This window comes from Pan troglodytes, chromosome 7, assembly GCF_028858775.2.
Source record: "Pan troglodytes isolate AG18354 chromosome 7, NHGRI_mPanTro3-v2.0_pri, whole genome shotgun sequence".
NCBI classification, from domain to species: domain Eukaryota; kingdom Metazoa; phylum Chordata; class Mammalia; order Primates; family Hominidae; genus Pan; species Pan troglodytes.
Window position 1 is genome coordinate 137,522,334 of NC_072405.2, and position 288,358 is coordinate 137,810,691.

The 288,358-nt window shown below is 40.2% G+C and overlaps 1 protein-coding gene and 1 long non-coding RNA gene across 3 annotated transcripts; one reads left to right on the forward strand and one right to left on the reverse strand.

The window, feature by feature from the left end:
* Positions 1 to 61,338: 61,338 nt before the first annotated feature.
* On the reverse strand, positions 61,339 to 242,183 carry LOC100615671 (uncharacterized). The gene is made up of 6 exons (XR_002937795.3): positions 241,687 to 242,183; positions 240,766 to 241,109; positions 239,743 to 239,845; positions 239,123 to 239,209; positions 180,856 to 180,990; positions 61,339 to 61,721 (listed from the first exon to the last, which is right to left on the reverse strand). It is a non-coding gene; the product is annotated as an uncharacterized LOC100615671 (long non-coding RNA).
* On the forward strand, positions 168,803 to 177,237 carry POU5F1B (POU class 5 homeobox 1B). Of its 2 annotated transcripts, XM_528230.9 has the most exons (3): positions 168,803 to 169,073; positions 174,904 to 175,038; positions 175,446 to 177,216. In XM_528230.9, exon 3 carries the CDS (start codon positions 175,875 to 175,877, stop codon positions 176,952 to 176,954), a length of 1,080 nt encoding a protein of 359 aa, XP_528230.1. In that variant the 5' UTR covers positions 168,803 to 169,073; positions 174,904 to 175,038; positions 175,446 to 175,874; the 3' UTR covers positions 176,955 to 177,216. The 2 variants fall into 2 exon arrangements, with proteins under 2 accessions (XP_528230.1, XP_054512991.1); XM_054657016.2 differs by lacking the exon at positions 168,803 to 169,073 and having other exon boundaries at positions 171,147 to 175,038; positions 175,446 to 177,237.
* Positions 242,184 to 288,358: the final 46,175 nt, after the last annotated feature.

Here is a 288,358-nt window from a genome sequence, read left to right on the forward strand (position 1 = left end):
GTGCAGCTTCTTAAAGTCCAGCTCACACCTCTGTCAACTCCCTGTATAATATGACTTCAAAAAAAACACCTGTGGTTTGTTTATACATATATATGGACATATATACGTTATACATATATATTGGTTATACATATATATGGACATATATAGGTCCACTCTTCTCATATCCACAGGGGCTATCAATATAATAAATGGGCAGTATCTGTAGTATCACTTATTAATAAAATGAAGTTTTTCTGACATATACACAACCCAGACTATTAGGTCATTATCTCAATAATCCCTTAGTGTAGGGAAAAGGGCAGAAAACACTTACATTTTCTGTCTTGAGCATTAGCAAGCCACAGTCCATATAATTTAATTAAATTAACAAATGAATAATCTATAATTGACCTGTGTCTGTTTCTCCAAGCCAAAGGGTAAGTCAGATATACATGATTTTAAAATCTCTTGTTATTTTCAGTATAAATTGTTCGGCTAAGTATCCAACAAATTGGAAGAATTAAAATGTTAATATCCAGTGCAATAATCTAAAACCTACTGGTCATCTACAATATAAAATGTTAGATTTTAAGGAAACTTCAGAGCTTATTTTACACAATTCTTTCACCTTTATGGTTGAAATTTTAATTTTGCGACTTCCTTTTATGAAGATCTGGAAGTTACAAAGACAGAAAGGTAACCTTATATCTCAACAGTAGAGAATCAAAGGAAGTTGAATAATGTACCAAGATAAATCAGCTTCTGGCATCAAAAATCCTGTCACTTGGACTTGAAAACTGGTGGTCCTGGGACAGAGCCTAAAAATAGGTCTTTTATCCTAATACACACACACACATATATATATATATATATATATATATATATATATATATATATATATATATATATTATAGATGGAGAGAGAGAGAGAGAGAGAGAGAGATGGAGTCTCACTCTCTTGCCCAGGCTGGAGTGCAGTGGCGCGATCTTGGTTCACTGCAACCTCCACCTCCCGGTTCAAGCAATTCTCCTGGCTTAGCCTCCTGAGTAGCTGGGATTACAGGTGTGTGCCACAACATCCAGCTAATTTTTGTATTTTTAGTGGAGATGGGGTTTCACCATATTGGTCAGGCTGGTCTTGAATTCCTGACCTCGTGATCTGCCCGCCTTGGCCTCCCAAAGTGCTAGGATTACAGGCATGAGCCACCACACCTGGCCAATCCTAATTAATATTGATTACAAATTATTAAAAGTCACTCAAACTGTAATTATAACATTCTTATACCAGCCGTTCTCAACAACATAGTATCTGCCAAAAAGTAATTAACAAATACTCCCTGTGTTCTTGTTGCTGAAGGAAGTAGGATGAGAAAAGGAGACATTTAAAGGTACTCTACAGGAGGTATAGATTCATTTTTCTATGATATAGGGTGTTTATTTTTAATGTGGACTACACATTGGAAGTAATATTTCTTGATTGTAAAAAAGGCTGGGAATAATTGCTTACTGCCAGAAAGCAGAGGATATAGATCTAACAGAGAAACAAGTAGCCCTACAAGAAACAGCACAGACTCAACGTGCATGAGAGAGACAAGGGCTGCAATTAAGATGACCAACCATTCTGATTTCTCCAAGACTGTCCAGGCCTTCTCCCACATCTCCAGAAACCACCCCCATTGTAGGTAAACCAGGTTGGTTGGTCACCTAAGCTGCAGCATCTTGCTGCCATTCTGTAACAAGCAAAGACAAGAAGGTTTTAATTGGTAACCCAAGCATAGAGAGCTAGACGCACCTAGCCAGTATGGACAATGCAAGTCAAGAGAAGTGCTGGACCTACTGAAAATAACAGGACCAAAATGAGATGGACCCCTTACCCATGCTGGTAAAGAACATCAGCAAGTGTTTAGTAAGGGAGGGCCAGTGCCTAAATTGAGAATGCATTATGTGTTCTCTATAGTGTCCTCTGTGCCTGTATATGAAGCCAAATTGATAAATGCCTGATTCCCAAGGCACGAGTCCATCCTCTGCCCAGGCAGGCACAGAACATTTACCAGAGCACATTTTCCTGCTGACACCTGTTCCAGTGGGATCACAGAATCTGCTCAAGAAATGGCTCTAGACCAGCGGTTCTCAAACTTTAATGTGTATTGGAATCACCTTGTTGAAATGCAGATTTGATATTTTGATTAGGGGAATGCTGGCAGGGAAACTGAGGTTTTGCATTCCTAACAAGCTTCCAGGTGATGCCCACAGACCACACTGTGAGTGGCAAGGCTGTGAGCTCCAGTAATCAACCAGGTTGGGAGGGTGATTACTGGAGATGAAAGATGAAACCTATTTGACACACCCAACCTACAGCAAAACTACCTACTCATAGGGCTGCTCTGAGGGTTAACTGAAATAAGTCACACAACGCTCCTAGCACAGTGCCTAACATCTAAACCACATATACTTTCCATGCCAAATGATGGGTTCCATCACTCTTATTAGTAGTCTTGTAAATGCAATTTATATGAAAACTTCAGAAAGCCTGGTTTGTAGAAGTCATGAGAAGAGTGGGGTTATTAATATATATACACTCAGTTCTGACTCGCACAGAGAACAAGCCTTCTGCACAGCAGAATTCAGAGGAGGTCTACTCTAGTGCAGGGCTTCCCAGCCCCTGGCTGTACTGTGGAATCACATGGATATCTTGCAAAAGACATGAATGCCATTACCTCACCCCCAATCAACTGAATAGGAATCTCCGGTAGTCAGGTCCAGGCTTTCCAGAGTACAGAAAATTTGCAGGTTATTCTAAAGTGCAGTCAAGTTTGAGAGACAGACACATAAGGAAACTAGAGCTCCCTGAGTTCTGAGGTTGACTCTCATCTCTGCTTTGACAAACTTTCTGTGCCCCATTTTCCTAATTTGTAAAATTAGAGTAATGGAAATAACAGTAGTGTCTATCTCAAAAGGCTAAATAAATCAATTTATGTAAAGCCCTTATTACAGCTTAATTTATGACTATGCTACATTTGGCCCTACCAGAATGGATAGGTGGTGCATGACTATTACTATCAATATCTAAGACCTAGTACCTAAGTAAGAATTAATTCTATGGAATTCTGTATTTAGACCTGTTTGTATTCAGGATGTTATATCTTATACAAGCGTTATTTTAGGCATAGTAATATGACAATTTAACATATTGTGAGCACATACTATTTATCAGGCATAAATACATATTATATACTAAATACTGTACTATTAATATATGAAAGGCAAAAGAGTATAATAGGAAACAGATTCAAACATGAATTGTGGTTCTACCGTTTACTACGTATGTGACCCTGAGCAAGGTACTTTTCTCATCAGCAGCCTATTTCCCTATCTATCAACAAGTATGATGGTAATACCTACCATTTAAGGATTATTTCAAAGAATGAATGGAGAAAATCAATGTAAAGAACCTGGTATAGCACTTGCCACTGAATAGGGGCTTACTAAGTGCATTTCTCCACCCTATCCATGTATTTTGGGGGTATAGGAATGAATAAGGTACCCCCAGTTTCTATGGTCTACTGGAGAATACAGGAAACAGACATACAAATTTCATTGTTTCCTCTTTAAAATCCTTGTATTAGAGACATACAGTGATAAAGAGCTAGGGTCTATTTATAGGAAATAGGAAGTTCATTATGTATATGTGCTGGGTTCCTTCATATAGTACATCTGGGAATTTTATTTTTTTGTATGTGCATAGTTAGCCATCATTTTGATTTTTGGTGGATTTTATACTTGTTACAGTTTTTAAAGTAGACATGATTTGGCAGATGTTTAGAGTAGTAGGTGTGTGTTGCTTTTGATGTCTTTGAGAACACAGAGTCCTCGAGGGCTTGGATGTCTTTCTATAGTTGTATTCTCTAACTAATAACTATGCAGTTCATGAGCGTTAAACAATGTCACTCCAAGTTGCATAAGAGGCCATTCTACAGGAAGCAGAGGGAGTTAGTGTAAGAAAAAACTGAACATTCCACATGGATATTGTTCCATCCCACTCAACAAGGGGCAAAAGTGACTGAGGAGTTCATAGGGGATTCTGGAATGGATCTTATAATCTTCGTAGAACTTGAAAGATGTATTCAACCTACCAATTCCCTGATAAACTGATGATGGCTAATAATAATGATTCATTCGAAACACTAATGCCTACTCAAGACTCAGAAGATGGGTTGAATTCGCATTTACATTCCTAACTAGATGTTTAATTGCATTTAAATACTATTTAACATTTAAATGACACTGTAATGTACAAATAAATATTTCTACCACCATTTAAGTGGTGATTAAATCATGATTGTTTGATTCACACATCATTCTGTGTACTATTACTATCCCATTTTACAGATGAGCAAGTCAAGCCAAAGAATTCATAAGTAATCAAGACACAGTTATTCATCTAGTCAACAGCAGCAGTACCTATGAGCCCCAGCCATGTCTCGTGTCCACTGATTATGCTTTTCCCACTAAATGTTGGCCATGTTGGGCAATGTGTCTTGTTACTTGCCTGTGTGTCAATTTCTTTATCTCTTGACTCTACTTCACAGTGAAAATATGATAAAAATGAAGCTAATTAAGAAAAGAAATTCTGGAAGAAATAAAGTTTTGTATAAGCCTAGAAGATTATGATGTTTCAGGAAATGTGGAAGTGGACCAGAATTAGGTGTGTGTACAAGTAAACCTACCACCCTCATTGAGGCCTACAAACCAGGCACTCTGAAATTTTAATTATTTTTTGGTTAACACTGCATTTCTAAAAGCCTCCTGGAACATTTTACTTCCAATTGCCAATTCTTTAAAATCCTCTTGGGTTGAGTCCAAGCTTGAAAAATTTCATCTGAAAATGAATGTTTTGGTTTTGTTTTGTTTTTTTTTTAACATTCATAAAGTTCAGGGCATAAAGTACTCTTTCACAGAGAATAAAAACAAAGTTTACAGTGGAAATCATGTCACAGACAGGCCATGGGGCACTTTTCTCCCTAGCCAATCAGCCAGAGCTGGGTAAGTGAAGGATGGAATCTGGCCTCAGGGAAGAACTTTTTAGGGTAGACCCAACCCCCTCTGTGAGACTGCTCCTGCTAACTACGCTGTGAGCATACTGGGCTTGCAGTGAACTCAAAATTCTCATCTGAAGTTTGACTTTATTTCACCATGCATTGTGAAAGGGTGACTTCTCCAATCATCCAAAGGAAACATGGTCTCCTTAGCAAGACTGTACTAAACCAGCCTAAAGCCATTAAACCTGAAATCCAGTGCTGTTAACAAGATGGAACAAGTGAGCTCCATGCCAACTGGTTTTCAGCCCCAGGTAGACTCTATTTAAACAGGCTGTGAACTCTTTCCACCACCTGCATTCTTTAATGCTTCTTAGTGAATTTAAAACAAGTGATCCCAAGCCACAGTGATGGCTTAGGAGCTGCCAATACCAAGCGTATTGAAATGCAGTGTTCCCTTAGCTGCCTACTCTTTGCCCATATTATGCTGCAACTGTACTGAACCACCTACAGATGCCCACACATGCTATGCTTTCTGTTGTCTTTGTGCTTTGGAACCTGAGAGGCCCCTCCCTGAATTTTCTCCCTCATGGCTCCATCACCACACTCACCTCTCTTTCTGGTTCAGGACACAGGTCCGATCCTTCCTTCTCCCTTAGTCCTTGGACTATTCTGCAAGATCTCAGGTCTGCACTCACAACACACACTATGTTTGCTTCCATCTCAGCACTTCTCTTCCTATCACTTGCCTGTATTTTTCTGCATTCAACCAGTTATGAATTCTTTAAACATTTGGTACATTCTACTGTACAAAATTTGAATAAAGAATGACATACATACAAGCCATTCACTGTTGTTTAGGTGGCAGAAAACTACTAGTTATCAAGTGCCTTCAATATGCCAGGCACTGTGCTTGGTACTTCAAGTGAATTTTCTCATTATGTTTTTCCAAATATGCCGTGAAGGTGATATTATTACTAGCATCATCATTTTATAATTGAAAACCTTGTGCTCAGAGAAGCTAAGTAATTTAGAATTGTTCCAAGGCCATACCAAGAGAAATTGTATTCATTTTGGAATACAATTCCAATTCTGGATTATTCTGAATGGAATCCCATGTCTGTCTAACTTCTAATCTCAAATAATTTCCATGTCATCATATTCCTTTCCTTACTTCTAGGGAATAGCACTGGTTTCATGCTTTCAGATTTTTTTTTGCTTGAATTAGCCAAATGTCAAATGCATTTTTAAATTTCCTTGAACAGGGACCTGCAAATGCTCTGGTGTGTCATTCGGAACCCCCTTCAGAGCCAAGACATTAATTTACCCAGTTGATGGGAGTGTTGGATGCTAATTGCATTGCCCTCTTTTGGAGACCACAAGTTTGCCCACAGTTACACTCCCTTCCCAGGGTCAGTCTGATCCAACGTTAGTCAGTGTAGATGTGCTCTTTGTCCCAGTTCAGGAAAACTCTGCGTGGCCACCCTAGTGCTAGAGCTCCCTGTGGAATGGGCTGGTCATCAATTGCAGCTGCCTCACAGTTCAACTTCTCCTTCTGCCCATTCCTGTTTCCCTCACTCTCTCTCTTTTTTTTTTAAATTATTATTATACTTTAAGTTCTAGGGTACATGTGCACAATGTGCAGGTTTGTTACATATGCATACATGTGCCATGTTGGTGTGCTGCACCCATTAACTTGTCATTTACATTAGGTATATCTTCTAATGCTATCCCTCCCCCTCCCCCCACCCCACGACAGGCCCCAGTGTGTGATGTTCCCCTTCCTATGTCCAGGTGTTCTCATTGTTCAATTCCCACCTATAAGTGAGAACATGTGGTGTTTGGTTTTTTGTCCCTGCAATAGTTTGCTGAGAATGATGGTTTCCAGCTTCATCCATGTTCCTAGAAAGGACGTGAACTCATCCTTTTTTATGGCTGCATAGTATTCCATGGTATATATGTGCCACATTTTCTTAATCCAGTCTATCACTGATTGACATTTGGGTTGGTTCCAAGTCTTTGCTATTGTGAATAGTGCCGCGATAAACATACGTGTGTGTGTGTCTTTATAGCAGCATGATTTATAATCCTTTGGGTATATACCCAGTAATGGGATGGCTGGGTCAAATGGTATTTCTAGCTCTAGATCCTTGAGGAATCACCACACTGACTTCCACAATGGTTGAACTAGTTTACAGTCCCACCAACGTGTAAAAGTGTTCCTATTTCTCCACATCCTCTCCAGCACCTGTTGTTTCCTGACTTTTTAATGATCGCCATTCTAACCGGTGTGAGATGCTATGTCACTGTGGTTTTGATTTGCATTTCTCTGAGGCCCTCTCTCTCTTATAAGTGTTGTTCCCGAAGACACTATCCAGTGAACTTTCTGCATGCAAGTCTCCATCTGAGACTCTGTTTCTCAAAAAACTCAACCATAGATATGACAATGAGAAGTCCATGACTACAAATTACTAATCAGAGTAAAAAATTGCAAGCAACATTTTAGTGATGGTTTAAGGATAGAATGCATGTCTCTCCAAATGCACTCTCTGGCCCAGAAAGTACCATGGATTTTACAATTGGAAATTGGACCTGCTTTGCAATGAGAATGGTCAGCCCTTGAGCTTCATAACTCCACCTGTTCACTCTGTGACTTTGTCTAGGTCATGTAACTTTTGTAAGCCTCTGTTGTGCATGGAACTCCACCAAGGTATCAGGCACGTTTTTCAAGTATGCCCTATGGTTAGGGAGGTAGAGCTCTTGGGCGCTGGCCACTCCAAAAAGTCACTCATCTCTTAATGGGATTGTTTATCTAGTGGCAGCCTCCACTTTAAGAAAAAGGAAAACCACTTTTCTCAGTGGAATAAGCCACTACTATGCATGCCAGTCAAGATTTTAAACATATGTGTTTTTAATTATGACTATACTCAGATAAGAGTGGCCAATGATATAAGTAGGAATCACAATTTATGCCATATAACCATTCAGGCATCACACATTCCTTATTAGTCCTGATACCTGTAGTTTCCAATATCGTACCTCATTGTCACAGTTATGGTGAGGTTATACTGAAAAATATAAACAATGTATATCTAGAAATGGCAAAGGGGTTCACCCTAGAGAAGAGAAATCTCAGGGAAGACATACAATTGTAGCTCCCTTTATGGGGTTATTACTGTATGTTACCCTATGCCAGACCTGCATGGGGAGTTGTTGATCAATCGGTATAAAATATTAGCTAGGTAAGATGGGTCAGTTCTAGTGATCTACTGTACAACGTAGTGCCTATAGTTAGCAATAGGTATTGTGTACTTTAAAACACGTTTAGGAGGATAGATCTTACGTTAAGTGTTCTAACTACGAAAGAAACACAAAGGAACAAAAGGGACTTTTTTTTTTTTTTTTTTTTTTTTTTTGAGATGGAGTCTCGTTCTGTCCCCCAGGCTGGAGTGCAGTGGTGCGATCTCGGCTCACTGCAAGCTCCGCCTCCCGGGTTCACGCCATTCTCCTGCCTCAGCCTCCCGAGTAGCTGGGACTACAGGCGCCCGCCAACACGCCCGGCTAATTTTTTGTATTTTTAGTAGACACGGGGTTTCACCGTGTTAGCCAGGATGGTCTCGATCTCCTGACCTCGTGATCCACCCGTCTCGGCCTCCCAAAGTGCTGGGATGACAGGCGTGAGCCACTGCGCCCGGCCCAAAAGGGACTTTTTAGAGGTGATGGGTACGTTTAGTACCTTGGTCTTGGACTGTGACCATGGTCTCATGAGTGTATGCACATATCTGAACTTATCACATGTGTACATTAAATGTGTGCAAATCATACCTCAATAAAACATTCATTTTTTTCTTTAATTCTGCTATTTTTTTTCTTTAGATACCACCAAATTCACTGGCCATTTACCATTCAAAAATCCAGAACTATGCAGAACAGGCACTCCTCCTCTCCATTCTATGGATGAGAAAAATAAGGCTTACAGTGTTTTAATACCTTACTCTAGTCCACAGAGCTAGTAAATGCCTGAGCCACATTTCAAATCCAGGTTTTTCAGAATTTAAAACCTTTATTTTTATTTTGTTTGTATTATGTTACCGTCTATGTTTATTTTTCGCTATTTTATTGTCACTTTTTCAACTTTATTATAATAAGATCATTTAACATGAGATCAGCCTTCAGCAATTTTGAAGTGTATAGTCACTGTTGACTATAGGTACAATGTCATAGAGCTGATATCTAGAGTTCATTCATCTTGCTTAATTGTAACTTTATACCAATTGATGAGTAACTTCTCATTTCCTCCTTCCCTTTAGCTCCTGACCATCTATAATTCCAGTTTTTGACTTTATAAATTTAACTATTTTAGATATCTCATAAAAATGGAATCATGCAGTATTTGTCTTTCTGTGACTGGCTCATTTCACTTAGCATAGTGTCCTCAAGGTTCATCTATGTTATCTATATTGTAGAATTTCCTTACGTTTTAAGGCTGAATAGTATTCTATTGTGTGTAGAGACCATATTTTCCTTTTTTTCTTTCTTGCTTTCTTTCTCTTTCTTTATTTCTTTCTTGCTTGCTTGCTTGCTTTCCTGCTTTCTCACTTTCTTGTTTTCTTGCTTTTCTTGCTTTCTTACAGGGTCTCACTCTGTCACCCAGACTTTACTGAAGTGCCACAACCATGGTTCATAACCTCAGACTCAACCTGTCTTGGCTCAGGTGATCCTCCCACCTCAGCCTCCTGGGTAGCTGGAACTACAGGCACAGGCATGCGCCCCTCTTTATTCATTTATTTATTTGTAGAGACAAGGGGTTTCAGCATGCTTTGCTCAGGAGGCTGGTCTCAAACTCCTGGGCTCAAGCAATTCACCTCAGCCTCCCAAAGTGCTAGGAATATTGGCATGAGCCACCACACCCAGCTACTGTATTTTCTTAATCCATTCATCTGTCAATGAACATTTAGTGTGTTTCCACATCTTAGATTTTGTGAACAGTGCTGCAATAAACATGGAAGTGCTAATATCTTTCTTCAGTATTCTGATTTCAATTTTTTTGGATAAATACACAGAAGTGGGATTGCTTGATCACATGACAATGATGGCCACAAGAACATTTGGGCTCACAGCCTATCAGTTTAGCAGTCCCAACAGAGAGAATAGTTACCCTTTCCTAATTGCTCTAGAAAAATCTCAGGATTGCATCTGAGTAAGTTGGCTTTGATCACATACCCACTTCTGAACCAAGCACTGTGAATATTAGACACTTTACAATTATTGTCCAGAACCGAGGAATGTACTGACTTTCAAGCTAGAAGTTCAGCTAAAAGGAGCTAAAATCACCTCCTTCTAAATTATGTGAACAGAGACGAGGAAAAGGGAGATTCTCCAAAGGAGGGGTGAACCAAAGGAGAAGGAAAGAGGTTGGAATGGCTGAAATGGCAGATGCCTTCTATGGGAAAGAGATTTTCATACCTGCAGTGCACATTGTTGGAACTCTTATCTCCTCCACTCTTACAGTGTCTGCACCGAAGCCTGACTGCCAACTTCCAGCACTATGCTCCTTTGCCACAAGGCTGAAGTTAACTCTGCCTGTACAAGAGGCAGAACAGCAATTCTGGCCTGCCACTTGCATGGAAGTTAACTCCTCTCAATAGCAAATTCAATAAATAATTGTGAAATCTGGTACATAAATACCCCGGCTCCCTTACCCCTTAGGTTAGATAATTCTGAGATATATATGCTAGGAATATCGTCCTTAAAGTTCTCTAACAGAATTAAGCTTCATTTATCTGAAGCTGAAAATGTAATCAAAATATATCCCATATTGTGGCCGGGAGTGGTGGCTCATGCCTGCACCCCTAGCACTTTGCGAGGCTGAGGCAGAAGGATCACTTAAGCTCAGGAGTTCAAGAACAGACTGGGCAACACAGTGAGATCTTGTTTCTACAAAAAAAAAAAATAAATAGCCAGGCATGGTGGTGCATGTCTGCAGTCCCAGCTACTTGGGTGGCTAAGGTGAGAGGATCACTTGAGACTAGGAAGTAGAGGCTGTAGTGAGCTGTGATTGTGCCACTGTACTCCAGCCTGGGAAACAGAGCAAGACCCTGTCTCAAAACATATATGTGCATATCCTGTATTGATTTTCTTCCATTCTCTGTGTCACTTCTCCATATCCCTATCTTATATTATGGAATAACCTCCCAAAGAAACTAATTGTGCTTGAATCATTGTCTTACAGGTAAAAAGCAATGAAATAGGCTGTTCCATGAAGTAGCAAGTTTCTCAGCAGTAGAAGTTTTCAATAATGAGTAGAAAAATGAATTTGGGGAGATTCAAAAATAAAATAGGTAATTGGATTGCAGGACCTACATTTAGACCATGCAGTCCCTTCTAAGGCTAAGTTGAATTATTACTTGTTTGACTTGTAACAGAGTCATTCTTGCAGAAAAAGAGATGTATGTTCATGCCTTGGATTCTGAAATTTGTGAAAGGAGATAATATAAAAAGTTATCTGGGGAGGGAATATTTTTTAAAGGTTATTCGAAGGTACGAGGGTTAGCTTCCTCTTTTGTTGTAACCTGTTCTTATAAAAAGACCTTTTTGAGGTGCTTCCTTTGCTTGGAAAGACCTCAACATTACAGGAGGATGTCATTTCCTTGGCTCTGACTAGTTTTAAATTTTGACACCCACCATCATCCAGGCAGAGAAAGAGCCTTCCCAAGATAACCTAAAGTCAGGAACATACATGGCTGCCACATATGTTCAATAGGAGGTGAGAGTGTGTCATCATCTAAAGTTCTTTGTGTTGGTTTGGACATGTGCCCAGGAGACAGAAGTGTAAAGGAAGTGATTTCTCTCAAAATAAACACATCAATCAAAAAAAGATACAGAATATAACTATTTTACCTTTTTGATGTGTGAAAGAAAGCAATGTCGTATGAAATTTATTCCACCATGATGATTTTACTTCCCCAGTGGTAATTTTCTCCAGCTCACTCATAAAAATACTAATAATGGACAAAATTTGTTGAGTGTTAACTATGTATTGGGCACTATGAAAATGACTTAATATAAATCATGCATTGAATCCTCCCAAGAAATGGGTCCCATTGAGTTGTCCACATTTTACAGATAAAGTAACCAAAGCTGAGAGGCTAAAGAGGCTTGCTGAAGTTCACACAATAGTGAGGTGCAAGTCTCCCTGTCTCCAAAGATATATTAGTTAGTAATCGCTGTGTAACAAATCACTCCAAAATTTAATGCTGAAAATAATAAGCATTTATATTGCTCACAAGTCTACAGGTCACTGGGAAGTTTTTTCTGGTCTTAGCTGGGTTTATTCATGCATCTGCAATCAGCCCTCAGTTGGGTAGGCCGCTGCTGCTGTTTGGACTCACTCACATGTTCGGAGGTTAGCTGACAACTGGCAAATCTAGGATGTTCACGATTGAAATAAGTGGACTTTTCTCTAGCTGGTCTCTCACCCTCCAAGTGGCTAGCCTAGGCTTGTTTTCATGGCAGTGGCAGTGGTATGATGTCTAGGCCCCAAACGGACACAGAATCATTTGTATGACATTACATTGGCTGAAGTAAGTCATGTGGCCAGCCCAAATTTGAAAGGCAGGGAAAAAGATCCTGTCTCTTCATGGGAGGAGCTACAAAGTCATGCTGCAAACACACAGGGAGGCATGCAGGATTGCAGTTAATCTACCATGGATGCTTATGTTTCTACCACTGTGTCCTTCCTTGCATCCTGGCACCTCTCTGGCAAAGTATACCAGCAGGTGTTCTTCACCTTGGTTTTGCCTGAATGAACATCTAAGAGAGAGATAGCCCATTAATTGCCAATTTTGAAAGAGACTTTCAGGTCTTGTACTTATCTCCTACCCATGTTAAATCTCCTCTTTCAAACCTCCCACAAACAGGCCTTCGGCACCTGCCAAGACACTTCCAGTGATGGGGAGCTCAATATTATTACGTTAAATTGACTTTTGTTTCCTTTTACAGTAAGTGCTTTGGAATAGGGCTCTCACCTCTATATTTGTGCAATTTCTTTTTCAGGCATCCTGTTCCTATGCTCTTCCTTCTATACACTGAAATCTTCCTTCTAGCAATTCCCCATCTCTGCTCTTTTTCTTGCTCCCTGGAGCAGACTAAAACAAATCTGTGGCTTCTCCTATATGACAACTATTTTATATCCAAAGACATTTATCAATTTCTTCATCAATTCTCCAGGTCTTTCCAGATTTAATTATTCAACTGCTCCTCTAATGAGATCAATACACTTTACTGTGTGTACACAGGTTGTCAATGTTCTTTCTTTATGTGGTACCCAGAGTCATCTACATCCTCTGAGTAAAACAGAACCAAATTGCTTGTTTTTCCTCCTCTACCTCTTCTTCCTTTTGTAGTTGCAGGTCATTCTTACTGCATTAAATTGAATTTGGTTTCTCACTCACAGTAAGTAATTTGGAACAGGACTGAGAGCCCTATTTTTGTACAATTTGTTTTCGAACCAAAGGAGAGGCATCATCTGACTTTCTCCTTTTATTATTTCCTCTGTGAGTTCAGTCCTTTCCTTCTAGTCAGTTGCTGTAAACCTTGATGCTTTTATTTAGACTGTTTATTCATCACTCAATGGTCTTCTACTGAGATACTTTTCAGTACCTTTGTTTGTGATAGCTGCTTGGGACACAAAACTGGGTAAACCCCAGCACTGGTCCTTAAAGAGTTTTCAGGCTGCTGGGTGAGGCCGTGGTTTAAAGCAGTCTCTTTCGGGCAACCTCAGGCTATTTTAGAAGCATGCTTGTTTTTCAGGGTTTCTCCTATACCCTTCTTCGACATCTCAAGAGGACACCTGAGAAAGAAGACTGTGTGGACCTGCGGTGTCAGGGGAGCATTGTCTGGTTCCCATGCTGTCTTCTGCTGTGGACTTCCTCAGCATGTTGACAATTTTATTGGGTCTGGATGTCAAGGATGTCGATGCTCTTATTGTCTTCCTCTATAATGACCTCAGATGTTTCTGTGGCCTCCAGTCTTGAAGTCCACATTCTGAATGTGCCCTCATGTTGCCTCCCGGCTTCCTCCAAGCTCAGGATTTCCATGTCCCCTGAGGGCCAGTGGCAATAATGCACTGTGGCTCTCTCTCTAGTTGGTAGTGACATGTGAGAGATAGCCTGAGCCATGTCTTGGCTTCCCTATGACTTGCTCACTACAATGGATTGTAATTCCATGATGACTATGGAACTTCTTTGAGGGGCTTGCAGACTCCCTAGGCTTTTTCTGAGGATTCAAGGATTCCAGTTCTGTTTTACTTACTTTCTCCTAAATGAGATTAGGTTTCTATACCCTCCAGCTTGACATTTTACACCAAGGGGTGAGCTGGAACTTGGATGGTCATGTTGTACATCTTGAATAGTCATTCTATTCTTTTATCTTTAACACTCAAACTCCTCCCAAGCACTCTGGTGACTCTCTGAGCCATCGTTTTCCTGCTGTGAGAACTTCCCTGCATCAGTCAGTTCTCACAATTTCTATAATCTGCTCTGTAAGTGCCTTCAAGTTCTGCCTCAATGGAAGTCACAAGACATTTTTTGTTTGTTTTGTTTTTTTCTCTGTCAACAAAACCAGCCATCTGTACATCAAAAGCATTTGCCTTCATACCATTGTCTTACTGTATTCTTAGAACAGTATTCCAGAACTCAAAGCAACAGAGTCTCTGTTTTCAGACTGGTTCTTCTCGTAAACAAAGGAAAAAATGGTCATTAATTTTATAGGGGCAGAAAGAAAAGGGACAAGGACTTTGGGAACTAGAGGTTCTGTCTACATGGGGATTCATGATACTATTCTCTCAATGATAGATCTGGAAGTTTGATTTACCATGAAAAAAAAAAAAACCCACACTTTTAAATGCTTAATTCCTGTTAAACTTACAAAGAAATTTGACATGCCAAATAATAAACAAAGAATTCAGCAACCAGAATGGTGAGAATGATGTGATTTGAGTGAAGATTTTCTAAAGGCTTAATGGGATTTCTTCCCTTTCTCTTATTTTCTGTACCACCTAAATTCTAATAACAGAAGGACAGTTAACTTTCTGTTATTAGAGCTCTAATCCAGTCACAAAAAGAGAAAAAATTAAACAGAGAAAAGAGAGATAGAGAGAAGAAGAGAAAAAGGGAAGGGAAGAAAAAAGAAAGAGAAAGGAGGGGAAGGAAGGGAAGGGAGGGGAGGGGAGAGGAGGGAAGCGAGGGAGAGGAGAAGGAAGGGGAGGGGTGAGATGGTGAGGTGTGGAGGAAAAGTTAAATATTAAATTTGAACTCAATTGAACATGGACACAAACAATGGTCACCAAGTCCCAGAACAGGTTGTGTGTGCCCCTTGAGGCATTCATCCAGCACTGTTTCAGAGAAATCCCTATTTCAATCTATTCCTATACGTTAGTTATTGAAAAGCAATAGACAATCGCAAAAAACAAGTTGACCTTTTTGTGTTCCTTGAGCCAAAGGGCCCTCATGACTGGGCCTCACACCAAATAACTCGTTACAAAAAGAGCTAGGGTCCCAGACTGCGCCAAAGCTTCAGGAGACTGCTCCTCGTCTGTGCACAGATGAGTGGCCAACTCTGGAGCCCAGGTTGTTGCTTCCTAGTCTGGTGGTGAATCCTTCATAGTCTGGTGAGTGTGTATATATATATATATATATATATATATATATATATATATATATAATCTTTCCTTTCTTCCCTTTTCATTGCAATTTGCTTATTATATTATTTGCTTATTATATCAACTTGCTTATTATATTGATTTGCTTATTATATCATTTGCTTATTATATCTGCATCGCCATTTACATGGGATAAAGGTTGTTTATCCCTAAAGGCATTGTGTATGTGTCTTTTCTTCTCCCCTTGCACGTTTCCTGCACAGAACAGGAGGAACAGAAAAAAAAAAAAAAGGAGAGGGGAGGGGAGGAAAAGAGAGGGGAGAGGAGGGGAGGGGAAAAGAGAAAATCAAAATGGACCAATGACTAGTGTTTGGAACACTAAACCCCAAATTAAGTCTTAAAATGACTGAACATTCTGAGATAAAAGTGACACAGACTCATCCCCACCCCAAAAGCAAAAAGGACAATGTAAGTGACAGACAGAAAAGAACGTGGAGACAGTGACATGGAATCCCTTAATTTCTAAGATTGCTCATTGTTCTGTTGGAAACAGGGGGTTATGTAAGTGTCTAAGACAGAGCCAGTGCACAAGTGAGTGGTAGAGAGAGTGATAAAGCATCTCCTATTCTGAATGAGATCTTCTGTCCCTTCTCATACATATCCCAATCCACAACAGCGAAAAAGTAATACGTAGATTCATTCATTCAGTGACTCAGCAAATAGTATGTGCCATGCATTTTCCAAAACATTAATAATACAATTGGGAGCAAAGCAGACAAATGTCCCTTGCCCTGATGGGAGAACACAGGCATTAAATAAAATAAGTAGATCAAAATATAGTATATACTAGGTGATGAGAATTGTTATGGGAATAAGTAAAGCAGGTAAAAAGGAATGAAGGCCCTCTGTGAAGGAGGATGCTGTTTAAAATAAGGCGAAGGCAGGCATCTTGAGACAGTTGCACTTCAACAATGGCTGGAAGGAAGTGAAGGGCACCTGAGAGAAACATGTTCCAAGTAGAGGAATCAAGCACAAAGCTCCTGAGGCAAGGCTTGTGGACTTGTTTCAAGGATAGCAAAAAAGGCCAATATGGATGGACCGCAACAGGGAGGAGAGCCTGCAGGTAAAATTGGAGACATAGTGGGAGCTGGCCATTTTAAGAATTTAGACTTTTATCATGAGTGAAAGGAAAAGAACTGAAGGAGTTGGGTGTGGTGTTTATAGGATGTACACAACAAAGTCATCGCTTAGCTGCTGTGTTAGAAGTAAACTGTAAGTGAGCCAAAGGCAGGAGCAGAGAGACCAGGTATCAGGCTGTCAAAAAAAAAAAAAAAAAAAAAAAAAAAAAAAAACAGAGATGATGGTAACATGGACCAGGGTGGCATTCCAGGTGGTGAGTGGTGGATGGACCCTAGACAGATTTTGAATACAGAACCAGTAGGATTTGGGAATATATTAGATGTGAAATGTGAGCAAAAGGAGGAGTTAGGCACTTTTGTTCCAATGGAAGGATGGAGTTGCTATTTTTTGAGGTCAAGACAGCAGAAGGAGCAAGTTGGAGAGGAAGGAAACTGGGAGTTTGTTTTGGGCAAACTTTTAAAGACATTCAAGTGCAGACGTCAAATGAGTAGTTGTATATGCAGTTCTGTTGCATTCACAGATTTGGCAATGAATTTGGGAGTCATCAGTGTATAGATGGTATCAAGGCTGTAAGACTATATGGGAGTGAGTATAGACAAAGAAAGGTGATGTTTAAGAACTGAATCCTAGAGTATACCAAAGTGTATTGTTTGGGAAGTTGAGAAGCAAACAGTAGAAGTGACTGAGATGGAGCAGCCTGTAGGGAATATCAGAATGGTATCCTGGAAGAAATGAGAAAATATTTTCAAGGCAGAGGGAGCTGTCACTAGGTCCAATGTTGCCACTAGGTCACTTAAAAATAGGAATGAGATCTGCAACATGCAGGCTTTTGGAGACATTAGCAAGACACATTTTTATAAAGAGGGAAGAATATAAGCCTAAGCAGAGTGAGTTCCAGAGGGAAAGGGAAAAAGATTTAAGAGATAATGAGAAAAAGCATCTCTTTAGAGAAGTTTTGCTAAGAAGGGGAGCAGGGAAATGTGGTATCAAGGAAAGGAGTTTTGAAGATGGGAGGAATTACACACAGACTTCATTTGCAAATAAAAATATTGGTATGGGAGATAAAGAGTGCTTTCTGAGGCACCATCCTTGAGTTGGTAAGAAGGAATGGGTTCTGGTACAAAAATGCAGAGACCGGCCTTGCACACAAACATGGATTGTTAATTCACACTGAGAGAGAGGTAAGTATATAGGGCAGATACAGGCAAGGTAGACGTGGTGCAGGGATTGGGAGAAAATTGCCTTCTGCTCCCTTCTCTTCTCTCAGTGAAATAGGAAACAAGATCCAGACACTATAGGTCACTGTGCAGTCACATTTTTTTGGATTCAAGGTCCTGGAATGAGTGAGTTGGAAAGATGGAGTGTGGTGGTTAATAAAGTGAAATACTTGAAACTGAGATTACAGGGAGTGGCAGTGATTTTAATGCCAAGACCTAAAAAGAAGAGAGAAGAGGTAAGAGAGTTAAGGTCAAGTTACTGGAAAGATTATCTTGACTGCTAGTGAAGTCACCAGTTTATGATAGGAACAGTATGATTATGATTATGAGAACAGGTCAGGAGTTAAAAACTTCAAAGAATAAGGGGGAATTCTCTGAATCATGGGTTTGTAGATGCCTGCAATAAACAGGGGCAACTGAAGGTATAGATGGATGACATAAACTTCAAAGCGAGTTTTCAGAGAGCAGGCAGGGAGAAGCATCTGGAGGCTGGAATGAGGAAATAAGAGGACACCTAGTCAACCTCCAGGCTAGTGATAGAAAGAAGCAGAAGAAAAAAAAAAAAGTGAGAAATTAGAAGGACTTTATGAGGAGACAGGGATCCCAGGAGTATCTGAGTTTCCATTAGAGCAAAAAGGCAAAAAGGGATTTATAATGAAGCGGCACAGGTTATAAGGGATTTTGCTGATGACTGATCTGGAATTGTACAAGGGAGGGTGAGGGAATTAGAAAGAGGTGAAGATGGGGTCAGATTAGGTGGTATACAGAGCAGTATTGGGGAAGTATATGTGAGCTAAAGGATGAGCTGGGTGTCTGGGGCTTTTGTAGTATTTTATGGACGTGGAGATCAAGGGAGGATCTTCTGCAAGACACCAGTGGTGAGATTGTGAATGTCAGGGGAGATAGGGTGTGGGGTCTTTCTTGGAGCACCCAGGGCTCTGAGGCATTCTTTCTCCCTCCTGCCAATGGCAGTATGGAAAGCAAGGAAGAAATAGTGTTACTATAAACAATTAAGCATGAGCCCCCTCCTCATTCTAGCCAATGTTTTTGCTTTCTTCATTCATTATACAAATACCTTTTCAGGGCCTCCTAAACCTGAATACTAGAATATAATAGTGAGGAAAATGTCAGTTTCTTCTCTCATGTAGCCTTCAGAGTATTGGAAAAAACTCCGTTCCAAAGCCCAAGACTTATTCATTATTCTATACCACCTCTTCAGGGGCTGCTTAATTACCTAAATCTGAGTATCTATGACCTCAGAGAAGGGATCTGGGCTGAAAATACAAACCTGAGCCATAATCAAGTAAAATATGGCCTAAGGAAAGAGTCTACACTCAGAAGAGAAGGACTATGAAGAGTCTGAAAAATTGGGGGTAATTGGAGTGGTTCCAGAAAATTAAATATTGAGAAATGTTTCCTTTTTTATATTTATTTATTTATTTATTTATTTATTTATTTATTTATTTATTTATGTATGATGGAGTCTTGCTCTGTTGCCAGGCTGGAGTGCAGTGGCCCGATCTCGGCTCACTGCAACTTCCACCTCCTGGGTTGAAGTGATTCTCTTGCCTCAGCCTCCTGAATAGCTGGGATTACAGGTGCGTGCCACCATGCCCAGCTAATTTTTTTTGTGTGTGTGTATTTTTAGTAGAGACAGGGTTTCACTATGTTGGGAAATGTTTGCTTTTTAAAAAAGGAGTGTGTTAGTTTTGCAGGGGTGGCATAACAAAGGACCACAAAGTGATGACTTATCACATTCATCCTCTCACAGTTCAGGAGGCTCGAAGTCTGAAATCAAGGTGTCAGCAGAGTCAGTTCCTTTAGAGAGCTCTCAGGCAGAGCCTGTTCCCTGTTTCTCTCCTAGCTTCTGGAGGTGCCCGCAATCCTTTGATTTCCTTGGCTTATAGATGCATCACTCCAATCTCTGCCGCTATCTTCACATAACATTCTTCCCTATGTCTCTGAGTCTTCAAATTTTCCTCCCCTTTTAAGGACACTAGGCATTGGATTTAGGGCCCAACGTATCCCAATATAACTTCATCTTAAACTGATTATATCTGCAAAGACCATATTTCTTTTTTTGGACGATGTCTCACTCTGTCACCCAGGCTGGAGTGCAGTGCGCAATCTTGGCTCACTGCAACCTCTGTCTCCTGGGTTCAAGCGATTGTCATTCCTCAGCCTCCCAAGTAGCTGGGATGACAGGCATGTGCCAACACACCCAGCTAATTTTTGTATTTTTAGTAGAGACGGGGTTTTGTCATGTTGGCCAGGCTGGTCTTGAACTCCTGACCTCAGGTGATCCGCCCGCCTCAGCTTCCCAAAGTGCTGGGATTATAGGCATAAGCCATCGCGCCCGACCTGCAAAGACCATATTTCTGAATAAGGTCACATTCCCAGGCTCTGGGTGGATATGAATTTTGAGGTGGCACTATAGGGCCCACTACAGGGGAAAAAGATAAAATTATAACAAACCCATGTGTCATTCCATGTTGATCATGTGCCAGTAACTTCCAGGTTTTTTGTTTTTTTTTTTGATCATTTAATTTGAGTTCATCAGAAAGAGTCCATTTTCTTCCTGTTGGGAATGTTTTTGATCTACATGTAAAGTCACTTGGTCATGTCTCTTGCCAGGTGATCATTTTCCCTAGGTCAGTGGTCATCATAATGAAAACAGACATTGATTCCAACCCCTGGGGTTTCTGATTTAGTGGTTCAAGGATGCGGCCCCAAAATTTGCATTTTTAAAAAAGTTCCCAGATGACGTTGGTGTTGATGTTGCTCATCCCAGACAACACTTTGACTCCCAGAAATCAAATTTCTCTGACTCTGTACTTAGAGAAAAGCATTTCTAGTTATGTCCAGTCATTGATGTCTCTATTTCCTGTGTGTGGTTGATGACTAGGTATGTGGAAAGAACCCTATATACAGGACTGTTGTGCTAAGGTCATTATCGTAATATTGATAATTATTCTTTGTATCCCATTACAAGTTGCAAAGTATCTTCCCATACTCTATTTAATGTAACTTTTGAACCAGTGATAAGTTGGTTACTGTTGCTCCATTTTACCCAGGAAACTAGTTCAGAGGTGTAGTGTACCTTGAGACACATCATTGCGAGCTCATGGTAGAAGCTGGGTGGCAAATTCTCACCTTTTTATTCTAGAGCCTGTGTAATCTGCCACCCAGCAGCTATTTTATAGCTTTTGAACCTAAATTTTGATGAGAACTATCTCGGTGGTGCTCTGAAAATCACTGCAAATTAAGACAACACACAGGTTTGTTTCATAGTGTATTTGTGCTACCAGCTGCATCATCAAGGTGGTGACGATGGTGTTTCCCCTCGCTCTTCTTTTCTAATCTTAGTAAAGGGCTTGCCAGCCCAGTTCTTCCGAGTTCTTTGCTCCCTGTTCCCTGATTGTCCGAATGGCAAGTTTTGTATATGCTAAGGTTCACTTCCTAACACAAATTCTCTGAGGTTCATTGGTTAATGACCCTTTCTTCTCAGGAACCAGAGAAATAAACATGATGTGGGTTGTGTTCTGTGCAGGTTGCTTCAACTTTTCTCCTCCATACTTTCTCTCTGCAGCATCACACATCTGATGAGTGGGAAAGCTGAGATTTGAACCTGTGCCATCTGTTTCAAAGCCTGCCTCTAACCATTTCACATGGCCCTGCTCACTGCCCTCAACAGCACTTCCTGTTCTATCAGAATCTTGCTGAACTCCAATCTGACTTTGCGGGTGCTCAAGAAATTCACCCCACACATTTGCATCTTCACTGTGCTCCACCCAGGCTGGCTGTGAGTTTCCAGCTCACCTGGGGTTCCTACCCTCATGCAGGTGACAGGTGTCTGAGTATCTGAAAACACAAGCTTTAGACCCAGGCAACTCTAAATATGACGCACCACTTTTTCTTCTTACTGTATAACCTGGAGTAAGTCACTGATTTTCAGAACCACTGTTTCTTTATCTGTAAAATGGGTACAAGAATATCAAGTGTGCGTAGTCGCTGTGAGAATTAAACGGATAATTTATGCAGCAAGAAGCAGCTCAATCATTGGAGCTTTTATTATTTCTGTCATGGTATTGCCTCTGCCTAGAGCCCCTAATCTACTCCTTTCTGCCTAAGTGTTCTTCAGTGCTTCTCTCACTCTTTTCTCACACATGAAAATACCCTGATCAGTCCTGCCATGATCGCAATGACGTGTTTAATTCTCTGGGAGCCTTAGTGTATTGTACAGCAAGTAGCTTCCTAGTGTCATTTCCAGCCTAATATGCCTTTCACACAATAAATGACTATTTGAAGCCTCTAATTCTTCATTTAACAACAATAATAGCCACCATTTATGGCCCTTAAAATTTGCCAAAAAAAAAAATGCACATAAGGTTGCGGTAAACACTATCGCCCTATGTGGAAAGCACTACTATAATTTCCCTTTATAGGAGAGAAAACTGAAGTTCAGTGAGTTTTAGTAGAATCCTAGTAGATCAGAGTTGAAAGAAACCCTAAAATCTATTCTGTTTCATTAGGTCCACACTTGAAATTCCTCTACAACTCAGGTTCTCCTGCGACAAGCGCTCACTATCTCTGAGACTAATCTCACTTTCTCTTTCTCTCTCTCTCTCTCTCTCTCTCTCTCTCTCTCTCTCTCTCTCTCTCTCTCTCGACCAGGCTGGTCTTGAACTCTTGAACTCTTGCCCTCAAGCAATCCTCCCTTCTCAGCTTCACAAAGCATTGGGATAACAGGCATGAGCCACTGCAACCAGCCCAAGCTTGATATTTTTATACCCATTTTACAAATGAAAAAGTGGTGGCTCAGAGAAGTCAGTGACTTGCTCAAGATTACACAGGAAGGAAAGGAATAGGGAGTCATACCTAGAGTTGCCTGGATCCAAAGCTTGTGTTATTAGCTACACACACACACACACACACACTCATCATCATCATCATCATCATCATCATCTCATTTATCTCCTTATGGAGGCTGCAACTTTCTTAGCCACTTTTAGTCCTCATCAGTCCCAAGCCCTCCAACCAGAATAGAAAACTGAAAGGCCCTGACTCCTCCCTTCTTTTCTATCTGCCAGCAGCACCAAACAAACCCTGCATGTAGGGTCTCTCCTCTAGGTATGCATAGTCGTCCCTCGGTATCTGTGGGGGATTGGTGCCAGAACTCCCCCAAGAATACCAAAATTCACAGATGCTTAAGTCTCTTATATAACATGGTGCAGTGTTTGCATATAACCTATGCACATCCTCCTGTATACTTCAAATCATCTCTTGATTATTTATAATACCTAACACAATGTAAATGCTGTGTTAATAGTTGTTAACTGTATTGTTTAGAGAAAAATGACAAGAAAAGGATGTCTATGCGTATTCAGTACAAATGCAACCACCATTTTTCCCTCAGATATTTTGACTGTGGCTGGTTGAATTCGTGAATGTAGAACCCACAGATAAGGAGGGCCCACTGTATTTTGCTCAGCTAGCTTTCCTTCTCCTCCCTCCTTGCTGCTTAACCCTGAGGCAGTCTTTCTTCTCTCTTTATCCTCCAGGGCTAGGTGAGGGGCTCACAAGCTGAGTCACCATGCTCGAGTGCAACTCTCTTTGCATATCTCTCTCTCTCTCCCAAATTAGGAGCCTCTTGAGAACAGGACCTGGGGCTTTGCTCTTTAGCTTATCTGCATGGATCCAGTATAGTCCCTGCATACAGCTGGCTCTCAGGATTTATTGAATGACTGATTGCTTCCTGAATTAGTATAAGAATGCCAGCCAGGCATTTTTCAGCTGGGTGTGGTGGCTCGTGCCTGTAATCCCAGCACTTCGGGAGGCTGAGGTGGGTAGATCACGAGCTCAAGAGTTCAAGACTGGCCTGGCCAGCATGGTGAAACGCCCCCCGCCCCCGCTCCCCGTCTCTGCTAAGAATACAAAAATTAGCCAGGCGTGGTGGCGTGCGTCTATAGTCTCAGGTACTCGGGATTCTGAGGCAGGAGAATTGCTTGAACCCGGGAGGCAGAGGTTGCAGTGAGCCAAGATCACGCCACTGCACTCCAGCCAGGGCAACAAGCAAGACCCCGTCTCGAAAAAAAAAAAAAATTGCCAAGCACCATGGTGAGCACATGGGTGACCCTGCATCACTGCTTGCTGACTTGGTCTTAGTAAATATGACACTTCTGGGGCTTCTGGTGAATGTCCTGACAGAGGTGTCTTGGCTTGAATTGAAATCTGGGAGTGCTACATGAAGGCACTGTGAGACAACTTATGCCAACCCTGACTCTCTTCATGGCATCTCACTGATGCCACCTTTCTTGCTTTCATTCACAGTCCTTTTTTTTTTTTTTTTATGAAATGATCTTATTTTATTTTATTTTTTTATTTTTATTTTTTTAATTTTCTTTTTTTTATTTATTATTATACTTTAAGTTTTAGGGTACATGTGCATAATGTGCAGGTTAGTTACATATGTATACATGTGCCATGCTGGTGTGCTGCACCCATTAACTCGTCATTTAACATTAGGTATATCTCCTAATGCTATCCCTCCCCCCTCCCCCGACCCCACAACAGTCCCCAGAATGTGATGTTCCCCTTCCTGTGTCCATGTGTTCTCATTGTTCAATTCCCACCTATGAGTGAGAACATGCAGTGTTTGGTTTTTTGTTCTTGAGCTTCTCTCTGGCCAAGGGGAAAATTACCTTCAGGATTGAAATGAATAGGGTGCGGGCAAACCCCACCTCTGGATTGTTATGGTTGTGAAGTTCCTACAAGTCAAGCTATTTTGCCAGCAAGTTTCCATTAATTTACATGGCTTTCCAGTAAGGTGCAAACAAACATCTGAGGCTTATCGCTTCCAGACATCACCCTTCTCTTCCAATCATCCTTTGGAACATCCTATCTTGAGAGTCTTCTTCCTTTCCATCCCTGCTGCTCTCCTCCACCCCCGCTGGGAGTTGCCTCTGTGATGCCTTAGTAAGTTCACATCTTGCAACACATCAGACCAGATCTACCCTGCTTCCAGCCAGCCTCACTAGCTATAAAATCTTTGCTGGACTTCAAAACTCCTTCTTACCCACGTTCACGTTGGTAAGCCTGATGCAGTTCTCTCGTGCTTCAGGATGAGGAAAATAACACTTGCTTTATTTTCATTTCCATTCCACTCACTGAGGCAGCCATGCTTGGTGACAAGGCTCTGATTATGAGGCTGCAGGCTGGCAACAGTCAGCAATGACTAATCCTAACACAGTAGTCAATGTTAGTTAAGCTGCAGGGGAAAAAGCAAAAAGAAAACAGAAGCATCAGCAATTGCACGGTTGGAAATAAAATGCTATCCGGGACAATAGACTAAATCAAAAGATGTTAATTCACCACTATTCAATAAAGAGGACCTGAGGGAAATATAAACAGCGAAGAAGACATGAAGCCCCCCCTTGCTGTGCTTATGGGCTGGTTGGGCACTGGACTCACCCAGTGTGAGCCTTAAGAAGGAACTCCCTCACCAGACTTGCTGTTAAAATAGGGAGTCTGATGGGAGTACTGGTATCCAGCCTTTTTAGTACAAGGAATGTCTCTTTTGTTGCTTTTGTCCAAGGATCCGATGTTTGGAAAGAATCTGATCCAAAAATAAATGATCACCGTTTTCGTGAGTCCTTAATTCCTTGTATCAGTTTTCTATTGATCAAAGATATACAAGTCACAAATATAAACTGCTGATCAACAGGAATCAGAAAGTAAATCCAACTTGAAGCACAGTTTATTTAACATTTTAGATAGTTTATAAAGTATTAACAAATTAAGCTGGGTGTGGTGGCTCACCCCTGTAATCCCAGCACTTTGGGAGAATGAGGTGGGTGGATCACTTGGAGTCAGGAGTTCGAGACCAGCCTCGCCAACATGGTGAAACCCCGTCTCTATTAAAAATATAAAAATTAGCTGGGTGTGGTGGCACAAGCCTGTTATGCCAGCTTCTTGGGAGGGTGAGGCAGGAGAATCACTTGAACCTGGAAGGCAGAGGCTGCAGGGAGCGGGGATCATACCACTATACTCCAGCCTAGTTGACAAAGCGAGACTGTCTCAAAACGAAAACAAAAGCAAAAACAAACACAAACCAGTATTAACAAATTAATGAGTTATTTCCTTGGTGGACTTTTAAAAATATTGGGAATTGCTCATGACCTCACTGCTCTCAACTCCACAGTACCTTTGCTTTAGTTCTCAAAGTGTGATATGAAGGAGGAGTGATAGTCTGTGCATTTGTTCAGATATTCAAGCTGTCCCTTTGCTTCTTATGTGCAAGTGATTTTCAGTTCCATGGACTTGAGTTTTTGCACTTCTTTGTGTTAACCTATTATGAGAATTCTTCAAGGGTTACTAAAATTGGGTTATGTACAAAAATAAATCCTGTCTGTTACCAGCAATTACTGAGGTCTCTAATTCAGGACTGTCCTGAGTGTTGGATGTCACATATGTCAAAATATTGCAAAGCTCCTACTGCAAATGGTTCATGTAACCAACATTATTAGAGAATATTTCCTGTTTAGAAATTTATTTTAAAAATTAAAATTAAAATTTTAATTTAAAAGTTAAAATTATTTTACCACTTTAAAAATCTTTCTAGCATAGATTATACCCTTAAACAGAGGATATGAACCTATTTACCTTTACTAATGGCCATTATTAAATTCACTTTTACTCTGTTTCTTGCACAGAGAGAGAGAGAGACAGAGAGGGGCAGGGGTGGGGGGAGGGTTCTGAAAGCCTGATGCGCCGGAATCCAGCATATCTTTAATTGGCAATTATATTTCCCCTTTTTCCCAAAACCTGTTTGAAATAGGCTTCTGTCATTTACTACTTGAAAAAGTTACTGATACTCTTCTTGCAGAGTATCAGTGCAGTACAAATTACACCTGAAGGTATTAGGTTAAATAAAACAGCATCAGAAATCTCTTAAACAAAATTGATCCTCAATAAATTAGTTGGTAGACACATTCTTCCGGAAAGACAGTGAACTCGATTTTCTACACATGCTTTTATTTGGCCTGAAGAAAATAAAATCATGCCTTACTTTTTTTATTCTTTTCTCTTTTTTTGTGAGATAGGGTCTTGCTTGCTCTGCTGCCCAGACTGGAGTGCAGTGGTACAATCGCAGCTCACTGTAGCCTCAAACTCTTGGGCTTTAAGTGTTTCTCCCTCCGCATTCCTCCTGAGTTCTGGGACTACTGGCACACACCACCATCTCTGGCTAACTTTAAAAAATTTTTATTTTTTTTGTAGAGATGGGAGTCTCACTATATTGCCAAGGCTGGCCTTGAACTCCTGGGCTCAAGCAGTCCTCTCATCTTGGCCTCCCAAAGTGCTGGGATTACAGATGTGAGCCACCATGCCCCACCTACTTTATATTTTGAAAGAGCACTTCAGAGTCTTCTAAATACTTACACAGCTAATATTTTACCTCATCTACAGACACCTCTCTAACTCTGTCAGCTATTTCATAGACTGTTGACCACGTAACCAAGCAGAGAGGATGGAGTTTGGGAAGAAGATGTATTTGTAAGGAGAGGGATTTCATTCCAAAGGCAAAAAGATCTACTAAAAAATATTTCTTGAACACCTTCTATGATAGGCCCTCGGACTATAGTAGTGAATAAGACAGGCAAAACCATTGGCTTCACAGACAGGAAAATGCACAGAGCAAGCAAGACTGCTTTATTTCACTCAGAGCTAGAGAGACTGGCAGGCAATTGCCTGTCATCTCCTTTGTCTATCTCAGATGAAAACATCAAAATCTGATGAAAGTAAAAAGAGATAAATTTGGGACACAAAATTTAAAGTCACGATCTAGCCTGCATTAGACTTGGGTCATATAGCTTACTCAACCTTTCTAGGCCTCTAATGGGACTTACCTTCCAGGGTTGCTGGGAAGATCCAGGAAGATGATGCATATTATGCAATGTACCTGGTACTCCCAAGTTCTCAGTGAGGGAATGGATTCTAAATAAAGGAGGACTGAAGGAGTCCACTGGCTTTTCTCAGAAAAGTCTATTTCATATTACACAAGCAGTGCCAAGGCGCTATATACAAATATATACATGTATAACTCATTCATAATTTCAACACCTCCTAAAAATACTGCTTCCATCTGCCTATGTCCTTTCTCCCTGTGACCACAAACACACATGACATTTGAGCTTTAATCAGTGTAGAGTTACCATTTCTAAATTTATTGTTTTCTTCTCTGAATATAGTATGAAAACAGTCCATGTTTACACACTACATTTGTTATAGCTATAACACGTTGTTTAGACATTATTTTTAAGTGCATACTTATATTCATCCAGTTTTCAGCAGTATGAATAGCGTGGCAAAGTATATCCTTATGCAGAAAAGGTGACACTTCTTTCACTGTAAATCCTTAGAACAGGCCCTTGGGATGGTAGACTTAAATTTTATTAACATCTCTCCACGATGTTATTATAAAATATTTGTTCAATTATCAAAATCCTTTGGAGAATTTAGGAAAATTGAAGGAATGGGGCTTCTTGTGGCATGTGAAGTGGTTATGTGGAGAGAGAACAAGGATTTCGTGTGGAATGAGATGTGTATAGGGAGGGAGCATTGGAATCCCTGTGTGAAGTGGTTGTAGGAGATATTACTAGGGATTACGAAGGAGTAAGAAGTGGCTGTTGGTCGGAGGATTGGAGTTTATCACGGTGTGTGAAGGATGTGTCGTATTTGAGGATCGGTGTTACTCTGGCATGTGATTGGGCTGTGGGCACGAGAGGATTAGGATTTGCTGTGGAGTGTAGTCATTTAGGGAGCATGGATAGGGGTTTATTGTGGAGTGGCTTTAGGGATGGAAGAACTGCAAATAACTAAGGGGTTAAAAATGGATGTTAGCTTACAGAATGAGAATTTACTCTGGGGTTTACCTGGGAATGTGAACAGTTTGTAAAGAGGAAGGTTTGGGGATTCACATGAACTGCAAAAGGGCTGGGAGAGGGGAGAGTGTTCACTGTGGAGTCAAGCATTTTGGGGAGGAAGGATTGAAAATGACTGGGGAGTGTGAAGTGGGCTTGAGGATGGGGGTCCTGTGGAGTAAGAAGCGGGTGTGAGGATAGGGGGACTGCAGTTTATTGTGGGGCATGAAGCCGTGTGGGAGAGGAGGTTTGAGGATTCCTGTGGCGTCTGCAGCATGTGTAGAGTAGAAAGATTGGTGATTAACGCGAAGGTAAAAGAGCCGCAGCTGTCCTGTGGAGTCTAAGGCATCTGAGGCTTGGTGAATTGGGGTGTATTGTGGCGTGTGAAGTGGTTGATGAGAGGGATGAGTAGTACTTGATTTCAAATATAACCTGGTTTTGTGGAGAGATGACTGAAGCTTTCCATGGGCGTGAAGCAGGTGGTTGTGGGGGAAGAATTGATACCTTCCATGGAGTGTGAAGTGCAGTGGAGGTGGGAGGCCTTTCCTGTGGAGCTTGACATGGTTATCGGGTGGGGGATTGGAGATTGCTGTAGAGCAGTAAGGGGCTTTGTGGTGGGAGGGTAGGGTTTACTTTAGAAGGTCAGGGTTTCTGGTGAGGGAGGATTCAGGTTTAGTGTGATGTGTGAAGCAGTTGTTGGAGGGAGGACCGGGTTCTTCTTGGAACATGAGGTGGTGTGGGCAGGGATCATGGAGGATTGCTAGCAAGTGTGAAGTGGCTGTAGGCGTGAGAATTTTACTATGGGGTGTGAAGCGGTTATAGGGGAGGGAAGCGTTGGGCCTCGTGTGGAAAGGTGAATTACTGCGGAGGAGGAGGTTAGGGCTTCCCACGGGAGGTGAGGAGGTCTGAGAAGGGTAAGATTGTAGTTTGCTGTGGACTGTAAAATGCCTGTTGGGTCAGACGATTGGATTTACTGCAGAATATGTAGTGATTGTAAGGAGGGACAATTTTTGCTTGATATGGAATGTGAATTGGTTGTATGGAGGAGGATTTGTGTTTATGATGAAGTGTGAAATGGTGGGGAGAGGGTCTGAGGCTGACTGTGGAGTGTTAAGTAGATATGGCAGTGGGAGGCTTATGGCTGGTTTTGGAGTGAGACATGGTATCCTGAGTTATATTTTGCTCCCTATCTTTCCGTAAACTATCTCCTAAATCTGACTAAACATGTCTCTCCCAGGGAAGCCACTTAGAATCATGGGAACCCTTCCACCACCCATACATCCCTCTTCTCCTCCACTTAGAAGAAATTTATTTGAGCACTTTAATGTACCTGGCCCAGTCCTAGGAGCTGGAAATATAGAAAATACAAGTTTTTCCTTCAAGAAGCTCTCAGTTTAAAAGAAAATGAGAAGCTCAAGAGCAGAGAAAACAAGTTACTGAGTTTTCGGGTCAGCTCTATGCTTCAGAGAGAGTGGGCAAGAGCATCTTCAGGTTTCCACCTTAAGAATCCATTTCAGTTCTTCAGGAAGAAATAGTGCCCGGCATTTGGGTGTGACATGCCCTTCTAGATAGTGAGCATGGGTCTAGAAGCAGCTATCCCTTTTGGAATCCTGAATACCGTATGTGAGGTACCATCTATCTGGAGATCCTAACCCTGGTGAGCCCTGGGTCCTCTGGGACAAAGGACTTAGAAGGCAGCATTGGATAGAGCAGGGACCCTGGAGTTGGCTAGATCTGGGCTCAAATTTCAGTTCTGCAACTGTGATGGGCATCTGCCATTTAGCCTATGTGAACACCCTCTCCACATTGTGGTAGTTCCCTACAGTGTAAGTCTCTCCATTCCAACATAGAATCCATTTTCCCTTTTTACACCAGGGCCGACAGGTGACACAGGCCCTGCTCATCAGACAATTTCTAGGAGATACATTTTGAGGGGTCAATGATATTCATGGAAAGGGAGGCAGGATGCAAAGAATTTATTCAGCTGTTGCAGACTAATGCAGCTGTAGCCTGGTTCTATAGTCTCCAGTTGGGGTGGCAGCTCCTGGCTCACAGCATCCTGATTATGGTAGGGGCAGCTGCCCTCTGGGTGTGTTAGTTCCAAGGTGTGGCTCTGGGAATCTTTCCTGAAATTTTAGTCTGTATATCATAAAAGCCATTTTATCGTTGTGGTAGCTATCTACCACCTTTAATAGAACTCTTTCTGCTGAAAATAGCTGCATTGAGTTATGCTGTCTACGTTAAAGAAACATGACCATAACAAACACTAATAAGCTTTGAAACCACGAATAAATCAACCTGCACAGGTCCCTTGGCCCACAGGGGCAAGCCAGCTTAATAGTTACCGGTATAGACTTGCGAGCAAGACCATTTAGGTTTTAATCCTCGCTCTGACACAAGTTGTGTAAGCTTGAATAAGTTATTTTATCTCCTGGGGTGCCTGTTTTCTCCTCCATGAAGTCAGAATGATGTTGTTTACTTCATGGGGTTGTTGTGAGAATTAAATGGACTAATTCATATCAGGTGCTTAGAAAAGTACCTATGATACACAAAACACTGAGTAAAGATTAGTCATAATGATCACTCTTTCTGAGCCTCAGTTTCCATTTGTAGACTCGAAGTGAAAACATTTACCTCATAAGTTTGCACTGACAATCAGATTTTAATAATGCATTTGATTATTTCCTTCCTTCCTTCCTTCCTTACTTCCTTCCCTCCTTCCCTTCTCCCAAAATGAGGAAAGAATGAAATGGTATTGACAGGAATCTGAGGACCACCTAAGGCAAACTTGACCTACTTACCAATTTTGAAGTGTTTCATCTCCTTTGGGACAGCTAGAATTAGAACTACACCCCAAGAAAAATGCATTGTCCAGGGAGTGACAGAAAACAGCTATGCATGTTAACTAAACTAAGTTTACTTAAAGAGTCAAGCAGTTAACATTTATATAAGTTTCTACTGAGTAAAGAACTTTCAACTAGATTTTTTATTGCTGTTTTTTAATTGTAAATTGACAATTTATATAAATGTAAGAAGTAAAAAGTGATGTTGGCCAGGCATGGTGGCTTATGCCTGTAATCTCAGTACTTTAGGAGGCCAAGGTGGGCGGATCACTTGAGCTCAGGAATTCAAGACCAGCCTGGGCAACAGGGCAAAACCTTGCCTCTACTGAAAATACTGGGCCTGGTGGTGCACACCTGTGATCCCAGCTACCCAGGAGGCTGAGGTGGGAGGATCACTTGACCACAGGAGGTGGCGGTTGCAGTGAGCTGAGATTTTGCCACTGCACTCCAGCCTGGATGACAGAGAGAAAGAGACCCTGTCTCAAGAAAGAAAGAAAGAAAGAAAGAAAGAAAGAAAGAAAGAAAGAAAGAAAGAAAGAAAGAAAGAAAGAAAGAAAGAGAGAAAGAAATTATAAAGTAATGTTATAGTTTATGAATACAATCAAGCTAGTTAACATATTCATCACCTCAAATACTTTGCTATGGTGAGAACATTTGAAATTTACTCTCTTAGCCATCTTGAAATGTACAATGCTTTATTATTAATTATGTTTACCACAACATGCAATAGAATTCTAAAACAGGAAAGAATATATTCCTCCTGTCATTTTATACCATTTGATCATCTCCCCATTCCCCTCACCCTAGCCTCTGTAATCACCATTCTATTTTCTATTTCTACGAGTTTGATTGTTGTAAATTCCACATTATAAGTGAGAACGTGCAGTATTTCTTCCCATGCCTGACTTATTTACTTAGCATAATGTTCTCCAAGTCCATCTATGTTATTGCAAGTAACAGAATTTCCTTCTTTTTAAAGACTGAATAGTATGTCATTGTGGGTTTATATCACATCTGCTTTATCCATTTATATGTTGATGAATGCTTAGGTGGATTCCATACCTTGCCTATCATGAATAATGCTGCAGTGAACATCAGAGTGCAGACATCTCTATAATAAACATTTCAAATCTTTTGGGTAAAGACCCAGAAGAGGGATTGCTGGATCATGTGGTAATTCTGTTTTTTTGTTTTTTTGGGAAACCTCCATACTGGTTTTTATAATGGCTGTACTAATTGGCATTCCCATCAAAAGCGTGCAAAGGTTTCCTTTTATCCACATCTCTGTCAACACTTGTTATCTTCTGCCTTTTTGATAAAAGCCTTTCTGACAGATGATATCTCATTGTGGTTTTAATTTGCATTTCCCTAATAATTAGTCATGCTGAGCATTTTTTCATGTCTGTTCACCATTTGTATATCTTTTGTTAAGAAATATCTATTCATGTCCCTTATCCATTTAAAATTTTTTTCTTGCTATTGAGTCTTTTGAACTCCTTATATATTTTGGATACATTAATCTCTTATCAGAGATATGGCTTGCAAATATTTTCTCCCGGTCCATAGGTTGTCTCTATACACTGGTAATTGCTTTGTTTTTTTTTTTATTTTGTTTTCTTTTCGTGCAGATTTTTAATTTTATGTAATCCCATTTGTCCATTTTTGTTGTTGTTGCCTGAACTTTTGAAGTCTAGTCCCAAAAAATCATTGCCCAGATTAATGTCATATAGTTTTTCTTCTAGAGGTTTCAGAGTTTCTGATATTACATTAAAATCTGTGATGCTTATGAGTTGATTTTTGTACATGTTGTGAGATAAGGATCCAATTTTATTCTTCTGCATGTGGAAATCCAGTTTTCCCAATACCATTTCCCAAGAACATTTATTGAAGAGATTTTTCTCTTTCCATTGCATATTTTTGGTACCTTTGTTTAAAATTGGTTAACCATATCTGCATGGGTCCATTTATGGGATCTCTGTTCTGTTGGTTGACATGTCCATTTTTTCTGCCAATACCATGCTGTTTTAATTACTACAGTTTTGTAGTGTAATTTGAAGTCAGGTAGTGTGATATCTCCAGCTTTTTACTTTTTGCTCAATATTGCCTTGGCTATTCAGAGTATTTTGAGGTTCCATATGAATTTTAGAATTGTTTTTTATATTTCTATGAAAAAAGATGTTGGGATTTTGATAAAGATTGCATTGATGCTATAGACTAATTTGGGTAATATGGGCATTTTAATATTATGAATTTTTCCAATCCATAAACATGAGCTATATTTTCATTTATTTTTTCTTCTTTAATTTTTTTTTCAATATATAGCTTTGGGGGTACAGGCCTTTCACCTCATTGGTTAAATTTATTTCTAAGTATTTCTATATTTTTGTAGCTATTGTAAATAAGATTGTTCATTTCTTTTTCAGATAGTTCATTGTTAGTGTATAGAAATGCTGTCAATTTTTGGTGGGGCACGGTGGCTCATGCCTGTAATCCAACACTTTGGGAGGCCGAGGCAGGCAGATCATGAGGTCAGGAGCTTGAGACCAGCCTGGCCAGCATAGCGAATCCCCATCTCTACTAAAAATACAAAAATTAGTTGGGCATGGGGGTGTGTGCCTGTAGTCCCACCTTCTTGGGAGGCTGAGGCAGGAGAATCTCTTGAACCCAGGAGGCGGAGGTTGTGGTGAGCCGAGATCGCACCACTGCACTCCAGCCTGGGCAACAGAGCGAGACTCCATCTCAAAAAAAAGAAAAAAAGAAAAGAAAAGAAATGCTATTGCCAGCAATTTTTGTGTGAGATTTTTGTATCCTGCAACTTTACTGTATTCATTTATTAGTTCTAATAGTCATTTTGGTAATGTCTATAGGGTTTTATATGTATAAGATTATGTCATCAGCAAACATCGACAATTTCACTTTTACTATTTGGATGGCTTTTATTTTTAGTTATTTGTTTATGTATTTATTTTTGCCTAATTGCTCTGGTAACGCCTTCCCATATTACACTAATTAGAAGTGGCAAGAGTGGGCATCCTTGTCTGGTTCCAGATCTTAGGGAAAAGGGTTTCAACTTTTCACCATTGAGTATAATGTTACCTGTTGGCTTCTAATATATGACCTTTATTGTGTTATGGTACATTTCTTCTATACCTAATTTGGTGAGAATTTTTATCATGAAAGAATGAAGAATTTTGTCGAATGCTTTTTCTGCATCTAATGAGATGATCAAATGCTTTTTATTCTTCATTCTGTTAATTTAATTATGAGTTTTTATACTGCCTGGTTTTAAATGACTTTTATGTTCCTTTTTTGCAATGTTACAGTTTTTCCCATTTTGTATCTTGAGTAAAACATTTTGATTAAATAGAAGCAGTTTTCCTTTATTCTCAATAAATGTTTTCCTCTAAGGAAGGTAAAATGATTTAAACATGAGCTTTTTCCTCAGGCAATTATTAGAACCACTGTAAACAACCCAGATTTTTGGAGAAAACAGTGAAGAAGCTTTAGATCAGCAAAATAGTCGACACATGGTCCATTGGTATCTTTCTTTTTTTTAATGTGAATTTTAGCCTCTATATCAATTAACTTTCATTATAAGCCATGAAAAACCCAACTTAAATTGTTTGTGGGCCAAGAGAAAGTTGGTGAGAGTGGCAATGTCAGCTGCATTGCAAGGATGAAAACTCATAGCTACAGCCCTAAGATCTGGAACCAGACAAGGATACTCTTGTTGAAGAGAAAAGAGCTGCTTCGAGCCACAGATGGATTTGCCACTTAAAGTCCATTTCAGGTCGGACATCCTCCCTTTTCTTATAGTCATGCCATCTAGAACATACGACCTCCAGGGTCACCAAGGCAGAGACTAAGAGGGACAGAGGAGGGTTGTAATTAATCAGCTCGCATGCATTACTTCCACTCAAGTCCACTGGCCTGCTTTATTCACATGGCTTCACTCTAACAATAGGGAGGCTGAGAAGTATAGGTAAGCAATGGCTGTTGGGAGAGTCTCTACTGGCTATATCACAACAGTTATCCCTATCTTTTCTGGTTTTCATAAGGAGGTATATTAGTCCATTCTTGAATTGTTATAAAGAACTACCTGAGATCAGGAATTTTATAAAGAAAAGAGGTTTAATTGGTTCACAGCTCTGCAGGCTATACAGGAAGCATGGCTGGAGAGGCCTCAGGAAACTTACAATCATGGCAGTAAGCAAAGGGGAAGCAAAACATGTCCTACATGGCGGGAACAGGAGGAAGAGGGCAAACGGGGAGGTTCTACACATTTTTAAATAACCAGATCTCCTGAGAACTCACTCACTATCATGATAACAGCAAGAGGAAAATCCACCCTGATGATCCAATCACCTCCTACCAGGCCCCTCCTCCAGCACTGGGGATTACAATATGACATGAGATTTGGGTAGGGACACAAATCCAAACCATATCAGGAAGAATTTACTCTAAACCCTAAGGCCTCTCTCCACTTACCTTCTATTGAGAGAAAGAGTGACTTAGCTACTGGGTGCCTTTGGAAGAAGGATTTAAGCTTGTTGGTACAGCCTCTCCCTTTCTTTCATTCTTTGAAAGTGTACCTGAGAGTAGAGAGCATAGATTGCACTCTTCTCCTTCTTGCTTCAAGCTTTGCTGGAGAAGAATTCCCCCATCAATACAAGGGTGGGGAAACCCTCTAATGACCCAACAATGCTTGAGATTGGATGAATAAATTTGTTTTATTCTGAGATTTGATGTTAAGAAAGCCATTACTGCTGTTTCCTTTAGCCGTAAACCCACAATAGTGTTTATCTATAGTGGTGGTGTTATTCTGATCCCCATCTGTCTCACTTCAGTGTCTTTCTCTCAATTGGTTCTGAATTCAGGCAGGGAACAAGAGCCATGTTGATGGACCCTAGAGCCCAACATCAGCATCAGTTTGTTCAGTTGTAAGATGTGTTCAATAAGCACTCGGTGAACGAATGCACCTGTAAGAAACCTGAAAGATTATCTGGTAAAACATGCCCTTAGAGCAAGATAAGTAGAATCCAAAGCAATGATCTGACTGCTCAAAATCACCTATATTGACAACTGACTCCCAAATCCCTGCTCCATCTAACATATATTGCTAATACCATGCCCAGATAGAACACAAAGCAATATTTATTATATGACAAATTCTCTCCATAATTTTAGAGAGTTTTCCCTAAGGAAAGAAAGGACTTTTTAAAAAAGAGAGATTAAACTTTTCCAAGTATATTACATACTATTCTTTTCCCGGAGGTAGGGGGGTAAGTTCTTTGCCACACCCCACACCTACCACCCGAACTATTGAATACTTTTGGGTGAATCATTCCCAATCTGAACTGATAATCCTTGCCGAAACCTTTTCTTTCCAGACCATAAAAACACAGCAGCTTGTTAATCATACAACTATTTAACCCAGTCCCTCCCTAGTCCTACAAATGAGCTCCAAGCCCATAACGTATAATCTACCCACCCACACATATTGAAATGAGATTATTGTTCCCACAGAAAAGAGCCCTGCAGTTGCACAAGTCCCAACTTTGCTCCCAAGGGCGATAAAAGGGACAAGGAAAAGGCATGGAGTTGTTTGATAGGCTTCTAAGGAAGGCTCAGAAAGGATGAAAGATTACCCCCCCAGGTACACAGTGTGGAGCAGCGTTCCAGCAAACATTGAGAGGGTTCCCACACTCCACCCAGGCACGCTCCCCAACTCTTTGATCTAGAAACCACCACGAATTACTGATCGTTACAGAGGTGGCCGGAGTGGATGAACCTATCTTTTCTTATGAAGTGAGAGCTTCCAGGGAGGAAAAATACCCTCAAAAAGAACACTGTGGCAGGTGAGAATCCAGGCTGAGGAGCAGCTTGCCACAGCAGAAAAAGAAGAGTTTTGGGGATTGTGTACACCTAGATTCCAGTCTCAAACCTGCCACTTAGAATCGGTGAGAATCAAAAATACAACTACTGAGTCCCCTCTATGCGCCAAGAATGAAATTAGGCACTCTAGTGATACATGTCCATAAGACCTCAGCTGGCACGACCATCACCTGTGCTGAGTTAGACCTTTTCCACCTTCAAACTGTAGATAATAAAACCAACATCACATAATTATTATAAAGAGAGGAGAAAAATGCAGGGACAATGCCTGGTGCACAGTCAGCATGCAGTCAGCTGCAGTGCTGACTCTTTCTCACTCATTGGCAGGCACTAGTTGCAGGGTGTCTTGCATGAGAGGGTCAGACACCCAGCAGCAACTCTGGAGAGCATCCCAGCTACACAAAGTTTCAGGTCAGCAGCCAGGATTTGAGCTTCAGCTCTCTCACCATCCCAGAGACTAGAGGAGCCCCTGGATTCAAATGACACATCTCAGTGGACACTGAGAAAGGTTTAAAACAGATTGGACCTCTCAGCTGTCATCATGGAAGTAGGAGTCCAAAGAGACTTGCTGCAAGGTCACTGGAGGTTTAGAAAAAGACAGATGTTCTTTGACATTCCCTGGTTCCTTCTTAGAGAGACAAACATAAACAGAGAAAATCAGTTTGTCCTTTGAAGAAGAAGTTCCAGATGGAAACAGCAAGGCTGTCTTACTCTGTGAATGTTTCCTTGATCCATCCCCACCGCTCCCAGCAAAACCTGAATCCCTTGGTCACCACTGTCCTGTAAACAGCCCTCTAATGTTGCCTGAAGCTCAATTATAAAAATATCTAGCTTCTCCCTAAACTAGACACTCCTCCAGGGCAGAGAGTGTGTTGTATATGTGTTGATATTAATCTGACAAGGAAAAAAGCCAATAATTATTAAGTGCCTACTGTACAACAAACACTTTTTTTTTTTTTGAGGTGAAGTCTCACTCTGTTGCCCAGGCTGGAGTGCAGTGGCACGATCTCAACTCACAGTAACTTCTGACTCCCTGGTTCAAGTGATTCTCCTGCCTCAGCCTCCTGAGTAGCTGGGATTACAGGCACGCGCCACCATGCCCAGCTAATTTTTATATTTTTAGTAGAGACGGGGTTTCACCATGTTGGCCAGGATGGTCTTTATTTCCTGACCTCATGATCTGCCCACCTCGGCCTCCCAAAATGCTGGAATTATAGGTGTGAGCCACTGCGCCTGGCCAACAAACACTTTTAAAATACAGAGATATTTATATATTATACATACTTTAAAAAAATTCAACTAATCCATACAAACCATATTTTATACTTTCTTTTTCACTGAAGTTTGGAGTGATAGCCTTATTTCTTTTAATTGTTATGAATATTTCCTCATATAGATGTATCACAATTAATTTGAGCATTCTACTACTGATTGATTTTTACAATTTTTCCTCTTCCCTTTGCTTTATCAAATTTACTATCTGTAGTCTTTGTCTGCATCAATGATTACTTCCTAACAATAGACTCCTAGAAGTCAGTATCACACTGTCTTGTGTATAGTGAGACAGTAAGACATAGAGGTAATAAGCAATAACTCGGGAACTAAACCACATTAACTAGCTGTCTAACCTTAAGTAGGACATTTAACCTTTCTGGTTAGAGTTTCTTTACTCTAAACCATAAGTGATCATAGTAACTAACTCATAGGGCTGTGGCAAACAGTAAATGAATTAATATATGTAAAGCACATAGCATAGTCCCTGCCACATACTAAGTGCTCTATTTTTACTATTATTATTTATATTTATACAGCTGTGCCCCATAAGACTGGGAGACCCTTGAGGACAGTGGCCACGTCTCACTCATGTATTCCACCCCCCTCAGCCTGGCACTGAGAAGGAGCTCTGTGCACATTTGCTGAATAAATAAGATATGCGAATGGGGAAATCAAACATTGACCTGGTTGCGGTCAATATTCCATAGTAAATAGTTCATTAATTTGAATTACATTTTTATCCATATGTATATACACATATATATGAAACCTTACCAGTCTTTCACACCTTAGTTTGGAATGAGTTTCTTGCATGTTTTCTGGAGACAAAGATGTTAAGTGGAAGAAAAAGGATACAAAAGGTCTAGGTGCCCCAGGGAAAGAGCAGAAGAGACACCACCAGGAGCACATAGAAAAGAGGAATGATGTGGTCAGTTCAAAAACAACGTCAATGCCTCCTCAATTTCATCTAGCATTGGCTCTGCACTTATAAAATTATATTAGAGTCAGGCTCCTATTCACTTAACTGTGATTGATCATTTCCTTTCCCATCAAGAGAATAAACCTAGAATAGGGAAGCAAACAAGGACAGAAGCCAATGATTATTGAGTGCCTACTGTAAACACACACTTTTAAATAATAATATTGTTGGAATTTCACACAGACACCCGGCAGTTCTATATGATTATCCCCTTCCCACAAATGAGAAAACTGAGATACAGCCATGCTTGGTCATGCAGCTAGAAAAAAAAAAAAAAAAAAAAAAAAAAAACCCAAAGGAATGATTTAAACCCTGCCCTCTTTACATCTTGGTTCTAACCTTTTCTTCCTTGTTTAAGCAGAAGGGACCCAAATAGGGCTCCCAAAATGCTGGAATTATAGGTGTGAGCCACTGCGCCTGGCCAACAAACACTTTTAAAATACAGAGATATTTATATATTATACATACTTTAAAAAAATTCAACTAATCCATACAAACCATATTTTATACTTTCTTTTTCACTGAAGTTTGGAGTGATAGCCTTATTTCTTTTAATTGTTATGAATATTTCCTCATATAGATGTATCACAATTAATTTGAGCATTCCTAAGAAGCAAGGCTTTGCGAGCTTAGCATCCTGGCATTCTCAACCAAGCAGGAAAAGAGAGAGTTCATCAACTTTAAATCTCATTCGTAAAACTGTCTATAAGCACAGTCATTTTCCTTTGTTTCTACTTGGGTACCATGTTGGGAGATAGGAAGAAGCAATCTGTTCTGAAACAGGTCCAAATAAGGCCTCTCAGTCAACAAGTCGGAACTTGTATCGTCAGGGAACCAAAACTGCTGAATGTTCTGTAGTTGGAGGGGATCCACCACAGGAGACTATGAGAGGCAGCATTCAAAATTTTACATAAACATTCTTTAAATCAGCAGCTTCTGCCTTGAATGGAAAAAGCGGAAAAAAGCAAAGAAAAAGATGTCTTGTTCTTATTTTTCGTTGCTTACTTTTTTCTCATTTTACATTTTTCATTTTTTACTGTGTCAAATTGTGATCCTAGTCAAAGAAGCCTGAAATGATTTAATGTGATCCCTATGAGGGTTGGGTGTTTTATAGAGAAAGGTTCAACTATATTTGGAATATATGTGCTGCTTAGGCATATGAATTATGTATATGCTAAGGTAAAATCATAGATTTATTTTCAATTTTGCTTCCAAGTATTTCAAAACACAGATCTTCTATTACCTCATGTGTTATAATCTCTTAATGGGGAAATAAAATGGAGACCAGAATTTATTTTCCCTATACAGGTGAGAAAACTGAAGAACTAGGATTAAGTAACTCCCTAAAGTCTGGAAAAATAAGAGATTTTTTTAAAAGATAATAAAAGGAAAAGAAAAACCTACTCATTTAGGGTCCTGGAATAACAGTAACATCTAACGTTGCCATAACATTGTCACCAATGCAAGGATCCTTCTAGTATATCCTTAGGGGGCAGCCATCCAAATCCTGCTTCTGCACATCCAACAAAGGGAAGATGTTTTTCCTCTCAGTGGGAACCCATATTTCAAAGAAAATACTCCACATGAGAAATGCAGATGCGTGGCAGGCACTGAACAGGCCTGGGGAATGCTGGAATCTATCTGCAAGGCAGTGTTAATCCCAGGTGGTTAGTGATCAGTGCCATGGCTCAACTGTGGCATATTGAAGTATTCAGGAATTTGTTTCTTCAGGAACAGTTATGTATGTGTCTGGATCAAATGCTGAGTCAAGACCTCACCCTTGCTCATGTTACAAACTTATTTCATTTTAACCTTCTTAGAGGGATAGAATTTGCATGTGTGAGATAGTTAGAATGCCAAATATTTATGAAGCATTTCCAGTGCTTTTACTCATGTATTCTTACAGTTACTCTAAAGAAGCATTATTATCCCCATTTTATAATGTAGAAATTGAGGGTTAAAAATTTGTCCCAGTGGGAAAGCAGAAGACCAAAGACACTATCAGTGTTAAGGGCTGATCTTGGTATTATACTAGGAACTTTAAAAAGAAGTTGTAATTCTAGTTGATGGATGGTGGTCTATCACAGGGGATGACTTCTGAACTTGGCTTTGAGGATGAAGGAGAAGAAAGCTTTTCAGATTAAAGGAACAACATCAAGAGAAGACATGGGGCCTTGAAAGAAGATACTGAATTTGCAATACTTCTTAAAGGTAGCTCACCTGACTCTCCAACCAGACTCTCTTCATTATGCCCTTATACAGAGAAGGTACCTGTACGCATTTATTGATAGCCTGCTGGGAGATTAGCTGATGCCATTCCTATCACCATGACAATCCAGTGGGTTTTAGCAGCTAATCCTATATTTGGGACTTGCAGACCTATTTTCAGATGCAAGCACTGAATCAGAAAAGTAGAGTTGGAAAAGCTTAGGGATGGTCTTCTCTAGAGCTTCCAAACTTGTCTTTAGTAATGAAAATCTTTTTTCAGACAATATTTTCAATGTACCATAGGTAGGCATGTATTCCTTGGTATTTTGTCTCTTTGATAAAATATACCTAAATTTTATTTGAGAAACTACCCTTTTCACATATAGTATGTAGGATTGACCCCAATCCAGCTCTAATTTGGGTCAGTAATTGGTTTAAGCCATGCATCAGGTTGTGTTGTATTTCTCTGGGACCATGATTGCTTTAGGGTAGGCAAGTGATCTCTGCTGATTCAACCAGATTGATCCTCAAAGAGTTGCCTGGAACTACTGGACTGGAACAGCTTCACTGGTTGAGATGATGAAGATGTGAAGGCTGGAACTGCCAGGAGCCATGGCTGCTACCATTAGCAGTTCTAGCCTGAGGCCAAAGCCAGCACAGAAGGCAGATCCATGAGAAATATAAAGAAATGAGCCTGTAATGTAAATATAGTTAACCTGCTGGATCAAGCTGTTTCCTAAGCTAGTTGCCTCTGGCCTTCTTAGATAAGTAAATACATAGATTATCTTTTATGCTTCACCCAGTTTGAGTGGGATTTTCTGTTAGTTGCAAATGAAAGCATTTTTAAATAATCCAAAACCCCACAATAAGACATAGATAAAAGCAGGTTCTCCCAGTTAAAGTGATGGTAAGAAACTTGGAGTCTCACCCACAATGTACTTTCAATTTCTAAAATGTGGCGCAGATGAACTTTACTATCTAGTTTAATTCTTTTATTTTACAAATGGCCAAACCATGATTCCAAGTGAATATTAAAATATTGACAATACACGTGAAGGAATATAAACATGGGTACAAGTTTATTTTTTAAAAAGCAGATTTCAGAAAACTGGACAGGATGAAGGGTTGCTGTTTAAAAATTAGGAAGCTTTTATCTAGAGAAATCCCAATTATGCAGGATTCAAAATAACATGAAATAAGCCATCAGTAATTACAATATAGTCACTTATGTAGTGTAAGCATGTTCCACAATGTCTGTAAAAAGTATTAACAGTTATTGCCCTATAGATAGTTGATCATGCTTAAAAACTGCATTAAAGTACTGTTTGCTACTTTGACCGTGCTTATAAACTTCTAAACTTGCCACAGAAATTTCTGGTATGTTCTATTAAAAATACACTTTTCCTAGGGAGGGGCTGGTTTTATATTATGCCATTCATTTTACCTGTTATTTCAACTGTACACAGCTTTACACTATGATGCATTACCCTGTAACCTCAACTTTCTCTCTGACAGACATCAGTGTCGCAGGGTATATCCTTATGGCAAAATAAAAGAAATTCAACAGACAGATCAAAATTTGGGACACAGTATAAAAGGCACATGGTAGACTATTTTGCGATGGTCAACTTGTAAAACATCATGATCCACAGAGGTCAGAAGACTAACCAAATTTACATAACTGGTCAAAGAGAAGGGAAAGTAGAAAATGTGTATGATATATAATCAATAAATGAGTCATTTATTCTCAGTTTAAATAAAGTTATCTTCAGAGAGGAGCTAAATCCACAAACCACATTGCCTTCATTCTTTTTTTCCAGTGAATAAAAAAGAAAAACATTTCAGTAGTTAGATGAACAGATTTTAAACTAAAATTTCAAAGAGCATTATTTTATAGTGTCTCTTATCTAAAGATCAGTCATTACATGACCCCTTTCCAAAGTTTAAGAAGTGTTTTATAGAAATGTGTCTGATTAAAAGCTTGGTACTCAATACAAAAATGTTTTTATCCTTCTGGTTGATGGAATGGAAGTAGTACTTGTAATAATGAGGCAGAATAAGGTCTGAAGGCAGGCAACCTCAGGCTGATTCAAACTTACTTCCTAGAACTAAAGCAAAAGGAAAACCAACTTCCCATGCCCAAGTAACAAAAGGACCAGAGGCTACTCCCTTTGCAACCCCCAGTTTTCTTTGTGACAGATGAAAAACTAAAAGTACCTCTGATTGGTCCCTTTCCACAACCAATCAGGCTGGCTGTGGGCCAAGTCTTCCTTTGTATAGGAGTATAACTTTGTAACTTCAGGTTAGCCTCTGATTGGTCGCTTTTCACAACCAATCAGACGTTTGCATATGGTGTAACTTTGTAACTTTGCTTCGGGCTCTGATTGGTTCCCTAAGTCAACCAATCAGACTGATTATGGGCCACTACTTCATTTACATAGGGGGTACGCAAAGTAACCAATAGGACATCAATGGGACACCTCTAGAGAGTATTTAAACCTCAGAAAACTCTGTAATTGGGCCCTTGAGCCTCTTGCTTGGGCCACTCCTACCCTGTGGAGTGTGTTTCCGTTTTCAATCAATCTCTGCTTTTATTGCTTCATTCTTTCCTTGCTTTGTTTATGCATTTTGTCCAATTCTTTGTTCAAGGTGCTAGGAACCTGGACACCCTCCACCTGGACACCATCTACCAAACAATAACTCATAAATTCTGGTTAAAAGGAGAAAAAATTATGAAATTTTGGTTAAAGATAAATAATTAAAAAATAATTATTTTGTAATATTCTTGGTGACCCATAGGAGCCCTTTTTATATTATTTTTTCTTTCATCTGAAAATTTTGAGTAAAGGAGAGTTTTAAAAACTTCATTTATGGTTTGTGGCATAGTCACTGAAGTATTTGAGAAACACTTAAGAGACTGGGAATTGGTACACAAAAGTATAATGATTCATTCATAAGAATCTGAGGAAGTTATCTTTCCCCCATATAGAGAGTGAGCAATTTAGTTACTCAAACCTTTTCATTTTGTTTGGACTATCTTAGGTCAGTGAAAGCATTATTAACTAGTTACCAGAGTCATGGTTTATTAGAAATGCCAGCTTGGGTGGGTTTTAGTAAAATTTGAGGTCATGCAGCTTTTCTTAGACCCAGAGAGGGAAGCTGAGGGATCTACTATCACATGACAGCATGCTGAGAGGAAACTGTTTGAATTCCAACCTGCTCCTGCATATGTGTGACTTCCGACAAATTACTCATCTTTTTTTCGGATGACTTCCTTAGTTTTCTCAACTGTAAAATGAAAATATGTATAGTGTTTTAAAGGACTGTTGTAAAGATTAGATTGGTTTAAAACTCTTAAGATGTTTTCTGGCATATGGTAAACACTCAACATTAGTCTTTATTAACATATAAGTCTAGTGAAACTGACATAATTAGGCAGTTTGTGCCATGAATGGCTTCACCTCGAGGAAAGCTAATACAGAGAAACCTGATCTCACCAGCCAGATAAATGTGAGGCTGGTCTCCCAGGTCAGCCTGGATATTCACTGGTTGTGGTGGGCAGAATTCTAAGATGTCCCCAAAATCCCTGTCCCTCTTGTTCAGAGCCTTTATAACCTCTTCCCCATGAACACAGGTAGAATCTTTCATGTGATGGGTTATTACTCTCATAGTTAGGTTACTAATCAATTGACTTTGTGTTAACCAAAAGAGTGATTATCAAGGTGGGCTTGACATAATCAGTGAGCTTTATAAGGGACTGGGCCCTTCCTGGAGTTAGATAGATTTGAAATGTGAGAAGCTGCACTTAGAGGAAGCTGCATGGCAAGGAACTGAAGTAGTCTCCAGAAACTGAGAATAGTCCCTGGCTTGCAGGGAGCCACAAAATGGGAACCTCATTCCTACAGCCTCAAGGAACTGAATTCTTCCAACAGCTATGAGAGCTACAAGGGACTCTTAGCTCGAGAGGAGACCACATTCCAGGTGATACCTTGATTTCATCCTTGTGGCACAGTAAGCAGAGAAACTGGGTAGATCTGCCTGGACTCCTGACCTACAGAATGAGATAATAAATGGCTGTTGCTTTAAACCACTACGCTTGTGGTTATTTATTATTATGCAGCAGTAGAAAATGAGTACACTGTTAATGATCCAAAGTTGTACATCATTTCCCTGGCTCATCAGAGGCTAGGAGAGTAGATCGTAACAGCATGTGATGATTATTTTGCTTTTTATCTGTCCCAGAAAGGGAAGCACAACTCAGGGAATTTTGTGGTCCCAGAGGATGGCTGGGTTCATTCTTATGACCCTCTGCAGGAAGATTACTGTCATCCCCAAATATCCTCTTCAGCAAAGTCCCTAGAAAAGACTTCTTAAATTTTGTCATCCTTTAGCTTCTGCTTAATTGAAATAAAGAGAAACTTCCCCTAATCACTCAGTCTATTGTTGTCCACCTCTCAGAGGCGCTTCATAGTGCTGGTCCGTGATTATCTTTCTTATTTGCTTTCTGGTTTGCTACTATGCTCTGATTTGAAAGTAAGAAACATGAAGGCAAGGACCTTGTTTATTTTGCTCACTATTTTATCTCCAGAGCCAGTACAAGTGGCTGGCAATGAATGAACAATTGCTACATGAAAGTGTAATAGAGAAAGGCAGCCAGTGCCAAAATTGCAAACACACAGCACTGTTATACGCTCATATACCCGGCATTCACACACAGCTCTATTAAAAGGTGTTTTTTTGTTTTGTTTTGTATTTTTGAGACAGAGCTTCGCTCTTGTTGCCCTGGCTGGAGTGCAATGGTGCGATCTCAGCTCACCACAACCTCTGCCTCCCAGATTCAAGCGATTATCCTGCCTCAGCCTCCCGAGTAGCTGGGATTACAAGCATGTGCCACCATGCCTGGCTAATTTTGTATTTTTAGTAGAGACGAGTTTTCTCCATGTTGGTCAGGCTGGTCTTGAACTCCCAACCTCAGGTGACCTGCCTGCCTCGGCCTCTCAAAGTGCTGGGATTACAGGTATGAGCCACTTCACCTGGCCATAGCACTTTGTTCATATTCTTGTAATAAAATTTTTGATGCTAGTTTATAAGATTCTTGAGGACAGAGGTAATGTCTTCTTATCTTCGTACCTTTGTGCTAAACACAGTGATCGATGTGTAGTCAATGTTCAATAAATGTTTGTGGAATATGATGGCAATTGATAATTAAACGAAAAAATAATATTATTCTCAACATGTGTATATATATATGTGTGTGTATATATGTGTGTGTGTGTGTGTGTATATATATATATATATTAGACTAAGTGTAATTCTTTTTTATTTTAAGAAACATACCAATTTTTAAACAACATCTTAACCCAGTAAAATCCATCTTGGGAGTCTGGCCTTCTGAACTGTGAGATAATAAACTTTTATTATTTTAAGCCACTAAGTTTGTGGTTATTGGCTACAGCAATAAGAGACTAAGGCATAGAGGGAGGGACAGAGCTGTCTTAGGCAGATGTCTCTTCCTTACAGAGATCAGCTTGCATTGCAGGACATATTATCAACAATTTTGGGTCCTGCCATTAATGGGAACCGTAGATTTTACCTTCAGTAAAGCTTTTCTCATCATCTCTCAGGCTTCCTCCGCAACCTTGTGCCTGCATGTGATATGGCAGAATAGAAAGAACATGGGCTTCAGAATCAGAGAAACATAAATTTAAATCCCAGTTCCACCACTTATCAGTAACATGACCTGGGACAGCTAGCTCCACCTCTCTGGTCCTGTTTCTTCACCTTACGTTCAGTATTGTTATAAGGGTTAGAAAGCAAAGAAATCATAACAATGAAGATAATGTTATAATTGATGACCAAAGCAGCCTTCCAAGGAGGTACTCACACTAGAGTTTTTCTGCTCTGAACATCCACAGGATTGCAAGGTGGCAGGGCCTGTGGAAAGCTGGGTTGTTTCTGTATATTCTAGGGAAAGAAGTTTGGTGCCACCAGGCTCAGTCCTGGGGTGAGGTAAAGGGCAGCAGAGACTGGCTAAGAACAGAAAAGAGGAGATGAATGGCAAAGTGCAACAAATTCTGTAATATGAACTTCCCTGGGACTTTCTAATCTTCGATAATTAGTTCTAAATTTATATGATCTCAACATGAGTGTGTTTTTTATGGAAACTTTCATTGAAGCTTATTTTTAGAAGCACTTTGATTTAGGATAATACAGAGAGAAGATTCAGGCAGAAGGTAATCATGAGAAGGTATAGCCCCCAGAAATAAATAAAAAGCAAGGAAGAACTTTGGATTTCCATCAATCGTGAGATTGAGCCGAGATTACCAAACTCCCTAAAAGATAAGGCCAGGGTCCTGCTAACAACTCATTGCAGGAAAGCCTGGAAAATTATAGACAATCAAATGGTGAGGACTTCAATTTGGGTGGCGTTTTGTATGCTTTCTTCTCTCATTTGAACCATATTGACTTGCCAGTTTGCCTAGATAGAGATATGGAAAGAAGTTGATCTAACAGGAAAACAGTGGGGATGGCAGGTGGTAATAACAATCAAGAGGTCCATTGCCCCTTCAGGACCCAGAATTTATCCCTTTTGTTCCCAGTCACCCCTCTGCCCTCTAGTCCAATGCTGTCTTCTGGGGAAGGCTTAACACAAGACAGCAGGTGGCTTCACGGGCCTTTCATTTGGGTAATGAGTTGGAACACTTACCCAAAGCCAAGCCCAAGGAACTCCCAGCTGCTCCACACTGGAAGTTGACACACAGTAACATATATGCATATGTGTGTGTGTTGAGATGGTGGGGGGATCATTTTTTTGTAACAATTAACAATCTTGTAACTGTTTCCTGCCTATGTTATAAGCCAGGATAAGAGCTTCCTGGATCACTTGATCTCTTTTTGTGTTGGTAAAAATAATCAAGCCTGTCTTTAGGCAATTAGCCACCTCTTCAAGCCATCAACCTTATGCACAATATTCAAGGAACTCCTCCTTGCCTTTTCTGAACTACTGTGGGAAGTGATTGGAAGGAGACAGCCAAAGGCCAACAATATAGGGCGAGGCCCCTGGGCATCCTTCTCAGCTCTGGGGAAGGTTAATGAATTGTACTTGGGGAACAAAGAGAACTTTGACAACAGAGATTCTGACAGTTTCATAAGGCAGGAAATGTGGCCACTATCAACCCAGAGCTGGGTGTGCAAACACAATCTATGTGTTTATATACCTTCTCCTAGTTTGTGGACATTGTTCAAATGGAAGAGGAAGAAAACACAAGAAGGAAATCCTCTTCCTTTTGGCAAGACACAGACAGAAATTCACATGCTTGACCTGCATCTGCTGTCTCAAGGAACAAGTCACCTTCACTGTGTTGGGTGTCACAAAGAGAGTTTAAAAGACAGCATCATCACCATCAAATCATTCATTCGAAAGCCGTATATTGAGCACTGATTATAGAACAGGTGCCAAGGTTACAATGGCAAGCAAAAAGTCATTGTCCTTCCTTTGTCTCATGGAGCTCCTCTTCCGGTCATTGTTCTGGTTCACCTTGTCATCATCCTCATTGCAAACACCACTACCATCTCCCTTTTTATCTCTTAGTACAATTTAAAAAATTATGTGGCTGGGTGTGGTGGCTCATGCCTGTAATCCTAGCACTTTGGGAGGCCGAGGCAGGTGGATCACCTGAGGTCAGGAGTTCAACATCAGCCTGGACAACATGGCAAAATCCTGTCTCTACTAAAAATACAAAAAAAGTTAGCCAGGTGTGGTGGTGGGTGCCTCTAAGCTCAGCTACTTGGGAGGCTGAGGTAGGAGAATCGCTAGAACCCTGGGGGCAGAGGTTGCAGTGAGCTGTGATTGCGCCATTGCACACTAGCCTGGGTGACAGAGCAAGACTCTGTCTCAAAAAAAAAAAAAAAAAAAAAAAAAAAAAAAGTTTATGAAGCACCCAGGGACCAAAAAAAGGAACATAAAAATATTTAAAAAATTTAAAAAGTGAAAAAGAATTATCTGGAGATTTTATTAAAAGGCAAATTTTCAGGTATCTTTGCCATGCTATGAATTAGAAAATCTTAAGGAGAGTCCCAGGACTCAATATTTTCAAAGTAATTCAGATAGTTCTGATGTACATATTTCATGGTTTATATTTTGCAAATATTGTCTTATGTTATAGCACTTTATACATTTTTGTCACATTCATTGTGTTCTGAATATCACAACAGTCCAATAAGGTAGATAGAATGGGAAGTATTATCTCCAATTTACTTATGAGGAAAATGAATGCATAAAACTATGCATTTATCCTAATTTAATATAACTGATATCTAATTTGTTCAAGCCTCTGTTTTAGAAGTTGCAGAGAAGAATGAGATACTTAATGAGTTTGTATTAGGAGGGAAAAGCAATGTATACAATGTGTCAGATGCTTTACATGCTATATTACTTGTAACTTACTCTAATATATATTAGTAATACATGCATATAAATGCATGATATTAGCCTTAATTTAAACCCTGAGGGTGATACATTTCTTCATTTCCTAATTTGTTCATCCACTTGTCTAATATTTATTGAGCACCAATTATGTGACTGGCATTGCTTTTTGTATTTTGAATGCAGTGGTATATAAAACACATTTTAAAAGCCTTCCTGGAGCTCATATTTTGGGGCAGAAACAGAGATCAGGAAATCACAGCATAGTGTGATTAATTCATATTTGTAGGGGTATATCTAGGAGTCCACACTCTAGATATAACAGTGCAAGTGCTTAGTAGCACTATCCATGTCTACATCAGAGGGTTTGCTGATTAGCATAAGGATGCCAGAAATAATTTCTGGGTGAAATAAATGATATTCAAGATGTGTAGTTGACAAGAAACATTATAAGACAAGTCTACTCTTTCATGAATAAAGCAGATGACATTGACAAGCCCAATAGCCTAACATCTTTGGCATAACTAGGTCTAGAATTCTATTTGATCATCTTTCTCCTCTAGTTAATGGAGGTCTCTGTCATCTTATCTTTTTTTTTGAGATGGAGTCTCGCTCTGTCCCCTAGGCTGGAGTGCAGTGACGTGATCTCAACTCACTGCAAAGTCCACCTCCCGGGTTCATGCCATTCTCTCGCCTCAGCCTCCCGAGTAGCTGGGACTACAGACGCCCGCCACCATGCCCGGCTAATTTTTTTGTATTTTTAGTAGAGACGGGGTTTCACCATATTGGCCAGGCTGGTCTCGAACTCCTGACCTCATGATCCTCCCACCTCAGCCTCCCAAAGTGCTGGGATTACAGGCATGAGCTACCGTGCCCGGCCCATCTTATTTTACTGGATAATTTCCTGAACCTGTGTGCACCTCAGAGTAAGGATTGCATGCAAGGTGCTTATTGAAACAACTAAAAGGATAGAGAGGGAGAAATCACCAAGTTTCTGGGAATAGGCTGCATGACTATTTGGGATGTATTTGATAATAAATGTTTGTACAAGTGGCAGAATTCTTTCTGAGACTTGTTCTCATCAAAAAATCCCTTCCTCAAGTAAGATTGTTGGGGAGCAAATTCACAACCCCACCTGCCTGTTATTGTCACAGCCATTGTTTGCCAAAATAATCTGACAATTATGAGCAGACAAATTGACATACCAATTTGTAACAGATTGTGTCATTTAATCTCTTCCAATAACAAGGTGGGGTAGACAATCTTATTATCTCCATTTTACAAATGAGGCACTTCAGGTTTAAAGAGGTTAAATAATTTACCTGATGCTGTTATTAGATATTGAGTAGCAGAGCAACGGTTTAAACTGGTTTGTTTCTAAAGCCTGTACTATTTCCACTAACCCATTCTGGTCTGAGAAGATCCTGGTGTCATAAAATCTATGTAAAACCATCTCTCAACAGTTCTCAGTGGCCTTGTGTTTCAGCTGGTCATTCTCTTTTACACCAGCCACATTAAACTTACCTTTGAGTTTCCTCTCCAACCTTCTGTCTATGAAGAGCCAATTTAGATTTCCCTTCTGGAAGAAGTTCCCAGTAGTTGACGATCACTTTTTAATCTATGTTAAATCTCTTCTCCCTCAAGTAACTAACTGAAAAGTTTTTTCAGATGAAATAATATTTTTCTATAGTTTTCTAATACTCCATAGCACCTAGTATGATGCAATACATATAGAAAGCATACGATCTTTGTTGCCTCCATAGGTAAAATGGAACTGCACAGCTTAGAACATACTACCTGGCATATAGTAGATACTTATAGGTATTCACTCTTGAAATCAGACTTTTCACAGGATTCTGGATGATATCGTGGATGTCACTTTCAGTTTAGATGATCAGAACTAGAAAACCAGTGAGAATTCCTTTTGTAATTTAAAAGACTCATTCTAAATGGCTGTTATTTACTTATTCTTTTAAATATAGGGCTTAAAGGTCTTGGAACAAGAGGTTCATTCTTAATATATAATGTACGTATCCAAAAATCTGAGTCAGCAATGAGGTTATCTGAGGCAAACCTGAGAAAATATTTGTGGAGGGAGGTCCTGGATAGTGTGAGCAGAACTGAGATGGAATACGGAATATGGGGAAGGAAAAGTGTGCACGGAGCCAAAGCTTTACGTGTTAGATTTTCTCCATTGATTATAAACAAATTAGAAGAGAAGGTAGTGCATGCGCCATATATTAAGTTCAAAACAGCCCTTTACTTACTTGGGAAACACAAAGCACATTTCACATCTTGTCACTTCTTAATGATTAGTGTGCTGAATACAATTTGACATCATTTAAAACAGATGGACTTTGCAATTATTGCTTAGTTACATGCAGACATGTGATAGAATCACAGCATTTAATATATGCATGCTCATGTATATAGCTGTGTGCAACTTGTTTCCAAATCCAATACCAATCGGAACAATTCAACAGGGGATTTTGTTAATTTATGAATTTCTTTAAATTAATGTTCTATGGTGCAATACAAATTGATCAGTTTTAGGTATACATATTTGAAAAGAATGAAATTATCAGAAATTGAGACTGTTGCCAAAATAAGAAATACAGTCATTATGTGAACAAGCATGTGTAATATAATTAGGAAAAATAACTCTATGAGCTTTATGCAAACTCAAAGGGTAGAAAAATCATTTCAATTAAAACTTAAGAGAGAAGTGCTTTTGTGATACACACATATATGGTAAATACCCTTAACATATTGAACTACGAGAAACAGCAATTTTATGATGAAAGCATTGGTTTTTAAAGTGATGTAGTCTTAGATATGGGTCCCTGTTCTACCAGTTCTAGCTGAATTTACTTCTATTTCTGAGCTTTAGTTTTCTCCCCTTTAAACATGAGAGTAAGCATAATTGTTCCTATCTCAAAGAGTTGTTTGAATAAAGAGATAGTATACATGAAAATTCCCATCACACAAGTGGCATGAAGTAAAGGTTACTTACCTCCCCTTCTTTTCTTGCCTCTGTTGGTGTTTATTATGAATCTAGCCACATGTCATTCTGTTTGGAAGGGCCATAAGATACATACAAGAGGATATAGGCAGGCATTCTCTTGTGTCTTTCATGCATTGTATGCAGAAAGTAGAGAGTGGAAATTTTGAAAAGTGCTGGTTGAGATATTCCCAATTTTTTCCTACTAGGCTATGGCCAGCAATTTAATTAGAGACAAGATCTCCAATTAGCCAAAAGAAAGTCAGATGACAAAGTATTGCTATACTGAAAAGATACCTTGAATATAGGAAGTCCCCAAGGAGCCCTGATGGGCAGCAAGGAGGCAGGAGGAAGAACCAGGCACATGCTGATGGCCAAGGCAGTGCAGGGAGCCAGGCTGTAACAGCCGAGTGAAAGGAACTAGCAAAGCACACCAGCAGGAGAGGAAGATTCCACTTGAACCCAAGCCATGTGACCCATCCAAGTCCTAAAGCTCATCGATGTTATGCACCTTCTCAGCATACCCAGGTGCCAAGCACAGGGCAGGTAAGGAGCGTCTTCAATGACATATTCTGATTTAATGAAGCAAGCACTGAACCAGGAGCCAAGAGACTCAGATTCAATCCCTCTTCCACTTAGAAGCTCTGTAATATGGAGCAAGTAAATTCCTTCAGTGCCCTCACTTGTAAAGCACTGATAATGTTTGCTGTCTTTCACAGGTAGTATGAGATCCAAAAAAAGAGGGAACATGAAACAACACAGGTTAGTGGTCAATGACAGAGACTGCCTGGATTCAAATCCAGATCCTGTACTTACAGCAACACCCAATCTTGCCAAGTATAGCTGTACCTCAGTGTGATCATCTGAAAAAATGGGATAATAAGATGCCTTTCTCATACAGTTGTAGGCAATAAGTGATACCAGTAGTACATGTGAAGTGTTTACAACAGAGCCAGACAGAAGACATTCAGTAAATTTAATGTGAACTATGATTATTAATGAGAACATTAATAATCAAACATCACCTGTTTGTGAACAGGTGCTGTAGGAAGAAAATAGAACTTGGCTCCAGAATCAGACAGACTTAAGCTCTGATTCAAATTCCATAAATATGAGCTGGATGATTTGAAGGACATTCAACTTTTCTTAATATATATATATATATATATATATATATATATATATATATTTAAATTTGCAAACTAGGCATGTTAATTCACTTTACACTTTGTTCTTACAAAGATTTGAAATGGTCTATGTCAAGCAAATAAAATATGGTATATTTTCGATGAATGGTAATTATGTACAGTTGTAGGGTGATAGATACGTTTAGAAGGCATTGGTATTAGAACTGATATTATTGCAAGTTTTTTCCTGAGCAATGGATGATTTCTCAGATGCTAAGACTGTGACATTATTGAGTCAATGTGAACAAGGTGAGCCAGTGCAGCTGGGAAAGGCGAGAACCTTGTTAAAAACAAGCATAAATGCTTCTTCCTTTATAGACAACCCAATCAGAATAGACATTCAAACAATTCATCTGTCCCCTGTGGTTTACATTCATAGTGCATTTGGCCCAGCCCTCTCTCCTCTCTGGTCCCATGTGTTGGTGAGACCAATGAGGAGAACAGTACAATGTCCTGGGACAGAAATGCCACAGGTAGCCTGAGGACATGAGCTCTTTGTCCTGTGGGTCTCAGACATCAACAATGCTGCCACTGTTCTCAGAAAGACTGGAATGTGGATGGAGGCCAGCTGGACTCAACTACCACAAAAGCAGACCAAAGAGTTGCAAATGGGCCAGGAGGAAGGCTAGAAGATGGGTATTTTAGAATGCAGGTTGTGGTGCACTCTCACACTGCTCTTCAAAGCACTGGGCTCTTCCCAGTTCAACATGTGCCAAATACCCAAAGGAGCAAGCAACATGCTTCTGATTCCCAGTAGAAAGCCATGGCTGAGAAGACCCGTGAAGGGGAAAATTGCCTCAGCAATGACTAAGTTTCTCATTCATGGCAGGTGCTTTATACGTTGATCCTGTTTGGTCCCCACAGCACCTGTGTCAAGTTTCAATCATCCCAATGATGCAGGTGCATTGTAACCCTTCAACCAATTTTCGTTATGATTATTGTTATTGTCATCATTATTATTGGAAACGGAGAGAAAGAGACTCATGGCAGTTAACTCATTTGCCCAAATTTATACGGCTGGTTAGTGACAAAGCTAGGACTCAAACTAGTGGCCTATCCTTTGCATCAAAGCCTACAGCCTAACTGACTCATTAAACACCTTCCCTGAACCAATGGCCATATTAGGTGCATAAACAGAGATAAAATGGTTTGCTCTAAAAAACTTAGTCTAGTGAAATGTTTTGCAAACTGTGGGACATAGCCTTTGTAGTTCATTAAGCTACTTTGAAGTCATCACAAATGCATTTTTAATAATTTGTTAAAAAATTTAAGTATAGAATGCATATTACATAATACTAGTATTTGATGACACTTTTGTTTTAATCATATGTAAATATACATATGTGTATGTATGTACCATATCATAATGTACAAAATATATCTTTTTTTGGCGGGGGGGACAGGGTCTGCTCTGTCACCCAGGCTCTGTTGCCCAGGGAGAGTGCAGTGATGGCTGCACTGTAGCCTCAATCTAAAAAATAGCTCATAAAAATCGTGGTGAGAAACTTTTGGAAGCTATTAGTTTAGTAATTTTGCAAGCGAAAGACACAGAGATTTATGTGGGGCATTCCCTACTTGCTAACTCTTGTTCTCAGTCTCTTTACGGTATCTCAAGTGGAAGAGAAGGATTATAATGCCCACGTCAATGGTTAGGACTTCATAAAGCAGACTTCTGTAATCCACAGTGAACATCTCAGTATACAACAAAATTCAATAGCATGATATGAATTAAGGTTTAAATTAAGCTGGAGTTAAGGTAATTTTTTCATTCAACAAACATTCAACTAACATTTGTTTATCCTCCTCTGGGTATTAGGAGTATATTTTCTGCTGTACTAGTACTAGATACTGAAGAGAGGAGATTCAAAAGACAGACAGGCATATTATTGCCCTGTCCTCATAGAGCTCACAAGTCCTTTCACAAATATGAACTGAACACCCTGTATGCACTAGAATCTGTACAAGGATCCAGGAATATCAGAGTAATGCCAAACAATGTTGGAATATGAGAACATGTGCCCCTATGTACAATTTTTTTTTTTTTTTTTTGAGATGGAGTTTGCCTCTTGTCGCTCAGGCTGGAGTGCAGTGGCATGATCTAGGTTCACTGCCACCTCCGCCTCCTGGGTTCAAGCAATTCTCCTGCCTCAGCCTCCTGAGTAGCTGGGATTACATGCACCAACCACCACGACTGTCTAATTTTTTTGTATTTTTAGTGGAGACGGGGTTTCACTATGTTGAGCAGGCTGGTCTCAAACTGCTGACCTTGTGATCCGCCCAACTTGGCCTCCCAAAGGGCTGGGATTACAGGCACTAGCCACCGTGCCTGGCCTATATATGTTTTAATATAAAGATTTAATTTTATTTTATTTTTAATTTATAAATCATGTATATTTATGGGATACAATGTGATGCTTTGATCTATGTATACATTATCAAAAGATTTAACTAAATCAACATATCCATCACCTCAATAATTTATCATTTTTGGTTGTGAGAATGTTAAAAATCTTTTTTAGTGATTTTGAAACATACAATATATTGTTAACTATGGTCATCATGAGTGCAATAGATTATTAAAATCTTTTCTCCAAGAAATAATATTTATTTCTCCAATAAATAAAACTTTGTACCCTTCAATTAACAACATCTTCCTTTTCCCCATCCTTTCCCCTTTGACCCAGCCTTTGGTAACCACCTGTCTATTCTCTCTTTCTAGGAGACTGACTTTTTCAGATTCCACATATAAGTGAGAGCATATAATATTTGTGTTCCTGTGCCTGGCTTATTTCTCTTAGCATAATGTCCTCCAGTTCCATCCATGCTGTCACAAATATTAGAACTTCCTTATTTTTAAAGACTGTATAGTATGCCATTGTATATGTATACTATATTTTTAAAAATCCATTAATTTGTTGATAGATTAGATTGCTTCCATAACTTGGCTGGTGTGAAAAATGTTGAAATTAACATGGGAGTGCAGATATGTCTTTGACGTACTGATTTCAATTCTTTTGAATATTGATTTCAATTCTTTTGAATATACACCCATAAATGGGATTGTGGATTATGTGGTCATTTTATTTTTAGTATTTTTTTTTTGGAAGCTCCCATTTTCCAAAATTTCTATGCTAATTTACATTCTCCCCAGCAATGCACAAACGTTTCTTTCTCCACCTCCTCACCAACACTTTTCATGATTTGTCTTTTTAATAGCAGCTGTTCTAACAGGTTTGAAATAATATCTGATAGTGGTTTTATTGCTTTTCCCTCATGATGAGAGAAATTGAGTATTTTTCATATATTTATTGGCCATTCATGTGGCGTATTAATATGTTTGTAACTTTTTTAAGAACATTAAAATCATTGAAGAATATTGAAGTCTAAAAGTAGGTGTACTAAAATTCAATACATTATTTTAAGATTAAATATTTTACTTATACCCAAAATAAACTTATTTTAATTTTAATTTCCTGTTTTGTTGATAAGAAAACTCACCAACATATTCAAAATCAGCTTCTTGCTTATCTCATTTTCATCTGGGGAAATTGCTATGTTTAACAATTTCTCTTGACCAAATGAAATGGTCTTACATAATGACTAATACAAATCCAGTTTATTTAAAATATTATGTTCACAATGGAATGTTTCCACTAATTTCGATTTTTTTTTTTCTTTTTTTGAGACGGAGTCTTGCTCTGTCACCCAGGCTGGAGTGCAGTGGTGCCATCTGGGCTCACTGCAAGCTTCACCTCCCGGGTTCAGGCCCATTCTCCTGCCTCAGTCTCCTGAGTAGCTGGGACTGCAGGCGCCCGCCACCATGCCCAGCTAATTTTTGTATTTTTAGTAGAGACAGGGTTTCACCGTGTTAGCCAGGATGGTCTCGATCTCCTGACCTTGTGATCTGCCCACCTGGGCTTCCCAAAGTGCTGGGATTACAGGCATAAGCCACCGCGCCCGGCCACTAATTTCGATTTTTAAAAGCACTGCACTAAAATATTATTTATCTTGGTTGTTTATGTTTTTTGCAGCCAGTCAGGTGCTTCGCTCACCTCACCCTAGTCCCAGCACTGAAGAAAACATCAGCAAAATAAGACAGAGCCCTTGTTCTCCAGCTTTTACAATCCAATGGGAGGTCAAAGTAAGTAGACACATACTAGCTAACATAAATGCTCTTCTAAGTACACTACATAAATTAATTCATTTAATTCTTCCAGCAATTTTATGAGGCATATACTACTTATAATTCCTGTTTTACCAAAAAAAAAATAATAATACTAAAGAAAAAAAGAAAGAAAGAAAATTTAGGGACAGAGCAGTTAAGAAACAAATTCAAAGTCTAAGAGACTATGCCTGTAATTGAACCCAGACAGCCTGGCTCCAATCCTGAAAAATCAACCACTGAGTAGTCTCTAGATTAAGACAGGTGGTTGTAGTTTTTTATTTAAAGGATCATCAGCTCAGCTGGAGAAACAAAAAGAGAACATGATATTACATCATATAGGACTTTAAAACCAACTTAACAATAGTAATTATAATAATTAACACTTTGGGTAATCTGCCCCCAGATAGTTCTCCTAAAAATGTGATCTTCCTTCCCTGAGCTATATGCTTTTCATTCCCAAGGAGGATAATAGTAAATCTCTCTACCAATGCTTAAATTAAATCAGAGAATTTCCTTAAGATGAATTTGCACCCACAAATTGACATCTTTTGCACAGTAAGTAGCCAAGTAGCCACACTGATACCTACTATACTGAATCTATGTCTCTGAATATTGCATCTTAGGCATTCTTTGAACAAATATTTATTAAGCACCTACTGTGAGTCAATTTTATTTTTAAAGAAAATATAAAATGTCTTTAAAGCATCAATCCACAAGTCTGTTTTACTCTGAATTCTTTTGGAGACATCCCTGAGGAGGAAGCAGTACTAATGCATAAAGCTATATCCTCAAATATAAAACTGTATATAACACACATCTGTATGATGGTTTATGGGTTACAATGTGTTTTCATGTACATTATTTCATTTGCTATTTATCCTCTATAATGTCTCAGGAGATAAGTAAAATTAAAATAACACTAATTTAAAACACTCTAATTAAAGGAGCCTAAAATGGTAAGCACTAGCAATAGATAAACTGTAAGTGTTGCCCCACTGAGGAAGAGAGTTTGAAAAAATAGTTCATACATAATGGTTGTCCCTGTAGGGAAGGAAAATAAAATTCTGAAGCCCTGCCACTAACCACTAACTACTTGGGTGGTATCAGGTTAAATCATTAAGCTCTGTATTTTAGTCTCGTTACCAATATAGTGAGTTTTCAGTCACATGCCAGTTCATCTCACAGAGTGAGATGAGTCCCTCAAGTACAGAGATTGTTCATCTTTTCATCTCTGCAGTTCCCATGCCCAGTACAGGTCCTGGTATGTAAAGGGCACCCAACGTGTATGTTGAATAGATGGATGGATGGATGGATGGATGGATAAATGGATCAGTAGATGGATCAATGGGTGGACGAATAAGTGACAAATTGAACTGGTTTTGTCTGCCCTTTTGGCCCTTTCCTTGAGTCTGTATCACTCACCCATCACTTGAAGCCAGTGGTGGGTGCTAGCTCAACTATGGCATTTGCCCAGGGTCTTTGCACTTGCTATGGAAGAAATATGCTCTTGTATGAATTATTTACCTTCTTCATTCTACTTGCCATTTGGATTCCAGATCAAATGTGTTTTCTTCAGAGGTTTTTTCCCTGATCACCTCTTACTGTTACCTGCTTAGTCCTGTTTTATCAGTCACCCTGCTTTACTATTTTCAGAGCTCTTAGCACTCTTTGAATGATATTATTAACTTTTGCTAATTTACATATATGTTTCTTGTTTTCCCCATTGAATGAAATCTTCAGTAGGCCAGGGAATTAGTTTCTCTTATCCACTACTGAACCCTCAGTTTATAATATAGTGATGGTACTTAGTAGCACATAATAAATTGTTGTTACATGAATGAACAAATTAGCCTCGATCACTCTTTCAGGTACGGATATGACCTAATATTCCTGCTTTAAAAATTATTTTCTGGTAATCAGACCTGGTAATTGGCCTTATAATCTTGGTTGCAACATTTTCTCCAGGTCTACTTTCCCATTTTAGAAACCTTGAACTTTCTCACCCATCTTCTCCAGTGCAAGTCCATAACCACTAACTCCCAAAACTCTAAAAATAAAATAATTTCTTCCTCCTTCCTCTTTCCCATGAAACTTTCACTGATCAGGCTTATTCCTAGATTTCCTCTTATGAGAGGATCTAGAAATGGATGGAGGGATGGATGAATGGATCAATGAATGATGAATTCATTTATAAATTGATAAATGCATGATGAATTTAAAAATACCTTCAAGGTTTATGAGTTTTCACCAGTTGAGTACTTGTAAAAATTCTTTTGTTTTCTCTACAAAACTTTCTCCAGTGAAAGAGAATTGCCATTATTCCAGGAGCCTACTACTACTCTTACAAAAACCCATTTTGAGTTTGGAAAAAATTGACTAATTAAGACAAAATATGTAAAGCTGTAGCTGAAAATCAAAACAAACATCAACTTTATTACTTAAAAAAATGGATTGGAGGATGTGATATAGATATATTATGTCAATAAGCTTTGTTCCAATTATCTACTGCTACATAACAGCCACCCAAAAATTAATTACTTAGTAACAGTCATTTATTTCACTCATGAATATCCAACTTGAGCAGAGCTTAGTAGGGACAGCTTGTGTCTGCTTCACGTGGCATCAGCTGGGATGGCTCCACCAGGCAGGAGGATCGACGTTCAAGGTGGCTTATGCACATGATCAGCAGGTTCATTGGTAGGCTAGTTCTGGCTGCTACTGAGCCTGGCTGAGGGCATCAGTTGGAAGCCTTGCATCCTCTCCATAGGCTACTTGAGCTTTCTTGCAACCTGGAGCGAGATTACAAGAGCAAATGTTCCAAGAGAATAAGGAGGAAGTGCATACCATTTTTATGCCCTAGTCTTGGAAGTAACAATATTATCACTTTTGCCATACTCTGTAGATCAAAATAGTCACATACTGTACTGCCTAGATTCAAGGTTAGGGAAAACAGACTACATTTATTTATTTATTATTCTTTTTCTTTTTCTTTTTTGCCCTCAGCCAGTGGAAGTTGAGAAAGAGACTCCATTACTTGATGGAAGAATGATAAGGTTCTAAAGAGTCTGTGAGATGGGTGGTATTGTTTGAACCATCTTCAGAAAATAAAATATGCCACAGGCCTCCTTATACTGAGTCCCAGAATTAGAGGGACATACTCTTCTTGTCATAGGCAGCTCTGATAAACCCACATTGATGCCTGCCCCTGTAAAACTTAGGGCATAGAGCAACTGATGGGAGAGAAAGGTTACACTGAACTGAATTCTAAAACCCAATCTTAGCCAATTAAACACAAAGAATCATCTGCTAGAGTTTCTAAGAGAGAGAAGAATACTCTTTTACACAGGATTTGATGGTGTGAAGATGTGAGGTTTATACTTATTTCAGATATTTTGTCAACATTAGAAGAAATAGCTAAGGAATAATGTCACCACACAGAGGAGTCAGAGACGAGAGATAATCCTAGTGGCATTATTCAACTGAATCAAATGTTTAAAGTTGGATGCAACATTGGACTTTTAATTTACATGAGCCAATACATTCCCTGTTATTAATATTTGCAAGCCATTGTAAGTCACAGTTTCATTCATTTACCACCTATCCTCCTACACTCTGCATGCCACTAGGAGAGTGTCTCATAATGAACAACACTATAGATGATAATGATATATACATCTTGGAAATTCTCTATCTGTTCCTTTCTTACCTCAGCAACATATGGTTTGGACCTGGGCAAATTCTCCCCAAGACTTTTCCAGTTGCCTCTCCTTCAGTGGGCTTTTCTACTTACTTACAGTGTCTCCTACCTCCAACCCATTCCCCATCCCCACCATTCAGCAACCCCCTCACCAATATCCACATCTTCTCTGATCTGATCACTCATATCCTTTTATCGGTTCTCCTATTTCCCACTTCTTTAAGTACAGAGTTCTCAATCTTGTCTCCTACGCCTCTTCTTTTACCTTTCTAGATTTAACGCCCATGAACTTGATAATCCATCCCAACTTTATGACTCAGTTCTCTGACAAGAATGCATCTTTTTTTCCTCATTTCTCAACTTTTTCTTGCTATTCCTTCTATAATATATTAAAGATGGCCACAGATCCCTTGCTATTTCTTTCATCAAGAGGGGCAGTCTGTATATCTAGCACAAAGAAAGGACAAATATTTAAGGTGATGGACATCCTAAGTATACTGATTTGATCTTTACAAATTATATAAATGTATTAAATTACCACATGTAACCTCCCAAAAAAGAGTCTGAACCTTTTTTTTTAAACCTGGGTTGGTCTTGGGGACATAATTGATCAACAGAATGCAGCCAAAGTGACATTCTGGGATTTCCAAGACTAGGTTACCAGAAGCCTTAAAGCTTCTTCCTGGGTTTCTTAGAATATATGTTCTCTTTGTTGTGGGTTTCTTGGAATGAATGAGTTTTCTTGGAACACTTTCGAATCCCAGCCACTGGAATTCATGCTGTCAAAAAGTCCACGCCAGCCATACAGAGTAGATACAAGATGAAATAAATGCTTGACCAGCCTTCAGCTGTGCTATCCATTATGAAAAAGGCACCAGATGTGTGAGTGAAGCCACCTGGGAACCCTCAGATCAGCCCACCTGCCAGCTGAGTACCACTGAATGCAAGCTGAGTACCACTGAGTTACCTTGCTTGATGTTCCTTGGAACACAAGAAGAAAGCAGCCAAGCTCTACCTAAATTCTAGAGGCACACAGTAGAGCATCTGTGGCCACTGTAGTTAAGGTGAAAAGGAAAAAGGAATGAATTCTAGATCCATCTTAAAATGTTTTTGCACACAATAGAGATATCTTGAAATGGTTACTTTTTAAGTCACTGAGTTTTAAAAATAATTTGAATATAGCAATAGATAACTAGAACACTCTTCATCAAAGTAGGGCTAGGTTCACCAGAAAAATCATAAGAAAATCTTACCTCTCTCTTCTACCTGAATTTAAAAGACTTTTGGACAAGAATCTATCATTGCAGTTTGATGGTGCTAGACAGGTTTAAGGAATATTTCAAGCGTATGATCCTTTTAGGTATCTTGTTATAGTTGAATGTGTACAGTTGGCAAGGTGTGGGCAAAAGAACATTATTGCAATGGTGGTAGTATGAGGAAATGATGATATCACGTTAGAAGTCCAGGAGCAAGTATGAATGTTCCCCGAACAGAGAAACTGTCTGCCTTCAAATGACCCTGCTTCTAAAAGCCCATTTCTTAAAATGTAAAAGAAAATTAGCATTGCTTATTCTTCATGATAAACCTTTTAAAATTATATTTTGCAATGAAGATTATTTCAATCTCCCCCCCACCCCGTTTTTTTCTCACATTCCCCCTGATCCCTGAAAAAAAAAAAAATAGGGGATTATTAAGTGTACTCAGTTTTTCTGTTTAGCCAAATTCTGTCTGGTGTTTGTAATTTGCAACTGATTATAAAGTTTTACATATTAAAATAAAGAACAACTTTGTCATATTTGAAAGAAGGCCAAGGTTACCTTATCCATTTATTTTAACATTAGACACAGTCAGCCCAATGAAGGAGGAGGAGGAAAAGGAGGAGAAGAAGAAAAGAAAAAGAAGGAAAGAGAGAGGAAGGGGAAGATGATCAGAGTGGAAATGTGGCCAGGCGCGGTGGCTCATGCCTGTAATCCCAGCACTTTGGGAGGCTGAGGTGGGTGGATCACTTATTTATATACCTCCTATGGCATATACCTCTCCACATTTTTATAATTGCCATTTATATACGTTTCTAAGTTCCTATAGTATTGTCCTTCAAGGCAAAAATCCTGGTATTATCTTCTTGATATTCTTAGGGCCTAATGTTACCAAAATGCCAGGGGTTTGGTCTTGGTCCTGTTGCTTGCTGCTTGGAGAGCTAGGCCCTGAGACAATGAGAGGTGCCAGGTAAGAAGGCTTTATCTGGGTGCTGCAGCAAAGGAGACAGGAGATGAGTCTCAAGCCTGCCTGACTAAAATTGGGGGTTTATATAGCAGAGAAGGAACGTAGCTACAAGCAGGAAGGAGTTCGGGAGTGATAAGGAAGCAGTCATGATGAATGAGGGGTGTGAGCTCTCATTATCTGGATGTGGTGATCTGGTGAGTTTCAGTCCCTTGCCTGAGGGTCAGTTTCCTGAGAAGAGAATTCAGATGGGGCAAATAGAAGTTTCAAATTTTAAGATCAGGAGAGTCAATTTCTATATTTATTCAAAAAACCCATACACATTATTTCTACGGAGCAATTGGGCTGGTTTCACTAGCACAGTGCTTGGTTATCTTCAGTGCATAAGTGAGTAAATAACTGCTCAGTAAATAACTGCTGAATTAAAGAAAGGTAGCGATGATGGCAGTGGCTGTGGAAGTGGTGCTGGTTAGGAGCCACGATGGTAGTTTTTGTTGGGAATGTTACTGAGGGTGGTGGTGATGATACTGATGATAGAGGTAGTCCTACTGATGTTGGTGAGGTTGGTATTGTTGAGTCCTAAATCAGAGAAAAGAGCACTAAGTTATCTAGGAGAAATATCATTTTGATAATAAAGGAAAACTTGGTGGTAAGCCTGATTGCCAGTCTATGCAACAGTTAGCAGGAGAAAATACCAGATTTTCTCTGACAGCTTTGGGATCTGATGAATAGATAGCAGAGGCTACTCAGAGGCTACTGGGAGAAATTTTATCAGCCTCTGGAGAGTCCTTCTAGCTGACTCCCTAAATGCCTCTTTGCTCCAGGACTTAGGTTTTTGAAGGAATTGAGCAATGAATATGAAAGAAGAGGGATAAATAGTCACACCCAGAGTGACTTCCCATTCCTCATTGTCTCATGCAAAGACAAGACATTCTTTAGAAGGGATCCTTCCAAAGAAAACATCCTGAGCACCTGAGTATCCTGCTTGTGGATCCCCAATAGCCAGTACGCTGACTCACTGATATTTGTGCAGTTCTCATGTGCCAGTGAATTATAATGAGAATATTCTGGGCAATCAAATTACTGGAGCTGAAGGGGGTGGTGAAGCAGGGGTTGCCCACATAGGTCACTTTCTAGAAAGCAGGTTCCAAAAATGTCTTTCTGTGCACTGAGAATTGGATCTCACCATTCCAACAGAGAAGCTATTTTCTGCCCATAACATACATAGACTGAAGGAATTAAAATGCAGTGAGTTTAGTGGAAAGCTTATTGTACTTAAATCCACAAAAATTAGGTACTTTTCAACTTATTTACCGTGCGCTGTATTTAAACGGCTTCCCTCCTGCCTTTGTTCTGTAAATAACCATTCCAAAATCTAGACTGCCTATCGAACAACAAAGCAATGATTCAGTTAATAATTATAAATCTTAACAATTCAGCATGCACCCACTTATAGAAGAACTAGATATCACTTGCCTGAAATATTTGACAGTCATACAGGAAAGCAATGGGCTACTTAAACAGCGCAGTCATGTTGGGAGCTGTTGGGGAAGGGGTAAGGGCGGGGAGGATTGTTTTTGAATGAAACTTCATCTACGTGGTTCCAATGGATTCTTTCCCACACAAGCTCAAGCCTACATCTCACAGAGCTATTAGGTCTGTATACTTCCTTGTGCTCTGCTCCAAGAATTAGTGAGTCATGTTTTAAGCACAAATTCTTAACATAGGTGCTACCAGGGAACAAAGGAAAACAAAATGCCTCATTCTTTTATTCATCTTTTGAAAGGAAACTCATGGCGGAAACATTTGTATAACATTCCATTTATATAACCTGAGAAATATCAGCTGAAGGAAAGAACAGTACAGCTGAGGAAGGGGACTGTGGTGTTTTCTTTCCACAAGCCCATACCCCTCCTAGACTATTAGTTCCTAATGTGTTTCACAGCTCTTGGGCCAGCAAGGAAATGTGAGGGCACATCGTGGGAGGCAGAGAGGTGGAGGGGAGCCCATCAGGAGGGCCCAAATGCTCCAGCAGGTATTAGGAAATGCTTCAGTAGAGTGTTTGCAAGCATGGGCTGCAGAGTCAGGCAGATCACTGGCTCTGTGAACCTGGGCAGGTGGCTGAACGTCTCTGAGCCTTAGCATCATTGTTGGGAAGAACGAGGATAACAACAAGAACAAAAATACCCCATGGACTATAGAAGGTTTTCTATATGTCTGATACATAAACCAAGTTCAATAAAGCCCCTTGGGTCCAATTCTGGTTTCTTCTCTTGGACCGGTCATTTTGCTCCTCTTAGTTTCAGTCTCCTCATCTTTCTCTGAATCTTTTATACTTGGGATTGATGGAAAACTTACAGAAATGTTCTGAAATGCAAAAATGTCATAATGACCTAGCCATAGCTCACACATGAATCCTCAGTGTGAACCAAGAATCAACCACTTGTGACCACAAAAGGGAAAGGAGGAAGAATACAAGTCTTTCCAGCTCTTTATTGCCCATGCATCTTGGATATGTTGAGAAACCTTTATTGACTATCTTCAAGTCAGTTTATTAATTCTCTAATATTTTTTATTTCTGTCATAGTATGCATATGATGTATTAGACAGGGCTCTGGGTACAGATGGGCAGGGTTTAAATGACAGATTTAAAGCAGTGGCTCACACCTGTAATCCCAGCACTTTGGGAGGCCAAGGCAGACAGATCACTTGAGGTCAGGAGTTCGAGACCAGCCTGGCCAACATGGCAAAACACTGTCTCTACTAATAATACAAAAATTAGCTGGTCTTGGTGGCACCCACCTGTAATCCCAGCTACTCGGGAGGCTGAGGCACAAGAATAAACCTGGGAGGCGGAGGTTGCAGTGAGCTGAGATCACACCAGTGCACTCCAGCCTGGGTGACAGAATAAAACTGTCATCAATCGATCAATCAATAACAGATGTTCTCCTATGTGCCCTGGAGCAAGTGAATTGAACCCTGGTTTTTCCTGCAGCAGGCTTGCCAAAGTTAATTTTGTTCATTGGTCTTTTCAAAGAACCAGCTTTTTCTCCCCTTTATCCATTTTACTGTGTTGTTTTCTATATCATAAATTTCATCCTTTGCATTATCAATTCCCATGTATTCCCTCATGATTTACTTCGTATTTTTCCCTAGATTCTCAACAAAAATTATTTATTTTCAATGATAAAATAACAAAGGCATTTAGGCTACACATTTTTCTATAATAATAGATTATTTCTAATAGGTTTTGACAACAAGTAATCGTCTTTTCACTGATTCCTAGATAGGATTTCATTTCTATTTTTATTTTTTTCTTGGCTCTCAGGCTTATATTAAAGAACATTCCATATTCATACTTTCCCAGTAGTTAAACTTTTAAAAATTCTATTTACTTTGCTATTTGTTGGGCATATGAACTATAGCCCTAGAGTCCTAAATTTACTGAATTATAGTCAGAAAAGGGCAACTTAAAAAATCTGTATTTGGGAAAAATCATTATTATTTTTAGAGACAGAGTCTTGCTCTGTCACCCGGGCTGGAGTGCAGTGGTGCAATCCTAGCTCACTGTAGTCTCAAACTCCCAGGCTCATGTGATCGTCCCACCTCAACCTCCCAAGTAACTAGGACTACAGATGCATGCCACCACACCTGGCTAACTTTTAAAGTTTTTGGAGAGATGGGGGTCTCACTGTGTTTCCCAGGCTGGTTTCAAACTCCTGGCCTCAAGTAATTCTCCCAATTTGGCCTCCCTAAAAGTGCTGAGATTACAGGCATGCTCCCAGAGTGCTGAGATTATAGGTGTGAGCCACTGCTCTTGGCCCAGGGTAGTTTTTAAAGTTATTTTTTTATTGTGATCAAATACTGCATTTTAAAAATTGTTACTTAGATGTAAGAGAAGAGTTAATATCCTCTCTGTGTGGTTCCTTACATATACAAAAGCAAGCTTATTTAAATTACTCAAATTAAGTATATCTTTTAGAAATATCTGTCAAGTTTTTCAATCATATTCTGAGACAGGTGAAACTGTTTTATCTTGCATTTCTGAATTGTTCATCTTGCTGTTACATAATAAGACACTGATTAGATGCTTTAGGTTTTGAATTTTTTCCCTTCCTGATTGACCAACTCTCTAAGTCTCAGTTTCTCCATCCATAAAATAGAAGTAATAATGCCTGCATGTAGAATTGTAAAAACATACAATGAGAAAAATATTGTGAGGTACCCAGCATAGTAGCCACCACACAGTAGACAATAACCTATTTTACTTATCTACCTTCCAGTCCTTAAGCTAACTATCTCTTAGTCCCAAGAATAAAATCTCAGGATTGGGAAAAGGCTTCTTCATTTCTGTTTAGGGGCCCCAGATCATTGAGATTCTTCTTTCCTATTAACTAACTACCAGGTTATGGATTGGAAAGAATCTCAGTTAGAAATATAATAGCATCATTCTAGACAGAAGAATGGAAAACTAGTGTTCTAAACTGGATCAAAGGGTGTCTTGTGAAATAATGCAGTCATTGTTCTCTATAGTTTTGCTCCAATAGGTCAAGGATATACTAGTATATCAGGGGTAGCTATGGATCCTGGGATTTCCCCTTTACCACAAAGGAGATGATGTAGGTGTGAAATTCCAGGCACCTTGCCCATCTTTTGTAATCCATTCTTCTTTTTTTCTCTCTACCGGTTGCTTCAGATTGTAACTCTACAGCCCACCTGGCTTAGAGTGCTGACGCCTTCTCAAGTCTTCCTCACTAAACTTCCTAGAAGCTATTTTCCAAGGAGGGTAGAATCATTGTTCTGGAAAACTAACTAAACTACATTCAATGCTTATCAATATCAGAGAATTCATTTTGGGTGACTCACTCAAGATATTAACTTTCACATTTTAAATTATATGCTTTTACTCATTAAATATACACAAAGCTTTCTCTCTCTCTCCTCTTTGTCCCAGAAGTGTTTGCGAAATGCTTTCTTTTTCCTGTAAGTTTAAATACTTCTACAGTTATGTCTTTTACCAAAGAGAGATGTTAGTAGCAAAAGGTGCAACATTTGCTAAACAGTTCAGGTGGCATCTACGAACACCATCACCCTGAGTTTTCACAAACAGCCTGAGAGAAGATGTCACGTTCACTTTTCTGAAGACAAAACAGAGGCTCAGAGAATCAGCTTACCGAAGGTCTCTCACAGCTGGCAGATCTAAGAGTCTAAACCGTTTCTATTGGGCTCAAGGCCCATGTTCCATTTGGTTATGCTCTCCTCCCACAAAACTCCCTTAGGCTTTGGAAACTGAAAAAAATGTATGCGGAGTGATTTATTGCCTGAGGTTCCTCTAGTTAGAACTGATCAATTGAGCCACATCTACAGCAATATTAGAGAGGGAGGAAATCCATGAGTCCTCAAATCTTTTTTAAGAGAATCATTGATGGTCTTGAATGCTTAGATGGTCCATATGGACATTTGGTGCTTTTATTGTTTGGCGTAAGTGAAGCAGCATCATTGTCTGGGGGTAAATACCCAGGGTTCATCATCTTGTGCCAAGAAGATTAAGGGCACAGACCACAGAGGAGTGAGTTTAGGAGCAGAGGTTTAATAGGCAAAAGAAAGAGAAAGGAGACCAGCTGTCTCCCTTGTGAGACAGAGGAGCTCCCAAAAGGGAAAAAAAACACCCCTTGGTGGACTGCACCAGAATTTATAGGCAGGCTTAAGGAGGTAGTGTCTGATTTACGTAAGGCTCACAGATTGGTTCGACCAGGCGTGATGTTTACATAGTGCAGAGGGAAAGGCTGGTAGCCCCACCCTAATCTTATTATTATGTCTTTGCCTAGCAGGGGCCATATGGTCTGCTCCTTACTGTACACATGGTTTGGCAAAGAGAAGGGAAGATGGAGCCACTATTTTGAACATGCCTAGTTCCAGGTAGCCTTTTCCTATCGGCACAACTGGTGGCATTCACCCGTGCAAGCTTCCAGCTTGCTTATCGATGTCTGCAGCTTAATCATACAGGCTGCTCTTTGTTAGAAAAGAAAATGATTTGGGGGCTGCTTTTCATTAAAAGGAAAACTTTACCAAGGACTCCTGTGGCCTCACTATCTGCCTAAGTAATTTCTTCTTAACTCCTATATCATGAGGATTGACATTCGTCAGAGGTAAGGTGTTATGCTGCAAGTTCCTATTTGGCAAATTGATGGGAAGACGTTACAGTAAATAGTCTCCAAACAAGATGCCATGAATTGATTATTTTCCTCTATGCACATGATACTCTGCCCACCAAAATTTATAGTCTGCTTCTTACTCTCATAAACCCGGAGTGGACTTTTGACTTGGCTTGGTGAGTAACATATAGCAGAAATGATGCTATGCTAGTTCCAGGTTTATCCTTTAAGAAGTCTGGCAGCTTCTGCTTTCATTCTTAAAGCCAGCCACTGTCTAAGAAATCTGATTAACCTGAGACAACCATGCTGTGAAAACAAACAAACCAGCCACATGGAGGGGCCACATGGAAGAGAATGAGGCACTGTCCATGTGAACGAAGTCTTCTCAGATCTTCCAACCCAGCCCAGACATCAGCTGGATACAGCCAAAGGAGTGACTCAGTTGATACTACTAGTCGGAGAAGAGCTGCGTGCTGAGCCAAAGCGACCTACAGAATCAGGAGAAGTATTGTTATTTTTTGTTTAATCCATGAAGTTTTAGGGTGTGTTGTTACACAGCAATGGATAATTGATGGATGTTTAGGTCAAGAATAGACAAAAATAAAAAATAAAAACGTGTTTTAATGTCCCATACATAATCGACCAATTGCCAGGAGTTTGCAACTCTGGGTGTACATCAGAATCACCTGGAAAGTTTTTTAAACTACAGATGCTCAAAGCTTAATGGAGACCTTTAAAATGCAAAATTTTGAGGCCTGCACATTTGCATGTTTTTAAATTCCCTCAATATATATAAAATGAGCAGTTATTGTAATAACCCACAAAATTAAAGACTCATTTACTTTAAGAAGCTCCTTTTTCAAAATGCAAATTCTTTCTGGGAGTGATAAATCAAGCAGATGGTCACAGGATTACATCTGTAATCAGATTGTTTTCTTAACTCCTGGCTAGGATTAGCAAATGTAGAGTACAGGAGAGCTAAATACAAAGCATGCACACACCTGACCAGGGAGCTATTGATTGAGGTCCCAAATTGATGTCATTATAACAGCCTACTGTGAGCTTGGGCCTAACAGGTGCCTGGAAATTGGAAGACAGGTGCAAAAGGGACAGTGGAAGATTGACAAAGGCTGATTACAACTATTCCGATGGCAAGTCACTGAATATCACCCCAGGAGTGGCCCTTAGAGCTTGTTATTTAGGAACCTAAGAAATTATTATGGAGGTTACTGAAAGGGACCACAGTAAAGATCAAGTCAGATAACAATACCTGTGCTCATACCAGACCTCTCAGAAGGCCAGGATATGAAGTTGTTCTGATTCCTCTACCCTCATCAAATAAATAGAATGTGTCTAAAGATAAGTCCAACAAGAGTCAGAGTTCAGTGTTGAAAACGGAGTGTTGAAGAAAGAAGGCCTTTGTTGTGAGCCGGAGAGTTCCTGTAACTTTGTCTTTTCCTTCATATTTCCCCCAAGCTGCCCAGACCACCTTTCTCACAAAGCCTCACAGGGTGGTTACCTCTCCCTGAGGAGTGGTGAGTCAGCTCCCTCTGAGAACTTTTCACTTTTACTATTTCTCTCTTACTGATCCTGTTCTAAGATACACCTGGGGGTTTTATGTTCCCTGAAGAAAGGAAGTGAAACGTACTGCATTTCCTATACTACTTAAGCTTCCTTTCTCGATGTGAAAAGAACAAATCTATAGTTCCTGAAATCTCTTTACTTCCTGTGTTGCTAAGTCAGTAAGAAGAGAATTAGCATGTACTGAGCACCCACCGTATGCTAATTGCATTACCTACATCCTCATATAAATTATCATGCCCTATGAGTTATACTTCTTGAGATAAGTTCTGTGATCCCATTTGATAGCATAGGACACTGAGGCTAAGATTTTGAGGTTACTTGCCTAAAATCATATAATTAAGAAATGATGGGAACAGGATTTGAACCCATATTTGGTTGACCTATGTCCTATAATTCTAGCCAACAAAGTATCTCTGCCAAGAATTTTTTTTAAAAAATCATTATTTCAGGGTCTGGAGTGGGACATTTTCAGCAGATCATTTTGTTATCATACGAACGCAGCCTAACCACCTGCTACTCCAAGTGAGCGTCAAAATCCAGCAGCACTGGTCTCACCTGAAAGTAAGTACTATTGACGCATGCTACTCAAGTGAGCTCTGCTGACAGGCCACATTGACATCATCTGGGAGCCTGTGTGAAATGTGACATCTCAAGACCCACTCCAGGCCTACTGAATTAGAATCTGCATTTTCACAAAGTCCCCATGTACCTTAGCAGGCACATTAAAGCTTGAGAAGCACTGACCTAAATTAATGTGTTCTAATTATTTGAGCCTGATACCTCACTGAATATTTTTTTCTAGACACAGTGCTACCTACATACTTGAATTCCTAGAGAACTCACATTTCACAATGTTGGCGGGGGGGGCCTTGAAACCCAAAGAGGCAAAATAGTGGGTTGTAGACATCCCAGTAAATTAGTGGCAGAGTCAGACCTAAGATAAGTCCTTACCAGATGCTCAATACCTGTCATTTAGACATCATGTATTAAGCTCTTGGTCTATGCCAGGAACCTTGCTAGATGCTGAGGTGAAAGAAATAATTTGTGCCCTCAAAGAACCCCTGATCCACTGAGGGAGACAGATATACACACAAACAATTATAAAACAATATGGCAATGGGGAGACAGGGTGGCACAAGGTGACATGAAGCTTCCAATAAGAGACATTTGGAGTCACCAGGCTTCGTGGAAGAGGTGCAGACTTCGCCAGACCAGGTGCCACCCACTTTGTGATTAATTGATGTACCAGCTCCCCCTCTATCCTTCATTCCCCTTTCTCATTTTCCCTTGTCTTCACTCCATTCTCTTTACCATCTCCCCTTGGCCTGGGTCCCTTCTACTTCTCAGATTCCCATCTTTTCCTTCAAGGCTTTTCCTGCCTGCTCACCCTAATCCACAAGTTTTGCTTTCTCTTAACATCTGTAACTCTTTTGTTTACTAGTAGTTTCCAAATCCTACTGCCCACCAACATCACCTTAGGAGCCTTAAAAACTAAAAAGCCCCATAACAGGCCCTACCCTCAACTCTGCAGATGATTCCAAGGCATCATTTTTCCCCAGAGCTGCATGTGCAGCAAGGGTTGAGATGAAAACCTTGTTGACCCCACTCGCCTGCCATCTACCCGTAGCAGCTTGCATTACAGATAGATAGAGGCAGAGTTTACAAAGGCCTCTGCATGCATCATCCCATTTGATTCCCACATCAGCCCAGTAAAATAACAAGTGAGAGGTGCTTAGTCCATTTTACAGATGGGAAAACTAAGTCATAGAGAAGTGAAGTCACAAGCCCAAGTTGCCCAGATCTTGGACCCACATCTTCTGACTTGCCCTGTGCTGCTTGGAGAATATGTGTATAGTTAGAATGAAGGCAAAGCCCTGCCTTGCTCTCTCAATGCCCCCATTTCCCCAGCCTAACACATGTAAGCTGCTCAGCTCACAGCTAACTGATGGTTGATGGTTGATGACAACTGGTCATTGAAGGAGGCATGTGTCATTTCCCCAGGTCTTGAAGGCCTCCACCTGAGAAAGAGGAACTAGGAGTTGGGTGTAAATCAGAAACCATATGACCAGACACACTTGAGCACACTCTGTAAGAAAAGGGAAGGATGCGGACAGCCAGAGGTATTGGAACTTTCCTCAAAATCAATCAGGAGTCATGTTCTGATCAGAAGGGCAGATAAGAGGATCATGAGGACTGAAATGTTCTAGGGTTTCGTTCCTTCCCACCCAGCCGCCACCTGCTATCCTGTCTGAGCAGTGCTCCTGTGAATGGGGCCCTTCTTACCTATCCTTGCCTAAAAAGTAAACATGGAAATATTATGAAGCTCCTCTCTCTCCTGATCCTGAAAGCAGCCCAGGAAGTTGGGCTGATGAGAGGAGCCCTTAGCAGACATAAACTTGGGCAGGAAGGGATTGGGAGTGAGGACTAGGAAGAAAACTTCTTTTGTTTTATCTTTTTTTGTAATCTCTTCGCTAGGTTTTCTCCATGTTCTGCTTCAGAAATAGACTGGATATGTCCTATGTATGTTTTATTCCTCTCATCTCAGGAATAATTTCCAGTTCTTAGAAAAGAGCAAGGCAGGGAACGGGCAGGGGCGGGCTGAACGCCTCCCTGCTGCGAGGAAGGAGGCACAGATAGGGCGCACAGGAGAGCTGACATTACACAATCCACATATCAGCATTTCTGGGGCAGCCAGGAGGTTATTCCTAAGGGGAACATGTTCTAAACCAGCAGAAAATAAATGCTGCTTCAAAAATAAGCATTTCAGGCTGTGACTTTCCTGGGTCAGAGAAGCCTTGTTATTTTTCAGAGTAAATCTGCCCCAGTGTACACGGCTGCTGCACTAAAAGGGCTTATTTCAGAAGGCACTGGGTCCTTATTTTCATAAATAAATAAATCCTCACAGGCCTTTGGAATCTGATTATATTTGGGACAAAACTCCTAAATATAGGGCCATTGTCTGAAACCATGTGACCAACCCCAGTCTTTTAACTTAATTGTATCTATTAGAGAATGGCATGCTTCCAGGGCCAGGATTAGGCTGTAAGCTGGTTCTCAACAAATATCATGGGTTCTTTTTTGTTGTTTGCAGGGGAAGTGGGGACAAATGACTTATTCTTGATTAGAAAAACTAATACTTTCATTTCCACCAAGAAAACATAAAACCCTCTTCATGGGTGTTTGCCATTTTTCTTGGATAGGACAAAATCCTATCCTCAGAGGAAAGCCTAATGCACACATCCATCCTCTGTGTCGCTGACTGGTGGAGACGATGGTTTCTATCTTGGTGCCTTTTGTTAACTGACCCATTCCCAACTTTATTATTATTACTATTATTAATTATTAATATTATTATTATTTTGAGACAGAGTCTTGCTCTGTTGCCCAGGGTGGAGTGCGGTGGTGCAATCTCGGCTGACTGCAACCTCCACCTCATGGGTTCAAGCAATTCTCCTGCCTCAGCCTCCTGAGTAGCTGGGACTACAGGCACCTGCCACCACCACGCCTGGCTAATTTTTGTATGTTTAATATAAATGGAGTTTTGCCACATTGGCCAGGCTGCTCTTGAACTCCTGACCTCAGGTGATCTGCCTGCCTCGGCCTCCCAAAGTGCTGGGATTACAGGCGTGAGCTACCGCACCCAGCTCCAACTTGATTAATTTAATTTAGAGTGACGTTAACTCTATTCATTCACCAGAAAACTATCTACTGGTGTGGACCAAGTCTGAGGAAACACTTGGTCTATAGAACAGATGGATGGCTTGCCTTGATGAAGCTGTCTGTTTAATGGGTAGGAAGACATTAATAAATAATCACACCATAAGCCATCTAATTTTATTGGAATAAATTCTTTGAAAAAGGGCTGTGAAGACACAGGCCTTGACCTTGGAGTATAGGCAGGGGCTTCAGGAATGGCTTTTCTGAGGCAATAACATTTCAAATGAGACTTTCAGGAATAAGAGTGGGCTAGGGAAGAGAAGCCGGAAGGGCAGGTGTTCTTGGCAGTGGGGATGGCCAGTGAGTGTCCCGAAAGAAGGCTAGCTTCTGCCACCATGCCCTGCCTGCAAACTAGACAGGTAGCAATGGTAAATGCATGCCAGGTGATTGGGACACAGAAGAGGGATACCAGCATCAAAAAGGTTTCCTGGAGGAGACACATTTGAGCCAGGTGAAAGGAGGCAGGATGAGGTACATTTCTGAAAGAGGAGATTTGGCAAGGTCACAGAGGCAACAGGGATTTGGGGAGTGAGACGAAGCAAAGTCCGACTCTTATTGCAGGGGTAGGAAGCTAGGGAACTGTGGGCAGAGATTTGAAACTGCCACATGGAGATGTGGAGAGAGTGGGAGCACTGGAGGGCCAATGGGGTGTTGGTGGAACAAGGTCAAATTGAAATGTTTGGATGACAGCTTCGAGTGAAGCAAAATTAGAAATAGGGCCTCCTCATAAAACTGAAGAATCACACTTCAGATTTGTTCCGGGTTAAATTTTGTTTACAAAAGCAGGGGGCAGCAGACCGGATTTGGCCCATGGGCTGTGGTTTTCCTACTTCTGCTTCAGATGGGAGACTGGAGGTTCAGGGAAAAGCATATACTAACCATGGTGGGAATCTCTTTTGGAGAGGAATGCATTAAGTGAAACCATCTTGCTGGCATCTCTTTCTGTGCTGGTTGGTTCCTTGTGGTTCAGAAATACAGTGAGTAAGTCAGTCAACAAGACTGTACAAGAGTTTTCTAAGTTCCAGGTCTGTGCTAGGACCCAGAGATCAGTGAGAACAAAATGGAAGGGACATCTTTGTGCCCATTCAGTGAGCCGGTGCATGTTGATTGTCCACTATGGGGCAGGCTCTCTGCCAACACCTTGAGATTCTAGACTAGTACTGAACAAGTCTAGTGGCATGTCTATCCCTCCATCTGTCCATCCATCCACTCAGCTACTCAACAAGCATGTCACGAACTTCTGCCAGCATAAGACATGTTGGCAGGACTCTGTGGGATTTATTGGTAACCCAGCCATGACTCTTGCTTCCAACTTGCCTACCTTCTAGAGAGATAGATAAGCCAAGTGCATTAAATATCCAAGGTCTGAGGTGGACAGGGAAATGTACTACCAGCAAAGTACAGATGGGGGTGGGGTGGGTGCTCAGAGCAGAATTAGAAGACTTTCAGCTGGAAGAGATCAGGAAGGCTGACAAGATGACATCTAGTTTCCTGTTAACCCTTTAAAGTGACATATGAGTCTCTGCAAGGATTACAAACAGATTTGAAAAGACAATGCTCTTTTGTACATGCTATTAGCCCTTGGGTCCCATCAGGGCAAGTATTACAAATGCCTTGTGATTTCACCGTCCTGGAGATGGCTCCTTTCTCCTACCAGCAAAGGATCTTACCCAGAACAGTTTGCCTATTTGCTAGGAATTTTCATGTGTCAGCTCTTGAGTTGGGCACTGAAAGGAGTTATTAATAGAAAATAATAATAATTCTTGCAATAACTGTGCTGTGTATTGTTCCATCTATTTTAAATATGGGGAAGCTGAGGCTAAGAGGATTAAGTAGCTTGCCTGGTATTACAGAAGAGAAGGAAGCAAGCACGGAACCCATATCTCTTGACTCTCAGATGATTCTCTCTTTAACAAACTCTGGTTGCCAGTCTTCAGATTAGTAGCCTATAATTTGCTTTGACTTCTTCCTTCATTCAGGTCAGCTCCCTGCTTGACATTTCTTTCTCCACTCCATTTCTCAGAGACAGCTCTTTCTGCTTTACTCCCACAACCACTGCACCAGCTCCATGCTCATCATTATTGGGTCAACAAACATTTATTTTCTGCCCACAGGGGATCATAGTCTATTATCCAGGATTTTCCTGGGTAATAAATTGGCCTTCTCACTTTTTACTTTCCCCTTTCAAATCTGCCAATCAGATACCAATAATAAGCCATCTCCTTAGCATAATGTAAGACACATTCACTGATTATCTAACTTGTGGCAGGCATTGTCCTGGGTCCTGAGGAAGAAAAATTACAAATTTACAAATCTCATAGTTTACAAAGCATTTTACTGAAGCCAGATAGGCCTCAGGATAAATAGCAAACTTCATCTGAGTTGGCCATAGGGAGTCTGGGCAAAAGAAACACTCTTGATACAGAAAGAAAGAAAAGATGGGTTTTCTGAAAGAAAGAAGAAGCTTGTGCAGTATTTGGCAGCCCGAGCCAACAGCACAAGAGGGAAGGGAGAAAGAGCACCTCATTCCCAATTGTAGGGCAAGAACAGATTCAATACAGCTACATAAGGAGCCAAGACTGAATTAGATGGGTAGGGAGGATGTCCTGTTACCTGACCCCAAAGTTTAACACCCTTTGATCACTTTCCGTCTAGAGAGATCACTCAGCAAAGGTCATTGGTTATGATAATTAAAGTGTTTTTCTAAATAGAAGCAATTTCAAGAAGGCAGGTTGACCTTTGGGAGAATTTCTAGCAGCAATCACTTCATGATTGATTGGAAATATCTGCAAATACACGTGTCCTGAGAGGTGAATGAGAAATGTGTGCAGTTACTGTTTTCCCAATGAGTCTATTTGTCCTTGTGGAACAGTTTAGGGGAGAGTAGCATTGAGGAAACAAAAATGGCCCAGGGATCTTGGAAGCTCTATGTGTGAGTATATTCCTCAGTTTTCGGATTTAGGGGATTGGGGAGGGATGTGAAAAGCATAGACAGAAGGCACTGCAGAAGAGGAGAGTAAATGACTTTAGGTCATTGAACTGGTTTTTGATAGAAATCAAGAAAAATGGAAGTCAATAGTACTAAGTTTGAACTTTATCTTTCTAAAAACTGCTTCTGTGGGCAGAGTTCATATGCTGGAGGAATGAATCATAATGACACCCTTTGGTATGACCCTGGGGAGAATAAATGTGACTTAGTTGAGGTTTCTGAGGATGACATTCAGAAAGAAAACAAGAGGAGAGGGAAATACCCTTTCTCTCTGTCACACACTCAGGTTAGAAACTCACTTTAGGGGCCACAGCCTATGACAAATACACTCATGCAAATTCTGTGCTCGCTTCCACGCTCCATTTCTTTGCCAACTATGTAGCTAAGCAAAATGGAACAAGAAATAGTGTCTTGGGAGAAATAAAATTGCTGGATTAGATACAGGCCACCTTTGTATAAGAAAAAACGTTAAATTATGCTACTGGTGAAATGAGTCCATTTGGGTTATTGTGGAATTTTATGTGAGACTGAGATAGCTGATTAAGATGATGATGCTTGAGTATTATCATTTTAATAATAACTATTTCCAGAATCAAAGTGAATAATATGTAGGGAAGAGGGAGGCAAACTGCGGCCATGGGCCAGCAGCCTGGTTTTTTGTTATGTTTTGTTTTATGGCTCTTGAGCTAAGAATAATTTTTAAATTTTGAAGTGGTTACATTTTATTTTATTATTATTTTTTTAGGCTAGTCTAGTGAATACATTTTAAATGCTTATACAAGCACTGAGTGATAGCCTCAATTTTGCCTGTTGGCTCACAAAGTCTACAGTATTAATTATCTGTATCTTCTAAAAAACGGTTTGTCAGCCCCTGGGACAATAAATAGTAGATATAGCCTGGCCATGGTGGCTCACACCTGTAATCCCAGTACTTTGGGAGGCCGAGGCAGGTAGATCACCTGAGGTCAGGAGTTTGAGATTAGCCTGGCTAACATGATGAAACCCTGTTTCTATTAAAAATACAAAAAATTAGCTGGGTGTGGTGGCACGTGCCTGTAGCGCCTGTAATCCCAGCAACTTGGGAGGCTGAGGCAGGGGAATCACTTGAACCTGGGAGGCAGAGGTTGCAGTGAGCTGAGATTGCACCATTGCACTCCAGCTTGGGCAACAAGAGTGAAATTCCGTCTCAAAAAATAATAATAGAAAAAAAGAATGTATAGTCTCCTGGGTCAAAGAGATCTGAATTTGGATTTTGCCTAGATACATCATTAATTCATTTCAAAATACTTATCAAGTAGGTATTCTTTCTTCACTTGGCTTCCAAGATGCTACCCTCTCCTAAATTTCCTCCTTCCTCACTCACCAATTCTTATCAATCTTCTTTGCCAGTTGCTCCCAGTCTTCCTGATCTCTCAGCACCAAGACCACAGCTCAGGTCTTGGCCCCACTCCTCTTTTCCACCTGTACTCACCTGGTGCTTGTGCCGAGAGTTCATTCTTCCCATTGTATTTACTAACACCAATGTGCTGATGACTTCCAAATTTATACTTTTAGCCCAGATCTCTCCCTTAAACTCTACAGTCGTAATGCAACTGTCTTCTTTAATATCTCCATTTGATGACGAACATATATCTCAAACTTAACATGCACAAAATGGAGCTTCTGATCTTCATCCCCAAACCTGATTTTTCTAGAGTCTTCCTTGTATTGGCAAATGATAACTTCATTCTCCCTGTTATGTCAGTTTCTTCATTGGAAATGGGCATAGAACCTGTCTCAGGGCTGATATAAAGAATAAATGAGATAATATAGTGTTACCGCTACTCATAATACCTACGACAGCCAGCATTCAATAAGAGTGAGGAGAGGACAGCATAACCTTTCCATTCTTTCATCTAATGGCTCTGTTCTTTCCTTCTCTTTCAGACCCTTACTATCTTATCCTAGAACCATTACAAAAATTTAGTAACTGGTAGCCTTGATTTAGTAGTAAAGTGGTAATTATAGAAAATATTATTCTCCCCATTTAAAGATGAGGAAAATGAAACAGCCAAGATGCCCTAGTCCCACCTCCTAGCAAGCAGCAAAGTTGGAATTTAAACATCAGCCAACTGAAAAGCCAGTGTTCTCCAGGCTCATCCTCTGCAACACAGCCTTCACCAGCTTACTGTCAGGTGAAGCGCACACCCTACAAGGCTAAATATGACAACAAAACAGTGTAACTGGACTATGGGAGACAAGAGCAGGGGTTCCTCAACTGAGCTAACATATCAGAATTCTCTGAAATTTTTATGCAGATTCCTGAGCTTTGCACTAGAACTACTGAATCAGGTCGGGCCCAAGAATGTATAAATTTTTAGAGCTCCAAAGGCATTTTTGAGCAGTCAGATTTAGGCGCTCCTGCTCTAGGTTTTAAAAGGAAGATTTCATAATATTTAGAGCCAATAAATATAATACAATCACCTACAATTCTCAAAGAGAGACCAAAAACCAGATTTTCCAATATATAAATGGGCAAAGGGCATAAAAGGAGGATTTACAAAAGAGGAAGCAAAATGGTTAATAGAAATATTTCAAGTTATGAGACCTACTTATATTCAAATAATACAAACTTCTAAATGTTAATAAAATGCCATTTTTAGCTACCAAATTAGCCAAGTTTTTTTTTTAATGCAAATACAGTATTCCTGTGAGTATGAGATGGGGACTTTCATAATCATAAACTACTGAGAAGGCAAATATTTGAGGTATCACTTTGAAAAGCAATTTGGTAGCATGTACCAAAGTCTTGGAAATGTCAGTAGTCTTTAATTCAGAAACTCCCTTATATAAATATATGCAATAAAATAATCCAAAAGCAATGAAAAAAATATATACTGCACCTAAAAGACATTTATAACGATCATTTACAAAAGCAAAATAAATAAAAATAAGTGAAATGTTAAACAAGAGAAAATGTGAATTATTCATAATCATTGTATTATTAAGCAGTTATCAGATCTTTCAGAATACACTATATTATTTCATTTTACACAAGTAAATAAATATATATGCCGGGGGAAAAGTTTGAATGTCCTTACACCAAATTGTTAACAACAGGGTCTGTAAGTGGAGCATAATATTGTTCTACCCATATAAATTTGTTCAGACAAATTATGCTAAATCCACTACTCAAAATATGATGTTTCTTCTTTTTAGAAGGTTCTACCCTGCTTTCTATGCTGGTAAAATATTTTTGTTTTGAGAACTAATGCAAGTGTCATCTCCCCTATAAAATCTAAGTGTTTTTTACCCAAGCAGTGATCCATTTATCCCTTTATTTGTTAGCATAGATTACCTTTATTTTAGCACTTACTTGCTATTCAAAAATTATCAAAATTATCTGTTGCTGTATTTGTTCCTCCCAGCAGACTATGAGCTGCCTGAAGGCAAGATCTGGGGGGTCTTACATGGCCAAAAGCGTTTATTAAATTAAATTCCTTGAATGATAGAAAGAAAGCTCAATGGAAACCTTCCATTTAGTGTCTGTGACTCCATCACAAAGAATGCTGTGCAAATTGCTAAGAGGATAGATAACTGTTTTTACCACCAGAAAAAAAAAGAGAGAAGAGAAAATGGTAAATAGTTATCTCATGTTGATGAGATGGTGGATATATTAATTACCTTGATTATAGTGTTTATTTCAAAATGTATATGTGTATCAAGACATCAAGCTATGCACCTTAAATATATACAATATTTGTTTATCAATTATACCTCAATAAATAGGAAAAAAAATGTGAAAGACTTTTGGCTTCTACTTAGGATGTAGAAAGCAGGAAAGAGTAGCACTCCTAGAAGTACTAGAAAATAATGCTAAAGAATCTGCAGATTCACAGCTTTTTATTTTTATTTATTTATTTATTTAAACTAATCAGAGAACTGAGGTCGCAAGACAACAAACTGGTCCTAAATAAAAAGTAAGAAAAATGCCTTCAGGAAGAGCCAGGACATGAACACATGTTTTCTTAGGATAGACGCCACAAGTAACTATACAAGCTGTTGATGATAATTCAACTAATGTTTTAAAAATTGGTAAAGGCTGAGTATGGGTTAACATGAGATTATGGAATCCCTGCAAGCCACAGAGAAATGGGAGTTCACACTATTCACTGGATCTTCTCAATAGACTACAAATTTCATCAGGTGTTCACAAGAATGATTGGAGGCAGGGTGAGAATCCAAGAAAAATTTACTCATGGCTCATATTTCAAAGAGAAAAATAGCAGCCTGTGTAGGATTGGAATAAAGCCATAGATTCTTCACCCTACCTCTTCTATAGCGCACATAGCTTAAGCTTGTAAGAAAAAGGCAATAAACAATGTTGGCCTTGGGACAGTGGTGAAGATCCACTGCATCTGGAGAGAAGAAATAAACATAGACTCTCTATCTCTGAAAGAAAAGCAACAATACATGCTAAGCTCAGATAAACAGGTCTCTTGCAGTTTAGGAAAGGGCAGTATCATGGAGAAGGCACCACTATCAGGGTATTCAGGAACACAATGCCTATCTGAAACTGAGCCTCAATCCAAACAACAGAAAACACTCTGCTCCTCTCCTCAGTCAGCAGCAGGTTCCTGCTATGAGAGGACAAGAGCATGTGAAAAATCATCTTATAACATCAGAGAAAAGAAAAGACCTAAACCTGATAGTGGAGCAAATCCTGAGGAACATCATCTTGCACATGAGTCTCCAGTCTAAACACAAGTTACCTCTAGAACTTAAATCTTATTGTGCAGGAAAGGTAAGTTATATAGTTTGGATATTTCTCCCCTCTAAATATCTTTTGGAAATGTAATCCCCAGTGTTGGAGGTGAGGCATGTAGGAGATGTTTGAATCATGAGGACGGATCCCTCATAAATGGCTTAGCACTGTCCCCTTGGTGATGAGTGAGTTCACACAAGATCTGGTTGTTTAAAAGGGTGTGGCACCTCCTCCCTCTCTCTCTTGGTTCTGCTCTTGTCATGTGACATGCTGGCTCCTTGTCACCTTCTGCCATGACTGTAAGCTCCCTGAGGCTTCACCAGAAGCAGATGTCAGCATCATGCTTTCTGTAAAGCCTGAAGAATCATGAGTCAATTAAACATTTTTTTTCTTTTTTTTTTGAGACAGAGTCTCACTTGGTTGCTCAGACTGGAGTACAGTGGTACGATCTCGACTCACTGAAACCTCTGCTTCCTGGCTTCAAGCATTTCTCCTGCCTCAGCCTCCTGAGTAGCTGAGATTACAGGCGCCCACCACCAAAAAAAAAAATTACCCAGCCTCAGGTATTCTTTACAGCAATGTAAGAATGGACTAATACAGAAAATTGGTACTGAGGAGTGGGGCATTGCTATAAAGATACCTGAAAATGTGGGAGCAACTTTGGAACTGGGTAATAGGCCTGAGATAAGAAGAGTTTGAAGAGTGCAGAAGAAAGTAGGAAGATGAGGAAATGTTTGAAACTTCTTAGAGGCTGGTTAAATGATTGAGACCAAAATGCTGAAAGTGATATGGACAGTGAGGTCCAGGCTGATGAGGTCTCAGATGGAAATGAGGAACTTATTGAGAACTGGGGGAAAGGTCACCCTTGTTATGCCTTAGCAAAGAATTTGGCTGCATTGTGTTTATGCTGTAGAGATATTTGGAAGCCTGAACTTAAGAGTGATGACTTAGGATATGTGGGAGAAGAAATTTCTAAGCAGCAAAACATTTAAGATGTCACCCAACTGCTTCTAACAGCTTATACTCAGATGCAGGAGCAAAAAAAAAATGACTTAAAGCTGGGATTTATATTTAAAAAGAAAGCAAAGTATAAAACTTTGGAAAATATGTAGCTTTGCAATGTAGTAGAAAAGGAAAGCTCATTTTCAGGGGAAGAATCTAAGCAGGCAGCAGAGTGCCCACTTGCTGGAGAAATCAGCATGATTAAAAGGGAGCCAAATGCTAATAGCCAAGACAATAAGGAAAGGCCTGAAAGGCATTTTGGAGATCTTCAAGGCAACCCCTCTCATCACAGGCTCAGAGACCAAGGAGGAAAGAATGATTTCATGGGCCAGATCCAAGTCCCCACTGACCTGCACAGCCTTAGGACACTGCTCTCTGCATCCAGGCCACTCCAGTTCCAGCCTCACTCAAAAGGCCCCAGGTACAGTTCAGGTCACAGTTCTGGAAAGCACATTCTGTAAGCCTTGGTGGCTTCCATGTTGTATTAAACCTGCAGGTATTTAGCACACAAAAGTAAAAGAGGCTTGGCAACTTCTACCTAGATTTCAGAGGATACATGAGAAAGCATGGGTGGCCAGGCAGAAGCCTGTACAGGAGCAGAGCCCCCACAGAGAGCCTCTGCTAGGGTAGTGCCAAGGAAAGATGTGGGATTGGAGCCTCCACACAAGTCCTCACTGAGACAACTGCTTAGTGAAGCTGTGGGAATGGGGCCTCTACCTTACAGCCCCTAAAATGGTAGATACACTAGCAGCTTACATCCTGAGCCTGGAAAAGCCACAGGCATTCAACTACAACCCATGAAAGCAGCAACACTGGCTTCACCCAGGGAAGCCACAGGAGTGGGGCTGCCCAAGGCCTTAGGAGCCCACCCCTCATTCAGGGCAAAGAATCAAAGGTGATTATCTTGAAACTTTAAGATTTAATGACAGCCCTGCTGGATTTAAGACTTGTGTGGAGCCTGTAGCCCCTTTATTTTGGCCAATTTGACTCCCTTTTAAAATGGAAATGTTTAATCAGTGCCTGTATCTCCATTGTATCTTGGAAGTAAATAATTTATTTTGATTTTACAGGCTCATAGGTGGAAGGATATAAGTCTCAGATGAGACTTAGGACTTGATGTTGGAAAGAGCTAAGACTTTGGGGGACCTTGGGAAAAGATGATTGTATTTTGCCATGTGAGAAGTATATGAGATTTGGGGGCCAGAGGGAGAATGATATGGTTTGGATGTTTGTCCCCTCCAAATCTAATGTTGAAATCTAATCCTCAGTTTTGGAGGTGGAATCTGGTGGGAGGTTCCTGAATCATCACGGGAGCAAATCCCTCATGAATGGCTTAGTGCCATTCCCTTCATAATGAGTGAGTTCACATGAGATCTGGTTGTTTAAGAGTGTGGTATCACCCTCCACTGTTTCTCTTGCTCACGCTCACTATGTGACATATTGGCTACCTGTCATCATCTGCCATAATTGTATGCTTCCTGTGACCTCACCAGAAACAGACACCAGCAAGTTGCTTCCTATAAAACCTGCAGAACAGTGAGCCAATTAAACTTCTTTTCATAAAATAAATTCCCCAACCTCAGGTATTTCTTTACAGCAATGCAAGAATGGCCAAATACCATAAACATATCAATAACAAATCCCAAACTGAGCTTAATTTCTGACTTAAATGACTCAAACCAAAGACTATCTTCCCCCAAAAAATTCACAGTATACCCAATTGATTCATAAAAATTACATATATCGGTCTTGTCATATAAAAATATTATGAGGTATACAAAAAATAAGACACAAAGAAATAAAACATATTGTCAAGGGACAGTGCAATCAATGGAACCAGACTCAGAAATGAAATAGATGTTGAAAATGTCAGGGAATTTAAAACAACTGATTAAGATATTAAAGATTCTAGTGAAAAAGATACATAAGTTGCATGATCAGGTGAATTAGCAAAGAGATCAAAATTTTAAGAAAGAATTAATTGCAAATGTTAGAAATGAATAAAACTGTAACAGAGATGAAGCATGCCTTTGATGGGCTCATCAGTAGATTTGATTCAACTGAAAAAAAATTAGAGAACTTGAAGGTAGGTAATTAGAAATTATACAATCTGAAATACAACATGCAAACAGAGCAAGACTAGTGGAAAAAATAATAGGTCATCCAAGAGCTATTCAAAATATCAAACTATTTAACATTCAGTACATGTCTTTGGAATTCCAGAGAAGAGACAGAATAGGACAAAAGAAATCTTTGAAGAGATAAGGGCTGAAAATTTTCTAAAATTAATGAAAGACATTAAATCACATATCCAGAAAGCCCAGAGAATATGAAACAGGATAAACACACACACATACGTGCACACACACACACACACACACCACTATATATATTATATTTGAAGTGCTGTAGAACAAAGGCAGAAATAAAATCTTTAAGGCAGCAAAGCTAAAAAAAAAAAAAAAGACATATTACGTCAATAAAAACAAAGACTTTTGTCAGAAGCTATACAAGCCAGAAGATAATGGAGTAACATCTTTAAAGTCTCGAGAGGAAGAAAAAAAATACTGTAAAGTAAAATTCTATCCATGGTGAAAAGAAAAATTTTCTAATGAAGGAATCATAAAACTTTTTTAGTCAAACAAGAACTGACAGAATTTATTGCCAGCATGCCTGCAGTACAAAGGAAGTTCTCTGGGCAGAAGGAATTAACCAGATAGAAATTTGGGTCTATGAAAAGAAATGGAAACTCCTAAAAATGGCATATCAAAAAGTACATATAAAACCTTTAAAATTTATTTTTAATTTTTCAAAAAGGTTATTCAAAAATCTACAGTTAAAATAATAGCAATATGTATATTCTTTGTATAGCATGTATAAAAGTAAAATGACCGACAGTAGCACAAATGTTGGGAGGAAGGGAGCAGGAGTCACTCTCATTTAAGGTACTTAAACTACACCTGAAGTGGTATCATTTTATTTCTTTTTCTTTTTATTTGAAACAGAATCTCATCTGTTGCTCACTCGGAGAGTGCAGTGGCATGATCATAGTTCACGGCAGCCTTGAACTCCTAGGCTCAAGTAATCCTCCCACCTCAGCCTCCCAAGTAGCTGGGACTGGAGGCATGTGCCACCACACCTGGCTAATTTTTATTTAGTTAGTTACTTTTAGAGATGAGTTCTCATTGTGTTGCACAGGCTGGTCTGAAATTGCTGGCCTCAAAAAATCCTCCTATTTCAGCCTCCCAAAGAGCTGGGATTATAGATGTGAGCCAGCCCTGTTCGTATTTGAAGATATAGATGTTGATTAGCCAAAGATGCATACTATAAACCCTACGGCTACCACTGAAAGCATTTTTAAAAAGAGATATAAGTACATAATCCAAAGTGGAGATACCATGGGATTATTAATACTCAATTCGAAAGAAAGTGGAAAGTAAGAAAAAAATAAAGATGGAGCAAATAGAAAATAGCTAGCAAAATAGCAGATATTAATCAAAGTATATCAAATAATTAGAGTAACCATAATCAAAACACACATAGGTGTATTAAGAGATGGAGATTATCAGACTGGATAAAAAAGCAAGATGCAATGTTATGTTTTCCATGTCTTCAGATAGAAAGACATACTAAGGTTTAAAGTAGAAGCATGAGAAAAGATATAACATTCACACACTAATAATTTTAAAAATTTAAGTAACAATACTGCATCAGACTAAGTAGGCTTTGAAATAGGGAATATTGCCAGGGATAAAGAGGGGAATTACATAAAGGGGTTTATTCCCCAAGAAGACATAACAATCCTAAATGTTTAATCACCTAACAATAGAGCTTTCAAATATATGAAATAAAAACTGATTGATAGAACTGAAAGGAGAAATAGACAAATCTACAACTAAAGTTGAAGTCCTCCACACTTGTCTCTCAGTAATTGATAGAACAAATATTAAGAAAGTCAATAAACATACAGAAAAGCTAAACAACACCATCAGCAAAGTTGACCCAATCGACCCTTACAGAGCAATCCACCCAGCAACAGCAGAATACACATTCTTTTCAATGTGCATGGCAAATTTACCAAGACAGACCAAATTCTAGGCCATCAGAAGATTTTATTTGCTTTTGAAATATGTGTTTACAGGCAGATCAAGTTTGGATTATAAAGCAAAGATCTATCTAATATATAGATATATCAGAAACTAAAATAAGCCATATCACTGTGTAATTAATTCCCCACTAGCAGACATATTAGAGGAAGCTTTGATGACTACACCCAGATATTATAAGTAGGAGAGTGACTTTTCTGACTTTTAGTACTATAAAACCGTTATTCAAATTAAACCATATAGAGAAGCCTAAAATATAAAACAGATACAAGGAGAACCACTGTAAGTGTGAGTCTAATTGATGTACCCTCAGACTCTACAGTGGGCCTGAGATATACCACAAGTTATCTAAGACTCTACTTACCATGACTTTAAACTACCAGAAGAGAGAATTTAGGTAGGTTGTGTCTATTAATATACCTTTATCTGAAATTTTCTACAGTCATCATTCTCCATACCTCTAGCCGACTCTGTCCTCACTCTCCTACCTCTAGCTGACTGTGTCCTCACTCTCCTAAATCCTCTATAGTCTTTGTTCTGCAAACCAGCTTCACTCTAGTTAATAAGATGGGTCCTTGAATAAGCGTGCCTGTGTTCAATTTTCTCTATATACTTTTCATAGTTGATAATGCTAAGAAAATTCCATAACTTTTCAGTCTTTGTTACTTGACATGAAAAGTGGGGATACCAACAACATCTATCACAAAAGATTTTCTTTCAGTGAAGTTTTTGTAAGTTTTTTTATTCAAATGAAGCATTGAGTTAATGCATATGAAACAGTTAGAATAGCGTCTGACATATAGCAAAAGTTTAATAAATATTAGTCATTATTTTTATCAGCCATCAGCAGCTTTTTGGTGTGCAAATAGAAAGAGCTTTGAAAATGGATAGATATGGGTTCAAGTTCAGCACTGCCAATTAATAGCTCTGTGAGCACAGGCAATTTACCTCCAAATTTTTACTTTAATGTCCTCATTATTTGTTCCAAACCCATTGATTGAGCTCCTGCCATGAGCTTGCTACTCTTCCTTGTTCCTTTTGTACAAAATTTGGGTAAAGAGGATTCAAGGAGCTAAAGGATGCAAGTAAATTACTTGGGAGTGAATTGGAGGGTGCCAAAAAAATTAATATTGCCTAGGTCATCTCTAGGTCCTAGGTCTAAGATATAAAACTATCCATTGAGAATGCAATATTTTATATGTTCCTCTATCCCTTGAGCTTATAAGACAACCTGAGACATAATTCGTATCAATAACTGCTTGCTGATAAAAATGTAATTGCCATCCAAATTGTGGTAATAGAGCATGTGGGAATATGATGTTCTTTGTGGGACCCAATCAACTATAGGCCCATCTATTCATAGTATAGTCAGAAATAGGACTCTCATACATATTGCAGTTCTTCACATCTCAAGACCTAGCATAAAATCTGTATTTTTATATTTATTACCATTCATTCATTTGGATATGTACTTGCTAGAAAGAAAATTGAAGAAGCTGCAAAAAAAGTATGAGGGAAAACCTCCAAATTGAAAAAATATATATTTTAAATTTGTTTATTCTCTTTTCTGTAAACTTGGAACAGATCATGATGATGAAGTATAGCCAAAGACAACCCCAAGTAAATTTTCAAATAAGCACTTTGCAGAGATGAAGTTTGAGAGTCACCATTGGACCTAAATTCAGCAGCTTCTAGCATTTGATTGACAACAATGAATGTTTCCCATATGTAATATCACATAGTTAAGCCCCCACCTCCCCGCAAAAGATTATGTGTGCTGTCGCACTCTTCTTTTTTAAAAATAAATATTTCTTACCCTTGAGGCCTCTCCAGACTTTCTATTTTGGGCAGTTTACACCACTTGACCCTTTCTGATTATTCTTATCCCTCAACAGCAGACTTAAGATACAAACCTCCCTCTCTCATTATACTCCTCCTCTTTCAATCCTTATGAATGTGCCATTTACAATATTACCTTGAGTTAGGTGGATATCTCTTTGCATCTCTTATCCTAACTGCATTATGTGTGAAACTTGTTGAGACTTTAAGAATGCATTTTTAATAGGATAATAGTCTCTCCTAGTCATCCTGAGTACTCAGCATTCCCCAAAAGTGCCATGTGCTCACTCTCATATCTGGGCATCTCTGAACATGCTCTTCTTTCTACTCATCATTCTCTATTTTATCTGCCCTGGCTAGTGAACGCTTCACATCCCTCACAACTTGGTTCAAGCATCTGTTTTCTGCAACGACTTTATATCTTAATATGTCAGTGACAGCACTGGACTGCTTTGTCAACAGTCGCTGTGGTAGGCAGAATAATGCTCCTCCAAAGTCATCCAGGTCCAAATTCCAAGAACCTGTGAACATGTCAGCTTACATGGCAAAACGGATTTTACAGATATGATTATATTAGGGATCATGAAATAGGGCGATTTTTCTGGATTATTAAGATGGGCCAAATGTAATCACAAGGGCCTTATAAAGCAAAGAAGTAGGCGAGAGAGAGTCAGAAATGATGGAAGCAGAGTTAGAGTAAGGTACTTTGAAGATGGAGGCAGGTGCCACACCATGAGCAGGAATGTTGCAGTCTCTGGAAGCTGAAAAAGGCAAGGAAACAGATTCTCCCTAGAGCCTCCAAAAGGAAAACAACTCTGCCAACAGCCTGAGTTTAGCCCAGCAACATCAGGCATCTGACCTCCAGAACTAAGACCATAAATATGTCTTGGCTTAAACCAAATTTTTCATAACTTGTTACAGCAGCATTAAAAAAAACCCAAAAAGGCCGGGCACGGTGGCTCACACCTGTAATCCCATCACTTTGGGAGGCTGAGGCAGGTGGACCATGAGGTCAGGAGTTTGAGACCAGCCTGGCCAAGATGGTGAAACCCTGTCTTACTAAAAAAAGAAAAATTAGCCAGGCGTGGTGGTGTGTGCCTGTAGTCCCAGCTACTCGGGAGGCTGAGGCAGAAGAATTGCTTGAACCCGGGAGGTGGAGGTTGCAGTGAGCCGAGATTGTGCCACTGCACTCCAGCCTGGGCGACAGAGCGAGACTCCATCTCAAAAAACAAACAAAACAAACAAACAAACAACCCAAAAGAACCTTAAAAAAAAAAAAACCCGATTGTTTTAGGGAATGAAGACCATTCTTGTGTGGTCTTTTTATCTAGTTAAATGCCTATTTTCCTTAACTATTAGTACAGGGTAAAATAAGGGTGGCTTAGCAAATTAATTATGATCAACAAATAAATACAGGGATAATTCACTGGACAATTGTTAGAAGAATAATTAGAAGTTGGATGGAACAGTGGACAGTGCTACAGACTCAGGGTCAGAAACATGAATTACAGTTTTAGCTCTGCCACCTGCATGGAGATGAATCATTTCACCTTTGAATCTAAGCTTCTTTACCTACAAAAACAAATCAAGATATTCTTTGGTCTCCGAGGTACCTTCCAGCCACAAGACTATGTGACCATATGCCAGGGAATTTTTGGAAGACATGCCTGAACTGGGTCAGGGGTTGGACTGATGACCTCAGAGGTCTCTTCCAACTCAAAGATTCAATGACACAGACACAGCAGGATGCATCTTGTGTAGAAAGTATTTCTAAGACAACTGATTTTTCTGAGTCTCCTGGGAGGAGGGGAAGTCCTCTGGGAGCAAACAAAGGCACCAGTAGCTTTGGGTCAAGCCCTGCTTCAGATTCGGGCCAAAGACAACAAGAATGCCACAAAGAACATCAAAGGGCAGAATCTGGCCCTGAAACAAGAAGAGGAATGGAGGGGAAGTCATGATCTGCAGTAAAACAAATAAATAACCTGTAAAATCACATCTGCAGACGCTCTAACGTTCTTAAATGCTTTCCAATAAGCTTTGCTGGTAGCTTGCCACAAAGCCTGTCCAAGAGGATTTACAACAGATGGAGGCAGGGAATACTGACCTAGGCCTGATTCTGCTACTAACCAATTGGGTGACCTTGGGATCATCATTTCACTTCACTGGGCTGTAAGTTTCTTATTTCAAAGTGAGAGGACTAAATTAGATGACTTCTGACCTCCCCTCTAGCCTCAAAATCTTACTACCTTCCAGCCCAAGCAGTAATCATGGATTCTCAAAAGCACAATGGTTAGTTTGGTATTAAACAAGCAGTCATTTGCAGGAAAGGAAGGAAGGGACGGAGAAATGGAGGGGAGGGCTATAGGATTTTTTTTTTCCTTCTTAAACAATTTCCTTATTGTTTCCTCCTGTTTATGCAAATGCTCAAAATTAGCAATGACCACTATCCTTTTAAATGACCCTGCTCTAGATAAAGTTGTATAGATCAGGCTTTGAGCTGCTGCTATCTGTCTGTTCTTAGGCAAACTTCAGGCATGGGCCTCCCAAGCATGAAACCCCAATCCCAAGATAATGCTTAGAATACTTAATCCTCCTTTGTCCTTGGCTTTCCAGTGTGGGAATCCAGCAAGATGGAGCACTGAGCCATCTCCTAGATTTCCCATTTTAGGACAGGTCTTGGAATAGTTTATGATGTAACTGTTTCTACCGCATTTACTTCAGACCATCTCCTATCTAAGCCAAGATTGTTAGAGCAAGAACTTTTAGTTTTTTGAGAAAGGCCCAAACAAAAATAAAAACGGGAGATGGTTTATATTTGCCAGATGTTAAAAGGTGTTCTAAGTTTGAACTTCAATAAGTTTATAATTTTACCACGCCCAATCCTCCAACAGCTCCCCAGACACCATATAAACACATAGCCAACTGTGCCCATGGGATCATTTTTAGTTCCTAGACACCAGGATATAGTTACCAGGGAAGAATGGAGAAGAATTGTAAGGATAATAAAGTTTGTTCCAAGAGCTAATTGTAAGTAATTCCATATATTTGTGGAATGCTTTAAAGCAGAGTTTCCCCAAATATGGTATATATACATGTAGTATTATACAATATGCAAAATAATTTTAGGTGGGATATATTGACTATTTCACCCAAGACTTATATCTTGACTTTTCTTATCCCTTGCTGATGGGCATTCCTGCTCTCAGAGTGTAATCCCAGGAAGAAATGGTATAAAACTTAAAATGAGGAAGACACATATTCCATTACCATGTTTCCTGAAAGATCTGTCACTTCCAAATTGCTGGCTTACTCCGCTGCAGTAACACCATGACTCCATCTACATGGCGGTTTCCATTTCCTAAATCCTATTAATCATCGCTAACTTTCCAAGCATCCCCTCATCCCCAAAGCAGCTTTATATCTCTTCAAGCTCTCCCAATTTTTCAGCTTTGACCCTTATGTGATGTCCTTAAACTAAATGTTTCTTGAAAACCCTGGCTCTAGTTTTTCAGTCACGGCCTCTTTCTAGCTTCAGTGCCCCATCCTACCATTCAATCAAAAGCCTCCATCCCATTCTACTCCAACCTTCCTTCTCAGATTGGAGTTCACTTCTTTCAGTAAGTCAACCTGCTGCCTTGGATCTTCCTCTCCCTTACTCATTCCACTCATTTCATGCCAATTTCTTGAGCCAACACAATGAAAAACTGGTCCCCAAGCCCAAGATCCATTCCTGTCTGCTCTTCCTGAACACATCCATGAGCAACACTTTCTCTCTTAGGCCATGATCATTTCTATAGTTTGCTCCTGTGTTTTTTTTTTCTTTCCATTAATTTCCCTTTATAAATAAATGTATTTAAGCAAAAAAGAAGTAAACTGACTTAATAAAAGTATATTTACTAAATACTAAATAACAGTGAAAGTGATACGTGGATGTGGTCAAAATTTGGATGATTGTAAATGAATGACAGCTTAATGAAGACTGTCGTAGAATTACAGAATATTCTCTTGGTTTTTAAAATTTGTTTTTGGCCATCCTGTAACGGCAAGAAGGATGGGAATAATTAATCCACTGTTCAGACAAGAAAGCTAAAACTCAGAGTTTGTATGAATTTCTAATACCATGCAGCAAGCAGCTGGTAGATGCAGGACTAAAGTGAGAGCCTGCTGACTCCAAATCCAGTGACACTCTCCATGCACATGTCCTTAAATACAATTTCTTCTTAGTTGAAGATATAGATGCCAGGCATAGACTCTAGGAAAGGGTACCTCCCAGGAGTAAATATGCATAAAATATATATAAATATTCATCTCAGATAGTTTGAACATGTGTCAAATTAATAAGCAGTATGATCTATAGCCAAGGAAAAGATAGCAAATCACTGAAATGTAAATAAGGTTCCATTAAAGAATGTGGCAGAAATATGGAACACAAATGTAACTCCAGGAAAATAATATAAGACTCCTACAAATTCAAATAGTAGATGTTTAAAAGGATATGTTGCCAAAAGATAAAAAATGCAGGTCCTGAATAAAGTCAAAAGAACCCAGGTTAAATCCCAGCCCCTTCGCCTACCTGCTGAGTGATGCTGGCAACAGGCCTAATATCTGTGTTTCTTTACCTTTAAGAAAGTGACAATAACAGCATCTAGCTCCTAGAGCTGCAGTGAGGATCGAGTGAGATAATTCTCTTAAGAATAGTAGCACAGAAAATGCCCAGTTAGATATGGTGGCTTGAATCTATGCTTTTACTCCGTTCTTTTATGCAAACCAATAAAATGATGATTGTAAAGGAATGAAGAAATGATATAGACTTACAAGAACAAAGAGGACTGGAAAGGTAATGACATCAGTTGTGAGATGTGAACTAAATTGTTAACTATGGGAAACAAAAGGATAGAGGTAGCCAACTGACGAGAGCAGAGCGAGCTGAAAACTAAGTCCATATTAGGGATGTCAAAAGCTAGTTAACATCAGAAGACCCAGAAAAGATAATGGCTCATTGGCATCCAGTGTATTTGAAAAGGGAGAAGAATGAGAGGGTTGATTGACAATATGTGTAAGGAGGAATTAGAACCACAGATTCACTGTCTAGTCCTAATAGCCAAATAACTCCTTCTTCCCCAACACTTACTATCTACAGAGGCTCTATTAGAGAAGACCAGAACATGGAGACACTAGGACTATCTGAGGGTGGATACAAGAAGATATATCAAAAATGTAATTTTAATTACATTTTTGTAATGTAAAATTAAGTCAAAATATACATTTTGAAAAGTTCTATTTATGATTTTTCCCTGACACTGTCATTCAGGTCTCTATTCTCCAACTGTGACACTGGAGAATTCTTCTCCATGGAGACTATCCGTCTCAGGAGGAAAACAAACATGCAGATACTATCACAGTAAAATGGCAGATCCTCTTCTCATCACTCTATGGTGAGGTCAACCAGTTGACAGCCTCAGTCACATACACAGCACCTCTAATTAACTTTCCAGTGCTCCATTCTAGTTATTAGTGCAGTGCCAAAAATCGTAAAATAATTGAGGAAAATCTTGAATATATAAAACAGAGAACAAGGTAAGCATTTACAAAATAAAAATATCCTTGGAATTGTTGTGAAAGCAAATATTAAAGTGTCAAGAAAAAGGGAGGATAATTGGAATACTGAGTTGAAGAACTCTGCAAAAATTTGAAAAAATAAAAGTTGAAGAGATAGACAATACTGGAGAAAGGTAAGAAAATTAGACAATCCTCTGGGGGTCTAATACCTAACAAATATTAGTTCCAGGAAAAAAAATGACAGATTAGATGGGAGGAAATTATCTAGGAATTTTTAAAAAATATGCACAGAACCAACATATATGGGTTTCTAAACTGAAGGGATTTAACAAGTTTCCTACGTCATGAAAGAAGAAAGACCCGCATCATGGGGCATAATGGCAAAATTTAAAACTCCAAGAATAAAAAGATACTAAGCGATGCAATAGAATAAAAAATTGCCTTTAAAGCATGAAAAGTTACAATGACATTGGGCTTAATAGCAACATCAAAAACTAGAAGACAATGGAATAATATTTTCAAACACCTGAGCAAAAATGGTTTCCAACCTAGAATCCTATACCCTTAGTCCAATGTGTGAGGAGATAACAAAGACATTTTTAGATACTCAAGTTTCCCAAAACTGTTGTCTATCAGACAACCTTACTCAGAAAGCTGTTGGGAATCATATACCATCAAAGTAAGTCAGCTGGGAAAGAGATCTAGAAAACAGGAGATTTTTCCCTAGGGGTAGTGACAGTTCACTGCTATGGCTAACCTTTGGGGTACTGCACACTCCCATGTGTATGTCTCCAAACCTTTGCGTAGAGTCCATTTATAAAACTCTCCTCTGTTACCCAGTGTAAGTTTTGTATCTGTCTGCTGCATGACTGATATATACTTGATATCCATAATAAATGCATATTTAACAAAGTCTAACACAACTAAGCAGATTGGGGGATTGTCAATTTCAGTTTTTCATGATCCCCATTGCTTTGGAGAGACTTGCTTGAACAGGAAGTATTCTGCCAGTCCATAGGGAAGGCCTTCCAGGTGCCAGAAAGCCCCAGAGAGATTCTCTCATGCTCCTAACTACCCAGAAACTCCATGTAGGCAATTATTCTGTACTTGTTTTTTATTGCTCTAAGTCAGACTCACGCAAAGTTAGCAGTTTAAAGTTACACGTATTTGTTAGTTTACAGTTTACATGAGTCAGCAGTCTGAGCATGGCCTAGCTAGGCTCTGTGTGTAGGGACTCACAAGCTCGAAATCATAATGTTTACCAAACTCAAGCTCATCTCATCTGGAACGAGGGATCCTCTCCCCAGCTCATTTAGTTTGTTGGCAGAACTCAGTTCCTTGTTGCTGTAGGACAGAGGCTCCCATTTCCTTGCTGGCTGCCATCTGAAGCTGCCATTCTTGGCCACTGAAATACACTCTATTTGTTGCCACATGGCTCCCTCTGTCTTAGCCAGCAGTGGAAAGTCTCCATCATGTTGAATATCTCTTATGCTTTGAGTCTCTGACTTCATTTGTCTCTAATCTGTAGATCCAGATTTAAAGAGCTCATGTAATTGGGTCAGGCCCACCTGCATAATCTCCCTTTCGATGCACTCAACTGATTAGGGCCCCCAATTACCTCTATAAAATCCCTTTTGCCACATATCATCATATTAACAGGTCATTTCACACTCAACAGGAGGGGATAATAAAAGGGTATAGGTTATTAGCAGTTGTCTTCAAATCCTGCCTACTGTACATTGCCTTTAGCAAGCCATGTTGCCTGGCTCCAACACCCAGGATCTAGGTGCCATACTGCCAGTGCCATCTTGCTGCATTGTGTAGAGGTTACTGAATTGGCCAGGACATGTGTGGAGTCACATTGCAACTAAGTGGATGATGATGACTGGGCTGTGGGCATGGGCAATGGTTGAAGGCCTGAGAAGGCCTAGACAGAGTAGGACAGAACATAGCCACTTTTTTCTTCATGGAGAACTTAGAGCAATAGTTTTCATGCATAGCCCCCCTCTCTAAGACAAACTTACATAGTACCCATGATGATTCCCACCTCACAAATGAGAAAACAGAGGCTCTACAGGATTGGGCCAATGTCCAAAGTTACCCAGAAAGAATTGGTAAGCTAGGATTCAAGTGAAGATATGTAACATTCCAAAGCCCTGGCTCTCAGTGACTAAGGTCTAAGACCACCCAGATAGTTTTGTGTTATAAATCCTACCTTCCCTTCAACAGTCCTTCATTGCCATTTGCCTGAACTTGAGCTACTTGACTGAACTTTTCCTTAGGATGAGTTCTTTCCCAGAAATGTCTACTGAATACTATTTCATGCAAATTGATCTCAGGTCCTCCAAAGATGATTGGAGAGTTGTGGATCTTTACACAGGGACACTGCTCAGCAAAGAGGCTATCATCACTTAAGACTGTCATTCATGCTCATCAGTGTGACCGCACATTGAAATTAGTGTAATTTTAGCTAATACTAAAGAACCTTGAAATTTAATTAGTATGTGCAACCTAATCATTGATAAATGTGTTGGACTTTTGAAATATTTAAAATAGCTCAAATCTCCTATTATTACTTTGACAGACATTTAAGAACCAAAATAATCCATGATAAGAAACAATGCTCTATTTAAAGCTAATCGTTTTAAATTTGCAATTGTCCCAATAGAAAACTTTGCTTAGAATTGAACTCCACATCCCAATCCTAGAATAAAGAACCTAATGTATTCTGTAAAATTACCACAAGGCTCAAGATTCACAATAAAATTATATTGAGCAAATTGTGAGTGTGTGCAGCATTGAATCAAGTAGATGAATGATAAATTTCTTACTAAATTAATCAATAAGTGGGCCCCTCTTTAAAACTCTGAGAAAATACGAGATTGACTGGGTTTTCCATCTCATCATGTCAGTTCTATCATAAGACTTTTCATTATGTTTTATTTTTACTGAATAAAATTTCATACCCTTAGTAAGGACAGAAGGATGCTTGTGGCTTGGTTTCTACCTAGTTCTCCAGTTTTGTCTCCTGTATTTCCTTTTTTCCTTATTCAATGAACCAATATTGATTAACTGCCTAGTGGGCTAGAGATATAAAGACAAGCAAGACAGTCACCTGAGTGTTCCTCTTAGCTGTGCCTTTCTTGATACACCATACGTGTGGTTCCCAGAATATGCAGCTTGTTGTATACTTGTCTGCCCTTGCGTGTGCCTCCCTGCTGTACTCCTCTCACTTCTCCATTCCCATCCTTCTGGTGACTTCTCAGCCTCAATATTGCTGCTTCTATAAAGACTTTCTTGAATTCCATTCCTCCAGCTCCAGCAGCTTACCTTCCCGGGGCATTGCCTCCTTTGTGCATGACTGTACATCAGGATTTACCACGTTTCTATAAGTGACTTCTACTGGCCTTCAAACTCATCTCATGCCATGCTCTCCATTCAATCCATACTGGCCTCCTTCATTTCTCTAATGCGCCAAGTTCTTCATGGCCTCAGATCACCTACACATGCTGCTTCCCTGGACTAGACAGTTCTTCCTCCACATTGCACTTACTCTAACTCACCTTTCAGGTCTCAGCTTAAATGTCACTTCTTCAGAAAGTCCTTCAGTGACTACCCAGTCTTATGCAAGTCCCCACTGTTATAGCTTCCATGACACTTTTTGCTTAATTCATAGTACTTACCATGATTTTAATTCATTTTTTGTGTTTTTCATTCATCTATTTATTCCACAAGTATTTATTAAGCACATATCATGTGCCATGCACAACTCTAAAGGTGGGATATTGTGGAGCAACTATCTTCTCAGCTATGAGGAGAGATAGATAATGAACATATACAGAGATAAATAAATTAAATAATTTTAAGCAATGATAAATGTAATTGAGAGGATAATATAGGGTGATATTTCTGAGAGTAACCAGGAAGAGGATACTATTTTAGTTCAGAGAAGAAGTGAGCCAGGCAGAAATGAGGGGAGCTATTCCAAGCAGACAATATCATGAGCAAAGCCCAGGGATAGGAATGAGTTTGAAATGTTCAAGGGACAAAAGAAAGTTCAGTGTTTATGGACAACGGTGAATGAGCAGGGACAGAAGGGAGAGTGAGGACATCGAAGTCAGCAGTCGAGATCAAGTCATGTCAGGTCATACAGATCATGATCATAAGTCTGGATTTTATTCTGGGAGCAGTGAGAGCTCCGGCAGATTTAAAGGAGGGGGATAGCTTACACTTTAGAAAAATTACTCTGACTGCAAGGTAAAGACTGGACTATTAAAAGTGAGTTCAGGCAATCCAGATATGAAGCTATTTCAGGAGCTCAGGCAAGGAGAGACAGTGTCTTGGACTGTCACAGCAGTGAGATGGTGAAAAGTGGTTGGATTTGGGATCTATTGGAGATGTAATTGATAAGATTTATTGATGGATTGAATGGGGGTTATAAGAAATGAGACAAATCAAGGTTTTTAGGTTTTTTGCCTGGGAAGCACAGTGTATTGTGGTACTCAAATTAGGCAGAGAAGTCTGTGGAGAGGGAGATTCCTTTGGAAGACTTCAGAGGTTGGGATCATTGTCATTATTGTGGCCATGTGAAATGTGCTATGCCCTTTAGATTCCAAGTGAAGATATCTACTGGGTAGTTACGTGAATGTATTTAACTTAGAATATGAGTTTTTGCTGGAGATGTAAATCTGAAAGTCACCAGTACATATAGAAGGTATCTCAAGCTGTGAACTACATGAGATCATAAGGTAAAAGGGGACAGAGAAAAGAAAGGGATTAGGACAAAGCCTTGGGATACTTTGACATATAGACATCTATTCAATTTGGGAAGAGCCAGTATGGGCATTGAGAAGGAGCAGTCAGAAAAATATGAGAAAAACCAAGAGATTTTTATAGCAGAGAAATTGAGCTATAGCTAGAAGATGACCTTACCAGGCAGGATTCTAGTAAAAGTTAGAAGGCACAGTCAAATTAAGATAATTCTGGGAAGGTTTATTCATTAAAGTACTGTGTATGAAGATATGTGCGGGGCATGGGCAACCTTAAGAGATGGCATTGTAACTCTGTGCCTTGAGTGCAGTTTCTAGGGGAGTAAATACTCTGATGCTATTCTCCTCTCTTCCTCCAATCTCCTGCAGGAGGTGCTTATTTAGCAAATTCAACCTTAAACCTCAGTGCATGGAAACTATTGATGCAGTGTCCAAGGTGGAGAAAGATCAGAGTGGATCCAGAGGAGTCAAGAGAAGACGTCCAGCATGGTGACCTGGGCTCAAGTCAAGGTCCTTATTTCTCTGGTAATAGCAAGGATACTAAAACATGTCTGAGTGCTGATGAAATTGATCCCATAGAGAGAAAATTGTTGACAGTACTGGGGAAAAGGGGGATAGTTGTAAGAATGAGGTATTTTAAAGTGTTAGAAGAATGAGATCCAAAGAGCAAGAACTGGCTTGTCTTAGAGAGGAGTAGAGACAGATCTTCAATTATCATGGGAAGGAATGTACAGATGGAGCTAGGGGCATAGAATCAGTGGAGGGAATTGAAGATAATGTCTATTTCATCTAATTTTTCAGTAAAGTATGAAAATAAAACATCAGCTCACGGGGAGAGGTCCTGGAGACTTAAGGAGAGAGAAGATATGCAATGATTATCTCAGAAAATGGAAAAGTAAATCTGCTATAGAAATATTAGATTAACTGATATCTGAGTTAGATTATCTGGTAACCAAGTGCACGTGCAAAGTGAGTCCTGCGAGTAATATTGTGATATTTCAACTTCTCAGGAGCAAGCTCAGACTAAGTGATTGTTTGGGTTTATCCAGTATTTATCTAGTCAAGAATGGCAAAAGGAGAGAAAGGAAAGAAAGATAAGTGGTTTTTCAAGGCACTGATCTTAATGATGGGTCATAAATTATAAGCTGGAAGGTGAGAGAAGTGAAGATGAGAAGGGAAACATACATACAGACAAAGCTGTAGAAGGGTGAGTGGATTTGAGATAATGATGTCAGTCTCCAGAGGGAAGATGCCGGAGTGAATAAGCTACCAGGACAGAAGAGTACTGTATGCAAGTGGAATGTACTGAAATCAAGATTTTGAAGATGATGCAATTGCTGGAGATAACAAATCCTAGGGCATGACTATGTGAGTAGGTGGCAGAGGTGGGTGGAGGAAGAAATGGTCAGAGCTACTAGGCCAAAGAGCTAAAGGGCCAGAGTCATAGAGATTCCACCTTCATGAATGCTGAATTTGCCAAGAATGATATCGGACAGAGAGGAGAAGAGAAAGAAGTAAGCCAGACATTCAAGTTATCAGTCAGTTAATAACAACAAAATAATTACAGACACTTACATGGCACTTAAAATATACCAAACACCATTCAATGTACTTCATGTGTATTACCTCATTTAATTTTCACCTCTACCCTATCCTCATTCTAAAGATGAATAACCTGGGTCCCAAAGTATTAATTAATCTTTTTTACTGTCATAACTAGTAAATGGCAGAGACTGAATCCAACCTAGGCAATCTGATTCCAGGGTCTATGACCTTGACCATGAGTTTCCTCTACTGCTCTAAAAAACAAAAATAAATAAAATAAAATATGTAACTAAAGTCAACACTTTCCTCTATGCCAAGTTCTTCTGGGTAATAAAGTCTAATGATGGGCTTCAAAAATGCTAGGATTTTTGGAGTAGGGAAAGACAACAGAGAGAAAGGAGGTAGCTTCCTCACCCCCAGGCCTCAAGTTATCTGAGGTGTGAGAGATGAAACAGTCACCAATCACAGGGGAAGCTGCTTTATCAGGGAACAGAAAGTCTTCATTTACATCAAGGAGGTGATAGGACCAAGAAACTGTGGAACATATGGGGGTTCATTCATGTCTTATTGTGAATTCCAGTGGGCAGAGAAAGATGCGGATAGATTCAGATTTGATTCACTGTGAATTCCAGGGGTGGGGAACAGGAGTTTAGAAGGGCAGAAAGAGATGGGGATAGAGTCATATTTGGGAAGCCTAGAGGCATGTCCATTGATAAGAGATTAGATGGGAGCCTTGACCTCTGATGGTGACTAAGGAGGGAGGGATGAGAGGTGTAATGGTTATGTGATAAGTCCCAGCAGTCCAGGAGCATCAGTGATAGAAGTCCTGGGTCGGGGAGGGAGCTTTACCTGAATACACTGAGACCTGAGGGGCTTGCCATTGCTGAGATACACTGACAACTGGCAATATGCAATAAGGTAAAGCCCTCAGGGCAATTTATCTGGTCCATAAACATATTTTATGGGTCTTTACACCCCCGGTACCCAGCAAGGTTCCCAGCACACAGTTGGTGCCTATACTCTTTACACAGGTAGCAATGTCAACCTCTCTCATTTCAACTTGAATTACTATCCTCCATGCTCACCCAACTTGCCACACTGGGCTTGGTTGTGTTCCCAAACCTATCAAGCTCCTTCTCATCTGAGAATTTATGTAGTTATTAACCCATCTACCTGGACACCACCACTCCTACTCAGCCAGTTCCTTATATGCTTGGCTCTTTCTTATCACTCAAACCTCTGCTCAAATGTTTCCTTTTTAGAGATGACTTGCTTGGCCTCTTATCTTCAGCATCACACCGCTGTGTACCTCATCATCATATTTTATTTCTTTTTAGAGCACTTATCAACAATCACTTGTATATTTGTTTGTGTGTGTGTACACTACTGGTTTCTTATACATTTTCTGTCTGTCTGCACTAGAATGCCTGTGAAGGCAGAAGCATAATCTGTCTGCCTTATCTTCATGTCCTGACACTTAAAATGGTAAATGCAGTAAATATTCATTGAAAAACTGTTGAAAAAATATTTTGTTTAAATATCTTCCAAGTTTTCAAGCACAACAACCATTGTATATTTAAAAAGCCCCCATGGTTCATGAATAACCAACCCTCTGTAGCCTGGCAAGATCAGGATCTGGCTCAATATTCCCAAGATAGCTCATCACACTACGTCTGCAACTAACGGTGTGGTTTCAGTGGCCGAAGCTGAATAGCTCACAAAGGGGAGTAAGCAAGTATTTGGCAGGGTCATTTGCCAAAGAGTCATTGCCCCTAATTTAAAAGCAATTAATTATGGGAATTAAGGAAAAGAAATGGTCTTCATGTCCCTGGGCCACCTCTTCTGAATGACTCAGGTGGCCCAGGGCAAGTCAGGACATAAAAGTAAAAATAAGCCCTGTGCTCTGAAGCCACACTGAGGCTTTGACAACAAAGCTGATGAGATGGCAGGTCACAGGTAAGGAGACCTGAGTGTAGAAGATTTTAAAGAGCATGCCTTTCAAAGTAAAGGGAACAGAGGAAGAAAATGATTTTTGTAATTACAATTTAAAAATACTGATTAAAAAAACAAAAGAACTTAGCATGGGTTAAAGAGAGACAAGATTTACGGTACTGGGAAAACCAAGGAGAACCCGTGCAAAGTGTTGTCATGGGATTAAGCAATTGAGATAAGCCCTTTCCAGCTCGAATAGAATGTATTAGTTTGAAAGCAAAGTGGGCTTTGTCTCTGCCACTTGGTCCATTTGATTTTTATTTTTGGTCAACTTGACCTTTGAGTCTTACTCAAGTGATTTTTGACCTAGTTGTGGCATAGGGCCTGAAGCTATATAAAACAGTAACTTATTTGATTACATTGCTCAGCCACTATAAGATTCCTTCATGTTTTTCCCTATTTTTGAAAACGTTTTCTCACCTCAGCTAAACAAAACCGGTCTTTTCAGTTTATGGCTACAAACAACAGCTCGTATTGTTTTAGTACCTTCCACAGTTAAGAAATGAATTTAGCAATCATCCATTTAATTCCCAACTCTCTGCCCATTTTATGGATGAGCAAAGTAAGCCCTAGAGTGCTGAAGGACCTGGCTCAGGAGCACAGCTACCAGGTGGCAGGTTGCAGGACAGAAAACCCAGCTGTTGAGCCAAGTAGACCCACGTTTGAATCTATCTCCACTATTCATTACCTATATGAAGGGACCATAGCTTCTGTATCTGCAGCAAACAAGACTATTTCCTTTGACTGAACCTCAGTCTCCTCATCTATAATATGGGGAAAAGTTCATGAATCCCGTAAACATTTATAATGGAGAAGCACTATCCTGGAATCTAGGGATGTAGATACAATTAAAAAAAAAAAAAAAGACACGTGGAATTTACTCTTTTGATAAATTGGTAACTATGAATCTCATCAAAAGAAAGCAGAACGCAGATATTCTGAGTAGGGGGTTTGGGGGAGAAATAAGAGTGAGTCCTCCTATCTGCTGCTAGGGCCATAAAGGCACTACACCAAGAGGAAGAGTAGGCTTGGCCAGGTCCCTGTTCCAGGCCCTGTTGAAAAGGCTGTTAGCTCTCTCTCCTTCACACCTTCAGACTCTATACACAGACAATATTCTCTGTGCCTTGGTGTGTAGTATTCTAGAATAATGGCTTCTATTCAGTAGGGGTTTGACACAGACATTTTTCATGTTATAGCTCATACAGAAAATTTAGTTTTCATAGAAATCTATAGCCCAACACAGGGATAGGTAAATGTTTCTGTAAAGGCCAGATGGTAAATATTTTTGGCTGTGTGAATTATATAGTTTCTGTCACAGCTGCTCAACTCTGCCATTATAGCTAAACAGAAGCCATAGACAATGTGGCCAAGGACAAGGATGGTGAAGTTTCCATAAAATTTGATTTACAAAAATAGGCTATGGGATGCATTTGTCCCACTAACTGTTTGCCAACCCCTGGCCTAGCACAAAGTTAAAACTCAATAAATATTAACAGTAATTCATTAAATCAAAAACACATTTACTGAGCACCTTCTATGTGCCAGGTACTATCCTTGGATAGAGGATAAAGTATTCAGTGACAGGACACAGTTCTTACCCTCGTTGAGCTTACAGTCTAATTCCTAAATAAGTTGTTATAAAATACAAAGCAATATGAATGAAACAACTGTGGTTTTGAGATAAATAATAATCAGAAACCCAGATCATCTGACATCAAAGCATACATTCTTACATTGCTTATAAGCTATTTGGGGATGAGAAATAAATCTATTCCTATCATATCATACTGATTATGTTATGCTGACTAGCACAGTTCTGGGCACACATTAATCACTTCACAGAAAACGTGCTGACTTTAATATCATAGTAGGGGATTTGGGTTGTAACGGAGATGGAGAACTTTGTATATGTGACTTTTCCATCTTTACAATCTTCTTTCACTTTGTAGATGCATTAAAAATTGCCTGGCTAATTGATGTGAGTAATATGTCATTGAGCCCAAGGCCATGGGGAATACTAAAGCAACCTGTTTAAATCCCAAATCTCAAATGACTTTGAAAAAAATTGTGGACTAAAAGCAGGAAATCATCCCAAGACCTTGTCTTAACCTAAATTCCCCCTAAAAAGTAAGACCTGGGATAGAGACTTTCAGAGAGTTTATTTTGGAGAAGTAACTTCAAGAAATGGGGGGTGGGAGTTGTGGAGAATGAAACAGGGAATGGACAGGTGCACTATGGATCTAACACCACTGTGAGCATCTGGGGCTCAGTCCCACTTACAGACCCTCTGAGAAGCCTTGTAGAATGCTCTGTAGAATTGCTACCTAGGGGATAGAAGAGGGGATTATTTATCCACCACTGCACCTTCACTGGTCAAGGGTTATCCCAGAAGGTGCTACCTCTTCTGTACTCTGAGTTGCATATGCATCAGAATGACTGAGCAGGTTCCTTTAAGTACTGCATATTAGCCATGTCATAAAAGGCCCAGGGCAGAAAGCAAGACTTCAAGGGTGCGGCCAAGGCTAGATGCTGTTGGTTTGATCTGCATGGTAACTGGTTATTTTAGCAATGGCTGGAGTAGAACATGTAGACCAAGAAGGTGTAAGATGGAACGCAAGAGCTGTTCTGCCAAACCAGTATTCAGGATATAACAGTATTCAGGATACAGCAATATTCAGGGACATAGAAGTATTCAGGGATGCATCACAGAAAGTTCTATGCTTTGTTTGGAGTGAACACCCAACCATATGTCTACCACCAGTTCTCACTTCCAAAGTTCCTTCCTCAATTGAGATAATGATAATAATCCACCTTCATGTACCACGTGCATAGTACTTTTATGAACATTTGACTCTCGCAGAAATCTTGTGATGTAACTAAGGTCTGACTATTATTCTTCCTTTTTTCTACATAAGGAGACCAAGCTCAGACAAGTTGAGAGAATTAATTGCCTAAAGCATCATTTTCCAATGGAACTGTCTGTGATGATGAAAATGTTCTACACATTGTCCAACACAGTAGCCATTAGCCACATGCAGCCACTGAGCCCTTGAAATGTAGTTCACATGACTAAAGAACTGAATTTTTAATTTCATTCAATGTTAATTAATTCTGATTTAAATTTTAACGGCCACGTGTAGTGAGTAGACAAAGCAGTGGCAGACACTTTAACATGTCTTTTTCATATTGTATTCAAAATACTTTTCACTGTTGAAGTGCAATGAAAGAAATGTGTTGACTTTCTTCATATTGCATTCTTATTTACATAGTCAATTATAAATTAAACTATTTCCTTGTTTTCTTGCTATCACCTGGTTGCTTTCCAGCATTAACTGTAATGTTAAAAGGAGGGACTTACCCAGAAATAACACTGAATAACTAATGCAACCTAAAGCAGCAAGAATCTTCATGGGAACAGAATAAACACAAAGGATGTCTACCCTTCCTCCCTCCACCCACTTGGATTCTTGTTTCTAGTTTGCACCTGGACATAAGGCCATTTTGTACTTCCACACATAGAGCAAAACTGTTCTACACACCTAAAATTATAGTGTGTACCTTGTGCAACAATGCACCTAAAATACAATTTGCATAAGGTGAGACTTGCATAACTTGGGGTTGAGATTTAAGACTCTATTTCAAATCTTCTGAGTTTTAAGTTTAGGACTCTTAAGCCTAGGACTTTTTATTTCATATTTTACCATTTCTTAATTCAAGTATGATAAGCATGTCAAATTCATGTTCATTCAATAAATGATTCACGAGCTACTAACTTACACTACAATTGTTTTTTAAATATTTATGTGTTGTTTGGAGAGAAAGAGGCATTTTAAATCTAAAGACAGTAGTAGATCATCCATCCTGAATTGTTAGAGAATGAGACACCTCATATTCGTGTATTTTTCAGAAGACCGAAGCTTACTTTAACCCTTAAAGAATGAGCTTTAAAATCCTATCCATTTTTGGGGGGGAATACTTCTGCAAGAAGTCTCTTACTTTCTTAAACAGAGTATTTCAAACTGTTTTATCATGAATTGACAATCATGAATTGACAATTTATAATTGCATAAATTTATGGGGTACAACATGATGTTATAATTTATGAGTATGATGTGGAATCAAGCTAATTAATATCAAGCTAATTAATATTTTCATTACCTCAAATACTTAACATTTTTTGTAGTGAGAACATTTGAAATGCACTCTTAGCAAATTTGAAATGTACAATTCTCTATTATTAACTATGTTCAACACACGGTCCAATAGAACTCAAAAAAGAATAAATCACATCATTCATGTCTCACAGATTTTATACCCTTTAATCATTAATTCTCCATTCCCCCAGCCTCTGTAACCAGCATGCTACTCTGTTTCTATGAGTTTGTTTTAGATTCTACATTTAGGTGAGAAGATGTGGTATTTGTCTTTCTGTGCCTGACTTATTCTACCTAACATCAAGTTCTTCAGTACCATTCGTGTTGTCCAGATGACAGAATTTTCTTTTTTAAGGCTGAATAGTATTCCACTGTGTATATATACCACATTTTCTGTATCCATTCATCCATTGATGAACACTTAGCTTGATTCCGTAACTTGACTCTTGTGAATAGTGTTAAATGAATATAGAGGTGCAGACATCTCTTTGACAAACTGATTTGAAATGTTATGGGTTAATTCCCAGAAGTAGGATTGCTGGATCACGTGGTAATTCTATTTTTCATTTTTTGAGGAAGCTCCATACTGGATTTTATGATGGCTATACTAATTTACATGTCACCAAAACTGTACAAAGTTTCCCTTTTCTCCCCATCCTTACCAACACTTGTTATCTTTTTTTGATATGCCACTCTGACAAGTGTTGAGTGATATCTTGTTATTGATTTTAATTTGTCTTTCCTATATGATTAACAATGTTGAGCATTTTTTTGAAAACATATTTGTGGCCATTCGTCTTCTTTTAAGAAATGTCTATTCAGATTCCATTTTTTAATTGGGTTTTTTGTTAAGTGAGCTCCTTCCATATTTTGGATGTTAGCCCCTTTTTGGATATATGGTTTACAAATATTTTCTCCCTTTCCATGGGTTGTCTATGCATGCCAGTAATTGTTTCCTTTAAGGTGCAGAAGTCCTTTAATTTGACGTAATATTTTGTCTATTTTTGCTAGACTAATGTCTTGTAGTTTTTTCCTATGTTTTCTTATAGTAGTTTTAGAGTTTCTGGTCTTAAATTTAAGTATTTAATTCAAGTTAATTTTTATACGTGGTATGAAAAAAGCGTCAATTTTCATTTTTCTGCATGTAGAAATTTGTTTTTTCTAGCATCATTTATTGAACAAACTATCATTTTCTCATTGTGCACTCTTGGAACCTTTGTCAAAAATCAATTGACCATGTATGTGTGGGTTCATTTCTGAATATTCTATTCTATTTCATTGGTCCATGTTTCTACTCTTTTGCCAATACCATGCTGTCTTAATTACTACAGCTTTGTAGTGTAGTTTGAAATCAGATGGTGTGATACCTCCACAAACATTTTTCTGTAATCCATTCACTTATACATTCATTTATTCTTTCAACACATATAAAACAAATACTACCCATAGACCATGCACTGCGAAAGGGTCTGGGGCAGCCCAAGGAAATAAATCCATTCTGCTCTCAAGAAACTCAAAAGTCTTGAACAAAATACCAGTGTCCCATTCAGTCATTGTTATTCAGGATAGTCCAAATATTCTGGAAGCCATGTCTTTAAAAGAGTAAAAGAAACAAGTGTAATCAAGTTTAATACTATATTTTAACTCAATATATCCTAAATTTCATCCTTTCAACATGTATTCAATATTTAAAAATTGTTAAGGTATTTTACATTTTTTTATATGTAGTCTTCAAAGTTCCACGTGCATTTTATATGTACAGAACATCTCGATTCATATCAGGCATGTTTTGAGTGCTTAATAGCCACATGTGACTAGTGGCTTTTCTATTGGACATTGCAATTTCAGAGCAAAACAAGTATTGGTGATTAATCACCAATTCACTACAAGGAGGCAGATACTTAAATATTTCAACTTTGTATGTCTGTTAACTTCATATATTCATATGCCATATGAATATTTTAAGTTCATATGGTTTCTCATTCTTCCGCCTCACTCTCAGGTAGCCTGATTTCCTTCATTATTGTTGCAAATTTGCTTATGTCTAGCAAATGCCAGTGCCTCCTGTTTGTCATTATTATAGTCTGATATAAACTAGAAAAAATTGGTAGTAAAATCATGTTGTATTATTCAAAACAGAGTAAATGGGCTCTAAGTAGGGGCTAAAGAGGCATTTCTGTGAATAAAACATACACGTATTAATGTATGAAATTTCTAACACAGGTTTGACTTCTCAGAAGCCTCCTCTCTCTTTCAGTCTTCTTGGTCAGTGGTCTTCCAAGTGTTGTCCTCAGGCCCACAGCAGCAGCAGCACCCAGGGAGTTGTTAGAAAGGCAAAGTCCTGGTCCCCACCCCAGACCCAGTGAATCAGAAACTCTGTGGGTGAAGTATATAGCAATCTGTGTTTATAAGCCCTCTGGGTGATTCTGGTGCCCACTAAAGTTTGAGAACCATTATTCTAAAATGTTCAGACTGCTATATACATGGACTTGAGATGAATAAGTGTTCCTTTACTACTTTTAAAGTCAGTATTTTGATTACTTGAAAAGGTAACAAAGAGGTCTGTTTTTTCTCTTTGAAACATGGTAGTAAAGTTATGTCAGTTAATATATGTACATATTACTTTCCTATTGCTGCTGTAGTGAATTATTAAAAATTTTACTGACCTAAAACAGGAAAAAAATAATTTTCTTTTAGTTCTGGAAATTAGAAGCCCCAAAGGGGTCTCACTGGGCTGAAATCAAGAAGTCAGCAGAACTGCTTTCGTTCTTGGAGGCTTTAAGGGAGAATTTATTTCCTTGTCTTGGCAACTTCTAGAGGACACCCACATTCCTTGGCTCACGGTCTCTCTAGCTTCAAAGCCAAAAACATCCGATGAAGTCATTGTCAGGTCGCAGCTCTCTGGTTCTCCTTATTCTGCTTCCCTCTTCTACTTTTAAGAGGTTTTGTGATTACATTGGACCCACCTGGCTGATCCAAGCACACCACCTCATCTCGTGTTCAACTGATTAGCAACATTAATTCCATCTGCAACTTTAATGCCTCTCTGGCATGGACCCTAACATATTTACAGGTTCCGGGAATTAGGACATGGGTATCTTTGTGGATCATTATTAATTAGACAGTGATATATCCTAATGCAAAAATTTTAAAAATTATTTACCCTTGCACATTTTCAGGTTGACATCTAGCATTTTTCACTAGAGTTGCAAAGGATGTCGTTTCTTGCATTTTGCAAATCTCAATATTTACATCACTCTTAAAAATATCTAAATGAATTTAAATGTGACGGCAATTTGATACAGTTATTATCCATTTAATTTGTTTTTCTATACAGGTATGAACTCTTTTCCAACAGTTGAAATTGTATAGCCTTCCTTTTTTTCCTAGCAAACATGTTCCCATTTTCTTTCTCCAGAGAATATTATATTCACATATTTTCCACACTTTAGGGTTTTTCTTTGATTACTCCAACACACATCTCTACAACAAAATTATACACATACTGTACATATAATTATGCACATAGATATGTGTGTACATTCAATTTTCTGTGATCATAAACTTTTATGAGTTTAAATTTTTTCTTCATACATATATAAATGTTAATGCAATTAACGTGAACAGACAATTGAGCTAAAAAGATTATCCATTTTATAAATATTTTAACTTAAAAAATAAATTTCATTAGAAAGACACCTCTTTGTTATATATGGGGGTGGAGAGAGAGGACATTATGGCATCTTGATTAGATGAAGCTTTTTAAAACAATATTTCAAATAGTCCCTCTGAAGTTTTCACATCTCAGCACAACCCTTTGTAGTATGAGTCTGTGTGTAAGAGACGAGGCTTGATTTGGTAAAGTGGGACAGGGACAACAGTGAAAGCAATAAGAAAGTCAGGATGCCCAGTCGACGCGAAGCGACTTTTCTCACAGGATGTGCAGACTGTGCAGCAGATACAATTATAAATGCATCATGCATTATTTTCTTCTTTGAGTGCAATCACAAAATAGAATGTATCAGCAGTCCAATATTTATAGGGCACACATCTCTAGCAGTACTACAAATAGCACGACTGCCTGTGGGTGAGGTAATATGCTTTATGCATCCCAACTGTCAATAATAAACACAAATTCCAGTCAACCGTGCTAGAGGAAAGACTGAGTTAACTTCTGATTCCCTGTAAAGAAAATGATATTGAGACACCACTGTCATCTGGCAGGGAGATCTTTGAAAAGACAGGCAGCCCAAAAAAGTAGCAAAAAAGTTTTATTCAATTGTGTTTAAAAGTAATTAATTAAAATATTACTATGTAGATTTTTCTGACATTAATTATATTTGTTAATTTTATTTCATTGTGCAACTTGTGATATCTTATTCTGAGTAAATATTCATTTTCACAACTAATTCTGTATTTATAATTGGTATGCCTTTTAAAAGGGAAACTCTATTAAGAAGTTTAAAATATAACTCAATAAATCATTGTCAAGCCAAATTGAATGGAATTCACTTCTTTTTCTTTTCTTTCTTTCTTTTTTTTTTTTTTTTTTTGAGACGGAGTCTTACACTGTTGCCCGGCCTGGAGTGCAATGGCACAATCTCAGCTGGGCTCACTAAAACCCCCGCCTCCTGGTTCATGCGATTCTCCTGCCTCAGCCTGCTGAGTAGCTGGGATTACAGGCACACACTGCCATGCCCGGCTAATTTTTTTTTTTTTTTGTATTTTTAGTAGAGACAGGGGTTTCACTATGTTGGCCAGGCTGGTCTCCAACTCTTGACCTTGTGATCTGCCTGCCTCAGCCTCCCAAAGTGCTAGGATTACAGGTGTGAGCTACCGTGCCCGGCCATGGAATTCATTTAATCAAATGAAAAACAATTACTATTAACTGACTCCTGGTGTATGTCAGCCACTCTGTTTAGACTGTTTGGAAATGGTGTTTTATTTACTTCTCAAAAAACAAGTGACCAAGTACAAGCATGCAGAACCTTATATGTATCATTGTTCATATTTCACTGCCAAGGAAAAATTAAGTAGAATATTCAGTCTCACAGCCAAACAACTCAGAATTAGATACTAGAATATTTTGACAATAAGTAGTAGAAACCATCAAATCATTATTCATACACTCAAGGGGTAGCCCACGGTAGGCGCAACATAGAGCAAAGAAAGTGGGAAAGAGAGCTCAGCATGGTTGTGGTGGCGATGGCGATGGAAACCAGGTATAACTTTAAATGGGGAGTTCAGGTAAGGCATCATCAATAGGGCAACGCTTGAGAAAAATTCAAGAGACAAGAGGAATCAGTCATGTCAATATCTGAGGCCTGAGCATTGCAACAGCAAATGCAAATGTTTAAGGTATTCTGGTGTTTGATGAACAAAACAAAAGCCAATAAATAAAAGTGGCAAACAGTGACAGCTGAAGCTGGGGTTGGGTGTGGTTTGCAGCTCACAGAGGATTTGTAAGCCTTTATTGGGTTTTCAGCTTCTACTTTGAGCAAATTGCAAAGCTGCTGTGGGAGGATGCAGAGTTACTGATCTAACTCACATTCTCCAACCTGACTGTAGCTGCTAGGTGGAAACTAGGCTGAAAGTTGGGGATGGTGGAGCAAGGGGAATCAGGTAGAAGGCCATTGTAGTAATCCAAACAAGGCAGTGACAGCAGCAGAAGCGGTGAGAAATGATCCAATCATAGACTTATTTTGAAGGCAGAGCCAGAGGATCTGCTGATGGTATCAGGGAGGTATGAGAGAGAAAGGTCAAAAATGACTCCAATTTTTCTTTTTCTTTTTTTTTTTTTTAACCCTGAGCCATCTGCAAGAATGGAGTTTCCATTTATTCCAGGGCAGTCATTGTGCTAGGTTTTTTATTCAAATTATCTATAATTCTCATGCCAACCCAACATTGCAGGCAAGATGGCAGAAGCAAGGGTAGAAACAAAACTCTGCCTGTCTCAAAGTCCTCTGCATCACACTTAGCAGCTCCATGATCTGGGGCAATTATCACTTTTAAGAAGCATTTGGCATGTGCTAGGCACAGTGCTAAACCTTCTTACATTAATTTTTCGATTTAATCCTCAAAACAACTTGATCTGGAAAGCGTTGTTTACCTACATTTTCAGACAAGGAAAGTGAGGCACAGAAAGGATGAGTTGCATACAGTTGCACGGTGAGGAGGTAGCAGAGCTCAGATGGGGAAGTACTAATGTGTCTTTATGACTCCAGAGCCCAAACGCCTCGCCCTTACATTAGAACCCTCAAACTACTCAGCTGGAATTGCCTCATCTATACACTGGGAATTATATTTGCCTTTTAACTTAATTATACATAAATTACCTGGCATACCGTAGACACCCAATATCAGTGTCTCTTTATCAATGTCACATATGCATGATGTCATGGAATTAGCACATAATGCTGATCCGCTACTCCTAGTGACAAATCCAGATGTCTGAATATGTCTCTGTAATCAAGGTTTTATTTTGCTTCATTTTTAAGCCACAATTTTGAGTAAAATTCTTCTACCTCTTGATAAACAAGCAGTGAGTGGTGGCATGTGCAGAGAGATGGAAGGAGTTACCAGTGGACGTGTTGCCTCTCCAAGACAAGGCCAAGCAGCCAGTTCAGGAAATAAGATAAACGGAAGTGGTGGCAGGGCCTAACCCTATCCACACAAGTAAAAGTCATAAGGGGTCTCAGTGGTATCATTTTTAAGAGGACAATCAAGGACTTAGAATCCCAATCTGCCCATCTTCTCTATCCTCATCTGTCAAATATTAGTTTTAAGTGACAGGATTTCTTAATCCTTTCCAGTTTTATATATCTATGAGTGGAGAGGGAGAGAAGATAGGGTAAAAAAAGAAGGACAAGGAAAGGAAGACGCAGGAAGGAGCTTCCTTTGATGCCTTTCAGAGATTCTATTTGCCCTGAGAATGGCTAATTGCATTTTCAGCCTTCTATGACTGATTGAGAAGACCCAGAATTTCTCCTGGTCCACAGTTTCCCCACCTTGAAGAAAATGACTGTGAGACCTCAAAGAGCCATTCTGGGTGTAATGATAACAAACAGAGGGGGAATGCCATGAGGATTTGAGATGAAAGATGCGATAGATGTATAAGTACTACATAGGTATGCAAAAAATGAACGAGGCATGATGTCTGCCTGAGAGGCCACACAAGCAGCAGTTAGATATCCAGTGAAAGATCTCCATGGGCAGGAATGCAGATGGCACCTCAGGTCCAGGAGCTGAAGTGAGCATCACTCAGTTGACAGAAAGCATCTAGAATGTGTCAGCGAAAGGCACTGGAATTATCATTCCTTCTTGAGAAGGAAAGAAGAAGAAAGAAGGAGGAGGAGGAGGAGCAGGAGGAAGAGGAGCAGGAGGAGCAGGACAAGGAGGAGGAAGTCTTCTTCCCTTGAGGAATTCTTAGTCTCCTGGGAAAGATAGCTCTTTATACTGATAATATGCCACATTTTCTTATGGGTCTTGATGGACATGCACAAAGTTTAAAAATATCACAAAAAGGAGAGATGATTGAGAGTAGCTGATAGAGGGTGAAAGCAGACTTTACAGGGTACTGGATGCTGTAATAGAGCTGTGAGCACTAAACTGGAATGTGCCAAACACAAGAGAGAATGGTGGTGCCCTTCCTGGTAGAGGAAAAAAAAACAAAAAAAAAAACAAAAAAAAAAACACGTGCAAGGGCAGAGGAAGGAAACCATCTGGCATAGGATGCCACTTCTTATCTTAAATGAGAAATCCATGACCTCCAGCCATCAAAGCTTCACTTCATTCATTCACAAGTCCTTTCTGGATCCATCCACTGCAAAAAGGAGCCCAAAGATAATGAATTTGTAAAATTTTCATTTTCAACCCTTAATTACATGGAATATATTGAGCTTCTAGCATATAGCTTGGCATATAGTAGGTGCTCAATAAATAATATTAAATTTATATTAATATAAAGGGAAAATAGGGAACTACAAAAACGTTTTTGTCAGTAGCAATTTTCTTGAGGTATTCTTTCTTAATCACTCATACTCTCTTGATATGAAATTTAATTCCATTCAACAAGCATTTGCCGAGTGTCAGCTGTGTTTCAGGCACTCAGGAAGACAGGCAGAGCTGCTTCTCAGCTGGTGTGCACCAGAATGTTCTAGGAGGCTTCCATTTTGGTTGGCTGGAGAGCATGATTGCCAGTTGTGAATGATGAATATCTCCCTGAGTCCAGAGATGAATCAGATCCTGTCCTTGCTCTCAATGATTTACAATCAGCTGGGTCAGTTGTGGATCTTTCTTGCAGCAGGAAGGTTGGAGACCAGCCCTGCCACTGAATTACTGCGTAACTAGGAACAGCCACTGAGCCACTTACAAATGAGTTTCTCCACATGTAGTCAGTAATAATCTCACCTTCCCACCTCACAGGGATTACACCAGTTACTAAGCTATTGTTTCTCAGCTCCAAACCCACCCTCCTATACCCTGCTTGGACTTTGAAAACTGCCCTAGTCCTGAGCTGCTTAGCCCCCTGTTCTGTTCTGCCAAACTGGAAGGCAAGAGTCCAGAATGAAAAAATAACTTGTTTTTGGCTGGGCACTGTGGCTCATACCTGCAATCCCAGCATGGGGTGGGTGGATAACCTGAGGTCAGAAGTTCAAGACCAGCCTGGCCAACATGGCAAAACCCCATCTCTACTAAAAATACAAAATTAGCCGGGCATGGTGACAGATGCCTGTAATCCCAGCTATTCTGGAGGCTAAAGCAGGAGAATCGCTTGAACCCGGGAGGCAGAGCTTGCAGTGAGCTGATGTCATGCGACTGCACTCCAGCTTGGGTGACAGAGTGAGACCCCATCTCAATTAAAAAAAAAAAAAAAAAAGGAAGAACTTGTTTTTGCTGCATTGTTTGCTATTCCTATAAGTGTCATCCTGGAACAGTCTTCATCTAGTGGCAACAGATGATTCTAGTTTTCTGCTTTTTTCCACTCTCAGACCAGCCTCATCATGCCCCTGGAGAGGTACCAGTGCCAACTGGCAGGGCAGCACCTTCTCTTCACCAGTAGGGATCCCATCTTCATAGGTTCTCTTTTGCAAATGTCTTGAATCTGATAACCCCAATCTCTTATATTTGTAAGGTTAATAACTGCTTCCTGCAGTAACTTCACTTTTTTTTTTTTACCTTTTCATTCCTCTTGTATTTAGCCAGTTCCCTATTAAATTTTCCATTAAGACAACTAGTGTGGTTTTTATTTTCTACACGAGAGCATGATGGATTTGGTGATGCTATGACAATTGATTCACATTTACTTCCACAAACATGTGTTCTGTCTTTGCTATGCTAAGATGCCATGCTAAGTGGTAAGGACACAAAGATGAAAAAGACAGAGAGTCTGACCTCAAGGATGCTCCTGAGCTAGAAAGACACATACCATGCTCACTCTGTACAAAACCAATCAGGCCATACTCCAAGTTAAAATGCAAATACTGCCAACAAAGTGCAGTGGCCACACACAGCGGGCAGTGACTGATTCTAACTGAAAGAGTCTTACTGGCTGACAACAGGGCTGCTCCATGAAGAATGAAATTTTATAGAGAAAACAGAAAAGGAGTGGGTGGAGGCACAGGAAACAACAAGAGCCCAGAAGAGTAAAATTGTTCAGAATGTCAGGGAAAGGCAAGCAGCTCAGCAGAGTAGAAACAACACTGAAGCTGTGATGGGAGCGTGTAAGAGCTGAGGCAGGAAAGGGGTGGTGGGTCCTTGGATGGCATGAGAAGAATTTGAACTCTTATTCTCCTAAAAGTAACAGACAGTCATCAAAGGAATTTGTTTGAAGAGTGTCATGGTCAGATCTGCCTTTCCAAAGATCACTCTCGGTATCCCAGAGAAGATAGGAAGTTGAGCTGTGAAAGGAACTCCACTGGGAGATAAAAGGACTAAAGTAGGGCATTGGAGGGGTGTGTGGAGTAAGGGGCAAATTTGAATGAGATAACATATGTAAAATTACTTTGAAACATATAGAATCTTGATAGAAACTCTAGGTATTATTCTTGTTTCCCTTCATTTCTTGCCACTATGCTAACAGTAGCCACATCCCAAGTAGGCAGGCATCCATGTCAACTTCAGGCTCTAGATCTTGCATACTTTTCTCTATTCCTCCTGGAACACATTTGCAGACATTTAAACATTTTCAAATTCTATCTTGTTCAGTCAATCTCTTTTCTAATAATTATATCGTTATACAGTCTGGGCATTAACTCCTTCCAGAGCTCAAGCCCTGTTTAGGGAAGCTTATTGGCCAGTGATTGTTAGATCTCCAAATGACTTCTTGGACAAGATTTGGAGTCCTACAGTGTGGATCAAGATTAAGCTTGGCTCTGTCATTTACTGGCCTCAACATGTCTTGTCAATTCTCATTTTCTTAACCTGTAGAATGGGAATCCCAGTACCTATCTCAAAGTAAGTGATTTCCTGGGATATAACAATGAAGTCTGTAGGAAATCTAGCATGAAGCTCAATCTACTTGAAAGCACGGTCAGAGCATTCTTTGGGAGTAAAGTCTTCTGTGTTCATCACTGTATATTTATTGACTGGCTAGCTCATTCAAATTAGCATTTGCTTGTCTTGTTTTATTTTATTTTTTGTTTAGTCTACGTGAACATAATGAGGGTCACTTCTGTTCCATAGTGTTCTTATAGAAGCAGAAATACTGAAGAAAATTCCATCTCCTTATATTTCACTGCATCACCTTTTGCAGTTTCCCAAAATCTTTCATTTTAATGAACAGACTGGCCTTTTTCAGAAGCCAAGGGATTGTTATGTCCATATTACAAGAGAGAAAATTGAGACCCAAAGGCAGGGAATGATTTGAGCATGTTCACAAGGCTAAAATAATAAAGTTGGGACTGGAATCAGATGTGTCCAACTATATAGTTCATTCTATCCTGGACCACAGAGTGGTAGTAAGATGGCCAGGATTTGCTGTTGGGGATGGGAAAGAGTTGTGTTCAGGAAGGAGTTAGGGGTCCTGCACTCAAGCTAATGAAGGACAATAGGGCAAAGTTCTGAGCCCCTCCCTAGGCCCATGGTGGGACAGTTTATCCTCATTTTGAATCTGTATCTAGATGCCTCCTTGCTTACAGCCTTCCTCTGTCAAAGGGTAGTGCTTGAGCCACAGGAGATGCTTCCGCTTCATTTTCATTTTGTTTCCTTCCTTCTCTTTCTTTTCCTGATGCACTTTATGGAATCCACTGTCCTTGTCATCTCTACTCATTGGCTTAATTTATTTATAAAGGTACCCACTAAGAAGGGCCTCCTTCTCATCCTTTCCCCTTTTCTATCCTTTGGTCCTATCCCTCCATGTGCCTGTGTTAGCTGCAGGGGAAAATAAATAAACCTGCCCACATTATGTACATAGGGAATTAAAATTTAACATCTTTTCTTTTTACCTATGACAAAACACTTTAATTATACTGAAGCAAGGTGAGTGCTGAAGGCAAAACCATATCGACAGAAACCAGAGCAAACACACTCTTTTCCCAAGCTAGACAGAGTAGGAAACAGCTTTCCATAAAGCAAGGGCATGGGGATGGAAGACAGCAAGACCCAAGTCCTAAAGCTAGTATCACCACCTCCTTCCAAATCTGTGACTTGGTACAAATAACCATCTTGTCTCTCAGAAAAGCTTTGCTGATCCTGACATACTGACATATATGTTTTTTTCCCTTGTAGGGATGAGACAAATTGTGTAACTGATTGTATTTCCTTTTAGTTCTATCATGAAGCTCATTGGTTTGTCTGGGCCTAAATTTAAATACATAAAATGATATCTGTGAAACCATCTTTGCAAAGATTATGGCAGTGAAAGAAATCTAACATGGCTGACTCCATTTTACTTCTAGCCTAACAGGCTAGTTGTTCTCACTCGTTCCTGGGCATAGGACAAGCTAAGCATGGGAGCAATTTAGTTTATAGTTTAACTTGGAAGCAAGGATAATAATAGTTCTTCCCTAAAACTAACCCCCTCCTTGTTCAGGAACCAAAAACGAATAAAAAGCCGTGAAATTAGAATTATGAGAGGAACCTGAATTCTGCTAAGATTCAGAATAGGCATAGTTTCTATTAATCCTGCTCAGGAGTCATGTGGCCAGAGGTCACAAGATTTGCAACTTCCCCAATTGCTCCTGTAGATAACATTGTTCTTGTAGAACCTAAGATTGTTCTTTTGAGATGTTTTTCCGACTTTTGGATTCTGGTAACTGACTGACCCCATTCAGACCTGTGACTCATGACTTAAGTAGTCCTGTGGCCCCCTCCTTGAGGCAGACTTAGTGCACAAGGACCGTTTTCCACACCCCTATGATTTCATCCTTAACCAGTTAGCAGCACCCAATCCCTAGCCCCCTGCCCACCAAATTATCCATAAAACCCCCAGCCTCTGAGTTCTCAGGGACATGGATTTGAGTAATAACTCCAGTCCTTCCACTTGCCCAGCCTTGCATTACTTAAACTCTTTCTCTACTGCAACCACCAAGTCTCAGTGAATTGGTTTGTCTGTGCAATGGGCAAGAAGAACCTGTCAGGTGGTTACATCTGCATCATTCCCAACTTATCCTCTGTTTTTCTATCTTCTCAGCATGCCTATTTTCCATGATTCTGACTTTTTATGTTTGTATTCATATTTTCTTTCTACTTGTATTAAGTGAACATATATATTCATGTTATTGAATTTTTATACATAAAAACAGATTATAAGTAAATAATCTCTTCCCACTTCCATTTTTAGACCTATAAAGGTAGATAATAGTAACTACCACATAGCATTGTTATGAGGCCAAAATAAGGCAAAATATATAAAGGTTTTAGCATAGCCTTGCCTATTAAATGTGAGTGTTCTCGTTTCCTCTCTGAAATGGAAGCATTGGCTGCCATGTGTGGCTCACTGAAAATGTTTTCAATCGGATATGTCAGATCTGAGGTGTGGGACTATGTAGCCAAGGCTAAAATAGTCCACAGATATGAGCATCCTCCAGCATGTCATAGCTGGGTGCCAAGTCAACAGTCACCTTACAGTCTTCAGGGTTCTCTCAGCCTTCACTACAATAAGTGCAATTTTATGCAGTGTTGGTGTTCAATAGTCCACGATCTTGGGCAAGTTATTAACCTCTCTAAAGACTCGGTTCATTCATCTATAGAGCAGAAAGAATAGTATTATCTCTCTCTCTTTAGACTTTAATGAAGATTATGTGAAATGGAACATGTAAATTGTTTATATCATGTAGTGCTTAATGTTAGTTGTTAAATCTAAGCCCAATAATTAGTACTATTGTCATTCCTTGTACTTATATTTGGCATCACGCTATCTCACCTTATTTTTCTAAGTTAGAAAAGCAGGTATTAAATTATTACCTCCATTTTGCAGATAAGGAAATTGAGGCTTAGAAATGTTTCATGACTCCACAGTTTAAAAAGTGATGGATATAAGTAGAAATTATGCATAAGAAGGATTTAGAGTCATCTAAAGTTGTAGAATAAACTAGGGCAGTTACTTCAGGTTCAGTCCATGCCAAATTTGAGTCTTAAAACTTTTAAAAAACATTTAATTGGAAGGCCATTAGGCTGAGATGGCTCCAGTGTTTTGGGTTCTGTATTAGTCCATTCTTGCATTGCTATAAAGAAATACCTGAGACTGGGTAATTTATAAAGAAAAGTGGTTTCATTGGCTCACAGTTCTGCAGGTTGTACAGGAAGCATAGTGGCTTCTGAGGAGGCCTTAGGAAACTGATAATCATGGCAGAAGGCAAAGGGGAAGCAGGGACATCTTACATGGTTGGAGCAGGAGGAAGAGAGAGAGAAGGGGGAGGTGCCACAAATTTCTATGCAACCAGATTTCATGAGAACTAATTCATTCTGCAGTACCAAGAGGGGATGATACTAAACCATTGATGAAGGATCCACCCCCATGATCCAATTATTTCCTATCAATCAGGCCCCACCTCCAATACTGGGGATTACAACTGAAAAAACAGAACTTAAGTTTAGCCAATCTGAAATCACCAACTAACCTCCAACTAGAGACTTCCCGCTAGATTGTACCTAAACAAGGCAAAAGGCCTATCTGTAACCAATCAAGCAATTTCTTTACTTTGCTTTCATGTTCACTCTACAGAAGCCCGCTGCTCATGCTGCTGAAGCAGAGTTCTCTGAACCTTTTCCAAGTGGAGTTCTGCCTGATTCATGCTCAAATAAACTTTGTTAAATTAATTTTGTCTAAATTTTTTAAACAACATATATAGGACTAGAATGAAATGTCCATCACCTAGCATAGCACCAAGCTCATTTCAGGGATTTTAGAACTGCTTTAAAAAAAAAGAATAAATAAATAAAAGCTTTATTGAAGTATAATTGATATACAAAGACCTGCACATATTTAATGAGTGATATTTATTGCAATTTGATGAGTTTGGATATACGCAAAAACCATCAGTACAATTAAGGTAATGGACATGCCCATTACCTTCCAGTTTTGTTATGTTGGCAGTAAGAACATGTAACATGAGATCTTCCCTCTTAAATTTTCTGGTGCACAATATCATATTATTAACAGTAGATAATATGTTGTATAGAAGACCTCTAGAATTTACTAATCTAGCATAACTGAAACTTTATACTTATTGAACAACAACTCTCCATCTTCCTACTCCTTGGCAACCACTACTGTGATCCCTGCTTCTATGATTTTGACCATTATAGACATGTCATAAAAGTGGAATCATGTAGTATTTGTTCTTCTGTGCCTGGCTTATGTCACTTAGCCTAATGTCTCCCAGGTTCATTTGTGCCCGTGTTGGCACAAATGGCAGGATTTTTTTCTTTTTAAGACTAAACAACATTCCATTTTGTATATATACCATGTTTTCTTTATCCATTCATCTGTTGATGGACATTTGTGTTGTTTCCATATCTTAGCTATTGTGAATAATGCTTCGATGAACATGGGAGTGCAGAGATAAATGAAGGCTTCAATGCACAAATGGAAACAATGGGTAAATGTAGAGCCGCACTCGGGAGACAAGCCTATTTTAAGCTGAGAAGAAGATTATATTCCCATCAGCTTACTCTTTCCTAGAGCTATCTGTTGTTCTCTAAAAGGCAGAGCATTGGATGGTGTTGAGATTGACTCAGCTTGGGAGTTTTGGAGCTAAAACAGATCTGGGCTCAAATCCTGGGTTTTGATATTGTTAATATATTAAATCTTTGGTATTCTAAGGAATGCCCACTACTTTCAAAAGACATAAGTAACCTCACTACTCCAGTCATGAACTTGAGGCCAGTTGAGATTTTGAATAAAGTAAAAAAAAAAAGACTTACTCATCAAATAATCTGAAATATTTTCTTGTGAATGTAAGACAATTTTTCAAGGCAAGAACTGGAGGATTTACTTTATTTATAGACAGAAACCTATAAATAGGAAAAAAAAATGTGTTGTCTTACCAAGAAGGGACTAGTCCATTTTGCGTCTATCTCATTCATTCATTTTATCCATTTCTATTCATCAAACCACCACATTTTTCTCTCTTTCAAAAATCTAACTTATTTCATGCAGAAGGGGTTCTAATACGAGGTACCCTGTAATGTCAGGGAGCTATCCTAAGTATTATGTTAACTTCCATTTCTACACATTTTTCATACAGATACTCATATTACATACTCCTTGGAGATTTAAAAGGTTTGCATTGCCTTCATATACCCCCAAAACTCAGCATGATTTGTTCAAAATTTTACTAGTCAGCACTGAAATAAAAAAAAAAAATGGTACATCATGCACAATGATAAACTACCCCATGTGGTTTGGATAAATTAAATACTTTAAGCTTTCAGTCTCCCTAATGATTTGGAAATGAAGAAGCTGTGATTTATGACTCCAGCTGATAGGTTAGATCTGAAGTTTACACTTTGAAAAATGCCATATTTAAATTCCCCTATAAATAAAAAATAATATTGCTTTAAAAGCCCAGCCTAAGATATGTATGTAATAAATTAGAGATACTCATATTGAGTGGGGGAAATCTCCAAGACTGATGACTTTCTCCCTTGAAAAAATGCACTGAGTGAACCAGATCTAGGTCTGTGTCTATCTGCTACCACTTAATCACCAGTTATTGTCCCTTTCTGTCCAATCATTCATTTGCTCATCCTAATGACTACTGTTAAAACCACCTGCACTAGTTCAGTTGTAAAGATGATCTGATGTGGTTTTTAAGTCCAAATCAAGTATTTTTAATCAGGTAGTTTCAAAAGTCTTGATACTAATATCATTCTTTGTTTCTCGTGTTTTTTGTTTGCTTATGTGTTTATTCCAATGACATGACTGCTTTTGGCCTCTGATTTTCTTTCCCAAAAAGTAACAGAACTGAAGCAGGTAATCAATATGATGCACGTTAGTAGGGAAAAAAAAGTACTTGGAGAGGAGTCCGCTGACCCACGGTCCAGTTTGGCTTCTTCTCCTTTCTACCTCGAAGTCATTCACAAATTCCTTATTCTCTCTGGGATCTTTATATTGCAAGGGATTGGCTTATTTGACTCCAAACTTCCTTCTGTCTCAACAACCCTATAGCCCAATGTTTAGTGTGGAGCAAACCTAAGTTCAAATCCTTTAACAAGTTACTGTATTCCCTCTGAGTTCCAGTTTTCCCGGGTATCCTGTAGGGATAAATAGCCCCACTACACAGAATTGTCATGAAGATTAAACAATAGAAAATGCAATAATTTCTAGTGCATAATAAGCACTCTAAATACTAGCTGTCATTATTATTTTTATAATTTGTATTAACAGTATTTTCATTATTATGCTAGACAATAACCAGATATAAAGCGAGGAAAGGTGAATCTCACAAGCTTCAGAGAGAAGATGACATCAAAATAAGGGCCTTCTCTCACTTGTTTAATAGCCATAGCAGTCAAGTCAGCAAAGCGGCGAAAAGAATTAAGACAAATACCAAGTCTTCATGACCCTGAACACTCACCGAAAGCTACCTAAGACCTCACACGTGTAGACCTGAATTCCATCTCTGCCACTTACTAGTGCTTGGTGTTGGGCAAGTCACATCACCTTGTTGAGCTCAGTTTTTACATCTACAAAATGCAGCAGTAATCCCTACTTTATATGGTGATAGCATTAAGTAAAACTGAATATTAAGCACTTTATTTTTTACCCAGTCGACAGCAAGTGGATAAAAAAATAAAAGTTGCTACTATTACTATTATTATCATTATTTCGATGATTATTATTGATTTTTCTGGTACTGCTTCTCTGTCTCTGCCAAAGCCACAGACACTCAGTTCCTGGTGTTTTCAGGTTTCCTCTGAGGTCCCATCACTTCCTTTCTCATTTACTTGCACCATGCCACTTGACAGGCTCCACTCCTTTGCACTTCTTCCACTTTCCCTGCTTAGTTTTTACGCAAGTCCTTAGCTTGCTGAGAAGGGCTCTTGTCTCATTTATGATTCATGAGGCACTGAGTATACAGATGGCATTATATAAATGTTTAATAATTGCCATATGGTTTCCCCGGAAATGCTATCACTCAACAAGGAATACAGACTTGAGGCTTCTCACATGTGAAATAAAAAAAAGGCAGACCTGCACTCTCCTGCTCCCCTTCACTGCTACAGCCTCAGAAAACAAACAGAAACAGTTCATCTCAGGCTTCTAGGTGTTTAGAGACCACCACATTTTGGAGCAGTAAAAAAGTAAATAAAAATAAATGTCAGATATTACTCTTCTGTGTTAAAGACAGACAGCTCAGTTGGTGCTACAAAATTCCAGTGTCTATGTTAATTATTATATCACAGAGCACTGTTTTAAGTGGCTGAGTGGCCATGGGGTTTTCAATTGGATCCACTTCCATCATGATCTCATCTCTCTCAGCCAGTTTCTTAAAGGGCGTTGCAGCAGCCATTTATTTATGAGGTTCTGCACTTTGGATGGAGATGCATATGTAATGGGGAGAGACTGCACATTTGACAAATGGGAATCATGATTGTCTGACCTACTGACAGTTGTTGATGTGCTCTCCTGACCTGTAAATGTTGCAGCTGACTGATTACAGTAATTGATTGAGAAAACATTTGTCAATAGTCTTCTAACGACAGAGAGCAGGGAGGAAGAGATTGCTGGAGCACCTAGGAGCTGGGTTTTGCTTAACAGAAGGAGCACTGACCCATGTTATAGACAATCGCAGAATTTCATATCCCCATCTATAAAATGAAAACACAATACTTCTCACCAACACTTATAAAGCACCTACTATGTGCTAGGTTAGAGATCATAAACTGGTGATATGTAAGTGGAATATAACCCTCAGACTTGGTCTGTGTGTTCTACGCAGTTGATCTGCACCAGCCTTTTGTTAAAATTGGAAGGAAATTGCTAATATTTAAAATCAGGATATTTCACACGAAAATCTACATTTCTAGTATCTCAGAAAAATCATTATTTGGCAGCACTGGGCCAGAATTTCTGCAGGGCAATTGTTGTCCTGACTTGGGTGGCTGGTGGAAATGGGCGTGTACTCCTAAGTTTGTCCCAATTGCTATCGCTCTATTACTTCATCCTTTAATGTTCACTCTCTTGGCCCTGTGGGATTTTGAGGCTGAGATTCCTATTTTAGGTTCTGAAGACAAACACACACACAGAAAAGAATGATTTCAGGCCCTTCCTTGAGCATACTCATGATGCTATAACTTTTTATGACAGTAAATAGTAAGTATCTAGCAAATAAGGAAAAATAGGCTTTCTTGTTTATTAAAGACTGCATAGTGAAGTCAGCCCACATCTATCAATATGGCTGCCATATGCAACAAACTATTTTAAAACCCTTTACAATACCCTGACTTTGGTGGTAGCTGGAATTGTAGATAAAGGAAGACTGCATTTGTAAGTAGTGGACTTGGGCAGGGTTTTCAGTAGTGTCACCTGATTGCTGGTGACCTATAATGAGTCCTTCACTTCCTTGGAAATCTTATTCCTCCAGAGCCAACAGAGTAGGAGGTTGAAAAGTGTTCTATAAACTATAATGCTCTATACCAGGGGCAGTGATCTATGGCCACTAGTTTTTGCAAATAAAGTTTTATTGGAATACAGCTACACCCATTCAGAATATAAACTCCAGAGCAGTTATTTTCAAAGTATAGTCGCCAGGCCACTTGGTTCATAAATGCCTGGGCCTTGCTACTACTACAGATTCTAAGGCTCCACTGCAGACTTCCTGAAACAGAATCTTACGGTGGGAGAAGAATGCCAGACTCTGTTTTAACAAGAACCCCAGATTATTTTGATGAGTCCTAAAATTTGAGAGCTTCTACCCTAGGGATAGCCCCCTCTTTCTGTACTATTTGGCACACACAAATTTGGAAGGAGACAGGAAATTCGTGTCCAACACAATGCGTGAGAGGCATGATGAGAGCTAGCGGCATGAATTATGAATCTCCTCTTGTCAGAGAAAACCCTTCAGGCAAGAGAGACCTAAGCTGGCTTTTAATGGAGTCGAGATAACCTGGTTAACCCCAAGAGTTCCTCTGGACAGCTGCCTCATGAGGGAGCTCTCAGAATCACTTCCTGCTCCAATGCCCAGATCCACACTTTGACTAATTTAGTCCAGATGGAGTCCCGCCTACCATTCATTACACATGTGGGTGTTAGCCCAGTGTAACTTTAGTTCCTCTCTTACGGGTCCTCTTTTAATGGATGAGGGCATATGTGTAATGAGAACTCTGAACACACAGAATTCATAGGGCTTAGTCATACAACTAGTTTTATTTATTTTTTTTGTCCCTGACTGCCCTTTTAAACCTACTAGTGAGGATAATCTTTCCCTTGCCACTGGGTGAAAATTCAGGTTGTTCCAAGGCTTTTTGGATCACTTTTATAAGTCTTGAATGCCTAATCTCCAATCATAAATCAAAATATTCAGTTTAATACATGAATGAAAACTCCTATCTATATTCAAGGATAAGACCTTCCTTTCCCCTGGTCCACCCAAACTGCTAGAGCCTGTGGTAGGCAGGTAGCCCGCCTTGGGGAAGAATCGTGTCTCACGTTCTCACGTGCGACTTTCTCCACTGACTAGTTACTGTTTCTGATCCTCATTTTCATTCAGATCAGGGTGGACGAGATGAGAAAAAGAGGTAAGGGAAATAAGAAAGTCCTTACTTTCTTATTTGTTGTACTGCTGTGAATCAGCTCTGCTCTCTCTGGGCCTAACGGGTGAACCCTATAGACTGAACCCTTTTCAGCAGGCCAGCCTCAAAATGAGCTAAATGTTTTTGCTGAACTCATCTACAAAATGAGCTACATGCCTTTGTGAAGCTCACCTACTGCAACCTCAGTTATACAGGACGCGGATTCACCCAGGCCCGTGGATAAAGTTCTCTACCTACCCAACATGTCCCTTGACGCACACATCCAGGGAGTCCCATGGGTAGAAGGCAAAGGAGCTTGAGGCTAGCTCGCCCTCTCTCCTGTGTGCCCACATCTGGTCCAGAGGACACTCAAACATCCTATTCACTCAATGCATTTGCTGTGTGCCAGGAGAAGGGGTCACCTCTTTCTCATGTGGCCACCAAGCAGCTCCCCAACCTTTCCCTCTTGCTCAGTAGAGTCCCCTGAAGGGTGTCAGACATCAATCCACTACTCACTCCCAAATCCTAGATACACACATTATGTTCTCTGAATGGTCTCACAGAAGCACCTCTCCCACTTGGCTTGAAGTGAGGGACAGACATCCCCAGACACATCCTTAGAGAAGGACTCAAAGCCTGTCATCAGCTCCTCCAAGAAATTATCCCCAAATAATCTTCTGTCTGTTGGCTTCTGACCATTTTATATTCTGCATGGGATAGAGTATTTTAAAATTAATAAAACTGGTTTTCTGGTATCTTCTGTGAATTTTTTTCTGTGCTGATACCTAATATCTACTCAATTTTAACTTTGTTAGTTGAAACTCAGAATATACTAATCTTCAGTTATGTTATCATTATGTCATCTTCAGGATTAGCTATGAAAAAATTACTTCCATGAATAAAACATCTGAAAGAACAAAATCACCTAAGAAAATCATACAAAATATGGCAATTAGCTCAGGCTCCCAGCTTAGGCTTAACCTCAGCAAACTTCCAGGAGAGATGCCAATATCTATAGAAAACTGGGTTCCCCCATTATTTTCAGGAGGCTAGCTCTGTGGTGGATGAAATGCTCCTCTCACAATGATGCTGTGTTTTCTCTCTCTTAACATCTTGCGGTGTGACTGTTTGCTGCCATTTCCCCATAAACTGAAAATCTCTTGAAAACACACTTCTGTCTTATTTGTCTCTATTTCTCCAATGCTAGCAACGGTTCAACACTTAGAAGACACTAAATAGATATCAATTGAGTAGGATGGAAATATTTCTCCCTTCCCAAATTTACCTGTGATAGCATGGTCAGCCATATTGAGGGAGAGATGACTGATGGCAGCTGAAAGCACTATATATTCCAGGCCTATCTGTGAACAGATCAAAGCATTAAGGAAACAGTTGATAGTGACTTTGAAAAGTGAGTCTTTCTTGTCTTCTAAAATCATACCATGAGTGGGTTATGCCAACAAAGAAGGCTCTTCCACCTCCTGTTACATTTTATTGTGCATGTGGTCCAGGTATATCATGATTCCTTCCAGGTGCACCCCTGGAACACAACATTTATAGCATGACCTAGTCAGAGATCTGTTTGAGGCACAAATTTCCTGTTTGCCACTTACTTCTTTAAGAGCACCTCCTTCATGCTAGTGTTCTCCCTAACTTGCTCAGATGGTTGGGCTTTGCAGAGATGCACCAAAGCAAGTGGGATAAAGGAAGCCTAGGGGTCTCTTCCTAGGAAACTGAGCCATAGACTGGCAGATTGTAAGAAGCCCCAGAGAATAGAATCTATACCTGTGGACTGAGCTTCTCTTCTCCTGGAAATCAAATTGCCTTATTGTTCAGGGCACCAAGGCCTCCACTCATGCTGTGCTTTTGCAGCATTTTGCTCATCCTTAGAGCAAAGCATTTACCATGCTCTTTTACGGTGAATTCACGAATATCCATCCTTTCAAGACTCAGAGCTCCTTGCAGGGAGGAATTTTTGTCTTGTCTCAGAAATCTGAGAACCTAAAACACATAGTTTTGTTAAATGGGTGGATGTTAATGTTTGTTGGATGATAGATAGGTGGATGGATGGGTGGAAGAATGGATGGGTGAATTAATCTCTTGCATGTTTACCATGTGGAAATTAGAATTACACGGTGTCTCTGGATTCTCTCAAAGCCAAACAGTGATCAGGAAGAATCTGGAAGTAATACTATTCTCTATCATTAACAGCAGCAGCAATATCTCATAACTGCATGATATATCTAAATGTACAAGGAAGAATATTTATCTATAGTGTATGAGAAAATCTCTTTTCTAATATAAAATATATATAATAAAATATATAAAAATATATAATATATATAAAAGCTATTCAATTTTGTATTTAAAACATATTTAAGTGAATTGCCTGAATAGATGCTGATTAGAGTATCTGTCATGTTTTCCTACCAGCATCCAGCAGTTCTTCTTCAGATAACCATGCTCTGATTGTTTTCCAGAAAACCACCTTTCCCAACAGCCTCAGCCCATGTGCCTTGATTGAAGTATCACCATTGGCCAAAGCTACTCACAGTATTTATTCTTCCTGACCCTAATGCTCAATTTAAGGATAGATATCTGCTCCAATCAGAGCTAGAGAAATGGTATGAGACTTTTGCTTAGACTTCTCGGAAACTCTTTCTGCTTACCTAAACCCGAGAGAATATAAAATCTTGTTCCTCGAGAGAATATAAAATCTGGTTCCTCAGCAGCTATCTTTCTACCATAAGGAGGGCAATCTGTCTGAGAAGGTGATTACCTTAGACTAGCAAACGAAAGACAGAGAGACTGGGCAATCGTAACATTATTTAAATCTTGGAATAATGCTATATCTTAACACTACTTCTGTACTATCTTTTTCTGTGTGTGCATATTTTATAGTTATTTATGTTTATATATGATTACTCAAACAAATATATTTTTTCCTAAAGCTAAGTGGGTCAGACTATTTTTTTTTTTTGCATTTGCAACCCTAAGTCCTAACAGATTAATTTCTCTTTTCAAAATTAAATCCTTGTGTAAGTTTTTGCAACTCCTACTATACACATGGATAAAGTCAACTTTACTATTGTGGGAAGTCCATGTATGGACTCAGGTGTTTCACAAATAATAATATGAACTTACTCATCCAGGTCCTGTGCCAGATTCTTGAAAGACAAAAATTACATTCCGTGTCTCAAGGTGCTCACACTTTTAATAGGAATTAGATTTGTAAACAACTAATTATAATGCAATATATGTGAATAAAGTATTAACATAAGTAAAAATAGTGTAGCGAACACTTAAATGAAAAATCAATTACTCCTGATTTTTAAGTAATATTTCTAATTTATAGTCACAAAATAAGTTAGTATGGTAAGTGGGTGGATGGGTAAGAAGGAAGATCTTTTCCATATACTGGAAGGCTTTGTATATAGGGAGCTTTTAAATGATTCTGATACTGACATCACTATTCCAGAGCAATTTAAGGCATACTCTCTGAGGGACAGGACCCGGGCTTTAGTATTTTAGAAGCTCCAGAGGTGATTCTAATTTTCAGCCAGGGTTGCCAATCACCTTTTATAGTTGCCAACGACAGCAGTGATGCTCAACCTTCTTGTGCATCCAAATCACCCTGGGCAGTTTATGAAAAATACTCATCCTCAGTCTCCACACTCAGACATTCTGATTCAGCTGGTCTAGGGTGGGAAACAGGTGTCAGGGGGTTTAAAACTCCCCAGGTGACTCTAATATTCAGCCACGATTAAAAACCACTAATTTATAAGAAACTCATCATTTTGGAGGTGCCAACAGAGTCCTATGTATCATGCTGAGTACATTTATATGCCTGATTTTTCTTTGTTCTTCTTAAAAATCTTTCAAACAGCAGCATTATACAGATAAGAAAATAGACACTCTGAAAGCAAAATAACTTGACCAATATGACCTATATAAATGACAAGAGCTGGAATTTGAACCCAGTTTTGTCTGGTTTCAAAGTCCAAATTCTTTTAACCTCAGCATTCATCTATTCGTTTATTGTTAGTCAGTCTGTTTTTCTTTCAACAAGCACTTAGTGTCTTTTAATAAGTGTGCGGCTTATGTCCCAGAATGCAAAGCATCTCCACAAAGCGGCCACCTACCTCCTTAGGAACACAGCCTTGTAGACCTAAATGTGAAAGACAAATCCCTGTTTAATGAACCAGCTTTAAGCCACCCCTAGTACCTCAGGCTGCAAATACAGTTTGGTTATTCCAGTCTCTTTGCTCTGGACACAACACAGTCCCAGTGGCTTCAAAGAGGGGCAAGCCATATTAATCATACTATGGGAAGTCACTTCCAGATCACTAACCCAAAAGGCAAGTGACATGAAATACACCTGGTCCTACTCTAGTCAAATGACTGCAGGGAGAGTGGCAGGTAGGGTTTTCTGTTGGAGAAAGAGCACCCGGGAGAGACAGAAGGGCAAAGATAGTCTTGGTGTGAGAAGCAAGATTTGCCTCCTGGCTACAAGGAAAAGCTCTCTTTGTCTTTCTTAGTCCCAAGAACAACCTGCCCTTTGTGATCAAACCTGCCAGCAATTTCTGCCTGAAGGACTGGAAAAGCCTGTCATCTCAGCAGACAAAGGAGGCCTCCAGCCCCAGAGGCAGTGCAGTCAATGAAGGGGAAGAGGACAGTTACCTTTCCTTCCACTCACCTTGAAGGCCTCCTGTTACAGGTGCCTCCCTGCCATTTCAGAGATGCATGCCATCCTGCCATCTGCTCTCAGAGTGTTAGAATTCAAGGAATTCTGTGCTTATCTTGTTGTCCACACACCGAATCCTTAGCCCAGCTTGGAGCAATTTAATTCCAACCTACATTTTCAGCTTCATCACCTGCTGCTACCCACAGCTTAATGACCCTTTAGTGTAGTCACTGCAGGCCCCTTTCTTTTTGGCTTTCTCTCACAAAGTTTCTTTCCTGCTGCCGAAATTCTCTTCTCCCTTCCTTCCTCTTGGAAAACTCTCACCTACATAGTTATCTACCGTACTAGGAAGACTTCCTGCTGTACTGGTGAACAGAGTCACCTTTGTAATTTTTTATAAAACAAAATTTTCTTTACTTCTATAATTCCCCTGATACTATACTCATCTTAGGGGCTTAGAATTAAATAATCTTTACATACCTGGCTCAGTTGTGACCTCCTCCAGGAAGTCATCCTTGAGGCCCCACTTTTCAGTCTTAACCCTCCTTCATGCTCTCATAATGCTATACTAGTAGCTCTCAAATGTTAGTGTACATCAGAATAACTTGAAGAACTTGTTAAAATGCAGGTTTTGGGGCCTCATTCCCAGTTACTGACTTAGTAGGTCTAGCATGAAGCCCAGGAATTTCCATTTCTATTACATTTTCAGTGATGTTGATGCTGCTGGCCCAGGGAACACCCTTTGAGAACTACTGGTCTATATTTACTCAAACATAATTCTCTCATTGTACTTATAATATGTGTGGCAAATTACTTATTTATGATTCCACTTGCCCCACTCACTACATCAGTCAATAAGGAAATTTCAGAAAAATATAAAGCAACACAAAAAACAATTCAGAGTATACTAATTATCTATTGTGCAATAAATGACCCCAAAACTTAGTTCAAAACAATAAATATTTATTATAGCATTATTTCTGTAAGTTAGAAATCAAGAATGGCTTTGATGGATGGTTCTGGCTCAAGATCTTTCACAAGGTTGTACTCAAGCTGTTGGAAACGGCTGCAGCCTCATCTGAAAGCTCAACTGGGAAAGGAACCTCTTCCAAACTTACACCGGTGGTTGTTAGTAGGGCTCAATTTTCCACTGGTGGTTACCAGAAACTTCAAGTCTGTCCCACATGGACCTCTCCATCAGATGGACTAATGTGCTCAAAACATGGTAGCTGGCTTTCCCCACAGCAAGTAACCCAAAAGAGACAGTGAACACCCAAGATGGAAGTTGCAGTCATTTATAACCTAATCTTAGAAGTTATAGTTTCTGCCATGTGCAGGTGGTAAAACAAACCAACCCTAGTTCAGTGAAAGATGGGACTACACGAAGGTAAGACCATGAATGCTGGCTATCAATCACATGGGGTAGTCATAGAGAATAGAGATGACCCTTTTATGTAGGGTGTCTAGGGAAAACCTTTTTGGGGAGATGCTATGAAAACCAAAATCTAAATGAACAGAGATAGCCAACTGTATAAAGACTTAGAAGTAGAGAATTCCAGGCAGAGGAAAAGCAAAGGCTCTAAGGTAGAAATGAGCTTGGTATATTTGAAGAAGAGAAAGTGGGCTGGTAGAAGAGCCAGCAAGGAGCGGGAGGGGCGGCTGTTATTATTAACATCAAAAACTTTTTTTATTATCCTTTAAGTTCTGGGATACATGTGCCAAATGTGCAGGTTTGTTACATAGGTATACATGTGCCATGGTGGCTTGCTGCACCCATCAACCCATCATCCACATTAGGTATTTCTCCTAATGCTATCCTTCCCCTTGCCCACCACCCAACAACAGGCCCCAGTGTGTGATGTTCCCCTCCCTGTGCCCATGTGTTATCATTGTTAAACTCCCACTTATGAGTGAGAACATGCAGTGTTTGGTTTTCTGTTCCTGTGTTAGTTTGCTGAGAATGATGGTTTCAAGCTTCATCCATGTCCCTGCAAAGGACAATGAACTCATCCTTTTTTGTGGCTGCATAGTATTCCATGGTGTATATGTACCACATTTTCTTTATCCAGTCTATCATTGATGGGCATTTGGGTTGGTTCCAAGTCTTTGCTATTGTGAACAGTGCTGCAAGAAACATACGTGTGCATGTGTCTTTAAAGTAGAATGATTTATAATCCTTTGGGTATATACCCAGTAATGGGATTGTTGGGTGAAATGGTATTTCTGGTTCTAGATCCTTGAGGAATCGCCACGCTGTCTTCCATAATGGTTTAACTAATTTACACTCCCACCAACAGTGTAAAAGCGTTCCTATTTCTCCACATCCTCTCCAGCAGCTGCTGTTTCCTGACTTTTTAATGATTGCCATTCTAACTGGTTTGAGATGGTATTGCATTGTGGTTTTGATTTGCATTTCTCTAATGACCAGTGATGATGAGCTTTTTTTCATATGTTTGTTGGCAGCATAAATGTCTTCTCATCAAAAACATTTTTAAAGCATCTACTATGCTCAGGGTCTTATCAGCCATATAAATAAGGAAAAATACAAAATTTCTTTTTCTTTTTTCTTTTTTTTTTTTTTTTTGAGACGGAGTCTCACTCTGTCGCCCAGGCTGGAGTGCAGTGGCACAGTCTTGGCTCACTACAAGCTCTGCCTCCTGGGTTCACGCCATTCTCCTGCCTCAGCCTCCCGAGTAGCTGGGACTACAGGCGCGGAAAAATACATCATTTCTAACTTCAAGGAACTGATCTTCCAGTTGAAGAAACCTTTCATGCTTTTTAATTAGTGCAATCAGAAAGTCTAGATAATTTAGCTTCAATACATTCCCATTACCACACCCACATTTTTTATTGTATGAGTTTCAATTATGTTTAATCAACTCAGGAGCAAGAGTTTGAGGAAAAAAAGTACCAATTAGTTGAGTGAAGCCAAGACTATGCCTTATATTTGTCAAATTTAATGAGCCAGAACCTTTCCAATCTTGGAGAATATGCAACCTGGAATCTTGAAAAAGCTGGAAGAGACTTCAGAGATCATTCCATCCTTCTGTCTTCATCTCCAGCTTGATTTTTGAAGAAGAAACTGAAACCAGTGAGCTAGAGAAACCAGCCCAAGATCTCAAAGACTGTTGGACAGCCCTCCATCCACTAATTGGGTTAATGAGCTTAATGAGAACCCGTCCCATGCAAGGTGCTCAGGGTAGCAGAGGAACAACTAAACTCCCATCTCAGAATTTCTAGGTCAGCCTGTGTTCCATGGCAGAGATAATCCAGAAGCTGCCTTAGGTGTGGGAAGGAGCAGAGAAAGGGGAAGAAAGAGGCTAGGACGCAGCCTCCAGGCTCTCCTCTGCTCAACCACAGCAGACACCTTCATCTACTTTATATGTAGGAGTTTATAAATGTCTCTGCTAAAAGAAGATTGAAAGCCACTTTATAATACCATTCTTTTTTCTTTGATAGTTAAGCCTAGAGGTCAGCAAACTTCATCTCCTAAACCCAAACTAGCCCACTGCTTTTATTTATATGACCTGTGAGCCAGAAATGGCTTTTGCATTTTCAAATGGTCAACAAAAAAATCAAAAGATAAATAATATTTTGTCACACATCAAAAAGTAGATGAAATTCAAATCTCAGTGTCCATAAATAAAGTTTAGAACACAGCCACACCCATTTATTTAAGTATCATCTCTGGCTGTTTTTGTGCTACTGTTGCAGAGCTGGGTAGTTGTGACAGACCATCTGGCCTGCAACCTAAAATATTTACTATGTGACCTTTATAGAAATGCCTGCCAACCCCTGGTACAGCCAAGGGTCCAATAGATGCCTAAATCCCTCCTTCACATCTTCCTTCTCTTTTTATTCCTTCTGCTTCCCAGCAAAACTTCGTTATATGTTGGTATTCAGAATATAGTTTACTGGGATCCACAGGTCTGCCTTTGATGCTAGTGTATTTGGGGGACACAACACTAGGGTTTCAGATTTCTGATTCAAACCATCCAAACCCCATCTGCTCTTTCTAATAACATCCTGTAGTCAGCATTGCAGAAAGAGTTTGAGTGATTACCTCCCTACTCTTATCCCCCAGCCAATGAAGCATCTGCTAATGATATGAGCTGTTCTTTCCTGTCCCTGTGGTCCATAAAAGCCTGGGTTACAGAAAGAACGAAGCCGAAGTGCATAGACAACTCCACCACCCACAGCTACTTGAGCTCCTAAATATCTCTCTAGAAGGGCAGATATGTGAAGAGGAGTCTGGCAGACACATTGCTTATTCTTGTTGAAGGTGTGGATTGCTAGCAAAAGGTTCATTGCCAGAGATAACCTAGGTCTGAGGAAGCAGAGGCCAATAGTTTTTACATGCATCAGAGTGTTAGACAATAAGATGCAGTGTAAAGGTGTTTGTTCTCACTGCTAACCAAAGACAGGCAAATTAAGACTATTAAAGTATCCTTTTCTACCCACTAAAATAATTTTAGAGAAAATTTAAGATTACAAAGCTCAGCGTTAGTAAGACTGCAGGGAAAAAGAAACACGCACACATTGGAAAAATCATTTCGGAGACCAAATTAGTAAAATAAATAAAGAGCCAATATAATCATGCCCTTTGACAAAGGAATTCTCCTGGATTCTTCTAAAGGCATAAATTAAAAACAACAACAACAACAAAAACCAAAAAAACTTGTACAAAGAAATTCATTGCAAGATATTTACAGTGTGTTATTTAAAGTAACAAAAAGTCCCCAAACTCTAAATGTTTGATAATACATTTTGATGTATTAAATTATGGTAAACTAACCCAAAGGAAATATCTTATGGTCACTAAAATGACCATGTTGTAACATATAAATTCCTTTAAAAATATTATGAAAGTAGAAAGGTAGAACAGAGAACATTGTATACATACTGCAATTAATGTAAAAATATGCATGCATCTGAATAAAAATGAGATAGGAAGTTTCTGACAGTTCTTTTCTGTTAGCCATGGGGAGAATATGGGTGAATATTTTTTTCTATTTTAACTTTCACGAAAGTTGTTGTAATAAGTAAAAGGCTTTGTTTTACTTATAAGCATATATTTTAATAAAAGAAGATGAGAAAAGAAGAATGAGTCTTCTTTATAACATTACTTTTTGGGATACTGAGAAGCAGCATTACATTTGAGAGAGCTGGGTCACAACCCACGGTGGGTACCTCTCAGGACCGTCATGCAGGGATCCAAGAGGGAAGGAAGCTGTGCTCTACCCATGAAATCTGGTAATTGTGACATCGATAGAGATGGATGCTTCTGATGGGAGGCAGAGACAGGGCCACTGAGAAAGTGACTCAGCAGGGCCAGATGGTATTTATTCAAGAGCTCATTTATTTGGATCAACTAATGTATGAAATAGCAGGGATCCTGACAAGGACATGCGATACCTCATTTCCTTGAAGATTAAGGATCTGCAAAGGAAGTATCTATCCTCCAAAGAGAGCCTAAGGAAGACAGAATGAGGCTCAGAGGTGGCCAAGCCCTGAGCAGAGCCCAGCTTCCATGAGACTGATAAAGACAGAAAGATGTTTGCCTAGAGTTATGGGTTGAACTGTATCTCCCACCCCCGCCCTCCCCTCCCCAAAAGATATGTTGAAATCTTAACCCCCAATACTTTAGAATGTGACCTTATTTGGAAATAAGGTCATTGCAGATGTAATTAGTTTAGTGAGGTTGGACGGGTGTGGGCCCCTAACCCAATACAACTGGTGTCCTTATAGGAAGAGGAGAGCACACAGAGACACACACAGGGAGAGCACCATGTGAAGACACAGATGGAGACACATACAAAGGGAGTGTCCTGTGAGAGAGAGGCACAAATGGAGGGATGCATCTAAAAGCCAAGGAACGTCAAAGATTGCTGGCCATTACCAGAAGCTAAGAAGGGTCAAAGAAGGATTTCCCTATAGGTTTCAGGAGTATGACCCTGTTGAGTGCCTGATTCTAGACTTTCCATCTCCAGAACTGTGAAGCAATAAAATTTCTGTTGTTTTAAGCCATCTAGTTTGTAGTATGGTTTACAGATGCCCCAGCTAGGAAACAAGTATACCCTGAAAGTCTCTGTGGTCAGCGGAGTGAGTCTGAGCCAGTTGCTTTTCCTTGCTTATCTTTTGGATTGCTGCAGCTGGTTGCAACTTGGGTCTTACTGATACAGAGACCAAGCAGAAATAACCTAGCAACTGGATACCCAGCTTAGGCCCAAAGGAGGGTACACAAAGCAGAAGTGTGGGTTCTGAGCCAGGCACCTTCTCCCCACAGCAGCATGTAAGCATTTAATAGTGGGGAGGACAGGAGTAAAATGGGGGAAGCGTGGGAAGGCGAATGTGGTGCCCAGATAATAATATGTAGTGTATGATATGTATAGTGAGTGAGGAAGCACCTGGATTCAGAGTTCCAATCTCAGTTACACCACCTAACTAGCGGTGATCCTTTAAGTTACTTAACCTCTCTGTGGCTCAGTTGTCTTATCTATAAAATGAGACTAATAATAGTTTCTCCCTCACAGGGCTATTGTGAGGGGTAAGTGACTTAATAACTATAACTTGCATAGAACGGAGCCCAGTGCATAGTGTGATAATGGTAAACATTACCTCCACCTTTCCATGTATGCCTTTACAGTTATTCTATCAACTATTCTATGACGCCAATCTTATTAAGTTATGAGTAGAGAGAGAAACTCAGGCTTAAGAGGTTAAAGGAAATAGGTTAAAGAACATACACAAAATAAAGCAGCTTGGCAACTGGAGATTCAAACTGTGGCAAGAAGGAGCAAGGGAGGACAAAGCAGGAATGTGAGATGAAAGCCAGGAACTTTCTGGTAAGGCGATCAAACTGGAAGCCAGATTACCTGGCGCCATAGTGCATCCTTTGTTCAGTTCTTCACTGTCCTGATGTCCTAAGTTCTGGTTGATCTGCCATCAATTTGCTGTACAGCCTTCAGTAAGTCACTTGCATTTCTTAACTTGCATCAGTGTTTCTCAACCTCAGCACTGTTGATATTTCAGGTCAGATTATTCTTTATTGTAGGAAGGTGTCCTTTGTATTGCAGAAGATTTAGTAGCATTTCTGGCCCTTGTACACTAGATACCAATAGCATCTTTCCCACATGATAATAAAAACTGTCCCCAGATACTACCAAATATCCTCCAGAAGAGAAAATTGTCCCCCGCTGAAAATTATTGACCTACATGATAGGATTAAGTTACCTGTGAAACTGCCTAGTTGAGCCATTCTGAGGAGCAAATTTGATAAATACGTTTTTAATCTTTAAAAAAACACAAAGTATTGCTAATATAAGATATTGTAAGACACATAAAATATTATTTGTTAGATGTCACTTACCACATGCAAAAAAATGGGTAACAGCTTTCTCCTTTCAAAAAAATTACAACCAAGGAGGGAAGGAAAGAAAAGTATGAAGGCAATGAGCATTGTTGAGGCCAAAAGGCTTAGGAAGAAATTACCCTCAACTGAGTCAATGAGGGGATTTTATAAAGGAAATAGGCCATGAGCCACTTATTGAAAAGGATGGGAACGATTTCTGCAGACAGAGATGAAATCTCCCTTAGAGACAGGGAGATGCAAACAAAGTTATCACACATCAGGAGCCAAGTGAGAAACCAAGAAGAGACTAAGCTGATGAGGACTCTTGAAATAACTTGTTTTTTCCTCTTCCTAGAAGGCCTTTCCCACTTTCACAAACCCAATCATCCTCATCCTTCAAGGCTCAGTTCAGATGCTACCTCCTCCAAGAAGACTTTTCTCAACTCCCAAATTTGGCAAGATACCGCTTTGCATTGTTCCTCTTTGCTCCCAGTAATAACCCCCATTAGTTTCTCTTATAGGGCTGCCATTGGCAGTAGGGTGGGTTGGTTCTTCATTGAGTAATTGAATAGGATTGTTTTATGCACTGTAGAAAGTTAAGTATTCTTAACTTTCACTCCCTAAATATCAATGATATTCCTTATCATCGTGATGACCAAAAATCTCCATGACACTATCCCAAATATCTCTAAGTAGCAATAAAAACCATATCGCAGTGAAAACTACATCTTAATATATTTTGCCTGACATGCGCCTGTCTCCTCCTGTCGACAGTAAGCCCCTGGAGGACAGATTGTTAATCTCAATCATATCTGCATCACTAGGACCTACTCCAGTTCCTAGTTTACAACTGATATTTGATAAATATTCAGTGATCTATCAAAGCCTAGATTTTATCTAGGGGAAAATTGTGAATTCAGAATTGGAACATAAATTGGGGCCAGATTGTAAACAACTTTGAATATGCTAAGAAACATGAGTTTTATTCTATTAGGTGAAATCATATGAAGTTATCATTTTTGTAAGTCAAAATGGTCGATTTTCAGCAGCTGCATATAACCTTTCCTAATGTAAGCCAGTATAATTTTTTAAAAATTGAAACATTTTTCTGGCTTAAATACCTACCTTTGGTCTTATCCTAATTAGGTACCAATATTCATGCAATAATAGATTATATGCAGTAATTTTTTAATTAAAACATTAAAATAATTTTGATCCTTAACAATTAATGATCATTTACTCACCCCCTAATATATTATGTGCTACAAGTAGAGACAGGTACTGCTATAGGAAACTGTGCCGTAAGCAATGGGGATGGATCCACTGCAGTCTGAGGATAATAGTGTAATAATGAAATAAGGGAGGGGAGTGTTTTTAAAAGAAGGGGGAAGAAGAGAGGAGGAAGAAACTACAGAGAACAAGGAAAACGTGGAGAAAAAAGAGAAGGAAAAATAACAACAAAGTAGGAAGAGAAAAGAGAAGAAACACAGGGAAGAAAAGAAAAGGCAGTAGGAGATGATTACTATGAGCTCAAATATGTTTCTCCCTTTGTTCCCAAGTTCCACTCCAATGCTGCAGTACAATCAGCTCAGAGCCTGATTATCATGGCTGACATAGCCTAGCGCCTGCTTATTTTTAGATGAAATTAATCATTTTCATGTGTTATTTTTGGTTTAGATAATAGCTCGAGTACACAGCAGCTTCTTCATTAGCTGCCAACAAGAATGTAAACAAGGTTGCATCTCTCCTTGGCAGGTTCTATATTCAGCTCTGCCATGAAGAAGCTGCGTTCCTACAGAAACTGAGAAAGCTGCTTCTCCTGCAGCCCATGAGAGATTGCAGATAGGGGCTTAGGCAGTCATAAGAGTAGCTGGATGGAAGGGAGCTGGAACTGCTTTGATTCCAGTGCTCTCTTTGTTCAGTTTCTTTTAAGTCAGGAACTATTTGTCAGTATTATTGGCATTTGCACTGGATCATTCTTTGTTGGGGCCGGGGGCACTTTCCTGCACTTTGCAGATGTTTAGCAGCCTCTAGACAACAGATGCCAATAACATCCCCACCCTCACCCAAAAATGTCTCCAGACATGGACAAATTCCCCCTGCGGAGATACTCCAAGACACCCCCAGTTGAGAGCCACTGATTTAAATCAATAAAATGAAACCATAATCGAGTAACCCAAATTACGGTGGAACAGACTCCCAACCACTTTACTGCAGAAATTAAAATTTCCAGGGCTGTCTTGTATATGTGAAAGAACAGAATGCTCATATTTGTCTCCTCCTGCCTCCGGGTTGCTACTGGGGATCCTTGAGAGACAACTGCTCCAGTGGGCACAGACTCCAAGCTTTCCACTGGTGGCCACAGCTGCTACTGCCCTGTCTGGCCTTGGAGGATTCCTCAGCTCACTCCTTCCTTGCTTCATACCAGGCATGCACCATGTCTTCCTCTTTAACTCCACACAGCAGAAGAGAGAACCAAATGTAATTGTTTCTTAAGTTTTTTTTTAAAGGCTCAGGGACACTAACAACAGGATAACCATGATCTCTACTCTGGCCTTCCCTGGCCAGCGCTGGGCTGGCTTGTCATCGCACTCCTAGCTTCTCTCCATGGGGCCAGACATAGCATACTCTTTCCACTGAAATCTGTCTAGTTAAATCCACTGCATTTAAATGCAGCCAAACTATGACCCCTCCTTGCACCCAATACCCACAAAAGAAGGCATTTTTCTCAGAGTCCAGAATCACACTCACTTCCCAAGTCCTCACTTGCCACTCCAGGACTCACCTCCTCCCAGGATGACTGCAAATTGGAATATACATGAATTTCTGCTCTTATCCACAGGAGTGTATCTCAATGTTGCATTTTCAGAAAGATAATCACCCAATAGGCTGACATTAGTGCCCCCCACCCCCCAGAGTCTGGGCACGTGGGACACAAATTACTCAGAAAATGTCCATTTTTCCTTAGTTTCTCCTCATCAAGCCCAAAGGGAAACATCTGAAGACAACTCTATAAGCAAATGATCATATTAAAACATGAAGAAGTTTCATCAAAACCTAGAGAAAAGCACAAAGCCAAGGCCAAGACAGGAAAGAAGAATTGGTGGCAGAGGTGAGACAGTAGGGAGAATAACAAAAAGTGACCAGAAGTCAGCCAGATAAAGTTAACAGGGAGCTGGGCAGGAGGGGAACCGCAAGGTGATTTTCAAAGCAAATGCCCCCCATGGTGGAAAACAGCTTTGGGAGGCCAAGGTGGGCAGATCACGAGGTGAGGAGATTGAGACCATCCTGGCTAACACGGTGAAAACCCATCTCTACTAAAAATACAAGAAATTAGAGGGCATGGTGGCATGCGCCTGTAGTCCCAGCTACTCGGGAGGCTGAGGCAGGAGAATCACTTGAACCCAGGAGGCAGAGCTTGCAGTGAGCCGAGATTGTGCCACTGCACTCCAGCCTGGGCAACAGAGCGAGACTCCATCTCAAAAAAAAAAAAAGAAAGATACAAAGATACAATACAGATTTTCAAGGATGTCAAGGATGAACAGTGCTGAGAGATCAGATTTAGGCCAGGTCAGAGTCTGATCTAAGAAGACTAGAGGAGACCAGGATCTGATGACTTGATTTTAGAAGATGATCCCAAGGTTCCTGGCTGGGCTGCCCTACGATGGTCCCTCTGACAGCTGGCTACTCCGGAAATGTGCCAGCCATACTACCCTTTAAAAATAAGTACCAACTCCCATTTTCTGTTAAAAAGTTACTCTTAATTTTCCTAACCATAAGGGTGGGAAAAAGAAGAACATTTTTTTCTTGTATTGATTAGGCCAGAGTGAAATGAGAGCTTACTATGAGCACTAAGGTGAAGGCTGGCTGGCATCACCCTGATCCCCAGGCAGCTTGTTCCCTTGGGATGCCTCTTCAATGACTCTGGGTGTGATTTTAGGACCTACACTCACCCCTGACTTACAGACACAAACGCACACACACTCAGGCATTCAGGCTAAGTGTTATAGACTAAGGGTTTGTGTCCCCTAAAGTTCGTATGTTGAAATCCTAACCTTCAAAGTGATGGTGTTAGGAGATGAGGCCTTTGGAAGACGATTGGGTCATGAGGCTGGAGCCCTCATGAATGGGATTAATGGCCTTAAAAAAGAGGCCCCATGAGAGCTCTCTAGCTCTCCGCCCTGCAAAGACAGTGAGAAGTCATCAATCCGCAACCTGAAAGGGTCCCTTACCAGAATTTGCTCATGCTGGTACCCTGATCTTGGATTATCAGCCTCCATAACTGTGACCAATAATAGTTTATTGTTTGCTGGGCGCGGTGGCTCATGCCTGTAATCCAGCACTTTGGGAGGCCAAGGCGGGCGGATCACGAGGTCAGGAGATCGAGACTGTCCTGGCTAACACGGTGAAATCCCGTCTCTACTAAAAATACAAAAAATAGCCAGGCGTGGTGGCGGGCGCCTGTAGTCCCAGCTACTGGGGAGGCTGAGGCAGGAGAATGGCGTGAACCCGGGAGGCAGAGCTTGCAGTGAGCTGAGATCGTGCCACTGCACTCCAGCCTGGGCGACAGAGCAAGACTCTGTCACACAAAAAAAGTGTATTGTTTAAGCCACACAATTGATGGTAATTTGGTATGTCAGCCCAAAATGACTAAAACACCAAGTCAAGGAATTTCTACTTTCCCAGTTTAGACTACTAGTTTCCACCTTCTCTGTCCGGTACTGAACGTGAATAAAATATCAAGGGGGAGAGAGCTGCTAATTTTCCTCTGGGACGCTTATCCAATGCTGATGCTGCTGTCTCCTCTTAGCCACAGCCTTGTGGTTGGTGGTGGTTTTCAGGTAGAATTTCCTAATCCAGATCCAAATATCAGATACAGATAACAGCTTTAAATAGAATCTAAAAGAAAAGTCAGATTGGGCTATCCCAGTAAGCTTGCCAGTAGAAATAGTGACTCTCACATACTGAAGGCATTCCCTGCAGAAGTAATGATCACCATTAGGCTGGGAAGGATGGCTGTTTCTACATGTGCCAGGAGTTTTTCCTTCATAGGATGGGCTGTTACTCAAGATTCTTTAAGTTTCAAACAATAGAAACACAACTAGAATTAGTTTATGCAAAAAGACAGGAACTTACCGGTTCCTATAAAACACAGAATGTGGAGAGATGGGTCTAAGCTGTATGATGGGTTTCTGCCAGAGCAAAAAACCTATCAGGGCTTTCTGTCCTTTCATCTCTCAGCTATGCTTCTATTGATGTGCTGACTTCATCACCTTCTACTGAGATAGGCATCTTCCATGCAACACAGACCATGCCAGAGGCTGATCTAGAAGCACATTCTAAGGTAAAGATGAACACATCTCCTCCTTCAGCTCCTATTTGAAACCATAGAGAGAGATGCTGATTGGCCTGGTTTAGGCCATGTGCTCATCCCTGGAAAAACCAGAAAAGCCCAGAGTATAGGGCATTATAATTGGCCCAGGCTGAATGGAGCCGTTTAGATCTACAGTGAGAAAGGCAGAAACAATCCTTACCTATTAGTATATATGAACAGTTACCGCTCCTATCTAAGCCAGGTACTGTATCCTCTCTTATATACTCAAAGGTTTTGCATTTCGAATAATCTCATAGGTCTCGTATCAATCGTTCCTCCCTCTTATTAGTGTACATACAGGTGCATACGTCTGAATGTTTGGAAAGGCAGGGGAAAAAATCAGTATCTCCTACTACAGATAAGATCAATAAAGCCCCTTTAAATCTAAGCGAAATTTTCAAGTTTCAAAATAGACTTCTAACTTTTCTAATTTTGTGTTACATAATTTTTACCTGTTAAATCAGCGATTTTTCCCTCTTGTTAGATCATTCTAATTAAAATATAAATATACTGATATATAAATATATCCTTCTATCTTAAAAGAAAAAAAAAAACTTCCTTAACCTCATGCCCCCCTCCAACAACTGCCTTAGTTTTTTCTCTTTACAGACAAAGTTATTGAGGGTTGACTATGCTGTTTCCAACTCTTCACCTCTCTTTCTCTCTTTAACCTGCTTTTATCAGATTTTGTCTCCACCACATCAATAAAACTACTTTTGTGAAGCTCATCAACATCCTCCATCTGGCCCAATCCAATGGGCCCCAGTTGACTGACTTCTAAGCCTTATTTGACAATTGTGCACACCTCCCTTTCTGAAACATTTTTTTCATTTGGCTCTGTGACCACACATTCTCCTAGTTCTGCTTTTGCCTGCCTGGCTACTCCTTCCGAATCTCCTTGGCTGGGTCCTCCTCTTGTTCACAACTTTTAAATGTAGTAATGTGCTTGGCTTATACGCACTCTGCACTCTCTCTGGGGAAACACGTCCATGGCTTTAAATAAAATCCGTGTGCTGACTACTCTAGTTGAGAACTCTCCCTTGATTATCAGGCTTGTGTTTCCAGCTGTTTATTGAATGCCTTCATTAGCATGCCTAGTGATCTTAAATTTACTAAGGCCAGAGCAGATCTTTCCCACCTCCACTTCACATTTGCTTCTCTCCAATCTACTCAATCTCCTTTAATAATAGTACTATTCACTCAGTTGCCCAGCCATCAGCAAGTACTATCATTTCTGCCTCCAAGATACATTCTGAGTAGCAGCATTTTTGGCAACCTCCACTGCTACCAGCTGGTGCATGTTACCACCAAATTTCTCCTGGACCACTGCAAGAGCCTCCTAGCCATCTCCCTGCTTCACCTCTTTCTCCTTGACAGTTCATTCTCCATCCAGCCACAAGAGTGGTCTTCTGGAAACACATTTAAATCATGTTTCTCTCTTGCTTAATATTGAACAAGCTCTCCACAGTATATTCTGAATTATATTTCTCCATGCTCTTATTCCCTTTTACTTCTCCATTCTTTCCTCTCTGGCATTTTTTCTGTTCCTCCTTCATACCAAGCTTATTCCCTTTTCGGGACCTCTGTTCTGTTTATTCTTTTTAAAAAGTGTGTCCTGTACTACAGTTCTTTACCCAGCTGTCTTTTTTGCCATTCAAATGTCACTTCTTAGAGAACCTTTCTTCAGCAATTCTTTGTACAACCGGAACACTTAGCTGGTACCTCAGGAAATCTTTATCCCATAACCATATTTTATTTCCTCTGTAGCACTCTTTTAAATGACACCATTTATTTATGTAAATAGATTTGTGCTTTTCATCTTCCCCCCACTGGAGTGTGAACAGGTACCATATCTGTCTTATTCCTTTGGTTTCAACTCATTTGCCTGTGTGTCCACAACTCTTTGATCAATATCTGGCAATAGTAAATTCTAAATAATGCGAAAGAATAAACTTGTGTCTCCCATGCCCTTTTCAGAGTAGATGTACAATAAGTTCTTAAGAAATAGTTGAATAGATAGGATGGTGGGTGGAAGAGTGGCTGGCTGGCTGGCTGGTTGTATGGACAGAGGTAAATATGCAAAATCAACCAATTTAGTATCTCCCCATTACTTGCAAATATAGGATAGTGAACAGGTTATTTAAGTAATCTATAGCTGCATTAACAACCAGCCCAAAACGTCATAGCTTAGAAAAGTAGTTGATTCCGTCTCATAATTCCAGAAGTTCATTGGGTGATTCTTCGGGTCCACATGGTATTGGCTGGAATGCTGACATGGCTACAGTCATCCAAGGGCTAGGTTGAACAGAAACATTCAAAATGGCTCATTCATGTGGCTGTTGTGGCAGAGTTCAGCTGTTCATCTGGGACTGTCAACCAGAAAAACTACACATGTCATCTCCATGTCACTTGGGTTTCTCCTGGCATGGCAGGTGGGTTCCGAGGCTTCCCAGAAGTGAGTGTTCTAAGAGATTCAGGCAGACACTGTAAGACTTGTTATGACCTAGCCTTGAAAGTCCCAGGACGTCATTTCTGCCACATTCTATTAAACAATCACTACTGTCAGCCTAGATTTAAGACTCCACCTCTTGAAGTGAGCAGTGTTGGTGAAGCCATCTTGGAAACTGTCTACCATACCTGTAAAGAGACAGCCCACTGGGTTCTGCAGGGAAATCACATTTATAGATTTTGATTCTTCTGTTCTTTTTATTGAAACCACTTTGGGAATATGCATCTATGTGTTTTATTTTCAGCAGATCAGATCTTACTAATCACAACCGAGTAAAGTAACAGACTTTCATAACTCCAGGCTTCATAATTCAGTAGCTGCATATTCATTATCTGAAAACTCACTCTTCAGAATTCCTTGCATCTTTTTGGTTCCAAAAATACAATCTTGTTTCACTTTCTTTAAAGTAGTCTGTGTATTCTAATCAGGCTTCTCTGTTTTTTCCATCGCTATGTTCCTGCCACCTGTTCCCTTTCCGCAACCAAATTTCCTTCTCTTTAGCGCAGATAGGCTGATGCAGAAAGAAAAGTCAGTTTTAAAATTAAGAGCTAGAAAACAAGATCTGCACAATCAAATGAAGATACAGTCAAGGCAAAATATTAAGAGTTGAACTATTAAATTAGTGATTGGGTTCTGTTCAGTTAGGATGCTACTGTCTTCCCTTTCAGTGTTTCTCACATAAGTATCATACATGGAGTGACAACAAACAAAAGCGCAGAACATCCTGCACTTCACCCCAGACGTACAAATCAGAAGCTTAAGGGGCATAGCTGGACCCCTGCATATATGTTTTTTTTTTAATTATACTTTAAGTTCTAGGGTACATGTGCATAAAGTGCAGGTTTGTTACATAAGTATACATGTGCCATGTTGGTGTGCTGCACCCATTAACTGGTCATTTACATTAGGTATATCTCCTAATGCTATCCCTCCCCCCTCCTCCCACCCCACAACAGGCCCCTGTGTGTGATGTTCCCCTTCCTGTGTCCAAGTGTTCTCATGTTCAATTCCCACCTATGAGTGAGAACAGACCCCTGCATATATGTTAAAGATCCACCTAGGTGACTCTGATGTTCTGTCGGCATGCATTACTTCTTCTAGGTATCAAGATACCACATTGCAAAGGAAAACCTAGCTCTTCTGCAATTTTGGTTTATCTTATTAGCACACTTACTATTTTCCCATTGAAGCAGTGACTGGAACTATTGGTTATGTTTCCCAGTGTGTTTTATATCTCAGTTTCTGGATGAACATATTTGTACAATTATAAAGAAAAAGTAAGAAGAGAGCTTTCAATATGTGAAGATTCACTTCCCAGGCATCTTTTCAACATTGATCCTAATCTGCAAAAGACATTGACCTCACAAGAAACAATTGCAATCAGGTTCTCACTGAGCTGAGTTTCTTCAAGTACACCCCTGTAAGTGGGCCACAGCTGCAGCCAGCAGATTTTGCACTTCTCTTGTTCCTGCTGAGGATGAAATGTGCTGAAGCCAATAACCTGGTGAATAATTCATTTTTCCAAGGAACAATTGCAAAGCCTCAGAATTGCTTTTTACCCAGACAGAGAGCAAATTATTTAAACAATAATAATACTTTCTGTATGTGTAGAATCTTGTAATTTTTAAAATCATTCTCCTAACAATAAGGATAATGACCATAGCTAATATTTATCAAAAGCTTTTCATGTGCCAAGTTTTGTGCTATGTCCTTCAACGTAGATCATCTCATTTAATTTTTGCAACATTCTGAGACAGGTATTGTCATTTTTATCTCTCTTTTTCAGAGGAAGAAATTGAGGCTTATGAAGGTTAAGTAACTTTCCCAAGTCCACACAACATTTAAATCCCCATCACAGCCATCATGCTAGACTGCCTCCCATTTCTTTATTCATCAGTAGAGATATAGAAGCAGACATATAGACTCATTTGATAATTATGAAAACCCTGGGTGACAAAAAGTATCACATATTAGGGTTACCAAATCAGATAAGAAAATTTAGACTACAGATCTAAAACAACCTGTTCAAGTAACACATTAGCAAGGCAAAATCAGTTTTCTGATCTGAGTCCTGTGGTCCTCCCATAGCCCTGGGGCAACTCTAACAGAACCAAAAAGATTTATTTAATTTTTGCCTTGCAGTGTGCATGGGAGTGTGTCAGGGGAAAGGGACCGGATACGGCAGTGTACCGAGCCCTACGACGACATTTTCAGCCAAGAAGAAGAAGAATGCTTCATCAAATCTCCCATCAGCCCAAGACTAGATTGTACCAAGATTTTGCAATATGAACATAATGTTCTCTACTGTCCAGGATCTAATCCTTTTCCATCGGGGAACACATTTGCAAACAATGACTCCTAACTGATGAGGAACAGGATCCAACTGTTACTCCACAAACTAGGACCTTTACACCACATTGGAGGCAATAGCCCTGAGGTTAAAGGGCTGTTCCGTGTCTAACCACTGAAGCTCTTGCTTGAAGGAAGGTTTCCCAAAATGAACCCCCAAAGAAACTGAAAATGGCATGAACGTACATCCTGTTACTCAACACTCCCCGAGTTTCATAACGTGAAGTCAGGAAGAAAAGGTGCCAACATTCCTGAATGTTATAATCATTAAGGAGCAAACTCTTAATGTTCCCACACTTGAACGTTAAAGAGATGGGATCATTCAGTCTCCTCTTTACTTATGGAATTGCTGCAAAACCATATGGGCTGAATTAGGCATCCAAGGCTAATGTTTCCTACCATTCCCTCTGGGGGGCCTTTGGGGCTCATCCCAGGCACTTGGCTTTAAAGACAAGGATATCCTATTTGGAAACACGGTCATGAGCCCTGATACTAATAAGCACTTCCTGACTTCAAAGCATCTTTATAACCATTGCCCTAATTAAATCTCATAACCTCCCAGAGAGAATGCAGCCTTCATCATTTCCACTTTACAAATGGAGAAACTGAGGCAGAGCCCTATGGAATATGAAACCATATCCCACCTGATTGAGGACCCACTGGAGATTTTAATCAGTTTCAGATTAAATTACAATGTTAAAGTTTTAATTTTTTATTTTACCATTTGGTGAGATTAAAACAAGGCATTTAACTGTGTATTCTGATGGTTAAAACCACCAGATCTGGTTGTGTGGCCTTGGCATAGGGATCAAACTTCTCTAAACTTTAATTTCCTCATTGGGAAAAATGAAAATAATAACAGAGTCTACCATAATGTTTTTCAGGTTAAATAATGTATGTTAAGTTTCTGGCATGCAAATAAGCACTCAATAAATTGTAGCAGTTTAAGTCAGCTTATTTTCCTTCAGCTACCCATTCATTCCTTCATTCACTCATTTCCTAGTATTTATTACAGTCCATTGAGTGCTGAAGGCTGTGCGGTCCACAAAGGATACAGCAGCGAACAAAGCAGAAAAGGGACTATTTCCTACATATGGAATATATCTTATTTATGATTATAAATTAATTCACACAAAATGTGGGTTATTCCCTATTGATTTTGAACTGATCTCACCACTTACTTATAAGGTCTCTTTGATTGTTCTTTCAGCTGAACCATCACAGTCCTTATACAGAGTGGGGCAGCATTGGCTGAGTTCTACTAGCAAATGCTGGAGATGTGGTTCCTGTTGGCCTTTTAGCTGATGTGATGAAATAAAGTCTTCCATAATTTGACAACTAGTTTATAAGTGGCGGAGTTTGAATTTATTTTTGTCTCAATGTATGCAGTTGTGGGAATCTGTATTAGATTTCTGTTGCTTGCAGGCACTGTACTGGGCACTGTGGTGAGAAGGAGTGGCAGGAGGAAAGGCTTAGCCAATGTGGTAAGGCTAACTGAGGCCCTACAGGATCCATAGCATTTTTAAAAGAAATAGTATCAGTAAAAATGTCATTCCAGGGGAGGGCACAGGATGAGCAAACCCATGGAGGTTCTGTTCTCTGGAGCTTCTTGCCTGGGGACCTCAATGGTCTCAGCTACTCCAAATTGTCTTCTGCACTCTTCTAATTATATTTATATGTATTTATATAATGTCTGTATGCATATGTGTATATATGTGTGTCTAAAATATACATATATATTTTTTCATCAAATAAATGCTTGTTGAATAGTAACTAAAAAATGCATTTATTGAGCTATTATTCTAGGTCAGAAATGCTGAAGGATGCCCTGACATATATTAGTACATTTAATCATCCTGAGATTCCCATGTATATAATTATTTTTCTCATTTTACAGAGAAGGAAACAGATGTTTGGAGATATGAAAATTTTGCTTGTGGTTTATAAGTGGCAGAGTTGGAATTTAAAGCCAGTTGTGGTCATTGTATTCAAACGATCATCATAACAAAGGATGAAAGGGAAGGAGGGAAGAAGGGATATAGGAAATAAGGAAAGGAGAGAGGGAGGGAACAATTTAAAAACCATTCAGGCTGGGCGCGGTGGCTCACGCCTGCAATCCCAGCACTTGGGGAGGCTGAGGCGGGTGGATCATCTGAGTTCAGGAGTTCGAGGCCAGCCTGGCCAACAGGGTGAAACCCTGTCTCTAGTAAAAATACAAAAATTAGCTGGGCATGGTGGCGGATGCCTGTAATCCCAGCTACTTGGGAGGCTGAGGCAGGAGAATCACTTGAACCCGGGAGGCGGAGGTTGCAGTGAGCCAAGATCGTACCACTGCACTCCAGCCTGGGTAACAGTGAGACTCCGTCTCAAAAAACAAAAAAACAAAAAACATTCGGCAACACTAAGGGATGGCAAAAATGAGCTACACAATTCATATCCACATTTTAAGGCCCAACAATTTAGTGTTTGGGCCCACTGAGAGAAGATGGGGAGACACATATCAAGAGAAGCTATGTGATGGGAGACGAAGGAGGCGGTGTAGGTAAAGAAGGAAGTGTAGCCTCAGTCCTGCAAGCCTCACTCAGAAGAGCACCATAAGCTGCATAGCAATGGCAGCAGAAATTATTTTCCACAGGAAAACAGACATACAACTGACACCTCTCAGCACCCAGTGGCCAGGCAGAGCCTTCGATGTGTCAGTCCAAGCCAAGGAGTCATCTCTGTCCACCCAAATCTTTTCATCCTTCAAGATCTAAATGAAGTTTCTCTTCTCTGAAGAAGTCTTCTTTTAATTCAATATTTGCAGAAAAGCAACTTCCAAAAAATCTTTCATGAAAATACCAAGCCCCCAATGCCCTCTCCTTTGTCTGAAGCCCTTGTAAATAAAAAAGTTATAAAATTGACAATAATTAATATTTACTAACTGTACACAAGGTTCTAGGCATGTTTTCATTATTTAGGCATCACATTTTAAAGAATTGCAATGATCTTTGGAATAAGTTGCTTTTTATTCCCGTTTTACAGAGGCCATAATGGTTAAGTAATTTCCCAATGTCACTTCACACTCAAGTGGAAGAGCAAGGTGGCCAACCCAAAGCCCACGTTTCTTCTCCTGTAGAAGTCTTCCTCGTGGCTGACTGCTTGAAAATTTAGCCAGGTATTAAAGGATCAAGACTGGAAGGGACTGGTGAACCATTTGCAGTGGTTCCAAAGGAGCCCTGCAATGGAAAAGAAAGGAGAGATAGAAACTCCATGTGTGGAAGCTTGATCTCCTTTGAAAAGAGCTCAGCTTAAAGGATGATATCATGGGGACTGTCAACAGGAATCAGAGATGCATATCCAAGGGCAGAATCTAATTTCAATTCCAGGACGTTTCATGAAACAGAATGCAAAGCAACAATTATCTGCTAAATGGAAAATTAAAGGCATAAATAAAGTCAAAGCTCAAACCAGTGAGGCAAAAATCACACGGGCTCCAATTTCCTTTTGCTGCTTGTAGCTGCAAGTTTGAAAGGAAGGACACATGGGGATAGTAAAAATATGAGAGCAATGGACCACGTTTAATTGATAGCGAAGCCTCTGATCCCACAAATGCTCCCCTTCCCAGTATTAGCCCTTCCCCACCTACTGCCAAAACCCAGCAAGCTGGATGGAGCAAGACGTCTGAGAAAGAGGCCCCTGTTCTCTCCATAGGAACTTCACTTTCCTATAAATGAACTCCAGCACTGAGTAAGTTCTGGTAAAAAAGAGCTTTATTTCCCCAGACTCCTTGTTCCTCCACTTCTGCCAAAATACATTTCTTAAGTATTCCAACCTGAAACACATACATGCACACACATATGCTGCCAATTTCTTGGTATTTTGTCAATACTGACTTTGCCCCTTTTCTAAATCTTCATCTCCAATTAAGGCTTCCTGTTTGATAGACAAGTGGTGACACATGACACAGAATAAGCCCAGTGGAAGACTTTGTTTCCCATGGGTCCATATGTAAGACTCTGGGTCAAGTGTCAAATGCTTTGGGCCATGATTTACAACCAATGCTTGTGACTTCCACTCCTCTCCCTCACCCTCTGTCTTCCCTGCTCTCCTTTAAATTCTTCCCCACAAGTGTGTTTCAAATCTTTTCCCTCCTCTTGATCCCCACTGCCTCTTTTACTTGGACCACTGCAAAGTTTACCACTTCAGTTCCACTGTCAAAACAGCTGCAACAATGACTTTTCTAATCCATAAATCTGATTATATTTTTCCTTTGTTGAGAAAACACAATGGGCTCCCATTGCCTACAAGATAAAGACCACCCTCTATGGCCATGCCTACCAAGACCTTCATCAATAATCCCCCTTAACCTCCTCCACCACTGATGTCATTCATTTATCTTTTCACTCATTCATTCAAAACCATGAAGCATCCACTGTGTGCCAACCATCATTCTGGACACACAGCCAAACTAAACTTCTCTTTCCCAAACACTTCCTGCCCTCTTACAACACTGCCTTCTCACAGCGTTCTCTTTGCCAGAAATGCTTCTATTCCTCTTCTTTCAAACTCTCATTCACCTTTCCAGATTCAGCCTCCTTGGTGTGTCCTCTGTGAAGCTTTGCCTAAGACAGACACACGCATGCACACGCATGTTCCAAGCAGGTTCTGTCTTCTGTATCCCCACCCACCATGGTTTTATGAAATGACCATGACTTGTATCACTTTGAGAAATCACTGCCTGCTTGTCTGTTTCCTTTCTAAGGCAAAGATTGTATCAACCTCAAAGGCAGGAGAGCATTATATACTTTTCTGTATACTTAACTCACTGATTGGCACATAGGAAGTGCCTGTGAATGTTTGCTGTGAATGTGAACCTGCCTCCACCACCTGGCAAAAAAACCACTTAGCCATTCCAAGCTATTCTGAGGAGTGAGCAAGGTGAGTGGCTACCTACCCAATGACACCTTTCCCATCATGAAATTTTACTATCACCAACAACCTACACCCCAGTCTCTGCAATTGCGCCATTAGATATTTAGTTCTCTGTACACACCACCTTTTTTTTATCTTTCCACTCTTGTTTTCTGATCCGGGAAACACAGTCCTCAAGAAGACAGAACCTGAAGTCAGGGTGCTTCTATGAACCCACCAGCTTTGCCATTCTACCTGGGCAACCTGGTATCATTTCCATCCTTCACTCATGAAATAGGGATCCTCATAATACTCAGCCTCACAAGGTGGTTGTGAGGATTAAGGAAGGTGGTACTTATGAAGTGCTTAAAATAGTAAGTGGCACACTGTAAGTGCCAACTATGCTAAAGTATTTGCTATTATTGTTGTTGTTGTTCTTATTTTCTACCCAGTCCTACCTTCACCTTCCAAACCAAGTTTTTCATAACCCTTAAACTCGTCTTTCCCTTTCAGGCTTTCCTGCTATTTCTTACCTTGAACGTCCTTCTCTTTCACCTGTTCATTCTTCATGATGGAGCTCAAGTCTCCTTCATAAAGGCACCAAAGACCACTCCTCACCGATTTGTCTCACCACTGGAGCCTGTGCATGCCCAGATCCCAGCATTTCCCACTTGTGGTTTACAGTCCGTTTCTCCTAGTAAGTCCAGAGTGCTGTGACTTCAGGGACAGTGTCTATGCACCTAGCATAGCTTTTCTGAAGTCCTTCCCTGGGCTAGGCATTGTGGCAGCTTCTGAGGATACCACGTAGCTCAAGCACAGTCCCTGTCCTCAAGAAGCAGACAAGAAACTAACCTGAAAGTCTATGGTGATGATAAATGTGATATCATATGGTCCCTGTCCTCAAGAAGCAGACAAGAAACTAATCTCAAGGTCTATGGTGACGATAAATGTGGCATTGTTCTTGGCAACTACAAGGAAATCAGTGAAAAGGGGAGGACAGAGAGAAGAAAGCCCAGAAAAAGGAAAGAAAGCAAGAAAAAGAAGGAGGGAGGAAAGAAAGAAAGAAGTGAATTGAGGCCATGGAGTTACTTCAGTTGTCAAATGTTCCACTGGAATATATTTACAACTATGAAAAGGAATCACTTTCACTATTCCAGACACATTTTTGCTGATTCCTTTAGCACAGTGTTTCCCAAAGAGTGGCCACCATGCCCCAGGAGGCATTTGACCATAGTGTGCAGAAGGATATTTTAAATTGTAATAATTGCGTACTTTAACGTGTGTTCGTACTAAGTTTCTAGCCTTTCAAACCTATCTTTTCATGGATATTATTGCTTTGTTTAGAGTGAGTGTAAACAAATTACAAGTGAGTAAAACTGAGGGGTTCTGATTTCATGTCTTGCCTAGAAAAGAGCTTCTGAGGAGAAAAAAATCTAGGTCTACCACCAAGGGAAGGGAAGAGCTAAAAGCCAAGATTTCAGAAGCCAAGGGCAGACCTTTGGCTCTCACCCTGCCTGACCAGCACCTTCAAAACATCTATGCACACTCAACAGTTAGAAAGGGGCTCCTCGTCTGTTTTTGGTCAGCAGACTTCAAAAGTCTCAAATGCTCTCAATTCATAGATAGAGAGATGAAAGCCAGGAAAATTAAATGTTATTAATATTTCACTAGTTTAGACTAAATCCATCTGTAGAAAAGGTAGTCTGACCAACTGCGCTTTTTAAATAAACTTTGTTACTCCCATCACAGAATGTGTCCCACAAAATCAGCTTATGTGAGTAATTCTTTTCCAGCCTTAATCTCAAACCCCCAAGGAATCTCATTTGGACTCAGCATTTGTGTATAAGCAACAGCAGAACAAATGGTGCAATAGCTCATTAATATCCTTCTTGGCAGGATATGCCATTAAAACATATATATCAAGTTATAGTCATGATAGGATCACACCTCATTTTAAACAGTACATGGGGCTCTGCTACCTGCAGGGTGTTAGCCCTGGGAAACAAGCAGCTTCCAAAAATAAAAATGTCTAACCTGCTCATTATCTTGCAAATAAATGACTTTGTGCATCTTCCTCTTTTTCTCATGCTTACTTTTCCCTTGTATTGTGCCAGGCTTCCTGTACCCTGTTATTGTAGGATATTGTCCTGACATGCTACAACACAACGTAGTATAGTGAATATTGACACAACCAGAGCACCATGGCAAAAACACACACACAAGAAGAGCAAACTGAAGACTTTCTCTATTGATTCAGGTAGCAGAACAGCCTGAGGCCAGGCAGTAACATATTTGATTAACCTTCAGTATACCAGAGATTCCTAACAATCCTCAGCTGAGCATTATTGCTGTAGCCAAAGCAGGAACTCCTCTGAACCAAAGAAGGTCTATTGACATCATGCTCAGGTAGTTGGTCAGGTAGATTGATTGCTCATCCACTCCTAACTCAGGTGGATTGTCCACATCTGGACGACCTCATCCCTGGTCACTGTCAAAGCCACTAGTTGAGTGAAGACAGGCAGTTGGTGTCATTCAAGACTAAATGATCACCAGACTAAATTAAATTATGTGTTCGTAGCATCCCTAAATCCCCTTCTCAGTACAGAAATTGTCTTGCATGTTAGACACAATTTTATTTGGAACTGGCAATGAATTTTTTTCCTGGCTCTCACCCTTCAACCAATTGGTTAACTCCTATTTCTTCTTCAGATTTCTGTTCAGAAAACACATCTTCAGGAAAATCACCCCTGACTCACCCAGGCTAAGTCACAAGCTTTTGTTATAAGGTCTCATCACACCATATGCCTCTCTTTCAAAACCAGCACCTGCAGAAATGTCAGTGTACATTGATTTATGTAAGTATTTGAATTATGACTGTTTTTGTATATGTCCATGAGCTCCCTGAAGGCAAGTACTTTGTCTGCTTCCGCCTGTTTCCTAACTATCATGCCTAACACACAATAACCTCTCAATTAATAGCCAAGTTTATTAGCAAAAAATATTGACTGAATGAAAAAGTGAATGAACGAAAAGGTTGCTACCAACATAGGCATTATAATGAGATGATATCAGTGATCTGAGCTCTGAACAAATTTATTCTTCTCTTCCTGGGTACATACCTGAATTATATTATTTCCCAATCTCCTTAGAGTTAAAATATAGTGACGTGACTTTTGAGACATGTGACTTCCAGGTCTGGCCCTGGAATCTCCAACACGGGCTTCTTCAAGCCCCTTTGCCCTTTTGGCTAGCTGAGATTAAAATCACCATAGCAATCTTAGAAGCAGATGTTAAAGATGACTTAGTTCTGTCAGCCTAGGTCCCTCAATGAGCACATGGAGCAGAATCACCCAACAACATATTCAGCCATCTTCAGAACTGTTAAATTGAACAAGAAAGAAATTTCTGATAAGCGTGAGCCTTTATGTATGTGGAATTTATTTGTTATATCAGTTAGGGTTACTTGAAGTAATACAACTCTTCCCAGTGATCCTCAACTAGAAAACAATTTGGAGGGCATGTTAGAATCTCATGGGAAAAGGGGCAGTTGGAAAAATCTTCCAAAGTATAATCACTGTCTTATGTACTTTACAATAAACGCAGAAATTTAAAGACATATTTGACTAGATGAAAGGATTTGTGTAGGTATGGAACACACACATTCACCCACATGTGTGGACATAGAAGGCAGATACAACAAAAATTACGGTTCATCACCAATAGTGGCAGAGGATGGGTTTCGAGCCACTTCCTTTCAAACCAACCACAACGTCATAAGTGATCACCATCATTCTAGTTCCTGTGAAGAAGAGAGAGCTGTGGAAAAAATGCTTTATGCCCTCAAAAGAGACAGCACAAAATTTCAGTTTAAAAGGCTTGCCTCCTATGTGATTCACTAGCAATGAAACCTTGGAAAAATTATTTCACCCCTCTTTTCCTTCATTTGTTAAAAGAAAGTGTTTAAATTTGCAACTCAGCATTGTTTTAATGTTATATGATTCAATTTATATAAAGGGTCTTGTGGAGAGGACATAAAAGTACATCAAGGATTATAGCCAAATGTTTCTTATGCTGGAAGAGAGTTAGGTACAAAGGGTTATAGAAACATAGCCTGCCAGGTTGAATAGTAAAGAGGAGGGACAGAGAAGACTTGTAGTAGGAAATAATCCCTGATTCCAGGGCCAAATGTGAGATTCAAATAATGGAGGCCCTAGCAATTCCGAGGTGATCAGGTGGACTTTCCTGGATGTTCTGGGTCTTGACCTGATTGCTGAAAAATGAATACAAATTCAGAGAAGAAGAAAGCTAGTATGAGACTACCAAATGATCATCAGACATTTCTTGAACACCAATTAAATTGCTAGGTATGCTAAAGTTTGCAAAACTGGTATAGACACCAAGAGGGAGGTATCAACAGAGACTCCCCAAGAGCTAAGAGGAAACCACCTTGGACTGGAAGTCAAGAGCCAAAATTCTAGACTCTACTCTGTAATTAACTACCTATTTGAATTTGGAAAAATCACCATCAACTTTCCCAGCCTCGTTCTCTGCATCTGGGAAATGAAGGCGTCGTCCAAATGATTACAAGCTTCTTTTCCTGCTCTTATTGCATGATTCCACTTCCACAGCCCTCCAGCATTTTTTAGCAGCTGCATCGCTCCATAGAGCCTGCAGAGGGCACTAGACTGGGAATTAGAAAACCTGATTTCCCTTCCAGCTCCACCTCTGACCAATTGCCTGACCCTGGTCAAATTGCTTAACCTCTCCCTATCTCAGCTCCCTATCTATAAAACAGAGGGACGAATAAACTCTCCTCCTACCACTAAAAGGTGTAGCCAGAGTTAATACCCTCATCGTCCTTTGAGCTCAGCAGATGAAAGGCACTGAGAAAAGTACAAAGAATTTTTATGTGCTATTGACTTTATTTTATTTTATGTGGGGGAGGGAGCCGGCCCCAGCTGGAAAGCTGCTTTCTCTGAATCAAAGGGCAGGAACCCAGCAAGTTTCTCAGGATTGGGGCCTTAGACTGGGCTGTGTATACAGACAGTGCCAGCCAACCCCACAGTTCAGTTTCCTTTAACCTGGCGCTCCAGGCAATAACTGTGCAACTCTGCAATTTAACAATGTGTTCTTTGTCCCACAACTGTTCTCGTTTCTCAACTGCCCAGGTAATATGTTTGGGCCTGTAGGAAGAGTCAAATAGTTAATAAGGGAAGGGTTTGGCATGCCCTACGTAAGTTCTACCAGCAAGTCCCAACAAGAAGGCATTCTGTGTCTCCTGATTCCTGACCTACCCCCAAAATGTACAAATGTACAAGGAATGAGCCCACTTTCCCAGCAGGCTGTAATACCAGTTTGGCCTATATCAATGCATTGGTGAGCTGTGTTTTGTTTATGGTTTTATGCCATCTATTTTCCCATGGATATTATGTTTTCTAAAGAGCCCTTAAGTTTACGTCAGCTTTTAAAGCTACCAGCAGCACCATTTCAGTTCATATTAAGCCCTTAATATGGTATGAATAGGAGAGCTATTAGACTAAAGAGCCATAATCACTCCTGAGGAAAACATCCATCACCAACCTTTATGTGGTCCCTGAACTTCTAAAAGATGTCATCTCTCTGGGGTGTATCTGGTGAGAGCTTTCTCTGGGAGATGCCAAAAAGCCAATGCATTAGATGAAGCTTAGAAGGGCATTTTCTAACCATTACAAATTGCCTAGTCTAGCATCTCAATTTCATCTACGTGATGAGCCTTAATTAAATTTGTTGGGGTTTGATCCTTTATCCCCAGATGTGGCGCTGACAGAGATTGCTTACATAAATAATGTGTGCTCCAAGTGCTTGCCAGGCTCCTGGCTCAGCTGGGACAGCTGTAGCTTTTTGAATGTCATTCCCAATATATCCTGCAGGTGTTCAGCTTCCCCTGTTCTACTCTGGGAAGAGAGCCGTGGGCAAGATCAGCCCAGAAGACACTAGTGCATCTTGACAGGGCATTCCCACTGGACAGGTGCACTACCTGCAGACACCTCCAACAGTGAAAGCACCCCCCCGGCTGCAAGTATGGTCTCGCCAAACGGAAGGCATTTCTTGTATGAGTCTTGAATCTGATATTCTTTAATAAGACTTTCTCTAAAACTGTATACACACACGCACCTGAAAACGTTATCAGGCTTTTACTTATTTGACAGTAATATTCCAGGAAATGGTCCAAGTAGCAAAATCTTCTCTCAGTGGCTTTCTCGTTCCTCATGTCTGACTTGCTTTCCTGCTGTCTACTGGAGCCAACAAGAGAGGCATTCTCACTCTGGAAGTTGTTAGTTCATTACAGCCCAGGTTGATCTCATCTGGCTCTGGTTGGGGGTTTTATTCTGAAGATTGGCTGGTAAAAGCCTCCACAAAGTCTTAGCTAGAACATTCATAGCCCTGTGTTGACTTCCGCCTCAACCCTGGCTTGAACTTAGCTGACGGCCCTATCAGTTTGCTCAAAGGAGCTTTTTTGCTGCAGGCAACAGAAAGGAGTGGAAAGAACACACTCATTGGAACCCAGGAGATCCAGGCTCGCCTCTGGCTCTAGGACTTGCTCATCATGTGATATCAGATACATGACTTCATCGCTGAGTCTCAGTTTCCTTATCTATGAACCGGGGATACTCATACCTTCTTCACAGGACAAGAGAGGCACATACAAGTTCATATATGTCCCTCTATTTCAAGTGATTCTCCCACATCAGAACCAGTTTGGCTTCCCCGGCCTGGTCTTCTTTCAAAGGATGCACAAGGCCATTTACAACTGGCCTGAGGAACAGAAGAAAAACTTTGGCAAAGCCGTTGCAGAAAAAACAAGGATGAGACACAAAAGCAATTTTTATTCTTTTTCTGGTTGAAATCCAATCAAGGAGAAGAGTGCTCCTTTGATTCTGTATGCTACTATTATGCCCAAAGCTGAGAAACTAGTGTTTGCCCAACACATTAGAGTTCACGTGACGAGCCCATATCTATGATGGTGTTTGATACCCAGGCTTGATTAGTAAGACTAAAAAAATTGCCACCACTGCACAAGTGAGGACAGTAAACCTCAAAGGAGTCAAATAACAGCCTGAAGTTTATGTACGTTTAAATGGTGGATCAAAGAAACAAGGCTAGTCTATGAATCCAAATCCGGGGTGCCTTCTCCTCTTTTATTGCCTCTCTTGCTCCCATTGGCCTGCGGGCATTCATTATATACTTCAGTTTGTTAAATGTTAGGAAGAAAATCTAAAAAGTAAATTGCTAACACAAAGCAAACAAATGAAAATTCCAAATTGATAGCCTGTTTTCTAGCACAAAAACGACATTATGTCATATAAAAAAGCTGACACCACCTGCATTGCTAGTTCCTCTATCACCCCTTCTTTCTGACCCTCTCTTTAGACATAAAAAGGGCTGGTCATTTTTAAATGATCCCATGATCCCTGGACTCTTTGACTTCTCAAGGCTTTGACTCGTGCTTCCTGGAATGTCCTTCATTCCTTTCAGGCTGGTACATTCCAAGTCTCCCTTCAGCACACAGCCTACATGTGAAGAACACGATCGCAGCCCTCCAGCAAGGCCGGGTGAAAAGAACCACTGCCTTAGAACCCTGCAGATGCAACTTTGGTAAGAGCCCTTAGTCCTAGGTTTGGGACCCTGGGAAGATTGCTTTACTTTTCTGAGAATCAAGGGAAAAGTATACTGTCCCTCCAGCAGTGATGGAAGATTAAACAAGAACATATATAACAACAGCACAGCATTGCTACTCAGTACCACTCAAGAATTGCTACTCTACTTCCCCTCCTTCCTGCTTCCTCTGTTCTCCAGAAAAATCCTATATGCCCACCAATTATAGTGCTAATCACACCGTATTGCAATCATCTGTGTCCTTTTCACTAGACTGCTAGTAAGTTCCTCAGTGACATGAAAACAGACATTTTTATCTCCATGCCCCAGAACTCAGCTGGACATTCATTAGGCATTCAATACATGGTGAATGAAGAAGCCATATAAGAGCAGGAAGTTATACAGAAAATGTTTCCCTTTCTTTGCCTAGGAAAAAAGTATGTTATCTCTGATTTCTTTAAACCAGCTTTGTCTGAACTTTTTGAACTTCAGGTGGCTTTAAATGTTGGTTCTAACTGGACGGCTCAAGCCAGCACGGATATCTCCATCAGGAATTTCCCATCCACATTCCACAAGCATCTGTGTCTGTGCACAAAGTTGGAGGGTAAATATCTGAGTAGAGTTCCTCCTTCCTGGATCTGCCAGCCCAGCATGCATACGGCTCAACAGTTCTAAAGCTGGGCCAAGAATCCACACATTATAAAACTGACATGAAAATAGGCACTAGCCAGATGGAATGGAAATCAAGCAGCAGATCTAAGGGAAGCAGGGAATGGAACCAAAGAACAGTTCTCTGCCTCTCACCCCTTTGTGTCCATCTTGTGAAAATCTAAGTTCATTTGAGATCATTAAAGGGTGGGTGACCACAAAGCCATGAATTATTTACCCTCTCTTTACATCAGTTTCCTCATCAATGAAATGCAGGAATAATATTCTCCATAAAATAGGGATATTATGTGGTGGCAATATCCTCACCCCATCAAATATTTATTTGGATTAGGCTTTCCCTGTGCAGATCCAGCCTTGAGTGACATCTACCCTAATCGCAAAATAACTCTGAGAACATTTCATGAGTACCATTAGGCACCATTGCCTCCTGCGTAACCCCATGAATAGGACCATTGCATCATGTCACTGTTTCTTACCCCACTATGTGGGGCTGTTTTCTTCTATCCTAAAATAAGATGTTGCAGGATAAAGATGCACCCTCTATTTAATGACTGAAAAATGCTGGGATTCTTTCTAGGACAGCAGCATTCCGGGGACAGGGGCCTTGAGGAATAGAGGGACTTGTTATAAACTCTAGAATGCCAATTTCAGAAAAGGTGTGTGGCATAAGTGTTTCTATGGTTTAGAAGAATACTTGGTGAATTATGGAGTATGAATTAGAGGAGGGAGACAGTGGTTGCTGAGAGATTAATTAAAAAGTTTTTCTATAGATCAGAATGAGAGATGATAGGATCCTGATTTAGGCCACTAGCAAAAGGGGGAAAAAGGAGAGTGAAATATGTATACTTTGAGTGTAAAAGCTGCATGGTTTGGGGACCAAATTTACAAATGGGAATACAGTAGAAAGGGAAAAGAAGCAAAATAGCTTATCTTAACACAATTAAATATATTCCAAGTCTCCTTTCCCTAAGAAGCCAGGATAAACTCACCTATTTGTGACAAATGTTTTGTCAAGATAATATTTGTTCAATAAGATTTCCTTCTTAAGATATTTTATCCTTTAACTCACCCCCAGAAGAACAGAATTAAATAGTAAAAGTGATTTGGTCATTAAACAAGAGGGTTAGACTGATCACACCAGCTCTTGAAAGTCATTTCTGTAGTTAATCACATAAGAACGTTGACTCCTTAGAATGGTTGAAATGGTAGTATTCCACTCAGAAAAGCCTAATCTAACCCTGGAGCACCAAGGTTACGATCCTGAGGCCAAGGTTTTAAATTCCAACTCACTCAGGACGAGTACTTTGTAGAGACTTCATCCCTGACCTAGGTGGGCCATCTCCAAACAGAACCTTTGGACAGTTCTGTGGTCAGCTTTTATCTTGCATTTTAGTAAAATAGAAACAGTTGTCTTATGTGTGTAGATTCAAACATTCTAGAAAAAAAGAAGAAAAAAACTGGGTTCAAAAGCATTGGAGTTGGTGTATAGAAAAAAAAAAAAAGCATAAACCTCAGGATTCCTCATAAATTCCATAGGATTCTCCTAGGTAATAAGAAAAAAAAAATGAAGGAGAGGGAGATTATCACTGGATATGTTTGGACACAGGGCTTTGGAAAGCTGGTCGGATTGATGTGTCAGTCAGGCTCTTAGCAGGCAATAGGAGCACACCCAAATTAGGGCTCTTTGAAGGGAACCACTGCACTCTAGCCTGAGCAACAGAGTGAGATGAAAGAAGGAAGGGAAGGGGAGGGGAGGGGAGGGAAGGGGACGGGAGGGGAGGGGAGGGGGAAAGGGGGAAGGGGAAGGAAGGGAAGGAAGGGAAGGAAGAGGAAGGGGAAGGGGGAAGGGGAAGGAAGGGGATGGGGAAGGGGAAGGGAAGGGAAGGGAAAAGAAAAGGCACTATTTACCAAGTGTGAACAGGACCCCAGGAAATCTTAAGAATATTGCAGTACCCCAGGGTTCATTATAGATTTATACATCAAGGCTAGAAGGGGAAAGTGGATTGAGTATTTACTGAAACCTGGAGTCAAAGAGGGCCCAGTGGAGAAAGGAGCCTAGAGCTCTGGTCAAGGTTACCCTGCAGGGAGGGAGCATGTGAGACATCTTTCCAACTCCACTCACCTACTCCCTTCAGTCTTCTGTTAGTGCTCACCCTTGTTTGAACCCAGGTAGACATCAGAGACATGAGAACCTGTTGATTTAGTCCATACACGTCAGTCTCCTGGGGAATAGAGCAAGGTAGAGGAGAGTGGAAATGGCATCAGAGAACTGAATGGAAGATACACAGCTCAAATGCGTTCCTGAGAACCCTTACATTCTATGACATCCTAGTTAATGTGCACTGGGTTGTACCAAGAGCTGTGCCTATTCAGCAGCAGTTCTCAGGCTGATGTGATGGTAGACATATGCAGTGAGATTCTCAAAGAATGTTTTTGGGGTAATTCAACTGTAATAGCAGATTTCAGAATTTTGTTTATAATGCTAATGAATGGCAAAGATCCTCTATGATTTAAGGGGAATTTTGCTTTAACATCCACTACTCTACAACACATCTGTGGATTGGGGCTGGCCAGGTAGTATTATACTCATTTTCCAGATGAGGAAACACAGCAATATCTTTGCCCATCTTAGTTTACAAAGCTCAGTGAAAACTTGTCCCTGGGTTCTGTGCCATGAATGCCAATGGCCTAGGTCTACTTCTTAGCTTGCCTTGGGGGAAATAAATTGAAAACAATGATCTCTCTGAGGAGCTACTTGTAGGAAACTCATCAGCTTTAGTTTCAGATACTTGAATAAGACGCTAGTGTCTCATTCAGCAAGTCCATCTATCAGCCAACATTTTTGTAACCCTCCCTTCTGCAAGATACTTTGCTAGCAAATGAGTGGAAAGAAGAGGTGAGGAGTGTTAGGATTTGGAGACTTGGTGACACCATATCAGATAAAAATCTTGTCCTGCCCAGTGGGAATTTACAGAAAAAAGAAAGAAAAAAAGGAAAGAAAAGACATCATTTACCAAGTGAACAGGACCTCAGGAGACCTTAAGAATATTGCAGTACCCCAGGGTTCATTATAGATGTATACCTCAAGGCTAGAAGGGACAAATGGAGAGAATATTCACTGGAACCTGGAGTCAGAGAGCCAGGTAGAGAAGGAACTGAGAGCTTTGGCCAAGGTTACCCTGAAGGGAGGGAGCAGTTGATTCTAATGGAGAACTAACCCAGAGGCTCATCAACAGGAGAGTGGAAAATAAATGGTGATATATCCATATAATGAGTAGTATACAACAATAAAGGGAATAAATTACTCAGGCATGCTACAATATGGGTAAATCTTAAAAATAAATTAAGCCAATGAAACCAGACACAGATATATACTGTATAATTCAATTTCCATGAAATTCAAGACCAAGCAAACTAATCTCTGTTGATAGAAATTATATTAGTTATCTCTTGATGTGGAGACTGAGTTGGAAGGACCATTGAGGACACTTCCGGGATGGTGGAAATGCTTTATATTTTTGACTCAGTTGTGGTTGCATGGATATATATATATATATATATATACCTGCAAGAGAAAAATCATCAAGTGGCATCTATAAAATTGGTGCAATGCATGTTTATAAATTAGATCCTAACATTTAAAAATAGAACAGGAAATGCTACAGTGAAACATGCATAGTGATTAAAATGCTGTCCTTCCAGCAGTTTTCTTCTCCACATGAGTAATGCCCTGAGAGCCTTATGCATGTGTTTTGGGGAACTGAACTACATGGTTGTAAAGAGCATGGGCTTTGCTGAGTGACAGATGTAGTTCAAATTCTAGCTCTATCACTTCTTAGATGTGTGACCTTGAGCAAGTCATATAACTTCTCTGAGCCTGAGTTTCCTCCTTGGTAAAATCTACCTCCAACATATAGTGTTGTTGTGAGAATTAAGTAATAAAATGAACGAAAGAACTTAGCCAACTTCCGGGAACACTCTATGCTCTCAATAAATATAGGCTACTGGTTATTATCATTGTTATAAATGCTGCTTTTCTGCCCTCTGCTCCACTTTACCTGCAGTGAGGACAATTCAGAGAGAGAAAAGGAGGATGGACAGAGGGAATGGATAGTATCTGTGAATTCTCTTTTCTTTTGCTTTTCCAGCAGTTTCTTATAGGGCACGTTTGAGGCTGACTGCAGTGGAAGATGTAACTGACTGGACATCATAGGGACATGGTGCATCCTGTCCCTATGATGCACCATGCCTGGCCTGAGGGCCTTCTTAATATGCAGGGCAATGGCCAGTGCTGCTGTCCCCCTGCACGCAGACTTGTCACAGCGGCACTGTGGGGCTCTGCTGGACTCATCAGTGGCTCCCTCACCCACAGCCTTCACAACTCTGACTGGAATTCTTCGCAGAGCCAGGGCACCTAAAGGCAAAAGGTGAGGCCCCCGTGGTGTCTGCCAGCCGGTTGCTTCCATAATAGAGTATTGATCTCCACCAGAAGAGTTTCAAGCCCTGTACACCCAGCATTGGCCATTAAAGGCAGGCTTCTGCAGATGGTAAATCCATCAGCTACCAGTTTGACATTAACAAGCAATTACAATGCAGTCCCTGTGTTAGCTCCACTAGGGGATATCAGAGTGATTGCTTCAAGTGGAGAAAGATGGGGGAAAAAATTTGATCAGTCCAGAGTGCTTCTCTAGAATTCAGGCCACTGAGGGTGAGACTATATGGTGTAGCAGAATGAGCACTAGATTCTGAGTTAGGAAATAAGGGAGGCTATTACTGGTGATCTATATCCATCACTTTCCTTCTGTGAGCCTTTCTGTCTTGTTTCTAAAGCAGTGGTTCTCAAGCCTGGCTTCACATTAGAATCACCTGGGAAGATTTTCAAGCTCCCAGTACCAAAACTCTGCATCAAACCATTATATCACAAACTCTGAGGGCAAAACCAAATATCCACAGTTTTTAAGGCCCTTCAGGAGCTTTCAATTTGCAGGCATAGTTGAAAACCTTGAAAATATCTGGAGAGAGGTAGCTGAAATTAGTGATCCTTAAGGTAGTAATGCATGACTTTCAAGAACGTGAATCCCTCAGGTGCAAATCATCTGAGGATCTTGTTACAATGCAGGTTCTGACTCAGTAGTTCTGACTTAGTAGGTGAGAGATCCTGCAGTTTTATAAAAGCAACCAGTGGATAGAGCTGCTGCTGGTCCTGGGACAACATTTTGAGTAACAGGAGCAAAAAGATACCTTTTCTCTCAAAAATTTGAAAAGCCCAGTGCAGCATTGTCTAATAGAACTTTCTGCACTGAGTACAGTAGTTCACGCCTGTAATCCCAGAACTTTGGGAGGCTGAGGCAGGCAGATCACTTGAGGCCAGGAGTTCGAGACCAGCCTGGCCAATGTGACGAAACCTCGTCTCTACTAAACATACGAAAATTAGCTGGGCACAGTGGCACACACCTGTAGTCCTATTTACTCGGGAAGCTGAGGGATGAGAATTGCTTGAGCCTGTGAGGCAGAGGTTGTAGTGAAAAGAGATCATGCCACTGCACTTCAGCCTCCGTGACAGAGCAGGACTGTTTCAAAAAAAGGACTTTCTGCACTGATGGAAATTTACTATGTCTGTGTTTTCCAATATGGTAATGAGCAGCAACATGTGACTACTGAAATGTGGCTAGTGCAACTGAGGAACTGAATTTTAAATTTTTATTAAATTTTAATTATTATTAAATAATTAATAATATTAATTATTGATATCACAAGTCTAGAGGTTTTAAAACATGAAGCATATAACATGGCTAAGATGGGGTGTTCATACTATCTACCCACGAGCAGGATTACACATGCTCTTCTCCAGAAATAGGCCCCAGTCCATGGCAAGAAGTTCTCTTCCTGGCTCAAATTAAGCCCAAAGTCAATATGAACAGAGTGTGTTGACTCTGGGTGGACCATGGGAGGAAAGTGACTAGAGACGCAACTGAAGAAATAATTACTGTACTGAGCCTCCTAGAACAGGCTAAGGACCCTGAGTTTTAAAATAAGGGCAATGGCAAAGATACGGCCACACCATCATGACAGTAGAGAGAGGGAACACTTAATATTACCCAGAGCTGGCAGGGAAGACAACCAGAAGAGCAACATTTGAGCTGATTCTTTAAAAAAAAAAAAAAATAGAGATACACGAGAAATCCAAATTAGGATAGAATTCCAGAAGAAGGGAGTAGCATGTGCAAAAAAAAAAGGAAGCAAAAATTAGCAAAGAGAAAGTACTAAGTGTATGTCAGAGAGTAGGGAAAGTGAGGGTCTTAAGAGGCCTTGAGAAGTCCAACCTCAACTACAGACAACAAAAGACAAAACCCATGGTGACATACCTTTTCTTATTTTAATAGATAACAGACATTATTATTAAGAACATTTTAAGAGGTAGCTTCCAAACAGGGTCACTGCCTACAGTTATACAGGGGGCACACTGCCCAATTCCAAGGCAGCTGTTTGCATCAATATAATGTAAATGGCATCCCATGGAGCTGTGCAATATGCCAGCCCTACCCCCATTTCTTTCCTTTTTAAGTTTTTTCATTAAAGTTCTTTCTCTTCTGGACAAGAAAACCCTATGATAATAGAATCTTCAAACTGAAAGCATCTATAAAATGAACCCCAGATTCCTGGGGCTTTAGACTTTCGTTAACCAAATAAGATGAGGAATTATGGGTGTCTGATGTGCCAGGTACTATTCCAATACTTAAAATATATCATCCCGTATTTCTCACAGTAGAACCATGAAGTAGAGACATTACTGCGTTTTCCTATGAGAAAATGGGACTGAGATGTTTAAGGTGGGATAGTATAGGTAGAAACTGTTAGAACAAACATACTCAGTCTTAACTAATTTCTAGATCCATGCTTTGTCCGCTCCTTTGTTATTCCTTGAAGATGTTAGGGGAAATTCATTAGTCCATTGCAATAATGTACAACTCCTGTGGAAATAACTTACATGCCTATGATTAGAACACATAGGTTCAGACATCACAAAGCTTTGATGTGCCTGAAATTCTATCAATTTACGGGGCAATGCTAGTTATCTCTTGGTGATTTGTGCCTCTGTTTGGCAGTAGTCTCTACCTTAGATCCCTTGGAAAGAGAGAAACTAATTCCTTAAAATTTTATTTGCCATCCTATCAAAATATGACTACCTAGGGGAAGAATAATTAAGTGGATCATTAACGGTGTATTTACCACATCCTGACTGGAATCATAATTATTTGCTTACCTAGATGTATACCACCCTCAGTTGTCCCACAGTAAGCTCACCCAGCTTCTCTATGTTAATTTTCAACACCATCTAAGTCTTCTTGGGTAATTTAGTCCACTACAGTAGCTTTACATATCACACACATGATAGTTATGGCCAAACCTGTATCTCCTTCCTTAATATTTCGTTATAGCATCTAACACATATATCCAGCTGGCTCTAAGACTACCACTCCTAAATGTCCTGCAGCTCCCTCTACCTTAAAATTTCCAAAACTATGTTAATTCTCTTCTCTTCTAATCTTATTTTTCCTTTTGTGTATTTTTTCTCAGTGAATCGGACCACCACCCAAATAACCTGAGTCTTCTTTGATTTTTTTCTCTTTCTCAACATCTCCAATCCCTTCTGCCCCACCTAGCCACTTCCAGTCTTATCTTTTATGGTGAGAACCAGCTTCACGTAACAGAAACTCTAAAAAAATCAATGATTTAAATAATTTGGGTATATAAATATCTCTCTCATACTAGAAGATCAGAGGTGGGAAGTCTGAGCATGATATAATGGTCATCAGGGGTCCAAGCTTCTTCATTCTGCCTCACCATCTCGCTTGCAGCTTCTGCCTAATGTTGACTTACAGTTCAAGATGGCTTCTGGAGTGCTACCGTTACATCCATGTTGTAGGCTAGAAGGAAAAGGGCAATGGCCTGAGGAGGAAGGGAGAGTTCCTGTTAACTCAGCTTCCTTTAAACAGCCTTCCCAAAAGTTTCACGTTGTATTTTTGCTGATTCTCATTGGTCACAACTTAGTGCCATGGAAGACTAGTAAATATAGTCTTTTAGCTGGATGGCCTGCTATCTTATATAAAATAAGGTTAGGTTACTAAGACAGAAAGGGAGAACAGATCTTGGGAGGCACCTAGCTGTTTTTGCCATCCCAAGTGTTGTGATCTCTACCTGCTTTCGATTTAACCTATTTGCCAGTTTCTCTGCATCCAACCATCATGGTTCTAGTTGAGGTCCAACCTCAGAGAAATAGCTACTTAAGTGATACTGGGATACTTTGTACAGAGCAAAGAAACCAGTCTTTATGCCACTTGGAATGGATTTTTCCAATTGTCCTGCCCCCACTGAAAAAAACTCTTCGTTCAGAAGAAACAATGACCAATGACGTAAGAAGGACTAATGTTTCCACCTGCCTCTCAATTTAATAGCAAGAGATTCCACATGTCAGACAGGAAAGAAGGCTAGGAAGGAAAATGAGCATTAAGATTAATAATTGATGTTAATACTGACAACAAAGACAAACAATGGTGATAAATGAAATGGCAGAACCAAGGAAATTGTTCTACTGTGATATCTTTCTTTCAAGCAGGTCAACTGTATAATTACCAAACTCAATTTCATCAGGAATTTCATCAACATCAGAGCCCCTGGGCCACCAGTCTTCAATGTTTGCTACCAGTGTGTTACTGTCTGCTTGTCATTATCTAGAGACAAAAATGGAACATTACAATGGGCTTTATGACCCTTCTGTACCTCAGCATTTCCATCCTGCTCCCTTCACCTAGCTGTACCTCATTATCTATCCCAGTGCCTGGCCTGTCATATCCCTAGAAATTATGATTGCACTAAACTAAATTAAACACAAAGACTTATTTAGCGGATTCACAATTTTTAGTTGTACTACACAGTCAAACGAGTAGACGTTCAGGTCACAAAATCTAGCCTGTCTCCCCATGAGACCACAATGCCATTGTCTGAACAGATTAAATAAAGCAGAGCATCATCTCAAACGATTTTCATGGCTCAAATCTAGGTAGCTATACTTACCAGCTGTGAGGCTTAGGCCAACCTATTAACCATCTATTTCACTTTTCTGCTAAATGAGACAATATGGACTTGACTTCATTTTGTGAGAAATAAATAAGTAACTGGTCAAACACATTTTGTGCTTCTTAAAAAAAGGTGGTACATACACACACACACACACACACACACACACACACAACACCCGCTATAATACAATATTTTCAAATGACACTAGAAATATTTTAGTCAGGTCTAAAGGAACAGAAGTTAATGATAAAATGATAAACAATAAATAACAGCTACTGTTTCGTGAGAAAATTACACACATCTTACTTGACTTAAACCTCACAACAGAATTGAGCAGAAAGTTATTACCCTGAGAAAGGGGACTTAAGGTTGGCAGGATAACAAGTGGGAGAATCTAGAGGTAAAGTCATATCTATCTTATTGGAAACACTCAAGAACTTCAAATAAGCATGAGAATTTGAGCAAGACTGAAGGAGAACGTTTAAGTTCCCTTTCCAACTCATCCCAATTCTGGAATCTAATTTCTGTAACAAGTAACTATATTCCTTACTACAGAAGTAAAGATGGCCCCATGGAGAAACTGGCAGCATGGCATGATGGAAACAGAATAGAATCAGGAATTGTTTTGTACCTGTGTGTGTGTGTGACTTTGGTGTTCTGACTCAGACACATATTTGAGACGTAGAGAGGAGAGAAGAGGGTTGCCACATTATGTAACAGAAAGGAGCCCACTGCTTAAACACTTACCTTGTGCCAAACATTGCACTAGGACTTTATTACCTGCAACCCATCCTGCAAAACTGTGAAGATTTGATATGATCATTCTCATTTTATGGTTGAGAAACAAGGGTTAAGGACAATAAAAATTTACTCAATGTTTAAACATTTGCCTGTCTTATTCTAAAGCCCCTTCTCTTCACAATCCCTTTAAGAAACGGACATCCAATATTTGAGTGGCAGAGGCAAAAACATGGCCTACCAGAACCATTATGATAGCTTTACAATATGCCCACCAATTATTTGATAGTCCTCCTGCCAAATGGTGAAGGCTAATTACCCTCCTACAGAATGTGACTCACTTCTAATGAATAAAGTATGGCACAAGTAAAAGTGTGCGATTTCAGAGACTAGGTCATAAAGAACGCAGTGGCTTCTTCCCTGCTCTCTCTTTCTTAGATCATTCTTTCTGGGGGAATCCAGCTGACATGTTGTGAGGACACTCAAGCAGCTTTATGGAAAAGCCCACATGGTGAGCAACTGAGGCCTCCTACCAACAGCCAACAAGAAACCGGGGCCTTTGACAACAGCCAAGTAAGTGAGCCATTTTGGAAAGTGGATCTTCCAGCCCCCATTAGGCTCCCAGATGACAATATCCCCTGCTCTCATCTTGACCACAACCTCATGAAATACCCTTATCCAGAATACCCAGTTAAGCCACACCACAATTGCTGTTTTACAAAACTGTGAGCTATGTGTTAGTTGTTTTTAAGCTATTAAGTTTTGAGGTGATCTATTGCACAATGATAAACAACTAATACACCCATCCAGTGCTGAAGAAAGGGGTTGTCAGGAGGGTGGAATTTGCACTATTAAATCTTCATAGAGTGCTATTTCCCCTCACTACACACTTGCCACCAACTATAAAGAATTAGGTCAGGGAGTTTCTTTGGTTGCAGCTTTGGTTGTTAATGGTAGAACCATTTCCCCACAATCTGCAGGAAATAAGAATCGGAAAGAAGGACACACCATTCCATAGCACAGAACACAAGTAGATGGCTCCCACGAAGAATCTAGGAGCGTGGTATGGCAGAAGCAGAATGGACTCAGGAATCATGGTGCCTACACTGGAATTTCAGATCGGCCACTGACACAATGGACACATTATTCAACATTTCCAAATCTTGGCGTTCTTATCCACAAAGTGAAGATAATAATTGCCAATTCACAGGTGACTATGATTTAAAGAGATTACTTTTGAAGAGTTCCTAACACATTCTATTCAACAAACATTTAATGATGCTTCAGGCACTGTGTTCATTACTAGTGAGAGTATGACACACACAGCCATATGGTCACAGAGCTTTCAATGAAAAGTAACATAATTGCTCATTTCACCAGGCCCCCGGCTTGGGGCGCCTTCCTTCCCCATGGCGGGACACCTGGCTTCGGATTTCGCCTTCTCGCCCCCTCCAGGCGGTGAAGGTGATGGGCCAGGGGGGCCAGAGCCGGGCTGGGTTGATCCTCTGACCTGGCTAAGGTTCCAAGGCCCTCCTGGAGGGCCAGGAATCGGGCCGGGGGTTGGGCCAGGCTCTGAGGTGTGGGGGATTCCCCCATGCCCCCCGCCGTATGAGTTCTGTGGGGGGATGGCGTACTGTGGGCCTCAGGTTGGAGCGGGGCTAGTGCCCCAAGGCGGCTTGGAGACCTCTCAGCCTGAGGGCGAAGCAGGAGTCGGGGTGGAGAGCAACTCCGATGGGGCCTCCCCGGAACCCTGCACCGTCCCCCCTGGTGCCGTGAAGCTGGAGAAGGAGAAGCTAGAGCAAAACCCGGAGGAGTCCCAGGACATCAAAGCTCTGCAGAAAGAACTCGAGCAATTTGCCAAGCTCCTGAAGCAGAAGAGGATCACCCTGGGATACACACAGGCCGATGTGGGGCTCATCCTGGGGGTTCTATTTGGGAAGGTGTTCAGCCAAACGACCATCTGCCGCTTTGAGGCTCTGCAGCTTAGCTTCAAGAACATGTGTAAGCTGCGGCCCTTGCTGCAGAAGTGGGTGGAGGAAACTGACAACAATGAAAATCTTCAGGAGATATGCAAAGCAGAAACCCTCATGCAGGCACGAAAGAGAAAGCGAACCAGTATCGAGAACCGAGTGAGAGGCAACCTGGAGAATTTATTCCTGCAATGCCCGAAACCCACACTGCAGATCAGCCACATCGCCCAGCAGCTTGGGCTCGAGAAGGATGTGGTCCGAGTGTGGTTCTGTAACCGGCGCCAGAAGGGCAAGCGATCAAGCAGTGACTATGAACAACGAGAGGATTTTGAGGCTGCTGGGTCTCCTTTCTCAGGGGGACCAGTGTCCTTTCCTCTGGCCCCAGGGCCCCATTTTGGTACCCCAGGCTATGGGAGCCCTCACTTCACTGCACTGTACTCCTCAGTCCCTTTCCCTGAGGGGGAAGTCTTTCCCCCAGTCTCCGTCATCACTCTGGGCTCTCCCATGCATTTAAACTGAGGTGCCTGCCCTTCTAGGAATGGGGAACAGGGGAGGGGAGGAGCTAGGGAAAGAGAACCTGGAGTTTGTGCCAGGGCTTTTGGGATTAAGTTCTTCATTCACTAAGGAAGGAATTGGGAACACAAAGGGTGGGGGCAGGGGAGTTTGGGGCAACTGGTTGGAGGGAAGGTGAAGATCAATGATGCTCTTGATTTTAATCCCACATCATGTATCACTTTTTTCTTAAATAAAGAAGCCTGGGACACAGTAAAAAAAAAAAAAAAAAAGAAAAAAGAAAAGAAAAGTAACATAATTGAGTAATAATTTTTTAAGTGTGGTAAAATGTGTGGCACATAGTAGGTATTCAATAAATACTTGGTTTTTTTCCTCCTTTTTACCTTTTCCTAGAGTGCTACTTGGTGGTAGCTGTAGTTTTTCTTCAAGACATCCTATTTGTCCTGATACAAAACCTCTTTTGACCGCTAACGGCATAGTCCGGCCCTCACCATTCCCTCACATATTCCACAAAAATGTGAGCATTAACCATTCCCCATGATACAGATAATTCATTTTTTAATTTAATTTTTTAAAATTTTATTTAATTTGTTTACTTATTTATTTTGAGACCAGGTTATGAGACTGGCTAATTTTTGTATTTTTGGTAGAGATGGGGTTTTGCCATATTGTCTAGGCTGGTCTCAAACTCCTGAGCTCAAGGGATCCTCCTGCCTGGGCCTCCCAAAGTACTGGGATTACAGGCATGAGCCATTGCACCTGGCCCAGATAATTTTTTTTTCTTTGTTTTTGAGGTAGTGCCTTCCTTTATAGCTCAGGCTGGAGTGCAGTGGTGTGATCTCGGCTCACTGCAACCTCTGCCTCCCAGGTTCAAGTAATTCTCCTGCCTCAACCTCCTGAGTAGCTGGGATTACAGGCACCCACCACCACGCCCGGCTAATTTTTGTATTTTTAGTAGAGATGGGGTTTCACCATGTTGGTCAGGCTGGTCTCGAACTCTTGACCTCAGGTGATCTGCCTGCCTTGGCCTCCCAAAGTATTGGGATTGTAGGCGTGAACCACCACGCCCGGCCCTGAAAATTCATTTTTAAAAGAACATCATATCTACCTTAAATGCATTAAGATTTCACATTAGACTCATTATTCATAGTGAACATTAGGAACTTAAGTCCACTCAGTAATAATGCACCTATTCATGACTCTTGATTCAAAGATGTGCACCTATTTACCCTGGACCAGCTCCTTGGAAGGACATGAAATAGAGGGTAATAATCACATCTTTCCAAATTTGCTATGAAACTGCATCGCCAAAAACTGAGACTCATTTTCCGATTGATGAATCAAATGACAACAAAATCTCCAGGGCATTCTGAAACCCAACAGGGATTAATGATTAGGCATACCAGTGGTAGTTAGGAGACTTGCCCAAATTTCCAGTTTTCTGCAGATGGCATCTAAGTTAGAAGACTGTCATAAATTTATTCATGGCTTGGCTTTCTGCTATTTGCTCATTGGTGACACTTTTATATAAAATGGTGTTTCCATGGCTAGGAAATCCCAGTGGAGATCAAGAAACCTGGGTTCTACAAACTAATGGGGTGACCTTTGATTAGTCCTAACTCCCTTCCTAAGCCTCAGTTTCTTTAGACATGAAATGAAAGCAATGGATTACATTGCCTTAGACTTTTTCCTAGATCGAAAATGATGTGATAATTGTGCCTTTCCAACAACAATTGATACCACTAGTGAACATTCTTTCTTAAGCACATCTATTAAGGACTTCATTTATATTATTTTTCTAATCTTTAAGCAAACTCTGAGATAAGTGACTATGATGTTTATTCCATAGGTGCAAAAGATTTGTCAAGTAACTCCCCAAAGTAAAAGGGAGGGCTGGAGTTTAGACTCATGATTGTTCTGCTCTAACCCAAGTAATTCTGGATCCCAGACTCCCCAAATGACAAGTTATTCCAGAAATACTCAGAAAAAGGAGGGTGCCGTATGTCGCACATGGAAAAATAGAAAAAGTAACAGAATCCAGCCAAAGGATTCCCAGAAATTGAGGCTCTTCTGTTCTTGGCATTTGCATCTTTGGATGTGTGTTTTTTACATTGCTCTATGCAAAAGGTATGTTTCAATGTGATTTTTTTTTTCTCCTCCCATCCTACCACTGAGGAATCACAGGGAATAGACTTGACATCTGTGAACTCAATTTACCCTAGAAAAATGTTTCAGTCACACTTAAAATAAAAAGGGCATCAATTAGAATAAGAAGGACACTTTGTTGCCTAGGAGGACTGAACTTTTTTGGACCTGGGGCACCTTATCAGCTTCATTTTTAGCTCTAGTATAATCAAAAGGTCAGGATCTCCACTGGACCTTAGAAATTTTTTATTTTTCGATAAGATTTTCTGAATGCCTGCCATGTGTGAAGGGAAATGCCTGGACTTCTATGCATATGTATTTCATTGTCTCCCCACATCTACCCAGCAAGACAGGCACAGTGAGCCTTGCATGTTGTAGAAGAGGAAGCTAAGTCTCAAAGACAGAGAAGGAATTTCTTAAGGTCACACTGTAAGTAAAAGGCAAAGGAGGGATTAGAACCCTGGATCCTCTTTATTACACCAAGCCTGCCTCACAAGGATGCCAATCTCTCATCACTTACTGGGAAAGACCCACTCCTCCCATTCATGATAAGGTAATGCTATCCAATAAAAACCCCAAAGCAGGCATAAAATATGAAGTAGCGAAACTCAGGCAGGCAGAAAGCAGAGTGGTTTAGACATGGCTGCTGTCTGCAGCAGCGAGAAGTTCCTGGCAACATGACCCTGAAAATAACAATGAGTGACTGAAGCTAAGAAGGAAGAATCTTCCAAGGACTCTGAAACTAGATATTTTCTCAAGCCCCACCTATGGACAAACACAAATCATGGAGAAATAAAGATGCCAGTCTCCAGGAAGCACCAGAGTTAAATTCATTCTGGAATTTAACTCCTGGCATTAACAGTTAGCTGGGAGATTAAAACAAACCAACACACAAACACAAAAAAATAATCAGTGGAAAAAAGTTAAAAAAAAAATCAATGGACAGTGGTTTCATAGCAGATGGCAAAGAGGAATATTAAAAGCTGTATTTTATTTGGAACTCATTTTCTTCTGATTTCCTTATCAGGTGTTTTGTATATCGAGGCCCATAATTCCAAGCAGCCTCCATAAGGTAGAGGCTAAGAATTGCAATTTGTAGGTTAAAAAACTGTGCTTGAAATTCCTTGTTTGTCCCTTGTTTGTCATTTCTCTACCCTTCTGTACTTGGCACACACCCTAGGAAGATGAATTGTATAAACTACGTAAATGAGCTCCTTGCCTTCTGGCTCCTAGTTGGGTTTAGTCAATGAGAACTATTAGCAGGAAGATCGGAAGGTAGGAGAATCTGACTTTTTATTACTTTAAATTCCTTCCTGTCAGGCCTTAAATTGGCTGCAATCTTCCTTTGAAAGTTGCAGCTCCCTTCAGAAAGCTTTTTCTTGCAGCTCTAGCATCTCCCCAGACTTCAGTAAATGCTTCCTCCCTGTGCCCTGAGTCCTAGGCTTAGAGTGAAAATGGGTCTCTGCTGCCACTAACCCTGGGATGCTTCACCCTCCCTTGTGAGTTTCCCTTAGTTCTGCCCACATCTTTGTAAATAGTCTCTTCATGGAACTTTCCTCAACTGCCTCTTTTAAATGTTTGAACTGGTTATGTTGGGAGGGGCCCCACTATGGGAGGAACAATGACTAAGACACGGAAAGGTTAAGTAGCTTGTGCAAGGTCATACAAATAGCGCATTAGTTAAAGCAATGCTTGTTTCTATAACAAATAAACCCCCATATCTCAGTGATTTTAAGTAAAGATACATTAATTTTTTACTTACGTCAGTCCAAAATAGGGTTCCTGAGGAGCAAGTGGCTCTTCTTCAAGTGGTGATCCAGAGAAGAAGCTCCTTGCATTTTCTGGCTCTGCCATATTCAACACACCTTTCAAGGTGACCATGTTCATCAGCACAAAGCTGGAGGAGGGAAAGAGTATGGAGGCTTGAACATGGCAGGTTGTGTGTCACGCCCTCCACTCATGTTTCATTGGCTGAAGCTCAATTGCATGGCTGTCCAATTGCAAGACAGTCCCAGAGATGGTGAGCTCAGGAGGATTAAAAAAAGAGTTTGGGAAAGCTCTTGACAATTTCTGCCTCAGAAGTGTGTTTGGAAACACAAACTCAAATCCAAAGCTTTTCACTCAAAACACAAGGCCTCCAGTTCATGGTGTATACAATTATTTAATGTGGGCATAAAGTAATAAGAATCATCCATGTGTGTTCCTGAGGGGAAGAGACAGAACCAGAGAAAATTTTAAAATGTGATAGTGTCAGCCCATGATTCTACCATGGGAATATCTATTCTGAAAAAGTGTAAGATGGGAAACAGGGACTGCTGCTGCCTCCACCTATCACAGTAATCACTTACTTTACTTATATTACCGATAAAGTAATGTATAAGTAACTGCACATAAGTCTAGCATTTAAGGACATTGATTTTTATATCACTTGTTATTTATATAAAAATAACCATATAAATAGTAAATATCACTGTAAAAGGATTACGTGAACAATATGCATTCCATGATGATTTACAGTCCCAGTTAGAAATTCCAAGGTCATTTTGATTATATGCCCTGTTTTCTTTATCCGCTAAATTTAGAACCGACATCTCCACTGTATTCAAACTGTAGCTCTCTCTCTTTCCACTCACACCTCTGTGGATTTTTCTCTACTGCCTGTGAGTTTTATAGTGTTAGTACATACTCTCTGAGAACACAGACACAGTGGGACTTTTTGCATTGCTATGTAAATCGGCAGATTCACTACTCAATAATTATTGACCTCTTGACTTTGCCTTTTTTCCACCTCATAAGCATTTCCAATGATCCAGAAATGTGAAGAAAGAACAAGCCCCAAGAAGGTAAATTTTCCCTGAGTAACCTGGGGAACTCACATAAAAATGGACTGACACAAATGTTATTTCAAGATTTAAAAACAATATATTTGAATCCTACATCAAGAAGTAAAATATCATAAGCTCTCAGCCTGCTGATCGACTCTACAGCACTGTTTCTCATCATTATAATATCCAAATATAAGAATGTGAAGGAAAGAGAATTTCAAGCACCATAAGATTATCATAGATATTACTCCATTGATCTAGTCATTCACTGAATGTGAGACCGTGTGTCCACAGCAGTGAAGAAACTTCTGTTCCTGCCATCAAGGATCTTACCTGGGGTAGACAGATAGTGCACACATCATCAAATTTTTTATAAAAAGGTAATTACTGCTGGCAATAAGTGGGGTAAAGGAAATCAAATTCAGGTGCTATTTTAGAAGGTGCTCTGAGATGAGCAAGTGGCATGCTATTTTAGAGAAGTGGTCAGAAAAGATTCCCCTAAGCCTCAGAGCCCTGACTGATGAGTGATCCAGGTAGAGAGTGGAGGAACAGTATTTCAACCTGTGCAAAGGCCTTGAGATCAGGATGGTTTCAGGAAATTCGAGAACACCATGAGTCCATGTGGCTGCAATGGCAACATTGAACATGAGGTAAAGGGTGGCCAGAGGGGTTTTCATGGCCTGTGGAGTTTGTAGGCCAGGATATCAAGAGTTTGAATTGTGTTTGAAGGGTAACATAAAGCTATGGAGGTAGGTGGGTGAACAGAAGAGAACCATCATCTGTTTTGTTTTGTTACAAGGATCCCCCTATTTGCTACATGCAGAATAGGCTCTTTGTGTGTGTGTGTAATGGTGGGGAGGAGGAGAATTGATAAGAGTAGAAGCAGAGAGATAAATTGAGAGATCAGAAATGACTTGGACCACAAGGGTAGACTTGGAGGTGGTGAAAGTGGTCAGATTAAGGATGCACTTGAAAATGGAGTTGTCAGGACCTGCTGACGGCTATGGCATGGCTGTGAAGGAAAGTGAAGAATCAGGATGCCTCCCAGGTTTTCAACCTTGGCACTAGTGAAAGGATTGGCAACAGCTGAAATGGAAGCAACTGGGAAAGATGTTCTGCCCTAGTGGTGGAAAACACGCCACTGGCTCAGCTGGATACTTCCAAAGGGCTGCTCTGGTAATACCTCTAGTCAACAGATATTTGATGAGTACTTCTGCCCTATCCTCAAGGAGTCCCAGGCTGCAAAGAAAAACTGATGTACAAACAAATGATCATGCTGAGAGAGAAAGCCCACAAGTTACTCTGGGAATAAAGAAAAGGACAATGAAGCCAAATGTGGACTCAGGAATGCTTTTTGGAGGAAATGACACCTAGCTAAGACTTGAAAGATGAATAAAAGCCAAAGATGTTGGGAGAAGCAGTCAGGCAGTGGAAACAGCATTAGCAAAAGCACAGAGAGCTGGAACAGCATGACAACAAACCACACACGTCTCACCAGGGAAGTGGAGGGTGGAAGGGAGCACAGGGATGAAGTTAGAGACGTTTGTAGGTTCCAATCATAGATGGTTTTTATGCTGTTCCTCAGAGATAAGCATCTATCCTATAAGTCTAAAGAGGCAACCATTGAAGAGTTTAAGATAGGAGTGCCAGTGTCAGGAATTAGGATGACAAGCTCAGTTTCTAGGAGGTCCAGATAGTAGCAAATAAGAACATGTCTTTGGCATTCATTGCTTCTACCACATATTTTGCCTTTGATCCCGGTTTTCTTGGGTGAGTTCTTCTATTGTATGTCCATAGTCTCCTGGTGTAGAAGGTATAAAAGCTTATTCTTTAAGTTTAATTTTCTGCATTCTTCCAGTAAAGGTCTAGCATGGAAGAAGAAATCTACAGAGTTCCCTGGTATATTGCCTGGCTAGGATTTAAGCAAGATATTCATGAACCATCTTGAAATATCAGAAATAAAGATTCACTCCCAAACCCACCACCACTATCTGCATACCTGCTGCCATTTAGTATCAACTGATTTTTTAACTTAGAGTCAATAGCAATGACTAAGTGAGAAATCTCAATAGCTATTTAACTATGAAAAGATAGACATCAAGTCAAGCACAAACTTCAAAACTCTCCAAAATACTAATAGCTAACATTGGCTGAGTGTTTACTTATATACCAGGCATTCATCTAAACACATTTCATGCATTAATTAAATGTTTTCAAAACAGCTCTAAGAGATATTTAATTTGACAAATGAAAAAAAACTGAGGCTTAATTTCTTTATCCAGGGTCACACAACCAGAAAGTAGAAAAGCCAAGATTGAACTTCAGGGATCTTGACCCTAATGCCTTTTCTGGGAAAACAGTCCATAGTTTTACTCAATAATTCTTAAATCCTTTTATTTAAGTTCTTAAATAAAACCTTCTCTTCCAGAATATTCTCCAAGTCCCACTAACCAAGTTCAATTCCTACCTCTCCCATGATCTTTCCTGCTTAATACGAGTCATTCCAATCTGATCTCAGATGGCATATGCATTCTATACCAGAAATGTCATTAATTCCACTGCACTTATTCCCATAAAAACAAGAACTTGTCAACAAAATGAAGACAAGTTTGTTTTAAGTATTAATACTTTAAAAGAGTTAAAGGACTCTTTCTTTCTTTTTCACCCTACACATAGAATAAGTACTCCACCAAATGCAACTACCAAGTACCCAGCACACATACACTATACATACACCAAATACACACATATAAGCATACATGTGAGTTTGGCCAAAACACATAATAAAAGAAGAAAATTGCAGCAACTTCTGAACCAAAGAAAATGAGAAAAAAAAATCACGTCATACAACATTAATTGCAGCAAAGTCTGTAGGCTGCAGACTACGTGGGCACAAACAAGATTCAACTTTGTGCATGTAGTTGAATCTTGGCCTTTTATTTGCTATTTGTGTGACACTGAACAGGTTCATCATGCCTTAACTAAGGCATTTGCCAAATTTGCCATTTTTTTCTTGGGGGTTTATCCTGTAAGGCTCTTGAGCAACAGTCACACTCTCAAGAAGATTCATTATGCTCTCATATTTTCATTTTGTGTCTTATAATGCATTGATTCATCTTTTGCTCAATTTGACTTCTAATATTCTACATGGTTTAGAGAATAAAGTATGTGGACCTGTCCAGAGCAGATGACCGTCTGCCTCTAAGCTTGAGGCTCTTAATTCCAGCTCCATTGCCCATTGGTTGTAGTCATAGAACAGGGAAAATTTAATTCAAAACTCTCAATCCACCCTGGAGAAGGAAATTAAAGCCTAGAAGAATAATATGCCTTGACCAAGGTCACAGAGTATGTTAACAATAAAGCCACAACCAGAAGTCAAAGCTTCCTGTACTCAGCCCAATTTCTACTAGTAAATATTTCCTGAATGCATATTAATGTTTCAGGGCCTGTGGATACAGAAATGAATAAAGCACAGTCCCCACACAAAAATATTGCCAATTGTATTGAACCCAACAGATGACCAATTGCAATGCTTCCTAACCTTGTTTGTGTCTGTGTCTGAGACACATGATACTTTCCTAACATGGGCCCTTGGAGAGTTGATTCCCAGCCACTCAGTATTTACAAACTGGAAATTCACTAACCTGTAACCTGTACCAGTTCCCAGTAGAAACTTGCACATTCAGAAATATTTTGAATAATCCTCACATGGAAGATGAGGATGCTTCTGAGGAGGAAAATGCCAAAAGTAAGATAAATCAGACCAATGACTTAAAGCTGCTGGAAAGACATATACATTTAGCAAGATGTCTGGAATGGGGGCTCTAAAGCTGATAGAATAGCTTGTGATGTCAAAGCATTAGATTGATGTCTCTTAGCTTCTCTCAGTCTTTCCCTCATGGGCTCAGGTTGGCATTCCTATCTTTAGGAATCACGATTTCACATAACAGCATTTAAAGGCAAGAAACACAAGGCAATCAAGATGGAGAGAGTGGTGTAGCAGGAGGAGAGAGAGAAGAACAGAGAGAGAGAGAGAGAGAGAGAGAGAGAGAGAGAGAGAGGACTTGCCATGTATCTCTCCTTTTAGGAAGGAAGATAAATCTATCCTAGATAACCAGGAGTTTCCTTAAATCTCACTGGGCAGAGCTGGCTCACATAGCTGCCCTGCTGCAAAGGAGGCAGGCAAGCATGCATCTGGCTCATTCAACCTACATAAGTAGAGTCAAGTAAGGGAAAAACCAACTTCAGCATGACTATTGGTAGGCAAACAAAAATGTCTGCTGCACCCAAACTGTGTAGGTTTGTTGAAGGAATGCATGATCTGCCCTGGGAGTCATAAATAGCTCTACTTGCAGAGCCAGCATCCAGGAGTTTGCAAATCTCTAGTCCTCGGGCCTAAGAAAACTTTCTGAACCAAGCTGGAAGGGGGAAGAAACAGGCCAGGCAGATTTCAAGGACACCTGCCATTCTGGAAGGGGGAAGAAAGAGTCTAGGCAGATTTCAAGGACACCTGCCATTCTTCTACACATCACATTTTGCCAGATTTTGCCCTCCATGCCTGGGTCCCCAATGGCCTGTGATAATGGAATACTACTATTCACTAGGGCATGGAATTCTGCCATTTACTACAGCTCAGAATTTTATCAACTGTTTTTATTGGAATTCTACCCCAAGCAGATCTTCCATTTAGCCATCATCCAGGGCTCAGAATCTTACCATTCCCAGAACCTCAATCCCCACCCCATTTATTTCTGAGAACTTGAGGGTAGCAAGAAGATGTCAAATCCCAACCTAGTGAGTCAATGTAATTGATTCCTAGTGAATAGTCAGTTGCCTTGTAACCTCCCAAGATAGCTGTGATTAGAAAACTGGATTCTCAAAGCTAACTTTGGGTCCACCCATTGCTAAGTCTGTCCCCTCCTCCCCCAGCTCCTCCCTTGGAAATGTCCCAAGACAATGTGCCATGAGATTCATCTTCCTTTCTATGAGCAATAAGTCCTGCAAGGGGCATGTCAGAAGTGCCCTGACAGGAAAGCCTGGTGACCTGCCAGAGGAACCTTTCACTTTTTTCCGCATGCTCTGCTCTGTTTCCCTTTTCCTCCTAAAGGGAAAATCTGAAGGCGTTCAGTTTAGTCACCCAGGGTAAGCCGTTTTGACTTGTCGACAGTAAATATTGCTCTGTCCTAACTCCCTGTGACTGACACACAAGCCTGTTATTTCAACATCACTCTCTGAAACCTCCCTCCAGAAACCTCAAGGCAGTTGTATATGTCATCAATAGGTCTATGGGCCTGGACAAGGCATTCTGATGTAGTGAAAGTCAACGTCCCTGGAGTCATTCAAACTGAGTTGGACTCTCAAGTCTCTTCACTTTCCAGCTCAGGGATATTGGCCACTTATCCAGTGAGCCTCTTGTTCTCCTCTGTAAAATGGAGATAATAGTGCCTACTTTACTGGATTGTTGTAATTAATAAACATCATGCTGGTAAAAGGTTTACACCTACAATGGTGCCTGGAACAGAGCAAGTGATTTTAGAAAGTATACACATAGAGGTGTGTGTATGTGTGTGTGGTGTATGTGTGTATACTCACTCATTCATGCATGTATGCATTCAACAAGTACCTCCTGCCTACTAACTGCCTGGTCTTAATCTAGGTGTTGGATATGTAAATAATAAATAAAATTGTCAAAGTCCCATCTATGTTTTAGAGTGGAAGACGGACAATAAATAAATAGATGTGTATTGTGACAAGTGTCAATAAGAGCTATGAAGGACAACAAAACATAGTAAAGAGATGAGGAAGGCTGGAGAGGCCAAGGCATCCATTTAAATAAGGTCATCAGGGCAAGGCTCTGAGAGGGTGGCATGGAAGGGAGACCTGAAAGAAAGGAGGGAGAAACCCCATGTCTTGGTTCCTCTCCACACACTGCTACCAAACTATTTCTCCTATAGCCTTCCCAAGCTCAGTAAATGATAATTCCACTCTAGGAGTTTTCCAGCTCAAAAACCTCACTGTCAGCCTTGACTCCTTCCTTCACACCCATGCCATGCCAACTGTAGATGCAGCCAGCTCTGTGGATATCTGGGAAGGAGGCTTCCAGGTGGAGAATAGCAAGGTCAAAGGCTGAAGGGAGGAAGCTCCCTGGCCTGCTGTGGACAGTGAGGAGGCCGAGATGCTAGAGAAGGACAGTGAGAGAAGGCCAGAGGATCAGCTGAGGTCACTCACCTGGGACTTTGTGGACCAGATTAAGGAATTTTTAGTTTTCCTCTCAGGAAGAAGGGAAGTCATTGGAGATGTGTGGACAGAGGAGTGTCATGCTCTGAATTGTGTTAGAAAGGAATCACTCTGGCTGCTCTATGGAGAAGAGACTATAAGGCCAAGTGCAGAAGCAAGGGATGCATCAGGAGTCTCCAGTGACAGATCAGCTGCAAAGCCATGGTTGCTTGGTCTAGAGTGGCCATAAGAGAATTGATGATAAGACATTATTTAAGGGTAAATTTTGAGGACAGAGTTGGTTGCCATTGCTGTTGGAATAGGCTTGGATGTGAAAGAAAGGAGTCAAGGCTGACAGTAAGGTTTTTGACCTGAAAAATTCCTAGATTAGAATTATCATTTACTGAATTGGGGAAAGCTATAAGAAAAGTAGTTTTGTGGTGGTGAGATGGGAATGGGGCGGTGGAACCAAGAGTTCATTCATTGAATAAATATGTTACTGAGACTTTTGTGCCAGGCGTCTTGCTTAGCACTGGGAATACACTGATGACTGGACAGAAACAGGCTTTGCTCTCATGAAACGCAAGTAGCACAAAGAGACAACATTTATTGAGTCCTTACTAGGAGACAAGCACCATGCTAAGTACTTTTTATTTAATGAAGCTGACTGTCTGGTAGGAGAGACAGTCTTTAAACAAGTAATTATTCAAATATTTATTTAATTATGAGTGGAAAAGTACAGAGCATATCCCTGTGTATAATTTGGGAAAACTGCTCCCCAGGCTCCTTAGGGAAGGTGATACTGGGCTAGAGTAGAGGAGCAGTATTTTTGAGAATCTGGCCAATATGGAAAGATTTGCTGACATATTCAGATTCGAGACTTTTTTTTTTTTTTTTAGACGGAGTTTTGCTCTTGCCACTCAGGCTGGAGTGCAGTGGCACAATCTCGGCTCACTGCAACCTCCGCCTCCCAGGTTCAAGTGATTTTCCTGCCTCAGCCTCCCATGTAGCTGGGAACACAGGTGCCTGCCCACAGGTCTGGCTAATTTTTTGTATTTTTAGTAGAGATGGGGTTTCATCATGTTGGCCAGCCTGGTCTTGAACTTCTGACATCAGGTGATCCACCCGCCTTGGCCTCCCAAAGTGCAGGGATTACAGGCGTGAGCCACAGCACCCGGCCTGGAGACCACTTATTTTGCAAGCATGTTGCCTCCCCTCTTATCTCTGGGAGTGGGGAGGACATGACCTTCAGTGTGAGTCCATGGATTCAATGATCAGAACCTCCATGACAGAAGTTCCAGAGTGGTCTAGAATCTCTGCCCAGGCCATTTCTTGGCATGGCAGGCTATCCTCTCTGCTCCCTGCCTACCTATCCCACTTGGGCCAATCCAACAGGAAACATCTAGACTGCAGAAGACAACGACTTCTCCCTCTGACCACCACACTTCTACGTGAACCCCATTCCTAGGCTCCAACTTACCTCTCCAACCCCATTTAAATGTGTTCCATTGAGCCTCTGATCATGTCTCATCTTGTATGATTCTGAAATTTATCTGATTGCTTGTTTCCCAGCAATACTGCAAACCCCTTGAAGACAGGGATGGGTGCCTTGTTCTGCTTTTGTATCCCCAACAGGCATCACAATGCAAACTGCTCAGGGCTGATAACATTTGAGTGAGAGACTGTGAGCCAAAGACCTTGACATCATTTAAGAGAGGATGTTTGGAAAGAAAATCATCTTTTCAACACACAGAATTCAGCCTGACTCAGGCTAACCAACATGCCTGTGCAGCTAGGAGATATACCAGAGTGTCAGCTTATTAATTTTCAATGGGGGGAAAGAAGACAAAAGGTTCAGGTTGGTCTGAGTTGGTGAGTTTCCTTCCCTGAAGCCAAGTCACAGGGGAACCAAGTCATGATTGGAAACCATTTTATTTTCTCTCTATGAGAAGCTACTTTTGCAGGAATCAGAAAATAATTGAGCTCCTTATGAGGTAGTCTGTTAGAGGACTCATGGTAGCATAAATTGCCATTTATAACTAATGGGGTTATTTCTCCAACCTGGGTAACCTTATGACATTGTCCATGTATTTCAAGGCATCCAAATCTCTCCTTTGCTGGAAACGTAACATCACCCACTAGAGATTACCAGATTAGCCTCTTTAGGCTGCAAAAGATGCCCAGTAAATGATGAACACACAGACATGGTGTTTTTGCTTCACTAGACATAGCCCAAAGGAACTAATTTATGCTTCCCTTTTCTTTTTGGCATATTTTGGGAGGCAATCCACCACCATGTTGATTTCAGACTTAAGAAGGAGAAATTGAGGGCCTGGGTGTTCTAGAAACAAACTTTATCTATATATAATTAAGTTTCAGACAACTAGCTTCAGAGACTACTGGAAATATCTTAGGATTAGCATCAACAAGAAACTTGAGCATTTAGAAACCATGATGATTTCAGACATGCCCACAAGAAATTAAATGTTTCAACACAAAAGGCAGGTGTTGAGTGTGTAGAACTGTTCAGAGTAAATCATTCTATTCTTTCTGCATAGTCCTCTATAATTGAAAAAGTCCTTTCAGAACAATTTCGTAGGGAAAGAAAACTTGCATTTTGTGCATCAGCTTTTGTACTTAGGCTTTTACATGTGTTAACACTTATGTTCCTTGTGATGGCAGATGAAGAAAATGTAGCTGAATGAAGTTGAGTGGGTTGCTTATTGTCAACAAGTCCTGAGAGACAGAGTCAGTAATTGAAATCAGAGCTGGGGGCTCTTGTCCAAGCTTCTCCCACAACCACATTCTGGGGCACTTCGTGGAGAAATGCCACTCAGCAATCTACATTCAGCTCTGCTGTTGCTGTGGTTTTCAAATTGGCTACACATCAAAAAACACATGAGAATCTTGTCAGCCACAGATTTCTAAGCCTCACCTCAGAGGTTCTGATTCTCTGGGTATGGCATGGGCCCCAGAGGTCTAGATTTTTGCATCAAGTAACTATGAATATTCCAGGTCCCTGCCTTCATACAAAGCACCATGAGGTGATAAGTATTACATATTCTTGTTCCTGGTCCTAGGGTTCATATTTAGCTTAATTCTATAAAATAAAAACTTCGGACATTTAACATACCCTAACTCATTTGATAGGGTTGTCCATGAAATTGAGAGACAGTGGAAAACTCATTGATCTTGCTATTTACCATGAGTCGTAGACCTAGTAACTTAGGCTCTCCGAGTTTCAGTGTCTCCATTATTGAAAGCAGGGCCTATAGTAACTACTCTCTAGAGATATGAAATTCAGATACCATAATATGTGTATTAGCTGTAGTAGTAGCCATTTATCAGAGCAGGAGATGAAGGGCACAGGTTCTATAGCCTGACTGCCTAGAGTCATATCCCAAAGCTTTCAGCTACTAACTGTGTGATCTAAGGGAAGTTACTTAACTGCTCTGTGCCTTAGTGTTATCATCTATAAAATAAGAAATAATAATACTAGTACCAACTCAGAGACTATCAGGAGAAATAAATGAATTAATATGTAAAAGGCTTTGGCTGCATCACAGAGAGTTTGGTAAGTTGTGTATTTTCATTAATTTTGTCAGGCCTCTGAGCCCAAGCCAAGCCATCCCATCCCCTGTGACTTGAATACCCAGATGGCCTGAAGTAACTGAAGAATCACAAAAGAAGTGAATATGCCCTGCCCCACCTTAACTGATGACATTCCACCACAAAAGAAGTGAAAATGGCCAGTCCTTGCCTTAAGTGGTGACATTACCTTGTGAAAATCCTTTTCCTGGCTCATCCTGGCTCAAAAAGCACCCCCACTGAGCACCTTGCGACCCCCTACTCCTGCCCGCCAGAGAACAAGCCCCCTTTGACTGTAATTTTCCTTTACCTACCCAAATCCTATAAAACGGCCCCACCCTTATCTCCCTTCGCTGACTCTCTTTTTGGACTCAGCCCGCCTGCACCCAGGTGAAATAAACAGCCATGTTGCTCATACAGAGCCTGTTTGGTGGTCTCTTCACACGGACGCGCATGAAATTTGGTGCCCTGGCTCGGATCGGAGGACCTCCCTTGGGAGATCAATCCCCCTTCCTCCTGTTCTTTGCTCCGTGAGAAACATCCACCTACGACCTCAGGTCCTCAGACCGACCAGCCCAAGAAACATCTCACCAATTTCAAATCCGGTAAGCGGCCTCTTTTTACTGTCTTCTCCAACCTCCCTCACTATCCCTCAACCTCTTTCTCCTTTCAATCTTGGCGCCACACTTCAATGTCTCCCTTAATTTCAATTCCTTTCATTTTCTGGTAGCGACAAAGGAGACACGTTTTATCCGTGGACCCAAAACTCTGGCGCCGGTCACGGACTGGGAAGGCAGCCTTCCCTTGGTGTTTAATCCTTGCAGGGACGCCTCTCTGATTATACACTCACGTTTCAAGGGTGTCAGACCACGCAGGGACGCCTGCCTTGGTCCTTCACCCTTAGCGGCAAGTCCCGCTTTTCTGGGGAAGGGGCAAGTACCCCAACCCCTTCTCTGCTTTTCTGGGGCAGGGGCAAGTACCCCTCAACCCCTTCTCCTTCACCCTTAGCGGCAAGTCCCACTTTCCTGGGGCAGGGGCAAGAACCCCCCAATCGCTTATTTCCGCACCCCGACCTCTTATCTCTGTGTCCCAATCCCTTATTTCCGTGCCCCAACCTCGTATCTCTGCACCCCAATCCCTTATTTCCGTGCCCCAACCTCTTATATCTCTGTGCCCCAATCCCTTATTTCCACACCCCAACCTCTTATCTCTGTGCCCCACCCCTTTTCCCACTTTTCTGGAAGGTAAGAACCCCCGAACCCCTTCCCTCCATTTCTCTACTCTCTCTTTTCTCTAGGCTTGCTTCCTTCACTATAGGCAACCTTCCACCCTCCATTCCTCCTTCTACTCCCTTGGCCTGTGTTCTCAAAAACTTAAAACCTCTTCAACTCACACCTGACCTAAAACCTAAATGCCTTATTTTCTTCTGCAATGCCGCTTGACCCCAATACAAACTCGACAGTAGTTCCAAATAGCCAGAAAATGGCACTTTGAATTTTTCCATCCTGCAAGATCTAAATAATTCTTGTTGTAAAATAGGCAAACAGTCCGAGGTGCCTGACGTCCAGGCATTCTTTTACACATCAGTCCCTTCCTAGTCTCTGTGCCCAGTGCAACTCATCCCAAATCTTCCTTCTTTCCCTCCCGCCTGTCCCCTCAGTCCCAACCCCAAGCGTCGCTGAGTCTTTCTAATCTTCCTTTTCTACAGACCCATCTGACCTCTCACCTCCTCGCCAGGCCGAGCTAGGTCCCAATTCTTCCTCAGCCTCTGCTCCTCCACCCTATAATCTTTTTATCACCTCCCCTCCTCACACCTGGTCGGGCTTACAGTTTCTTTCCGTGACTAGCCCTCCCTCACCTACCCAGCAATTTACTCTTAAAAAGGTGGCTGGAGCTAAAGGCATAGTCAAGGTTAATGCTCCTTTTTCTTTATCCCAAATCAGATAGCGTTTAGCCTCTTTTTCATCAAATATAAAAATCCAGCCCAGTTCATGACTTGTTTGGCAGCAACCCTCAGATACTTTACAGCCCTAGACCCTAAAAGGTCAAAAGGCCATCTTATTCTCAATATACATTTTATTACCCAATCTGCTCCCCACATTAAATAAAACTCCAAAAATTAAATTCCAGCCCTCAAACCCCATGACAGGATTTAATTAACCTCGCCTTCAAGGTGTACAATAATAGAAAAAAGTTGCAATTCCTTGCCTCCACTGTGAGACAAACCCCAGCCACATCTGCAGCACACAAGAACTTCCAAACGCCTGAACCACAGTGGTCAGGCGTTCCTCCAGAACCTCCTCCCCCAGGAGCTTGCTACACATGCCGGAAATCTCGCCACTGGGCCAAGGAATGCCCGCAGCCTGGGATTCCTCCTAAGCCGTGTCCCATCTGTGTGGGACCCCACTGAAAATCGGACTGTTCAACTCACCTGGCAGCCACTCCCAGAGCCCCTGGAACGCTGGCCCAAGGCTCTCTGACTGACTCCTTCCCAGATCTTCTCGGCTTAGCAGCTGAAGACTGACACTGCCCGATTGCCTCGGAAGCCCCCTAGACCATCACGGACGCCGAGCTTCGGGTAACTCTCACAGTGGAGGGTAAGCCCGTCCCCTTCTTAATCAATATGGAGGCTACCCACTCCACATTACCTTCTTTTCAAGGGCCTGTTTCCCTTGCCTCCATAACTGTTGTGGGTATTGATGGCCAGGCTTCTAAACCTCTTAAAACTCCCCAACTCTGGTGCCAACTTAGACAATACTCTTTTAAGCACTCCTTTTTAGTTATCCCCACCTGCCCAGTTCCCTTATTAGGTTGAGATATTTAACTAAATTATCTGCTTCCCTGACTATTCCTGGACTACAGCTATATCTCATTGCCGCCCTTCTTCCCAATCCAAAGCCTCCTTGCGTCCTCCTCTTGTATCCCCCCACCCTAACCCACAAGTATAAGATACCTCTACTCCCTCCTTGGTGACCCCTTACCATCTCATTAAAACCTAATCACACTTACCCCACTCAACGCCAATATCCCATCCCGCAGCACGCTTTAAAAAGATTAAAGCCTGTTATCACTCACCTGCTACAGCATGGCCTTTTAAAACCTATAAACTCTCCTTACAATTCCCCCATTTTACCTGTCCTAAAACCAGACAAGCCTTACAAGTTAGTTCAGGATCTGCGCCTTATCAACCAAATTGTTTTGCCTATCCCCCCTGTGGTGCCCAATCCGTACCCTCTTTTGTCCTCAATACCTTCCTCCACAACTCACTATTCCATACTTGATCTTAAAGATGCTTTTTTCACTATTCCCCTGCACCCCTCGTCCCAGCCTCTCTTTGCTTTCACTTAGACTGACGCTGAGACCCATTAGGCTCAGCAAATTACCTAGGCTGTACTGCTGCAAGACTTCATAGACAGCCCCCATTACTTCAGTCAAGCCCAAATTTTATCCTCATCTGTTACCTATCTCGGCATAATTCTCATAAAAACACATGTGCTCTCCCTGCCAATCGTGTCCGACTGATCTCTCAAACCCAAGCACCTTCTACAAAACAACAACTCCTTTCCTTCCTAGGCATGGTTAACGTGGTCAGAATTCTTACACAACAACCAGGACCACACCGTGTAGCCTTTCTGTCCAAACAACTTGACCTTACTGTTTTAGCCTAGCCCTCATATCTGCATGCAGTGGCTGCCACTGCTTTAATACTTTTAGAGGCCCTCAAAATCACAAACTATGCTCAACTCACTCTCTACAGTTCTCATAACTTCCAAAATCTATTTTCTTCCTCATACCTGACGCATATACTTTCTGCTTCCCAGCTCCTTCAGCTGTACTCACTCTTTGTTGAGTCTCCCACAATTACCGTTGTTCCTGGCCCAGACTTCAGTCCGGCCTCCCACATTATTCCCTGATACCACACCTGACCCCCATGACAGTATCTCTCTGATCCACCTGACATTCATCCCATTTCCCCAAATTTCCTTCTTTCCTGTTCCTCACCCTGATCACGCTTGATTTATTGATGGCGGTTCCACCAGGCCTAATCGCCACACACCAGCAAAGGCAGGTTATACTATAGTACAAGCCAGTAGCCTGCCTCTTAGAACCTCTCGTTTCCTTTCCATCGTGGAAATCTATCCTCAAGGAAATAACTTCTCAGTGTTCCATCTGCTATTCTACTACTCCTCAGGGATTATTCAGGCCCCCTCCCTTCCCTACACATCAAGCTCGAGGATTTGCCCCACCCAGGACTGGCAAATTAGCTTTACTCAACATGCCCTGAGTCAGATAACTAAAATACCTCTTAGTCTAGGTAGATACTTTCACTGGATAGGTAGAGTCCTTTCCTACAGGGTCTGAGAAGGCCACCGCAGTCATTTCTTCCGTTCTGTCAGACATAATTCCTCGGTTAAGCCTTCCCACCTCAATACAGTGTGATAACAGATGAGCCTTTATTAGTCAAATCAGCCAAGCAGTTTTTCAGGCTCTTAGTATTCAGTGAAACCTTTATATCTCTTACGGTCCTCCGTCTTCAAGAAAAGTAGAATGGACTAAAGGTCTTTTAAAAACACACCTCACCAAGCTCAGCCACCAAAAAGGACTGGACAATACTTTTACCACTTTCCCTTCTCAGAATTCAGGCCTGTCCTCGGAATGCTACAGGGTACAGCCCACTTAAGCTCCTGTATAGACGCTCCTTTTTATTAGGCCCCAGTATCATTCCAGACACCAGACCAACTTAGACTGTGCCCCCCAAAAAACTTGTCATCCCTACTATCTTCTGTCTAGTCATACTCCTATTCACTGTTCTCAACTACTCATACATGCCCTGCTCTTGTTTACACTGCCGGTTTACACTGTTTTTCCAAGCCATCACAGCTGATATCTCCTGGTGCTATCCCCAAACTGCCACTCTTAACTCTTGAAGTAAATAAATAATCTTTGCTGGCAGGACTATGCTGAATCTCCTTAGGCACTCTCTAATCGGATATCCTGAGTTGTCCCAATTCTTAGACCTTTTATACCTGTTTTTCTCCTTCTGTTATTCCATTTAGTTTCTCAATTCATCCAAAACCATATTCAGGCCATCACCAATCATTCTATACGACAAACGTTTCCTCTAACATCCCCACAATATCACCCCTTACCACAAGACCTCCCTTCAGCTTAATCTCTCCCACTCTAGGTTCCCACACTGCCCCAATCCTGCTTGAAGCAGCCCTGAGAAACATCGCCCATTCTCTCTCCATATCGCCCCCCAAAAATTTTAGCTACCCCAACACTTCAACACCATTTTGTTTTATTTTTCTTATTAATATAAGAAGGCAGGAATGTCAGGCCTCCGAGCCCAAGCCAAGCCATCCCATCCCCTGTGACTTGCACATATACGCCCAGATGGCCTGAAGTAACTGAAGAATCACAAAAGAAGTGAATATGCCCTGCCCCACCTTAACTGATGACATTCCACCACAAAAGAAGTGAAAATGGCCGGTCCTTGCCTTAAGTGATGACATTACCTTGTGAAAGTCCTTTTCCTGGCTCATCCTGGCTCAAAAACCACCCCCACTGAGCACCTTGTGACCTCCACTCCTGCCCGCCAGAGAACAAACCCCCTTTGACTGTAATTTTCTTTACCTACCCAAATCCTATAAAATGGCCCCAACCTTATCTCCCTTTGCTGACTCTCTTTTCAGACTCAGCCCGCCTGCACCCAGGTGAAATAAACAGCCATGTTGCTCACACAAAGCCTGTTTGGTGGTCTCTTCACACAGACACGTGTGAAAAATTTCAAATAATATTTTATTTTTGCCTTAATTTTGATGTTTGCCCAGGAGTTATTCAGGAGTAAATTGTTTAATTTTAAAGTATTTGTATAGTTTTAAGAGCTCTTCCTGATATTGATTACTATTATTATTGCACTGTGATCCCAGAGTGTGCTTGGTATTATTTCAATTTTTTAATTTATTGAGACTTGCTTTATGATCAAGCATGTAATGGACCTTAGAATACATTTTTTTTTGTGCAGATGAGAAGAATGAATATTCTGTCATTGTTGGGTGAAGTGCTGTGTAGATGTCTATGAGGTCCAATTGGTCAAGTGTTGGGTTTAAATCTAGAGTCTCTTTGTTGGTTTTCTGCCTTGATAATCTGTCTAATACCGTCAGTGGGATGTTGAAGTCTTTTACTATTACTGTTTTCATCCAAAGCAGTGATAAGAGAAAGTTTATAACCCTGAATGCCTTCATCAAAAAGTTAGAAACATCTCAAATTAAAAATCTAACTTTGCACCTAGAGGAATTAGAAAAAAAAAGAACAAACTAATCCCAAAGAAAATAAATCATTAAAATGAAATAGAAGAAAATAATTAAATTAGAGAACTTAAGGAAGTTGAGATGCAAAAATCAATACAAAAAATCAATGAAAGCAAGAGTTTATTCTTTGAAAAATAGACTGCTAGCTAAATTAACAAAAAAAATGAAAGAGAAGATCCTAACGAGCACAATCAGAAACAACAAATGATATTACAGCTGATCCCACAGATATGCAAAAGATCCTCAGAGACTTATGAATTTATGAACAACTCTATGCACACAAATTAGAAAATCTAGAAGAAACAGATAAATTCCTGGAAGCACACAATCTCCCAAGATTGAATCCGGAAGAGATTAAAACCCTGAATAGACTAATATCAACTTCTGAAATTGAATCAGTAATAAAGATCCTAACAACAACAACAACAAAAAAGCTCTGGACCAGATAGATTCACAGCTGAATTCTACCAGGCATACAAAGAACTGATACTGATTCTACTGAAACTATTCCAGAAAATTGAGGAGGAGGGACTATTACCTAACTCATTCTGTGAAGCCAGCATCAGCCTGATACAAAAATCTGGCAAAGACACAACGAAAAAAGAAAACTCCAGGCCAATATTCCTCATGAACATAGATGCAAAAATCCTCAACAAAATATTAGCTAACCAAATCCAGCAACACATCATAAAGTTAATACACCATAATCAAGCAGTCTTTATTCCTGGGATGCAAGGTTCGTTCAACATACACAAACCAATAAATGTGATTCACCACATAAATAGAATTAAAAAGCAAAAAATATATGACCATCTCAATTGACACAGAAAAAGCCTTCAATAAAATTTAACATATTTTATGATGAAAACCCTCAACAGACTAGGCATCAAAAAATATACCTCAAAATAATAAGAGCCATCTATGACAAATCAGCAAACAGTATCATATTAAATGGGCAAAAGGAGGAAGGAATCCCCTTGAGAACAGAAACAAGACAAGAATGTCCACTCTAACCACTCCTATTCAACATAGTACTGGAAGTCCTATCCAGAGCAATCAGGCAGGAGAAAGAAATAAAAGACATTCAAATAAGAAAAAACAATTAAACTCTCTCTTTTTACTGATGATGTGATTCTATACCTAGAAAATTCTAAACACTCTACCAAAAGGCTCCTAGAATTAATAAACAATTTTAATGATGTTTCAGGTTACAAAATCAATGTACAAAAATCAGTAGCATTTCTATACACCAACAATGTCCAGACTGAGAATAAAATCAAAAACACAATCCCACTTATCATAGCCACAAAAAGGATGAAATACCTGAAAATCCAGCTAACAAAGGGAGTAAAAGATCTCCACAAGGAGAACTGCAAAATGCTGCTCAAAGAAATCAGAGATGACACAAATAAATGGAAAACCATTCCATGATCATGAATTGGAAGAATCAATATTGTAAAAATGGCCATACTGCCCAAAGCAATTTACAGATTCAGTGCTATTCCCATCAAATACCAACATCATTCTTCACAGAGCTAGAAAAAACTATTCTAAAATCTGGTTTCTATATAAAACCAAAAAAGACCCTAGCCAAGGCAATCCTAAGCAAAAAGAACAAAGCCAGAGGCACCACATTACCCAACATTTAAACTATACTACAGGGCTATAGTAACCCAAAGAGCATGCTACTGGTACAAAAATAAACACATAGACCAATGGAACAGAACAGAGAGCCCAGATATAAGGCTGCACACCTACAACTATCTTATCTTTGACAAAGCTGACAAAAACAAGCAATTCAGAAAGGACTGACTCTTTAGTAAATGGTGCTGGGATAACTAGCTAGCCATATGCAGAAGATTGAAGCTGGAACCTCACCTTTTACCATATACAAAACGGATCAAAGATTTAAATGTAAAACCTCAAACTATAGAAATTCTAGAAGACAACTTGGAAAATACTCCTCTTGACATCAGCCTTGGCAAAGAATTTTTGACTAAGTTCCCAAAATCAATTGCAACAAAAACAAAAATAGACAAGTGGGACCTAATTAAACTAAAGAGTTTCTGTACAGCAAAAGAAACTATTAATAGAGTAAATACATAACCTACAGGGTAGGAGAAGATATTCAGAAACTATGCATCCAACAAAGGACTAATATCCAGAATCTATAGGAAACTTAAACAAATCAACAAGCAAAAAACAACCCCATTAAAACATAGGCAAAGGACATGAATAGACAGTTCTCAAAAGAAGACATACAAGCAGCCAACAAACATGAAAAAAATTCTCAACATCATTAATTGAAGAAATGCAAATCAAAACCACAATAAAATACCGTCTCTCACCAGTCAGAATGGCTATTACTAAAAAGTCAAAAAATAACAGGTGCTGGTGAGGCTGTGGAGAAAAGTGAATGGTTATACACTTTTGGTGGGAATGTAGATTAGTCCAGCCACTGTGGAAGGCAGTCTGGAGATTTCCCAAAGAACTTGAAACAGAGCTGCCATTTGATCCAGCAATTGCATTACTGCGTATACACCCAAAGAAAAATAAATTATTCTACCAAGAAGACGCATGCACTTTTATGTTTGTCCCTGTGCTAATCACAATAGCAAAGACGTGGAATCCACCCAGGTGGCCATCAATGGTAGAGTGGATGAAGAAAATGTGGTCCATACACACACAATGGAATACTATGCTGTCATAAAAAAAGAATGAAATCATGTCCTTTGCAGCAACATGGATGCAGTTGGAGGCCATAAACCTAAGCAAATTAACGTAGGAACAGAAAACCAAATATCACATGTTCTCACTTATAGTGGGAGGTAAATATTGAGCATACATAGACATAAATATGGGAATAATAGATAGTGTAGACACTAGAAGGGGTAGGGAAGGAGGGAGCATGGGTTGAAAAACTACCTTGTGGTTACCATGCTCACTACCTGGGTGATGGAATCTGTACCCCAAACCTCAGCATCATGCAATATTCCCATGTAACAAACCTGCACACGTATCCTCTGTATCTAAAATAAAAGTTGAAATTAAAAATAAATGTTAACTAATATTTATTGAAGGCACACCGTTTTATTTATTGAGAATATACTAGTATTTATTAAGGGCCCTGTGTCAGGCTATATATATATATATATATATATATTTTTTTTTTTTTTTTCCCCCAACGCCTCTGAGTCAGGTAATATTAGTTTCCTCATTTTACAGATGACAAAAATAAGTCATAGTACCTTGCCCCAGGTCTGACAGCTAGCAAACGGGAGAGCTGGATTCTGAACACAGGCAGGCTCCAGAACTTAAAACTACTATGCAATATTGCATAGTAGTTGCAGAACTTAAATAATAGTACTATTGCATAGTGTTATGCAATAATTCATAGTATAATGCAGAACTGAAAAATGCTGTCACAATATCACTATGTTGTGCTAGTCATTGCACATTCTCATCTCTTCTTCTGGCTGTAAGCTTCTGAATAGGTGGGAATGAGTTGCATTGCATCTCCTGTCTTTGGTACAGTGTCCTGTTCATGATAGAAAATATGCTTAAAAGAACTAGAAAGACAGGGAGGAATGGGATGACACCTGCATTTTGGCAGATGTTTTAAAAATTCTGGAAACCGAAGGAGCAGTTGGCCAGTCACAGGCTGTGTGTGCACATGTGCTTGACCACTCTCTCTATTCCCCTCCAGTCAGAGCTTAAACATCTTTTCATGGAGCTCTGCTGTGGAAAGCCTAGAAATACATTCTACTCTCTCTAAAAGCAACAACTAAAAATACACAAATTAGCAAGGTATGGTTGCGGGCACCTATAATCTCAGCTACTCGGTAGGCTGAGCCAGGAGAATTGCTGGAACCTGGGAGGTGGAAGTTGCAGTGAGCCGAGATCATGCCATTGCACTCCACCCTGGGCGACAACAGCGAGACTCCATCTCCAAAAATAAAACAAAAATTGAGAACATAATCCACAGGAATGAATCTCCAGTGTAAGAATGGTGACACTAATATATCCAGGAGAGGGATCTTAGACTCAGGACAGGTTATATGCAAAAGACAGTTTACAGCCTTAAAGGTTATAGAATACAGCCTGCTACTGAGAAAGCAAAGGCTAGAGACATCCCAAGATGACACAGTGGACGACCAAATGCTCACCACTGTTTTCTGGGGCTCTAACTCCAGGCTGTTGATTCTCAGGAAAGGTTGTTTTTCATACTGCCCTTTCAAATTATAGCACCTTTGCTGCCTCCATCTAAAACTGGCCCTTCCAACATCTCATCAACTTTTACATTCTGATGTCCCTATTTCAGAGAGATTTCTCTGAAACAGAGCCAGCCCTTCCAGTAAGCATATATAACAGAATGGTGATTTCAGAGAGTGGAGCCTGGTGGAAACAAAACCCAGACATGTAAAATTTGACACCTTAACCGACATAAGTGCCCACATTCCCTGCGTTTTCCCACTCTCTGCCTCACCCCACCTTCAACATGCCCATAATTTTATTCTGAGGAAAACCACAACCAGCACTTACCACCAGAGTCCAAATTCCCTGGCAGCAGCCTTGCTTTTAAAAGGGAGACATGAAAAAAATTGTCAAGACCTATGGGGCTTTCTAACACATTAAAAAGGCCCTCAAAAACTGTGTTACACCAAGTATAATATTATCTTTTTCTTTAAGAGATTTCTTAATTGGTTCCATGCAAAAGGTTTGTAGGTAATGGGTTTTAAATAAATAATAATGTTCCACCACCCTGACTGGCCAAGAAAGTAAATGCCTTTTTCCCTGACTTGGGTAAGCACTGGGATGGAAAAAAGGCCTGTGTGAAAATTTTGGCCGCACCGTAAAAAGGCAAGACCTCAATCTGGGGACTCAGATGCAATCAACCATGGTTTAGTTTCAGTAATTTGGTTGCAACAATTATTTGGCAAGCATAGTGCTAGGTATTGGTGGGACGGAGATGACAGACTGTATAACTGAATGCTCAGAATAATTAAGTTAAATTTATTTATTTTATTTTATTTATTTTTTATTTTTATGTTTTTGAGATGGAGTCTTGCTCTGTCACCCAGGCTGTAGTGCAGTGGCTCAATCTCAGCTCTCTGCAAGCTCCGCCTCCCTGGTTCAAGCCATTCTCCTACTTCAGCCTCCCAAGTAGCTGGGACTACAGGCACCCGCCACCACACCCGGCTAATTTTTTGTATTTTTAGTAGAGACGGGGTTTCGCCGTGTTAACCAGGATGGTCTCGATCTCCTGACCTCATGATCCGCCCACCTTGGCCTCCCAAAGTGCTGGGATTACAGGTGTGAGCCACCGTGTCTGGCCATTAAGTTAAATTTATTAATAATTAACAAGTATGTTAATTAATATTGAATAAAGGAAGTTTATTTGGGCTTCAGTCTTTCTGGGCTCCTCACAGTTACAAAAATACAGCATACCCTTCTGGTTCTCAAGGAGTTTCCAATGCAGATCTCTGATCTGGAGTGCCTCTCTTCCTTTTTGCCCCGAAGGTAGTCAGTGAGGCTCTTCAGAAATTTTCTGATTCTCTTCCTTCCAGATACCTCCTTATGCTTTTGAACTCAATTGTTGCCATGGGCTTGATTTGGCCAGTGAAATGTAAGTGAAAGCAATGTTTGTCTCTTCAGGTAGAAGCTGAGAGCCCGTGCTTACTTTTGTTTCATTCTCTCTCTTCCTCTTGTCACTTTCCAAATGGTAGCGGCCCTATCAGCCTGGGTCCTGGCATGAAGAAACACAAAGTAACACTCTCCCAAATTACCCATAACAGACATGGAATAAGGAAGAAATAAATCTTATTATGATCTCAAGTTCTGAGAGCTGTTTGTTACACAGCATAGCATAACCTAGACTAACTGATTTTTACTTCATCTACCCATTTACCATTTACCTAACTCTAATCATCCTTCAGCTCTCTGCTTCATGGTTACTTCACAAGAGCTTCATAAGATGCCAAAAAGTTCATTTCAATAGTTTCCAAAGCTTCCTCAATATAATGCTTATCATGATATTAAGATTGTTAGTTAATTTATTTATAGCCCATGATTGGTTATGAGCTCCTTGAGAGAAGAGTCTAAGCCTCATACACAATCTTATCTTTAGTATATAATGTAGTGCCTGATATAAAGTGCTATGGTTTGAATGTATGTGCCCCTCCAAAATTCATTTTGAAACTTACACAACACTAGTAAAATGTGAGGCCTTTTGAGTATGATTAGGCCATGAGGACTCTGCCCTCATAGATGAGATTAGCAACCTTATAAAAAGACCAGAGGGAACTAGCTAGGCCCTTCTGTCCTAACTCTTCTCTTATGTGAGTACACAGAGTTCATCCTTTTTTGTCCCCTTCCACTGCAATGAGGGCACAGTAAGAAAGCTCTGTCTTGGAAGGAAAGAGTAGCTTTCACCAGACACAGAATACACAGAATATACTGGTGCTCTAATCTTGGACTTCCCAGACCGTATAACTGTGGACAATAAATGCGTACTGTTTATAAATTATCCAGTCTCTGATATTTTAGTATAGCAGCACAGATAACTAAGACAGAAATTGGTACCAAGAAGTGGGGTGTTCCTATAACAAATACCTGAAAAATGTGGAAGTGGCTTGAAATTGGGTAATGTGTAGAGACTGGAAGAGTTTGCAGAATCAGACTAAAGAAATAGCCTGTATTTTCATTAACAGAGTATTAAAGTAATTCTGGCGGGGGCTCAAATGAAAACAGCTGCAGAGAGAACCTAAATTCTCCTAGAGACTAAGTGGTTGTAAACAGAGTGTTCGTGGAGATACAGACAGTGAAGGCCATCTTGATGAGGTCTTAGGTGGAAATGAAGAACAAGGCATTGGAAACCGGAGGAAACGTCATCCTTGTTATAAGTTGGCAGAGAACTTGGCAAATGGTGCCCATGTTCTAATGTTTTGTGAAAGGCAGAAGTTATAAGTGATATACTAGGATATTTGGCAGAAGAAATCTGTGAACAAAGTGTTGAGAGTGCTGCATGACTGTTTATAGGAAAAGACGAGAAGGGAGAAACAACTTAAAGACAGAGATTATAATCAAAAGGGAAGCAGAACTTAAAGCGTTGGACAATTCTCAGCCCAGCCATGTAAAGAATGGAAAGGTACTGTTTTGGAGAGAATAATCCTAAGGGTGAGGCCAAGTGACTCTTTGACAAATAAATTAGCGTACCTAGAAGGAAGCCAGATGCTAGCCCATTAAGACAATGGAAGAATGACACCAAAGTCATTTCAAAGATCTTGGAAGCCACCACTTTCATAACAGGCTCAGAGTGCCAGGGCCCTGAAGGCAGAACAATTTCATAGGTGGTACCTTGAGGCTTCACCACCCAGGACTGCCTCAGGCTTCTGCTCCACTCATTCTGGCCCAACACTCTTTGTCCGTTGCAGCTGTAGATCCTCAAGTGCACCCAGGTGTGGTTCAAACCACTAGTCCGGAGAGCATGAGGTAAACCATGGCAGCATCCATGTGGTGCTAACTGAGCAAATGTTCAGAGTGTGTGAGCTAAGCAGGCATGGCTACCTCCTCCTCGATTTAAAAGGATGCTTATGAGAGCCTTGGGGCGTAGGCAGAGAACTGTCACAGTGGCAGGGCTACCACAGATAGCCCCTACTAGGGCAATGCTTAGTGGGGGCAGGGCCACTCCTGAGACCCCCCAGCCTGTGCAGCCACCAGCATGCAATGCCAGCCTGCAAGAATAACAGGTATGTGACTCCAACCTGTGAAAGCTGCAGCATAAGCCGCGCCTAACAAAGCCACAGGGATGAGGCTGCCCAGAGTTTTGTGGGGACCAACCCATATACCAGTGTGTTAAGAAGTCAGGAATGGAGCCAAATAAAATTATTTTCAGTCCTCCATATTTGAGTGTTATTTGCCTTGTTGGGTTTTGAATGGGAGTGAGACCTATTACTCCTTTCTTCTTTCCTATTTTTTCCCCTTTGGAATGGGAATATCCATCCTATGCCTGTCCCACCACTGCATTTGAAGCACATAACAAAATGTATTCATTCTATCCCAATAATTCCAAAAATCTTAATTCATCTAGCATCAACTTTAACTTATAAATCTAGAGTATCATCTAAGTATCATCTAAATCAGATATGGGGGAGTTCTTCTCCAGCAGAGTCTGCAAAATCTGACAAGATATAGATATCTATATGTCCACATACGTAATTATAACTATCTGTTGAATTCATTCTCTAACCACTTCTATCAAGTCACTGTGCTAAAACTTCTTACTTAATGCTCATTAGTGTTACACACACACACACAAAGACACACACACTTGCTGCTAGATTTTACTCTCTTGGTGGATTTTACTCTCTTGCTGCTAGATAAGGAGTACCTAAGGCAAGATATACCTATCTTAGAGTTTGCACATCATCTGCATTATTGAACGTAAAGTAAAAGCCAAATGAGGGAAAAGAGAAGTTTACTGTTTCATGATCATTGTCTTACCTGAAACAATTAGGAAGTCACCGTTCAGCTTTCCAGGCTATGTAATTGTCATATATCATGAATGGCTGATAAGGGGTTGAATCTGTGAGGTTTTCCCATAGAGGAAAGGGAAATACTGATTCTCACTTTAGCCAACAGCAGTTGTCTCTAACTCACCCAAACTGCTGAGAAGAACTTAAGAACTATTTTACTGTGCTCTTTTTCTTATTTATTTATTTAGAGACAGAGTCACACTCTGTCACCCAGGCTGGAGTGCAGTGGCGATCTCGCCTCACTGCAACCTCTGCCTCCTGGGTTCAGGTGATTCTCCTGTCTCAACCTCCCTAATAGCTGGGATTACAAGCATGCACCACCATGCCCAGCTAATTTTTGTATTTTTAGAAGATATGAGGTTTTGTCATGTCGGCCAGGCTGCTCTCAAACTCCTGGTCTCGTGATCCACCTTCCTCAGCCTCCCAAAGTACTGGAATCACAGGCATGAGCCACCGCACCCAGCCTTTAAGAGCTATTTTATTTCCAATGCAGAATGGAACCTCAACACCATCATGGATGAGTTCCAGATTCATAAGACTTTAGGCCTACAGCGGACATCAGACACAATCTAACTGAGCTCCTTCACTGTAGAGATGTGGGAAAGGAGGCCCAAGATAGGAAAGAGACTTGCCTAAGGCCACACATCTGGTTAATGGAGAACAAGAGACAATACTCATTTCTCCCAACCACCATGCCAGTGGGAGTTCCAGGTCCACCCTGCCTGAGAGCTTCATGACCACCTCCAAGATGGCCCAACGCTGCCCTTCAAAAGGGGTCAGTACCTGGGCAATCTGATGGTGAATTCATTAGAGGTGAAATAAATGCTTATAAAAGGGAAAATGGAGACTTGTAATTCTACCTCTTGATTCTAAGAAATCCTTTCATTGGGTCTAGAGTGTTCATAAATCTCTATAATTTGAAAATTGAACAGCACAGTTTTCTATGAACAAGTGCAAAAACAGGGTCAGAAGTCAGGAAAATTGTAAAGATGGGATGTGACATTGCTGCTTCCCCAATCTTTACCTACAAAACCTCTCCTTGCTCTCTTCCATTCTATCAAATCCTAGTCTCAGACTCTTCATTTACACTAAGATGTAAATGACTGACAGCAAAATGGCCACTTTCAGGGGCATTTGGAGACAAAGGGATGACATTGCGATTATTGACCTATCACACTGGGGATATCAGAGCCAGAGAGAAGACATGGAGTCTGAAAAGAAAAGCTGTTCCCACAACAAAGAATTATCCAGCCCTAAATATCCATAGTGCAGAGGTTGAGATATCCTGCTCTGGGTTACAGAAAGTTGCATAAATTCCTAGCATGAATCATCAGGTGGGCACCTTGAGAGCAATCTGCCATCTCCATAACTTTGTACCTTTGCCTTTTTTTCCAAAAAGAAAGGGTCTAACCAAACCATGCTTATGACCAGCCTCAGCCTCCCATCAACTGGCACCATTGGCATCCTGGCCCTTGTGTGTTTGCACAGTGCCTGCTACACACTTTCACTAAATAACTCTCAACCTTACAATAATTCAGGGAAAGGAGACAGTATTGTTATTCATACCCCACATACAAAGAAACAAAGAAGGAGGCAATTTACCAGGTTTTCACAGGGAGGAAGAGGAAGGGTCAGAATTCCAATCCAGATTGATCCTAGCTCCAGAAACTAAACTATCACACTATCACACTTCAGACAGGAGTGCAGATTATGAAACACTAACTATTTTAAGAAATGTTCAGGGGCGGAGCAACAGCACAGGTGCCATCCAGTGCTGTTTGTGGAGAGGAGGTATTCGGAGGCCACAACGTAGGGCAAGGCATTTCTTCCTAGGCTGGGTATGATAGGTAGAATAATGGCTCCCCTGAAGATGTCCACATCTTAACCCCTGTAACCTGTGACTATTACCTTACACCATGAAAGTGACTTTGCAGATGTGATTGAATTAAGTGCCCTGAGTTGGGGAGATTTTCCTGGATGAATCAGCAGGGCTGCATGGAATCACAAGGGCCCTTATAAGAGGGAGGCAGGAGAGTCAGAGTCAGAGGAGGTGTGAGGATGGAAGCAGAATTTGTAGGGGTATGGGCGAGAAGCCAAGGAATGCAGATGGCCTCTAGAAGCTGGAGAAGCAAAATGGATTCTCTCCCAGAGTCTCATAAGGAGTGCAGTCCTGTGAACACCTTGATCTTAGCCCAGTGAAGCTGATTTCCAGCTTCAGACCTCCAGGACTTTAATGATAATAAATTTGTGTTATTTTCAGCCACCAAGTGTGCAATAATTTGTTATGGAAATCATAGGAAGCTAATATATGAGGATTGCTACATAAAGTATAGAACACACAGTCCAACTTGAACTTCAGATAAACATCAAATAATTTTCTAGTATGAGTATGCTCCATGCAATATTCATGTGTCCTGTATTTTCATTTGCTAAAACTGGTAGCCCTAACCAGCTTCCCCCTCCCACTCAGCCCCTGCATCCCCAAAGCCCTTTTCCAGGTCTGCTCTGTTACAGTGGTATCATTATACCTGCTATTCTGGGGTTAGTCTATGACTCAACCGAGTGAAACTGTTAAGGCCTCAGATAAATAGCTCTGAGGGAAAGTTATTATTCTATATCATTGCCTATCAATTATTTATAGTTTATAATGCAATGCCATTTGTAATGGGTAATATGTTTTTCTATTGTGTTGTAATATCATCCAACTCATCAGAACAACCATTGGGGAGATGGATTGGCTTGGTGCAAATAGCAGTGCCTAGTAACAAGCTGTGTGCATTTTTAAACCTGGAAATCACTGCTCTTTCAGATAAGAGGAAACTCTTCTTTGAATTCAAAGAGAAGGGTCCAAGCCACCTTTTCTGACAAATTGATTTCCTGAGAAGCAGGGCAGGAACTAGGGCAAGGCAAACGTGTTCAGGGTACAAAATGTAAGGAGGCTCTCCATTTCAGGTGCCGACCCTGCACTTGGAGAACGTGAAAATGAGTGCTGCTTTACATCTTGCACCCTGGGAGACTCACTTGCCTCACTCTAGTATCGACTCTGCTAAGAAAACTCACATGAAGCCATCAACAAAAGCCAAAGCTAACCTAGCCTCTTTACATGGCTTATGGGAAACTGAGGCCCAAAAAATGTGGACCAGCCAAGATTCAATTTGCTTAGTGACTTGTGGACTTAATGGTTGCTATTGCAGCATCGGCTGCATCTGCCAACACCTACCTACTGAGTTTCAGCCAGAGGCTTGAGGTTCGCACTGCCCTCCCAGCCCTGGGACCAGGCCCTGTCTCAACTGGATTAAGCAAATCAGTATAATTTCGTATCCCTGATCCCAGTGATTGAACACTTAACTCAGTCCTAAGCCAGTAAATAGGTTGTATGTCCCTGGCCACAGTGGTTAGCTCCAGGATATACATGTGGGGCAGGGTGAAGCTCATGACTTTGATTCACGGAGAGAGAAAATGATTCCTCTTTCCTTTGGAGGGTGTGGAATACAAATAGAAAGTCTGGAACTGCTGCAACCATTTATTACCATGAGAAAAGCCAGAATGGGAATGAAAGCAATCATATAGAAGGGAAAAGGTGAGAGAATCATAAAGGGAAACCAGATTCTTCACCAACTCTCATATAAAGGACCCACTACCTCTGGACTATTCTGTTATATGCACCAATAAATTCAGATTAATATTTAATCCAGTTTGAGTTAAAATATTCTGTTACTTGCACAAAAGAGGTTCCTAACTGGACAATGACCTTAGAAAAGCCAGGTTCTACAGCTACACTGCCCCATAGAACTTTCTGCATTGATGCAACTGTTCTATATCTGTGTGTTCGATACAGTAAGCCACTACCTGCGTGTGGCTATTGAACATTTGAAATGTGGCTAATGTGACTGAGAAATGGACTTTTAAATTTTGTTAATACTAATTCCTTTCAATTTAAACAGCCACACAGACCAGTGGTTACCATATTGGTCCATGCAGCCCTACAAGCTTCTTTTCCTTCATTTCATTTGTTGCCTCCTCCAGAAACCAGCTCCAGATCCTTTCTTTCCTCCAGAGTTGGTTATTCTGATCTTTTCTGTGATCCTATAGCAATTGAGCATTCCTCTAAAATTGTGATTGCCTCTCTTAGAATAATATCTTTTACCGTGTGTATCTCCCACCTTTGGTTGAGGTTTTAAAAGGCAAGGCCCATTCCTGTGTCCAAGCACTGAGCAGAAGCTTGCCATGGTGACTTTTGAATTGGATGAGATAATCTGTGGCCCAAATGTGTACCAGATGTTGAAAGGCTTTGTAGCTTTTAAGAATGTAAGACAATATAAAAATGTTTGCTATCATTATTAGTTATTGTTACTATTTCTGATTGTTAACCTTGATCCACTTCTCAATTTTCTACGGGAGTCTCAGTCACTGCCCTCGAATGACTAGAAATTTGCCCAGCCTTGTGATATCTGTGACCATCAGTGTCAGGCTAACTGGCTTCTTACCCCTCTGCTGCCTTGACTTTCTTTTTCTTTTCTTTCTTTCTTTTTTTTCCTTGAGACGGAGTCTCGCTCTGTCACCAGGCTGGAGTGCAGTGACGTGATCTTGGCTCACTGCAACTTCCGACTCCCCTGTTCCCTGGTTTAAGCAATTCTCCTGCCTCAGCCTCCTGAGTAGCTGGGACTACAGGCACACACCACCACACCCAGCTAATTTTTGTATTTTTAGTAGGCACAGAGTTTCACCATGATGGCCAGGATGGTCTTGATCTCCTGACCTCGTGATCCGCCCACCGCGGCCTCCCAAAGCTGCCTTGACTTTCTAGCTCAAGTGTCCTATTTCCCTAATTATCTGGCTTGGTCCTCTTAGTCTGCCACCTACACACTTGTGGGTGAGAGAGGAGGAGCTGGAAGACAATGCAGAGCTGCAGTTAAGGCCATTGCAATTGCCAGGGTGTGCTATGTGGCTTCAGCATGCTTAGAAGCCAGTATGGTTTGGCTGTGTCCCCACCCAACTCTCATCTTGAACTGTAGTTCTCATAATTCCCACATGTTGTGGGAGGGACCCCGTAAGAGATAATTGAATCTTGAGGCCAGTTTCCCCTATACTGTTTTCATGGTAATGAATAAGTCTCATGAGATCTGCTATTTTTATAAGGAGTTCCCCCTTCCACTTGGCTCTTATTCTCTCTTGCCCACTGCCATGTAAGACATGCCTTTCACCTTCCACCATGACTGTGACGCCTCCCCAGCTCCCAGGTGGAACTGTGAGTCCATGAAACCTCTTTTTCTTTTTATAAATTACCCAGTCTCGGCTTTGTCTTTATTAGCAGCATGAGAACAGGCTAATACAGAAGCCTCCTCCTCGTGATGTGCTTCCTGATCCCAGGCCTTTAAACCAGGGGAATTCATCAAATTCATTAATGTCCTTAACAAATGTTACTGAGTTTCTAAAAAGTATCAAGCGTGTGATGAGGCACTGGGGTTCTGTCAGTGAAAAAGACAAAGTTTCTGTCATACTGAAGGTCACGTTCTAATAGGGGAGACAGACAGAGATAATACACCATATAAATAAATGGTTACAGTAAAGAACAATAGAGTGTGGGAATAGAGGGGAAGCAGGCAGGTAACTGCAGTGGTCCAGAAAAAAGCAATGGTGACAAAGTCCAGAGTGGTGGCAGGTGAGACAATGGAGTGTTAGCAGATTTGAGACCAGGAACTTCTTAAGAGTCCTTTTTCTTTTGCCCTTGGTCTCACTCCTTGATTTATTCCAGCTCTGCCAGATCAGATCTTGTCCTTACATGCCCCCACCCATTCTCAGATACCCTCTGTGCCTTAACAACTAATAACCTGTTGGTTCTTTCTAGGGAATAACTTGTACTCAGCTTCTGGGGTTCCCTAGGCTTTTCCACTGGAATAAAATTTTCTCCTAGCTGAGCCCACTGTCCAATTAAGGATCAGACAAAATTTAGGAGAAGCAAGTCACTTCTGTTTCTGGATCTGTTTCTTCCTGTGCAAAACGAGATGTTGCACAAGATAATCTCTGGTGCCCCTTCCAATTTAATATTTTATAATTATAGCCTAGGTTTTGAAGAATAAAAATATAATAAGAGAAGAGAGAAAGAAAGAGATGAGGAGTGGGGCGGGGGAAGAAAGGGGAGGAAGAGGAGGAGGAGGAAAAGCAGGAGAAAGGGGAAGGGAGAGGGGGAAGGAAGAAAGGGAGGGAGGGAAGAAACCTATTTGTAAGGCCAAGTTAAAAATTCATTGCCACAATAAATACTTCGGTGTGAGGCTGTAGAAATTGGCAAAATGAAAAAATTCTGGCATGTAAACCCACAGGTGAGTCCTAGGCTAAGAGAAGCATCTTCTACCTCCCTCACTTCCTGATCCCCATCCCATTAGCATTTCTGAAATGCCTGGAAAGATGCTCCCTAGCAGGGTAGAGTCAGGAGCCCACTGTCTGTTCCTTTCTCATCTAATCTCAGCATTGGAAAGATGCTCCCTAGCAGGGTGGAGTCAGGAGCCTGCTGTCTGTTCCTTTCTCATTTAATCTGAGCATAATCTGGTGCTTTGGGCTGTGGAGTGGATTTCTCTCTCCAGTCTGTTTCTGCCTGTCCTGTCTTGAGGTGCACTAGGCAGGGATCTCAAGTGTGTCCTTGGCCTGCAGTGGGGACTTGTGCATCTGAAGGAGCAATCAGGCAGGTGGCCTGGGGCAGCCTGCTCCATAACGATGCCCTCATTCCCAGGAGCAAGACTGAATGCCAGTTACTCAAATCCCATTCCTGGCTTTCTGCTTCAGTCATTACTAAGAGTTTTTCATATCTTCTGGTGTTCAGGAAAATATTTCTATTTTCAGGAGAAGCAACTCTGCCTTATACTCGAAAATTAACCAGACATTCTATTATTGCTGAAATTCGTTCCTTGTATTACATTTTATTTAGGCTTTTAAAAATCCCTTATTTATGCAGTTTGAATCAGGGGTATTTTCTGGCTTACAGGTTAGTAGAGAATTACAAAAGATTCAAAATTTCAAAGATTCCCTAAGGGAGAAGTGATCTATTCCAATATGGGCTTATATTCCAGAAAAAAAAAAAAAAGCGTACTCCCAGAAATATTTGTCTGGGAAATGATTGCAAATGAGAAAACTCACTCAGATGTGAGAAATGATACCACCCTGGACTTTCATGCTAGGCCCTAAGAATTATGACATGGATGTAAAGAAGATTGCCACAAGTCGCCAGCTTGCCTGCTCCTTAAGATGCTTGAGGTCCCCAGTGAAAGCTGAGAAACATGAAATTACTTCTGAATGTGCCCACAGACAGGACAGTGTAAATTGTAATGACAGAGAAAAAGACCTGCTGCAGGCCTCCCTCACGCGATCCCAAGTGGGTTTTACAGTCGTGTAGCAGGATAGAGTGAGCCTCATTCTAAGGCTGACGAAGCTGAGGCTCAGTAACCCCAGTTTGATCAACTTGAGTCAGCAAGCTCAAAACTGGTGAAAGCCAGATTTTCTTATTTTTTTTTCTACCCAGGCCTTCTACAACAGGTCTCTACAACTAGTGTCTTTTATGACCCAGTGCTGCTTTCTGATTGGGAACATACCAAGTTCAAGGTCCCCATGTAGTCCTATATAGTATTCACAATACTATATAGTATGCAACTGTTCTATATCTGTGCTGTTCAATACAGTACTATATATAGTATGCACAATACTATATATAGTATGCATAATTTCCATGCAAGGAAAACATTTAATATCTTACAATGCACTTTCACACTTAGCATCCCACTTGACCCTTACAACAACTTCATGGGGTAAATATTTCTTTCCATGTTTATGAATAAAGAAATTGAGGCTCACGTTCTGTTAAAGCCATTGTTATGGCCTTAACCCATTCTATTATGCCTCCAAGAACACACAAAATCTGGTGGCTGTTCTGGGAGCTAACAAACTCTGCTTTAAGTCCTAACTCTGCCATTCTCCATCTTTGTGACCTCAGGCAAAATGAAAATTTTTTCTGCATCTCAGTGTTCACATGCGATAACTAGAGGGAAAGAGTACTTGCCTCATACGGCAGATTCTTCATTCATTCTACAAGCATTTATTCAGCATCTACTACACTCTAAGTTCTGGAGATACAGTAATGAACAAAACAAAAGCCTCAGCCTTTGTGGAGTTATGCTCTACTTATGGAAGGCAGATAAGAAAATATATTGCATTTGAAGGTGATAAATACTAAGAAATATAAAACAGGGAAAGAGAATAGGGAGTATTGGAAGGAGGAGTTCAGTTCAAATCAGAATGACCAGGAAAGACTGCAATTGAGAAAGCAACATGCAGTGAAGACTTCAAAAAGGAGTGAGGGGCCAGGCGCACTGGAGGAGGTTTACTCTTGTAATCCTCGCACTTTGAGAGGCCAAGGCAGGCCAAACACTTGAGCTAAGGTGTTGGAGGCCAGCCTGGGCAACATGGCGAAACCCCATCTCTACAAATACAAAAAAATTAGCTAGGCATGGTGGTGGGCTCCTGTAGTTCCAGCTACTCAGAAGGTGGGGATGGGAGAAACACTTGAGTCCAGGAGGTCAAGGCTGCAGTGAGCTGAGATTGTGTCACTGCACTCCAGCTTGGGCAACAGAGTGAGACCCTGTCTCAAAAAATAAAGGGAGGAGTGGGCGGTGAAAGAGCAAGCTTTGTAGGTATCTGGAAGAAGAGCTTTCTAGGCAAGAGGAAACAGCAAGTTTAGAGGCCCAGAGGCAAGACACTGGGAGGGTGGTGCCTCTGTGTTCCAGGAACAGGGAGGCCATGTGGCTGCACTGGAGTGAGCGAGGGAGAAAGAAGTAGGAGGAAGATCAGTGATGTAACTGATAGTGCGAGGATGGGGCACTAATTACGCAATGCTTTATGGGACCATTACAAGGACTTAGATTGTTTTCTCTAAGAGTAATTGGGAGCCATCGGAGGCTTTTGACGTAGGAGTGCCATGATCTGACTTCAGTTTTACCAGGATCACTCAAGCTGCTATGTTGCGTTAGACCGGAGGGATCGGGTGTGGAAGCCAGTTAGGAAGATGTTAAATGTTCTCTAGGAAAAGAGGATGGTGGTTTGGGCTGCAATGGTAGCCATTGAGATGGAGAAATGGTAGGAATTGGGTTTTATTTTGAAATCGAGCCAACAGGTTTGCTGATGAGTTCTATGTGAGTGGGAGAGAAGGAATGGGACTACGAGTTTCTTGGTCTGAGTAACTGCTTTTCACAAGAATGGGAGTATAGAAGAAGCAGCTCTGCAAGAGTGAGAAAGAACTGAACAATGAATGTATATTTTCTCCAGCTATACAGTGTCCAGCACAGAGTATGTGTTCCATAACAGGTAGATATTACTATTAATAATGTATCTGCTCACCTGGTTAAATATTTCTGCAGACCTTTGCCCTACATCCAAGCACTCTGAGAAAGCACACGGTCAGGCTGTTTTCCACCAGCAAACGGACCACAGAATCTTGGTACCATAGTGGTTTTAAAAGCCCATTGGCTACCCAAAGCCCCTTTGACCCATCAAGCGTGCTCTGGACTCAATACCTTTGCACAGGCTGATCTCCCTCTCCACCCACCCTTCCTTCCTCTCAGCTTCTCCATACAGGAAATGGACAAAGGCACAAACTGGAAGTCAGTGCAGATTCAAGCTTTGGTTTTGTTCAGAGAGTATTCCTTAATGCTCACAGAAAATCTAGCCCAGCTTCTCCTATTACAAAACTGGAAGCTGAGGACTAGAAAGATGAAGTGGCTTGCAGCTTCCCCATCAGTATGACAAGGAAACTGTATTAAATAATTCCCAAGGATTCTTCTAGCTCTCACATGCTTTCAGGTTTTCAATAAACACAAGATACAATACAAAGCGATCAAAATAATGACCAGCTGATTTTGCTTTCCTTCATTACCCTCATCTAAGCCACCAGCAAACTCTGCTAACTCTTCCTCCAAAATAGATCCCACTCTGTCACTCCTTTTTTTTTTTTTTTTTTTTTTTTTTGAGATGGCGTCTTGCTCTGTCACCTAGGCTGGAGTGGAGTGGCGCGATCTCGGCTCACTGCAAGCTCCGCCTCCCGGGTTCACGCCATTCTCCTGCCTCGGCCTCCCGAGTAGCTAGGACTACAGGCACCCACCACCACGCCCAGCTTTTTTTGTATTTTTAGTAGAGATGGGGTTTCACCGTATTAGCCACGATGGTTTTGATCTCCTGACCTCCTGATCCACCCGCCTGAGCCTCCCAAAGTGCTGGGATTACAGGCTTGAGCCACTGCGCCCGGCCACTGTCACTCTCTTTTTATGGCCACCACTATGAGACAAACCACCACCACCTTGAAATGAACAGCCAGAGCAGCCTCTAACTGGCTTCTTTCCCCTCCTTACCCTGGCCCTCCTACTTGCTATATGCATGTGACAGTCTGAACGATCTGTTCAGAATTTGAACCAAATGTATTTACTTCTTTTCCCAAAACCTACCAGTAACTTTCTATCATGTCTTACCTTGGCCAATCAGGCCTTACATGATCTGGCCCCCATTTTTCTCTTTGACCAGATCTTGCACCACTATCCCCTTATCTACAAGCCTCTCTGACCTTCTGCCTGTGCCTTTGATATTCCAGGCTTCCCCTCTCTTTGGCATTCAGGCTCCTAAGAGGGCCACCCCACCCACAGTGATTCCCACCTCTCCATATTCACATCCTTTGTGTAGGCTGGACCTAGTGCTTTGCCTCTAAAGAACAGAATATGACAAAGGTGATGGGATGTCACATCCACGATTAGGTTGCAAAAGACTGTAACTTCCATCTTATTGGCTCTCTCTCTCTCTCTCTCTCCTTCTCACTTTCTCACTCAGATGAAGCAAGTTTCCATGTTGTGAGCTGCCCTGTGAGAAGGTTTACTTGCTAGGAACTAAGAGTGGCCTCCAGCCAACAGCCAACAAGGAAGTGAAGCCCTCAGTCTAACAGCTTGGGAGAAACTGAATTGTGCCATCAATCATGTGAGTGAGCTTGGAAGCTCTTCTATCCCCAGTCCAACCATAACAGGACTACATCCCTGGCCAACACTTTAATGACAGCTTGTGAGAGACCCTGAGACAGAAGACTCAGCTAAGCCAGGCCCAGATTCCTGACCCATAGAAACTGTGAGATAAAAAATATTGCTTTAAACCATGCAATTTTGGAGTAACATATTATACAACAATAGACAACTAAAACACCCTCTTGGAACATTTTCTCTTCTTTTTCTCTCAGCCAGAAATTCTATTTCTACTCAGGTCTTCCAATGGTTGGTTCTGTCATGCAGCCTCTCAGCCCAGATGTCCCCTTCTCAGGCCTTATTCCCTAGCTAACTCTACACTCAGCCCATTACTCTGTTTCATTATGTTTATCCACTTTTAACTGCTGGAAAGATTTTATTTATTTACTGATTTACCTGTCTTCTCTATCGTAATAAAAGCTCCTCAAGAAGAGGAACTTTCTCAGATATGTTCATGGCGGAATCTCAGCTCCTAAAATAGAGCCTGGAACAAAGCCCCCTTCCATAATTACATGTTGAATAAATAAATGAAGAAATTATGAATGAAAAGGAGTTGGGGGTGGGGGAGGAATGGAGATGCTCTACCACATGATTTTTTTAAAGCTCTAGGACATTGGGCCAGGATTTGCTCTCCTGATTTATCCCATTTGTCTGCTTGAGTACATTTAAATTTTGAAGGACCCCAGGTTGTTTGTTTCTTTCAAAGATTACCCCCTAACTTCAATTTTCCTGCTTGAGTTTTCTGCAGATCTCAGCTGAATTTCAGGGTGGCAAAAACCCACATCCTCTTCCGCTGGCTCCACCTTTCTCTTCTCCTCTTCTGCAACCCACCGACTAGTTTCAACACACCTTTCCTTCTAAGTGAAGAGCATTTAAAAGATTGTAAGGCTTATTGAACTCTTACAACACCATATCTTTATTTGTTAAGTACCAATGACTCAAAAATAGAGTAGTCTCTCCTGAAATTCATGTGGTTTTACAAATTACGGAGAAAGTTCTAGGCTCAGTGTGGATTGCCAAGTGGTGAAAATTTGTTATGTATCTTTTGCAAGGCTCTGTTTTCTTCCTTTCTACTGTCATTTTGTCTGTAGCTTGAAGGAATAGAGTGAATTATATCCCCATATTGTCACAGAGAATATAGAATAAAAGATCATCCCATTTTTAAGGGCCCCTCCACTGAAAAACACCCGAGGATTTTGTGTTTGCTTCATTCTTAAATGTGGCCCATAAATGAGAACATTCATACAAATGTCCAACTAATATTTGAAAAGGGGTTTCATTGCTAATTTCATTAGTAATTGGGGATGAAAAATAAAAACAATATTACACATTCCAAAAATTGACTTAGATGTGAAAGATTAGAAATTCCAAGTATGGGCCAGAATGTGGAACAATGAAAACTGTCATACTTCTGGTCAAAGTGTAAACTGGTACAAGTATTTTAGAAAACTATTTGGTATTATCTACTGAAATTTAATATAATCCTATGACCCAGCAGTTCTAGGTATATATCCTCAGAAACGTGTGCACATGTGGACCAAAAGACATGTACAGAAAAGTTTATAGCAGTATTAGTTATGATAGCCCCAATCCAGTAACAACAATAGTTCTAGTTCAACAATAGTAGATGGATAAACATGTTTTGGTATATTTGTACAATGGAATGCTACATAATAATGAAAACAAACTACTACTATATATAACAATATGGATGAATCTCAAAGATACAATGTAGAACAAAAGAAACTAGACACTTGAAAATGCCTACGGTATGATTTGATTTATATGAAATCCAAAAAAAAAAAAAAAAAAACAAGCAAACTTGGCTACCTTTGGGGAGAGGGGAGGGGCTGGATATGGGGTGATATAGGGGCTCCCAGAGTGGTAGCAATGTTCTGTTTCTTTGACCTGGGTTGTGGTCAGTTTGTCATAATTTAATGACTTGTTCATTTAAGATTTGTCCACTTTTCTGTGTATTTGCTATAGTTCAAGTAAACGTTTAAAAATTAAAAAAAATAAAAATAAATAAAAACAAACAAATGAAGACATATATCAGTTCAATACCGAAACATCAATAACATGTCTGGCAAAAGGCAAGAACTATCAAAATGGGTAACAAAGCAAAATCTTCCCTTTGTCATTTTCAAGATACATGCCTATAACACAATGCACAAAATATAGTCAAAGATATTCATCATACAATATTCATATTAGCACAAAATTCATTTAGATCTAAATGTCCAATAAAAGAGGATTGTGAAAGTACTTTACAGTGTATTTCTACAACAGAGTATGATATAGCCAGTAAAACTCGTGTTCTCAAAGACTTAAGTAAAATGCTCCTGGTATCTCGGTAAACGAGATTCATTCAAAGTGAAACATATAACCTCAGCCCTGTTTGTATGTGCTTACACCTTCTAAAGTAATTTTTGTCTTCAGTTGCTCTCTTTTCCTTTCTCCCTTCTTTGTAGCTTCTGTCCTCCCATCCTTTTCATTGTCCTCCAAAGGAAATATCATTCTCAGCAGCCATGATTTCATGAGACAAGATTAGGAGAATGGGTAGAGAAAGACTGGAATGCAAAGGTAGTAAAACTTTAGATAAAATTCTTTCTTATTGGGTGTGGTTTCAGGTTCTCCTCTATTATGGAAATTCTAGATAATGAGCAAAGAAGAAAGCAAATTTAAAAGGAGACCAGATACTCATGGACATAAAGATGGCAGCAATAGAAACTGGGGACTACTAGATGGGGGATGGAGGGAGCTAGAGGGGAAAGAGTTGAAAAACTATTGAGTACCATGCCCAGTACCTGGATGGTGGAATTAGCTGCACTCCAAACCTCAGCATCATGCAATATACCCAAGTTACAAACCTTCACATGTACCTCCTGAATCTAAAATAAAATGTGAGGAAAAAAAGAAGGCCAGAGAAACTCTTCCTTACTATATTTAAAAGAAGCTTAAAATAGGGTAAGAAAGGGTTATGGGAGACTTATAAAGAGGTGAGGATATTTTGGGGTAGGTTGGAGAATCCAGAAGCTATTATATAGATTTTGGGTGTGGAAAGGTAGGAGAGTAATAGAAACAAAGGTTTAGGAAGTTTTACCATGGGTTATGAATTACATTCCACTTAACATTATTTGAAGACCAGAGGTAAAGCGTGTATTTGTCCTAATAATTATCTATGGCTAATTGAGTAGCGATTTTCTGAGTATCCATGAACACACGAAGTCCTAGATTATATTAAGAGCATAAAGTAAGACATTGAGGTCATCAAAAAAGCTTGTCATGAAAAAATCCAGCACTGGTTATTTCTCTACAGTGGAACTAGAATTAATTTATATTTTGTTCTTTATATTTTTCTCAATTTTTCCCAAGCTTTCGTATATAAGAAAGTGCATGACTTATATAGCCAGAAAAATGCACATATAATATATATGATTCAGAAAAAAAGTTCCAATAAACTTACTATTGTCTGTCCCTTCAATTGCTGCTGGAAGGATGTTTGATAGCGAAGCAGAAAAAGAAAGCATGGAGAAAGGGCTCTCTCAGTATATGGGGTGGGGATGGGAGAGGAACAGCCGTGGAACCCCTCCCACCATGGCCTTGGCCTTGTTCACAGGACAGCAGTTTGCCCTAAGTAGTTTTGTAGAAGGCATTAAAAAAATTGCATCAGGCTGGGCACAGTGGCTCACGCCTGTAATCCTAGCACTTTGGGAGGCCGAGGCAGGTGGATCACGAAGTGAGGAGTTTGAGACCAGCCTGGCCAAGATGGTGAAACCTTGTCTCTACTAAAAATACAAAAGTTAGCCGGGCGCGCTGGTGGGCGCCTGTAATCCCAGCTACTTAGGAGGCTGAGGTGGGAGAATCGCTTGAATCTGAGAGGCAGAGGTTGCAGTGAGCTGAGATCATGCCACTGCACTCTAGCTTGGGCAACAGAGCAAGACTCAGTCTCAAAATAATAATAATAATAATAATAATAATAATAATTGCATCAATAAAACAGCAACTTGCCATAGAAATAGTTATGACAGTCTGTTTTATATATAATCAAAAGATATGTACACAGAATTTGATGTGAATGATGTATCCACAGAGAGCCAGTAATTTAAGTGCACCCAGAGATGACTGCCTGCCCTGATTATACTCCTGCAGATGCTGCCAGGGGAGGAGCAGTGTGGTCTGGAAAAAGCATGGACTTGGGTTCTCTGAAGTTAGACAAGCCTAGATTTGAATATCAGTTTTGCCACTTACTGGCTATGTGACTTTAGTCAAGTTACTAATTGTTTTTGTGCCTCCGCTTCTCCAGCTGTAACATGGATTTAATTAAGTCCATATCACCTGGGTGCTAGGCACAATAATTGAGAAATGGGATTATATAATATACATTTAAGCACCTAGTGGAACTCTGAGAAGTAAGAGGTGCCCAATTAGCTTTATCCTTACTGCCATTCCCACTTATAGCTCCCACCCCCCACCACATCTCTTCTGCCCTGCCCCAAAGTTCTCAAAGCAAGGGGGGCTGGGTGGGGATAGGAGGGATTGGGGGCAGGGAAGGAGTCAGGGAGGGAAACTGACTGGAAAGATTATTTTATCATAAAATAATTTTCCTGCCAAGTTCCTCACTTACTCCTGGATTTATTTTTCCTTTTGTGCATAGATAAGGGTGTGTGTTGGTGTATTCCTGTCTGAATTTAGAGGCATTTCTTAAAAAGTCATCCAGCGTCATATTACATTAGTTCTTAAACCCCACATACAAGTAAGCATTCCAGAGTACTCATATGTCTTGGGATGTACCTTTTATCAAACAATCAAGAAATTATAATAAGCAACTCTGATATAATCTTTATGAAGTGCCAGGAACTTGTCTAAATTTTTTACCATACAAAGTAGGCGCCATGACAATCTTCATTTTATGCATGAGGAAATTGAGGCACAGAGAGGCTGAATAACCTGACCAAGATTATTCTTCAGGCCAATGTCAAGTCTGGATTTAAGCTCAGAGCAGAAGTCAAGAAAGTGCAGCTGGTGGGCCAAATACAGCTCATCAGATATTGTATAGAGAAGACTTCTGTAGCCAGCCTTCTCCTCCTCAAGGCCACCTCATCATCACTCCCTTTCTCTGTTACTAATCCTAGTGTTCGGTTTTTATAGCTCTCAGAACCCGATCCTATTTATGCACTGACTTGTGTATCATCGTGTATACATACATACATTGTATATTGTATGACTCGAGTTAAAAATAATTTCTACCTTTTTTTCTCTTTTCCCACACTACACTGATGTAAGTTTTTACTTTTTAAAATAAATATATATTAAATACAGTCCCTGACTCACAATGGTTTGACTTACAATTCTTTGACTTTACAATGGTACAAAAGTGATATGTATTTGGAAGAAACAGTACTTCAAGTACTCATACAGCTATTCTGTTTTTCACTTTCAATACAGCCTTGAAAAAATTGAGATATTCAAAGTTTATTATAAAATAGGCTTTATGTTAAATGATTTTCCCTAGCTATAAGCTAATAGAAGTATTCTGAGTACTCTTAAGGTAGGCTAGGCTAAGCTGTGATGTTCAATAGGTTAGGTGTATTCAGTGTATTTTTGACTTAAAATGATATTTTGAACTTCAAATTAATTTATCAAGACATAGCCCCATCATAAGTTAAAGAATGTCTATAGTTATACAATAAAATTCTCAATGTTTTCTTTTGGCCGTCCAAACCTAAAATATGTACAACCCATTTCTTTACAAAAGAAGTTTGCTGCTCCCTTATCTAGTGTATCTTAATCACTATAAATATTCCCTCTCATTACATGCAGTTTCAAGCACAATCTGCAACCCACAGCAATAAAATTATCAGTTATCAAGCAGGAAGGCATCATCATCATCATCCCTTCCACTGTACAGTCGGTTTGGGGTAACACAAGCAGCATTGTATGCAGGCATGGCCTGCCAATCAGTGACACAAACGCTCTGGGCTCTCAGGGGCTATCAGTAACTAGGATAGGTGCTGAGGCAAATACAGTGGTAGATGACACTACCTTCATCCTGAAGATTTACCATCAAAATATCCCAAAATAGTGCATTAAGAGCTATCCAAGTCTTTAGGTGAACTAAACCTTCAGCCAAAATATTCTCTAGTAGATTATCAAGCCACCTAGTGAGAGAGAGAAATCAGACAAACATAAATTTCTGTGTTTGGGGGGAAATTTGTCACTCACTCTGTGCCTCAATTTCCTCTTCCATACAATGGGGTTGGTGATGACATCTACCTCATGGAGTCATTGTAGGATTTGACTGGGACAATAGATGTCAAGTAGTTAGCACTTTAAGTAGTTGAGACATAAACTCTCAATAAATGTCTAGTATTACCGGTATTGCCCTAGAATTTCTTAGTGGTAGAACAAAGAAAGCCCTCTGTAGAAAGGCTTCAGCAGGGTTATAGTCACCCTGAAATTGCACTAAAATTTTATATTTAAGATGCATTTTTCTGGGGAGAGTTTCTGTAACTTACTTCAGATTCTCTGAGAAATCTGGAACTCAGAAATATTAAGTGCCACAACTCAAAATGATATGAACTAGGGGAGATACATGAAGGCTTTCGGGAGAAAGATGTGCACATCCCCAGACATGTCCCCTCTGATGCATCACAGAAACCTGTCAGTTGGTACTGATCTACCCTCCTCCTCCTCCTTCTCCTAAACACACACACACACACACACACACACACACACACACTTCATCCTACTCTCCAGCATTCAGGGAAGAAAACAGAGGCAAAGGTTGTGAGCTGCATCCTTGCAGTCAACTGCTCTTGGGACTTCTGTAGCCAGTCTTCCTCCCTCAGTGCCCCTCATCATCATTCCCATTCTCTGTCAACTGATCCTAGTGTTCTTTTTTATAGCTTTCAGAAACTGATGCTATTTATGCAGTTACTTGAGTATCATTGCCATCTACTATTTGAATATAGGCTCCATGAAGATAGGAACTTGGTCCGTCTTGCTCATGACTGAATTCTCTGTATTTGGCTCAATAGACATTTGATCAACAAGTAAAAGAGACCCCAAAAATCCCCAGAAAATTTCAATTCAGCTTGCACATGAACAATGAAAGGCAGCTTGAGAATCTTGACTCTACTATGAATGCCAAATAGCCTGCTTAACCAAGGTTGTCCAAATTCAGCTAAGGGATGCATCAGGATGGACACCATGAGTGTTTTGTGTGGAAACAGAGTGAGGGTTTGCCTATCATTAAGCAACTTGTGAGTAACGAGTGTATAACATCCAGGATGTTTTGACATTTGGGCTTCTTACATCTGACTGCTGCCACCTCGGGCCAGTACATAACTTAGGGGTAGGGTAGCTACGCTTATAGACCTGAAATTCTAGTATAATAATAAGACCAAATATCTGAATTAAGACAGTCATAAAAATAATCTTGGGTTTCTTTTATTTATTCATACATTCAACAAATATTCATGGAGCCTTGTTATGACTGGGCACTGGGAACTGAGCTGTGAACAAAACAGATAAATCCTTATACTTGGGATGTTTATATCCAAGTGGAGGACTAATGAGAAATCCTTCTCCTCCCCCAGTCCTATTCTCTAGCGCCCTTCAATATCTGATTTGATCAAATTTACCAAAAATACTTTTTGCACAAGGCCGCACACCCACATGCCCCTCATATATAGACAGTGCATCAAATGTGTTATGGTTGACAGTAGTTGTTCTCAACCAGGGGCCATGTTGCCTTCTCTCTAGAAGACATTTCTCAATGTCTGGAGACACTTTTAGTATCACAAGAAGGGGGATGTGCTAATGGCACCAGTGGGGAATGCTGCCAACCATTCTACAATGCACAGGACAGCTCCTCACAACAAAGAATTATCTGGTCCCAGATTACCTAAGTGCTGAGGTTGAGATGCCCTGGTCTACAGTCGACATCTAATAGCCAGATCCAAGCAGCAGTTATACTTTCCCTGATTTCCTTTAATATAATAATATCCAGCATTAAAGAGCCATTGTAGACATTGGGAGTTTTCCCACTGCTCAGAAGTTTTTAAACACCCTTCCCTCATCTAAGAAACCTTTCACATCCCCAAGGTGGAAACAAGAAACTCACTTTCCCATTCTCCTTTGTAATGCTCCACCTCAGCCACACCAAACACAGTGAGTGAGAGTATCACTGAAAAGTGAGAAGATGAGAGAGCTGATGCTGGGTAGAAACCATTTTTTGGCTAGAGATGGCAGTGATGGCTGGAAGTGGGATTTCTGACATCCTGAGCCCAGAATGTGAGCTGGGGTCTCTGTCCTCAATAGCATCGATGGAGTCTGTACTGGTGCATTCCCATTGTATAGTATGGATGTAATCCTTCTCCATAGAGCCTCCCAGTGTGACTCTCCAGCCATCTTGGAGACGTGAAGCACTAATATTCTTCAAAAAATTCTTTTTTCCCCTAAACCCACTTAATGGGTTCTGTTTGCATTTTTTCATAATAACAAGCAAAAAACTGTTCACAGTCGATAGGAAATCTAAGAAGGATGGACTCACAATTCACCTAGAACTCACTCACTGGCTTACACTAATCATCTTATTTTGGGGTAAAAACCACCTTGGCTACTAACACAGTAAAACACCCTAGTGTGCGCTGCCTGAAAAAGGTATTTCAAAGATAATGTCTTCATCAACAGCAAAAGAAGAAACCTTGTCCTCTGTCTTATCAAATAGCCAATGCCTTCATCCAGCCAGTTTTTCCCCAGCTGTAAATACAACCTATGTGAGTTTCTCTCTATTTTGCAAGCACAGGAAATAGGAATCATAAGCCACCTGTGCTCCTTTCACATCAAATTAAAAGGGAGAGAAAAAGATTGAAAGGAAGCGTGGGAAAACAAAACCTCCATAAAAATTTTAAAGTCAGACTGCCCTTGAGCCAGCTTGAACGTTGGTTTAAGTGGATTATGACGCCAGCTTTCGAGGACATGCTCTACCATGGGAATGGAGAGACGGTGCATGGAAGACGCACCACCTTCATCTTGTATTTGCCACTGTGGGAGAAGACTGACCTGTTAGCCTTTTCTGCTCACCAGTTCATCTTTTGCTGGGAGAGAGAATTCTGAGTGCAGAATTCTTCACATTATCCATGCAGAACTAGGAAAATTCCCCAAAGTTATGGGTCTGTATAGAGTTAGTGTCACAGTAAGAATCCCATTGCCCAAGCAATAGGGTCTAAAATCACGATCTTATTCAAAGTAACAGCGACCACTTACCTCATGCCTCATATGTGCCAGATACTTTTCTTACATTATTTTTAATCTCCATAGCAATTATTTAAGGTAGATAATATCTAGAGATGAGGAAACTGGGGCTCTAGGAGTATGCATGATTTGTCCAAGGTCTCACAGCAATATCTTAGTAGAGTCTGTCTAGAATCAAAGCCAATTTGTCTTTTTGCTCTATCATGATTCATCTCTACTTCACTCTAACTCTATCCTAAAAACCACCTTCCCCATCCACTATATAAATGAATGTTAGCACCACCCTTTCAGTAAAAGGATCTAGACATTCACCATCTCTCTACCATCCTAGCAGCAACTGCAATGCTTGGAAAATAGTTGAGGATTAGTAAGGGCTTGTCAAATGAGACACAGTTTCTTGTTCTGGCCCTGACACGAAACAGGTAATCAAGTAAACGTATATTTTATATATATTCACTTCACTTTCCTAGGCACTAATTTCCTTATCTATAAGACAAGGGTATTGGGCCAAAAGTCTAGTCTTAAAGGTTCCTTTCAAGTCATTTATTGAAAGTTTGTCTGATACTTAATTTTTTACTGAACTTTATATATTCCTTAAATACACACTCAAAGAAACATATACAGGTAAATACAGACCAGCTCTATCTAATGGTGTTAACTGTCACTCAGTATATAGAGACATCTTCTCTCAGAGAAATTGGTCACATGTTCTTTCTTTAGACAACTGCTTATCATGTCCTTTGACTAATCATAAGCCAACAGTAAGAAGTTAAGAGTGCCAAGAAAAGTAACTGTGTTAAGTTGCATTTGTATTTTTCCAAGTATTTACTCTCCCATTCTTTCATATCTATAAGAGGATTATCCATCCCCACCCACTGGCATGTGCGTACTGTGCCTCCATGAGGGGGGTATATCTGTTTTTCTTCACAATGAATTTATCACATTCCTTGCTTTGGCCAATAGAATGTGAGTGGGCATACGATGTGTGCATGTCTGAACAGAAGTCATGAAACAATTGCCTGGTTCTGATTTATCTCCTGCTATTTTTTTTCTTTGGCGTTAAATTGGTATGTGCGAGATAGAGGTTGATCTTTCAACTTTGACCTGGTATTGAGAAGGCACCTGAGGCAAAACCAGAGCTGATCTAGAGTTGACATACACAGTGGACATATAAAATGAATAAAAGATAAAACTTTTAGATTGTAAGCCACTGTAATTTGGAAGATGTTACTGCAGCATAACCTATCAAAGGCTGACTTATAAATAATATTTCAGATACCGTCAATTCTCACTGTTCACAGTAGTTATGTTTTATGAAGTTTCCATGGATACTGAGTTAGCGAACACTGAACTAATGTTCCTAGGTAAAATAGAAGATTAGGTTCCCGTGAGCTCTGGCCAAAACATTTTCATCATCCAAGCAATACATAATCTTGCTTTATGTGTGTTTCTATGTAAAGACACCTTATTCAATATATTTTGTTGATTCATTAAAATTAAACTCATGGCCAGCAGCATTATAGCTCATGCCTAAATGAGGCTTATCTAACATGTATATATTTTCCATAAGACATTTCACAGTCTTCTTGCACTCAAGAACACTACACAGCACTTCAGCACTATGCTGAAATGGGGCCGTTTTAAACAGAAAAATCACCACCAAAAAAATTAGCTGGGAGTGGTGGTGCACACCTGTAGTTCAAGCTACTTGGGAGACTGAGGCAGAAGAATCGTTTGAACCTAGGAGGCAGAGGTCGCAGTGAGACAAGATTGCACCACTGTACTTCAGCCTGGGCAACAGAGTGAGTCTCCATCTCAAGAAAGAAAACAAAACAAAAACAAAACAAAACAAATAAACAAAAAAACACTTCATCAAAAAGCATAAAAATGGGGAAAATGTGGAGCTAAGTAGATTGAAAGGGACACTTGTTACAATGTGAGAGCTGAAATGAGATAGCAGAGGCTCACCTTGTTTACCCTCAGCTAGGACCATGTGTGTCAACTGACTTAGATGTTTTGCCACCCACTCTAAGCATGTCCAAGAATCACTGTAAAAGCACCATGAGTATTGATTTGGGGATTTAAGTATGTTTTAGCAAGTAGGTGAGTTCACAAATATAGAATCCATGAATAATAAAGATCTACTCTACTTACATGTGCCACATCATTTAACCCTCATAACAATCCCAAAAGGTGAGTATTTTTATCACCATTGTAGAGAAAAGTAAGATTCTGACGGTGAAATAATGTGTCCAAAGGTATAACTAATTTGTGATAAAGCAAGAATTTAAAGGTTTTTAAAGTCTTCTAGGTTTGCATGGCTCCAAAATCACAATATGGCTCTTTTCTCTGCCCCATATTGTCTCCCAGTAGAAGGAAAGTTGACATGTGGCACCAAGACTCAACTTCTCTGCCTGGATTTCAGGGCCCTGCTTAATCTGATTGCTCATGGTATTTTCCATCTCCATTCAGTCCATGCTCAACAACACCCTCCTCTTCAGTGAAGAGATTCTTTCCTCCCATTGTGCTCAGCCTCCATTTTTAGTTCTACTTTGACACGGAATATGCTCTTCTGTCACGCATCTGGTCCACATTCTGAAGGCTGGTTGGAGAAGCTTGGAGATTATTTGGTCCAATCTTGATGCTTCCAGCTCAGACCCAGAGAGGGTCAGTGATTTTCCCAATGTTAGTGAGAGTCTGAGTAAGGACTTGAACACGGATTTGCTGACCTTGGGGCAATTATCCCTGGGATTGTTTCACTTTTCCTCCCACCCCAAAAGCAATTACCTTTAACCTTAGAGCAAACAAATGAGGCAGAGGAGGGGCGGGAGTGGCAAAAGCAAATCATTACCACTCAGAGGTGTTTACAAATGATTTCAAAGGGTTTTTAGGAAGGAGACAGAGCTGATGACTTTGTCAGTCAAACGGCCTCCTGTTCTAAAAGAAGCCAACAAACCATTGAAGAATAATAGCAGAGACCTTCTGGTCTTTGAATTCATACAGCACCTTTCACCTCTGAAGCTCAAGGCTCCTTCCAGACGTTATCTCATTCTTCTTCCCAGATCACTAGTAGAGAGTAGTTGCAAGTATTGTACCCATTTTGCTGATAGAAACATTAAGCCTCAAACGCAGTAAGAGATTTGATCAGAATCAGAAAAATCAACAACCTTATTCTGCAGAACCAGGGTTAAAGCTGAGAACTAGAATCAAAACTTAGCCCTTTCAAATCTCGTCCTAAGCCATAGAAGGAATTGTCTAGAAATGAGACTGAAACAAGGGGGAAAAGAGGACTGGCATTTGTTGAAGATGTGTTGTGTCAAATGTCTCATATTAAAGATATCACGGGTCCTTGGTATCCATCCTGTGAAGTAGAAATTGTTATCCTCACTTTATAGACAGAGAAAAGATTTGACCACAGATATTCATAACATCAAAGCCAGCATCATTGATAAAACTGCAGAAAGTGCCTGGTATTTGCAGAAGACTATGCTAGGCCCAATGAGCGTACAGTGAAGCACAAGATGAAGACGTAGCAAGAACTTATTGTGCACCAGGCATCAGAGATCCGAAGATAACTAAGACATGCCCTCCAGGAGTCAACACTCTATTTGAACAGAGAAGAGGAGCATGTGGAGCATATAGAGAATAATCCAGAACCCACTCTCTTGTTGAGTACTTTCCACGTGCCAGGCACTGTGCTCTTCATGCTAGAGATTCAACAGGGAACAAAAACACAGTTCTTGCCTTCGTGTAGCTCACTATGCTTGATTGTCAATGTATTCCAAGGGATGCTGCATACCCAAAGATTCGGGGCAGGCACAGGAGAAAAGGGAGGACTTTGACTTTGTGTGCTTTATCTTAAAACTCATGCAAATTTAACATCCTACTCTATAATATATGGAGGTTCATTTTAACATTACTATATATTTCCTAATAATCAAGTTAAATTGTTTGCCTTTTTTTTCTTTACCAACCTTTCCAAAACAGTTGAGACTTCAGGGTACCATTCACGTTGACTCTGGAGCATAAACGAACTCCTAACAAACTAGACCTATACCATCAGGATGCACAAGCCTGATTTAAAAGTGCTGGCAAATAGGCACAGTCCAATTCTGTCGACACCACTTTGATTCAATATCGTTAGTGTCTACTATGTGCTATTATGCACAGTGTTCAGTGCTGGGGGAAACAAAACAAAACAAAACAAAACAAAAACAACCAAAACCAAAAACTGGGATAATGGAGAAGAAAACTTCAAATTATTTCTATTCAATGAAGTTAGAGCTATGGCCAAAATAGCTAGAGGGGCCAAGAGGGGCCACCCAAACCAGATTAATAAGCTCCAGGTTCCTCTCATATTTGCACATTAAAAGCACACAATAATTGTTTTTGGCTGATAGAGTCACATCAGTTTTGTCTTAATCTTACAAAATATGTGTTCCTTATAAAGCACATAATCACACCCAGCCTTGCAGCTCCACGTGGGGGGCACAAACAGGGTAGGGCTGCTTTCTGGACCCAGGAGTCTAATTAACTCTCTCATCAAGTCAGTCCAGTTGGGCCTCCAGCCTCCTACCCCACCCCCACCTTGGATGTGCCCTTTGGCAGCATTTACAGGAGTGGTCTCCCTCTCATTCCCCAAGCAAAGAAAGTTTCTCACATGGTGATCTATGAATGTGTCTGCTCATGACTTCTCTGGAAGTTAATTCTATTACCTTGTGGGTTGGATTGACAACTGCCAAAGGATTTCCTCATGCCTCTGGGACATGGACCTCCTGGCAGTGACTCTTTCTACACTGCTGCAACCTGACAAATTTAAAAATGAATCATTGGCCAGACGCAGTGGCTCATGCCTGTAATCCCAGCACTTTGGGAGGCCGAGGTGGGCAGATCACGAGGTCAAGAGATCAAGATAATCCTGGCTAACATGGTGAAACCCCATCTCTACTAAAAATATAAAAAATTAGCCGGGTGTGGTGGCAGGCGCCTGTAGTCCCAGCTACTCGGGAGGCTGAGGCAGGAGAATGGCATGAACCCGGAAGGTGGGGCTTGCAGTGAGCCGAGATCATGCCACTGCACTGCAGCCTGGGCAACAGAGCAAGACTCCATCTCAAAAAAAAAAAAGTGCATCATTACATTCTATCTACATCCAAATCCTTTATTTTTCCCTCCTAGTTATGAACTAGCCCAGAAGCCTCAGACTTACTGCACTTTCTATTGTCAGTATATTCAGATTAAACTAACATTTACTGAGAACCCACTGTGTGTCTCTCATGTTTATAAATGTTATTTAATCATATGTCCTGATTAGCCCTGGGAATTAAATAAGTGTTACCATTTTCAAGATGGGTTCTCTGAAGCTTAAAAAAATAAGTTACTAAGCCAAGTCTCCAAATTCCAGTTCTACTACTTTTCCCTCTCAACAGTGTTGCCTAAACCTTTGGATGGATAGATGGATGGATGGATGGAGAAAGAGACAAAGAAAGAAAGAGAAAAGAGAAAGGCATATATATATATTTTTCTTCATTCTGGGGGCCCACCCTGAAACTACTGAATCACAGTCTCTAGAGGTTCTCAGGCAACTAGCCCAGCTGTTTTTGCCAACTGGAATTTATGAGCCACCGCAAGAGACCACATGCAGCTTCATCTAAAACAAATTATTTTTAAGCACGCAGACTGAGCAGTGATATGAGGAGTGCACAGGAGTGCCTACGCCTACTCCTGGTCTCCATGAGTCTCCTTTGCAAAGTCAGGTATTACAAGATTCTAGAACACATATTGCCTGCCACTGATAATTTAGTTGTTCAGCAAACATTCATTTGCTGAGTTGCATGCCAGACACTTTACTAGATGATGGGACAACTAAAGGGAAATGAACAGTTCTGTCTCTATGTAAAAATAATAATGATGATGATGATGAGATGGGACTTCAATTGAGGAAGTGCCATTGGGGAGGTATGTAAAACGTGCTATGGAAAAAAAGCAACAGGAACCCCTTGATAGAAAAAAAAAATGCTGGTGGGGGTAGGGATTTCTGCCTGTGTTCTTCAGAATGGGGTATGGGAAAATCTGGGAGGAAAAGAAATTTAAGTAAGAGCAGAGACTGCAAAATTTGTTGTGTTGACTTTTCCTCATGCTGCTTCCCTTGGCATGGGAAGTCATTAGCTGGATAGGAGAGACTTCACAAGAACTGCAATGAATCAAGATGTGCTGGTTTTGTTTTGACACATGGAATTCTTAGGGATTTGATGTTTTTTTTTCCCAGTCTTCTCCATCAAAGTTGTTTTCAACCAGTCCTGATTGGACCGATTGACTCATCCTCAGATATCATAGTTTTCCCACTACAAAAGCATGGAACTGATGCCAATAAACCCACTCCTTATTCCCAGAGGGCTAGGGTGAGTCCTTGCAGAGGGGAATCGCTAGGGATGGCACCTGGCAGAAATGGACCATCTGTCTTTCCTCCACAATTATGGTCCCTGCCATTGTGAAGGAAACATTTACCTCCTCCTCACCCTCAGGCCCCCTTTTCCTGCACTTAGGGTCTCATTGCCCCTCCCCACCCTCCGACAAGTAGCTGGTGCTTTCTCCTTGACCCCTGACTCACTGTGGGGAGAACTCTGCCTCAAGAAACATCTTTTCATCTCCCTCTCTAGCTCCAACTGTCCCTTTGCCTCCATGGGGAGCTCCTTGCTCTCTCCTTCGATATTTCTCTGAGGGCTCACCCAGACCACTCCACTCCACCTGCCACCAGTGGTCTGAGACTGAACTATAAATCTGGCCATCCTCCTCTCCTGTTTGGTATCTTCCATCCCCTTCCCATGTCTGGCACATGATGATGACCTCAACCCCCAGGTGACTCTTGGACCACATACCATCCATGCCTTTCCCGTTGAGCTACTGTGGAAAGCCCATGCTTGCTTCTAAGTGCTCCATGGTTTGGTTTGGTTTGGTTTTCTGTCATGTCATTCTGTCTGCCTGGGACAGGATTTCTCCCTATCAACACTGAGAGATCTCCTGCTGACCCTGTGCTCAATGATTGTGTCTGCCTTGTCCCTAGCATCCAGATCAACACCTAGCAAATAAACAAGTGCTCAAGAATGTATGTTAAATGAGTGAATAAGCTAGTTAGCAAGAGAGTGAAAGAGAATGAATGAATCCTTGGAGAGCGCAGGCCTTCACTGTGAGGCCTCTAGAAGCCTAAGTGAATGACATACTCCTTCCCCTGGGCTAACAGCATGTGAAATATCCCTCTGCTGTAACCCTTATCACTCTTACGATGTGGAACCTCAGGCTCCCTTCTTGGGCACATAGTCTGTATCACATTTTGTATCAGCAGCACATAATAGCCATGCAATACATAATCAACAATTTAGTTTTACGAATCCATTTGACCATCCACATTCCCCACATCTCCTCACCTCTTTCTACAGCATTTTCTGACTCCTCACTTTTCATTCTATCTCTCTTACCTTCAGAAAATTCCAGACCTGGCTCCTTTACCCTAGTAGTACTGCCTGAAATGCCCTCTCCTGCATCCTTTCCTATGTGTATTTAAAACCTAAACTCCTCACAGCTAACAAAAGACCATCCTCCCAAGCCTCCCAGGCTTTCAAGAACATTCCTCCTGTGGCTCCCAAGTCACACACATGTCTCTTTGACAATAATAATAAAAACAATCATTTTTCAGTACCAGAATGAATCTCAAGTGCTTTATGTATTAATAAATTCAGACATATCTCTTTTTATTGTACTTCTCTTTACTGTGCTTTGCAGAGATATTGCATTTTTTTTTACAAACTGAAGATTTGTGGCAACCCTGCATCTAGGAAATCTATCAGTGCCAATTTTCCAACAGCGTAAGCTTATTTCATTTCACTGTGTCCCATTTTGTTAATTCTTTGGTAAGTTCAAGTTTATTGTTATTATTCTATCTGTTATGGTGATCTGTGATCAGTGATCTTTGATATTACTATTGTAATTGTTTTGGGGTGCCACACACTGCACCCATATCAGACAGTAAACTGGTAAATGTGTGTGTTCTGACTGCTCCACTCCAACCAGCCATGTCCCCCATCTCTCCCCCTCTCCCCTGGCCTTTCTATTCCTTGAGTCAGAAAAAAATATTGAAATTACGTGAATTAATAATCTTACAATGAACTCTAAGTATTCACGTAAAAGAAAGGGTCACAAGTCTTTCATTGTAAATAAAATACTAGAAATGATTCAGTGAGCCGAGATCACACCACTGCACTCCAGCCTGGATGACAGAGTAAGACTCTGTCTAAAAAAAAAAAAAAAAAAAAAAAAAAAAAACTAGAAATGATTAAGCTTAGTGAGTATGGCATGTCAAAAGCTCAGCCTCTTGTGCCAAACAGCCAAGTTGTGAATGCAAAGGCAAAGTTCTTAAAGGAAACTAAAAGTGCTATTCCCACGAACGCATTAATGATAAGAAGCAAAACAATCTTTTTGTGATATGGATAAAGTTTTAGTAGTCTGGATAGATCAAACTAGCCACAACATTCCCTTAAGTCAAAGGCTAATTCAGAGCAAGCCCCTAACTCTATTCAATTCTGTGAAGTTTGAGAAAGATGAGGAAGCTGCAGAAAATGAGTTTGAAGCTAGCAGAGGCTGGTTCATGAAGTTTAAGGAAAGAAGCCATCACCATAACATAAAAGTGAAAGGTGAAGTAGCAAGTGCTGATGGAGAGGCTGCAGTAAGTTAACCAGAAGATCTAGTTAAGATAAGTTATCCAGAAGATCTAGTTAAGATAATTGATAAAAGTAGCTACACTAAGCAACAGAATTTCATTTTAGACCAAGCAGCCTTATATTGCAAGAAGATGCCATCTAGGACTTTCGTAGCTACAGAGGAGAAGTCAATGCCTGGCTTTAAAGCTTCACCAGACAGGGTAACTCTCTTGTTAGGAGCCAATGCAGATGGAGACTTTAGGTTAAAGTCAATGCTCATTTACCATTCTTTTTTTTTTTTTCTTTTTATTATTATACTTTAAGTTTTAGGGTACAAGTGCACAACGTGCAGGTTAGTTACATATGTGTCTATGTGCCATGTTGGTGTGCTGCACCCATTAACTCATCATTTAACATTAGGTATATCTCCTAATGCTATCCCTCCCCCCTCCCCACCCCACAACAGGCCCCGGTGTGTGATGTTCCCCTTCCTGTGTCCATGTGTTCTCATTGTTCGATTCCCACCTATGAGTGAGAACATGTGGTGTTTGGTTTCTTTGGCCTTGCAATAGTTTGCTGAGAATGATGATTTCCAGCTTCATCCATGTCCCTACAAAGGACATGAACTCATCATTTTTTATGGCTGCATGGTATTCCATGGTATATATGTGCCATATTTTCTTAATCCAGTGTATCATTGATGGACATTTGGGTTGGTTCCAAGTCTTTGCTATTGTGAATAGTGCTGCAATAAACATACGTGTGCATGTGTCTTTATAGCGCATGATTTATAATCCTTTGGGTATATACCCAGTAATGGGATTGCTGGGTCAAATGGTATTTCTAGTTCTAGATCATTTACCATTCTTAAATTCTTAGGGCCCTTTAGAATCATGCTAAATCTACTCTGTATGTGTTCCGTAAATAGAACAACAAAGCCTAGGTGACAGCACATCTGATTACAGAATGGTTTGCTGAATATTTTAAGTCCATGCTTGAGACCTGCTGCTGAAAATCAAAGATTCCTTTCAATATAGCTACCCAAGAGTCTTGATAATGCTTTTAGTTATCCAAGAGTTTTGATGAAGATGTGCAAGGAGATTAATGTTATTTTGTGCCTGTGAACACAGCATTCCTGCCATAGCCCATGGATTGAGAAATAATTTGACTTTCAAACCTCATAATTTAAGAAATACAGGTTATAAGGCTACAGTTGCCATAGATAGTGAGTCTTCTGATGAATCTGAGCAAATTAAATTGAAAACTTTCTGGAAAGAATTCAGCATTTTAGAGGTCATTAAGACTATTTGTGATGCATGGGAAGAAGTCAAAATATCAGCATTAATAGGAGTTTAAAAGAAGTGGATTCTAACCCTCATGGATGACTTTGAAAGCTTTAGTGGAGGCAAGAACTGTGGATGTGGTAGAAACAGCAAGATAACCAGAATTAGAAGTGGAGCGTGAAGATGTGACAGAATTGTTACAATCTCGTGATAAAACTTCAGTGGATGAGAAGTTGCTTCTTATGAGCAAAAAAACAAAAAAAAAAAACAAAAAAAAATAGTTTCTTGAGATGGGATCCACTCCCAGTGAAGATGCTGTGAGCACTGTTGAAATGACAACAAAAGATTCACTACAATCAACTTAGTTGATAAAACAGCAGTAGGGCTTGAGAAGATTGACTTCAATTATGAAAGATCTACAATACTATGGGTAAAGTGCTGTTAAACAGCATTGTAAGCTACAAAGAAATCTTTCGTAAAAAGAAGAGTCAATCAATGCACTAAATTTCATTCTTGTCTTATTTTAGGAAATTGTAATAGCTACCCAACCCTCAGCAACCACCACCCTGATCACTCAGCAGCCATCAACATTGAGACAAGACCCTCCACCAGCAAAAACAGATTATGATTTGCTGAAGGCCCAGGTTTATTATTTAGCAATAAAGTTTTTTTGTTTGTTTGTTTGTTTTTGAGATGGAGTCTCGCTCTGTTGCCCAGGCTGGAATGCAGTGGCATGATCTCGGCTCACTGTCACCTCTGCTTCCCATGTTCAAGTGATTCTCCTGTCTCAGCCTCCCTAGTAGCTGGAACTACAGGCGCCCACCACCACAACTGGCTAATTTTTGTATTTTTAGTAGAGACAAAGTTTCACCATATTGGCCAGGCTAGAACTCCTGACTTCTGGTGATCCTCCTGCCTCAGTCTTCCAAAATGCTGGGATTACAGGGATGAGCCACCATGCCCAGCCAGCAATAAAATATTTTTTAATTAGGATGTGTACATTTAAGAATGGGCATGGTGGCTCACACCTGTAATCCCGGCACTTTGGGAGGCCGAGACGGGAGGATCACTTGAGGTCAGGAGTTTGAGATCAGCCTGACCAACATGGTGAAACCCTGCTTCTACTAAAAAAAAAAAAAAAAAGTTTCTAAAAATTAGCTGAGTGTGGTGGCATGCACCTCTGTAATCTCAGCTACTTGGGAGGCCAAGGCAGGAGAATCACTTGAACCTGGAAGGTGGAGGTTGCAGTGAGCCGAGATCGCATCACTGCACTCCAGCCTGTGTGACAGACTGAGACTCAGTCTCAAAAAAATTAAAAAAATAAAATAAGATGTGTACATGCTTTAGACATAATACTATTTCACACACAGTAGACTACAGCAGTGTAAACATAACTTTTATATGCACTGGAAAATCAAAAACTTCACGTGACTTGCTTTATGGCAATATTTGCTTTATTGCAGTGGTCTGTAACCAAACCCACAATATCTCAAGTTATGCTTGTATATACATTTTTATAATCTCCTATACATAATATGGAAGGATAAGAAATTGAGGCACAAACAGGTTAAATATCTGTCTTAAAGCTGGGCAACTGGTAAATGATAGAGCTAGTATTTAAACTTGGCCATTATTCATTCATTTATTCACCGATTCATTTATTCATTAAACAAATAGTTATGGAGTGCCCATGAGGCATTATTTCCAGACTTCAACACTTTGTGGTATTATTCACTTGGCAAACTAAACTATTCTGTTGCTTAGACAAAGTGAAGGCAGACAAAGGAGGAAAACCAGAAGGGATTATAGGCTCTGAATCAAAGAAAGGCAGAAAAATGGAAGAGTGAGAGACAAGTTTCAGTTTCAGGTGAGATACCTGAAAGGGGAAAAATTCCTAGGGAATAGCTTTCCTCCTCCAGGGCTCCAGGTTGAATGAATTCCCTGAACTCAGGAACAAGCGTCAAGACTTGTTTTATTGGTATTTACAAAAATAGGTTTTAAAGGATCAGTGATTTGCAGATTCCAGTTGGATGTGTCACACACACACATCTCTCATTCATCATGTCTAAGAGAGGGGAGAAGGAAAGACACAGTTTTGAAAGCCTAGATATTTTGAAAGGGGTGTTTTGGGATTTCAGTGATTTCTTTTTCCAGCAGCAACTGTATCTTGGACTGTGGTGTATCTCTCTTTCCCATCTCCCAGGCAGGTCAGTTAACCCTTTTGGGCTGTGTTCAATCAGGGTTAGTGCGTAATAAAGATCCTCTGCATTTAGAATTACCTTTTTTTATCTCTAAACCCTCTTCAAGAGGCTGCAAACTCTTCAAAGACAGAAGCTGCTGTATGGATTTTTCACCTGCTTCAGTGCCTAGAGAGGAACAAGGGAGAGAAGGGGAGAGAAAAAGGAGGAAGGAAGAAACAGGCGCAAGGGATATCTACTTGGTACTTCACAAGGTAGTGTTAATGAAATACACTTAAATCAAGAGTTCTGGGTTCAAGTTCCAGTCCTGACGGTGCCTATACATCCTTGGGTCATCACTCAGACTCTCAGAGCCTCAATTTCTTACTCTGAGAAATGGAAATAATAATGCCTACTTCACCAGATCATTAGGAGAATTAAATAAGGTAATGTATTGGGTAACATTTTGTAATTGTGTGCTACTGTGTAAGTTAAAATTGTATGAAGGTTTAATAAAAGGAATTGTTCTTTAAGACTTCAAGGAGTTTCTGTCAGAAGTTGAAACTAGAGGATTTACCAGGATGTTTCTGGCTCTATAGGGGTCATGTCCCTTTCCAAGATGCCTCAGTTGACCAGTAAACACTTTCTTTTCAAGGCTTAATATTAAAATAGTATCAAATTCTGATCTAATCTGGATCAGAAGAGAAAATACTCCAACCTACCATTGTCAACCGCAACACTGGTTGTGTTTAATGGTGATGGAATTCTGTCACTTCCACCAACACTTTTTGAGCATTCGCTGGATGCAGGGCATTCTGGTGTATACTGATAAGAAACAACAACCAAAGATAATTAAGATTGACCTCACCCTCCGAGATGTTTACAGTCTACTTTGCTTCCCTAAGCTTCAGTTTTTCCCTCTGCCAAAACAGAAGCTCGGAAGAGATGTCTCCAAGACACTTTCTACCATGACCTTTTGAATTTCATAACTTTCTAATTCCAGAATTCAAAGAGTGACTGTTTTACCTCCCACTGAATGATTCTTCTGAGAAAAAAGCTCTCTGCTAGCTAAGCTAGCCAAGACACTACACCTGAAGATAATACCTAAACTTCTGTTTGTGTCCCAGGAATCCCAAATTGATGTCACACCAAAACAATGTCATTTATACAATTCATTATATAAGTCACTCAATACATTTGCTTAGTTGATTTTCATTAAAATCCTGCAGGGAGCATTATTACACTCATTTTTCAAAAGAGATAACTGAGTCGTAAAAGGATTAAATTATTTGCCCAGGTCACACGGAAAGAAATTAACGTGGCCACGGCATAAAACCAGATTTTCTGTTTTTAAACATATTTTTTTCGCTGACCTCCACCCTGTAAGAGGTTTTATTACCAAGCGATTGAGAAGCACAGGCTCGGGGACACTGAATTTGACCAAAGAAGCCAATAGAACTATTCCAAAAACCTATGGTTCCCCCTAAAGCATTAGAAAGACTCAGAACGGGTTAAGTTCTCCCTGGCTCATTCCCAACAGACACTAAATTCACCTGTACTTGCTCTGAAATAAATCAGTGTCCCTTTCTGCTGCTGCTGTTGTCTGGAAATAATGCAAATGCAATGGGCCTTTACTGACATTGTGCTTCCCTGGAAGGATACACATAATAAATTATCCCTTAATACTGTTAAAGAGACATTTTCCTCTTACTCAGGAGCTTTTGGGGTTGGACTGGGCTACTCACCCAGCAAGGAGGAGGACATGTGTCTTGTCACTGGCCCGGTTATTCATGTGGCCTCTCATTGCTCCTTGGCTCACTGCATTGCAAGATTCAAGGATGCACTTCCAGGCCTCCACATCAAGTCATAGGACTTGCCGGTAACCTAGATTGGTTTTCTCATTTGTAATTTGAATTTATTTTATGTTATGCATTTGTATGTTTATTTATTCGGATGCTCAGAAGCTGAAGATAACTAGTGCTCCTGGTCCATGCCATTCATCAATTGGAAGAATGCCAAGCTGTTTCCGCTGAGGACAGAAGGCATTGGTCTCCCCTGCAGGAAGCCACTGCTGCTCCTTAATTGTTTGCTAGAGGAAGAATCAAGGGTAAAATTTAAAGTAAATGGCTGGCCGAGTTGCACTAATTCATCAAAGCATGTTTCAAGTCAGTAGTCAGAGCATGCATCAGCCCCCGGCGCCACCAGCTTCTATGAGAGTGGAAAAGCCAGCAGACCTCCGAGCAGATGAAATCATTAGGAGGCATTCAGCAGGGCTTGAAAAGCAAAGAGAGAGGAGGTGGGGATTTCTGTGCATGCTCCCTTTGCCACATGGGAAACACCAGCTGTCTGTGACCTAGTTATCCAAGAAAGGAAACACGGAAGAGAACCCACAAAACTGTTTGCTACATGAGAACCCCATTCTCCAAAGACATGCTGGATGTTGAGAAAACAATTAGCATCTTCTAGTTTGACTCTATTTTTTTTTTTTTTTTTTTTTTTTTTTTTTGCTTAGAGATTTTTCGTAGCAATAAAGACAAGCCCTATTACAGTAGCCTAAGAAAATGGAATTTTTAGGGATAGCCCATGGATAGGAAGTAAAAATCTTGGTTCATGAAAGATGGGAAGTAGGAACTGGAATGTTTTTGGAAAATCTATCAGCATCTCACCTCTTTCTCTTGCTCTCTTTCTCACATTACATGGCCCTTTATTTGTGCAACAATTCATTTTCCTACTTCTCTATGAAGGTCTCTCTTCTTGCTTTTAAGCATGAAGCCACTCATTCATTCAGTAAATATGTATTTAATGCTAACAGGTGCTGGCACTGCCCAAGATGCCAGGGCTACAGCAATTAACAAAACAGACAAAATCCCTGCCCTCGTGAAATGTACACTGTGGTGAGGCAGGCAGAAACTGAACAAGATAAATAAGTAAAAGATACAGTGTGCAAGAGGGCAGTGAGTGCTTGGAAGAAAAGATCAAGGGAGGAGAAGTGAAATGCTGGCAAAGTAGTTGAAATCTTAAATAAAATGGTCATGGGAGACCCCACTGAGAAAGTCATTTCTGAGTGAAACCTGAAGGAAGTAAGAAGTTAGCATTGCAATTGTCTGGGGCAGAGCATGCTGAGGAGAGGGAATAGCAGGTGCAAAGGGCCTGGGGTGGTTCAAGGAGTCAGCAGAGAGGCCATTGAGAAAGGAGGTTAAGCAAGTGAGGGGGATTAGTTAGAGGTGAAGTCATAGACCTAGGGGCACAGATCACAAAGGGTTTTCTAGGTCATAGTGAGGACTTTGGCTTTTACTCTGAGTGAGATCAGAAGATCCCAAAAGGCCACCACAAGATGATATACACATGGTCCACCTAATCCAGTAGTCAGTCCTTATTGCTAACTTGCACACAGTCAAGCTCCCTTAATCTCCAAAAGAGGAGATCCAAGCAACGATACTTCATGAGCAGTCGGCTTCGAGAGTCATCCTGAGTTTTCAAGGCTAACACAAATATCAGTCTAACTACGCAGTCCACCTGTGTAAATATTTGGGGAATAGTGGATGGTTAAGGAAGAGACCTAGTATGAGATAAAGTGTCCAGGCCCTGCACACATTTGGGTCTCACAGAATTAACTGGCAAATGCTAGTAAGAGTATCAGGACCTTAGGAAATAGAGATTCCTTTAGAAAACTCTAATTCCCAGAAAGATTTTCACATAAGACCTTCACACAAAGACAAAATTAGAATGTGTGTTCTCTCACCATCTCCTTCTCCAGAGAGTCCTTAGATGTGGCAGAAGGACCCACAAGAGTTGTCAGAGGCAGTTGTGAGGGGTTGCCAGTCATGTTAGTATTAATAGATATCATGAGAAGTTAGACACGTTTTTGAATAAATTAAAATGAATTAAATATTAACCCAAAATGTCATTATGCTCACTCCCTACCCTCCCACTATGCTTTCCCGACAGAGAAAGAAAGGGTGGCACTGTGGCTGGAATACAGAGCCCACAGGACTTCAGCATGTCCTACACATAAACCTCCTGCTTTTTGTGACCCTTGGTGGAAAAAGTATGAGAGCCACGTATCTTAGAAATAACTGCCTTTCCTCCCTAGATGCCTGCCACAAAAACAGACATGTTCTAGAACTTTCTTCTCCCCAGTTCCAAGAACACTGAACTCATGGTAATGGCCAAACAATGATCTTTTTCTAAGGACAATGTCAGAATGCTTTACTGTGCCATTTTCATAATCAGACGCAAGAAAGTTACCATCTGTAGTTCAGCCATAGCACTTCACATGAAAGAGGAAATGACTATATATTTACATAGCTCTCATGAATATGCATTTTGTAAATGCACAAATATGTACAATTACTTGATAGACTGTTTTGGTTCCTATCTTTCGAATATTTAATACAACTGTAAATGTTTAATTCATATTTACTGAGTTGATTGAACAGTTTCTAAATTATTCCAAGCCTTGCTGGAAACAAGATTGAATGTTTCCAGCATATTTGCACACTAGGATTTGGCCAGGAGAATCCACACTAACTGGTTAAATGATGATTTTCTTAGAAAGCATATTGAATAAGCTGCTGGTGAAATCATCTTGCTGACCACAACATAGAGGGACAGCACCAGATCTAATTCCAACCATGATCTGCAGAGCCTCTCATGACTAGGCCCCCCTGATGCCTCTTTGCACCTCTGTCTGCACTGCCCCTCATTGCTAAGCCACAATCAACCCATGTTCCACTTTCAGTCCTCTGCACCAGCTGCTCCATGTGTCCAGAATGCTCTTCACATAGACATCAAGCCTTTGCTCTAATGTCACCTTTTCAATGAGGTCTATCTTAACCTCTGCATTTGAAATTGCAATCCCATCATCCCCCAGAACTCCTGATATCCCCTACACTCCCTTATACTTTTTTGTCTATAGCAACCACCCTTCACCACTTTATAACATTTATGCTTTGTAGTCTGTCTGTGTCCACTCACTAGAATACAAATATCACAAAAGCAGGAATCCACTTTTTTTTTCATTGAAAAACTCCAAATCCTAGAAGGAAGCTGGCATTTAATATGTGCTCAATAGACATTAGAGGAAGAAAGGAAGGAAGGAAGGAAAGAAGGGAGGGAGGGAGGGAGGGAGGAAGGAAGGAAGGAAGGAAGGAAGAAAGGAAGGAAAGAAGGGAGGGAGGAAGGAAGGAAGGAAGGAAGAAAGGAAGGAAAGAAGGGAAGTCAAGAGACCTGGGCTCAAATCCAGCATGGGAATAAGTAGGGAGGAAGGAAGGGAAGTCAAGAGACCTGGGATCAAATCCAGCTTGGGAATGAGGCAAGACCAGAGCAGAGGAGATTGTCCTTGAGCTCAGATGACGCCCATCTGGCCAACTCTCCACAAAGCTGGGTCACACTGTTTAGAGGACAGTTCTTGGCAGTAGTAGTAGTGCTGGTGGGGAGGGCTTTGTCATTATATTGTGTGCGTGTGGTGTGGGACTCTTCCTTAGTTCAGCTAAAGACAAGCTCCCTGTCACAAGGCCATGAAAGATTAGGCTCGCAGACAATTTGAAGGGTGAGAATAATGGGATTTATTGAGCAAAAGGAAAAATGGGGGCAGAACAGGGACGCAGCAGAGCCAGAGTCTTCCTAGTATGTGCTTCCTGCTTCACAATTGAATCCCAGCTACCACCCAGGAATAGGAAGGGCCAGGCTCTTCCCCACTGCAAATGGTGAGAACCTCTGTGGCTCCACCCCAGTGTGCACTCCTCCCAGTATGCAGGCTGGTTGGAGTTTCTCTGTGGAGCCTTTCCCATCTGGCTGTCTCACATGCAAAATGGGATTATTTGAATCTCCTTCTGAGAGTAATCTGAAAGTTAAATGAGGTAAAGCAAGTGAAAACATGCTCATGTATTAGGTCTAGGGAGGAAGCAAAAAGGAAGTAGAAGGATTCTCCTGAGTAGGGGATAATTCTTTTAGGGAGATGCTTACCCCAGAATTATTAATATTCAAGCAAAAGCCAGGAGTGACTATAAAACACAGCTCATCATTGCAGACCAAAGACAAAGCACCTCAAAATATGTCTACTACAGTAGGCATAGTTTGCAGAAAAAAATTAGAGAAAACTACATCTCCTTGGAGTAAAGTGCCACAGGTATCCAATAACAGAAAATAGAAAAAGACATCATTGCAAACATAGGAAAATAGTAGATGAAGATGCAAGATCCTAAAATGTGTATTTTGGGCAGTTTGTGACAGATCAAGTCACATTTATGACAGAGTGAGAATTAACCCAAAGCAAAATCAAGATATCATTTAAATGTAAAACGGAATGATAGACACAATTGAATAGGACAAGGAGACAATGTGAAAATAACAGAGAGGCAAAGGACAAAGAATAAAAATTAAAAGAAGGGGACTCACTCCAGAACCGAAATAAGATACCCCACTAATTCTCCTGTCTGCAGACATCACCAATATTCTGGTAAATAAAATTAATGATAATTACCAGAATGACACTATAGTTATCAATGAAGAGTGTTTGTAGCTTGTCATACGTGTGTGTGAATGTTCAAGGGGATGTTTAGTAAACTGTAAATAGTGTGGGTTCAGTTCTGCTCTGCTAATCCTATATGCCATAATTACAAGGTCTCAAATAAGTGCAAACCCTTCAATTATCAGGAAGAGACATCTGAGCCAAGTGGAACCAACTGACAGTAGCAATCAAAATTCTATTGCCCACAAGGGTGTGGGGGAAAGAAGTACTTTCAAAACTTTAGTGGCATTATAAACTGGCTAAAAATATATATACTTCTGGAAGGTAATTTTGCATACTTGCATATGCAAACATTCCTGTAAAAATGTGCCTAAAATTTATTCCTCTACTCTTCTCCATCCACCTCTGTAATACAACTTCTGGGAGTTCAGTCTACAGAAATAATACAAAGATCCTGGGAAAACAATGTTATTTTGCTCATAGGTGTTTATGACCACATAATGTTTTATGGTAAAAAATAAAACACAACATACATAATTATTGTGGGTATAGTTTAGGATTTCAAGATGCTTTTTTTCATTTTTATTAAACTTGGTGTGTAGACATATAATTTACATAGAGTTTTATACATTTTAAAAACGTAAATTTTTAGAAATGTATACAGTCATGTAACCATTGTCATCAAGGTATGTAACACTTGCCTGGAGTCCCAGCTACTGGGAAGAGTGAGGCAGGAGGAGCACGTGAGCCCGGGAGTTCCAGGCTGCAGTGCACTGTAATCATGCCTGTGAATAGCCACTGCACTCCAGCCTGGACAACATAATGAGACTTTATCTCTAAATTATTTTTTAATTTAAGAAAAGATATATAAAACTTGCATCATCTCGAAATTTCCTTCAAATAGTCAATACTCACTTCCTGCCCCAGGGAATCCGCTGGTATAGTTATTTTCCTATGGTTTTGCATTTTCTAGGTCATTATATAAATGAAATCTACAGTACACAAACTTTTGTGTATGCCTTTTTTCACCTAGCATGATGCATCTGAGATTTATCCATGTTGTTATTGGGTAATATTCTACTGTATGGATGCAACAAAATTTGTTTATCTATTAACGATTCATTTTATTTTGATATAATTATTGATTGTCAGTGCATAATTATTAGTTATCTAAATTATAGATTTGAAAGATAGTACTGAGAGGTCTTGTATACCCTTCACCAAGGTTCCTTCTATGGTTCCACCTTATACAACTATCATACAATATCAAAATCAGGAATTGACAGAGGTACAGTGTGTGGGGTGGGGGGACAGGCATGGGCATGCACAAATTTGCATGGGTGTGCATGTGTAGTGCTATGTCATTTTATCACTTGTGTAGATTTCTGTAAGTGCTTCTGCAAGATACAGAAGTATTACCTCCCACAAAGATTATTATGCTACTCCTTTACAGTTACACACCCCCATGCTTATTTCCGTTTGCTTTCTCCCAACAATAATGTAATTATTTTAGACATTCCCTGCTTTGATATACTTTTTTAACCCCATTAGACAGTGTTATATTTTTTTTCTTCAATCATCAAACATGATCTAGAAATATCAAGAGAAGAAAGTCTTCAGTATTTGCTGGTATTTTTACTCTTTCTGTTGTTCTTCCTTCCTTCCTGATGACCCAAGACTTCTTTTGTCATTTACTTTCTTTTTAGAGGAATTCTTTCTGAGCACCTCCCTTGCTAGCAACATATTCCCTTAGTTTTACTTCATCAGAGAATATCTTTATTACACCTTCATCCTAGAAGAATATTGTCTCTGGATATAGACTAATTTTGGAAAGACATAGTTCTTGTCTTTCAGCACTTAAAAACTATGCCATTTTCTTTTGGCCTCCATGGTTTCTGATGAGAAGTGTGTTGTCATTTGTATAGTTTTTTCTCTGTAAATAAAATGTTGTTTCTAATTCACTGATTTCTAGAATTTTTGTCTTTAGTTTTTAAATGTTTTGCTATGGTGTGTCTTGGCCATCTCTTATATTTTCTACTATTGTACTTTGGATTTCTTTGGGCTTATCGTGTTCAGATTTCTTGGGTTTATCATGTTTGAGTTTCACTCAGTATCTTGAATCTGTAGGTTTATGTGTTTTGTCAAATTTAAGAAATACAGCAATTATTTCTTTAAAGACATTTTAGCTATGCCTTCTTTCTCTTCTTCTGGGAATTCAACAATATTAATATTCAGTCTTTTGTATTAGTCCCAAAGCTCTCTGAGGCTCTGTTCAATTCTTTTCCAATTTTTTTTTTCTGTTATTCAGATTTGAAAATTCTCCATTATTTTGTCTTCTGTTTCACTGATATTTTTTACTGTGTCCTTCCACTTTGTTATTGAGACCATCTAATGAGTAGTTTATTTCAGTTTATTGTATTTTTCAGCTCTAAAATTTTTATTCAGTTCTTTATATCTTCTTTGCCAATACTTTCTACTTTTTTCTCCTTTTTTCCAAACATGTTCATAATTTCTCACTGAAGCATTTTTGTAATGGCTGCTTTAAAATCATTGCCAGACAATTCTAGAATCTCTGTCATCAAGGTAATGGTGTTCTTTAATTATATTTTCTTATTCAAAATTTCTGATTTCTTATATAATAAGTGATTTTTTAATGGAATCCTAGACATTTGGATTATGAAACTCTAGATTTCCTTTAAAGTCCTTGTTTTAGAGGGCTTCCTCTGATACCAAGCCAGAGGGAAAAGAATGGCACTATGTTGACACTATCAGGGGAAGGTGGATGTCCAGATACCCCACTATGTCCAGATACCCCACTCAGCCTCCGTTGAGACTCAGAAAGGGGGAGGATTCCTCTTGACTGCTGGGCGGAAGTGGGAATTCAGGCACCTGCCAGGCCTCTGCTGGTACCACTCTGGCTGGTAGTGGGGTGGATGGTGGTAGGGAGGTGAGGGGTGTGGGGGAGTTGGACTCCCTGCTGACCATCGAGGATGAAATTCTCAAGGTCCTACTTTACCTTTTCTGATGCCACCCAGGCAAGGGGGTTGGGCACCTCCTTACATCTTGGTGAGGGTGAAAGTCAAAGCTTCCTGCACAGCCCTGGCTGAGAAGATGGAATGGGCTACTGTTTTTACAATGGTGTTTGGTAGTTGATGTCTGAAAGTTTTTTTTCTTGCTAGGCTGCCCTTTCCTGGTCCTCTGGCTGTGAGCAATCTTGTCTTGGGACTCTTTTCACTTGCATTCATTGACACTTCCAGGTTGCCAACTCCTCAAGAGTTATCCCAGTCCTGGGATAGATGAGACCAAAAGAAAACCCAGGAATCCCACTCTCATGTCATACTCTGAGTCCTGAGGCCTCCAACAAGTTGCCTTCTTTTCTCCACCTTTCAATGTCTTCTCGTGCTTATATTATACATAATATCCAAAGTTTTTAGCTTTACTTATCCAAAAGAATGGGAAAAAATATCCATCCATTACATTTCAAAAGATGTTTATAAGACGATGTTGGAGCACAGAAAAAGAAAGTTATAATATTAAGGGGAAAAAAATGATATAAAATGTTCTGCATACTACATGCAAAATCGCATCTCTACTAAAAATACAAATAATTAGCTGGGCATGGTGGTGCACGTCTGTAATCCTAGCTACTCAGGAGGCTAAGAGATGAGAATTGCTTGAACCTGGGAGGTAGAGGTTGCAGTGAGCCAAGATAATGCCACTGCACTCCAGCCTGGGTGACAGACACATGGTCTAAAAAAAAATAAAAAAATAAAAAAATAAAAAAAAAATCTGCAAACTGTGGTTACTACTATGCATGTATTTTTTAAATCACAGATATGCAAGAAAAAACACTGAAAGAAAATATGACAGATGTTAATATGCACTGAGTTAGTGAAGCAGAAAGAGGGATAAAGCAATTCTCTTCTATTTCAGTGTTCTGTATGATAGCAAGATTACATTAAACATAGAAATTAGATTAACAAAAAGTATTCAGCCACTCAGACAAGAAAAGCTCTTAAAAATGAGACCTGCAAAGAGATCCATTTCAGGATGGCTATTCTGCTCATTCATAAAACTACATTGTAAACTTCACAGTTTATGAAGTATATAAAGGACAGGCATTGGGGTTGCTTTGTTGAACAAATCAAGCAGATATTTGAATGAGAAGAGTAATATAGTCAGTAGAAAAAAAGTGCAAGAAATAAGTAGAGAAAGAAGGGATATTTTCTGCTGAAGCATGTATTCTCTGGCACAAGCCCACAATAAATTGAAATCGACACCAACAGTTGGCTCAAAAATAATCAACTACAAATATGCTCAACACATAAGCATTCTCTTGGACAGAACAACAAAGCATGGTCTGCATTGTTCCTAACAGCTCTTTAGAAGTCACCAGATGCAGTTTAAGCTACAATAACATAGTGAGGTACAAGTTAATTACATAGTTACCAGAAAGTCACAGACTTTTTTTTTTCAGTAATAATGTAGTAAATAAATACATGCTCACTCCATGGGAAATGGTGGCAATTATTAAGAGCACATATGCACACCATCATATTGCTTACTGATAACTGTGCAGTTAACCAATGGCAGTGTGCTAAAATGGATATTTGTGTTTCCCTGAGTTTTGCATGCTACGTGCGATGCATGTGAAAACCAAGCATAGGGAATTTCAAGTATGAACTTCAGCGTGTGAGTGTTGTTTGTGGTCCAATCTCCGTCCCCAAACATCCCCAGAATAAGGCTTCTGCTTTTTAACAATGTATATCTATTTTAACCAATTGTCTAGCGTATAATTAATGCTCTATAAACTCTTTGTTAAATGCATTCACAGAAGGTGACAAAAGATTTTTGTGACATGAGTAAACCAAAAGGAACAAATAAACTTGAATTACTTTATGTTTGTGTTGGTGTTTCAGAAAAGAGCTTTGGCTTTGAATTCAGAAGTTCCTAATCTGAATACCAGGTCTACCAATTATTAATTAAGGAATATCAAATGAATTACTTGCAGTATTTGAATTTCAGATTTCTCAATTATAACAAGGATGTAAAGAGGTTTATTATGTGGCTCAAATAAGAAAATGCATGTGAAAACACTTGTAAACCAAACAAGTACTATCCACACAGGAAACAATGTTATTATGGGGCTACTATTTAAACAGTAGCAAATTCAGGCCTATCTTCAAAGAATTATACGTTATCTAAGGACCTCTCACTGATAGTAAGAAAGAGGTGGTAAGAGAGTCAGCACAATTATTAGTCATAAGGGCAAGGGAATGGCCTAAGAGGAATCCATAATGAGTGATCTGCAGTGTAAATAATCCACAAATTTTCGACACAAAGGCTCAAATCTAGAACCAAATCTATGGCAGGAAGTTTCTAAAAATATAAATGCTGTGGGATTTTTGTGAAGTTACGTGCCCCTATGACATATAAATGAGCTCAAATAATTTATTTTTCTCATTTCAATTGACTCATTTGGCAAGAATAACGCACTCTCCAGTAATAAGGATAGAGGAAGGATAAACAACTGTGGAAATTTATTGCCTCCAAACCAAAACTGTGCATCTCTCCAAAGCTCTGCTTTGTACTATCAGAAATAACTCTGGTTCTTAGGTTAATGGTGTTCAGGAAAAAGACATCACATGTAGAACAGCTTTTACAAGCTAGAAAAGAAGTCAACAACTAGATTTTTCTTATTTATTATAATTCATCAATAGAATAAAACCTTTCTATTCAATATGAATGGATTCAAAGTTGGTTGTTTAATTGGAAAATTTGTTGCAATGCGTTAACATCTATTTAGCTGAAAAATATGTAAATGTTTATGTCATCACAAATCTTTTATTTTAAGGCTCATATCTTCTCTTTGATGATGGTTTGGTCATTGACATTCAAATCATGTTTCTTCTGTAAGCCATAACTCCTGGTTTTTCACTGGAGGGGAGTGATAAGTTAAAACACTTGGAAAGAAATCTGACTAAGACCCCAGTAGATTCCTATGACGTTTTCCTCGAACTTTTACAGTTTTCTTCCTCACACCTAATTCAATATTAATTTTGTTAGTAAGTTGTCTTTATCAAGCCTGTGCAGAGCATTTATCTTATACTTCATCGACTCTCCTTTTGCACTCATATTTCATCAGTTTGTATAATAATTAAGTGCTATAACTACAAGATATAGTACAGCTGAGACAAACAAATGTATGTACAAATAAAACCAAAATACAGAATAAGTCCTGGGTCCCTACTTTTCCTTTTCTGATAAACACAGACATTCAGAAAAAGAAGAGAGCATTTCTTAAACCAAGGTAAACTGAATCGAATTTTTAAAGTTCTTTCCATTTCCACTACCCTCTGCAAAAATGTTTGCTATATGCTTATTGTCACCATCAAAGATGAAGTCACCCTCTCTCTCCCCTGAAAAATACAGAATTTTATTTTGTTTACCTGAAAGCTGTGTGATATGACTTTGAATTGAAAGTATTTATTGTCTATAATAAGATATGTGTTACATTGGTAGCCAGTCTTTTTGTAAGTAAACTTTTCTTATTTTAAAACAGCTTCATATTTGCAGAAAAATCTCAACAACAGTACAGAATTCTCATATACCCCACATCAGGTTTCCCTTATAGTTAACAGTTGCTGGCTTTTTGCTGTAACTGTAAAGCATTTAATCTGGAACAAAATAATCTCCCATTTTATAGAAGTCATCAAAATGTACACTCTTTCTTTTGTAAAGTTATTATGCCATTTCTGTTCCTCACTGCCAATCCAAAACTACAGCTACCAAAGGCACGTACACTTTTATTGTGTTGACCACCCAGCAACCCTTCCTTCAAATGGCACACAAGCACCTAATTTCCAGTTTGGGGAACAACCCCGCCCCAACTCACAGTTTTTGGCATTCAGGTGGGGTGATTCCAGGGGTAGACATGGGGCTCAGGCCTGGCCAATCAGAGCACCCCTCACTCCAGCCACAGTAATCAACAAGTGGCTGGAGGAGATTGTTGCCACCTTGTGGGAGTAGCCTTGGATTATCTCAGTTTACACCTATTGTCCTGAGAGGATCATTAATGGATTTTCCTTTCACCTTCAAAAGCCAAAAATGATACAGTCCCTCCAGTGAAAGTCCTGAGCTATTCTATGCATGACTTTAGCTGCCTCCGTAATTATATGAACCAATAAATACCATAGAAGAAGGGGGAGAATATTGGCTTAAAGTCATTTGACAAGCAAAGAGTGTCACTTGCCCTGTTCCTCATCACAAGTTCATGGTTGCAATCACCAAATCTTTCTATTTGGCCACTTAAAGTTCATACATGCATAATCTGCACTGGCAATACTGGAACATTTCCTTAGAAGAAGCACATGCAAAGACCTGGAAGCAAGAGAGGGGAGAATATGTTTCCAAAATGAAAGGGAGATCAAGAAGGAGAGAGATCAAGTGCAGAGGGAGGTGAGTGTGGGAGGGAAGATATCAGGTAGGGAGGGTAAGCAGGGGGCCATGTTTCGCAGGCTGCGTAGAAGCTTGTGTGTTATTCTAAGGACAATAAGGAACCAGGAAAGGATTCAAGCCAGAAGGAGGGTCAAGACCATGTGCTCATTTTGGAACAGTCTCTCTGAATGCTTAGAGAGAATGAAAGGCAGATCTGAAGACAGGAAGCTGCCTCAGGAAGCAATGATCTTGAGTTGGGGCTATGATAGTGGCAAGGGTAAGAAATGTATGTATTAAAGATATAGCCATTCTCACAGGTCGAGTTTGGAGTCTCATTAATGGAAATTCCTGTCTAACCCTGGTCTCCTTTCCCTTTGCAGACCAAACCATTAGGGCCCAGAATACAGCCCTGCACAAATAAATATTTGTTCAATTAATGAGTCTCAATAGTTCGATAGTTGAATACAATTAGAGATGCAAGCCACCTCCAAATTGTCTAGCAAAGAAATTTTGTCTTGGTTCCTAGGTTTTATGCATTCATGGGGGAAGTAATCATGCATTATCTACCTCAATATGGCAGCCTCAATTGCTTGAGCAAAAGCTGAAGTCAAACCTCTAAGATTTTCAAATACTTTGTTAAGTGTAACTATTCATATTCTTTTGCCCTTTAAACAGTAGAGAATCAGTAAAGTATTTTCTTGGTTCCGTTGATATTAGATAGAACTATTGACTTTCCTCCTCTTTTATGGCACCATAAAACATGTTGTACTGAAATAAAGGTTTACTTTGCAACTGAGAATTCATAGGCAAGGCTTCCTGCTGACTCCACAGAACCCAGGACAAGGGTGTCACTGTTTTTGTTGATGGAGGTATTCTTAGAACCAATTAACTACTCTTTCCAGAGGAACCTTTGGATCATAATTAGCTTTATGTGTGTGTGCACTCACACATGTTCTGGAGAAAAGAGAGAAAGTGTACTACATATAAATGAGTAATTAGGTTTCTGCTAAATTAAAAATTTTCCCAAGTCACGGTCTGCGCTTAGATGATCTGTTTCTATTCTGCTAATTTCTGCTCAGAGCAATCACTGCCCATGAAACCATCACGTTTTCTTATTCCACAGAGGTCATAGAAGTTCTTTTCTTCTAATGCAGAAAGAAACCCTTGCCCATTTTCCCCTGTGCCTGCAAAGGTCAGAGAGATGATGAAGTAATGCTCCAAAAAGATGTTTAGCCAAAGGAACTTTAGCTCAAGGCTTTGACTTTTACCCCTTAGACTAAAAGGCCACAATTTTGAGTTTCAGTGTCATGAGATCATGAAAGAGGAAGGGACCTCTGTGTTCAGCTAGGCAGAGAGGTAACAAGAAAAAGAGATGTGCTCTAGAATTAGGCTTGAGTTCTGTCGGGGGCACCTCCTGGCTGTGAGGCCTTGGGAAAGATGCTCTGTCTCATTTGAGCCTCATTTTCCACATCTGTAAATTGGGGGCAGCAAATACTGAGGGTGACATCATCTTCACTGCATTGTAGTGAGGGTCACATGAGATAGTGGCAAGAAAATGCACCTGTGAACTGTAAATAACTAGAGGAATGCATATTGTTTTTTGCTATATAGGTTGCCCCTTTTTCCAAAATGGAAACAGAGGTGCAGGACTTACCCAGAGCAGCAGCCTGGTGACCATCTAGAGTCCCAGCTCCCAGTTCAGAGCACCTTCACCTCTGCACATGACCTTCCAGTTATTGACACTCCTCCAGCAGGGCTATGTTTACCTAATGTGTCAAACTCAATCCTGAGGACAGCCGCTCTGACCAGTAGTACAGCAGTTAACATTTAGATGGGAAATCTTAGTGTGTTTGGACTTATCATATCTTAGTTTAAACCAAATAATTCAACCAAAGCATAAGAGTATTCCTTTTTCTGAGCCACCTCATTCTCAGAATTACAATTATTGATGTCACCCAAAGTGAACACCTAGCTCTAATTTATCTGAGGCCTTCCCTTTTTGAACACGGAAAGTTCCTCATGCCAGGAACTTCCTCAGTCCCAAGAAAACTGAGGCAGTCATCCATCCCAAATGTCCATATTTCTCTGAATGTCTACAATATGCCAGGCACTGTTCTGAGCTCTTTATTTACAATGTTCTACTTATTCATTTGGAAATATAGATGAGGTAGGGTTATTTCCAGTTTATGAGGTGAGGAAACTCAGTTCCGAGTGATCCAATAACTTGCCCAAGTCACACAGCCAATGTGCGTTGGAGCCAGGACCCAGGGCATTGTGAATCCAGAACTGTGTCATGTAACACTGACTCCCCGAATGCCCTGAACATTCTCAGGAATTGTGGGTGGGCGGTGTAAACTGCTTCACACCAGCTTATTTTATAATCTACCTGCCAGTTGTAATGGTTCTGCCTTGATTGGAAAGTGGTTCTAGTATTCAAACTTGGGAGTGTGATAGTGAAAAGACCACTAAGAAAATGCATATAAAGCCCTCAATTCAAGTTCCTACCACATTGTTTCTTGACTTTACATCTTGAAGTCTTTTTTTCCTTATCATATGAAATGAAAATAATAAAACCTACATCAAAGTAATACCTTGAGACTCAAAGTGTTTAGAAAACATTTTGTAAGCTAAGAAACCCAATATATTAGCAAAGTGGGGCTTAATTTATTTACATTAGGTTAATTATGTTATTGAGGATTTATATGGTGTCACTGTACAAGCTTAATGGCTCTGTTAGCCTCTAATTTTTTTGGTTTATTTCCCAAAATTTACTTTCACAACCATTATCTTCCAGATACCGTATAGCAGACATCTGTGGTTGCCTGAACAGCAGGAATTCTTCCATTTCTCTTAATGAGATCCTGATTTCCACGTGGGAACATCATCCTGTCCCCATCCTCATTCTCAAACATGAGCTTTAGCCAATCAGCACATGAAGCAATCAGTGTCAGTGAGACATTTGTGAGAACTTCTGCGAAACACAAGTTCTCGTCATCTTCCATGGGCAAATTTATCTTCCCCACTGGATGTGAACAATCATAGTTAAAGCCACTAAAGCTATCAACAGTAGACTTAAGAGTTTTGAGTGAGGGAGAGAAGACGAATCCTCACTTCATGAAAGCAGAATTAAAACTAGAAAGAGAAATGGATTTTTTTCATATCAATTTAGCCTTAAATCAAGTCACATACAAATTCCAGCTCTGCACTTTCAAGACTGAGTGAGCTTGGGTGTGACCATTAACTTCTCTGAGCTTTTGTTTCCTCATCTGTAAAATAGGGATCAATCTCTTACTCCTTATAGTGCCGTGGTGAGTGTTGAACTGGATAACAATTGTCAAGTTGCCTACCACAAGGCCTGGCAAATAAGTGCTCAGTGAGTGAGGGCTTTCCCTCGCTGCCCTGCCCCTAGCGGGGAAGACTGGGCAGTGACTATATAAAAAATGATTTGAAAATAAGATTCTTGTTTGGAGTTTAATAAGACTCCGAGAACTTTGCTCATGTTACTGTGTGTGATACAATAAAGGGAAAGGAGGCTCAATTATTTCTTACTGTCTCATTTTCATATCTGTTTACATAATTCAATTTGCATTTTAATTTGCATATTAATTCACTTTCCAAGATGAACCCTGGACCAAATCCTGATGCAGTATTTTTTGTGTGTGTGCCTGTGTATGGGATATAAGGTATGGCTTTGGGAAGAGGACAACCATGACCCTGATAAACAACTGGCTAGAAGACACAATTCCTCCAGTTACAGCCATCCTTAACCTCCTCATTCCCAGTCTCTTTGACCATATACTAAAGCTGTGCTCACTCAGTCTAGGATTGTCCCATATTAACATAAATCTGAAAGAGAGAACAATCTTTATTATTAGAGGAGAGTAGGTCTTCTCTGGCTGTTCAGCTATATCTTGGAAACCCAAAGATGCAGCTGGCCACTCTTCAACAACAGCAGCAGATAAGGAAGTAACGTGTTTGCTCCATCTGAACACCATCCAAAAGGAAATCCTCTCCAAGCCTACAGGAAACTCCAAGACTACAGCTGGCAACAGAACACAGGGAATAAGAAGCGGCTAGGTTTAAAGGCAGGAGCATAGAAATCAAGAATTTTCAGCCACCTCTGCTTCAACTATGTATTTCCCACTCTGGGAACCAGGGTTCCCACCTGTAAAATGGGCAGTCAGAAATAATGAAGAGTAAGAAACAATCTCAACATCAGGTCAGCTACATCCAGCACAATCCTGGAGTGTGAGCACATCCTAGGTTATGTGAGCACATACCCTAGACCTATAGGATAATGGATGGAGTGAACCCTGCAGGAGTACAATAAGTACGCCAGTGCTCCTTCAAAAACTTCCTTCCATTTCACAGGATTCTTTTCTTCCCAGCAAAATCCTTATCATCTCTGAGGCCCAGCTCAAATGCTGTCTCTTCTGTGATGTTTTTGCAACACTCATTGCCCAAGTAATCCCAGTTATTCAAGCTCTTAACCACACAATGCCCTGTCCACAGACTCTGAAAGATGCTGATGCATTGTTGTGTCCCATGTCTGTTTCCCCAGCAGGTTGTGAGTTCTCAGTTGAATTCAGTTTCTTGTTGCAGAGTCTTTACCAAACCACAGAAGAATCAAAGTTGAACAACATGGAGTATCTACATTGGAGCAGCCCACAGTTCAGGGATGGACACAGAACAAGAGAGATTCATTACGGACATGAAGCACAGAGATGTTGGGGTTTTCTCTGTTGGGAAGAATAAAAGGTCCAGAGAAGCTTCTCAAAGAGATGGCACCTCAAGGGTCAGGACCTCACCTTATTAATCTCCATGACCCAGCATCTACTACAGCATCTGTCACAACTGGGCTCTGAAAATGTTGGCTAAGTAAATGAATGAATGATATCAATACACAGGGTTTTTCCCCATTTTCTGAATATTCTGGACTACGGGATATCTCAGAACAGTACTTAGCACCTAGTGTGTGGTCAATAAATTCTTGTTAAACCACTAAAAATTGCTGGACAGCTGAACTGAAAATTACTCACAGCCCCATTCAACTGCATCAGCCATGAAAATCAACTCAGAATTTGCAAATCTATGCTGGCATTTAGCACTTAACATGTAAATACAGAGTGTCAGCCATGTGGCTAAGATCAGCTTTAATTCAGTGTTCATCTCTGAAATTCATTAATGATTAAATACTTTTTTCCTTTGCTCTCTATGGGAGTTGAAACAAGTATCATGTATCCAAAGACCAGGGTTCAGTTTGGCCCAACATTAATTAACTTAATGTTTCAACAAAAATTTATTGACCATCTACTAGGTGCTGAGTGCTAGAATCCATTGACTACCTACTAATGAAGTGCTAGATTTTAACACAGGGACATCTGTGGTAAAACAGTAAATTCTCTAACCTCATCTAGAGGGGTTGAATGTTCTGCCTTTGCCTACCTTCTATAGTCAGAGACTACTGGTATTTCAATCCGTAAGTATTAACTGAAAGTCACTCTAGTTCTCTGCACATGTGAAGCAGAGCATATTATTATTTTGTCCTTGTTGCTCTATCTAAATGTCATTCCCTCTTCTCCATCCCATCACTTATTTTGTCCTTGGAATTCCTTCTGGATTTCCTCAAGATTATATAGAAGCTCCATGAAGGCAGGACACTGTCTGACTCATTGGCTCCTGAGTCCCTTGAACGTAGTGCTGAGCTTGGCATATAGCAAGGGCTCAATAAATGTTTATTGAATGAATATATGACATGATGAATGATTAGATGAAAACGTCTCCTTTTCCAGGAAGTTTTCCCTGTTTCTAAAAAGGAGTTAAGGGCCTCTGCTGAGGGCTCCCCAAGTCTCTCCTCTGGGTCCAGCAGAGCACATTCTCCTTCTCCATTTTCTCCTGTCTCCACTGCTCAGTGGAGAGTTCCTCTAAGGCACAGGCCATGAGTGTTTCATCTCTAATTTCCTGACTCTAGCAGAGGGATGTTCACAAAGGATGTGCTCAGATAATAAATATCGATTAAACTCAACAGACCTAAACGAAGGGAATCTCTAAACTCCTGGGTAACTCACTGCAGATTGGCCCTCGATCGGTTTCTAGGGATCCACTCTATCCCCTGAAAACTCCGGTGGTACTGAAGAGCCTCTTAAAGTTAAAAAGCATCAGTGGGATGGAGGTGGGATTTATGTTGATCATCAGAGGCCAAAAGTCCAGTCACAGCTGTGGGAATGAGGAAAAGAGTGAATACTATTCGTATTTCTTACCATTAAAACTAAAAATCATATTCTGATACTGTACACAGAAGAATCAAGTGCATTCTCCAGCAGGCAATTGACACCGGCCTGCTTATTGGAACTGCGAAAGAATAAGCAACCACAAAGGCAAGAATACACAAGTACTGTTCTGCTTATCCCAGGGAGGTGATTCATGGGCTCTTCCTGCCATCTGGTTTCCTGGCAGGGATGGTAGAGGCAAATCTGAGGTGGGACCACTTGCTGCTTAGGATAGCAATGTGGTAAGAAGCATCACCAACCTGCCATCATCACCAGTCAGACAACTTGGGGCTCTCCCCTCTTGATAGCACTGCCCTCAGGCTGCTCTGTCCTGACGGTAATTTTGGTCATGGGGAAAAGGCACCAATTTTACCCTTACTTTCTCCCCCATAATGGTACCTGATGGCCCTCATAATTGTAAAAGCACACAATCACAGCAGCTATTAACTTGCTGACACATCCTTGAGTTACTCTTCTAAAATATATCCCTAAGTGGATTGCAGAAGTCTCTGGGTGACTGTAGGATCAGACCATCCAATGCAAGACATCACCAGTCCATTGCTGTCACTGAAACTTGGCTTTGTTGGGATGGCATTGGTCTGCAGCAACCTTCCCGGCACTGGTTCCTCAGCCCACTGGAGCCAAGGATTTCTGGTGGGAACATCTGGTAAACCATAGGATCTTTCTGTTCTCCACATTACCCAGACATGCATGCATTAGGGGAGAAAACATAAACATTTATACTCTCAATCTGCTCCACCCCTCAAAAACGGTATAATGCCTAAAACAGGTCTGGTTTCTATCAGGGACAGTTGGGCCATCTCTCTGTATTCCACTTCCCTCATATATTAAAGTAAGAAGACACACTTCCATTTAAAGTTAAAAAGAAGAAGGATCAGCTTCTTTTGAGTATGTAAAGTCTCAGTGGCATCAACCAATAAGTGGAGACTGTTAAACTCTCCAGTGGTGGAATAATGCGGACAACCTTGTGAGTTTACATGTTTGTGCATGCTTGTCATGCGCTAGAGAGTGTGCTAAGCACTTTACAAGTCTTATTGCTTCTAATTTTCACAGCAAACCTAGGAGACAGGTATTATTACCATCTCCATTTTAGAGGTGAGGACACAGGCTCAGAGATAAAGTGATATGGCCCAAATCCCCATGGCTAGTTAAATAGTGGTGCCTGGGTTTGAATCCAAGTGGCCTAAATTCAAAGTCCAGGCTCTTAGCCAATACTCTGGGTTAGGGTAAGAAGAAAATTGGATAATGTATGAATCAGAGATATTCCAGATTAAAGGAAGCTTGAGGAGCTCCTCCCCAATGTTTTGATGTTGCAGGTGGGGAAGTTTTTGAAATTGGAAGCTGCTTAAGGCTTAAATTGTTATGAGCCAACACTTGGCAAGAACGAGTTGCCCAAGTTCTTTGCAATTCTGATGGCTAGGCCCATATACTCTAGCAGAACATTTTGTACATGATTGTTGCTCAAGTAATATTATTTGAAGAAAGAATGACAGTTTGACTCAAAATGAGAAGATCTTGACTCATACTTCACCATCAAAACTGATTCCTTTTCTGTGGCCATTTCTTCATCTGTAAAAAGGGCATAGTGGTTTCTGCTTAACTTTAAGACACCAAGATAAAAGGTTACATAAACCCACTGAGGCATATTCCTACAATGCACATTTATACATCCTTAGTGGCATTCTGATGGCTGATAAAAGTAAGACTTACTGAAAATAAAAACAAGAAAGAAAGAATAAATAAAAATAAATTTTCATATTGTTGCCAGACTGAAAACTCCCTTAGAATAAGGATGGTGTTTGGATTGGTCGCCACTGTATCTGTAATGCCAAGTAGTTATCACTGTTTGTATACATTTGGAGAATAAAGGAATGCATCACCAAGAATGTTTAATACAATGCAAAAGGAATTTTGAGAAAAAGGTAGGTGGGAAAATGTAGGATACAAATTTGCACATATGGTATAAACCCAGCTCCATAAAAAAGCAAGAAATACGTAGGAGAGAAAAAGAATTTAAGCCCAGAAGAAATACACAAAACACAGAGTGGTTTGCCTCTGGATAATAGAGTAATGAGGAATCATTTTTCTGCCCCATTCAGTTTTTTCTGAATTCTTTAAATTTTCCACAATGATCAGTTGTTAATGGATAATCAGGAAAAAATGAAAAATAAAACTATTCACAGAGTCCAGCTTAAAAACCCAAGTCCTAACATAAGGAGGTCACTGAGTCTGAGCAGCTTGGGTGTGGGGATCTCGGCTGTGAGCTACCCCACTGCACACCATTAGAGCAGACGTTTAGCCCTGAGTCATATTCCAAAGCCATATTATACACTTGAACTTGCCTTCCCCAATCCTACAGCTGCACAGCAGACATGCACAAAGTCCCATATGCTTCTTTAGTGCAGATTATTCAAGAAACACAGGCTGGGGGAAATGGCATTGTCAGGAATATCACAAGACAGGCAAGACTTGCAGGTGCACAGCAGCAGAAACCCACAGCCATGGTTATTCAAGTGAAGCTGGAATCTAAAGGGATGAACAGACCTAGAAGCTCCTTGTGTGATCACTTTGTCTGTGTCTCCATAGCCAGCCTTCTCAATTAGTTGCGACTTATAAATAAGCATGTTTCTGAAATCTCCAACACATTTCCTATAGGACCAAAGAAGATAAAGAGATAGGGCCGAGTGTGGATGAGTGGAGAATACAGATATGCTCAGGCCGGGCATTTCATATGGCTTGCAGAGATTTTACTGAGTGATGGAAGGTTGCAGGCCCCATCAGTCCATCAGGGGATGTTCATTTTGAAGTGAAGATCTGGACCCTTCTGCTCCATGTGGCCCGCTCTGGTTTATGGCTCTGTCTCTGGTTGTCTATTAACATGAGTTAGTGCCAGTACTTTATAGTCTAAATCTTTGCAACAGAAAACAGCCATTCTTTGAGCTCAGCGAGCCCAGCAAGAGCAACAATGTATGGAACGAGGAGCGTCATCTCTCTGGACACTTACTTTCTGCCCCTTGCCCTAATGTACAACTACAGTCTTCTAAGCACAATACTTCTTTTTAGCAAGGCTTTAAAATACAGTTCTGCCTCTCTCTATTTCTATTCTCACTACTCCTGTTCAAGGGCCTAGTCTCCCTCACCTCTCTCCTGCACTGCTGGCTTCTACCCTTGCCCCCTCTCTTCCATTCTCCACTGGTAGCCAGAGTGAGCTTACAGAAACAGAATTGAGATCACACATCACTCCCCTGCTTAAAATAACTTAGAACTCTCCACATTGGCATGCAAAGGGCTGTTGGACTTAAGCTTCCTTCCTGACACCCCCTTGAGCTACTTGTCTCCTTTTCTATGTTCCAGCCATGCTGTTTGCAAACCTACCTAGCTTGTTCCTACCTTGGGACCCTTGCACTGACAACTCTGTCTACCAAAAAGGCTCCCCACCTGAGTGTAAATTAGTTCAACCATTGTGGAAGACAGTGTGGCAACTCCTCAAGGATCTAGAACCAGAAATACCATTTGACCCAGCAATCCCATTACGGGGTATATACCCAAACGATTATAAATCATTCTACTATAAAGACACATGCACGCGTATGAAACTTGCAGCACTGTTCACTATAACAAAGACTTGGAACCAGCCCAAGTGCCCATCCATGATAGACTGGATAAAGAAAATGTGACACATATACATCATGGAATACTATGCAGCCATAAAAAAGGATGAGTTCATGTCCTTTTCAGGGACATGGATGAAGCTGGAAACCATCATTCTCAACAAACCAACACAGGAACAGAAAATCAAACACCGCATGTTCTCACTCATAAGTGGGAGCTGAGCAATGAGAACACATGGACACAGGGAGGGGAATATCACACACCAGGACCTGTTGGGGGTTGGGGGTTAGGGAAGGGATAGCATTAGGAGAAATACCTAATGTAGATGACGGGTTGATGGGTGCAGCAAACCACCATGTCACACGTATACCTATGTAACAAACCTACACACTGTGCACATGTATACCAGAATTTAAAGTATAATAATTTTTTTTTAAAAAAAGGATCCCCATTCTCACTTACAATCTTCTTTTAGTTTGTTCTTGATAAGCTTTCAGCTCTTGACCACAAATAGGCTCTCCAGGGTCCATCTAGTTCAATTCTCTGTTTAAGATTTATTCCTAAGAAGGAGGAAGGGATTGGGGAAAGGGCTGAAAAACTATCTACTGGTCACTATGGTTAGTAACTGGGCGACAGGGTCAATCATACCCAAAACCTCAGCATCACACAATATACCAATATAACAAACTTGCACATATACGCCCAAACCCAAAATAAAAATTTAAATTTAAATTTTAAAAAATATTTCTTAAGATATTTATTCCTAACTTTGAAGTATATTTTTCTTTACAGTCTGTTTCCCTCTATAAGAAAGCAAAACCCATAAGAGACTAAGGATCTTGACAATTTAAAGCTGTATCCCCAGTACCTAGGACGTTGGCGATATCAATTCATATGTTTTTAATGCATTCCTGAATGAATGAATGAATAAAACAAATTCAAGCTTAAATGGAACCCAAAATCACAGAAATGCTGTTCTTCAGTACATTACTAAGTGCAGTGCCTCCTTGACCCGTCTACCCTAAATCATCAAAGAATAAAGAAAACCTTCAAGAAGTGATTCCGAATCCTAGTTTCACCATTTACTCCATGATTCTAGACAAGTCTTAAATTCTCTGCACCTCAGTTTTCTCTTCTAAAATAGAAGATGTAAGAGAAATAAAAACAGCTGTACCTAGAGTTGTGATGCCTATTCAATGAGGGAGTATATGTTGGGCACTTTGAACTGTATCTGGCACATGCATTACCATGAGGATATTCTCCCCATGTTGACAGCATTGTGTAATAAAAAAGCTCTTAGCTCTGCCGCTGGAAATAGGCAGGAGGGGGCCCAGCAGGGAGCAAGTCTGAAAGCAGGGAGACCCTGTAAGGAGATTGATCCCCCCACAGCTGACTGGTAATGAGGCTGGGCCAGGGGAGAGGCAGTGCAAGTAGAGATGAGCTGATAAATTAACAGAGCAATGCAGAAGTAGAATTAATAGGATTTGTCTATTGTTGGAGCTATTGGAGGGAGGAGTCAAGAGCAGGAAGCTGAGGATGCAGACCTGGCCACCCGCGATAGGGATGAGCAGCCGTCTACTCACATCCACTCATAAGCCAACCCAGGAGATGCTCAGGGCACAAATCACATACAACCTGGAACCTGCCTTGAGGACGTGGGTGCAAAGAGGGGAACCAGCAGAGACAAAAAAAATAAGTGATGAGGGTCACCCTGGGGGTACGAACAGAGGACAATGTGGTCACAGAATGGGATACGATTTCTTCAAGTATAGGAGATTTGGATAGGCATCACAGAAAAAGTGACAGCCCGCATCTTTTTTATTGCACTCCTTACAGCATACCCAAAAGCATTGGTGAGGACACAAAAACTACAGATAAGAATCAGATTCTAAAAAGACAATTCTCTTTTCCATTCCTGTGCTCTCCCCTGCAACTTCCCAATCCCTCACCTCTAATTAACCCGCCCACCCCTTCACTAGCTTCTGATTTCAGGCAACGTCCAGTACTTGTTCCACCTTTCTCTCTGACCAGCCATCAAGAAGATCTTGTATGTTTCTCCTACACACCCCTGCCCCTGGACCCAGGAATTCTTCCATTTTTCCATATTTGGGCTATATTAAGTAATAAGCCCACATGCTTTCTGTTGAGAAAATAGAAAAAGATGTTTCCCTCTGTCATAAAGCAAAAGAGGTAACCCAGGGAACATTTTGTCCCTCTAGTTATCTTCCCACAGGCCCATCAAGAATCAGGCAGTAGGTGAAAAAGAAACACAGAGAACCTAGGAACACAATAGGAAGACCACCATGGGCCCTTAGGGGGTCAGTGAAGGCTTATGATGCAAAAAGAAGGTCCCAGGTACCTTAAAAACTCCACTTCCCTCTCTAGGATCCCCAAGAGAGCTTGACACCGTCCCTCTATGCAGATGTTCATAAATCAGGCATATGTAACTCTGCGGTTTCCTGCACATAATTGATCACAGTTGAGCTGCTCAGACATTAAATCCAAAGGACATCAGAGAAGGACGAGTTCAGTAAAGAACACTGAGAAAGAAGTAGACCCTGAGCATAGATCTTGGCATACATGCGTGGGAAATGGCCTCTCAAGGGGTCATTATCCATTCAATTACACACACGTTAATTTGGAAAGAGAAAGTTCCTGCCTTGAGTAAATTACTGTCTGTTAGGGGAAGTGAAAATCCTCTAGGGGTAACAAATAACAAATTTAAATGCCTTCTGGGTCCAGCAGATACCATCAATACCTATCATGACCAAGGAGGTGGGTGGCCTGTGAAAAACCAGAGAGTCCAGGGCCACCTGAAACACCCTCAATTTCAGAAACATTTTACATTTCATGACTAGCAGATAAATACCCCTGGGGTAGTGAATTTTCAAAATCTCACACAGGTCTCCTTAGAGCAGAGTTTCTCATCTCCAGCAATATTGACGTTTGGAGTCAGATAATTATTTTTGGGTTGGGGGGTGGGTACTGATATGTTCATTGTAGGATGTTTAGCAAGATCTCTGGACTCTGCACACTAGATACCAGTAGCACTCCCATAGTGGTGACAATTAACTGTGTCCCCAGACATTGCCAAATGTATCCTGGGGAGCAAAATCATTCCTATTCTCACCTCCTGAGAAAGAAGTGCAGGATATCACAATAGCAGAGGGCAATGGAAGATGACAGTCCCATGCTAGAAGCTGCTTTACAAACACAGTCAGCTGCTATCTCCACAACAGGCGTGTGAGGAAGGATTCATGACCCTCAATGAAATGAAGAAATGCAAGCAAAGCCAAGTTGCCATTGAATGTGGCAGTTACTGTTTATTTATTTTATTATTTATTTTATTATTTATTTTATTTATTTATATTTTAATTTCTCTCTCTCTTTCTTCTTTTTTTTTTTTTTTTTTTTTTTTTTTTTTTTTTTTTTTTTTTTTTTTTTTTTTTAGAGAGATTGGGTCTCACTGTGTTGCCCAGGCTGGTCTCAAATGTCTGGCTTCAAGCAATCCTCTCACCTTAGACTCCCAAAGTGCACTTCGCCCTGCCAGAGTTACTATTTGAATCCAGACATTCTGACTCTGAGGCTGCGTTTTAACCAGCCTGACATCACGCCTCAAGCAGGGGATTTTTCAAAGGACAGGATGATGGAGCTGAGGCTCAAGAGACAGTCAGCCTTGACCTCTGTGTGTGGAGCATCCCTCCAGCGATTTCCCTGTCCATGGTGTAGAAGATGGGCTGGCGAGAGGCCACAGACGTCCGGAGGCTGCTGCAGTTGTATTGATGATAAATGACAAGGGTCTGCACTTAAGCAGTGGGAGCAGGGATATAGAAGATACTAAAACTATTTAGGATGGGGGCAATGACTCACGCCTGTAATCCCAGCCCTTTGAGAGGCCGAGGCAGGCAGATAATTTGAGGCCAGGAGTTTGAAACCAGCCTGGCCCATATGGTGAAACCCCATCTCTACTAAAAATACAAAAATTAGCTGGGCGTGGTGGCAGGCACCTGTAATCCCAGCTACTCAAAAGACTGAGGCGGGAGAATCTCTGGAACCTGGGAGGCAGAAGTTGCAGTGAGCCAAGACCAAGATCATGCCACCATGCTCCAGCTTAGGCAACAGAGTGAGACGCTGTCTTTAAAAAAAAAACAAAAATTAAAGACAAAATTGACAGGATTCATGATTGATTGAACTAGGGAGTTTTTAAACATTCTAGAATATTCCACAATTAGTCATAATACTTAATATCAACTGGTTTCATAAACCAACTAACTATCACAGCAGCTTAACAATAAGTTTTATTTCTCACCCATGTTGGTCCAATTGCGTGTTTGGCCAGCAGCCTTCAAAGAAGTGACTCAGGGATTCGAAATCCCTGCATCTTGTGGCATCGGCCTACTCTAGGTCAGGGGTCATCAAACTACTGCCTGTGGACCAAATCCAGCACTGCTTGTGGGCCAAATCCAGCCACTGCCTGTCTTTGTAAACACATTTTTTATTGGGACACAGTCATGCTCATTTGTTTACGTATTATCTATGGGGGTTTCACATTACAACAGCAGAGTTGAATAATCGCAACAGATGCAGAGACTGTATCATCCATAAGGTCTACAATATTTACTATCTGGCCGTTTGCTGGAACAGTTTGCTGACCCTTGCCCTCAGCTCTCCTTGGAGTCTCTCACTGGATTTCATGTTTCTATTGGCCAATGAGAAAAAAGAGAAAGTAAGAGGGCTCACACGAGAGGTTTATCACCAGCTGGACCTGATGCATGCCCTTCCTGTGGCCACACACTGTTCACTGGTCAAGACTCAGACTCACGGCCCCACTCACTGCAGGAAAGCTGGAAAGCATGCAGGCAATGGTGGATAAGGCTGAGAACCCACAGTCTATGCTACACATCCATCCATGGCTCTGGAGGAACTTCCTTTTGCTGATTATCATCCTTTGGTTTCCTTAGAATGGAAAACTCACATATTCTTGCAAAGTGCTATAAACAACCATATCTCACTGAGATGCATTAATGACCAACATAAACTACTGATCCCTGAGTTTAAACAAATGTATTATGTTAGTTGATAATCTTAGAATAAACATGACCTCAATTAATAAATTTTCTCAGAGCTATATACTCTCTCTTAGTTCAAGTAAGCGTACAAATGGAAATTCAGTTTAACTGGATAAAACAGAGTGTCTACTTTGTGCTCAGCACTGTGCCAAGCAGAAAGAAAAATAAAGACCTACCGGATACCTGCCAGGACCTCATCCTATGCGTGAAATACATAAATATAGAAATAACAAAAGAAGTATTATGTCTAAGTTCAAAAATATGAAGTTTTATCTTCTTATCAGCTCAGAGAAAGAATATATCATAAGGACTGGGATAGTTGAGAGTCACTTCCTGGAGGGGGGAGAAAAGCCATTATAATTTATAACTGTGTTCAATAAAAATTAAAAACAGTGAAAGTTGATCAAATGTAAAAAACACTTTAAAACTTAGAAGTCATTCTCACTATGTGATCTTCTTTAATATTCATCAAAATTCTGTAATTTCCAGTGTCATCAGGACTAGCTCAGTTTCAGTGAATTCCAGCAAGGAATGTCAAGTCACCTGTGACCTGGAACACACAGCCTGCGAGGAGAGCAGCAGGCCTGAAACAAGGGTGGGATTTTTCTTTTTCTTTTTTATTTTCTCCCCTTACCCCCTCTTTCTGATTTTTACTCCAGGGCTCTTTCTACTACCACATTGTCATTAAAAATAAAATAATGTCATTTGACAGACTTAAACTGAGATAACCACAGAAAACTCCAGATCTGTTCCAAAGCAAACAGCAGCCAGGAAATCCTTTCCATGCACAGACAGTAACATTTCTCCTTAGCTCAAGGATGGTGCAGCCAAGGGTAAAGGAAATGAGGACACAGGTTGAATGCTGTCCCCGAAGAGTGCTCCTTCCAGGAGCTCAGGTCAAAGGCAGCTTTGAGATTAAAACACAGCTATCCTGATAGGGGAAGGAAGTAGCACTGTGAGGGTTGTCAATTTTATCAAGTTCAGTAAATGAACCAGACAAAGAACAATTGATCAAGAATATGCAGCCCTTTGTTGGCAGTTCTGAAGAATTCTGGCTTCTCTCTGGGGTCATGCTCCCAGGTCCCCGTGGCCCATGCTGTTTGTCATCTACACTCACAGGCCGCTGGGACGGTAAGCTCCTGAATGACAAAGGATATCTGGGTGTGCCGCACACGTATGTACACAGTATTCTGCCTACATATGCAGGAGGTCTCCATGTTGTGGTAGAGTAGACACCCGCTGTTATGGCCCACTTGAGCCAAGCATGTCCATAGGGTGAACTGTAGCAGTCACCATGACAAGTCTGGCAAGAGGACTTCCCTTTGATGAGGAAGTCACCATGGAAATGGGAGACAAAATGAAGTCATTTGCCTTGGCCCTTAGAAATAAAGTTCACATCCTTAGTGTGACATATCTGTGCCCTGGTCCCCATTCATTGGGGCAATCTTTCTGTGTCAACTCCTGCTTTTCAGTGTCCCACCAATATGAGACGCTCTGTACATTACTCACCATATACCTGGGCTTGCTTATAATTCCACTTCCTGCTTCCTGGTGTGCCACTCCCACTTTCTCCACCTGGAAAACCCCTATCCATGTGCCATACTTAGCTATTAATGTCAGTTCATATGTGACAATTTCTCCAAGGTGTTTTTTTAGTGTCAGGAAGCCACTCTTTTTGCTTTGCAACTGTGACTCTTTGTATGCATTATTAATATAGCACATGTTACATTCTGTTGACATACTCTGTGTTCTTCTCTGTTTCTCCAACCAGTCTGGATAGTTGAATGGACAGGCATGATGTCTAACTCTTTTCTGTTTTCTCCAGGCACCTATCAGAGTGTCTGACATGTAGTAGACATTCAACAAGTGTTTGCTGGAGATGGTAAATCTCAGGGGAAAATCTGGTTGGAAGGAAACTGTGAGGAAGTGGAAGGAGGCAAGAATTGAAGCTTGAAGTATTCCGGCCCCACCACTCTGTGCCCTTGAAATCATGGACACTTCAGCAAGTATTTATTTCTTCATTTAGAAAGTGGGAGTATTTTGTCTACCTTACATATTAATAACAAAGTCAAGATTAGGCAATAAAAAGCTAGGAGGAAATAGTTGATTGATTGTGTCAACAATGAATTAATAAGGACATGAAAGGAATTTGCAACATGTACTTTTAGCAACACTGATTCATTGTTACAGAGTGATAAGTCAAGAAGGAAAAAACAGAAGATGGTATCAACTGGTAGGATAAGAGGAGGGTCTAACCTTTTGGCCAATTTGCTGAGCAATCAATTCGAATTTACATCCAAATGGTCATTTGGTCTCAGAATAATGAAGAACAGAGAAATAAGAAGGTAGAAACTCACTGAATGAAATCATGACTACTCTAACTCTCCTTATCCTTCCAGATGCTGTTTAATCACATCATTTGTTGGTGTTTGCATTTGTTTATCAGTATTTGTATTCACTGAGAGGCCCACACAGGTCACTCTCAGAGTCTGGCAGCTCCAAGGAGATCACTTCCACTGTAGGTAGATTTGCTCTTATCAGCATCATTGCCTTAGAAGGGGAGAGTGTTCCATCTGCCTTAGTCAACAGTAGTAATAGTAGTAGCAATGGTGGTGACAGAAATAGGTAGCAATGGTTGTGTTATGGAAATTCACATCTATTGAAATCTCATCAATGACCATGTACTGGCCAATCATTTAACTACATCTCAGTTAATCTTCAAAACTCACCTGCAAGTGACTTACCATCTTTTATTCAACTAATATTTAATAACACCTTCTAGGCACTGGGGATATAGCACTGAACACACCAGACGAGATCTTCAGTCTCATGTCAATTATTGCTTGCTGGTGGGAGAAGAAAGACAACAGACAAAAAAAAAAAAAAAAAAAAAAAAAAAAAAAAAAAAAAAAAAAAAGTAACCGCACTAGATAACACATTTTCTTTTTCTTTTTTTTTTTTTTAATTATACTTTAAGTTCTAGGGTACATGTGCAAAATGTGCAGGTTTGTTATACTTTAAGTTCTAGGGAACATGTGCAAAATGTGCAGGTTTGTTTCATATGTATACATGTGCCATGTTGGTGTGCTGCACCCATTAACTTGTCATTTACATTAGGTATATCTCCTAATGCTATCCCTCCCCCTCCCCCCACCCCATGACAGGCCCCGGTGTGTGATATTCCCCTTCCTGTGTCCAAGTGTTCTCATTGTTCAATTCCCACCTATGAGTGAGAACATGATAACGCATTTTCTAACATGTGACAGAAAGTGACTGAAAGGTGAACTCTATTTTAGGTAGGAGAAAACTTATTAGTCTCATTTTACCAATGAGGCATTAGAGGCTCAGAGAAATTAAGTAACTTCTCCAAGATCACATAGCTACCCACGGACAGAGCAAGTCTGTCTAAACAGGAAGCAATAAAATAGCATACACAGCAGAATATAGTCAAGAATTAGATGTATTATGCTTTAAGCCTTTGTTTCGTAGCTTCTTAAGAATAGGAAGAAAAGTCAGTGTTGGCTACATTGGCTAGAAATCTTCATGAAGGAAGAAAAAGTTAAGCTTGTCTTGGAGCGTGGTTAGGATTTAGACAGGTAGAAAGAAAGAAAAGAGTTGTGAGCAGGAAGAAATGGGTATTTATCGAGGACTTATTAAGTGGCAAGAACAAGACGAAAAGTTTTAGATATGGTGTTTTAGTAAATATTTAAAGTTTTGTTTTTGTTTTTGTTTTTGTGTTTTTTTGAGACGGAGTCTCACTCTGTCGCCCAGGCTGGAGTGCAGTGGCACAGTCTCGGCTCACTACAAGCTCTGCCTCCTGGGTTCACACCATTCTCCTGCCTCAGCCTCCCAAGTAGCTGGGACTACAGGCGGCCGCCACCACGTCCGGCTAATTTTTTGTATTTTTTAGTAGAGACAGGGTTTCACTGTGTTAGCCAGGATGGTCTCGATCTCCTGACCTTGTGATCCGCCTGCCTCGGCCTCCCAAAGTGCTGGGATTACAGGCGTGAGCCACTGTGCCCAGCCAAATATTTAAAGTTTTTTAAATTTAGGCTGGTTACATGACCTTTCGAGGTGGCATAAGATGCTGGGTGTTGGGCATGTAGGTAGCAACTGGCACGCTGTATGCAGGGAACACTAAAATGGCTCAGGTACCTGAGGAAGAAATTTACATTGGGGACTATTGAGAAGTATAATTCAATGGGCTAGCAAACCAATGAGAGGCAACTGAAGACATTGAAGGAGAGGTGGCGGAAGCTGGAAGTGGCATAGGAGACAACAGGAACTGTAGCAATTTTTTCAACAAGGAAGTAAAACTCAGATGTTGGAACTGAAACCATCTTTTACCATACTCTTTCATCTTGGAGTCATCACTCTCAAATATGGCTCCCCAGCGATGCTCCCTTCTCGTATGATATTAGAATTAGTTGTATCACTTATTTGCTAGACTGGGCTACAGAATAAGAACACAGACTATGTCAACCCCTCTATCCTCTTAGAATCTGGCACGGGATCAGGCACACAGTGTTTGATTTCAACTGGCAAGGCCATGGCAATCAGGCAGACAGGTTACCTAGAAAATGGTGAAAAAATGGCACCAAATTAGGGCATCACAGCACCAGATAAAACTAAGCAGAGATTCACCTGAGGTGGCCTGAGGCAGCAGAGCCAGAGGGGCCTGACTCTGATCCCACAAAGGGGAACTCAGAATCATCACTGTGAAGGTGAGAAGAGCCATCAATTCTAAAGGATGAAGGAGGCTAAACTGATAGAAGAAAAATGAGCCAGGACATCAGAAACAAAATTAAAAACAAAGTGGAATACAGTGTGAAGATTGATTTGGGGCAAAAGATTTGAAGCTAAGACCATGAACAATGAGATTCCTTAATGGAGTTTCCCTTTGTATGATGCCTAGAACCAGCAACGGGGCAGGTGCAGTGATTTAAGGATGACTCACAGGGATGGATACCTGTTGAACACACCTTAAAAAGATGAAAGAAAGGTAGGAAGGAAAGGAGATAGATGTGAGAAACATAGATAAGGACAGGGAACTGAGGAAAGGGAAAAAGGAAATAATCCATGATATTTTCAGAAATGATTTATAACAGGGATTGGTAAACTATGACCCTGAGCCAAATTCAGTATACTGTTTCTATAAATAAAGCTTTGTTAAATCACAGCCACACCTATTCATTTAAGTAATATCTATGCCTGCTTTCAAACCATAGTTGCAGGGTTGTTGCAAGAAAGATTATCTAGCTCCCAAAACCCAAAATATTAACTATCTAGCCCTTAACAGAAAAGGTTTGCCACCCTAGTCTATAGTAAAGGAGTATTGCAATATGGATGCTAAGTGGCTAAAGATAAAGCTGACATTCTATATCAGGGCCAGAATTCTGAATGCCTTGCTAAGGTGTTAGAACTTTCTCTGCAGGCAGTAAGGATCCATGCAAATAGCCTAAAATTTTTCTCTACATAAGCATAATTCAAAACCAATCAAAGAACTCGACAGTGGCAATCAATGTGGCACGTGAACAATAAGAACACTACTGGCATGTTTAATCAACCAAGCTCTCTTCTGGCTTCAACTGCCTAAGACTTAAGAACTGTATGCTGGTCACCAGTCTGCCAAATTAGAGAGTCACAATGCCACTGTGGTCTTTAAATTTCTAATGTCCAAAATGGGGGAAATAATCCCACCTGTGGGCTTATTATGAACATAAAATTTAGATAATAGAGAAAAAATATATTAAATAAATAAAATATTTTACAAAGGTCTGACATCACTCATTCACTTACTCAATGAAAAAAAATGTATTTAGTGCCTTTTGTGCCCAGAGGAATCCAGAGATGAGGGAGATTAAGGCCCATAGACTAGAAGGAAAGATGGGATGCAAACGGCAGTGCCAAGTTCACACATAAAGCAAAGTAGGGAGGAAACCACTCAGCTTGAGAAGAAGTAGGCTGTCAGGAAAAGGGTCCATAGGAAGGGTTCCCAGCAAGGAAGAAAAGATCATGATGCTGAGGAAGGAGAAGAAGCTGCTTTCTATGTACAGCAAGTGCAAAGGCCTAATGTAGTTCAAAGTGAGTGGCACCTAGAAGCCAACTGTGGATGCAAACAGAAATGAAGCAAAAGATGGAGGGAGGAAATGAAAGGTTTTCTATGCTATGCTAAGGAACTTGGACTTTATCCATTGGAAGTAGTGAGCCTTTGAAGGATTTGGCATCCAGGAAAGACATGGTCAGAACTGGGTCACAAATGTCTCCATTGATCAGACTGTTAGTTGAGATTCCAGCTTTTCCTCCCCTGCATGAATGAAGGGGGCAGAGCATAAGACTGGTCATGACAGACCTTTCAATGACCTTTCCATTTCAGGCAAGTCAAGGTTACCACTCATAGTCATCGTCCTAGCAGCCATTGGGGAAAAGCAGCTGGACAAGAGAAAAGAATGACGGCACATGAAACACCCTTGAATAATCCCTCTAAATTGACCCCCGGCCCTGGGACATCTGCCTACAAAAGAAACCGTGCCTGCATCTGTGCCATGTTTCACATTTCCCAGGCCCGTATCTTCTCCAAACGCAATCTGGACAGCCTATATTTATCAAGCAAGAGAGGAAACAATCAAGATATTCAGGAGAGGATGGAAAGAGCAAGATAATTTCTTGATTTGGATTTACACAGTGGATCAGGGTTTGTGTTGTTCTCTCACCTCCAAAAACCTCATTGATATCTTCTCCACCTTAGAGGAAAAGAGGACTAGGAAGTGATTGATATAAAAAGAATTGCCATGGGAAGGATGCCCACGTGGGACAGTGCCAAAGCTCTCTCTCCTGATGGGACCCTCTGCTAATAGAACCACTTGACCAAGAAGGACAATTTTTTATTTTTGTTCCTAAAACTTCAGAGTGTCATGGAAGAGAGAACAGGACCCGGTTGCAGTTTGACATGCACAGAAGCCCAAAAAGGACTCACTGCTGCTGAGAGGTAGTGTCATCAAAAAGGAAAGTATGGGTCTTGTAGGCAGATAAATGTGGGTCGAAAACTGGGTCCCAAGCCATACCTCCTGTGTGACCTTAGGGCACATGCGAAACTTTCCTAAGCCTCATTTTCTCATCTATAAAATGGGTAATATATTCTAATGAATAGGTAATATATCCCAAATGCTAAGCACAGTATTTAATGTGTACTCAATATACCCTATTATTAAAATTATGCATAGCTTAATGCTCAAGATGAGTTCCCAGGCCATTTATTTAGTAAAGTATGGTGTGCTTTAAAAACAAAAATAATAATCCTACAACATGAAAGTCATAATACACTAAAAGAAATGTTTGAAGAAATGGCATCCATAAAATAAAATAATTACTATTTAAGATTTTCTACAGATTCCTTAATTAGCACAGAGTAGATATTCAGGAAATTTTGTTGAATGTTTAGATAAATTATTGAGCTAATTAATTTAATACATAATATAGGCAGATTTTAAGTCTATAAACCTGCATAAGACAAGGCAGTATTAATATAAAGAAAGCTTACATAGACCGACAAAACTGAAAAAGAACAATTGCCAAAGGATTGAAAGAACAACTCAGAGAAGAGGAATTTGAAATTACCAATAAGCCTTTGAGCAAACCAATGTTCAAACAATACATAGTTGTATAAACACAAATGCAGACTAAAGCATTATTCACTATCGAGTTGTAAAAGATTTTTAAACTAATAGCATCCTATGATTGTTTGGGTGTCATGAGATGAAGCAATTCAGGCACAGTTAGTCAGAATGGACATTTACTAGCCTTTCTGGAAAGCCACTTTTCAGCACTACTACAAGCCTTGAATGATCTGTGTAGTTTGACTCAATAATTCTACCCCTAAAAGCCTTCAATATAGAAATAGGAGAGCCATAGACAAGGATTTATCTATAGAAATGTTTGTCACACTATTATTTATATAGTATCAAAAGAAGAATAAAAGGAGAAGGAGGAGGAAAGAGGAGAGGAAGAAGGAAAAAGAAGAAGAGGAAAGAAGACTAAATGTTTAGCAAGAGAAGAATATTTAATAACATAAGGCTTGCTCTTGATATAATTTTAAATAAAAGTAGTGAATAAATAATATTAAATATCAGTATGATCATAATTTAGTGAATAAATATTAGATAGATGTAGATAGATACAAGGACAAATCCAAAAATAGATTAAAGACAGAACATAAATTCAACAAAATATTATGTAGTTATTTTGCATAGTTATTTGTGTAAATAAAAAAAGGCTGCTTAAGAGAGAATAAAAATTGCATTCTTATCTAACTTCTAAATAGCAAAAAATGGGAACCCAGGACATTCAGATGCTTCTTAGCTTATAATGAGAGTATGTTCCAATAACTCTATCTTAAGTTAAAAAACATTTAATACACCTCACTTCCTGAAGACCACAGCTTAGCCTAGCCTACTTTAAACATGCTCAGAGCACTTATATTTGTCTACAGTTGAGGAAAATCTACCACAAAGCTTATTGTATAATAAAGTGTTGAATGTCTTATGTAATTTATTGAATGCTGAAAGTACACTTTCTACTGAATGAATATCACTTATACACCATCATGAAGTCCAAACATATAAGTCAAACCATTGTGAATTAGGATAGTGAAGTAATATCATCAACCAGCTAAGAGAAAACCATGCTCAATCTGCAGTTGTATGCACAAAGAGGGGTAACTTGTGGGAACTAGAGATTGACACAATAGAATTAAAATATAGGGCAGTAATAACAAGGGAGTTTGGATGAAAAATAATCAGTTAAAATATTATGTATTTTTATATTGTTCAAGTGTATAGAAAAAATAATACATTTAAACTTTGTTAACATGGTATGTGTGTTAAAATAGGTAGGTAACTACTAAAATGATAGTCACACAGCATATAATTGCCAAATAAGTAGAGGGGGAAAAAATGGAAAAAAACTGAATCAATCACAATGAAGGCAAGAAAGAAAAAAAAGAAAAGAAAAGAAACATAAAAGACAGGAGAAGTGGAAAGCACATAACCAAATTTTTCAAATAAATCCAAATATATCAGTGCCTAGTCTGCTCCAGCTGCCATAGCAGAATATCATAGACTAGGTGACTTAAACAACAGAAGTTTACTTCTCGCAATTCTGGAGGCTGGAAATTTGACATCAGGGTTCCAGTATGACCGAGCTTTGGTGAAGGGACTCTTCCTGGTTTGCAGAGAGTCACCTTCTCACTGTGTGCTCACATGGCCTTCCCTCTGTGTGTGCATGGGGTGAGAGAGAGAGAGAGAAACAGCAAAATAAATGGTACTGAACAGCAAAATAGGATGGCAAACAAATCAGTGCCTGGATTTTGTGACAGTTTGGTTTATTGTTCAGAAATATTCACCCTTTTGCCAGTTCTACCATGGGTGTGATAAGTGCCCCACCCACTGAGGTGACTTGTTTTAATCAACAGTATATGATATGATTTGGATGTTTGTCCCTGCCAAGTCTCATGTGGAAATGTGATCTCCAGTGCTGGAGGTAGAGCCTCGTGGGAGGTGTTTGGGTCATTCAGATGAATCCCTCAGGAATGGCTTGATGGTTTCATATTCTCACTCTTGTGTTGCACGCAAGATCCAGTTGTTTAAAAAAGTGTGGCACCTTCCCCCTTTCTCTCTTGCTTCCATTCTTGCTCTGTGATACCCTGCCTCCTCCTTCGCCTTCTGCCATGTGTCGAAGCTTCCTGAGTCCCTCACCAGAAGCATAGCTGGCCCTGTTTCATGTACAGCCAGCAGAACTGTGAGCCAAAATAAAACCTCTTTTCTTTATACATTACCCCGTCTCAGGTATTCCTTTACAGCAATACAAAAACAGACTAACACAGTATAAGGGCAGATATAATTGGAGCAAAGGCTTAAATGTGTTTATATATATAAAATGGGGTTTGGCCTTTTATACTTCTGTGATAATGATGAGAAAAACATATTCTAGTCTGTGGTCTAAAAAGGGTGAGAGACACATGGAACAGACCTGAGCTTATCCTGTAATTTGGAAAAAAACAAACAGCAGAATCCCACCTAGATCAGCCAAACCCAGCCAATTCACACATGTGAATCAGTGTGAATCAGAATGAGACATTGAGTTTTGTAGTAGTTCCTTACACAGCATATTTTGTGCCAACAGCTAACTGATACAGAGCTATATTTATAAACTTGTATCAGCCAGCCCCAGAGAGACCTATAAATATATGACTGACAGTAAGTCACCAAGTGTATTGGGTAACAGCTAAGTGATATAAAGTAATATTTATAAACTTCAATCTTTATGTTGAAAGAATAACAACCAACAGTTAATGGATTAGAAAAATGACAAAGAATGTACACATGAAAAGAGAACAATGACAAAATCAGAAAGCAATTACATTCTAAATCAACATCCATATCTCTGCAAAGGACTTGATATACGCTTATAGATTCAAAAAGCTCAGCAAACCACAAGCTGGACAAACCCAAAGAAATCTATGGCAAGGTTCATTATAGACAAACTTCTGAAAATTAAGGACAAATAAAAAAATTGAAAACAGTGGGAAAAAATGACTTTTTATAGAGAAAAAAATATGAATGACTGATTTCTCATCAGAAACCATGAAAGCCAGAAAGAAGTGACATAACACATTTAAAGTGCTGAAAAAAAAATGTCAACTCAAAATTCTATAACCAAAAAAAAATATTTCCCTGCAATGAGGAGGAAATCAAGACATTCTCAGATGAAAAATAAGAATATTTTTGTCAACAGAACTACCCTAAAAAAATGACTAAAGGAATTTCTCCAAACAGCAAGGACATCTGGAAGAAAGAACAACAGAAAGAGGAAAATTACAGGTAAATATATTTTGCTTCCCCTTTTGAGTTTTCTAATTTATGTTTGATAGTCGAAGCAACATTTTTAATATTGTCTTACGTGGTTCTGAATGTATGTACAGAAAATACTTGAGACAATACATTATAAATGAAGATAGAAAGGAAGGAATGTTTTTACACTTCACTTGAACTAGTAAAATTTCAATACCAGTAGACTATGATAAGCTATGTATATACAATTTAACATATATAGTAGCAACTATTTTAAAAAGCTATACAAAAAGATACCATCAAAAATATTATAGGTAAGTCAACATGAAATTATAAATCATGTTTAAGTAACCCACAAGAAAAACAGAAAAAGAAAACAGATACATGAAAATCTGAGAGGAAAAAAAAAAAAATAGAGAACACAATGGGAAGCTTCATTCAGTGTAAGGGTACTAGAAGTTCTAGCCAGTGCAATTAAGAGGAAAAAATTAAATAAAAAGGCATAAGTGTTGAAAGGAAGAAATTAAACTGTCTTTATTTGCAAATGACATGATTATCAGCACAGATAATCAAGATAAATATATAAAAAGATTTCTAAAACTAATAAGTTAGTTCAGTAAGGTTGTAAGCTATAAGATAAACAAAGGAAAATCAATTGTATTTGAATGTATCAACAGTAAACATATGAACATTAAAATTAACAATACAATATAATTTATGTTTACTAAAAATATAAAATGCTTAGGCATAAATCTAACAAAACCCCCACAGTACTTGTAGGTGAAAACTATAAAATACTGATTAAAAATGATCTAAATAAATGGAATAACATAGCATGTCCATGGATTGAAATACTCAACATAGTCAGTTCTCTCCAGATTGATACACAGCTTTAATGCAATTCTTATAAAAATCTCTGCAAGATTTTTTTGTAAATATAGCTAAAACAATATTGGAAAAAAAATAGTGAAGTGGTATTCCAAGGCTTACTATATGGCCAGAGTACTCCAGACTGTGGTATTGGCAGAGGCATTGTATTAGTCCGTTTTCACACTGCTGTAAAGATACTACCTGAGACTGGATAATTTATAAATAAAAGAAGATTAATTGACTCATAGTTCTGCATGGCTGGTGAAGCCTCAGGAAACTTACAATCATGGTAGAAAGCAGGGAGAAGCAAACACCTTCTTCACAAGGCGGCAGGAGAGAGAGAGGGGAAGGGAAAGGAAACACTCATAAAAATGGATCTTATCAAAATTAAGAATTTTGCTCTCTGAAAGACCCTGTTAAGGGGTTAAAAAGATAAGCTACAGTTGTAGGAAATATTTGCAATCCACCTATCCAAGCAACAACCAATATCTAGAATATATAAAGAACTCTCAAAACTCAATATTAAATGCAAATAATACAATTAGAAAATGGACAAAGTACATGAAAAGATGTTTCACCAAAAAGGGTGTGTGTTTGTGTGTGTGTGTGTGTGTGTGTATGTACTGTATATGGCAAATAAACACATAAAAATATTCAATATAATTAGCTGTCAAAGAAATCCAAATTAAAACCACATTGACATATCACTACACATCCATCAGAATAGCTAAAATAAAAAATACAACACTAAAGTCATTATCACAAAGAAATACAAATTTATGTTCTACAGGAATTTGTACATAAATGTTCATAGCAGCTTTATTCACAATAACCAATAGGTAAATGGTTAAATCAACTGTGGTACATCCACACCATGGAATACTACTCAGCAATAGAAAGGAATAAAATATTGACATACACAACAACTTGGATGAATTTCCAGAGAATTATGCTGAGCAAAAACAGTGACTCCTAAAAGACTACACACAGTATAATTCTCTTTACATAACATTCTTGAAATGATAAAATTATAGAAATGGAGAAAAAAATCAGTGGTTGCTAGGGGTTATGGAAAGGGTGGGGGTTAGGAGAAGGGAGCGTGGCTATAAAATAGCAACATAAGGCAAACTTCCGTGGTGAAAATGTTCTTATCTTGATTGTATCAGTATCAATATCCTGGCTGTAATAACGTACTATCGTTTTGAGAGATGTTAGGATTAGCAGAAAGTTAGTAGAGAATACATGGGATCTCTCTGTATTATTTCTCAACCCCATGTAAATCTACAATTATTTCAAAAGAAAAGGTTAATTTAAAAAAGCAATACTTGTACAAATATTTTAATGAGGTACCCTAATATTTCACAAGATACCTCTTGCAGTTTTCCGAGAAAGAATTTTTAATGAATCTTTAAGAATCAGACTCAATTGATTCTTATGACTTTAAAATGGAAATCTTGGCTTATCAAAAAAACTTATACATCCTCAAAAAATGTAATTGGTGTTTACATGTGATATACTAAAATTAAATTTTTTTTATTGAGGAAATGTTAAAGTTTGGGTCAGAATTTATAAACAAAAAGAGTTAGAAAGACAGAAAATATAAACCAATTTTTCCCAGTAAAAATCAGATAGAAAATATAATTCTAAAGAGATATATTTATAGTGGTATTATTAAATATAATGCACACAATAAGAAAAAGTGTAAGCCATTTATGGATAATATTGTAAAACTTAATGGAAAGACATTAAAGGAAATCTAAATAAATGGTAAGCTATATAATATTGTAAGTAAGACAGTATCTTAAAGATGCGAATTTTCCCCAAATAGATCTATAAATTTAATGATATTTTACCAAAAATCCTAACAGCATGTTTTCATATATCTTAACTGATTCTAAAATTTGTACAAAAGTTCAAGAATAGCCAAGATGCTCCTGAGGATGTAAATCAAAGTTATGGGACATCCCCGGTAGGATATCAATAATTGTTACAGAGATTTAGGGATTAAGCCAGCGTGGTGCTGGTGCAGAAATTAACAAAATGACAAATGGAAAAAATAGAGTGCCTATGAACAAACATATACCCAAAATGGAAACTGTTATTTACAAAATGGTCATTGCAGATCACAGGAAAAATAACTTTTTAATAAGTTGCACCGGAATAATGATTATTTATAAGTATTACATCGATATTTGATCCCAGCCAAAGATCTCTTTCAAGTGGAATGATTTGAAGGTTAAGGAGCAAACTATAAAGCTATTAGAAGAACATAAGAGAATATATTTGTGGTTTTGGGGTGTAGAAGTATGTTTTTAAAAAACACAAACCTTAAAAGAAAAAATAGACAAATTTCACTACATTGAAGTTAAGAATTTTCTTCATCAAAAGACACAATAAAGAAGCAAAAAACCTCAAGCTGAGTGAAGACATTTTTAAACATAATCAATAAAGGCTTTGTATCTAGCATCTATAAATATTTCCTAGAAACCAAATGTTTTAAAAAGACAGCCAAATAGATTGGGAAAAAGTTATAAACAAGCATTGCACAGAGAAAAGGACACACAAATGGTCCAAAAACATAATGCTTAGCCTCTTTGGTAACCAGGGAAATATATATTGAACCCACAAACAGACAGTTACCATTTCATGCCTGACAGACTGGCAAAAATCTTAAAGGTGTACAACACCAAGTGTCAGTTAAATTGTGGATCAATGAGAACTATAACACATGGCTGGTGCGAAAGTACATTGGCACAGCCATTTGTGGAATGTTTTGGCACTGAGCAATAAACGTGAACATGTACAGTGGATATACCACAAAATTATAGTATCTGAGTTCTTGAGGCAAACAGGCAAGGTCTGGAGCTGCCATAGACTTTTCTACCCCAACACCCCCACAAACAGTGTCCTCCAGGTCCTGCAGGTGAACCCCTACAGACAAGCACAAGAACAGATAACAACTTTTGGTGACCACTGCTTCACTCGTCAAAAGGAATGAATACAGCTATGCACATTAATATGGATCAATTTCAAAACACAATGGCAGGAGAAAGAAGCAAGTCACAGAAAAACATATGTGGTATGATTCTGTTCACATAAGCCCAAACAGACAGAACTAAGCCTTACATCATTTAAGAAATTGTACGTAGGTGACAAACTTATAAAGAAATAATAAAATAAAAATAGAGAGTTTTACATTTGCTTACAATTTGGTCAAAGAAAAATGGGCGCCAGGCCGGGTGAGGTGGCTCATGCCTGTAATCCCAGCACTTTGGGAGGCTGAGGTGGGCGGATCACGAGGTCAGGAGATCGAGACCATCCTGGCTAACACGGTGAAACCCCGCCTCCACTAAAAATAAAAATTAAGAAAAAAAATTAGCCGGGCGTGGTGGTGGGTGCCTGTAGTCCCAGCTACTCGGGAGGCTGAGGCAGAAGAATGGCGTGAACCCGGGAGGCAGAGTTTGCAGTGAGCCTAGATCGCACCACTGCACTCCAGCCTGGGCGACAGAGACTCCCTCTCAAATAAATGAATATTAAAAAAAAAAAAAATGGGGGCCAGGTGCAGTGGCTCACGCCTGTAATCTCAGCACTTTGGGAGGCCGAGGCGGGTGGATCTCCTGAGGTCAGGAGTTCAAGACCAGCCTGGCCAACATAGTGAAACCCCGTCTCTACTAAAAATACAAAAAATTAGCCTGGCGTGGTGGCAGGCATCTGTAATCCCAGCTACTCGGGAGGCTGAGGCAGGAGAATCGTTTGAACCCGGGAGGCGGAGGTTGCAGTGAGTCGAGATTGAGCCATTTCACTACAGCCTGGGCAACAAGAGCAAAACTCTGTCTCAAAAAAAAAAAAAAAAAAAAAAGGTTGGGGGCAAAGGGTAGAGGAAAGTCGGGGAGGGGTAGCTGATGAGGAACAAGGAGAGGGAGAGAGTAGAATAGATAATTATGCACATTGGAGTCAATTATTTGAGAATTAATACCTTAATGTCTTCTTTACTGAGTTCTACATAAGCTCTAATCACCTTTGCCCTAGGCTCTGGGAATTTCAATTTATATGTTGATAATGATTCCTCAAAGCACAGTGTTCTAAAAGGAAAATGCTATTTTGGAGAAATAAGCCTGTTACCAAAATCCATTCTGCACCAAGCCATCCAAACATCCTGCCCCTTAAAAGGTGGTCTTAAAATGAAATAACGCTGAAGAGGTGAATCAGATGAGGAAATGAACTTACAAGCAGATAGGGAAAGGGCAACTCTAATGTCTAATTCACCCCATATAAACCAGTGTATTTATCCGCCTCTTCCCATCGCTTTGCATTTCCATGATGTCTATCATCATGCCACCAGGGCCGTTAGATGCAAGATGTTAAATTGGAAGAAAGCTGTTAAATAAATGGGGCTTTAGAGAGCCTAATGAAATGTACTTTCCATACACAACAGGTCCTCAGAGGGAAGAATTGCCAGTTTACAGGATGATTTATGTGCACCCTGAAGTTAGGTCTATGCCAGAATTTTTAGTACTGGGTAAACTCATTTAATCCTATATTTATTAAGCATAGGTTAATAATTTCTGACAGTTTTACATGATGGCCATAGCACAGTGCATGGGAAATAGAAGAAATGGGTGCTACACTAAGTACTATAATTCAGCAACTGTGCTGCTTTGGGCAAACCATTGACCTTAGCTCTTTCCAAGTATAATCATGTAAAATGCCTACCTACAGACCCATGGGTCTGTAGAAGCATCAAATGGCTTATTATATGAAAAAAATGAACAGGTAGCATAACAGCTCAGACCAATTTAAATGGGCAATCACATATACTTAAATCTGGAGCCACCAAACAAAATTCCAGGTTGCGGTCCTTTTTCCTATGGAAAACCAACCAATATCCAAGGAGCAAAAACTAAGATTTTTGTAATGTACCCTTTTCCAAACCAAGGTCAGATTTGTACTTAGGCTGACCAAAATGTTTAATTCTGATGAGGCCTTATCCTTATCTTACAAAATGGGAGAGGATAATGGAGGGAGGGTACAATGATGCAGATGCCAGTCTATATTTCTAGTGAGTCCAATTCTACAACTGTCTTAAGAATAAAACCCAACACACAATACAATAAAATTTACAATACAAGAGGGAAATCCATGCACAGAAACATTCACTGAAGCACGGCTTGTAATGCAAAAAGGGGGTGGGGTGGGTAAGTAAGCCAAATGCAAAGTAATAAATGAACTGTGAACACCTATTATGTGCCAGCCACCACCTTGGACACTTCACGTATATTTTCTCATAGGGACTTCACACCTATCCTATGAGATATTTATTTCTATCCCCATTTTGCAGAGGAGGAAACAGGTTCTGAGATACTAACTATCAAGTAATTTGTCTAAGGATACATGCATAGTCTAAATCTGTCTAATTCACTCCACTATGAATTCTTGTCATCATTCCTTAGAGTGTAGACATTGGGGAGGGCTTATAGGTGGGACCACAGGAAATTAGGTAAGGTACTGGGTACCTTCTGTGTGCTCATCCACCTCCATTCTTGCCCCTTCTCCACCTGTTCTCAGCCGAAGAGACTGACAAGTGTGGGCTACATCAGTGGTCTCTCCACATCTCCCTCACTGCCAGGTGGCCACAGATTGGAAGCAGGAAGACAGAAAAGTCAGGGTTTTTGATTTAGAGCTGGCTGTGTCCCTCAACCCAAGGTCTGAGCTTCCATCTCGAGGAGGCTCTTTCTCCAGTGTCCTGAAACCATTCTGGCAGTACTTCACTCATTCAGGCAAGGGGGTAATACGGCCCCACTGTCCTAGGTCAGAAAACTGCATTATCCCCTGTGGCTTCTCTACATCCCAAACTCTCCTCAATTACAGAATCATCATGTGCCACTGTACTTTAAAACCCAAGTGTGAGCCAAAGGCAAAATGAACTGAGGCTCCTCAATGACCAGCAGAGTGAACTTCGCTGGGGGATGAATGTGGCCACTGATTATGGGGCTGAGGGTTTCTTGAGCTGGTGCAATTTCATTCCCAAGATCCCTACTCCAGAAGCTCAGTCAAAACACTGAGACTGCTGACCTAGTTCCCAGAAATAGAGGTGTCTTTCCTGCAGACCTCAGAATGATACAGATGCTATGGTTTGCTGGATTTAATCCCTTAATGTTTTACCCAGGGAATGGTAATAGTCTAATGAACATGACAGGTATTTGGGGCTAAGAGCAGAATTATGGTGCAAGAGCTTACACGTAGCATGGGAGTCCAACAGATGCAGAGTCAATTCCCTGACTCACCAGCTGACCTTGGGCAAGCCACTTAACGAATCCATTCCTCAGTTTCTCCAGCCATAAAATAGGGATAATCATAGTTCCCACCAGAGATACTCTTCATCAGGACCTTTGATGTCAATTTCCACAGACAAAGGGCTGGTATAATTATCCCAGGTGCAGTAATGAGAAAGGCAGAAAGCCAGACTGTTTTTTATAGGACTTCTCAGGTAGAGTTTCTGGCTTCTGTCCATGAGTCATATGGACAATGGGCCCAGCTTGCTCATAGAGTGGAGCTGCCAGGGAGAAGAGTGGAGGGCTGGGGGATGTTTTTCCAAACTTTGTAGGTTTGAGGGGTGCCATGGTTGAATAAAGACAAACAGGAATTCAGAACCTGACAGGTGTGAATTCTTATCTCTTTCCTGTTGCTTATTTCATCTATGATCTTGGAAAAGTTGCTTAAGCTTTCTGAGCCTGAGTTCTCTAATCTGCTGCTCATTGTTGTTGTTGTGGTTGTTGTTTTGAGGTGGGGTCTCACTCTGTCACTCCCCAGGTTGGAGTGCAGGGGTGAAATCTCGGCTCACTGCAACCACCACATCCCAGACTCAAGTGATCCTCCTACGTCAGTCTCCCAGGTAGTTGGAACCACAGGTGTGTGCTACCACGCCCCACTAACTTTGTATTTTGAGTAGAAATGGGGTTTTGCCATATTGCCCAGGCTGATCTCAAACTCCTGAGCTCAAGTAATCCATCTGCCTGAAGTTCCCAAAAGTGCTGGGATTACAGGCTTGAGCCACCATGCCCAGCCCACAGCTTTTGATTTGAATGGATAGATGTGATTGTTTAATCAAAATGTCCACCAGAATGCCTGGCACACTGTAGGTGCAAAAATGTCCATTCTTTCTCTTTTTAAAAATAAACCTTATTTTTTAGGGAAAATTTATCTTCACAGGAAAATTGAGCAGAAAGTACAAAGAGCTCCTATATATGCCCTACCCCCACACATTCACAGCCTCCCTCATTACCAACATTTCCCACTAGAGTGGTGCATTTGGTACAATTGGGTCTATGTTGACACGTCATTTTCATAGTTTCCATCAGGGTTCATTCTTGGCATTGCACATTATACGGGTTTGAACAAATGTATAATGGCATATATCCACCATTATAGTATCAAATAGAGTCGTTTTATTACCTCATAAACTCTCTGTGCCCTATTTATCCATCCCTCTACCCTAATTCCTGGAAACCACTGATCTTTTTACCGTCTCTATATTTTGCCTTTCCCAGAATGTAATATAGTTGAAATTATACATCATGTAGCCTTTTCAGACTGGTTTCTTTCACCTAGTAATATGCATTTAAGATTCTTCCACATGTTTGCATGGCATGATAGCTCATTGCTTTTTAGAGTGGAATAATAGTCCACTGTCTGGATATACCACAGTTGACTTATCTGTTCACCAGTTGAAAAACATCTTGGTTATTTTCAAGACTTGGCACTTTTAATAAAGCCGCTATACACATACATGTGCAAGTTTTTGCGTAGACATAAATTTTCAACTCATTGGGTAAATATCAAGGAGTGCAATGGCTAGATTGTATGGTAAGAATCAGTTTAGTTTTGTAAGAAACTGCCAAATTGTCTTTTAAAGTGGCTGTACCATTTTGCATCCCCACCAGCAATGCATGAGAGTTTGTATTACTCCACATCTCCATCAGCATTTGCTGTTGTTGGTGCTTTGGATTTTGCCATTCTAAGAGAAGGTGAGTACCTTCTCTTTTTAGGAATCCCAGGGATTTGAAGATCAACCTGGAAAATCTCAGCTATGACTTGGTGTTAAGCAGTCACGTAGAGAGCAGCAGTAATCCCAAATAGTAATAAGACCCTAACTACTACATTTTGCACAGTATTTCTTTCCATTGTTATATATATGTACGTGTATATATATGTGTGTATACATATATATGTGTATATGTATTTGTGCATATATATGTATATATGTATATATATTTGTGCATATATTGTGTGTGTGTGTGTGTATATATATATATATATATATATATATTTTTTTTTTTTTTTTTTTGAGATGGAGTCTCACTCTGTGGCCCAGGCTAGAGTGCAATGGTGCGATCTCGGCTCACTGCAACCTCTGCCTCCCTCGTTCAAGCGATTCTTCTGCCTCAGCCTCCCGAGTAGCCGGGACTACATAGCTGGGACTACAGGTGAGTGCCACCAAGCCCGGCTAATTTTTGTATTTTTAGTAGAGATGGGGTTTCACCATATTGGCCAGGATGGTCTTGAACTCCTGACCTCATGATCCACCTGCCTCAGCCTCCCAAAGTGCTGGGATTACAGGCGTGAGCCACCATGCCCGGCCCATTGTTTAATATATTATCAGCTGGTATTTATCACACTTTCTACTCAGTTTGTTTCAATGGCATTATAAACCAACACAGAATCTCTGCCCAATAAAATAGACA

Excerpts from the sequence above, each read along its gene's own strand:
- POU5F1B (XM_528230.9), top strand. The coding sequence starts at position 175,875 with ATGGCGGGACACCTGGCTTCGGATTTCGCCTTCTCGCCCCCTCCAGGC.